The sequence below is a fragment of the Zosterops lateralis genome (assembly GCF_965231275.1).
Source record: "Zosterops lateralis genome assembly, chromosome: 15".
Lineage (NCBI taxonomy): Eukaryota > Metazoa > Chordata > Aves > Passeriformes > Zosteropidae > Zosterops > Zosterops lateralis.
The window spans coordinates 9,082,989-9,331,737 of NC_139775.1; the positions used below are offsets into that span (position 1 = coordinate 9,082,989).

Here is a 248,749-nt window from a genome sequence, read left to right on the forward strand (position 1 = left end):
TAAGTTCCTAGAAGATGGCATTGAACTCGACATCACTGGTTTGATTCAGGAAGAACTCTTTGCTCTGCATTACCCAAGGATTCAGCCTGAGTGATCCTTTTTCCCCCTGCTGGCCATGAAGTCTATGAAACAGAATTTTTCAACTTGAAATCGTTCCATAAAGCTTCCTCCTCATTCTAAATATACAAGAAGTTACAGCAGAGAATGGAGGTGGTGTCTCTCTTCCAGTTGTTCAATATATTACTCCCTTCAGCCTCAAATCTTCTGAACCATTTCCTTCCCAAGAGTATCCCACACAAACTTGACTGAGTGAAGTCCCCATTTCTAACCTTTGTTCTCTAGAAAAGCTGTTTTTATATTTTTCCTACCTGAATTCCCCCATTCCTTCTGCAAATATATTAATTATCTAAAGAAATAATTCTATCAAAAATTTGCATCTTTTTCATAAAAGTCCACTGGCTTTAGCATAAGACTTTGAAGATGGGAGTTTTATTCTGAAATTGTTCAGAAATGGCAGATGACTTAATGTATGTAATTAAACTCTAAAGGGAGTGAATAATCCCTGCTTAGTTTTTACTTTGTTGCTGTGTTAAGGTCTGTGACATCAAATTGAGTTTTTGCTGCATGGGGTCCATGAAGATCCCGTAAGAACTTTACATATGATCTGGCTTTGTTTATACACACACAAGTTAGAGTCAAAGAACAGCATTTAATGTTTATTAAGCCTTTGCAAAAACATAGACAATTTCAGTCAACTTGAAATTCCTTATTTTAGTAAAATTCAAGTATTTCTTGCACATCTCACTGGATTGGCACTAGCAGTAGAGGCAGCAGCACAAGCAGGAAGCACTGGCACTTACAGCAGAGAATTGGAAGGCTGAAGCTGCATAGATTTCAAAGGTTGTTCTATAAAGAGAACTCAACATATCAGATATGGTAACAGACTAGAGGCAGTTTCACCTTTGCTGCAGCAGGAACTGGTTATTTTATGCTGTGTTACTGGGTGGGTGCTTCTGGTGTGAAAAAGACAGAGGCCTTCTGGGGAATTTTCCAAGAAGGATGTATTTAGTATACTAGTAAGCACAGAAGGTTCATTTACATAAAAGATTTGCAGTAGAAAAATAAATTTGGAAATTCTCATTTTATCAAATTCAGACTCCACATCTCCACAGCCATCCAGAATAACATGGAGCTGGAACTGATATAAATGTCTGCTCATCCCATTTGCTCTTTGAGAGGATCCATGACATAAAAATATCACCTAACTGCAGGCCTAATAGCTGCTGGCAGTGTGTTGCTCCTTCCTGAGCACCTGTGTGATGTATAATTCTGTTCATCCTGCTGGTTGTGGAAATCTCCATGTTCAGTTGGCAGTAAGATCAGTGCAATTCCTGGAAATAGTCACAAAGCCCTTATGGCTGTTTTTGAAAGGGTAGCAGAGAGACATCAGGGTAAATCTTGCCCATCTTTTTCTTATTTCTTTTTTTATTCCCCCAGGAAATTACTGAGTTGCTAGAAGAAGCAAACAAAAGTTTACATATGTGTCAAATAGGGTTGGACTAGATGACCTGGGCTGGACATACAGATGTTTTATCCAATCTCAACCATTCTGTTATTCTGTGAAATTAATCTTCTAAGCCAAAAAAGTATCAAGAAATAATGAAGGCTCTTACAACTAAGGGATTAAGTCCTCAGACTAAACTGTCAGAGGAAGAAAATCTTTAGAAGGTCCATTAATTTATGCATGCTGAGAAACTGTCCCAATGCAGCTTCATTATTTTGCATTATCTGGGTCTGAAATGATTGTCAGACCAATCACTGCTCATAATTAAAACGGAAAAACCACAAAAATTTTGATGTGAAAAGGGATTTGTGTTACTTAGCTGTCAAGTGCCTTAACAAGAGAAACAGAGAAAGTGAAAGGATTATGCAGGATCTAAAGTCTACTGAAATATAAGAGCCACAGGCTTCCATTACAGGAAAGAGCTGTACTTCAAGTAATGAAAGATGGAGAGAAATCCTGAACTCCCCAGCCAGAGAAACTTGAAGACAAAGCCAGGATTTAGCTCAAATTCCCAAGCAAAAAGTTGGCAGCACAAAAGCAAGAGCAATAAAGCACATCTTGTATAAGCTTTTGAGCCATTTAAAATAAAAAATGGATCCTTCATTTATTAGTTAGTCCTGATGAAGAAAGGCAGCAGCATTATGCAGATCATGAGTTATAAATTCTTGATTCATCTGGGGATAAAGTTTTACCAACTATACCCATGAATAAAGATTTTTTGCTCTTGAGTTCCAGTAAAACATCACATACTCCTTACAGCAAACCAATAGCATTTCACTCTCCTTGTAATGACATTATTTTCCAGTTCCCTTCTCCAAGTGAATGCTATTAATCATTAAACATGTAAGGCACAAGCAGAAATAAAAATAAATAGCATCTGTAAAAAAAAGTTAAATACTTAATTAGCACACCTTACCTGAAACTTTTAGCTCTTCCTGAATAGAACAGACTTTACAATAGCAGTCTGATCCCAAAAATATCAATAGAAAGAAAATACTTCTGAAATTGCTTCTTTATCCTGAGGACTTTACACACAAGAACAGTTTAACAACTATAGCTGTCTGAAGCATCTGCTCACTCATTTTTTAAATAGACAGACAAAATGCAGTTAGTTCCTCTGGGCATTTCTATTCCTCCTGGGATATCCAGCATCAGGACTGCTCAATACACACTTTGTGATTCATGCAGCAACATCCAGCAGGGGAATTCAACTCACCAAATATAAGCATCTACAAAGGAACTATTGACACAGCTGCCAGTCATCAGAGCCTCCATGTTACAGATGGAGAGAAATGAGCCCTTACAGTGCACATTTCAACATACAGAGCTTAAATCAATTAGCCAAAGGTGTCAAAAGTCAATTAAAATTAATTCCACCTTGAGGCTGTAGGCAGGTGTGCCCTTCCACATCTGCCTGTGCAGCTGAAGATGGAATTACAGTGACTTGTCCATCCTGAGAGGGAAGGCACCTCCTCCACCTGCCTGCCAGCAGAACAGGCTGTGGGAGCAGCCCCTGCCTTCTCCCCTCCTCCAGTGCTGCAGTACTCTGGCCAAAGCCACATGGGCACTTTGCATCACTCTTGGCCACTGGGTAATGCTAAACAAGTTGATTTTACCTGAAATAGATTGGGCAGTGCTTGCATGATCCCTTTTCCTTTCTCAGCTAAGCAGCACTGGGCTCCTACAGTGACAAATAATTGTTAGCAATATGTTAAGTAGTACAGCTGCTGGCCAAAAGAATGGATATTTATAGCCTAAGCAGGCTTTGGTACACTATTTAGACAAGACTGAGGAATTCAGACAATTCCTTGAAGTTGTTCATCATTGTTGCAACAGAGGAATGAGTCTTCTCTTTAGAATCAGACTCATTAAATCAGATAAATCTTTCAAGCTTACAATTTAGTAACTTCAAGGCATAAAATCCCATTCTAATATAGGAAGGGCTCCTTTACTGGTCTGATTTCCACTTACTGCAATCACAGAAATTTGCACAGTTCCTGTTTTGAGATACATGTGCACATATAAAAAGTACCCGTATCTGGATCTGGTCCTCAAGCTGACAAAGCAAATTCAGAATTAATTTTCACCTTCTCCTAATCTCCTATGTATAATTACTCAGTGTTTTCTATGAATAGGAATGTTTAAAAGCCATTTGAGGAAAAAATGGAAGCTCCTGATATATATACAGCTGGATTCTGCCATTCACATTACCTTCCTTCCCATGATCTTTTTCTTCAAATTTTTAATTCCATCTTCAGCATGATGAATCAGGTGAAAAGAGTAGAGAAGTCAAGACTCCCATGTACCCTTTGGCCCTCGAGGAGCAAAGCAGTGGCTGTACACAGAACAAAAGTTCCCTGCAGGGCTTGGGGGGATTCCACCATGCAAGAGCTGATTTTGACTGACCCCAAGGGCCAGTGGGCAGCTCCCACCCCAAAGGGCTCTGACCAAAGTAATCTTTATTCTCCCAGCTAAGATAAAACAGGTAAAAAATATAGTCCAGGTTTGTATATTCTATGAAATAATTAATTTCCTATATAAATTTTCATGTAGAATAAAAGAAGTTGGCCCCATAAAAAAGTGGGCTCTACAAACACAGCCCTTTTGTTTCTTCTCAATGAAACAGATTCAATGCCACTTTTTAGATATGGAATCCATTAAATTTTGTTCTGCAAAATAATCTTGCATTGATAACAATTGTCAAGTCGACAACTGATGATTTAATGTTCTAGTCTCCTTTTTCTAGCAATTACAAGTGGCTTGAAAATTAAATTACAGTTAATATTTCTCCCCAGTGAGGCAGTCTGACATGATGTGCAAATGCTTACATTGCCCTGTAAGTCAGTTGTTCCCAGATGAGATGGGCTGACAGCATGAAAATAATTAAATGTCAATATACAACTGGCCTCTTTTATGAAAAATAAACAGGCACAAAGACAAACTGTTCCACTGCTTATACTAACCACCAAATGTTGAGATAACTGCTAATTTTAAACACAACAATGAGGCTGCAGTGTGATTTACTGACTTTCACAAATCCAGTTTAGCAATTTAGAATGTGTTCAAAACTAAAGTTCTTATTTGTCTGATGATTCTTCATCTGCATTGACCTTCTCTCCTTGGAGCCACATAAATGCTGACTTTGCTGTGCCATCTCCACTCTGTTGGGAAAAGCAAATGAAGGAAGCCCAGACAAAGCCACAGAGCCCAGTGTAAGCTGTTCGCAGGTGAACTGGGATCAAAATGAAGTTTGACAGCTGTTGTTGGAAGGAGAGAGAGCTCAGTTAGTGCTCCAGGCATTGTTACCCACCCAACAACTCCCCTGCTTCTCCCGGGGTCAGACACAGGGTGGCTGCACAGGACCAGGTTTCACAGCAGGGAGAGGCTCACAGAGCAACCCTGAAAACTCACCTGCACAAAAGGCCAGTACATCAGTCCTGTCTGAAAGGAAAACAAATAATTCGTTATTCTTATGGATCTCAACCATCAAGATTATTTTTTTCCACATTCATTGATAACTGAATCGTATTTGAGTAAAGTTAATAAAAGCAGTTCAATTACAAAAGGAGTTGCTTAACCTAGAGGTTGCCATATGAAACTTCTACTCATACTCATGAGCCTCTATGCTCTGAGTTTGTCAAACACATTATTCTAACCCATTTTAAATACAAAAATACCCTAAGCACAGTTAAGTCTTCACAGACATCTGACACCAGACACAATAAATGCATTTACCAGATGGGTGAACAAATGTTTAAACATGTGAACATTTGTTTCAGCCATTAATGAAAAATTCCACTGAACACTATTTATTTCACACTTGCAATGCGCCTTCTTACTCATACACGTAAGGCGTATTTAGAAAAATCAATGGATAATTTACTCATAGAACATAAGGCTGATAGAAACCTTATGTTTTGGTAGGCTATAGTGGGCACTGCTTTTAGAATCATCTTCCATAGGGATAAAAATAATCCTTTTCCATCCTACCTATATAGTTCTACAATATAAAGAGAAATTCACATTGCAATCACATTTTCTCCTATTACTTTTTTTCCTGTTAATCCATCATTCTTCTTGCATCTGAGAAACCTTTAACATTCTCAGCTTGCTCAGCTCTGAGGTAGCACAGATAATTTTGTCTTGCGTGTGCAGAAATGCAGATCAAAGCCAGCTGTTCATAGCAAAGCCTTCTTAAAACAAGGGGTTTTGTTTCTGAAAGTGAGAAGATTGTCACTGAAAAGTACAGGCTTAAAATGCTCCTCAAAGAAGGTGTCTCTGTAATTAATGATTTTAATATGTGTGCATGTAAGTGTTGTCAATAGTATCACTAATCTAACACTGGTGCGTGGGTAGTTCTTAAGACAAAAAGATTAAAAAACCCCAAATCAGTGTTGTATTGTAGGGTTGTCATTCAAACAGAGCTGGGTGCAAGTCTTATGTATAAAAATGCTGTACATTTCATTTTTTAAATGGCATGATTTCACCCCTCCAGCAGCACTGCCTAACCCAAGCTGCCTTCACTTCACATGACTGCTGGTACTTAAAGCTTCCTACACATAATCAAATAATGGAGAGAGAGAGGGAAAGAGAGAGAGAAAGAAAGATTGATTTCAAAGACTTTATCCTTTTGTTGTTGTTGTTTAGCTGTGAGATAAGCAAATTCCCTGCCTCACCTTATATGTATTCCAAAATTTCTTTTTACAGTCTGAAAAGATGTCCTCTTTCCTCTGAAGGATGCTCATACCTAGTGGTAAAATATTAACAATAATCAGAAAAAAAAAATGCAAAAAATGAAATGTTCACATTTTCCAGTGACATCCCAGACCCTTCTCAAAATACATAATTATACAATTGACAGAAAAGCTGATATTGTTACAAAAATACCATTCTGACTGCCTGAGAGTGCTACATCAAATCTCCTCATCTATTGACTTGACTCCCAGCACTGACACCAAGATCAGCTGGGATTTTCTGGGTGTACAGGTGTTGTAGCATCTGTTTCTCTGCCATCCCACATGCCACTGGTGCAGTGGTGGAGCAGAGAGGATGAAAGCACCTTTTGCACCCATGAGAGAGAGAATAAGGCACTTTGCACATAAACAGAGGCTCCTTAGTCTGACTCGGGGATCTTTCTATCTATTCCCATGCCTTGGGGTTCTCAGTATCTCTCAATGGATACATTCTTTTACTGCTACCCAGTTCAGGGGCTTTTGCTATTCCTTTTCTGGTCCTTGGGCAATTCTCAACTTAAGTGGTGACATAATTAAGACTTTGAGAGGAAGTATCTGGTGTTTGACTTATTTTTTTACTTCATTTCTCTTCAATCACAAATGGAATGATTTCCCTGTAGGAGTGATAGGATGCAGATGTCCCAATCCCAGACAAAGAGAGGACCATCTTACACATAAAGTTTAAGTGAAATGAAACCATTTAATTACACTAGCCTCACCTATTAATTTTCTTATTCCCTCATGTTTATTTATGAAATAGATACTAGACTTCTTTAAAGTATCTTGTTACTTGTTAGCTTTTGAGATTACCAAAAGCAACATGCTTTATTTCTATAGACTCTCACGGCAGAAGCTGGTTCGCTGAACTACAGCATTTCCTGACATTCAGGGCTGTGTTTTGGAAAACGAGACAGCTGACGGTGAGGACTGAGCACGGCGATTCAAACAGCCATGAATGCCATAATCCTTGCACGGTGCTTTGCATTCTTCGCTGCTAATTAAAAGCTACGGGCCCAACCGAGCTCAGGGCAGGCCTCCTTCGGTCCAGCACCTCTCATGGAAAGCTCTGAGGCGGCTCAGCATCCTCAGGGGGAGCTGCTGGAGTCTGCAGAGCCCCCCGGCCGCGGGCCCCGCTCCGAGCGCCCGGGCAGCGGCGTTTTGGGGTGCGGGAGCCGCTGCGGGGGGACGGGGGGTCCCCACCCTCCTAACCCGGCCCCCGTGGGGTGGGCGCCGGTGCCGCTGCCGGTTCCCCCCCGGCCGGGCCGGGCCAGCGCGGGGGGCAATGCGGGGCCGGTTCCCGGTTCCCCCCGGCCGGGCCGGGCCAGCGCGGGGGGCGATGCGGGGCCGGTTCCCGGTTCCCCCGGGCCGGGCCAGCGCGGGGGGCGATGCGGAGCCCCCGGGGCACTCACCCGTGTAGAAGGCGAGCACGGCGACGGGCGCGCCCAGGAGCTGATCGCAGAGCACCTTGCCCAGCACGGCGGGCGGGCGGCGGCCGGGCAGCGCCCGCTCCAGCGCCCGCAGCCACACGTAGCTGAAGTTGCCGTGGAAGGCCAGGGCCACCAGCGCCACTCGCCGCGTCTGCGCCCAGTCGGGCGGCTGTCCCCGCAGCAGCTGCTGCGCCGCGTCCCCCGCCGCGAACAGCCCCCCGTAGAGCAGCACGTTGCAGAGCCAGGGGAAGCGCCGCACGCCGCGCCGCAGCGCCCCGGCCATCGCCCGCCCGCCTGCCCTCCGCCGCTTCCGCCTCTCCTGCCTCTCCTTCTTCCTCCTCCTCCTCCTCCTCCTCCTCCTCCTTCCCACGGGCGGGCTCGCCGCCGCCCCGGCCCTTCCATCCCCCGGCCCCGGAGCGCTCCCTGTGCCGGGCAGGGCCGGCTCCCGCCCCACCCGGGCCCCGGGGGGCGGTGGATGACCCGCGGGTGAGGGCAGGGCAGCCGGGGCTCCAGTGCCTGTGCCTTTACCCTGGAAATGCAGATGACCGTGTGGCCTGGGCTGTGGTCTAAGCGGCACCGTGGGGTCACTGTGCGTTAGTGCCGCGACTATGAGTGACAAATGAAAACCAGCCTGTCCTGGGTTGCAGTGTAGGACGTACACAAAGTATTTATTCTATCACCATCTTCATGAACTGTTGAAACCAAGTGGGCTAATGTTTTCCCAAGCCCCTGCCTCTTCTGCTAATGGCCTTTGGGGTGTCTTCTGTTAATGGCCCATCAATGCCTGGCCCATGACTCACAGGGAACTCCCTCCAGGGGTTATCTCTGTTAATGGGCCATCAAGGACCCACTTCACAACTCCTCATGCTATTGTGAGATGCTCTGCCCAGGGGGAGGAGCCAAGCATTCCCACCTGGATATAATCTGGGATTTGGGACAGTACAAGCAGCCCTTATCCACTGGATTCCCAGAGGAGCAGAGCTACCAGACCTTTCTACAGGATCACTGCTTCAGGAAGAGCCCCTCATCTGGACTGCTTCCACCATCCTGCTCAGGCTGTATTCTGACCCTGTCAGTGATCCTTTGTGTTATTGCATTTATTTTATTTTACTTTTACCTTTCTTCTTATTAAATTATATCTCTGACTTGGAGCCTCTCATTCCTTTTGCTTTCAAACCACAACACAGGCACTGTTTCTTTATTATCTTTTTTAAATTATCTCCTTGTTCTGTGCTTACACGAGTAGGTTATGGCTTTTTCTTCTCCATTTTGCCCTTGTTTTGCAGTCTGAGCAGGGCCAATGCACACCTGTGGGGTTCCTCTGCTTTGCTCTGCTGCTGAGACAGCTTGAGGAGAAAGCCACGAGTGATGTGAGGTTATTGAAGAATACACACAGAACCAGGGCCACAGAGCGGATCTGAAGTCCATGCAGCGAGGTGACACCGAGGGTTGTGGGAATTCTGGAATTGTTTTATAGGTTTTAGCTATGAGTTTAGTTTTAATTGTAACTTTAGTGTAGCTTTTTAGCCTCCTTAGGTAGGCCTCCTGCCCTGGAATGTGTCCTTATCAGAAGCTGACAAGAGTTTCCAAGACAACTCAGGTCTGTGCCCAGAGACTGTCCATTGGTCCCTCCCCGGGATGAATCCCTACCCATCCTTTCCAATGTATCTTCCCCTCCTCTGTCCATCAATTATCTCCAAGGTCCAGGACCTTCAGTGGTTGGTGGATCCCCCAGGGACCCCTCCCCAGTTTATCTCGATTTGTCAGTGTTTAGATAATTCAGTTGGCATTTGTAATTTTGTGGGTTTTTATTAGTTTACAACTTGTATCCACCCCTAGAACTGCCCTGGACAAAAACTCCCTGCAGCCCAGGTTCGGGGTCTCTCTCCTGAGGCACAGGCCTGGGGCCAGGGGCTTCCCCTGTGACCCCCAAATAAAACCTTTGTTCCTCGAGCCTCGAGAGTTTCCCCTCTTTCACACCATGGCTGTGACAGCAAAGGTAAAGGTGCTGCAGAGCCAATGTTGTGGTTTGAAAGCAAAATGAATGAGAGGCTCCAAGTCAGAGATATAATTTAATAAGAAGAAAGGTATAAAGGTAAAAGTAAAATAAAATAAATGCAATAACACAAAGGATCACTGACAGAGTCAGAATACAACCTGAGCAGGGTGGTGGAAGCAGTCCAGGTGAAGTGCTCTTCCTGAAGCAGTGATCCTGTAGAAAGGTCTGGTAGCTCTGGTCCTCTGGGAATCCAGTGGGCAAGTGCTCTTGCTTATACCCAGGTGAGAATGCTTGGCTCCTCCCCCTGGGCAGAGCATCTCACAATAGCATGAGGAGTTGTGAAGTGGGTCCTTGATGGCCCATTAAACAGAGATAACCCCTGGAGGGAGTTCCCTGTGAGTCCTGGGCCAGGCGTTAATGGGCCATTAGCAGAAGACACCCCAAAGGCCATTAGCAGAAGAGGCAGGGGGCTTGGGAAAACACTGCCCCACCTGGTTTCAACAGTTCATGAAGATGTTGATAGAATAAATACTTTGTGTACATCCTACATTACAACCCAGGACAGCCAAGAGCCCACACAACGGTTCTGCTGAGGCGTATCAGAGCTGGCAGGGGGTCCAGCCCAACACCGGGCGGAGCAGAGAAAGATACGCCCCCAACAAAGGGCGGCCATGTCCCCCTGGGCCGTGGAAGGGAAGGAGCTGACTTATTAAAAAACTATGGATATTGATCTAATACCAATATCCAACTATGACGGACAAAGACTCTGTAACAGTTCAAAGTTAGAAAGTGTATGTTTATTACGACGCCGGGCAGCGTGCGGGATCGGTCCCAAAAACACACACGCAGTTTACAGATCATCACAGGGTCTTTTATGTACAGGAGTATTGAATATACAAACTACAAATGCATATTCATAACTCTGGTACCTCCCATTCCCCGCTTCGTATGGTAATTAGCCCCAAAAGCCATCAAGCATGCGTAGTTTGTTCTTTAAAATGGGTCGGTGGTCTTTTTTATAGGGTGGGGTCCCAAAATGATGAAGTAAGATGTGTCTTCTCCCTTTGACTTTTTAACCTTTAGTGTTCATGACAGCTAAATCCTGTTTTCCAGGACTGTTTGATTTATGATTGTATTGTATTCATGGGGTCTATTGATTATTCAGGATGCAAAAGCCTAGTTTGACAGCTTCCATGATTTATCAGTTCCTTCTAAGATTCATCAGCTCCTTCAATCTGGCTTCTGTTAGCAAAAGGAGAGTCCTAGCTACATTATCTCAGCACTATCTATTTTGACTACAGTCTTTAATTCTTCTAAATCAATGCCTCAAAACTATCAGGAATTCTTTCATGAACGACTAAAAATAGGCGTGGATGGCTTGTAGCTTTAAGTAAGTTTTGATAAGAGTGCAGAGCGCGCTGCCCAGCGCTGTGTCAGGGCCTGGGGCCTGTCCCGCTCCTCATCCCAGCACATCCCTGCGCAAAACAGCGCCGGCTGCTAGTAGTGCCATTAAATAACAGCAAGGGCACTAAAAAACAGCAGTAATTGGACGAGGGATATGTACCGAAAAGTAACCCCAGCTTGGAGGAACAGAAATAAAGCTCAGGAAAAGCCCAGGGTTGGGGTCTCGGGTCGGACGGGAGCCCGCAGGCAGGTGCGCGCTGTCCGCCGCGGTTGTGCACCGTGCCGGCGCGCGACCGAACGCGGAGAAGAGGCTTTGGTGCCCCCGCAGGCGACAGCGGGGTGACAACCGAGAGGTTCGCGGAGGCTGGAGCCACGGAGAGCCCTGCCGAGGTCCGGCCTGCCCCGACCCGCCGCGGCGGGGACTCGAACCCGGTACTCTCAGCTCCGATCCAAAACCGGCACCCGTCGCCGCCCGGACCGCGCTCCCTGCGCATGCGCCAGTATCTGTCACTGACCCCCGAGCTCTCTCTGGGACTGTTCCACCAGCCGGCGTTTGGCGGGGGGGGAGCAACTTCAGGCGGCGCGCGGAGCGAAGGACCAATCCGGGCGCCGGCGCGCCGTGCGCAGTGTGTCCGCCGCGCACCCCCCCGTCCGGCGCGGCGCGGTGGTGCGTGCGGCGGGGGGCGGGCCGGTTGCCCAGGTGAGCGCGCGAGCGCGGCCCGCCCCGCGCGGCCCCGTCAGCGCTGCCAGCGTGGAGCGGCCGGGGCGGCACCGCCGGGCCCGCGGCCATGGACGGCTCGCTCGAGAAGGTCTGCGGGAACTCTGCGGGACAGCGCCGCGGGGCCGGGGCCGCGCCGCCGCCAGCAGCGGCCGCGGCGGGTGCGGTGGGGCCGGGGCCGCGGGAGGGGCGCGGGCCGGAGGCGGCCGGGGCTCGCTCGGCGCTGCCCCCGGGGCTGAGGCGGCTCTGCCCGCCGGTGCTGTGGGACAGCACTGTCCCCCCCGTGTGACCGGCATCCGTGTCCCAGATCTGAGACTAGGCGGAATAACTATCGGGAAATGCATCAGAGGCGAGCTTTTTATTTTCTTTAAAGAAAAAAAAAAAAAAGGTGGAGCTTATTTCCTGTGAGCGTTAGCCTTCAGCAGGATAGGACAGGAAATATTACTAAATAAATCATCATTTTACCCATTTTTTTAACTGAGACGGAGGCGTTCTCTGGGCTGTGTTTGCTGTGCTGCCCGGCGCGGGGTGGAAAGCAAATATTGGCTGTGGGGAGCCGTGTCCGCACTGGGGCAGTGCCCGCTCCGCACCTGTGCCGGGCCCGGCTCCTCCCGGCCCTCGGCGGCCCTGGGGACACGGTGCCCCTGCAATAACCAGCGTTTTGTGTGCCTAAAGCTTCCTGCACACGCCCCTCCTTGCGTCATGTACTGTATGCAGCACGCCCCGGTTGGTGTGGTCCTTGGGGTGGTCCAGAGAAAGATGAATGGGATGTGCTCCAGTGGAATGGTTGGGAAGTTTAGGAAGTGTCCTTCTGACGTGGCTAATGGGTTGGTGGGAAAGAAAGTTTGATATGTTACGAGCTTCCTGAAGAATACACTGTTACGGAGTGTTTGTTAGTGTTTAAAAGCGTAGGTTCTTTACTGGTGCTGACAGAAGTGACTCCTGCCTGTTCTGAAGAATTTTAATTATTTCAGTAAAACTTCATTTGAATAGTCTGGAGTATGCTGTCTATGAACTGGACTCAGAGAGAACATTCCTATGATACATGGCTATTTAAAATAGGTGCATTAACAGGGCAGGTGTAGTACTGACTGAGTTCTTTGCTTCACTAGTTCATCATAAGAAGCAATAAACACTCTGTAAGAATGAAATACCTAAAAGAAATCCATGTTTTGTTTGTTCTGGATGTGAGGAATAGTCTATAATAGTCTGCAAAAACTTGCATGTCTGATTTTTCCATACATGCAGATAGACGTGTCAGGAACAATCGTTTGGTTAACTTCCTCTCTTGTTTATCACAGCTTTTTTCCACATGTGTGATAAAAGCTGTAGTCCTCTGGATAATAAAATGCCATAATGGTCTTCTAGATATTTAGCAGTAAGTGCCCTGCTGGAATAATCTTTGGTTAAGATTGTGGTAAATCTGTACAATTTGTAGTTTATCAAGTCTTGAGCATGACACGTCAGAAGTCTTCTCCCCAAATATATTTGAAATTCCTCCAAGCTGGGAGGATTTTTTTTTCTGCAGAGAATGTCTGTCCACTTATCTCATGGACATTATTTAAGTATTATCATGATAGACTTGAGACTGTCTTGTATTTGAACCATGGATTCTCTCCGTGCTGTGTATTGTAGGTTAGCAGAGTGCCAGTGATGTGATAAGTACTTTTTAACTTGTGTTAACATTTGTTGCAGCTCTGAATTTCTTCATATCCATTTTGGTGCCATCACCTGATGAGCTGTAATGCAGTGAGGTTGTGTCACTGCAGTCATTAGGGGTCTAGCAAATGGAAAAAAATATTTTTTTAGCAGATGAGAAACTTGCTGAGAATTGAAAACATTGCACAGTAGAACTGCAATGAAAAGCATTGTAGAATCTGACACACAGATGTGCCAGAATCTCTTGGTTTGATTTTGCAAATTATCTTTGTTTCAGCAGAAATGTTTTTGCAATTTTTTTAACATATTGTGTGTCATAAGAGATAGAATTAAAATTAATTTTATGTGAAATTCAGGTATCTTTTGTTGGGCTGGACTTGTTTAATTCTGGGAGCCTGTGTTAGATTTCAGAAGTTTGCCTTAACAGAACTATTCTAATTTTTTCCCCATTTGGATTTTGATAGAAGTGACCAATCTTATGAAGAAATTTAAATTTCAAGTTAGGTGACTGTCAATGGTAAAATAGTGTAAATTCTTTCTTTGTAGCTTCTTGTTGTCTCTACAGCAGTATTTTCCCTAAACATGAAAACTGTTTTGGTTTCTTGCTCAGCCTGTGGCTCTTTTGTTACTGTGCTATTTACCACAACATCCTGGTAAGTTTACAGAAAACTCACAGCAGCAGAGCTGCATTAAGGTCCTGCTGCGTGTCAGGGGAATAAATAAAGATTAGAAGAGCAAACACCTGTAATCAGAATCCTTGTGATGACACAATGCCATTTTTATTCAAACCAAACCATCATGAAGTGTCTGCCTTTTTTTTTTTTTTTTTTTTTTTTGTTATCTTAAACTTTTCTTACCCCAGACAATAAAAACAATATTCTTTTGGCTGAACAATATTGATATTGTTTGGGATTAATTTACTGTTGAGAACAGGGTTTGGTTTTTTATGGTAAAACTTCACGGAAAAACTTTTAAGGTGTTATAATAATGAAGATGAGCTCCCATGAAACAGAGAATAGCTACACCTGTGAGTTGCTTTGCACAACATTAGTTTATGTAAACAGTTTAAAATTCACCCCATTATTTCATTAGGAGTACAGCTTACAGAAATGCAAAATCAAGGTTGTAAAACATTGGTATAGAAGCAGCATTCTCCCTTTTGAATTTGCACTTAATTTTCAGTCTTATCAGAGTTGGAGAATGGCCCCTTATCCTCTCCCCAGTTGCCAAGTGATTCCAAGGTGTGACATCTTGCCTATAAAATCATAAACAGTTCAAAGTACTTAATAGAATAGTAACAGATTAGTTACAGAATAGGGAAGTGACTGAAAATCAAAGCTGTTGCAGGATAACCTCAGGGAGTCGGATTAACACATTTGAAGGCAATGAATGATAAAAGTCGAAGCAGGCTCAGTGAGGTATGTCAGGGGCTGTGAGGGGCTGAAGGGGGCAGGAGGTGTTGGGATGCTGAACCTGGAAGGAAGAAGACATGGCTGGTGCCTCCTTAGAGCTTGGAAGGGTTTCCATGTCTTGTAACTCCCCTGGTCAAAGGCTGCCTGTGATCCAGGGGAAGGACTGAGTGCAGAAACTTCCTGCAGCTGCTTTAACCCCCTGAGCACCTGTGCTGCCCTGTGCTTCAGAGGAGAGTGCTCAAGAACTCCTCCCACGGTTGTTTTCAAAACCAGTTCAAGACCATGAAAAAAATACTCCGTTTATTGCTGCTCTTGTTATTAAAGTGTGTTCAGAAACCTTTCCTAACTAAATGGTTTGTTGCTGCAACTTTTCCACACCTATTTTTCTTGCTGCTTAAAATAAGCAGAAATTTTCTTGCTTCTCACCTCCATGCCCTTAGTAATGTGTGCAGAGGAGGAGCATATAAAAAGTTCAGCATGCAGCGAGTAAAGGTGGGCTTTTTCTCCTTCCAGAATTCAGAGGAGGAAATAAGCTGCTGCATGTCCACTTAGCAATTGGAAAAAATCAGAAGGGATTAATTTTCCAATTCAGCACATATCAGAATTGTGGATTCAAAGACTGTGGATTTCATAGCATTTTTTTGGAGCTTAGTATGACTTAGGAGTTTTAAAGCTGTATTTTATGTAGTGATTCTGGCATCTTAGTGGCAGAAGGTTTTGTGTGTGTAATTATTAGTGATTGAGACAGGATGAGTCACAAGTTAAGGATGTGCAGTTTTTAACATCTGATGTCATTTCAGCAGGTGAGTTTTATGTTAGTAGCAAACAAAAGCAGCTCAGAGCCCTTTTTGTAATGTTTTGTAATCTCTAGTCCTCATTGACAACAGATCTGTTTGAATATTGCATGTGATGCTAAGGAAGGTTCAAACAAGTAGCTGCCTTCCAGCCACTGATCATGTTTTATGACAGCCCAAATTAAATTATGTGAGATAATCACAATCAGTAGATTAGTCCAGTCATTTTTACTCCCTTAAGGGCCTGCAGGAGCAAAACTGATTTTTTTTTCTGAAGGTCTTTCTAGAGTTTCTTTGACATGGTGCAGCTCTGGAAACCACTCAAAATATATGGACATATTACCAAAGATCAGGTTTATATTTTTTCTTTGTATCTGTTTTCTTCTGAGTATTGAATGTTTGTGGTGTCTGTTGGAGTTTTTTAATCTCTGATGAGGTCTGGAACTTTTTGTATTTGTGCTGCTTTGTCATTTAGTGCTTAATTAGGTTGTGGCCCTCATACCCAGTGGTTGTTGTACAAGTCGATGTAAAAGTGTAAAAACCTATTTATTGCTGAATGCTGGGAGTTCTGATGGTAAAATATTACTCAGGACTTGCTCTGTTCTTTTGTTCTTCCCCCAAACATTTGTCACCCCTTCCAAAGCCACGGAACAGAGAATTGTCAGTCTTGGTCTGATCACTGTGCCCATGCCCAGCTACTGATTCTTTCAGCCACCTACCACTTGCTGTAATGAGAGTTAAATCTCAAAATATTTGGTTAAAAATAGTCTTGGAACATATGGTAACTCTCAACTTAATTTTTTTTTTCTTTTCTTGATCAGTCTTCCGGATGAAAATAGTGTAAAATCCTCATGTAAATCAATCCCACTACCTTCTGTGATTAATTTTGCTTTTGTGTCTGCATCTGCGTGAGTGAATGCATTTGCCTGTGGGATTTTTTTCTTTAAACAACCCCTGTCCCCCCAGCCTTAGCAGCAGCATGCAAGAGTAACCACCAGAGTCTTTGGTTCGTGGGTGGTGGTTTGGTGTTGAGTTTATGGGGGTTATGCAGGGGCAGGGAGAAGGGACTCTGTGATGGGGTCATTGAGTATCTCAGGGGGTTTTGCCATCCAGCGTGGTGGGGCTCAGCAGTGGTGTTGCCTTCTCCCCTCACCCTGGAGTGTATTTATTTTTCAAATACAGGTAAGTCAGGCTCTGCAAGATGACACCTTCCACATTCTCTGGAAGCTTCAAATGGCACCTAATCCTTAAAGGGATAAACACTCCTGTCCAGGTGTCTGGTGTCAGTGTCACAAGCTTCTCTCAGGCCTCTTGGGTTAAAGTTGATGAAAGAGACTTCTCAAACCCACAGCAGTTCTTTGGGAAATACTTTGAGCTTGTCATCAGTTCAGGGCAAATAAGTGCCATGATTTTTAAACTTTTCCATCCTGGCAATATCTGTGGTTACCTGATTTCAGCAGTGAGATCAGGATTTTTGGCCTTTTCTGTGCAGCTGGAGGATAATTGCTGCATATCAGCCTGTCTTAGCTGCCTGCTGCAGATTAGTTTCACTCTTTTGTCTACATAAAGGGAATTTCTCCAATTATTTAAGATTAAAAACTGGTTTAAAGGTACAAAAATTAGGAAAAAATACATTTACAATAGTATTTAGGTTAGGTGTTTTCTCATCTGTTTTGAAAACTACAGTTGTAAAAGTCTGCTGGGGAAATGGCAGGGAATTATGCCATTTTATTTCTTATCTAGAGCAGTCTCAAAGGACACTTTCTTGTCTTTCTAGGTCCAAATGTTGAGTTTTTAACCCCTTCTAGGGTTTATTAGATTGTAGAGACAGTAGTAAGACAAATGGATTGTGATCTTTTCTTGAAAGTTGCTTGTCTTTTTCTTGAAAGATGGTGGACCCTACTCTAGCAGAAATGGGGAAGAATCTGAACGAAGCAATGAAGATGCTGGAAGACAATCAGAGGTGTGTGCAAAGGATAAAAAAAACAATAAAAAACCTACAACTGTTTTTACTAAGGGGAAGATTATTTGTGTCACTGGCATCAAGCAGAAAAACCCTTCATGTTCCTGATAGTTTAAGGTCACATTGTCATTCTTAAGCTTGCACTCATACAAATCATCTTTGTTTCTCAAATGCTGGGATTTTTAAAGTAAATGTATACATATTTATATGTACATATACATGTTCTCTAAGTCTGTTTTTCAAAGTTAGGACTTTTTTATTATTGCAGTGCAAGTAACTTTTGATTCCTGTATATGTGAGATTGTTCTCTAAGCTTTCTGCTAAATAACTGAAAACCCTAACAACTTGTGAATTCTTTAATTCAGTCTGAACTAAACTTTTGTGTTGATCTCATCTGGTTTATTTGTGACCCTGTTGTCAGTGAAACAGATATATGTCAGTATGTATTTCTGCAAGTCAGAGCCAATTACATATTTGATGTTATCAAACACAAACTAAATACAGAGTTTATTCTGTGTCTTTAACTCTAGGAAAGTGGAGGAGGAAAATGAAAAGAAATATGCACGGAAGGATATTCCTGGACCACTCCAAGGCAGGTAGGCAGCAGCAATTTTTAGATAATGCTCTTTTCAAAATCTTAAACTACACATAGCATGTTTGTCCTCCAAGCAACTTGCATTAGTAGAAAAGTTAACATTTTGTAGGCACCATAATAAAAGTTTTCCCATACTCACATAGGGGAAAAAAGTAATGCTATAATAATACCAACTATTTTTATTCTCATGTTAAAAAAGAGAAAAAAATATTAATTGTCCTTGATGACTGAAATTTTGAACTCTTGGAATCTGATGAAATAGTGCATACAGCTGTGATTGAGATTCAAACATAAACTTCTATTGAATTAAAGTACCCAGATTAAAAAAACGTAACTGAGACTGATAAGGTAGAAAACAGTAAGAAAAAATAAAAAACCCCCTCCAAACCCCAGAAACCTCCCACCTTTTCAGCTCAGCTGTCTTTAGAAATTAAACAGAGCTCTTGTGCATAAGGCAGGTAAGACCATTGTAGCTGAAAATGAAGATTTAAATTGGTTATTTTGTGGGAGATGATCTTGCAGGAGCTCAGGCTAGCACTTCAGAAAATATTGCAAAAGCTATTTAATGCTCTGCTGTGCAGAAACTAACCCTGGTTTTGAGTGGAGACACTGACTTATCTTCCCTATGAATAAAAAGCAATTCCAGCTGTCAATGTAAGCTCTAACACTACTGTAAATTTTAGTTGGAGTTATAAAAATTGGGGTGTTGTGGATCTTTTCTGGTTCTACCATGTCATGTCAGAAGTCTGACATAGCTTGTGTCTGCCAGAAACTGAGACTTGTTGGGATTTGTTTAAGAGATGTGCTGAGTTATGAGCTGAAACTGGTTCATGTGGATCCTTAGCTACTCCTTTGGCTGCCTGTGTAGCAATAAGAATTCAATGTTGGCAAGTCAGGCTTTTCAGACCAAATTTTCAGGTATCAATAGATTTGTTTTTCTAAGTCTCCTACTAAGAGCAAGTAGGGTGTTGACTTGATTGAGCATTCTCATCTTTGTGATCAGTTTTTCTGAGACCGAGGAACCATTTCTGTTGCTGTACTCAGCAGTCAGTAAAAGTGGAGTGTCCCAGGTGGCCTCTTTCAGATGCTGGTATTTACCTGCCTGTGTCTCTTTAATGTGGTTTTGTTTCCCCTCCCAGTGGCCAGGACATGGTGAGCATACTGCAGTTAGTTCAGAACCTAATGCATGGAGAGGAGGAAGAGGAGACTTCACAGTCCTACAGGTAAAGCCAATATCAGTTACAGTATGTGGAAGACACCTGATTTTTTTTTTATATTCTGATCACTATAGTACTTATCTACTTAATTTTAAGTTCTATATGTTGCAGTATATATAATTTATATATTTTAATACATATACTTATATACATAAGTATATATATTATGTATTTTAAAGTGTAGAATATTGTGCAACCAGGTAACTTTTTAAAGGCACCTTACATTGTATAGTGAAGCAGTACAATACATAAGGCTTGGCTTTCTTAAAATTACAAAGCTTCCATTACTAATTACTAAATTGAGTTATACAAGGGGATTGCTTCTCATGTGACAGTTCATTTTTTTTTCCACTTTCTGAAAGTTGTTTTAAGCCAGAAAGTCTTAAAGGTTTGAATACTATTAGATTTTTATCATGTATCTCTGTAGATTTTAAAATGAAAGGAAATAACATTTGTTTCCATTTTTCAGTAAAATGGAAATAGTACTAACTGATCTGCAGAGGATTATTGAAAACTAACATTCAAAAAACATGTTCAAGATTAAAAAAAAAAAAAAAAACCAAAAACAAAACCAACAAACCAAAACCATTAAATAAAAAAACAACCAACAAACAAAGAAAAGCTGTGCCCCTAAAAATAGTAATGTAAGTGTCCTGTGTTTTCAGTGCATAGGAGAGAAGGGTATTAATGCACTTTCAAGTCCCAGTGCAGATAAGGTGCTTATATGCAGTTCATGTTGGCTGGTTCAAAAGCAGGAGCTGCCCCTGTGAGCAGCTGGGCCAAGTGAAGTGCTCTGTGTGCACTGGCAGCTCAGTGTGTCATACACAGGGGCACGAGGGTGGCTGTGATATACTGCACTTCTCTCTGCTAAATATTTCAATTGCAAGTCAACCAGTTCTGCCAGTCTACATTAAAAATCCATAAACCCCATCTTACTGTAATGCCCATGACTTGGATTTGATTGGCAGTTCCTCTGTTCTGGCTTGCAGAATTCAGAACCTTGGTGAACAGGGTCACATGGCTCTACTGGGACACAGTCTGGCTGCTTATATATCTGTGCTGGACAGGGAGAGACTGAGGAAACTTACAACAAGGATCCTTTCTGACACTACTCTCTGGCTCTGCAGGCTTTTCAGGTGAGTCCCTGGGAATAACTTGTGTGACAAGGTAGTGATAATGGTTAAAAATTGATGTGACTCAATTGAGGATGTCAGCAAAATAAACCACTGTGCCCTGTGCCACAAACTTAAAAATCCTTGGAAGGTCTGAAACACAACATTAACCTAGCCTAAAAAATACCAGGTTGTATTATCTTTAAAATTAGCAGTCCAGAATTTAAATCTGTGTTAAAAGCAGAATGAAGCCTTTTTGTGTGTTTCCTCCCACACTCTTAGTAAGCACGGTTTTGAACTCTCTAAAGAGAATCTTAAAGGAACCCAGATTTTTTTTTCTTTCTTACTCTGTCTCTGAGTCTAAATGAAAATATATACCAGGCTTCTCTCATTGTTAATTCAGCCAGTGTTGTAAAAGTTTTCTTTTGATCTACTTTAACCTGGGAAAATGGAAGGTTTTTTGTCGTCTCCATCCTGTGGTGAGCTTTTTTGTTGGTTGGTGTTATTTTAGTCCCTAAAATGAGTGTTGGTTTTGTTGCTCATGCAGGTATGAGAATGGATCAGCCTATTATCATGAGGACGATCGTGAAGGTCTCCTGAAAATCTGTCGCCTTGTAATTCACACCCGCTATGAGGATTATACACTGGAGGGGTTTAACGTGCTCTACACTAAGCAGCCTGTCATATACATCAGCTCTGCAGCCAGAACAGGCCTGGGCCAGGCCCTCTGCAATCAGGTAAAGTCAGTCACAGGGGTTTTAGCTGCAATTGGAACCTACCTGGTTTCATATTGCCTGCATAGCTTTGGGGATTTTGACAACTTATTTTTCCTTGTGGCAGAAGTAACAGCAAAGAAAGCAGAGTCCATACTGGGCATAACCTCAGCTGTAGTGGACTATACATTTAAAATAAAACCATTTGTCTGGGAAAAATACTTGGAGGTTTTTTTATAGCCTGTGTTTTGCAGCAGTGATACAGTGGGAGGAAGAGAAATTTTCTGAATATTTCCAGTGAAAGGATCCTGCATGCTAACTTTTTAAAAACTGAGTGATTCTAGGTTGCATTGTGCTTTACAGAAGCTGTTGGTCATGTGAGATAGACCTGAGCCCAAACATACATAATTTGTCCTATGTTTTTTTCTTATTAATTTGATGATAAGTTTTAGCAGAAAACTTACTTTATAATGTAATATTAAGACTTCTATTGTTGCACTGTTTTTCGTGTCACTCTGTATTTGTGACCATGTGAAAAGAAGATTTCTCAGTTGAAATTCCATCATTTTTATTGCAGTTAGGGTTGCCCCTTTCCTGTGTGTGCCGCGTGCCTTGTAACACTATGTTTGGATCTCAGCACCAAATGGTAAGTTTGTCTTCCCTAAGAGCTCCTTCTCTGCTTTGGTTGGTTTTTAAGCCTCATTAAATGAATATTAAGTATGCTGTTAGAAAAAGCTGTTAATACATTTACTTTTTCAACCTCTAAGTCTTCTGTGTTAAAGCTGTGTGAATCATAGATGGAAATTTTCTAAAAGCAGTTCGTATCTTGGTCTTGTCATTTGCAAAATATTTTAATGGCTTTTGAGTAAAGTGCTTTTTAGTGCAAGATTTCTAGAATAGCAGTAGTTGGAGTACTTTCACAAACTATGTGGCGTATTTCTGCTTTATTTTTCACAAATGATTTATTTGGTCTTCAGATTATTTTACCTTTGAGAAGAAGAAAGTGCAAGCCAAAACCAAAGACATTAAGAATGTTTCCTTTCAGAACTTCAGGATGCTGTTCATTTTCAATCTTAATGCATTTTCCCAGTTCAGCAGAAACAATTCAGTGTTTGACAAACACATTGTTTTCTTACTGATACCAGGATGTTGCTTTGTTGGACAGACTGATTAAAGATGATGTTGAGTTTGGAAAACTGCCTTTGTTGCTTGTGGCCAATGCTGGTAAGTGCTGTGGACAAACAATCTTAAAAAACCCCATGCTATTTCATGAATACATATACAATAAAAAAAATACATTTTCCTAAACATCTCAATGATTGCATATCAAGAAGTATTAGGAAGTATCTTAATGAGCACACAATAATTATCTGTCCAAAGAGGATTTTATTTGACTGATTTAAATTTGGATTGTGCTGTTACAGTTCTGCATATGTCAGTTGATGTATTAAGATGACTGTAACTTACTTTAGTTAGTGCAGATCTCTTGTTAAAAATCAGTTTTACATTAACACTTCAGAATTTTTTGATGGCTATGCCATCAACTTTAGCTTGAAAATTTATATTTTTCTTCTAGTTAATTAAACACATATACAAAATTTGCTTTAAGTATGACTGAGGGAGGTGACTATTACTTGCTTGGGTCCTGGAAAGTGATCTGAGATGCAGATCAGTACAAGAGGCTCCTTTGGTAGAGCCTCAGTGCAGCTGATCCTGTTCTGCCTTTTCCCTGCCCGACACAGGGACTCCAGGGGCCGGGCACACGGACAAGCTGGGCCGGCTGAAAGAGCTCTGTGAGCAGTACAAGATGTGGCTCCATGTGGAAGGGTATGGAACTGGAGACTTCTTTCTGTATAGCTGCATTCATTCCAAAGTCTGACTAATAGAGAGCATCTAATTTGACAGCTCACACAGAGCCATGGGGCCAACTTTAGTTTTGTCATAGTAAGCTTTTTATACAGTTGTAATTTTGTTATTGTGAGATAAAAATTGATTTGCATACACAGGAAGAATTAATTGGAGAGGTAATTTCAGCACAGATTAGTGATCACTTCTATTCAGATGGAAATCTTATCTGCCCTTGCTTTGAAGAGCTTGAAATATGAATAAAAAGACCTTGTAGGCCAGGGTGGCCTAAAAAGACCTTCTGAGTCAGGGAGGACATTATAGAGTGGTTATTGAGGTTATTTCATTATATGAAATGGCACTTCAGTGAAGGTTGTCAAGAAGGCTGCAGCAAGAGCAGTGTGCAACAGAACTGGGAGGGGGATTAAACCAAGGGAAAAAGAAATTCCAAGAACTTGGACAATGTCAATGAAGATTCCAGTCTTCTAAGATGATGTTTTTTGAAGCTGAAATAAAGACTATTTCTCTTGGTATTTTGTAGATAGCTGTATTTGCATACTATTTATTTCTGATACTAGATTATGGATACAACCTTGGGTGATGATTTTGCCAAATATTGGACTGAAAATTTTTAGAACTAAGTAGATTTTTACTTTTGAGTTTTCAGTCTCAGAATACCAAGTAGCGACATCTTCTGCATTGTTAATGAAAAATATATGAACAAAAATTACTTCCCTTTACACATCAATATGAAATATTTAAAGTGCAGATTAAAATGCTGTCTCTTAATACATATTTAATATATGCTAAACCCACTTTTTTTTTTTTTTTCCAGCGTGAATCTGGCAACTTTGGCTTTGGGTTATGTCTCTTCTTCTGTACTGGTATGTTTCACTAAATCTAGAAACTTTAAAATGTGCTTATGTAATGTTAATCAAAATATATATGGCTTATGTTGTGCTTATTGTAATCAACTTCAGGCTGCTACGAAATGTGACAGCATGACTCTGACTCTGGGCTCCTGGCTGGGGCTCCCTGCAGTGCCTGCAGTGACACTCTACAGACACGAGGATCCATCCTTGGTATGTTCAGGTTCTCACTCACCATTCTCAACACCCTGGGGTTTTGATTCTGATCCCAGTGTGCTGCCATGTTCTTCATAAGCATCTAAATCAGACTTTCCAAAGCTGACAAAAGTGGCAGCGCTGAAGAGAGGTTAACAGTGGTTTGTTTGTTTCCTGCTCAGTCCTTGGCAGCGGGGCTGACGTCGAGCCAGCCTGTGGAGAAGCTCCGTGCCCTGCCCCTGTGGCTCTCCTTGCAGTACCTGGGCCACGATGGCATTGTGGAGAGGATAAAACATGCCTCACAACTGGTGAGCAACAGCTCAGCTGGGGTTTATGACAGCTCTTGACAGATCTTTCTGGTTATTGTGATGTGTTGTAGGAGAATCCATTAAAATACTGCAGTTGTTGACAGTATAGCATTGGGTCATATTGTTACGCCCACAATGAAAGCACAGGAAAATGTTTGAGGCAGGAATGTGCTTTTACTATTAGATTGTATGTATACTTTTATAAATGAGAAATAAAAGTCTTTATTCTTCTTAGACAGTGACATAGCATAATCATTTCCTTTTTTGTCACTTCTCTTAACTATTTTTCCTTAAAAGCTTTTCAGAGAGACTTTATTTTCCTACTCAAATTGGCATCATATTGATTTAAGTAATAGTAAATTACTTTTAGTAAAAAGGACTTCAAAACATTTCTTGAGGTACAAATGCACTATGTTTGGAGTCCTTACTTTAGTAAAAGTTCAGGTCCAATATAATTTGTTAGTTACAATATGCAGTGCTTATATGCAAAATATTATTTTTTAAAGGTCAGACTTTGTAGTCAGTGTTTTACTAACCCCAGAAAATATTTTTCTATTACATTCCAAATTTACAAATTAAAACTGGATGAGTCTGTTGGAGGGTTTTGCTCAAAAATTGTGACTGTTTAATGTTTTTCAGAATAACTTTCAACTTCTAAAACTGTATTTCTCTCCTCCATTTGTTCTGCTCTGCTCTTCTAGAGTCAAAGGCTGCTGGAAAACTTGAAAAACCTGGATTTCATTAAGACTTCGGTACAGTCTACATTTAATATTTTGGTTGTATATCTTAGTTTCTGCCTGTTAAATGATAAGAATAACTTTGACTAGAGTAAATTATTTACAAATATTATGTAAATCATCGCCATTGTTTTGAAGACACTTGGAATCTTTCTAGTTAAGTTCTGGTGTTCAGTGAAATCTCATGGCTTGGTGGTGTGTGACCTCTGGATCATGTTTGTTCTGTTGCTCTGTACTGGTGCACCCAGGGGAGTGCAGAGGAACATCCAGAAGTTGTGTTCAGAGCTTGATTTAATTCCATTTAGAACATGGGTTTGCTCAATAATACATCTATGAAACCAGTTTCCATAAGTGTCTCTAATATATTGTGGCTGCATCTTACCCTGCTGTTGAGATCATATTGTGAACCCTGTGAAATTGTACACAAAAATTATCCCAGCTGAGGTTTTAACACCAGAAATAAGTTTAGAAATTACAGTTTATGTACTCATTCCAAATTCAGTTTCTGTGAGATTTCCTGTCCAGCAGGGCTTGGTGATTTTACTCTAAGATCCTCACCCCTGAATTTTAATTGGTATTTGATGTATAGAAAATGCAGTCAGCTTACTGAGTAAGCTGTAGAGTATTAATGGCCTTGGGAGTTCAAGTTACTGTATCTCTTACCCTTCTACTTAAACAAATCCTGCATTTTTAGGATTGTGAAATGTAGCCTCAGATTGTCTGCAGAAGTAGCCCAGTCTGTTTCTCCAAACTGATCCAAAGCAGGATCAATTATAATCTTACTTTTCCTCCTGGAACTTCCTCGATGTTTCCCAGTGATTCCAGGGTGATTTCCAAGAGAACTCAAGCTTTGCACAGCAGTGTAAGGAATTGTACACAGTATCAAATCTAAAAAAAATAGGGGATTTTTTTTTTTTTCTTTTGAAGGTTGAAGATGAACTGAGTTCACCTGTGGTGGTTTTCAAGTTTTTCCAGGAATATTCAAACAGAGGTATGTGATTTATTTAAAACCAAGCAACAATCAGAAAAACTGTTTTATACAGTATTTTAAACTACTAATACACCAAATGAATTTGAAAAAAATGTGATGTAGTGCAGTTCTCTCACGTAACATGCTTTTAAAAAGGTTGTGAATGCTGGTCATAATCTGTGACAAATCATACACGTGATAGCTTCTTTTTTTAGATAGACTGCAGTGTTTTAAATTTTCATAACAAGTAATTTTCTGCCTTCTTGAGTGAGAAGATTTGCATATGATTTGGATCTTGGGAGCAGATGATGGCAGTTTCTTACAAGCTGCAGGCTGTTTATGAATGTATTGCTGGGGAGAGATTTTGGTTTATTCAGGTTTTCTGTTCCTTTCAAACATTTCATAGCTCATGGCAAGCACCATGTTGCTGTGGTTTACTGATTACAGTTCCTGTTGCAATAATTTTAAGGGCAGTAGAACACATTGGGAACAGCTCTGGAAATGCTGCCACAGGTATTAAATATTGCAGCCTACTGTGATGGGAATTTGCTTTGTGAAAACACTGGTAGTATTTTCATTGGGGCATTTTAACCTCAAAACTCAGAAGTATTTTACTGGGTTTTTTCATTTGGTTGTTTTTGTTTGTTTGTTTGTTTGTTTTTTTTTTTGTTTGTTTGTTTTTTGTTTTGTTTTGTTTTGTTTTTTTTTGTTTTGTTTTGTTTTTGGTTTGGTTTTGTTTTGTTTTGGTTTTTTGGGTTTTTTTTTTTGTTTGTTTGTTTGTTTTTTTTTTGAAAACTATTACATTCAACTCTGTTTTACTTCTAGTATTTATCGTGTTCAACATATTTTTACAAAACATCCATGTTCATCTGCTCCAGGCCCAGTACATGGTGTAGATGTGTTACATTAGCTTGGAAATGTAATTGTCTTTTATCTAAAGTTTAGGTTGCCTTTTATTTAATCAAGTAAATAAAAATCCACTTCTGTGATTCTTGTGTCTTTGGATTCAGATCAGACCTCACATGCTGCACCAGCCTCAACTATTCAGCACCCCATAATGAGCAATGAAAGGCACATTTATGACACCTTTAACCAGTGGGTAAGAATGGATGCTTTTTTCTTTAGGGAAGGGGAGTGACAGTGGAATGGTTCAGGGGGTCATGAGGAGCTAGAAACCTGAGAGAGTAGTTAGAGTAGTTTGAAAGATATTCTCCATCCAATTTTCTTTGCAAAACTTCTGACTGTTTAAAAGATTCATTTGCTCTGAAGCAAAGTTGCTTTCACATTTCTGATCATTTTACACATAATTTTTCTTTTGGTCTTCTGGGTATATGTGAAAATTAGAATTCTTTTAAATCAGCCAAATGCTCTATTGCCCATATCTGTGTATTCTTGAACAGACAGCTGCCTTTTCCAGCTCGAGTTAATTCTAGAAGCCTTTGCCAGCAGAGCTGAGCATGTGGCTGGTTTGGATCCCTTGTGCAGCAATCATGGCACACCTAATGGCAGTGACAATTTTGCAGAAAATTCTGACTTGTAACACTTGCAGCTTTTCCCAAATTTTCATGATTTTAAGGATATGCCGAACTCAGTCATCTCACCCGCAGGGTGAGGTATTTTGGTGCAAGAACTGATTTTGAGAGAAAACTGCATCTGTGAGCTGAGGCAGGGCCTGCAGGAGCCAAGTTCTGTCCCTAACTGTGCCTTGTCCCTGCAGCTGGGAGAGCAGCTGGCACAGCTGGTTCCTGCCAGTGGAGTCGATGTGGTGGAACTGGAGGATGAGGGCACCTGTGTGCGCTTCAGCCCACTCATGACTTCTGCAGGTAACATTCACTCCAGTCAGCCCCTGGTGATGCTGGGCTTTGCTGGGGAATGGGACAACCATCTCCTGGGGTAAAAGCAGATGTGCTCAAGAAGCTCCTCAGGATATTCTCCTGTAGGGAGGATTTTCTTATAATCAAACCAAAACCACCTCAGCACTGGGTGCATTAGTGGGAGCCCAACTGTTCTGGATTGTGTTGCCTCACTACCTCTGCAGATAAAGACTTCCTGGTTACTTTTTAAGCTCATTAGGAAAAGCAGTGAATTAGGAAAAGCAGTTAAATTCCTTCTCTCAGCTGCTTAACATCAGATGCCTGACCTTTCTACACAGGTGTTTCAACTCTGCAATGGTGCTTGTGTTCAAAATACAGCTACTTAGTTAAAATAATTATTTACTAAGCCTCCAGGGTTTTCTATAATTACTGGTGATGGGGGGGGGAATATATAAAAAAAAAAAATCTGTGTTCTGGAAAGGGTCTTGTACTCTTAGTTTAGGCTCTGCAGAAGCACAGAGCAGTGTGCAGGATTCAGGGGGTGCACAGTGTGTCCGGGGTGAGGGGCTTAGGCTGTAGAACAGCTGACACTCATGAGAGAGGGTCCTGGTGTACACAGAACAGTAGATTTTAGAAGAAAATTACTTGGTGATACTGTGATGTTTTGTTTTAAACCAGCATGGAAGCTAATTCATGACCAGCTGGGCTATGGGAAGAGGATGTTTGTGGGTTTTTTTTTTAATGCTAGCTACTGATGTAATGTAAAAGGGTATTGTAACATATCCTTATTAGTTTGTAACATGAGAAAATCATTTTATTAGGTTTTTATGAAAATCCTTAATTCCTTTCATTTTGATGTATCAGTGCATAGATAACTGAACCAAAAACCTGCTTACATAGACCAAGATATTCAATACTATCTGTAAATTAATTTGTGATTAACTTGCCAAGCAGCTCCTTTACAAATCCTTAATTCAGACATCTGTGTCACCTCCATCACACTGATCACACACTAACACTTCTGCTCTGCAGTTTTAGGAACTGAAATACAAGACATTGATTACTTAGTAGACTGCTTAAAAATGAAGATACCAGTGTTGACAAGCACACTGCAGCTGAGAGAGGAGTTTGAGCAAGAAGTGAGAAGAACAGTTGGCCTGTTGTATATTGAAGATCTTGCCTGGCCAGGGTTAGGTGTTGTGAGGTAAATTTTCTTCATGCTGTATTTGCAAACACTGTGCTTGAGCAGACAGGACCATGTGGCCTCTTCAGTGGTGATTTGGATGTTTTGTTTGCTGATTGTTGTCTGGCTTTGCACCCCATTGAAGCTTTTGAGTGCTTTTTAGGAAATTGCCTTTATAAAATAGTTTTCTTTGCTTATTTCTTAAAGAAAAGCTGAAGAGCTGCTTTGGGCACCAGTTGTAACATTGGAGGCAGTATGTGTGTGTGGGATGTGTAATGAGCAAGTGCATCCCACTGTCTTTAGCCAAGCATAACTTCTATTTTTAGCCATAATGGCACTCACTGATATGCTGAACAGACTTCAAACACCCCTCCAAGTGTCTGTTCTGATCCTTTGCTGCAGCCCTCTGGGAAGGGTTCTGTATAGTCAGAACAGTTCAGGTATAACTATCAATATAGCAACCAGAAATCTATTGTGTTGAGTTTGCAGCAGCAAGCTCAGCCCACCCCTCAATCCCTGATGACAAATGTCAATAAACTTGCTGGTAGGAGCTGTAATGTTCTGAGGCTTTTTGTTTGTAAAATACAGGAATGTGTAGAAATGTGCTAAATGTGTAGCTGCTTCTGTATGTACTGTAAAGTGAAATTACTGTTTCTTGGCTTGGTTTGAAGGTATAACTATCACAGTGATGAGAAGAATGATGACAAACAAGAAAAAGAACTAGAAAAAATCAACACAGAACTTCTGAAAAAGTTAAATGAGCTGGAGTCAGATCTCACCTTTTCTTTGGGTAACTGCACTATTTAAAGAACTTCTGTTCAAGCTAGTAGTCATTCTCCTAGCTGTGCTAGAATGATTTATAGGTCATTATAATGCAGAATGAGCTGCTGCCCGTGTGATTGTTGCAAAAGGAACACCTGTAACCATTCCCACCTCCCCCATGTTTCAGTTCAGGAGTGTTCACCAGGTGAGCTGTCCTCAGAAATCCTTGTGAAAACTGATGTGTGGGCAACTCGACCAAGAAGAGTTTCTTTGGCAGAAAGAATAAAAGCTGCAGCATTCCTGTGTGTGAACTGAGCCTTCTTAAGTAGTGCTGGCTCTAGTGGAAAGCAGATCTCATTCCAAACCACTGGCACTGATGGCTTCACTGCTCTCTGTGGCTCAACTAAAAGCTTTAGATGACTTTTGTGATAATTAGCAACACTTTCACATTTACACTGTGCCACATGATAGCTGGAAGTATTAATTTGCTTGTTCAGAACTCTGATCTTTTTCTAATCAGCTGTCAAAAATTAAGTGCCCTGCGGTTGTGGAACCAAGTAATCTGTAAATGGCAGAAAGTTAAGGAGTTTAAAGCATGTTCAACACTGATAATTATAATACAACTCCTTGCTGTTTAAATTTTCCACTGTTTTTCTTGCTCAGGGCATGTTTCCTGTCTTTGAAAACCCCCAGGGCTGAACTTTCTTGCTCTGCATAGTTTGTACCCACACAGATCCTGCCCTTAGGTACTGGAGGGAGGGTGTGTACTGGGATTTCCAGATTCACTTGCAGGACTGCAGGTTTGTTCAGCACTAAGACCTGACTCTCCCTGTGCCCCCAGGTCCAGAATTTGGAGGGCAGAAGAACTGTGTTTACATTGGCATGGTCACAGAGGATCTGGATGTGTCAGAGTTGGTTGAAACTATTGCAGCAACAGGAAGAGAAATTGAAGAAAATTCAAGAGTATGTATTAATAACTCACAAAGTATTGAAGCACCTTTTTTTCTCCCCTTTCATATTGGCTTCAGGACATGGTTTTGTTCATTGTGAAAGTTGTGTTTGCCCACAAGAGTTTTAATTACTGGAAGGAATAATCTGTGTCTACATACAGAGAATTATGGATTATGATCTTGTGAGAATGTCTGGATTTGTGTTCATAGTCCTGTGTGCAGTAGTTCTAATGAAAACCTTCAGTTTTACTGAAATAGCCTCATTTTATCATTCAGATTTTAAGCTGTCAAAAAACAAAAGTGAAGGTGTAGGTTGGTTGTGAGCTGGTGTTTCTCTTCACTGCTAGATGTGGTGGGATTGAGATTCTTTATATACCAGCTTTAAGATAAAACTATGCTCTAAAATATGTGGAAAAACTTTAAATTGGTGTCTTAAACCCGGAAATTACAAGTTACCTATTGAAGTAATAAAGCTATTGATGCAACTTCTATTTGTCAAAGCATTTACCTGAATGGAGTTCTCCAAGTGTTTTCTAAAATAGAATTCCTAAGTGACCTGCATTACATCTGTCCCTTCATTCTGCTAGTGTTGGGCATTTAATTTTCTCACCTCAAAAATAAATAGAATTTCAGAAATCCTTTGCCTACTTCTGCTTATGGGAATATGTTGATTATGGCAATTTCTAGCAGTGACTCCCTGCCCACTCTTGACTTGTGCTGCTTGGAGGGTGACATGAGGAATGTTTTGTCTGTAGAGCACCTTCAGCTGTGTAACTGTTGTAGTGGAGAGGCTGGAAATTAATGGGCTCCTCAGATCCTGAGGGCTCTGGGGAGGAATAGAGTAGTGGAAGGGTCAGAAGGGTGCAGTCCTTGGGACCAGCTGCACTAAATCTGTGTATCTTCACCATTTGACGCAAAGCTGGGAAGCAGAACCCATTTGTGAATGCCCCTTGCCCCAGTCAGATGAGAATTGGTACAAGAAGGAGTATTTTACAAAAAACCCACATCAGTCCAGCCTGCCCTGAGACGTGCAGTAAAGGCACTGAAGGGCAGGACCAAAGCTGAAGATGACTGGCCAGGAACACAGTGGCTCTTCCTGGTGCTCTGAATTCCACCCCACTGCCCTCCCTCCTGTAGCCAGGGACTGCCAGGGGTCTTGGGCTGGCCTCTCCCTGAGGGAAAAGGAGCAGCTTCCCCTTGTCCTTTCATTAGCTGACAATAACACAAAATATTGGCATTTTGGAGGAGGTGTTAAAGCTACCATTAATATATGGAAATTGGCATTTGTCTTACACAAAGACAGAGCTTCTTGTGTTTGTTCATTCCTTGCCCCTGCAGTTGTCCCAGTAAACTGTCTGCCCTTTGCAGTATAAAGCATTGCTGGTGCTGGCCTGGGCTGCCTCAGGGATCACTGGCAGTTGTTTATGAGAGCAGGAAAACAACGTGAACCTATAGAGTGATACATAACTTGTTACTTTGAGGCTGATTTAAGTCCTGGGTGTTTCTAGGAACAAAATGCACTTTATAAACATAAGCATTCTTCCCAGACATTCATCTGAGGAACATTTATATGCTAAGCAGGTTTTCAAAGAATTTGGGTCACAGGCTCATTTCTAAGTGTAAAAAAAAAAAAGTACCATTCCTGTTTAAAATTACATTATTTCCTCTGGATTTACGTGTTAAAAAATCCTGCAGAGTCAGCATGTACATTCTTTAATTTATAGCCATAATAAAATAGAGATTGTCAGATACTGTCCTTAACTAGAAAAATATCTGACCACCCTGTCTTCATCTTGAAAACCTGAACTAAACAGATAGTTTCAAGTCCAAATAATACATATCCTTATTTCTGGGTTTTATTAGCTGTTGGAAAATATGACTGAAGTTGTTAGAAAAGGGATACAGGAAGCACAACTTCAGCTTCAGAAAGCAAATGAAGAACGACTGCTGGAAGAGGTGAGGCCACAAACTCAGCTCTGTGGTACCTTGAGGTAACTCACCCCCCTGGGGCTCTTCTCACCAGTGTTGGATTGTGCTTTGCAGGGGCTGCTGCGACAGATCCCAGTGGTGGGCTCTGTGCTCAACTGGTTTTCTCCCTTCCAAGCCTCCTCCAAGGGAAGGACGTTCAATTTGACAGCAGGTAGGGCTTGGGGCACCTGCAGCTGTGTCATGCTGGCACTGGGACTGTTCAGTTCTGTACTGAGCCTGCAACACAAGTTCCTGTGCTGGTTTGGTCATGAGTGACGTAATCCACCCCATGGATGTACAGGAACATGCTTTGCACTATTTCTGGAACACCCAGTAAGAATCTTCTACTCTCTCTTGCACAGTTTACATTTTGTTCCTGCATGTCGACTCATGTTTAAAAAAGCCATGATAGACACTGGCACTTTATTAATAGAGGAATCACTCCTGTGACCTCTGGTTGCATATCCTGGAGGAGTTTGTGGGGGTAAATAAGTGAGCTGGGGGTAGCTTGGCCTTAGCACATTGCTCCTCAGGTGAATGCATGTGCATTCTCTCCCATGTTTCTGGGGCACTCATGTTCCAGTGTGCCCCTGACCAGGATGTCTGCCTGGAATCCTGGTTTGGGATGGCACCTGGCTGGTGCCATCCTGGTAAGTGCTGTCCTGTGTGCTGAACTGCATGTCCAGCAAGTGGAGGACAGATTAAAGCCAGCTGGGGCCTGCCATCAACTGGGCTGTGTGGGAAACAGTAGGAAATGGAATGGTGCAATGTGAAAGACTTTATTTTGCTCTCACATTTGTAATTTGTGTCTGGGGATGTAGAAAGAGCTGCCTATAAACCTTTACATCAGGGAGACTGATATACCAACATAATACTTCCTGAAATTATAAATTTTCACTGTAAAAGTACTGTGGCAGTCATAGGAATGAATATTCCTGGGCTCAACAGAGTATCTGTCACACCCAGGACAGTGGCCCACTGTCTGTCTGTACCCTGCAGGGAAAGCTTCCTGCTGTGCTCAGGGCCATTGTGACTCTGGATGCACCAAGTGGCGGGTCCTTAGAGCAGAGAACAGCCCATTCCCCTGGGAGTGCTGATCCTCCGTGGCTGGATACCCCTTCCATGTGCACTGCTGCACAGCCTGCAGCTGGGAACATGTCACATGCCAGGGCAGGAAGGAAATGGGACTAGAGAGTGTAACAGTGTTGTGAAATGAGGGTGAGAGGAACAGGATTCACTTTTGGAGTCTCAGCACTTGTGTCCCTGGGTTCTCAGAAATGCATCACCCCCATGTGACAGTTTGAACTCAAATATTGCTGTTTCAGTTTTAGTCAATTTATGTTTTTTTAACCTGCAGGCTCTCTAGAATCCACAGAATCTATGTATGTATCAAAGGCCCAAGGAACAGGCAGCACTCCACCACCAACTCCCACTTCCAGCCTTGCAAAGCAAAGACTTCCTGGTAAGTTTCTCTGAGTTGAATTTCTAAAACTTCCCTGACTCAGGAAGACCCACCATTTTCCATCTTTTGTAACATCTGGAACTAGAGCTCATCTTCTACCACCTTAAAAACCTTAATGTGCACATGGCACAGAACATTGCCCCAAGCTGTTTTCTCCCCACATATTCTTCCTGTGACTACAGGCAGTTTTCCCATTAACTGACAAGTGCCCATGAAGTCTGGAATCCTCTGTGGAATATTATGAGGTTATTGAGCTTTAAAAATGAACAGGTAAACAAGCCAACAGTTTTATTTAAAATAAAAGCATAATAACATGTAGTCATGTATTTCAGCAGCTGAATTTCTGTTGCTACTAAACATTTTGTGGCCTAAGCCATTCTGAGGTGAAGATCTATTACATCTATGGCACTCTCTGCATAGTTGTATTAGTAATTAATGCGGATTTGCCTGGCAGGAAACCCAGCTTTAACTCACCTTTTGGGCTGGTGGCTTTCCAGCCTGTGACTTTCAGTGCAGTTGTTTAACATGGAATGATTTCAGTTTGTAAGCAGGCAGCTTGGCTTCAGCTCACTGTTGTGTGTCTCTGCATACACCGGGTACAGTAACAGGTGCTGTTGTTTTGCAGACCTGTCTGGGTCTATGTTCAGGGTCCAAAGTAGCAGGCAAACAAAAACTACTTTTCTGCTGTTACAAAATTCCAATACTTCCTTTGGAAACTGAACTTGTGCACATTGCTGTTTGTATTTGCTGCCTTCATGGGCACTGAATGCTTCAAACACTTCACAGGTCAGAAAGCCTTCAAAAGGTCTCTGAGAAGCTCTGATGGGTTCAGTGAGACCAGTTCCATCAGCCACTGCGATGACCTGGACAAGCTGGATCAGAGACCCCCAAATCTCTCCCCTGGCCAAGAGCAAGGACCTTTGGAGATGGAAGGAGCAGAGGAGCAGAAGGAGGTGGTGCAGGCAAAGACAGACACTGAGGACATTCACAGTGAAAAATCACCACCAGACTGCACCAAGGTAGAGGACCAAGGAAGTCAAAGATAAAATCCAGAGTGTGGATTTCAGACTGTGCCGAGGAGGCCCCTGCCCAGGCAGGCAGGGTGGTAATGATGCATTGAAAATGTGAACAGTGCCACACACAGTACAGTAATAACTACTGTAACTTATTAACTGGGATTTTGCACAAATATACATTCCCTCCCCTGGGACAGAGATTTGTCTTATTGTACACTTGTTACAGTTGCTTTAATCATCTCCATGTTGGTGTCACCAAAGCTGTAGTGAAATTTATGAAGTGCTCATGAACGTTTGTAAATACACTTGGCAGTTATCCTTCCTGCAGGAATCCACGCATGACAAGTTGCTAACTCACCACTCAGCCATGCACACGATGAGAAACAGTTGCACCCAATAATTATAAAATTACCTTATGTTACTATACTTTATAAAAAACAACTGCCAGTTGTTCACCTTTTTAATATTTAAAATTCAGTTTAGGCTCTCCTGCAAAACATCTCCTGAAGTCACCCTAGTTCTGTGTTGCTTCTCTCCTGTCACCTTACCCACACCCTGCCCAAGAGCTGTGGGGTGGTGAGCCCTGTGGAGGGACAGGAGCACTGGGCCATCACCCCTTTGTTCCTGCTCTGGTGCCACTTCACCCCCAGCCATGGCCCTGGGTACAGGGGACTGAGTGAGTGAATTTTCAGCCTTCTAGAAAGCAATAGTGCATCTGCATGCCTGGCCAGCTTCCTACTCCTGCCCTGGGAAGGAGCACAAGGCACTGTTACTTTCCTTTGCACGGCATTTACACACCAAATACTGAACATGTTCATGTAGTGTAACTGGAGTTCCTTCTGTTGTGTATTTTTAAAGATAGCTGTAGTAAAGCTTGAAAAACCAATACATTTGTGATGGTTTCAACACTTATTTTTTGAATAACAGTAACTTACCTATGGTAGGAATTGTACAGAGTCAGAAGAAATTATTGAGGTTATTTACATACACCATAACTTCAGAGTGTCTGGGACTACTTAATGCACAAGCAAAGCTTTGAATAAATCAAAATCCAATGTGTAAAAGTATTTTCCCAAAATCACCTTACTCACTTCACTGCAAACTTTCATATCCTCTATTGGAAAAGCCATCTTTGGCAACACTTGCTTTCCCCAAGTAACCTGATGGTGATGCAAACCCTCCCCCTCCCTCTAGAACTGGATACAAGTACTGCAGTTTGCTCCATTTGGGTTTTTTCCTTTACCCCCCACCACAGGTATCCCTCAATGCCATAATGACAGTAGTGGTAGTGGGACTTACTTTGATAATCTGCAAAATTTGAGGGTTTTGAACTGTACTGGCACCTGATTTGACTCTCCGCTTCTGAAGTCTGCAGTGCTGGGATGTCATGAACAAGGTTAATTTTGCTTGGGTAATTTATGTAAATCAGTGCAATTTTTTCTAAAGTGCAAAAGCAATTAAGTTGACTAGTCTTCCTCCTTGGTTTCTTTAGTGCAATGAAGTATGTTAATAACAGTAATTTGTTGGGGATAAAAGTTACCCCCACAAAGATTAATTTTTAATGTTTTTATATTTGGAAATGTTAAATCAGTAGTTTTGTTGGAATGAGCTTCATTCTTTAAATACTTACCTGAATGTTTCAATAAAGATTCTTCAAATTATTCCTCTGGAATTAAGTTACTGTTGAAGGACACTTCCCTACATTGCAGCAAGCTCTTTCTTTCCCTCTGTGTGTGCAAAACCATTTACTGAAGTGCACACCAGTGCACTGACTCACCTGGCCACTCTCCAGCATTGCCACCTCTCTACCTGTGCCCATCAAATTACTGCACTGGAGCAACAGAACCTAAACAAAGCCAAATTCTTACTTCAAAAAAACTCTGATTTCTACATAAGTAATGCAGAAAAAGCAAGTTACTTCTATCAAAATATTTTATTTTGAAAAGCACAGGAACAATGGTATTTGTGACCAGCAATATGTTATTTGCAACAAATTGCTCTTCTTGCAAGATTGTATTTTCCTAAAGCAGGTGGGGGAGTGGGTTCCAGGTTAGATTTTGTCAGAACAAACCTGTTCCCACAACCCTTCTTCATTTTTTTTGTAGATGCGAGGTTTCCTGTCAGGGAACAGGGACCGAGATGGAAATGGATGTTCTTTTAGAAATGTTAATGTAGATCTAATGTGGGAAACAAAGTGGGGGGGCTCAGCCAGGGGCGACGTGGAAAGGTTCTGAAAAAGAAGATGGAAGGGAGAGCTGCTTGACACCCAGGATACAATGTTCTCATTATCCTGCCCTTCTAGATGGTTATTCCCCACCCTCCCAGGGACAGCTGTGCTCTGGCAAAAGTTTCGACAGATTACAACACTGCTCTCTCTACTCAGCTAGAAGGCAAAAAAAACCCCAGAAAAACAAAAACAAAAACAAAAAAAAAAAAAAAAAAAAAAAAAAAAAAAAAAAAAAAAAAAAAAAAACCACCCCACCCAGTTAGTTTCAGGTACCTGTAGAATCTGTGCATCATCTTGTTCCAACCAGAAATCCACATGTGGGAAAGGCCCCCAGAAATAAGGCCCAATCCGGAGCTGTTCTGTCTTTGCATCATAGATGTTGGTGAGCTGTAAGGACACAGGGAGGCTGCAGAGGCAGCCAGGGCTCCCCAGACAAGGAGAGCCCCCCTCGGCCTGGCCTGGCCCAGACACACTGGGCCAGCTCAGCCCTGCTCCCCTCCAACTGCATTGACATCCCCCAGCTGCTCCGACAAACAGCCTGCAATGGTAACAACAAACCCAGAGCCCAAAGACAGAGAGCTACCAAAGAGTATTTCCCTCAAACTTGGGAGGTTTCACTGCCCCTAACTGGTCTCCCATTTTCCCCGTTCCCTTTACTCACTGGTGCTCCTGTTAAAACGTGGGCTGAGCGCAGATCCTCATCCGGCCCTTTTTCTGGGAAGGTTGCAGGGAAAATCTCTGCTGTTTTAACATTCACAGCTGGTAGGAAACAGAGATTATATACAGTAAGAACTGATTGTTTCGAGGCACTTCTTTACAACAACCATGTCCCCAACATGTTGTGTTACAGAACTGCAGAACCCATCACACATCTGTATTTCTCAGACCCCAGGCCTGTAATAGCACATTTCTATTTCATTTCCTTTGGCAGCATTTCAGTATTCCAGACCTGAGCGAACTAAATAGAAAAAATACTGAGTAACCAAAGAGAAGAAGATTAAGCATAAATTTAATGCAGTACCTTGATGTTGATAAACTCTTAAGTGCAGTTAAAGGAAAAAAATCTGTTTGCATTTGTACACGGCCTCTTCCATGTGTGCACCTCCCCAGCTGTGGCACCACAAGAAAAGCACTTCTACCTATGCCCCTGACAGCAGTGTGCAACTTTTAGGGTGGGCTTCCCTCAGTCATTAAAAGCAGCTCATTTACTACTGGAATCTGAAATGCAATCCACCAAAAGAAAATTCAATTCTAATTTAATGAACTCACCTATTCCATAAATGATTGGAAAGTGAATATCCTGTTCTTCTCTGTCATTTAGTTCTGTAACAAAGAAAAATAATACAAACTTGTAGGGCTTTGGATTTTAGTCTGAGCAGCATTTATTTAATTGTATGTTATTGGAGATCAAGAGATCTGATGTGGAATAAGACAGAAAAAAAAAAAAAAAAAAGAAGCTTGAAAGAAATATGGGAAAGAAGGCAGAGGCCAGTAACAACATATGTGAGACTTGGAGCCGTCTCCTAACAGAACAGCCAGCTCCAGCCAACTGCCCCTGCTTCTGCCTGGACAATTCACAGGAAAAAACCACAGTGCAGAACCACCATGAGGCCAAGGTTCAAAGATGTGAGTTACCAACACCTCTGACATGGAAAGAGGATGGAAATGTGACCTCAACAGGATACAAAGAAAAGGAAATAACTTCTCCACGTGATGTCACACACTATGAACTAACTGAACTTTATGAATTAATCAGCAGCCCAGCAGAACAAAGGTCTGTGAGTGCCCTTCTCAGCTCTAAGATATCCACAGGTACAGAGCCTGTTCCTTGGGATAAATGTGCCAAAATGAGCTGGCCATGGCTACGAGCTGGTTGCAGTGCAGCAGCACTTGGTAAGGAGTGAATCCCCCCAGCATTGGCTCTCTGACATCACCACACACAAACCAGTAGTGAAACTGAAAATTACACATCATATGGAGGACTTGTGCTGTTCCTTCCTACAGGACAGAGAAAAAGCCATGTCTGAGAAGCCCCCTGCCCTTTTATTTCAGGAAAGGTACTTCCAAACCCAAGGGAACATTTTCTTACCTGTTACACAGAAAGTCACTAAATGAACATCCTCTGGCTGGAGGTCAAATGCTCCTGTGATGACAAGGACAGCAAAAATGTCAGTGAGGGGTGGCAGGGCACTGCTGTCTGGGGGTGAGGGGCACACCCCCAAACCCCTGCCCCAGCCAGGGCAGCACTGCAAACTGCCTTCTGTGCATTTGCTTCAAACTAACAGGGATTTACAGAGAGGGGCCATTTGTAACAGCAAAACTCTGCTAAGAAAGTCCTCTGCCACTTACTCCTACTGACACTGGTTTAGCTCTGGCATCACATCAGCTCTCCTCCAGTCTGCTATACATTTAGCAGCTTATATTTAAATGTCTTTTCCTAAAATGTTACATATAGTGAACAAACCCAGTCTTTCATTAACTGCAAATTAGTTCTGCCTTTCACCATCCCAAACACCAGAAAAAAACCCTTTTTGTTTAAAGTTCTGATAGCAATACAGCACTACTGATTCAAGTTGTACCTTGATGCATGAAAATCAGAAGGTTAAAGTAAGTAATCCAAAATACTTTGTTCTGCACAGAACTCTCAGATGACACATAACACACACCAGGTGTCACAGACACAAGGCTGCAGCCCAGGGCCTCTGGTTTCCCTTTTTTGTTTACCCCCTTAAACACCTCCCTCCAATCCAGAGAGCTGCCCCATCCCTGCCTCCTCCCCATTCCCGTGGGGCAGAGGCCTCTCCAGGAGTGAGAAAGTGCTCAGCACAAGGCAGAGCACCCCCAGGTAAGCAGGTACTTTACATTTCCAATGGTAAGTAAAGCACTGCCATCACTCCTCTGGACTATGCATTTAATAAACACACCTGGCACTTTTCACAAGACAATTCCAAACAATAATTAAATTTTACCTCATCTCATTAAGGTATGAACTGAATGGTAACTAATGAATTATCACGTGTACAGATTTAGAGAGTGACAACACTTGCCCAAGACCCCACAGAAGATGAGCAGGAATCAAGACAGGAATCAGAGCCCAGCTGAACTGCACCCAACTCTCCCCAGCCAAGTATGAGCCAGGGAGAAGAGGCAGGATCAGACCCAGTGGCCCAGGCACTGCCCATGGGCAAACCCCAGCAGTCCAGCCCCTCTCCACACCAAGTTCTCAGGCAGAGAAAAAAAAACCTTCAAAGTGAATCCATTTCTTTCCAGTAAATGACTGGAGACTCAAACTACAAACAAATTCTACCCAAATCCAGCCAGAACTATATTTTTTTTTCTTTTTTTGGACATGAGAGTGGAAAAAACGTGAACTTACTAAGAAGCTGATTAGTAAGTTTTTGTGATAACTGCCTATCATCATTGAAACCTCCAACTAGGTGCACTTCCAGCCTAACAGAGATGGAATAACAGGAAACAGCAATTAAAAAGACATCTCAAAATGAATAGCTTTACAAAATAATCCCCAGCCCAAATTGCAAAGCAATCATTAGAGAAGCCTCACTTATTACAATCACATGCACCAAGCTGGTTTGCATTATACAGCAAGTTATGATAATTCCATTCTGAAAATTTCAGGGATCACCCAGGAAATGGCACAGGAACAAGCTTGAAGAGGCATCAAATACATGCAGTTCTATCCCAGGGGTATCTCTGGCACCTCTGGTTTGGACTGAGCTTTGTAATCATCTTTCAGTTAATTAAACTTGAAGATTTTTGTTCCCATGACCTCCTCACAGCTATTCTGGACCATGCAGCAAGGTTCTTCTCTAAGCAGTGTCTATGTAAAGTCCTCACAATCACAAATCTAAGTTCATGAGTTAGCTTTTGTTCTTAACAAACTACAGGGGCAAAAACCTCCACATCCAGAAAGAAGCTTTTCTGCTAAATTCTGTTTCAGAGCTTTTTACCCACTGTCCTGTCCTCCACATGATTTTTTTTTTTTTAAGGTGGACTTACAAAATTCCCTGATGGACTGTCATATGCTGAAAAGAATTTAAAAACACTCCGAAGGGGGAAAAATATAATATAAACCAAAAACCAGTTATATGAAAAATTTTGGAAAATCTCAAACAAAAGTTAAATGGGAAACAAAGTCTCCAAATGTCATGGTGGCATTTTACAGAGACACTCTTCAGAACAGAACCGTGCTTTAGACTGATAAAATACCCCCAAAATCATCATCAAGGAGGTGATTTTCGCTTTGCATGCTGATCAAGAGGATTTCCTGCACAACTCCCTTGTGTGGAGCCCACAGATCACCTCACACACCCCTGCCCTGCGAGCTGCAGCAGCCTTGGGGAGAAGCAGAGCACGAGAAGGGAGCAGAGCTGACCTGCCACAGCCCGTGGAGCTGGAGAAGGACTTCACCGAGCTCATGATGAGCGACACCTCAGCCTCGGTGTCGGAGCCGTCGCAGTGTGTCAGGCACGTGGCCCCGCTGCCTGGGGAGGCACAACAGGCATTCAGGGACAGGGGCAGCACCAGAGCAGCCCCCAGAGCTCCAGGGGACCAGGCACTCAGGGACAGGGGCAGCACCAGTTTAGTCCCCAGAGCTGCAAAGGACCAGGCACTCAGGGACAGGGGCAGCACCAGTTTGGTCCCCAGAGCTGCAGGGGACCAGGCACTCAGGGACAGGGGCAGCACCAGTGCAGCCCCCAGAGCTCCAGGGGACAGCTGCCCACCTCTGCAGTCCTGCCCCTCAGCACAGCAACCTCCAGCAGGGCCCTGACTTGACCAAGGCAACACCCTCTGCACGGGCCATTATGGAACCAGCACAGCTCCCAGGAGAGGCACCAGGGCCCTCTGAACAGTGTCCCTGATGTCACAAATCCAGGCACACAGTGAGAATCTTCCCACAAATTCTACCTCTGCAATGTCCAAACCTTGCCAGAGTGCTGGACACAGCCCAAGGCTGCAATGCCACTGGACACAGGTGCAGAGTAAGTTAAAATCTGCTCAGGGAGCAAGGAGAGCACTGAACATCTCATATTAAACACACCAAATCTCTGAGAGAGTCTTTAGTTAATGGGACTTCTGGGGATTCAGGTTTGTACTAATGTAACTGTGATTTATTTCATTAATGCCACATAAACCAGCACTAATTGCTTATTTCAGGGGTACAGGCTTTGCTCTGAACATCCTCTGGAGATACCTGTGTGTCGGAGCACAACTATGTGGCAGGTAGTGGCATCATCTGATCCAAGAATGGAAACAGAACCTATTTTAAAGGAGGAAAACACTGTAAGAACTCAGCTCTCACAATCACTGCTTCAGTACAAGAAGAAATGTTTATGTTCCTACACACCATCTTTAGGGGTGGTCACTGCAAACTCTCTCTGCTGGACATAGAGAAGGCCTTTGGGTTCCACAATCTGAGCAGGCTGACTTCTCAGAAGTTTTGCCTTTTCCTAAAGATAAATGATAACAGATACTACAGTGGATGAATTCTCAGGTGTATCCATTACTTCACAGAAACATCACCTCTGAAAAGCAAAGGGACTCAGGTCAGAGAGAAACACGTGTGCTTTGTATTACAGAGTATTCTAAGTTTTGAAAGTTTTTTTGCTTTCCTGACACTGACCACGTTAATAGTTAAATCCCATCACCCCAGAGAGACACAAAACACCTTTCCCTGTTAAATGGACCATAAAATGGAGGCACAATAAAAAGCATTTGGACCGGGCAAGGATTATGTTAGATAACACCAGAACTGATCTAGGAAGTTTAATCAGAACAGGAAACTTGAAATATAGAAGGTCAGTCTTCTAGTGCCATAATCCAGAATATTTATTTTGCACTTATCAAAATACCGTTGTTCATCAGCTTGACTGGTGTGTGGCAAACCCGGATTCCTGGGCTGTGACTACTGCAGAGCTTCATCACAGACCTGCTGGGGACCAAGCGAATTTCCTTTCTGGGCTCAAAAAACACTTCACAGCTTTATCAAATTTGCCCTGGTTTTCTGCATAACCTCAGGGTCTGTAAAGAAGCACCTTCTGACGGGAAAAACAGCTCCCCAAGCAGCTCTGCTCGCACTCGGCCGTTAAATTATGACAATTATACCCTGGAAGCAAGATCAGCACCTTCCTCAGAGCGCCCACCTTGACTTTTTATCGCCAGTTTTTATCATTTCACGCAGAAAGGGCCCGCCCGGCCCCGGCCGCACGGTCACCGCTGAGCCCCTCGGCCGACACCCATTTATTGATTTCCCATCCCCCGCGGTTCTCCGTTACCAGAGCGCGGGGAACGCTCGGGGCCGGGCCGGGCCGGGGCCGGGTTTGGGCCGGGGGAAGCCGCCCCTGCCCCGGGCCCGCCCCGCTCCACCGCCCGCCCCGCCCGGCCCCGGCAGGGCCCCCTCACCTCGAGGTGCGGGTGGGCGCGGATCATGTCCCCCGTGGGCCGGGCCAGGTCCACCCGGGCCCCGTTAACCAGCAGCGGCATCTCGGCGAGCGCCGGGCCCGAGCCCGGAGGCGGCTCCGCGCTCCCTCCCCAGGCCGGGCCGGGCCGCGCGGGGCGCTGGGAAAGCGCGGCCACCGGGGGCCCCGCCCGCCGCTGAGGGCGGGAATGGGACCGGGGAAGCCCGGGGATGGGGATGGGCATGAGGGGAACACGGCCCGGGGATGGGGATGGGACCGGGGGGAACACGCCCCGGAGCCGGCAATGGGACCGGGACCGGGCATGGGGAAACACGGCCCGGGGCTGAGGCTGGGAATGGGACCGGGGCCAGGGAACACGGCCTGGGGCTGGGGCCGGGGCCAGGGCCAGGGCCAGGCATGGGGAGAACACGGCCCGGGGATGAGGCTAGGGTTAAAATCCCCAGCCGGGGCCGAGTATGGGGGGAACATGCCCTGGGGCTGGGACCAGGAGAACACGGCCCGGGGCTGGGGCTGGGACCTGGAACACGGCCCGGGGCTGGGGATGGGACCTGGAACACGGCCCGGGGCTGACGGAAACACGCCCGACATCGGCGGCCCCGCCTGGGGATTTTAACACGGTGACCTTGCAGAGGCTCCCCCGCCTCCCGCCACTGCGGGGCATCCTTAAGTTGTGGTAAGAAATAATAACACCCGTAAAGCCACAAATTTGCAAGTCACAGAATTATTAAGGTCGGAAAACGCCTCTGAGATCATCGAATCCAACCTCTATCCGAACACCGCTGTGTCAGCCCTACCACAGCACCGAGTACCGTGTCCAGAATTTCATTAAACGCCTCCAGGGACAGTGACTCCACCATACACCTGGACAGCCATTCCACTGTCTAATTACCCTCTCTGTGAAGAAATTATTCCTAATGCCCAACATAAACCTCCCCTGGCAGTTTAAGGTTGTGTCCCCTTGACCTGTCACAGGTGCCTGGGAGAAGGGGCCGGTCCCCACACCACCATCCTCTGCCCCAGCAACCACAAGTGGATTTTCAGACAATTGCAGACAACTGTTTTTCCTTGAAGACCAAGTTTTTTTCCTCCAGTTGTCTGTAGAAGACACTACGAGAAACAACCATGGTAGCAGCAGAGTTAATTCACCCTGTAGGGAAGGTGGACAGCCAGGTATCCAGACTGCCCACAACCCAGAGACAGTAAATGCCCAGGACCTCAGCCGGCCCTTTCCATCCATCTCCACATTCGTGAACTGTCCCTGGAAGTGTCCCAGGCCAGGCTGGATTGGGCTCTGAGCAAACTGCTCTGGGGGAAGATGACCCTGCCAGTGACAGGGTGGTTGGAACCAGGTCATCTTTAAGGTCCCTTCCCCTACCCAGGCCATTCTATGACTTTATGACTCCATAGCAGAATAAATGCTTTCTTCAAAAGATACATTGCATTTCCCATGAGACAAAATTGCACCTGGGGATGAGCATTCCTCTCACAGCTGTTGGTATTTACAATGTCACTTTAACAAAACACCAGCACCTGCCAACACCTGCTACTGAGCAAACCAGAGCTGTCAGAGCAAAAGTTCCAGAAACACTTAAACAAAACTGTTTAACTTCAGGACAGACAGTTCAATGTCTGCACATTACACTTATGAGGCTATTTTTTTTTTTTTTGCTTTTCATGACACATGGAAGATCCTGAATCACATACCTGGTATTACAACTGGGAAAGTTTTACACATCCTCATTTTGGAAGTAGTGTCTAAAAGGCATCTTTCAAAGGATGTTTTCCTTGCTGTTGATCTGAGGGTTCCTTCCATGCCAGGAGAAAATCCAATTATTTCAGATGAAAATCTATTGTTTATTACTCACGACTGACAATGAAGAGGACAATTAAAACAAAAACCTCTCAGTTTATACAATGAAGAACAGATCCACTTAGGCATTTCACAGTGTCATCCCTAAAACTCATTTCTGCAGCCTGTCAGAATGAACATCCCAACTCTGAGAAGTCAGGCTACACAGAGGGCACATCAGTTACATACAGAGATGTGGTTTTCTCAAGGATGTTAACAACTGCACAGTTTGCATCAAACTTTATTGGCTCCAAATAAAAATGTTGTCTTGAAAGCCTCCAAATTCAGATTCTAAAGAAGGGCAATTGGAGTTTAGTCTCAAATGCATAAAATTTTCAACTAAATGTTACACGAGTAAATTTCTTTTTTCCTCCATCGTTTATATTCTTACCCAAATCTAAAAACCAGCAACCATGAAAAGAAGACAAGAAACCTCTGTAGAGAAACTCTACACTGACTGACAGACACATTGACAACACAAGGACACCACTGACACCATCAGTTCCTTTCCACAAGGGAAGGTATTTTTTTTTCTATTTTCAGCATTCACATATAAACTTCAAATATGGCAAATAAATACCTGTCTCAGAGCGCTTCACAAGCACCCCAAAGAAAACTATCTACAAAAAATACATTCAGCTACTCCCTCATTTTCAACACTTCCAACAACCATCACTTTTACATGTCTGAACTTTCCTAGCTGGGAAAGGCGTGTGTCAGCTACAGATTTAAGGAGGGATAATGCTTTCTTGTCTGATTACACTTCCCACTAGCAAGTGGCTTCACCAAGTACAGTTCTACAGACAGGAAAAGCTGAAGAGATGTGTGTGGAAGAACCACTGCCAGACTGGATTCATGCCCTGCCCATTGAGAGATGTCCTTGTTTGGGGCAAATTTGGGAGGAAACTTCCAAAGAAGTCCCTGTAGAAAGCAGATTCAAGCAACATGGCTACTGACTGCTTTATCCCAATACAGAGTAGGTGAAATGCAATCAGAGCAGGTTTTTTTGCACTTTCTCGAGCCCCACATTGGGTACCAAAAAATGGCACCCAATAGGACAAGAGATTACACCATTACTTTGAAACCAGCTCAAGAAGAGTCATCAGAGTCGTAACACTGGCAGTGGAATTCTGGCCCCCACACAAATCTGCAGGACCCCTGATATATAAAATCTTGTAGAGAAACATTAGTAAATAAACTTTTGAAAAGTCGGAAAAAACTATTAAAAAAAATTCCTTCAAAGTCATAAAAACCATTTCAATGTGAAATTTGTAAAATATCACCCTATTTATTCTCTCAGCTTTTCTAGCAACATATGACTTTCCTATAACAAATCTGTAGAAATCTGATGACTAAGAAACACTAATTTTTCTTAAATGTAGTTACTTAAACATTTGCCAGTTTGGAAAGTTGAGCTCAAGTCTCTTTCCAGAGCAAAACATTGCACACAATTTTCAACCTTTTCCCTTCTGGTTGTCCCTGTCACAGTGGGTAGGGCACGTAACAGTCTGCAGGGGAGCCAATGCTGCTCACAGGGCTCCGTGTGTTGGACTCATAAGAATTTGGTGCAATTCCAACCACACCATCATTTTGAGGAGTTTCTCCTTTCAAAAAGTCATCGTCTTCGTCTTCAGAAGAACCCTGCAAAAATTTAAAAGGATCAGTGGGAGGAAGAAGATACTGTCAAATCTTAATGGAGACCTTGATTTACACTGTGACTGTCATAACCAGTTGGAATGGCAAGAGAATTAGAAGTACTCTGGTTATGAAATATGGGAACTAAGTAACATCTACAGGGTGGATTTCCCAGTGACATCATGATGTTCATTTTCTGAGCACATCCATAAAGCTTTCACATGGCTCTTGTGCTGCCGAAGAGGGAAAAGTGCTCTCAAGGCAAGAATGGATCAATTCCTAAAGCTTCCAAATTTCAGCCAGTTTCCCCTAAAAGTATAGTGTGCTCTATCTACTTAAAAAAATATTCTGCAATAAAAGCAGCTGATAGCTTAACTGTGTTTGGATCACGGAAGAAGATTACCTTTTTAATGGGTTTCTTCAGATCCTCAAGATCTTCAGCACTCAGTTCTTCCCAGAACTGATACATAGGATCAATGGTCTTCTTTGATCTGAGAGAGGAAACAAGCACAGAATGAGTTATTGTACTCACAGCAGGGGTATATTTTAATTTAAACCTTTGAAAGTCAGGTTAAAGTGTGGAATATGAAAGGTATAAAGGATCAGGGAGGAAAGTGAACGGCAGAAACACTGACAGTTTCCTACAGGTTGTATCATTATTTCTAGAAGGCACAGAGGAGTTGTTCCCTTTCCAATTTTACCTTTTGAGTATATAGGGGTCAAAGGGGAAGAAGCTGTCAAGGGGGTTGGTGCAGGTCTGCACAAGGTCCCCCCCAGTCCCACTCCGCACAACGGGGATGAACTGCCTGTTGTTCCTCTCAATAATTGTGTAGCAGAACACCAACTGGTATTTCCTTTAAAAAGAGGAATAAAGAAAAGATAAGCACTTCTAGCACACCCAAAGCAAGATTACCAGATGGATGGTATGAAAACACAAAGTTATTTTTTAACCAATATCACTTCTATCTTCCATTTTCCAACTGATATTAGGAGTTTGCAAGATAGTCACAAGGTAAGGAGTCTGTTCTCTTCCTCTAAGCTCCTATAAACTTTATTCTAAGTACAAGCACACTGGCTCCAACACAGAACAATCCATTTCATAGATTGCAGGATTCCATTGAAACTGACCCAGGAAAAACTTATAACACCTGGAATATGGGCAGTGTTATGTCTCAGGTAAGATACAAGTTTCTTCAGCATCCCCAAACTATCTCTCTTAGGTTTTGCCTAACAAAATCCTGTGCTGGTGTTAGATACACAAGTTCTGTACCAAGCTAAAACTGAAGTAAATGAGCAAGTACCTGGTAATGGCAGCAAACAAGTTGACAACAGAAGGGATACAAATCTTCAGGGGGTTTAGCTGACACATGACGATGCGCTCAAAATTCAAACTCTGCAGATATGACAGACCTTCAAAATAAGAACAGTTGACGAATATAAGTTAGGTATCACATAAAATGAACTTAGTTTCTAATAATTTCCAGTGTGACATGCCTGCACTCTGCACACTACCATCCTGGGGCACTCTCACAGTGGAGATCTGGCCCCAACACGTGTACAAGCCACCTCATTTTATTTAGAGCACAACAACATAAACTTGCCATCAGATACTTCACTGAATTGATAAAACATAGCAACAGTAAAACTTGTAATGAATCCTTTCAAACCTAATCCACTCACCTTTCCTTAAATTTCCATCCAGAAGTTGTTTATGGCGGAAGATAAGTGTATAGAACACTGCCTGACATGTAGAATAGAATGGCCCATGGAGAGCTACATCACAGTAGGCATTAGCTCCTGTATCCTGATTATCAATGTATTTATGCAACCAGTTCACCAGAAGATCCAGACATGCTTTTACTGTACTGTAGTGCAGGGAGAAAAAAGAAGAAGTGTAAAAATAACACCTGAAATAGTGTAGAAAAGATGTTAAATAAATATTCAAGAATCTCAGTGGTTATAAAAACCATCAGTAAGAAAATCGCTTTGTAAAAAAATGATTGTTACGAGCTTTCTCCTTTATCTCAGCATAAAATGAATCAATCAGCATTGAAAACCCCAATTAGTGAAAGGACAGGATGCCAGAAGAGATGAATCCATGAACACACAGTAAACAATCAGAATCCTTGGCTACAGGTAGTACAGAGCAATGCCTCCCATATCCACCAGGGAATTCCAATAGCCAACTAACTCCAGTGTTAAAGTCACCACACCCACCCTGAACAGCACAAAAATATAGAATGCATACACAAAAAGGAAGACATTTTAACTCTTCTCTATCAAAATGCTAATGATCTCCCTGTTCCTGCATAAAGTACCTAACACTGGGTAATAAAACATCAGATAGACACACTGGGAATCCATGACTTCCTAAAATCAGCACAACCTACCCATGCTCAGCTCAGTCTTGTTAAGTGAAGCCCTAAACAGCAAGTCATGAACCTCAGCAATCATCAGTCTGCATCCTGTATGTGCAAAACTTTCCTGGAAACTTCAAGACAATACTGAACCAGTATTGTTGAAAGGACAAACAAGACTCTTGATTCAGGCTTACTGACAAAGCAGTTGCAATAGAAGACCAATTTTCTACTTAAGCTCCACAATAGCATGAATGTTTGGTTCTGCTCATGTATGGAAACAACTTACATAATGGGGATAAATTTAGCTCTTGCCAAGAAACTGCCAATATAGCTCCCAGCAGTCTGCCTGATTACTGAAGGATTGTTTGGATCCTGCAGTTTCTTCCAAAGATGGTCCAAAAATGCTTCAGCCAACCCCTGGAAAAAAAAAGATACATACAAATTGTGAGATGACCCTGTTCAAGTAATAGATTCCTAATACTGAACTCCCATAACCAAACCACTACAAAATTCTACCTCTAACTGCAGTAAGTAACCACTCCTACATACAACAGAAGAGTACTCATTTCTGTGTCTTTTTCTATACTCAGTTGTAAAAGAAAGAACAACAGTCTCTTGAGAGAGATGGGAAAATGGAGGAGTGGGGGAAAAACAAACAGCAGACATGATTTTCAAATCAAAGAGCTAACAGACAGTGTTTTTGCAATAGTTTTGGGATGCTGAAGTAACCTGTATCCCATGTCTTGGGTGTAAGAGTCCAACTGATTCTTGTCAAAGAGATCAGTTTTAACCAAATTTGTTCCTTCACACTTGCTAAGATTCCACCTGTAAGTGGTTTATGAACAACATGGGAAAAGCAACCATAAAGAAAAAGAAAGGAGTAACAGAAAAGGAAAAGAAAGCCAAGACATTAATGAATCCTGATGTACTTGCTATCTTCAGAGTAGAATTACAGCAGAGAAAACTGTTTTGTAAAAAAAAACTAAAACAAGGATGCAGAAATGACAGAGGATACTGCATTTTAAAACCAGCTTTTACTCACCAATTTAAAGCTACAGATGTAAAACATGAAATACTGTACATGACATGAAGCATGGGTTGGTAAAATGAGCTTGTCAAAAACAGAAACCAGATCCCGATACAAATCCTTCGTGTTGCTGATGTCGAGCTTGCCTACGCAACAAAGAAACAGAACAAAATCAGCCATTTCAGGGGTTTTTCCCGCCCTCATGCTGCAGAAGTGATATTTATATCTTTCTACACCAGGGAGAAATATGTAAAGAAAAACTGTCAACCTGACTTCTCTGTTAATGTGACATCTAAAAATCCAGGTGTTCAATTCTGCTGCTTTTTAAGGTGGTGTAAATGAAGAATCTCTGTGTGAGTGTGCACATATATAAAGCTGCTAGACATGCAAACTTTGCAATAATGTGTTAGCTCAGAAGAGCAAGAAAAAAAACACTAAGAAATAAATCACCTGACTTATGTAGAGAAGATATAGCATAATGGTTTCTAAATACTGTTTTAAATATATAAAGATAAGTAATTCAAACTTTTAATACATGACAGTGAAAGATATTTCTTTCTTCTTTTTTCCCCTGTAACAAAGCCAAATGATTGATGTGTCTGGTTGTTTTGATCTACTTCCAGTCCTTGTGATGTTGAAAGGATACATAATTTTAACACTCAAGTAGAGCGAATGATAAAACACTTATACCCTACAACAGTTTGGATACAGTATCATATTAAATGGCATCAGAATGTCTCCAAGTGAAGACTAAATCTCCTAAGTCCTAAATGTACCTCTCCCAGTCCCTGGGCAGAGGCAGGAATGTGGACTACAGCCAGAGTTCTACTCTATCTTCTAGTGCAGAAAGCAAGAACTCTTCTTATGCCTTTCTTACTTGTTAGCAAAACAACCAATGTGGTTATAGAGCAAGTGTTCTCACCATCCACATGGCAAACATCCTTAATGTAGGAAAACAGGATGGTCATCAGGATGTCCAGGCGCTCTGCAAGCGGATGGGCCATTCTCTCAATGCTGGCAGAAACAACTTTGTCTCCTTTTCTGTCTTCATCTTCCTCCTGGTAGATAAAAATGGCACATGCAGCTGTTAAATACACAAATCACAGAGACAGCAATTATAGAAAAAATGAAACTAAATTTATCTTTCAGCAATATGCTAAAGTTTCATCTTTTTTTTTAGCACAGCAGTATCTCATTATACAGTATAAGCAAATTTTTGCACACTAAGCCAAGTATCATGAATTTTTTAACTAGCTTTATTGCACAGCTGCTTGTGTTTTGACATAATGAAATTGATTTGCTGGATGTAACATTAGGTGTTTACATTATGAAAGCCAATACCTGAGAACACATTAATCATTTGTCAGCTGCTCAGGTTTCAAGAGCAGTGTGCAGTGCAGTAACAACAAAGTAATAATGAATTTCTACACTTAGTTCATAGCCACCTCAGAAGTGATGATTTTACTAAAACAATGTAATAGAACAAGATAACCAACCATGTCAAAAAGTCCTTCCTCTGTAGATTTTTCCTCATTAGCACAGTTATTGGCAGTTTCTTCAGCATCTTCAATATCTTGCTGTGGAGTGCTAACCTACAGTTCCAAACAAGAAATTAATTTCTATAAAACCATGACAATAAAATGAAATTGGATTCTTTATTATTTATATAAAAGACAAGACAACATGAGTAAGCTCTTGACTAGGTTTTGTCCTGGACTAAATAAACATTTTAAAAAGGAATGATGTGCCATACAGGAATGTACACTCCAAACTTGCTGAAACTTTTCCTCCCCAGCAGAAGCTCTCCCCAGATTGTTACACAGTGAGGCAAAAAGCCAGGATCATTTACAGTGCTACCCCCTCCTGCCTTTTTTTTAGGCCTGTAATCCTTTCACTTCAAAGCAGTGACATAACCAATCATTCACACAAAGGGAAGCACATTCTCTGCACATTAGGGCCGACCACCACAAGACAGTTATTTGGATTCTGGCAGAGATTCCAGGCAGGGCATAACAGTACACACTATACAGTTGCCCTCAGGTGTGGGAACATCTTTATCCTGGGAATAAAGCGTAAATTTGGCTGGGTTTATACTCATGATCACAAGTGCATTTTTTGTAGAGTCTAAAACTGAAGCATATTTCGTTCCCTACTTTGTGTATTTTAATGCCAACCTTCCATAAAAGATAACACAGAATAAACTTACATCCAACTTCAGCAGCTTTTCAATAATAAGTTCCAGAATCTGAAGCCTCAGAGTTGGAAGATACACAGTAACTCGCAGCAGGTTATGGACATAACATTCCTATAATGCAAAATTAATTGGTATCAGTAAACAGAAAGTCAAATTTCTGCAAAGGACTTCTAGAAAACAAGTTTCTTTATTTGTTACTTAAGACCCAGAAAGAGGTTTAAACAGACTATCAAGAGTAAGTTAATGTATAAACTAAACATTAATTTTCAGTAGTTAAGCTGTGTCACCATTAATTACTTAATCTGACATTTCCATGCAATTTTTCCCCATTACTTCCAGACAGAGTAAAGATTCTGTAAGAAAAGTTATTCATTTTCATAGGAGGTCATGTCTAAACCTTCTTTAGGAAAAATGAAGCATATGCTTTGCTGTATCTAGAACCAGCTATATATGCTTGAAATGACCTAATGCACCTTTATTTCAGATTATTATAATTTACCAGCAGCAATTCTAAACTGCACAGCTATGCCTCTTCAGTCATTCTGATTATAAATCAAGCAGCTTGACAGACAAGTTTTGTGAGCAAGCATGGGCTCACCCATGTGTACACAAATATGTACAAAAGACAACGCTGCAACTTTCATAAAGCAAAACTGTCAAGTCACCGCATAAAATCAGGTAAAGTGCCACGTTTAAGTACACCACAGTCTATTTGTGAATAAGCATTATAACACAACCTTTAATTACATGAGCACATATGAGTTTTCCACAGGCCATCTTGCTCATTTTTTCACAGACTTGGTCAGTACATAAAATGGATAGAGAAAGTTTAATGAGAAGGTAAAAATTGTAAATATTTAGCAACAATGCATGGACCATATTTTATTACACTTCATTTGAGCTTTGCCCTGAAAACAGCTATGCATTTCTTCAAATCTTGTTCCTTGCCAAGCTGCTAAGTAAATAAATCTCCTAACATCATGTAAGAGCTATTATCCCTCCATTTTACAGATGGGGAGCTGGTGCTTAAAGTTATTTTGATTAAGACAACAATGACAAAAACATAAATTAAAAAAATTGCAAGATATATAAAGAACTTTAGGGATTTTCCAGCATTCAATGAGTTTGAAACACAGACTCAACTGAACTCAGCTGGAGGAGCAGGGCTTTGCCTATCTGAAACATGAAGTGCCAACATATCGAGTTGGAACAAGTAAATAGAAAGATCAAACAAGAGCCATAACCTGTCAAAAGTTTCCGGCTTGTTTTTCAGCACACACGCACTGTGCCAAAGCTGTAATAAAACAACTTAGGGCTTTACTTACTGGCAATTTGGATTTCACCCATAAATAATGTCCATTGTCTCTTGTTTGCTCATCAAATCTCCTGTTCCTCTGACAAAGACTTTCCAGGTTTGATAACAAGTGAGACTTATTTGAGACTCCTCATAAAGGAGGTCCATGAGTGCATTGATTAAGAAAGCAATCCAGTGGAAAAAATATGTGCTGATGTCACTAAAGATGAGCACAATACTTGTGCACAAAGAACTCAGAATGCTTGGACAGCCTTACACTAAACTGACACAACCCTATATATGGTTATTATCTATCTAATTATTATATACATAATACTATTCTTCAAAAATCTGCATTGACTGCCATCAAATCAGTTGTAATACCATAAAGAACATTTATACATTTAGAATCACAGGTAAAAAATCAACAAAAATAGTCACAGCTCTTACCAGAGTTCTTTCTGATTTATTAATGAAAGGAAAGAATTCCACAAGTATCGGCATGAGAAACTGGGGGGTCCTATAATTAATTAAAAACCAAAAAATCAGACCTAAATGTTACAGGTTAGCAAATATTGAACTCCAGCACTCTAAAGATGTACTGGAATAAGCTTATTACACAGGAACTTTATTTTAAGGTAAGCAATTGTATAAAATGTGGTTTGGCAATGATCAGTGGACAGATAATAAGTAGCAAACTTTCACAGTGCACTTGTTAGAAGCCATTTCAAATATCACAAGAGAATATAGAATACAAAAGCCTCTAGCAACAGCACTTTTCCTACTCCCCATTCCTGTTAACAGGATTTTCAGCTGCTGATGTCTGACAGAAACTTCATGTTTGTAGAAAGCATTCTACCAGTTAGTTATTACTAGGGAAAATTATGCAATGAAATTAAGTATTCCAATTAAAAGAGGATAAAACCCATCAGTTCACAAGCTTTAAATCTGCAAGGAAAAGGCACACAAACCCAAGGGATTCTATACTTACGAAGGAACATATCTTGCAACAGTTTGCAATGCTCTGTGGCATGTATTGAAGTTTTCAGAAATGTCTAGAGAAAGAAAAAAAAATCTTATGCACTTGGTTACAGAAAACTACATCAGCAACCAGTAAAAACAGTTCATATCAACTATACAATGGAAAGATTCCCAAGGAAACTGCATTTGACAAAATGTTTTTTTGGGGGAAGGGTCTACATTGAGGTAAATAAAATAGAAACCAAAAAACTCCTAATTTTTCTTTGGCTTTGAAACAATCTAGGACTATGAATGTGTAGATACTGCACCAACAGGAATAGTTTGAAAGTCATAAGGAGTGGGTCAGCACACCATTGATTTGAGTACAAGAAAGTCTTTGACTTGGGAATTTAAGGAATGTTTCTTGACGCTATACTTGAACTCAGCCCAATTCATTTAATAAAAAAGGAGCAACATGCACTGGATACTTTTTTAGTAAAGGCACTACAGCAACATATATATATATATATATATCTCCTTTATACTCACTTTCATCATCATCATCAGAATCTGAAATATCCACATCATCTTCTCTGACGGTTATTCGAGCTAGCAAAAGAAGAGATTATTATATCAAAATTGTATAAACCTTATAGGTAATAAATTCAATAGCAAACACACTGGATAACAGCCTCCATAAGGACTAAAGCATCAAAATTAGCCACAAGACTTTCTTAAAGACTGTTTTACTTAGAGAACCAGGAGGTTCTTGAGAACATCTGACATGATCCTCACTTCAGCCTTTGGTTTTTTAGTAGTAAAAATACTATACAGTTCATTCATTTCCAAGACATCTTCAGAAGAGAATCTCTATTAACAACCAGAATATATCTTCTAAAATCTAAGGACAGAAAACTATCTGTATCACAATCAACATGGAAAAAAAATCAATAACCCAATAATTAATTGTGTCATGGACTGTATTTACACAGAATTTTTCCATCTAGGGATTGTGATGAGCAAACAAAGATCAAGAGAGAAGTAACTTACGGGGGACAAACTGTGACACGATCATCCGGAGGCATGGCCTGAGATGGACAGTTTGTGCTGACACGAGATTGCCAAGAAAGCCCAGATATTCCTCCACTACCTCTCGGCTCCTTCTCAACCATGGCAGCTTCTAAAAGTCAGCAAAGATCAAGATGTCAAAGAAGGATGCTTTGAGTACTAAACCCTTAATCTTCCCATGTAGCAAACAGATATTTACCAGCAAAATATTAACCAGTTGTTCAAGCTCTTTGGTCAAATATGTAACAGAAGCTCGAAATTCATGCAGCCAATTAAGGAGCTGGGCATCCTTAAAAGAAACAGAAAAAATAGGTAACTATTTTCATAAACACTACTACTTAATAGCAGAAAATAACAAAATCTTTAGAAGTCAAAGATTAAGAATGTACATAGAAATTGTTTTCACACTAACATGAAAGGAATTTCTTTCAGTTTTTGTCCTCACCAATGAAAGTTCTTGAATACAGAATCCATTCATGCCAACTCCTAAACCAACAGCCTGCTATGAAGGTTTCAGTCAGACTGAACAAGGCATGAAACCTCTCTCATACAGAACATAAAAGAACTTAAAAGAAATGGTATTCCATCCTAATTTTCTTTTCTCTTTTGCTCTTGATTAAGTAGAAGGGATATTCAAGTCTTGAAGCAGCAAACGTGGTGGGTACTTGTAGCTATACAGAAGAGCTGTGAAACAATATTTCTGGGTATAACTACTAAATGCATATGTAGGTTACTGCCTAATGAAACCAGATTTAGTGAGAACAGAAGGAAGAACTCGATGTAACTTAAAGGCTACGAAAGTCAGAAATCACAGTCTGATCTACAGAAGTGTCTCTACAATCAAGCAGCAGTGACCTAAAAAGATGGTATCTGGAACAGACTCAAAGGGTAGTGCAGAGTCAGTAAGCATAAGACACCATTTATGAAGATCCTGCATATATGTATGTGTATAAATAGACCTTTTTTTTTCCATTTAGAGTTTTAATTCTGATGGTTTACACAAGGAGAAAAGCTGCTAAATACAATTTAAATGCTGAAAGCAAAGTATTTGTGTAAGCACCAGAATGACTTGTCTGATGATTACACTCAGACAGGTGAACCTTCAATCATCAGACCCTGGACTATCAAAGTCTTACCTTTATGTCTGGATCTGACAGCTGATGTTTTAACAACTCAAAATCTGTGGTGTCACCCTAGCAGGGGAAACAAAAATAAATAAATTACTTGCTTTTTTTTTTAATTGCCTTCAGTAAAAACTACCAATTTCATCAATGTATGAGAACAACCAACTACTGCTGAACAGGTACATCAAGAGCACAGGAGAGGCGGCTCAGGAAAGCTGAAGCAGCAGTATCAGGGAGCTGTCTCAGAAGACAAGCAAGGCTGCTGGCTCATTTCCAGCTGCTCTCCCTGCAGACACAGCTGGATCCCTGTGCACACTTCAGCATAAGCCAGGCTTTACATCCACCCGGCCACTCGGGTTGACTCACGGGGAAAAACCTTTCCACTTGCACAGCAATACCGCCTGGCACAAGCTACAACGCTCAGCCGCCTTCTATTTTTTTTTTTTTTTCCCCTAAGCCTTCAGGCAGAGTCTTGCGTAAGGCGAAGCGAATCTCCTCACGGCATGACCCCAGAACAGCAGCGCGGCCGAGGAGGGCAGGCCCCGGGGAGCCGCAGTCAGTCACCTTTTCGTACTTGAGCAGGATCTCGGACAGGGTCCCCCCGAAGCGCACGGTCTTCCTGGGCGGGGAGCTGATGAACTCGTCCGCTCCCAGCATGGCCACGGCGCCTGCGGGGAGGAGAACCCGCGTGAGCACCGCTCGAGGCCCGGGGCACCTCTCGGGCCCCTCCTCAGCGGGGAGAGCCCCCGCTCCCCGCCCGAGGGTCCCCCCGCTGCCCGCCCTTGCCTGGCTGTGGCGGCGGCTCCCCCGCTAGCGGGGCCCGCGGCGCCTCGCCCCGCGCCCGGCGCGTCCCGCCTGCCCGCACCGCCACATGTCGCTGCGCCGGAAACTGCGCGGGCGGCCGGAAACCGCGCCGGGGGGACCGCCCCTCGTACGGACCGCCCCTCGTACGGACCGCCCCCCGTACGGACCGCCCCTCGTACGGACCGCCCCTCGTACTGCCTGCCCGCCCCTCGTACCGCCCCTCGGGCAGACCGCCCCTCCTACTGCCCGCCCCTCACACCGCCCGCCCCTCGCACCAGAGCGCTCCGCGCCGCCAGGCGGCTCCACTGAGCGGGCACGGAGCGCCCGGAGGGAGCAGCAGCGGTGCTGCCCCAGCCCGCCGCGGTGCGGACGGACAGGGAGAGCCGGGCAGGGGCACGGAGAGGGTGTTTTCCGCCCCGTACGCGGGGATGAAGCCGGGCTAGAGGAGCGGGAAGCTCTAGTCCCGTCACTGGTGCGGTTTTAACACTGAGTCCCGGTAGCGCTGCCAGGTCCCGGGGAGCGTGAAGAGAAATGCAGGTTTATCCCCAGCGCCATGGCCTTGGCAGCTCCCCTGAACGCTGGGAGCCGCGGGCAGCCCTTCACAGCACAGGTGACACCAAGGGCACGGCCAGCCTGGGCTATCAAATAAAAACTGCAATCCGAAGGGATAAATTAAATGGTCTGAACAAATTAATTGAGATTAAAGAGCGCCAAGAATCTGCTTTAAATAAAGTGGAGTTTGAGCTTGGGAAGTAATAATGGATTTGCTAGAACAGAGGCACAGGAAATCCAAGTGAGATTTCTGGATGTTTTCATCCTCCCTTGTGTAGGCTGGGTCTATATTGAAGCACCAGTTATCAAACAAAATGTGTCTCAGACTTTTCTGTCTCGGAGCTAGTAACTGGTTTTGCTCCCGACAGATTGTATACACACACCAATTCTACTGCTAGGGCAACTGGGTAAGTGTGAACAGAGACTCGCATTTCCTGTGCAGCTCTCCAGTAATGTCCAATCCACTCAAAACTTACTTTGGCTGAGTATGTAACATTTACTTCACCCATTCACACAAACTAGCTACAGCAACATGTGCCATTATTTGACCTTAGCCCCCTCAACTTCTGATACACTTATGCCTTTCTACATAAACGACTACAGTAATAATTATGTCACTCACAGCAACTCTTACAAGTCACATCAAACAGATTTTTGCAGGCTTTACTAATAATTTAATCTCTTTCCTGATGAAGATGTTCCCATTTAAGTAGACACTACATACTGCATGAAAATTTCCATTAGATGCCATCTATGTTTAAAATCTAACAAGCGTTTAATCCATCTACATAGAAGGTAGAGGGTTGGCATTTTTTCCTTTAGTGGAAGGTAGGATGACATTTTGAGCTAGTTTTAAGGCTTAACTTGATGCAAAAGGCTCCTGTGGCCACACTTCTGGAACTAGTTTGGTTCTTTGTGATTTCGGCTGAGATTCTAAACAGCATGCATGGGTCTTCCCTCAATGGCAAGAGGAAATCTACTTTTGGCTGTACAGGTCTGTTCACAACAGCAAGCAGTCCTAAACATGTCCAAGAACTTCCTTCCAGTCAACAATGTAAAAGTTCTTTGAATGGACTTTGTGCTGCATTGAGCAGAGCTGATAAGGATATCATGAAACTAAATAGTGTTAAATATTTGTTAATGTGTAACTGCAGATGATTCCCAGTTTCTGTTTAGTATTAGCCTTCCTGATTTAGAAGGCAAATTGATTGCATGAAACAATGACTGGATACATTTTCAAAATGAAAATAGTTACAATACTTACAACAGGTATCACTGCTCCACAGCGAGTACTGTCTCTCCCATTGTTTGGACTCATCATCTCAGTAACCTTCTCATGCCTTAGTGCTTCTTTGTGGTTAACATCCTCCTTAACGATGGACCAGCTCCTATATTTCATTTTTAAAACATAAACTATTCATACTAGTAAACTAGATGGAATTCCACATAACTTTTGAGTGAAGTTGCGCTCTAGCTAGCATCTTATGCAACAATCATCAAGTACTGATATTAGATTTAAGATTAATTACTTTGTAATATACAAGGAATGCAAAGGCCTGCTCAATTTACTCTAGTAATTATTATTGCAACACTTGAATAAAAAATTTTGGTTTTCGCAGACGAAGTAAGTGAATTACATATACAAGTTTTGGCTTAATTTATAGCTGTTACTAATCATTCCACTTATTAAACACCATATTTCATCATTCACTTTATAAGCAAAACTATGTGGAATCAGAAAAGGCATCTCTCTCTGTTCAGAACCACTAAATAAAAAAAAAAAAAATCTTGCAAATGAAAACTGATCTACAGGTTTTAAGGAAGGAGCTTGTTCAGTTTGTTTGTTTTTTTTAATCAGACCATTGTAACACCACAGTGGTGTCACATTGCAGTTCCATTAAAAGGAGGAAACAAATTGCATGCTACTCCTAAAAACTGCAGATAGTAAAGGAGAAATCACATTGCAGACCTTCAAGTTTAGTGTTCTTCTGAATTTGTTAAAAGATAGATCATTTGGAAAACATTTAAAAATGAAAACATTCATAGAAAATAAATTAGTCCAGTAATTTTACAAGAAAGCACTGAAAGATGTTTCAAGAGTTCACAAGGAAGTACAGCCACAGTGTTCTTAGCAAATATTTTCCTTAATTCCATCTCTAGTATTCAATGAGGTGTGGCATAGAACAATTGTGCATTGAAATTTTAAGACCTACCAGTATTTGCTAATGGTGGCATCAAACTCTTAGTGTTAGTTCAAAAACAGAAGAACTCACGAGGAACTTCTCCACACAATTTTATCATTAGCACAATTTTAGGTATCACTAGCATTAATATAAATCTTTTTCCACACATTGTTAAAAGTTCTATAAAGCCTTGGATTACTTGTTAATCAACAGGGTTTCTTTTGGTCATGTCCCCTCCCTCAAATGCTTCAGCATTAGGAAAATGATTTCCAACCTCACTGGACTAAAAATGCCTCTTGCAAGAGTCATCATATTACATCATTTGTAATACAAAGAATGTATTTGTATGCCAACATCGCTGGTGTTGTCTACTTATAAACCCTCAGATTCCGGGTTATTTCAAAATAACAATACAACTTTACAAGAAACACTGTAAATTGTGTATTTACACTATAAACAACTTCTACTACATTTGCAGCTTTGCGTCAACAGTTTAATATAGACATTTTAAAAGCACCCTTACAAACAAAAGTATTGCACTGGCATTATAAAAATTCACAGTAAAGTTAACTTCCAAACCTTGGTAAAAAACAGTGCAAGAGCTTTTCATTGTGCAAGAGCTTTTTATCCCAACCTTCCAGGTTATTAAAAATAATAATAATTAAAACAAAACAAACTTAACTATATGACAAGCTGCAGTGATTTTTTGATGAATCAGGTTCAATTCTTTTTTAGCTCTCACTCCTTGAAGAGGTTTTGTGGGATCTTTTTTCACCATTTCAAAGCATATCCAGTCCAACACTGAAATAGGTGCATTTGGCAGAGATATGGCTCCACGTGTCCATTTTATGGTGAGTCCACAATGCTTGCAGAGATCATTCCATAATGAGAGAATCCTATTGTTTTGGGTAGGGAATCTCTTTCCATAATTTGCAGCATTTCCCCCACTTTTTGGGGCAGTAATGTCAAAAGTCGTGTCTTCAACAGATCCTGAAAATAACACATGAAGAAAAGGTTACTGCAAAATAGTCTTAGAACAAATACCCATAGAACTCTAAACTGTTCCTTAAGGTCAGTCTTAAAAGTATTTTTCCTCATGTTTAACAGCCAGTTGGGAAAGATCCATCAAGTCACCAGCCCATCTCCAATAGTGGCCAAGTGTGATGTCCCAATAAAGGCATAAGAATATGGCACACAAGTAATATCTCTTCAGGATATCATCTCACCTGCCACTGACTGCCCCAGGTCCTCCTGACACAAACATATTGGCTTTACATCTCTTCTGCTTTGTCCTTTGGATTTTTCAATCAGTGAATTTTTATCTGTCCCATGTCAAGTAATCCCACACTTCACTTCCATAGCACGTGACAGTGTGTTTGTTCCTGCTTTGCCTTGGGAGCCATGCACTTCATACCTTTCCATAGTGACTCTAGAGACTTCTAGAACACTTTATACTCTGCATCTCTTCTCAGGCTTGAGGAGATGCTAATCTACTTGCTATTCCTTTAATAGAAGCATTCCACATCACGAGAATTTGTACCTTTCTCTACTATATAATTTTTAAGATGGGAAATCAGAACAACATGTAGTGTTCCTTTCATAACTTCAAAAATTATTGCTCAAGAAGGTTTCCAAATGGCCAACAAAGTGAGGGTGGGTTGTGGGTTTTTTGTTTGTTTTGTGGTTGTTTTTGTTCAGTGGGTTGGATTTTTTTGGTTTGTTGAGGGAGAGAGTTTTTTGTATGTGGTGTTTTTGGTTTTTGTTTCTGAATGAGTATGCATGTGGTGGTGTTTTTTTCCCCTCCTTGTCCAGACAATATCTGCCCAAACACGTTTAACCCGTTTGGTTAAGTTCATAAATATCTCCTGATGGGGAGAGGATTTGGTCTATCAGCAGGGAATGATCTGATTCAGACAGTTGTTTACGAGAAGTTCTAAGGTACTTTAGATGAACTTACTTCAAAAGGGAACTGTAAATTATCCTTCAAGGTGAAACCATTTGTTATCCTTTGCTTCACCTTGCAAGTAAAATCAGAGAGTTTATGTTCCAATATGTAACATAACTGCTGTACACCCCCTGCTTTGGTTCCTTCTGAATTAACATTACCGAAGTTTGTTTACTGTAGCAACAGAAGCTGCCATTTACTTGAGATCTCTTGTAATAAATCACTCTCCATATATTCATATCTCTATAGGACCTATCTATCCAATTACAATCAGGAATAAGACCTGAAATATTTCAAAATAATGGATAACTTTCACTATTAGGAGTTCATTACAACAGAATATATATCCATGTACATATATTGCATCTACAGAGATACCAGAATATCTGCTGAGCTCAGTACCTGCAACTGCCATGATATTTAGATAGAATGGTTCTGCACAGTCATTTATAAATGCAAAACTTTCCCTGCAAATATGGACCTGCCAATTTTAGACCCCTTTCAGAAAAAAAAAAGAGGTCTGAAAATAGAATGACTCATTTTCAACAGCCTGTTTTCTAATTGCAGGTGTAGTTAATAATAAACTAAAGAGCAGTAACAATCTGAAAGTTGTATTGCTCCTGTTCTTTCCTACCTCCTACAAGGTTTTTATTAAGCAACAATTATCTATACTCAATCTCCCTCTTATTAAAACTTCCTCTCAAGAAAAGTTTCACTGCTTTCGTGAAAGAAGACGATTTCCACGTGAACTTTTCTGTGAATCAACAGTGTCTTCAGAATTTAGTTTCAAGGAGAAGCAGGAAAAGCTGATGGTGTACATAGTGAATCAGAACAATGAGATCTTTAGAATCCTTGAACAGTTCAAACAATACAAAACTGTGTTTACAGTCCCTTCGACAGAGGATTTTACATAATGAAGTGAAGGTTTGACTTTTCCCCACATATATTTTCAAGGCATTAGCATGTTTTCTTCCTAAATGAACACGCCATATAAATGAACACACTACGGATATTTTGAAAAGCTTAATGTTCTTCAACCATGCTTCGAAACTGGACCTAGACACTTCCTCTACACATCGGATATTGTCGTATCTTTTCTAGATTACTGAGGTTCAAGACAAGCAATTAAACTCATTATTGCATTTATGAGTTTCAACCTCTTACCTACAGCTCTGCCCGCAAGTTAAATTCAAATCAGCATTTCACCTTTCTTGTTCTCTCATGAAGCAATATTTCATGGGGCTAATGAGGGGCTTCCCCTCCCAAGGGCTCATGTGGGGTTAATGGCCATTTCTGGCAGCGTTTGGTCGCTGTGAGGACCAGCTCAGAACACCACGGCTCGTGTGCTTCTCTCTGGCAGCAGCTCCGCATGTCAGCTCCACCACACTCCCCTGGCCTCACTCCTGCTCGCCTTTTCCATTCTTAGACGGCTACAGGAAGTGTCTTCCCTGCCTAATTCCATTTGTGCAACCTTTCCCACCTTTTTTTTTTTTTTTTTTTTTAACCACTTGAGCTGAGAAAGACACCCCACTACTTTAATTTTGAGAAGCGTCAGCTGCAAGCAGGTGGTTTAACGCGGCAAGCGTTACACCGAACCTCGGGCAAGAGAGCTGTCCCAGGCTCTAGCCCAAGGCCAGGCTCACAGCCGCGCTCCCCCGCCGGGCTCTGTCTCACCTGCCGGGCTCGGCGTGGCGGCCGCGGCGTTCCCCGGCGCGCTGCAGCTCCATGTCTGCGGGGCGGGCGGGGGCCAGCGCGGCGCCCAGGCGGAGGCTGAAGCCGTGCACCAGCCGCCGCAGCAGCGTGTCCCCGCGGCCCTTGGGCGCCGACAGCCCCACGTCGTCCCGCAGCTCCTCGGGCGGCACCTCCAGGTTGCCCGCGTACCAGAAGACCCACCAGACGAGGCTGAGGAAGATGCCGATGCCGCCCGCGTAGATGAGCAGGTCGGAGAAGAACACGTCGGCGAAGACGCCGGCCAGCAGCACCGCCAGCCCCAGCGCGTCGAAGGCCAGCGCCAGCCAGAAGGCGGCCACGCAGCGGCCCAGCCCGCCCGGGGCCGCCATCGGGAGCGGCGCCACCGCCGCCTCGGGCCGCGCGCACCTGACGGGAGGCGGCGGCGGGGCCCCCTGAGGGTGGGGCCCCCTGAGGGCGTGGCCCTCCAGCCGCGGGCAGGTGCGGGACACGCCCCCCGCACACCTGAGGGCCCGCCCAGGCCCGTCCCACACACACTTTAGGGCACGTCCGAGCCCGCCCCTCACACAGACCTGAGGGCTCGCCCAGGGCCGCCCCCCGCTCACACCTGAGGGCACGTCCGGGCCCGTCCCACACACACCTGAGGGCTCGCCCCCCGCACACACCTGAGGGCACGTCCGGGCCGCGCCTTTGACCTCAGAGCAGGGAAGGCGGGCACAGGCCGCCCCCACCGGCCCCGCCGAGCCCCCAGAGCCGCGGCGGGGCTCCGAGGCTGATCTGAGCCACCCACGGCACCCGGGAGCCGAGGCCTCTCCGGAGCAGTGTCTCGGGTTTAATCCGCTCTTTCTCACCCGAGATTCCAAGGCTGGTGGTTCGTGTGGGCTCCGAGGGAGTGATTTTCCCTCTTGACCTCTGAAGAATTTAGGGTCTGCTCTCTGACTCTGTCTCTGTGTTCTGTGCTGAGCTCGGTGCGAGAATGAAGGGAGTCTCAAGGTCTTGGTTTTCTTGGTTTCTCCCGTTGTTTATTAGTTCTTATCTTACAATTCTCAGTGTCCAGCCAAGATGTTCACAGCAGCCTGGACACGAGGTGACTCCCCCTGTGATGGGAGGTCGCTACCTCTTATACAGATAACTACATGCCCATTGTTTACAATTCTGTGCCAATGTCTATCACCTGCACTAACAGGGTCATTTCTACTTCGACCCAATCCACTGAAACTACCTTGTGCCCATGTCACTGCAGAAGATGGATGCCAAAGGAGAAGAAGAACCCAGGGCACCGCCCTAAAATCACCATCTTGTCCCTTTGCATCTACATTCTAAAAATCCAAAACTACAAAATCTTCTACACAGCAATAACTACACTACTATCTGTCACACATTGGTGGCTTGCAATTCTTCTCTCTGTTGGATGTTTTTCACATGGACCAAAATCAAAGACTGTGTCTTCCTGGGCTCTGTGCCAGGCAAACCCCCCTGCACAGACCCCAGACCCTCTTTTTCGGGTCCCAGGCCTCTCTACCGAGGTCTATGACCTTCCAGGGCGCTCAGAGGGATGTCCTGGACTCCAACACAGTGCTTGCTCCCATTCCCGTGCCCAGGGGAGCCCTGTTCCATCTGAGGTACTGCCACCTCAGGCACCCTAGAAAGTGCCTTTTTAACTCACAAATACCCTAGCTACAAACAGCTAAAAATTACAATCAGGCTGCTAATTCAATATCAACCTGTCTTAATCATCTTTTTTAAAACTGTAGCAGTTTTTCCACCTTTAAAAGCACATGTAGATTGCTGCTCTTAACATGCACGCTTCTTGCTTCAGAAAGACAGCGTTTATTTAAATATGTCTAAGCTTTTTTTTCCCCTGGGATAGACTCCTCTCTGCCCTTTGACACTTGAAAAATTCGAGTGTTTTTGGTTTGGGCCAGGAAAAGATAAAAGATGATGGAGTCATTAAGACAATGGATTTATTTGTACCAGCTTGTAAATTAGAAGGAAACCAATGAATGATTACAGGTCTTGGTGAAAAAAAGCTCTTGCGATCAGATTTCCTAAGAAGGTATTTTACTTCATCAATAAATGTTTACTGAAAATAGACTACAGAAGGGTGATACAAAATGTATAAAAGTGTTAAAACAGTAAATGTTCACTCTGACTGCAGCACGTGCCCCTTTTTGGGCGCCCGCTTCAGTGGCTTTGAAGACCTCTTGGCTGACTGCAGTGACTTGCCAGCATTCACTGTTGCAAAAGACTTTGCTTCAGGTTTTTTTGGAGTCTTTTTAATGTCTTTTGTTGCTTCCTTTGGCTTGCTGACCTGCTTGGCTTTTTTCTCTTTTGATGGTGTCTGCAAGTTTGCAGACTCTTCTGTAACCTCAGGTTTTGATTTTGGAGTATCCACCACTAGAGAGGGTTTCTTTCTCTTTCTTTGGGGTGGTTTGGTTTTCTTGCCCAAATTGTCACCTTTTTCTGGACTTTGTCCCATTTTCTGTATTAACACAAACAAAAAAAAATTACCATTCCACCCAAGAAACATATTTCCTATGTTTTTCAGGAAGAAGGATCAGTGAAAATCATTACAAATGTCAAATACTTTAAATTGATCTGTGCCCTTTTAGTGTGATAACACATACTGCTCCCTAAGGAGCAATGAACAATTTAAACAAACAGGTCAAAAACTTAAGTTTTAACTGAAATGAAAGTTTCTCAATATTATTCAACAATTACCTTCTGGTCAGCTGAGCCTGTTGTTTGTATAGGCACCAGTTGTGGAATTTCTTCATCATCACAATCACCTGGTTCTTGGACACCTTCCACTTTTTCTTTTATCACAGGCTCCTGGGTACCAGCAGCAGCTTTACTTTCTGCTGTCACAGTGGCTTGACTTGACTTCTGTTTTTTAGCTGTCTTCTTCATTGACTTCTGTTTTTTAGCTGTCTTCTTCACTTTCTTGGGTTTTGCCTTCTAGAATGAATCAGAAGTGTATCACAGATAAATTCCCACTCCATTTCTTAATGTATAATAATTGTTTTAATGTGGTTAAAAATTAGATGGTGTAGCAAGATTAGAGACTCTTATTCAATAGACCGGGACTATTCAACCATATGTAAAATATGAAAAAATGCATTACATGCAGGAGTTTATAATAAATAGCTCACAATTACAGTAATGTCAGTATTACAATCTCTAAGTTGAATATCCACAGTCCAAAATAATTTCAGACAAATGAATATCAGCAGGACTCAGTACAAAGGAATAGCCAATTACTATTTTTTAACAAGTTTGACCTCCCCCTATATACACACGAATATATGAGCTTAAGAATTATTCAGATGCCACTATTAACCAACAAAAAACAGATGCATAATCTGAATCCACATATATGTTAATAAGTGTACTTTCAGAAGGCAAATATGGATAAACAATACAAGCAAAGCTCTAAGAATGAATCTCAGGTACCCTGAGTTTAGGTCTAGAAACACCTTATTTATTTCCAGTTTGCTTTAAAACCTGTAAGGGAGTTTCCTGAACTTCATGATTATTACTGAGGATTTGAAGCACTGAGGCAGGAGGGTCTGACCAGTTTTAGCCATAAAAGCCTGGGATCAGTTGCCAATGCATTTAAACCCAACATGACAATGCATAGAAGGAAGACAAAGAGCTAGAACTAAATGTACCAATTTAATTTATGCAAAGTTTGAAGAAATTTTTGGTTACCTTTACTTCATTTTTCTTGAGAGATGGCTCTTTGTCAAGCTCATCCAGGTTGGAGATATTTGCAGTAAATATTGGAAGTGCAACCGATTTAAGCGTTTTGAGGTGAAGAATTTTTACATTTTTCCATTTCTGCAAAGACAAAACCAGTCTATGATGTAAAAATAATGCTGAAGTATGAACCTATTTGTCTGTAATGCAGTCAATCAACAGTACCTTTGGCAGCTTCTCACCAATCACTTTTGCTGCTGCAATGATATTCTCAAGTATCTCATCCACTTTCATCCCAGTGTGACCTATGTGTGTTGTACTGAAAGAAGAACCAAATAATAATTATATATGGCCAAATAAACTGATTTCAAGTTACTTATTTAGTTTAGGCATATCCAGAAATGTAAAAAACCCACTTATCTGCAATTATCATAAAGGAGGGATGGCTACTGCAGAAATCTTTTGTGATAACAGATAAAAGGGATTCACCTGTATTCATCTTTCCATATTTGGATATGCAACCTCTGCCTTAAATTAAAAAGCATTACTACCAATTCAGATCCCTTCAGATACACAATATATGAAAAAAATTATTAGAATATTTTGGAAATAAAAAATATCATTAAATTAGATTAAACCTAAGATTGTACATGCATCTTTGACAGTGACAGGTGCCTAGAAATTCCTTAGGTAAAAGGAAAAAGAGACAAACCCCCTCAACTTCACAGTAAAACTTAAGTAGAACTACTGATTTAACTATACAGGTAAAGGCTCAAAATGCCCCCCATTTGGAATGGTGACCCTTAACATCTTTTATTCATATATTAAAGGAATACAAATAATTCACTTAGAATTCCTACAGTTCAGATAGAACCATCCTTCAAGTGATGTATTAATCTATTTGTACTTACTAACAGCACCCTTTGTTGTTAACTGGGAGTACAGTCCCTTGGATATGTTTTTCTAGTTCCTTGGCAAGATCTTTGGCTTTCAGGTTTACAGATAAAGGTGCCCTAAAACAGAAAGGGAGAAGGGTAAAATAAAAAAGGAAATAATTAGAAAACCCAAAAGAAAACCAATTCCTCCATTACTAAGAAGACTTTGATCTTAAGAAAAGATAGCGCAAGAATGGATTTCCAAAGTTTAAAGACCTACTTTTTCTTTTCATAGAAGTGTTTTCCTAGATGTGAGGGCAAAAGCCTTCTAATCCGGTCATCAGAGAGAAAGAGATCAAAGCTGTTCAGGAGGCGCCGCTTTGCTTCAAACATTTTATACTCCTTTTTGAGGGTTTTGTAAGAGATGACCTGCAACATAAGCACCAGTTTAGTCCCTGCTGCTGAAAATGCAACCTGAAATGCTTCTCAGAACTGTCCATCACAGTGCATTCTTTTAAAATGCTGAAGATAATCAAAAAGTATCCATTTCCTACTGTTTTAAAGAATCAAACAATAAGGATCTCTTGCATAGTTACTGCACATCACCAAACAGAACTTGAGTACATGAATAACATCTAAATCAAGGTTAAATGTAACAAGTTGTTTTATAGTTCTATTGCTGGTGGCATAAACAATCCAATCCAGCTGCAAAGGGCTCAAGTATTCAAAGGCTGTGAGTTTTCCCAGCTTGGTTACTCAAACTAGATATCGAACATTTATCTAGAAATTGTATCTGATTACTAAAAATCCTGTTTCAAACTGAAGAAATTATTCTGAGTAAACTTTGCATTTTAGAAACACCACAGTTCAAAAAAATCAGAAAAATCTTACTAGAGAATGTGAATGAGAATTAGAATACTAAACAGCAGAAAAGAACAACTACTTGTATTCTTTTTTGGTGGTATAAAAGGAAAGAAAGTACTGTATTGTATTACAGCATCAAGGACCTCCCTTACCCGGCTAATAGTTCTGACCCCACTCCGGAGTAGAAGTTTCTTGTACAGATTTTCAGTCTGCTCTGCTGATAAATTTGGTTCATCCTTTGTGAACAGGCAAACCTCAGCAGTTTCTGGTCGAGGGCCGTGGGGCAGTGGTCTACAATGAGAATATGAGATGCATAAAGAATGGCTAATAAAAGAAAGAAGTTTTCCTCAAAACTAGGGCTACACTGAGAGATCAGTACCCTTTAGCAACAGAGAGAAGTGCCTGTATTTACACTCTAAATGTTAACTACTAAATATTCCCAGTGGAACCTGCACTTGGTGAGCAAACAGGACTGTAAAAGTGAAGCCATGGAACACCATGGCTGCAGGCAGATACAAGGGGGAATCCTCTATGCTGCCAGCAGCCTTTACCACTGTGTCCCGGGAGGAGGACCCTCCATGCTCCTCCCTTCAGCCCACGGCTGCATCCAGCCATTAGACAAAACTTTATAACACTGCGACCCTGATACATGGATGTAAACTCTGTCTATATAGAGCAGCTACAGTTTAAAAGGAGACTTCGAATTCATATTCAGCTTTGGTTATCAAAAGAAAGAAGTCTTACTAATGATTTGGTGGTGATGGGTCAAGACAGGGAAGGTGATCTATTTTCTCAAGCTGAAGGACTGAAAGGCACATACCCTGTAACTGACAACCGACAGAATCAGTATGCTCCGTGCAAAGGGCTGGCACAGCCCAGCTTCGAGCTGTACCCAAAGGAGGGTAAAGCTGCCTTCTGGCCCGGCACGGACGCTCCCAGGACAAGGCCGCAGCAGCCAAACCCCTTAAGCTCAGAATGGGCCAAGTGCTCTTTTCCAAGCCCAAGGACACGAGCAACCCCAGTAACCACGCGGCCGCATATCGGTGTCTTACATTCTGATGACTTTTGCCTCCTGCGGGACCTTCCACACCGTCACCAGGAGATGGACGCTCTCGCCCTCGTTGAGGAGCAGCGCGTCTCCCTTGTTTTTCTTTCTGGTAAAAGCCACGAGAGCCTCCACCGCCTTCTTCACCTGCAACGGCACCACAGCGGCAGAGCCGCAGGTCAAACCCGGCCTGGCCGCGTTCCAGGAGTGCCTGGTTGAGTCCCCGCAGCCCCCGGCAGCGCTCCGGTTGTTCCCGGCCGGCTCCCCGCGATACCTGTGCACGGTCCAGGCGCTCCTTCCCGCTCGCCATGGTCCCGCCGGCGCCACGTGCGCGCTGCGCCTGCGTGAGCGCCGCCTTCCGGGGCACGGCGGGGCACGTCCGGGGCGGGGCGGGCCGGGGGCGGGGCAGGCAGGGGCAGGGGCGGGGCAGACCGTAATGGGGGCGGGCCGGGCCCGCGGTGCGGTCGGTGCCGGTCGCTCCTGTTCTCTCCCGCTCTAGGCTGAGGTTCCGAGCCCGGGGCAGGTGCTCCATTGTGCGGGAGGGACAGCACAGGGCCCGTCCTGGGCTTGCCGGCAGATCCGCCCCAGCAGAGTCACGAGCTGATGGGAGCAGAGTGCCGGAGGCCTCAGTCCATCCCGCTTCGGCCCCGGAGGGCAGGCCGGGTTGCTCAGGGGTGCACCCGCCGTGTCCTCACGGTGAAAAAGGTTTTGCTCGTGTTTAGCGTTCTGTGCCCCGGTGCTTTCCCGCAGAGCTGTTCTCCGGCCGGTCATTTCCCAGCCTGCGTTGCCTCAAGGGGCTGCTCCTTCCCAAATGCAGGTTTGCATTTGCGTTTTTTGAGTATTGGTGGGTTCGTGTTGCCGAGTCCTCCCAGCCTGTCCAGGGCCCTCTGTCCGTGAGGATAATGACTATCCCAGGTTTGATGTCCCCTGCAGACCTGGCTTCGGGTCACGGTTAGAGATGTGACTAGAACATCTCCCGGGGTAAATGGCAGCAGTGCTCCGTGTGTTACTGGCCTTCAGGTGGAGAACAAGCCGCTCTCTGCCCTCCAGGCCCTGCTGTGTGAGCAGTGGTCACCCATCTGCTGGGCCATTAGCTCACTGTCGTGTTTAGGGAGAATTGAACGTGTTCTTCAGATTCCTTCTTTGTAGTCTCTCCCTGATTTTACTTCCTGTATTTTTGTCCTTTTGCACTGGAGTGCTGTCCTGAGTTCCCTGTTCAGCCAGGCCAGTCTCCTGATAGATCGACTTGTTTTGCTGAGCATCAGGAGGAGCTGTTTGTACGATTGGAGGAGGTTGTCTTTAAAGACCTGCTGCCAGATTTCCTGAGCTCCTTTGCCCTGCAGAGCTGCCTCCCATGGGGTCCTGCCCGCTGGTTCTCTGAATAAACCAGGGTCTGTCTCCTGGAGTCAAGGGATGGAACCCTGCTGCTCATTTTCCCCATACACTGTGTCCTGAACGTGGCTGTTTCCAGGTCACGACCATTGTGGCAACCACTGATTATTACACATCAAACCATTTCTCCTCATGTGTGACTAATAAAGGCAGAACTGCTGCATCTCCTGTTCTGTTTAGAAATGCATTGACTGACTACATGGAAATGGCTTAATTGCAGAATGCTTATTCCATTGAGTTCCATGCTGGATAAATACATTGTTCTGAGATAAAATCTAGCCCGGAATTATTTTGGTCTCATTCTCACAGTGCTGTGTGTGCCCTGGCAGCTTTGGGTTGTCTGCATTCATCACACATGTAAGCTGCTCTCTGGATAACACAGCTATGCATAACCAGGACTTAAATATGCATGAAATTAGGAGTCTTAGTCATTCACTCTTCTCTAGATTTTTTCCCCTGCTCTTTACCTTTCTATTATGGTTTTATTCCTTCTCATCAGATATCTTCCAACAAAATTGGTTGCTCCATCAGTGTGGCCAATGCAGAGAAACTAAAATACCCCAGTTTCTTGGCAAGCTGCTTTATGCAGTGGTTTATATTTTCTTTCTGCTGTTAGTGTTCTTGGAGCAATAGCAGAATAGTTGATGGCATCAAGACTTATCCAGACTTAGGAAAGAACTATACAGACATACACTGATTTTAAAGAGTGAAAAAAAAATCCCGGAAAATGAATATTTTCCTTTCCTATTGTGTTATTTGAACAAAACCAAATTAAAACAAAAAAGAAACTGGCTAAGAAAAAGAAATTATGTCCTTTGCTTTCTTGTTGTATGAAGTACTGATTAGAAAAATTACTGAAGGTGAGGAAACGTGCAGAGTAGCCAAGGAGGGTAGACTCATTAAAACCTTTTCAGTACTGCTGGAATTTCTGTATGTGATACTAGCTGTGGTTCTGCATATTCTGATCATTGTATCAGCCTTGCTTCTATCTTTGTACATTTTAAGGCAGCCTTATTTTCATAAAACATCAACATATTAATGTGACATGTTAAAACAAAGTAGAAAAAAAGTCAGATGACTGGAACATCTCTCTGAAAATGAGCCAGGCTAGTCTTGTAAGATATGATTGAACAGAGTGTTTGAAGACTGACTTTACTGGGTCAGTATAGAATTAATAGGATAAAACTGAAGGGACTATTATTAGTGACTCAAATTGGAATTTTTCACATATCACTCTCATCCAAGTACATTCTTCTGAACAATTTTTGGTCTTACATGACTAAATTTTACCAGATGTGGTTTAACTGACTTAGTCTAATCATTTTCTCTTGAAAGGCACTTGGCATAGCTAACAGAGCTGCCATGGAAAAATTAAGTTAATCTGTGAATAAGAAGTATTTCAGCTTAATACAGAATGCAATGAATATAAACTATAAAAGAGTGCACTTTTAATTTAGTAATGTCATAAATTCACAGTTACTCCTACCAGGAAATCAGGTTTTTTACATTTATTGGTGTTATTGGTGTACACTGTCCTGCTGTAGCTCTCAATTTAACTTTCTGGGTCATAAAAGTATGTATTTTTCTTTAAGTCAGTTGTGTTGCTTATTTAAATGCTAAGGTTGAAAATAATTGTGAGACATTCTACTTCATTACTTAAGATGTTTCTTTATATGTCTAATTTTATACTTTCACGCAGCAAAAGGGTTGTACAAGATGCAATTGTTTCTGCTGTAAAAAGATCCTTGATGTTTAAGGTTATTCAAGTTTCACCTTTTTGTCACCCAACAGTTAATCTGTCATGCCTCTTATTACTCTTGTTGAGAGGTAGGTGGACTTTTTTATGGAACTGACAGGAGATGTAGGAAAATTTACGTTGGAAGGAAAAGCTAGTGAAAGGATATGGATTATAAAAGTCATATATATATACACAGACAACAGATTTTGGGTTTGTTAGCATAAATTTCTATTTTATAGTAAGACTAGAATCTTTTCTAGTATTTCTTCAGAGGAAAAGTAGTATCTTGTCAGGTTTATAGTGCGATAAAATAAACACAAGGAAAGAAACAGGTTCACAATATAAAGTCTTCAGTAGTAACTCCAGTTTTGTTGGTATATTTTTCTGTACCAAATCCTCTATAGGGTATACAAAAACAGCAGAATAAGTAAGAGCCTTTAATACCAGTTCAGGAAGAAAACAGTCTTGTCTGGAGTACACATCATCTGCTTTAACAGCATCAATTCAGTAGTCTGTGGTATGAACTGAAAAGCCAGAGTGATACAGATCCAATACCTGGGACATTGAAACAATCTTTTCTTCTTAGGTAATATTCAGTAATAAACACTTATAAAAACACATTTTTCATCATTAACATAATTTTTAATATATAGACTGGTGCCATAAGTAGTCTAAAATAGAGGTTCTTCATTGAGCAATTTTCACTGGGCTTTTTATGCCAATGAAAAAATCTGTAGAGGGGCATAAAAATTGCAACCAGCAAATATCCCTGTGGGTAAACCTCCTTAAAAACATGTATTTTTCTTACAACACTATTACACCATCAATAGCTTGCTGTTCAGGAATACAATTTACTACCAGAGTAAGTGTTTCAGGAACTGGTGTCATCATGTTTGTGGATCAGTTCCTGATTGTCTGCTACGATGACCAAGGTAGCTGGAATGGTTTCACGTGGACAGTTGATGGCAATGTTACTCAACTGATCACTGCACCCATTCCTCCAGCTACTGTGCTTTACTTCTTGGAGCTCGCAGAAACAAGGAATTATTTTCCTGCTGCAAAATGATTAGTACTGCTACACATCCAGATTTTTTTTTTTTTTTTTTTTTTTTTTTTTTTTTTTTTTTTTTTTTTTTTTTTTTTTTTTTCATTTAGTATTTGTTATATATACCAAGGTTTTCAGTTCAAGGATATACAAGGTATTAATTTATAGAATAATAACTTATGCTTTTATAAGCTCCATCATGACTAAGCACTTAAGCCATATCTACACTACAAACTTTGGCCAACAATCAGAGAGAAATGTATGATCCTCATAGTACCACAGTGCAAATGCCATTATACTGAGGAACAAAACCCAACCCCATCTCTCCTTTCTGCAGAAACACACAAGAGTTTTGCGCTATGAGTTAAAGCTATGCCATGGGAATATCCTGCCAGTGTCCCACACAAACACAGTTACCCTGGCAGTGCTCCTAGGGGTGCTGTATCTTCAATCCGACTTTTATTTCCTTGGGGTTTTTTTTCCCTTTCCTTTCAACTGTTGTGGTTGCGCAGCTCCTTTATTTTTGTTTCATCTTCAAAGCAGCATATCACATTTTCACAAAAGGAAGTATTCAAAATGGTCATTAAAAAAAGTTTATTACATCAGTGAATCAGCAAATAGTATTTATTTCCAACAAAGCCACATTATCTTTTTATCTTCTTTCATCTAGATTTAGCTGTATTTAATAGTAGCAAAAATGGGACTATAAAATGTAGAATGGAGATGAAATAGTTGATGATGTAATCTGAGGACTATTCAAATACAATGTACTTCCAGCTCTTCTACCCAAAATGCAGCCAATTCATGTACATTTATGCCTTACATTTTCATATATTTGCTATAGAATGCAAATATTTTATACCCAAATAAAAACCTCCTACAGGATAGGAATATCTTTAATTGCATAATGTAGATTCTGTTAATGAATTTGTAATAACACAGCCTCTCCCTTTACAGACAAGGTGACATTAACTGGCATGATGGAAATGGTAATCAAATGCACTAGATGGGATGAATAATGGAAATACTCAGACTTTCTGTCTACTGATACTTCAACCCATCAGGTGATTATTCAGTTTAATATTAAATACTCAGTCCAGCCTCAAAATAATGAAGTTTTAAAATCCCACGTTAAGTTTGCTTAACAGTGGAAAACTGATGCTGGAGCATCATGTAGTCTTCAGATACACTTCAATGCCTTTAAAAATGTTTTAAAGGACCTAACAATTTAGGAATCTAACTAAGTATTTTCCAGTAATGGTCTTTGCAAATTTCAAAGCCATGAGCTTACTCCAATAAAGCAGGCAGATATCTGGAAATCTTGTCAGTCCAGAATATGAACAAGACAGCAAGTTTCCTTGGCTTTTAATTTCTTCATTAGTTTAAGATCCAAGGAACTGTGGGTTTTGTTCACTTGGCAGAAAAAAAGAAGTTACTTTTTAAACCCTGATTTACCAAAAAAATAAAAGCCCAGAGATTTGCAGACATAATAAAATTTATTTAAATTCCATGCATTACGGTAGCTACAAGTGTAGTCATATGAAACTGAAGGACAATAACTTCTTCTGTCCATACAATGTAGCTGTAAGTGAAATGAATGGGAGTTCCACAGTTACAAAGAAACAAACAAAACAAACAAACAAAAAAAAAATCCCAAAAAAGGTAAATCTGTTTCAGTTTTTGAGTTTCAATTCAGATACAGTCACTAGACCGTAAACTTTTGGGGGAGAAGATGGGCTCACCAATTTTACAGCTGAGAATGTTTAGTTTAAGATATTCTGAAGAAGCTCAGAAGATACCTTTCAATAATTACTACTAATACTCTGGAAAAAATGAAAATAATCCCTTAGCCTTCATCCTAATTGTTAGAATCAGGACAGCAATTGAGACAGTCCATTTTCAAAGTGCAGCTAAATCGGGTTTTATTATGCAGCTCCTTCAAGTTGTACTGAGTAAGCTTTACTTTGAACCAGTTTTGCTTTAATTTCTCAAGAAAAACTTCACTGGTCCTCATAAGCTTACATTGCTTTTTGATATGCAAAAATTTACAGACTGTGCTTGATTCTGACCCTCCCATATTTCAGTATGTGCAAACTCTTAGGGATTTAAATAGTCTTTCTCCCTCTCAGTTCAGACTGATCTTTAAAACAGCAAGGATTATCCGGCCCTCTAAATTAAAGACAGGGTGAACTGAGTAATTTATGTAACTGGCACTTTTTAATTGGCCCAGTTCTCCCACAAAATGTAGTTCTTATAAATACTAATAGGCACTATTGCCACAGATTTTCTTATTTTTGCAAGTTTCACTGATTTACGGGTTGTTAGCATTTTCTGCAGTTAAGAATTTAATAATGCTGAATTTTTATAAAGACACAATATGTAGTTCTAGCCTTCAAAATTTACTTACTGTGTCTAGTAATGATGTTAAGTCAACCTAAATTTGCTGAAGGTATTAACAAATGTAAAGCTAATGAAGGTGCCACATTTGCATGAATGTTTTTTAGTTTTCAGAATGCATTCAAGAAAGGGAAGGGGCAAACCTAATTATTTTAATACAAACTTGGTTGAGTACCCAATTGCCTCATTTAAAACTGTGTGTGTGGGGAGGCTGAGGAGTTTAGAAAAGTCCAAGTAACCAAATATCTGGGTTACTGGGAAGTTAAAAAGCTAATGCAACTGTGTTACATCCGGATAAAAAACATTATTCAAAAGCAATTCCAATACAGAAAAAGATTTCAAATTGAATAGTTTATTAACATGGTAGTCATCTTTGTAACATGTGCACACACACTCGCACACTCTGAATGATCTGCCTGGAAAAAAGAGGTCTTAATATAGATGCTGGGGGAAATTAAACATTAAAAATCCTTTAGATTTTCATAATTATAGGCAATTATGTCCACATCACTTACAAAGCTATTGCCGAATCTTTCCAAGGAAGCAGAATTTGGGAGAAAAAAAAAATTCTTTTTGGGAAAATTCAACAGTGGCATAGCAGAGCTCTCAATATGAGAAAGCTGACATAATGTGGACCTTTGCTGTGAAATTTGTCTTTGCAAAATATGGGGAGAAGTTTATCAATGGGCAGAAAATAAGACGGCGGTGTGAAGTAGGCTTTTGCTGAGTCGATTTTCCTCACAGTATTGTGCGGGGTCATTGAGAAAAATGCTTAGTCCTTCTCTGGAACCAGTTTCAGAACTTTTCCAATTGCAATGGTCTTACCTAAACCAAGGAGACAAACAGGAGAATTATATTTACTGTGAAAGTAATGTAGATGTCTCAAAGAACACGAAAACTTGCCCCAAAATACCGGCTCTCAAGTATTAGAAATCACACTGGATAAATTATTATGTTGTAACATCAGTGTATTTTAAAAGCAGCATAAAATTTTCCAAGTAGTAAGCCTGCCATTCTGACAGCAAAGAACACAATGTGGGTTGTGGAAAGCCTGCTTCTACACTCATCTAAGGAGAAGACAAGGCAAAATCACTACCAGATCTGTTTACTGCTTTTCAAATAATTTATTTTAAACACATCCCACAAATCTATGAGTTTTACCAGGGTGTGCATGTTAAAGTTCAACATACAAACCCCTGATATTTTTCAACTTTCAAAAGTGAGACTATGGTATTCACATTGTAGGTGGACTTTCCAGGACACATTAAAAAAAGCACTGCTGGTTATTTTTCAAATCCAGTCTCTTGTTTCACAACACACATTTCTGTACATTACTGGAATAAAACTGTCTCTCTGTTTCTAGCAAGGACTCTGCACAATGACAACAATTTGCTTAGATTTACATTTTCATTGTTACCCAGAGAGTGATTTCCCCTAGATAACAGCATTTTAATACCTCACTGCCATGCAGCTCCAAGTTTTTGCAGCAGTCAGTACCTGCTGCTGAAGCAGCCTTACCCTCATCCCTTAAGGTGAAGCGACCCATCTGAGGGAAATCTTTGAATGTCTCAAGGCAGATCGTCCCTGCTGTCCTTAAACGGGCAATGCAGACTTGATCTTGTTTCACAAAACGGGGCCGTGTCTTACTTTTTTCTCCTGTTTTTTTGTCTACCAAGCAGATTAAGGCCTGTGTAAGAAAAAAAAAAAAAAAATAAGTGTGAGTGCTAAAATAAGGGTTCTTTTTCTTTACAAACAAACAGAATTGGTCTAACAAAGAATATACTTACAAATACATGAGTAAGTTTGCATGATTTATTCAGTCATGATGTACACTTTTCCAAAGGCTTATGCTAACAGTTACAGCCGTTTTTGTTTGTTTGCCCATTTTTGGGCACAACCAACAATTTCATTCAAGGCTGGAGCTTTGTTGCTCTACAGAGGTATGACATGACAGAACTCTTCATCCTAACAACTAGATTGTTTAGATTCACATCACAACTTAAAATGACACTTACTGTTATCTCAACTTCTTCAATACAGGTGTGGATGTGCAGCACTGCATTATAACCTGGGCAGATAATGGATTTGTGCTCAATTATCACTATCTGTAAGACAATTCAAAATAAGTGCATTTTTCCTAATTTCAATTATAAACAATGGAGAATAATCAATGCAGAACTACATTAAAAAATCTATTGAACAATATACACACAATTTTTTATCAAAGAGCCAGAACTTCTAAGTCACTAGTTTATTTTGAAAGTAAAACACTGAAGAACTAGCCTGATGAGGTCTTGCTTTCACCATTATAAGTATCTAAAATTTGATTGAGAAGTTACATTCAAAACAACTTACATTTTAAAAACTCGAATTAATGATGTCAGTGTTAAGTATATATGTTATTGCCCTTTTAGAGATATGGCAGTGAATAAGAAATCTGAAGTGAAATTTTAAACTACTGAAGTTTTAGATTTGGCAAAACATAAAACATTTCCATGGTTTCTACCCCTCTATACAGCAATTGAATGTTATTTTACCTGGGCATCAAATGTGCGTCCAGAATGACAAAGGTTGTTGAGATCACAGAGAATAAATCCTGGAAGGATCTCTTCCTCTTCAATTCCCTTCAGTCTGATCTTTAGATTTTCACCTGGGGCTACTGAGTCAGTTTCTACATCATCAGAAAGGATTCCAAGAACTTCCACATTGTGCTTAAAGAAAACAAAAACACAGTTTTGCATTGTGCATATTTTAGCCTGGTACAAAGTAATTGTAATATAACAGTATTTCAATAAATAATTCCATTACGGTTTAAGTTCATTACATTTGGTTCTGTCAAGCTTCAGAACATTTAAAATATTTGACTGATGAATTACTAATACTTGAATATTTTAAAAGAAGAGTTTTCAAGTTTTTTTCCCTTTGGGGGAAAGAAAAAAAATGTAAAGGGAGAAAGAAAGAAACTGTTGAGCAATATTAACCCACAACAGGTAAAAAGCTTAGTGGGCCATGTACAAACATGAAATAAAACCCAGTTGATGTGTGATGATTTTTAGTCCAGCAACTGAGTTTACTGAGGCAGGAGAACCCAAGGTCTGAGTGCCAAGGAGCTACACACACACCCTGCTCCCAGAAACATCACCCATGTAAAATGTGAGAGCTTAGTTGTGTTCAACAGAGCAACAGAACATTTTCTGATCTGAAGTAATCCTTAAGAACCAAGCTCTTTTTTTATGGTAGTAAATGTTTTAAATATCTAAACCTTGCCATACCTTGTTTGGCATCATCACAAGCTGTTGTCCTTTGCAAATAGAGCCTGACTCCAGCTTCCCGAGGACCACAGTGCCCATGTCCTTCACAAAAAGAAATCATTACATAGCAACTGAACACACTTTCCTGAAGAGTCCACTCTATTTATGATTTACCTTTAAGTTTGATTACTTAACTCTATGAATATCTAGCACTGCTAGACTTTATATTGGAAATTGTTCTCATGAAAGATTACAGATTTTAGGAGTTTCATATAATGTCAAATTATTTACTTCCCCTTCCCTCTTCTATTCTACATGGAAATGTAACATCAGCAAACAAAAAAGATACCCTCTAAAAGTACAATAAATAGTCCATTTACTGCTTTCTGAAAACAGCCTCTTTATACTTTCTATGTTATTATTTTAATCTGTACCTTGTATTTATCCACAATTGGCAGCCTGATTGGTCCATCAACTGAACGGTTGAAGTTTGGCAAATTATCCAGGTATGGAATAAATGGTAACCCACTAAAAGAGCAGAAGGCATTTGTTTCAATTTCATGAGCACCCTTCCATTTAAGAAAATTACTCAGAATGGATAAATGCAGTCCAACAAAAGGAATCATTTTCATCTTGGCATCATTTAGAACAACGACCTCCAAGACAGCTAAATCTATTATAACATCCCATCACTAGTGTCCACTTTACCCCAACCAACATATAAATACCCAGGAAATGTCTGTTTTTAAGTTACATTACAGGCATATTTTACACTAATTATTCCTTTGAGACACACAACAGATGTGTAATATATTTTGGAAATACAAGATCATAAGCTAGGTCCGAGTGTGATTTCCATTAATTCTTTTTAAAGTACACTGTACAATATTGAAAAATGTGACATCCACTGAGACATGGCTTGTCCCTATTTATAATACTGCTTCAAACAAACTCTTCACATCAAACAATTACTCATTCTGGCAACATCAGCTGCAGCATCACTGGCAAATTCAAGTGCTTGTAAGGCACTGAACTCACACAGCCAAAGAACTGCTAATATTTTACTAATAATCTTCTGCAGTTTGCAAATGCTTTTCATTGGCACGTTGCATGACTGTGTTCTTGTTGCTCTGGCTGTATTTCCTCAAGCACTTTGGCACACAACTGCAACATAGCACACTGGGCTACCTCCCAGCTTCACTGAAGCATTTACTTCTATTGAAATATAGCAAATATTCAAGTTGCTCAATTTAAGATACATACATATACCAAGGACAGAATTCTGACTGTTCTTTAAGGTTTGCTCCAGTCAGTCCTGAGCAGGGCATGAAATGAATGTCCTTTTTGGGATTGAAGCCAACTTTCTTCAAAAATGGCACCAGTTTCTCTTTACATTCCTCATATCTATTAAAATGACAAGCAGATCAAGGTAAATTCCACTTATTCCAGCATAACATAATCTCATGCTTTAAAAAACAAGCAGACATTTCAGTTCCCTCAGTTAAGTTACTGTGTGAGCAGCAAGCAAGCCTAATGAAAGCCTGGAGGCCTATTTGCATCTTCTCCCCAACCTTCCAGCACAGCTTGGTGTTGTCTATTCCCCTATTCCCCCTCATTCCTCTGCTCCATAAAGCATCATCAGTGCTCTCCATACACTTCAATGACAGGGCTGGGGGAGCAGCAGCACAAGCTGGAACTGCTTAAAGCAAGAGATCCAGGCCAGCACAGCAGGACAGACCACACAGACACCTCCTGAGGTCAGGCTCCAGGCCGGCACTTCAGTGCTGGCTCGCTCTCCTCCAATCTCCTACACACTTTCTGGAAGTTTCATGCTATTTCTGTCTGTCACACTGCCTCCTCTCAGTTTGGGGTGAATTCAGTAATGTCAGAAGGTTGGGGCAGGACCAAGACAGAATTGGGTGTGCCTGAGTCTCTTAGTGAAGCTGGCTGACATTCCAAGGTTGCCCAGGCCCTCGTGGCTTCCCACTAAAACTTCCACAGTTCTGGGCAGAATACACAGCAGGTTCTCTGACAACTCTGGCAAACTCAACTACTGAAAACACAATCACTTCCTTTTTTAGACTCAATATAAAGTTTCCAAGTCAACAATTAAACTATGCTAGAATGCATGGGTTTGTTAGATATGTCTGCATGGATCCAAGCAGTGAATGCTGGAGTGTAGAACTCCCAGCTTTATTAAGAGGCCCTGCCCTAGGCACCAAGCTTCTGGTTTTCCTGCCAGTTTTATAACTTGTCCTTAGTCTACCAGTCAACCATTCATTCATCAATAATGGGATACAAAAATTACTTAACCAAGAATTATTTTATTGCAGTATCTGTCAATGAAGATTAGTTTTTTTAATATTAAACTCACCTTTCATTACTCCAGTTTACAGTTGGATCATCCATTTTATTAATAAGAACTATTAAATGCTTTACACCTGCTGTTTTTGCTAACATGGCATGTTCTCTTGTTTGTCCACCTTTCTCAAATCCAGTTTCAAACTCTCCTTTTCTTGCAGAAATAACCTAATTAAAGATACATATTTTAATAAAAGTTCTACAATTCTCTCAACAGAACAACCAACAATACTGCCTAATTAAAAAACTTTGGGTAGTCAGACCTAGTAAAAGCTTCCAAAATGCACTGGTATATCCTCAGTATTATCCCCTAGTTTCTGCACTGACATGTAAAAAAAAAAAAATCACATCACACGTGTGGACAGCTTTAAGCTGTCAAATTGCTCCAAAATTCACTCATCTCAGTAAATGTAGCATTTGAAAATTCTGCCTGCTATAAGTAACCAAAAGAATGAAGAAGCAAACGAAAAAAATAAAAATTAGAAGCTTAATTCCACAGCATATGCAAAAGAAAAGTATCTGATTTGTCCTTACCAGCACAGCAAGATCAGCTTGAGAAGCCCCACCAATCATATTTGGAACAAAGCTCTTGTGTCCAGGAGCATCTAAAATAGTGAAGTGTTTCTTCTCCGTTTCAAAATAGGCACGACCCACTTCTACTGTTTTACCTTTGTCTCTTTCTTCTTGGTTTGTGTCTAAGGCCCACGAAAGGTACCTAAAAAAATCCCAACCCAAATACTCTGTTGTTGTAATCATTTTTATTAAATTTATATATAATTTGTTAGTCATAAGAGACTGTTTTCTTTGCTTAATTATTTTAACTACCTCAGCATTGCTAAACTTAAGTATTTCCAAGACCAGCAGTGACTTTACCTGACTAATTTGTGTGTACAGTGAGCTGCAGAGCCCATTGCCAGCTCTCCTTCACACACCTATAAGGATTCAATTCTAAAAATTCTAATAAACAATTTTCATTTTCAAAGTTCTGCAGCTATGATCTAACCTCAAATAATTTAAGTTTTGCCTCAGTCTCAGAAACACCTCAGGATCAAACACAAAACAATTCTTCCTTCTTAGCATAGTTAACTAAAACATTAGTTCTGATTTGCATGGATCATTACTGAGAATTATAATTATTAGTTCTCATTTATTTGCACATATTAAGCAGAAGTTAGCTATGAAATAGACACCATCTTTATTCACACTATCTTTGATATTTTCATTATATCGATTCTTGTCCCCTCCTAGTAATTTTTCCCCATGGCCACCAACAAGTTAGCTTTCAGTTAGATAAACTGAAATTTCAAAAAGAAAAAGTTACTTAGCTCCTTCGGGTTTTGTGAAAACTGGTGAATATAAAGAAAAGAAAATACTCTTATTAAGGATAAAAATTGAACTGGATGAACATAGCAATATTTTTTGCCATTAACAGCAGCTTGCTGACATCCTTAGTTTTGTTTTGTAGTGACTGAGAGGTGTGTGAAGAGATACTGCTTGAAGCTTGGTGAAAAGAGCTGTGTCACCCTTTCTATTCCCCTCTCTCACACGGATTCAGTGAGTTCAGGTCAATGCCCATCCCCTGAGGGCTCCAGCATGGCTCCACCCCTAAGGAAGTCTTTGGCTGCTGCTTTTCCAGAGCCCTTTGAACCCTTATTATCCCCCAGCCAAAAAGAAAAAGCTTTCAAAAATGAAATCAATTTTGCAGGAGTTGTTTGGAGCAGAAATCAGGCTGCTACATGTGCTATATATAAACACTGCCCCTTACAACCCAATCAACCAAAAAACAACAGCAAAACCAAAACCAAACAAGAGGTCTGCAAAAAATCCATCCAGGACAAGAGCTCCATCTTGCCTGGAGGAATCCAGGGCTACTGGGAAAAAAAACAGTTTCATGGCAGTAAAGGGCAGTGTGCTACTATCTTCACAAAATTCATACCATGTTTCTCTGTTTTTTTCTTTAGCTTCTCTTTCATATTTTTCAAGTGTTCTTTTGTCAACCATTCCTGTCAAATACCTAAGAAGAGGGAAAATAAAAGTGCAGTTTTACACAAAGCAGAAAGGTATTTCCAAATAGTTAAATACTTATAAAATCCCTACAGATTATTATGATTGGGGAAAAAAGATACTTAATTTTTTTTAATATCTTTACAGAAAGGACTAAGTTTAACCAATGGTATGAAGCAGTTTCAAATTGCATTTTTAAAATACAAAGAAAAACAGCCACGTTCTAAGAAAGTGATTAATTTTTAAAATTTGAAATTTGCTTTTGCATAGTTGCTTCTACTAAGTGAAAATCCTACAGCAATAACATTAATGTGCTGGAATTAAGAAATTGCAAAGACAATAAGTACCTCAATTGACAGATATAGAAACATTCTGTTATAAAAGTATTAACATATGCTGATTAAAGCCACAAGAAAATATTACTAATTTTAATTGATGTTTTTTTAATTCCCAAGAACAGGAAATCTAAAATTTAAGAGTTTCCTTACATTATTTGTCCTCCAATAGTTGACTTGCCAGCATCTAAAAAAAAAAAATAATTCAAATCATCAACAATGTACAATTCTAAAAACAGCAGACCAACTCAGTCATCTAGTTTATTTCCAAAGGATTTATCTTTTGAACCATAATCTAAGTTTTTGGAAGCACTGTGCACCTTCCCTTGTTTCCATTATAGTTTGTTGTCAAATAAATTACACAAAATTTTGAACATGCTGTTTTTATATATATAAATTCAGAATTATCTGTAACAAAAACCCCTCACCAAGCAGTGATCCAACTAAAGCCAGGGTCAAGAGTGTGGGAAGCTCTTGCAAAATCCCCTTCCCTGCTTCCTTTATCCCTTGTCCCTAACTTGTGTGGGCTGTTCTTCAATATTGGGATTTACCTCTGTCCACAGCCCTTTCACTTTGTGTGACTCCATTCTGAATTTACCCAAGGACTAAATTACAGTACTTTTAAGGTGATAAGTAACTACAGAAATGAAAAGACAGAATTTACTGGATAACTTGTGATCCTATAATTCTTCTCTATTTCTGACACCACCTAAGTTTTTATGAAGCTTGTTGAAACTATTAAATGATGACATTTTACTATAAATGCTTCTTTTAACCATAAACTATGTTAATCTATTGTTGTAACCCTACAAATTTTTAGTATTTAGAATAAGAATTTTTGAATCTAATAGAAAGAACCTTTTTATTTAAAATAAGCAGAAATGAAGCACCATTTTCTGATTATAAACATTTTAGATAATAAACACAGATGTGTCACTTCAGCACTCAACAGGAGCAGGTACTTGAGAAATTATGAACACAGGCACTGTGTAGAGAACACACTCTACCCCTGAAAGACCTTTAAATTTTTCATTTTCCAGAGCAGCTTCCTTAGAATAAATGCTCCTGTGAGCCTCAAGACGTGGTGAATACAAAGAACAGCATTAATGTCTAATCCTCTGACTTCTCGATAACACACAACAGACAGATCCAACTGCTTCACCTTCACTTGTAACTTACCTACGTGTCCAATGAATACTACATTTACGTGCTCTTTTTTAGGAGCACCTGGAGGTGCTACAACAGATTTGGGTTTTGGTATTTCCTCCTCCTCTTCCATCATTTCCTGAGCGCTCTCTTCGGAAGGGCCCGCATCCCCCGCAGGACCACCTCCTAGCTCTGCTTCACTGGGTTCCTCTTTGTGGTCCCATGACTCTTCTGGGGACATTTCTGTCTCTCCATTTTCCACTAAAAATGAACCAATTTGATATATTCAAATAGATAAAGAAATTAAAAAGAATTACCCTGGGGAAAAGCCCCTGCCCCAAAGGTGAAACCACAAGGCTTTTAACTACCACGTCTGTTAACATTTTCCTACAGAAAAAGGGACAACTGCTGCTTGTTTCTGAAATTATTAATACCAGGAGCTTTCAAGCTACCTTATGTGCTGACATAAAAAATCTAGGATACAGAAATTTCTGTTTTAACGAGGCCACAATTTTACAAAGGAAAAGCAAATCCGAAGATCCACTCAGACCAGCATGGGAGTGTGAATCCACAGACACACACTACCATATGTTTCGAAAGCAAAGGAGAGGGATTATAGTTTAAGTTCACTCATAAGCCATATAAAAACAATGAGAAAAACACAGTTTCCATGTTCTGATTGTTCACATTGCTGACCACTTTAAAGTTTTTTGCTAATCACCATTCCACATATGTTAATGGGGATATTTTATAATATGAACTTATTTTTTAATAAAGTACTGATCATTTTACAATGTCCAAGTAATCCAGTTGCAGTTCCCAATGCATACTAGTGTTCAATTACCTCTTTTCTCATCCAAGTATGAAGATACAACAAAAAACACTAAGGGCTATTGGTAAGTGTAAAGGCTCTATTTTGTTTGCAGTGATTCAGCAAAAGCACTGCAGTAGCACATTACAGTACTATCATAGTGAAAAGGAACAATTCTCATCTTACCAACAGATTCTGAAATTTCCATGTTAACAGCAGCATTTGAAGCTAGGAGAAAAAGAGGGGAAAAAATGAATCATTGAAGACACACATTTACCGTGACAGTAATCAAGAACAAAGAAAAATGAGTGACTAAATTAATAAAGGGATAGTTCAGATGTTTTGGCACTTGCCAAAGCTTTTCAATATACAGGTTCATTCCGAAAATTCTGCTTCACCCTAGTTTTATGATCTTCCATAAGCCACTTTATGAGCCTTTCTCAAAATTGTCTATAAAACTGTAAATAACTACAGATAATCACATTGCCTTACAATTGTAGTATGACGTTAATGAAGATTGGAAAATGTTCATAGAGATTTAAAAGAGATTATTTGCAATATTTTTTTAAAAAATCATGTAATGAAGATCACAAAAACAATTACCTTCACAAGAGGCTGTCTGCTCCTCTGGAGAAGGCTCTACAGGTGCACCTGCAGAGAAGAAAAAGTTTATCATTTAAAGTACAATGATGTGACCAATTTCCAAACTTTGCCACAAAAGACCATCTCCCAACTTGCAAGAAGTGTATGGAAAGAATAACCACCTCCCTCCCCGCCAAGTGGTACTAAACACAGCCTCTAAGCACAAATACTGCTAAAGAACATCACCTAAACTTGGAGAAAATAATATACCACTTCTAAAAACAACTCATTTTTTCCCCCTGCACGGAAAGATACACTTAAAGCAAGCAATTTTTCTATACATAGTATTTTACCTGCCTATCCTTTTTGTGTGCACTGGCTATTGGCAAGTGTTAGTGTCTAACTGGTGTTTAAAAACATCAAAGCAGTTTCATTGTATCCAAAGACACAACGTGATGTCAACAACCACAGGGAAAAGGTCTGCCAGCTGCTGCTTACAGCCAGCCATGTCTACACTGCTCTTGTGCCTCACTTCCACTAAGTGTTGAGTAGAAAATAGAAACAAGCCATTAAAAACAAATTCTTAACATCATCTGTAATTATTAGGGTCAAGAGATGATAAACTCATTCATATGTGTGTAAGTTTGCCAGTTCTCTTCAACACCACAGCACGGTCCCATTATGTGGAGGGCAATGTCACTGGTCATGTGCATCTATCAAAGCCACAAGTATGTTTTTATGGATAAATTACTCAACCCTCTCATGCACTAAACCATGCCACCACATTTCATGCTGAGGTGCAACTAATTATTAACCCTACTAGGAGTGATACATTCCAAGTAACACACCACTCAATGTTTTGGGATGCCATTTCACATGATCAAGGGGCCTTCTATAACTATCCCTAAAACCTTAACCTATTTAGTTTTCTCTTGTTGTAGGTTCAACTTCAAAATGCTTTGAAAGAAATTATCTTTTTTCTCCAACCACATACAAAATTCATAGCCTCTTTAGCTGTATTCCAGCTCTCCTTCAACTGAATTCTAACCACAGATCTTAGAGCATCACTTGCTTTTACGCATGATGGGACCTAAAGATGAAACAAATCCCCTCAAAAGAACAAAACCACACAGAGAAGGACCTGACTCTAAGCCTCTTTGCTTTCGCACTGTTTGCGTATTTGCTGCAGACTCCTCTAAAGTGGAGCAGCGCCGGGAGAGCTGGCAGGGGGCCAGAGGACAGGGCTTTGCAGGCAGGGTGAATGTGGGTCACAGCACAACAGCCAGTGGCCAGCAGCAAACCGGGGACGGGGCACAGCAATGCCCGACTGGAACCATTCCCTGCGCTCCTGGGCTGGATCGGACGTGAGCTACGCTCCCCAAAACAAACCAGCCACACTTCAGGAGAATGATTTAATATAGTCAGTAAAAGCATTACAACAGAATACCCTAAGATCCTTTTAAAGAAATGATCTATCACTCCCATTTGGCAGCTGGAAAAGACTCAAATCAGCCCATTTTTGAGTGTGGTTGCACAAAATCTAGGTATGAACCTAAAGCCTCCATTTTGTAGCACATCAGAAGACTGTTGGCTATTTCACACATACTGTGGTTGGGATGCATAAATATTTTAATTACAAGATCATTTCAACAAGCTTTTGATTTCACTCCAGAAGTTTGTCTATAATAAAAAATGTATCAAATGGCAGTATTAATGCACTTGCCTTGAAACAGAAGTTATGCAAGTGGTTGGAGAGCTGGTTAATTTCTTAGAAATATATTGTCAATCAACAGCATTCATATAAACTCAGTTTTTACTTTCTGGTCTGCAATACAGCAGGTATGCAGACAGGAAAAAAGTTTCTTCACAACTAACAGACCGGAAGAAGAAAAAAGGTCCCTCTGTAAATTTTGTACAGGTCCAACACATAAGAGTCAGTAAGTTTGTGCAGGGATGCTAAAGAGTACTGCCACACAACCAGGGGGGCAACGTATATTCAGCTATAACCACAGCCATTGATTAAAGTCTGGTCACTTTGGTACACAAGTGGCAGACATGCTTTGGAAGAGGACACTGAATTATTTCAAACATATACTGTTTCTTCAAAGCAGAAAGAAACAAACCACTCACTAAAAAAAAAAATATTGTTAAGAAACCAAACAAATAAACAAAGAACCTTAATTTCAAAATAAACGTGCTTTAAGTGACAAAAATAAACACTCCCTGCAGTAATTGTTTACTTCTGATAAACAATTACAGGTTATGTTGGGTTATTTCAGACATTGATACCTTTCAGACAAAGGCTCAGATTTACCATTTACTCTGTGTGGAAGTCAACAGATTGCTTGAAATGTGCTTTAAGACCATCACCTGAAAAGAAGGATGCAATCCTACTGCTTCCTTAGACCACAGGGCTGGTGCATTTTGGTCTGTCACCTCATTTGTGAAGATCATTCAGACAGGAATCTTTTATAAGAGGGATTCAAAACGTACTTTGTAGGAAATCTGGTTTTAAAATCAGGACATGCCTTAAGTGATGCCAATTTTTTAATGCCTCGAGTTATTGGATTTACACATGATAAGCAATTGTTGGGTTTTACACCTACCCATACTCCATCTCTCCTTAGTCAAGAACTTGCAGCCTTATCCTCAGTATTACATGGAGTGAGTGGTTTATCTTTAGTCCTGCTCAACATCAGAGCCTTAGGACATTTTCTGGAATATCTTTGTTTTCAATGCCAAAGGCAAAAATGGATATAGATGCTTCATTTATCTACTGGTGCCATCAGACAATGACATCATGTAATTCAGAGTCTTGTCTGGAAAAGGTAATTGTGGAGATTTTTAAAATGTGAAATTCACTGAAGAGTATGCACACTACCAATCCAGAGTCCAAAACTGCACAACTTGTAAAATATGGTGACTGGTATTTTTAAAATACATCTCATGTCCTAAGGAATCCACTCGGCCTAGTTCATTCACACAGCATTCTACTACAGCTGATGAGTTTGTTGCAAATCACACCAAGTTCTGTACTTGTTTGCATTTTTGTTGTGCAATAACCAAAGCTGCACAGGTACAACATATTTGAAGTTATCATCTAACCTCTGAAAATGTTGCTTTAAAAGACTATGAGCCAGCAGTAACATATTAGAATGTTTGTAGATAAACAATAGAATATTGCTTTTTAATTAAATTTATATTAGAATGTAGCAAGTTTTTCATATATAGAACAGGTACAGCTGGCAAAGTAGGAATCAATATTAAAACAGTGGTTAAAACACAGTATTGAAGTCAAACTCAACTGCTAAGCCGTAGTGACAACCTCCATCTTTACACAAACCTTAGTGTTCACCAGATGACCAGAAAAAGTTGATAAATGCCTCCACAGAAGCAAGAACTGCCCAGAGGTTAACTGGTAATTCCTCAGCGGCAGTCACCTAAACCACAATGCAAATGCCTTCAAAGAATTGATGAGAGGCATAAATTTGGTGCAATACACAGCAGCACTCACAGCTCTCAGCCTGCCCTGCTGCTGGAGTGATAAGAACCCAGACAGGACTGGAACCTGACAGCTGGGGTGGACTACAGAGTTAATGAAACTCTGCACCACACAGCAGAGAGATTAAAAAAAAAGAAGTTAAAAAAAAAAAAGAAAAAAAAGAAAAAAAGAAAAAAAGAAAAAAAGAAAAAAAAAAAAAAAAAAAAAGGCAAATTCAGCCTGAAATAAACATCTGATCTACAAAACTTAGATGCCTGTATAATGAATTAATGTTATCACTTCTCTAATACAGACATCAAGTTCCTTCACAGGAATTCCTGAAGGGTGAAGAAACACCTGACACCCACCTTAGGATTCCCATCACCTTTTTGTATGTGTAATTCCACTATCTGAGTTCAGCACATATTTACACAGTAGTCATACAATCTCAACAGTTTTCATGCACTACAAAACAGATATTTGCCCCCTCTTCTTAAAAAATGAAAGCAAAAAGGGAATTACAGCAGAGTAAAAAAATAAAAGTCTGCATCAAACACACACAGCGTGACAAGCAGAATAAAAAAACCCCAAGAGATTCTTAGATAACAAAAACACACAAAAATTACGTCACATACAAATTAAGTGCTGCAGCTAAACAAAGTGCTTTATATTCAATACTTAAAAATGCACAGAAAGAAAATGTTTTCAGGAGTTCACTGTAAGGCAGTTGTTTTTAAAGTGAGACACAAAATTATGTTCTTCTCCTCTCTGCCCTGCATTACAGCCTATGCCCCAGCTTCACCAGTGGACAAACCAGTTTCTAAAATGCATCAGTGCAAGAACAGCTTTAGTAGTATAACATGACTCTGTAAAATTAACCAAAAAAAAAATTAGCACTTGTTTCATATTCATAGGATTTTTTTACATGTTAGCTTAGTGAAAGACCCACCTTTTTCCTTCCCCAGTGAGGACACACCTTAAGTTTATCTTATCTAAACTTGACATGCTTCTTAACAACTAAGTTTAAGAAAGCTTATAGGGATTTTCAGGGAATATACTGAAGCCCTCTTTTGCTTAAGGCCAAGTATTTGTGCTCACTTGATAACTTGATTTTCAAGACAGATAATCAAGAGACAGTATTTCAAGAGTTCAAGATTCCACTCTAAGATCTCTCACAACCCAGGTATCTTTAGTATAACCCATATTTTTAGTATTGCATCACCTATCCTAAACTAACTTTTGTACTGAAATACAATCACTGTCATTTTCCCATAGATATCTTCAAAACACAGTCATTAATTTAATGGATTAAATTATGACTGCTCTATTCCTTCATAATAAAAACCACAAAACAAAAGCATCTTTCTATCTTAGCTTCATACAATCAGCTGTTTCTTTTGCTTGCCTATCTCTAATCACAAAACAGGAGAAAAATGCCAAAATTCCTTAAGTGGAACTGTAAAACCAGATTATAAATAGAATCCAAGAATTATCCCAATTTATTTTTGCGTTTATTTTGATAGAGCAATCAAGTTTTAAGATAACATCATGCTTTCAAACACATTCAAGCAGCAGCCCAAAGCAGAGTGCCAAACACACGGTCAGGAGGCTGCCTGGAGCCCCCAGGACAGTTCATGCAGTGCACAGCCAACCCCCAGGGGTTTGTGTGTCTTTTACTGGAGTCAGGCAAGGCCACAAGGGTGCTGAATTATTCTAACAGGAGCAACACAATCCCGGCCACCTTCCTGGGGACACTTTAGAGGTAGACAAAGGACATCTGTGTAACACCTTGGCACCCTGAGTGCATCACACAGGTATTTTGTATCTGATCACCTGTCAGTGCCAAGACATCCAGCCTTTCTCTGCACTGACTCTTTCAGAAGTGGTTGTGCAGCTCATCTGTCTAGAGAAGCTGATATAGAAGACTGCTCTAGATAGCCAAGTGCCAACTCAAATCAAGATTTTCAGATAAGATGAATTTATCCCATATACTGGCACTGACAATACAACCCTGATTTGCTGCCATGTGAGCAGTTCAAGTTTGCAGTTCTGAAGGATTTACAGTAGCACTACCAACACTTGCAAGGAATTCATCAGCACATGGCTGTTCCAAGGCTGACATGAACAACCATGTAACCCTTTAACACAACAGGGCTACTAGTCTTACACAAGCCTTTCTCAGCAAGTTTATTTGCAAAGTGAAGCCTCTTGAGGACTGAGATGTTGAAGAGTCTCGCAGTGTAAAATGAGATAACAGGCTTTGAGGAGCCCAGTGGTACAGATAACTCATCATCCTGCTCGGGAAACTACAGGTTTCAGAACTGAAGTAGAAGATACTGAAACTCCACCTCTTGTGTCTTGACTGACATACGGATGGCCCAGCTGCTATAAGGTCAGGAAAAAAAAAAAGAGGGCAAGGAAAAGCAGGAAGAAAAATGCTATATCTATTTATGTACAGCACTTGAAGGCTGAGGATGTCCAGCTGCTTGAATGCAACTTTTTCAGAAGTGACTACTGCAGGCAAGTGAAAGAGGGAGTGAAGCAAACAGCGGCACTGAATCTTAAGCCAGATGTTTGCTTGGCTCAGGACTGTAGGCGCAAGTTGTTTAAACTGTAGTCATTAACAAAGACGTTTAGAAATTCACTTGAAGTGGTCAAGAGAACTACCAAATGAAACAGCAGCCCCAGTATCACCAAAAGGAAAAATGCTCTTTCCTTACACCAGCTGCTGTGTGTCACACTTTTTATTCTTATTACTTTCATACTAATGACACTTCTCTTGCTACTACCACTACATACTTCAAATCAGTGAACAATTCAGGTTGGAAGGGATCCCAAGAGTTAGCTGGTTTAGTCTCCTGCTCCAAGCAGAGCAAACAGTGAATACTTAAAAATTATTTCTGAAAAGAAAAACTAACACAAAATATAGTAAAGACCATACAAGGAAGCTGTGATAAATTTTACCATGAATCCTGTGCATAGTCAAGAACTATGACAAAAACTGAACCACAAAAATGCAGATTGGTGCAATTTGATGCTGCGTTTTTAGGAATGTTTTGATTCTCTCATACCCAATTAAAAAAAAAAGGAATCTTATTAATCAGGGGTTGGTGTTAACTACTTCCTCTGAACAATGCCTTGATACAGAAACAAAGAAAAAGCCACCCAAATGTAATTATCTCCTACACACACCCACAAAATTAATAAAACATAATTCAAAAAGAAGTCAAAGAAGCTAAAGAATGGAGTTGCAAGGCACAGTTGTAACTATGAATATTTAGAGGCCCCAACACAACCAATGTAATTTCATTAAGTATCACACCTGGCCTTAATTTACTTGAGTTTGCCAGTCCAGCAACGGCCAGAGAGTGTCCCCAGAAGTACAAAATGTCTGTGACACCCTCCCAGTTCACCTGTCACATAACTGTGCTGCAGCCATGGCTATCATAGACAGAAAACCAAAAAGTCTTAATTTCACATTTCCAATAGAATCCAGCAAAGAGAGATTTTACACAAATGTGTTTGACTTGGACACAATTTGATAAAAGCAAGTCCTCATAGCTACAACATTTAGAACATACTGGTTTTAGTATATTCCTCAGGTTCAAAAATGTAAATAATGTGCCTTTTTCCCTTATACTCAAATGATAGTTTCAGAATTATTTTGGAATTAAATTATCTCTGAGCAGAAGTTATATTGGTGTTAAGCTTCATTCACTTTTCTTCCTAATATATACTTTCCAATCAAAAGAAAGCATGTGTAAACCAGTGTTAAAGTAAGCCATTAGGAATGCAGGTCTCAGGAGTTTCCCAGTTTTAGAAAGTTAACATCTTCCATAAATGGCTTCTGAGAGTGCTCCTTCTGTGCTCTAAACATAAATGACAGGAATTTTATTCAAATTGCTAGAAACATTAAGTTAGTGTGCATGAAAGGAAACACTATTACACAGTGCAGCCACACAATGGAATCAGTCCTGTGGAATTTTTTATATGCCTTGCTGCTACTACACACTTACCCTGATCTATAATGACCTTTGAATTACTACGGAATTACTAAGAAAAACCTCACCAGGAGAAAGAAGAAATACATTACTAGAACTTAACTTTAGGCCACTGAAATTCCTGAAGTGACTCCCAACTTTTTAGATTTCTTAAGGTTTAGATTAATCAAAGCTAATTTAGGTTCTTCCCATGACAAACCATGTAATGAAGGAGTAGTGTCACAGAGCACCTAATTCCCTATGGGAACAAAAGCAAACCGGGTTGCTGAAAAGTAACCTATTCAGCACCATTGTCTAATCACATGTTGTCCTGATTTATTTCCAGAGCAAGCTCCACCTAGTTCTTCCAGCCAGGAAAGCTGGCTGTCACCTTATACAAACATCTGCCAGGAGAAGACTGACAATTACTTTCTGTAACCAAGCACACCAGACCTGCAGGAGTACCTAACAAATATATATTCCAGTTAGGAAAGAAACTGTTTTTACCTGCAGGTTTTTGTCTGCCTAATCTTAGGGATATTAAAGCTACTTAGAGAAACTCAAAATCCTAAACCTTAAAGAAGATATAGCAATCAAGGTGAATTCAAACCAGGTAGATGATAGCACTATGTAAGAAATGTACTCAGCAAGACACAAAGCAAAGCTGTCCTGATCACTCCAGATGATCAGACAGCTTTCAAGTCATCCCTAATTTCTGGAAAGAAAAAGCATCACAGGCTGCAGAAGTGGCAAAAGAGTGGAGAAAAGGAGAGTGAAAAACTAATGAGTAGGTGAGGAGATGTAGTTTAAATTCCTACAAAAAAAAATTAACTGTAAAAAGCCTTAAATGAAACCTTACAAAAACAGGCAGGAGATTAAAAAAAAAATCTAAATTATTCTAATAATATTCAAAACACTAAGAAAGCTTTCAGTCATAGTACTGATTACATAGTTAGAAAACCCAAACCTTTGATTCAGATTGCAATATCTGAAAAATATAGGAATGGATTTTGAAGATCAGTCAAAGGTGCATCACATGCTCATCATAGCCCCAAGCTACCCAGGCTACCTCTGTGAACTTTAACATATACATTTATTCTAAATGGAATTCAAGAGTCTGCCCATGGCTTCTCTGGAGTTTATTTTAATGTACTTAGACACTGCTTGGCTGCACAGTACCTGAGCTACAACTTCTGCTAAAAATCAGGAGTGCTGAACAGCTGTAGGGAACATATAATCTAATGTAGGAACAGGTGATATATAATATGTTACAAAAATATTATAGTGTCATATATAAAAGTTACAGATTTTAGTTGCTAAGAACTATTAACTTTAGACAGATCAAGACCAATTAATATATTAAGGCAAAACACAATAAATAGTAAGCCACAACTAACAGGAAAACATGTCAAACATAATGTAACAAGTAATGCCTTTGGTGAAATTAAATTACTGGTTAATATCTGAAACACTCACTTGTTTCATAATATACCAATAGGGATACAGAAAATTATAGGAAAAGTTAGGAAGATCTCAAACTCCTTAGTTGCAGGAGTGACATTAAAACACTACCACAAAGTTAAGCAGCATATCTGATGTTTGGAAGAACCTTCAGTTTGGAGCTGGAAATGAAAAAATAGCTCTCCTTTAATTTCCCATATGCAAAGTAAATCTAGTATAAACACTGATTGCACACACAAAGATCCTTTGAAATTAAAAGCAGGGTAAATTTCAGGTTATTCCATTAGGTGAGGCCAGCTGGACCAAACTCCCTTCCTTACTAATCCTTTATCGGCATTATGTTAGGGGAAAAAAAATACTTGATATAATCTTCAAAAAGACATTTAAGATACATCTGAGCCACCGGTGGCTGAAGCAGCGCTTTTCTCCCCAGCAACACTAAATTTATTACCTCCAAAACCTTCGACAACTCCTAGAGTATTATATGCTATATATTATATATATTACATATATTTATTTTACATATTATAGGAAGAGCAGAGCTCTGTGGTTTTCCTCATCACGGGCGATCCTTTGGGAGCAAAGGTCCAGGCGAACAGGGGATCCAGAGGGAGCCGGGGCACCCCGGTTGCTGCCGCTCCCCGGGCAGGGCCCCCGCTCCCGGCGCGGCCTCACCCGCCGGGCCCCGCCATCCCGGGGCTGCCTCGGGCGTCGGCAGCGGCTCCGGTGCGGAGCTCCGCGGCCCCGCCGCCCCTTCCCCAGCCCCTCTCCGCGCGGGGCCCCCCCGGCCGTGCCCCTCCCGCCGGGCAGACCCTCCCTCGGCCGGACCCAGCTCCCGCCCCGGGCCGTGCCCCCCCGAGCCCCGGGCCGCCCCCCAGCCCGGCCCGGCTCCTCGCCCGCCCCGCGGGGCCCTTTCCCGGCCGCCGCGGGCCCGGCACCCCGGCCCCGCTCCCTTCCCAACATGGCCCCCATCCCTCCCTGCCTCCCTCGCCCTCCGCGGCGGCGGCCCCGCGGTTACCGAGCGGCGGCGGCGGCGGGAGGCCGGGCGGGGGCGAGGGCGGCGGCAGGCCGGGCGCCGGGCCGCCCCGCAGGAAGGACGGCACGAACTCGGCGGCGTGGACGTTGGGCACGAAGGGCTTGGCGTTGACGTTCAGCTGCCGGCTGAAGGCCGCCCCGAGCAGCTCCTGCTGCGCCTCGGCCTCCGCGGCCGGCGGGGCGCAGCCCGGGCCGGCGCCGCTGCCCGGCTCGATGTCCGCCTGGTCCCAGCAGTCGGGAGCCGAGTCGCTACTGCTCCCGCTGCCGCTCCCGTTCGCCTCCATTTTGTCGCGGCCCCACAAGGCTCCGCGGCCCCGAAGCGTCTCCCGGGTGAGGGGGGAGCCGGCGGCGGCACCGACTCAGCACTCGCTCCGCCGATTCCGCGTGTGCTCCGCCGCCCCGACGCGAGCGCAGTGTGGCCTCTCAAGCCGCCGTACCCTCTCCCGGCAGCCTCTCCTACCGCCATCGTAGTAGTTTTTATCTCCCCCGGCCCTCCTCCTGCTGCACGTCCGAGGCGCGGCGGGAGAACTACAACACCCGTCATACCTCGCGCGCGCACCCGCGGCCCTCCTCCTGAGGACAGACGGGAAATGGAGTTGCCTGCGTTCCTTGCCCGCTCAGGAACTGCAACTCCCGGCGGCCCCCGCGCGTGCCGTGCGTTCCTGCCGGTCCCGCCCCGTGCTCCGGGGGGATGCGGGACACGGAGTTGGCGCGAACGCCTCAGGCGGGACAGGAACCGCCGGGGTCAGCTCCAGCCGTGAGCAGAGGTGTGCACAGAGACAGGCCGGGAACCGCCCGGGTCAGCTCCAGCCGTGAGCAGAGCTGTGCACAGAGACAGGCCGGGAACCGCCCGGGTCAGCTCCAGCCGTGAGCAGAGCTGTGCACAGAGACAGGACGGGAACTGCCGGGGTCAGCTCCCGGCCATGACAAGAGGTGTGCACAGAGACAGGACAGAGACAGGCCGGGAACCGCCCGGGTCAGCTCCAGCCGTGCAAAATCTCACCGAACCCGTCCTGGAGAGGTGCAGAGGGACAGGGCAGTGATGGCAGCAGCCCCCGGGGAAACTCTGGGAGCACACGCCCTCCCACGGGATGCAAGAGGGAACGCTGCCCTACCTGTCCGGCCAAAAGGGGACAGGAGGCATGGAAAGTTCCAATTTTGGTAATTCTACACTTTGACTTGGTTGTTACCGTGTAAAAAACCCCATCCAGTTAAACCAGAGTCAGTAGGACTTTCCAAGTACTGAGGCTCTCCCTCCACTGGTATGACTTTTAGAAGTTTTCAAAACAAAACCTCAACAAACAAACAAACAAAATATCTCTTGAAGTTAAGCATATTTGGAGGAAACAGCACAGAACAGAGGGGAAACAAGTAGGTTCTGGTTATAGGGCTGCATGAAGCTGTGGCAGCATTTTGTCTCATAAGGTACAGTCTGTTTATAACTACACAAAGCAAATGATGGGGAGTTTCTTGGAGTGCTGACATGCAAGGACCAAGTCACTGCAGCATTATTCATATGAGAGCACTGTAGGACAGATTACAGAGTTGTTTTGAAAGCAGGTGGTCTTGGGACTAGAAATGAAAGATCTCAATTTGGTACAGAATCCAGGGCAGTTTTGGTTGGAAAACAGAAGCCCTCCTGAAGGGGCATTTGTGTAACGTAATCCTGACATGGGAACCAGAGGGTTTCTGGCTGCACGCCAGCACCAACATGTGGGCCATGGACAAACAAAAACTTCTACACGTGTTAGTGGAAATATGGGCTTCCAACTGATCATATCCAGGGAAAACATTAGTGTGCAGGGTAGCTTTGTAAAAGAAAGAAAGAAAAAGAACAAAAATCCCACAAGCAAACAAACAAACAAGTCCCTACTAACAGCATAGAAAGTTCATTTTGGAAGAAAAGGTTTTACTTATAACGAGAATAAAAACATCTGCTAAGTGGAAGTCTTTCCTTCAAGCACCACCAAGAGCTTACCTTCACCAGAACCTAAAGAATGAGTTTTAAAGACCTTGTGAAAACCACTCTGGTTATTCTCTGGCACATAGTAACTTTGCAGTTTTCAGACATTGTCAGTCTCTCTTTTTCAAATCGAGTATAACTAAGGAAAAGTCTCACCTGTGCTTCTGTTGTAATATTTGGAATTTTGTCAAACTAAAAGTAAGTCCCAGCTGTGCATGGCATGTTTTTGTTTAACAAAAAGAAAAGTAGTATGCATTGTTTGGGTTTGTTTTCTTTTAGTTCTAACCTTTGCTTGTTAGGTGACATTTATTAACCAGGACGTGTCTGATACATTTCATATGGTATGGAAACAAGGTAGCACCATTTCAGCACTCAGGGGTTACTAGTGATGAATAATAGATAAAACTCCAGAGGAAAGCAAACTGCATGCGTTCTGCTGACGGAGTGACTTGTTACTGAACACTTTTTACTGTCACTATGAGCATTTAACAGCTCAGGTTTATAATGAGGGCAACGCTGTACTGCAAGGTTGTGTTTTGTTTGAGCCCTGACACAGCCTATAGGTCAGGAAAGCCTTGACTGGAGGCAGGTGCTGCCTTTTCAGAGCAATTAAGATGGGCAGCACACAGAACACAGAGACAGCAATTCTTGTACACATTTTGGCATTTTTCTAGAAGGTTTTTGAAATGGAGCTTCTTTCTGATGGTTCCTGAAGCACTGAGTTGTGAGAATTTTGTGTGAGTGTGTGTGTGTGGAGTAGGGCCAAACATGCATTTGATCAGAGAGTGCATATTACCACTGATTTCAGGGGAAAAGAATTAGTTGTGTTTCACAACTTTTCTTCCTTCCTTGATGGGCACTTATTCCCTAGGTACTTGCTGGGATATATACAATTAGTCCACAGAATTTCCGAGGATGCCAGATGTCCTTCAGAGTGTACAAACCTGTTTTGCAGGCTGTCACACATAGGAATTGTGTAAACTCAAACACTACATTTTTAACAGGGCTAGTAGTTTGTTTTTCCACTTTGGAACAGCTGGTACTCAAAACAAAAGTGGAATTATGATAATTTTACTGGCAAAATATCTACTGGAGTGTAAATGGACCTGTTTGCTTCAGGTTTTAAACCATTATAAAAGCTTTTCTTGTTTAAATCTCTTCTGCATCAAAATGTTTAGAATAAATATACCAGATTTTCATTTAATAAACAGTAAAATGCTTTTCTTATTGAAAACCACCCACATAAATCCATCCTCACATCATGACTGACTTAAGTGATCAAGACTCTCTAGAAAAGAAAAGTCTGGCCCAGCTTAGGGTAACACATGAGGACTGAGGTGCAGAGAAATTGTCCCCCCCACAACTGCAGTTCTACTGTCCTTGTGCTGCCTCTGATCTGTTAAACCCTGTGCCGAATCTGTCTAGCTCATTAAATTTAGTGACAGAACAAGCCACTTTCTATTTCCTCCTGGGTTACTCAGATGAATCAAATAAGAGGCATTTGACAAATGCCAGGGCTGGTGTAAAGTAAGAATGGGGAACAGGACTAATTTTTTTGGTGAGAGCAAGTTGTTAATACAATAACTCATCCCAAGGCAGCTTCACCACTAATTTGCTGCCTGTGGTGAGTCAGTCCTCACCTGAGTGGCAGTGAAATGGAGGGCTCTGTTCATATGATATCAGGAACAATGGTCTGTACTTTGGTAATAACTTCCACCCAAGCTCCCATAAGCACCTTGCAGCCTGGCAGGGACATCTATGAAATACCAGTGCTTCAGGCACGTGAACTGAAGCAGAAGAGAGGGATGTATTTCAGTAGAAGGCTCCAAACAGGTTAACAGCTTCAAGAAGTTACTTGCTCACCACCAACAGGCAAGTTTTTAAAATTTCATAAACTACCAACAGTAGTTTATGAAATGGAAAGAGAGTTGCTTTAGGGTGCTGAGCTACCATTTAATTGACTCAGCTTACCTTGACATCAAGCAACTTCCTGAGCTACTGCAACATGGGAAAGAAACATTTTGGCTGAGACTGGGAGGAGCAGGAAAGGAATACAACTTCCATTTCTGGTGTGGCAGCAAGCTGGGATTCCAGTGACGCACTGTGAGCCATGCCCTGAAATTTAAAGGTATTCAAATATGTACAGTAGTTACGCACCTAAATGAGTAGCCTGATATTTAGAATTGCTTTGAAGTCAGAAAGAGCCTTTAAAAGCAAAGCCAAAGGAACGAGTTATTTACTTAGGAGAAAGAAAAGACAGGAGGTTAGAGGTAAATTATTAGAAGTTAGACTAGGTGCCAAGAATTTATAAATTAATATTCTTAAAGCCTGGCAAATTCTCTTTCTAGGTAGTCTGTGGAGATGTAGCTGAAACTAGAGAATAGAAAACACAACTATGTTTCAGCATGATGGCTGAATCATAAGAACATTAAGAACCAAGTCTCTCCTAAGCTTTACTGGTGCTCCTGGAAGTGTAAGTGAATAAAGAGGCTTCTATATTTACACAAGACCATGTCTAATCCAACTTTCTTGCCCTGGAAACATCTTTTTACTGATTTGTTGTTCCAACACTGCTACTTAACAAATGCTCTTTCTGGCCTGTTCCTCTCCCTGTGCTGGACATTGGCAGAACTGCAGTCCATGAATTCCCTCATAGAAATGTATTTGAAGCTATTTCATTGGAAGAATTTCAAATAAAAGTATTTGGTTTTCCAAATGTAGCACCAGAGCATAAGCTCTGTTTCACAGTCCAATCATGGAATTACTCCATGTCTGCAAAGGAATTTAGAACTTGTCTCACATTTCATTGTGGGTTGGCAGAGGACTTTGGAGCTGGATTCTTCTTCTTGAGGGCTCCAATCTAAATTTAAAGCCCTTTTTAATAGCTCTTTTTGGAGCAATTAAACACATACTGCAGGCTTCAAAAAGGGCATAAAATTAATTGGTTTTGCTTTAGATAGCAAAAGAAATACATGGATTGCTATGCTAAAATGCCAGTTTATAATTCTCTATGTCCATCTTCTCAGCTCTCAAATACCTCACATACTCAGCTCATTATTTTTTAAAATACTTGTGTCTGTCTCGTACTTGTGTATACACAACCTTTATTCCCCTTGATTGTGTATCAAAATAAAGACTGAAAGGTCTGTTTTGCAAGTGCCATCTCTTTTTTCAAGTGACTCTAATTGGAGGCTCAGAGTTCTCAGCTGTGTACTCTATTGCTTAGTTACCCTGTATTGTTTAGATCTCAGAGATCTGTAAGGTGGATTCTCCTTGGATCTTTGTTCACGATTCCTCTCTTTGAATGCACAGGCAGAGCAGCTCCTTCTTAGACAGAATTTCTTCTGTGGTTTTGATACCATGAGACTCCAGACTGAAAAATAAGAGAGGGAAAGGAGTTTAGGTAAGTAGTTTTTCTGTCAAAACTGTTATGTGTGTGGGTTTCTTGCTATCAAAGCTCAAAAGAAACAAAGATGGGGATTTAGGTGTGCAGATTGTGAAGAACCTGTGCATGGTTTATAAACCTTATGACAGTTAAAATGTTGTAAATAGCAGAGGGATTGCTTAATGTGGAAGGAATGTGCTGAGCAAAGAACGCACATCCAAGGAAGGGAAGAATGAGATCACTTAAATGATGTAAACAGTGACTGGGTTAGGAGGAGGAAGGTTAGAGTCAGGAGGGAATCTATTTTGAAGAAAGGCAGGGACTGTGTGGTTTGAGAGATCTGAAAGCCAGGTGTAGGATTGGTGGGAGGAGGCCTCCTGTCAATCAAAATACTTAAGCAGCTGAAGAGAAATATTGTGAAGTACCATCCAGACTTCTGTTTATCTGTTCTTATGCTTTCTTTTAGATCAGCAACACTTTGATTAGAAAATGAACCTTTTGCTTCCTTAGAAGCAGCATGGCCAGCAAGACCAGCACAGTGTCTGCCACTGCTGAGGCCACACCTCAAGTGCAGTGTCCAGTTCTGGGCCCCTCATGACAAGAAGGACATTGAGGGGCTGGATCATGTCCAGAGGAAGGAACAGAGCTGGGGAAGGGGCTGGAGCACAAGTGTGATGAGGAGTGGCTGAGTATTGACACACTGTTTATTCACACCCTTTCTGATTGCAGGGACTCCCTGACATGGAGAGGCTCCAAGCTTCCATGTTAACTTCCATGTCCACTGCTGGATACCATAATAACTCTAGGCCAGATCTCCTAAATATTGTTTATAAATATGGTAAGAGTTTTAAATAAATATGGTTTTTAAAATATGGTAAGAATTTTATAGCACTTAAATTTTATATGGAAAGTTTTACATGCTGTCCCTCTCAAGGGAGGGGAGACTAGAAAACTGATTCCATGTGGGATTTTCATGTACTTTCTTTTCACCTTCTTAATTCTCTGGAATTCCAGTTGAGGGAGCATGTTGTCCATTAGAGATCCCTTAAGATTTTAGTTTCAGTAATGACTAAAGCAGAATGGCATTATTGTTATGAAAGAGGAATAACAGTGTCATGGGATTTTTAAAGCTGTTCTTCTATGGCTAGTTAACATGTTAACATTGTTGCAGAAAATAATTACTTCATTATGGAATTGTGAGAATGAAATATTGAGCTTGTTTCTAATTAGGCTTAATTACTCTAGAAGTGTTCTGTGCCAGTATTCTTATTCCAGAGACAGCAATTTGCATGGGGAATTATTCTGGAGTAATGGTGGCTAAATCAATTACAATTTCCCTCCTGTCTTGAGAGAGAGCACACATTGACACTGTGATGCTGTACATGAGAATTTGAAAAAAGTGAATGTGTGTTACTCAACCTCTAGAACAGCTAGAGAATTTGACTAAAATTACCAGAAAAAAAAATCTTCTTAGACTCTAGTGTATGCCAAACACTTCACATAATTCATAATTATTCCTGCACATTTATTTTTCTCGCAATTCCATTAGTCCTGTTGGCATTATACCACTGATGATTTCTTAGTCTATTTTGTCCACCTGCAAAGTCACTAAAATAGTAGCATGTGGGAGATTATTTTTATAAATTATGTTTACATTCTGTAAAAATACTGTACCAACATAAACATGTCACTGGCATTCTAACAAGCATCAGCTTAATCCAAACTTGCTTGCACAATTCCTGTTTTATGCATTGTCCTTAGGAGTTACATAACTATTCTGGCACATGTGAAATGTCAGAAAAATGAAAAGGTATCTTCTTTCCCCCAAGGGTTTGCAGTCTATTAGCACTGCTTTCCTGGGCTGTGCACTTCCTCTGTTCCATGAGCTGGTTCCTAGCTAAGTCAGCTTTGAACACAGTGGGGGATATAGAAGCTGTCTGTGATTTAATTGACTGTGTTTATACTATTGTTATTTTAATCACTATTTTAAAGGAATATTTTTCTCTTCTGTTGTTTTGCTCTTTAATCCATTTTGGAAACACTCGATGTAGCACCAGAGACATCACTCTTTTCAAAGCTGTGGTCTAATTAAAATCTGCTGAACCAAACAGGCAAAATCCACATTGTTCTTGTTTTTGCTCTGTGTGCAAATGACATTAAACAATATTTTGTCTAAGAGCAGCATTGTTCCATGAAGCTTGTAAAAGTTAATGAACACGATGAACCCTTTAGTAGCTCAATTCTTTACTACCAGTCTGTACCCCATTCCTAGAACAGCTTATCTTCTCCCAGCCATACAGTCAAAGCATGCACTTCACAAAACATGGATGCATGAGAACAACTGTTTCAGAAAATTTTAACACTGTTTTAGGAGATGAGTGTCTGTAAGACTGCTGTTCCTTGAAGTGCAATAATATTTGAAAAGAAAAAGTGGTGGTTTTTGGTATGTACATTGGTCTTGATTTTTAGGATTATCGAGGTGAGGTGATTTGTAAGAGACTTTTTTTGGGGGGGGATTTATTCTGTAAATAGCTTTAGAGAATTGGAGAGGATCAGAGCAAGCCTGTACTATAAGATTTGACAGTGTAGGTCAGTTGCCTTAGTGAGTGGGAAAAAAAGAGCTGTGCCAGCACAAAACCATCAATGTAGAAACAACTATACAACCAGAAGAATTCCTTTGTCAGCCTAGCTAATGTTGTTTGTGAAGGGAATGTTATAGTCCTAGCAGAAAACCCTCTTTCTCTTGGTAAGTGCTGTGCAATTATGCCAGCAGAATTTCTGAAGTACAGTCAGGCAAAAAAGCTGGTATGAACTTGAACAGAGAAACCCTGAAGCAGTGCCAGAAAAAAACTTTGTTGTTTAAGTTATGTGTGGTAAATAGACCTCAAGTTATTGTTCTGTGACAGATGAATTTCAATCTTCAATCACTGACATGATAATATTACTTTGATTTCCATCCAGAGTTTTCATTTTATTATTTTGGCTCAGACACTCACAACAGCTTTTTTGAATAGTGAAAGATAAAATTTCTCTTACCATTTCCAGGTGACTGATTTCTGTCACACAATATCAATTTAACATGTTACAAATAAGAACTGACAAGGATTTCTGGAAGTCTTTGGTTTCTCCAGATGTTTAATGAAACCAACAGTCAAATTTGGGTTCATGGCAGGAAATGCCCTGGCTGGATGTTCAATGCTTGGTATGCACAGGTTCTGCCAGAGCAACATGGAACTGGAGGTGTTCTGCTCCCATGGGGGAAGGCTGTAAGTCTAAAACATTTCTGTATTGTTTGTGCACAACTCCAGAGCACCAGCTCCTGCTCTGTGCTGGGCTGTGCTCCCTTCACCTGAACTCTCTTCACCTGTAAAAATGATTTGATTTCTTGAAATCTTGTTCAACTATTTGATACCCAAGTAGAACTATCAGTGCTAAAACCATTCTTCTAAACAACAAACAAAAAAATATAGTTCATACTGGTCTTTGTAAATTGTCCCCAGGTGTCACTCCTGAGTCAGACAAAAACATTTTAGAAACAAATCTGAGAATTGGTTTTCCTTTTCTTTTTTTCTTCCTATTGTTTCTGCAGTTGAAACTTCTCTTCTTGCATTTTTCCCCATTGTTCTCTGTAAGGATGCCAGCTCCAGCAGGCCAACTTATCTTGTCTGAATTACTCTTAAGAGAGTTTTTGAATTTCAGTTACAGTAATGTAACTGCAGAAATACTTCTCTGGCAATACTTTGTGATTTATGGTTAAATGATTATTGTAGATCATAAATCCTTTCCTATTTTGTTCAACTCTGCTAATTTCTGCCATCCTTTTGAAGCAAAATCAAATTACAAGAGAGCATTTATTAGCATCAACATGTAATTATTTGAAAAGCCAATGCAAGCTCTGTAAATCCCATAACTGAACAAGAGCTGAAATGTAACTTTACTGGTAAATAGGGCATATATTTATTATTCCCTAAAGGTAAATATCACTGTAGGAGAACCATCATTCCAGTCATCTCATTTTTCTTGTATGTTTGCACAGTCTACATATAAACAAAACAGTGTTCTGCTTAGAGGATTTAATGTGTATTATACAAGGCAATGGATCACTTATTAAAATAACATAACTACATAACTACAGATTCTAAGTAACAATATCCTTTTCTTAATGTCACTTAACGAATTTATTCTTAATGTTTTTTGTTTCATCTGTTGGCTGAATCCAATATTTTACTTTATAACCAGCTCCTCAATTCAGGCATAAAACATCTCCTATTAAAGCCAGTTGATATAGTACACTTCTCCCAAAAAAGTGCTTAAGGGGTTGTTTGGGTTTTTTTTAAAATATTAACTTCCTTCTATCAAAATTACTCAAAAATGAAGGTTGCACAAGAACCTTGTTAAGCTAGAAAATGTCTTCCTTACTCCTGGACATAGATTTTGAAATAACATGTGCTTTAGATGTGTAGCCAGATCTGTCAGTGGGAACCACTGCTTATCAAGATGTATTGATTACATGCTTGCTTTCACTCCCTTGAGGAGAGGAACTTTTGAATGCTAGCATGTGCAGAAGGCAAAGGCAACAGGCCATGCCAACTGTAATTCCTATTTTTTTTTTTTTGAACTATTTGTTGCCTGTGTTTTGCCATTACATACATCACTGGCACTGTGTACAGCTAAGGGGGAAAGGCTGGGACTTGGATGGTGGCTGCTAAAAGGAATGACACATTGGAGACCTTTTACTGTCATTGCTCCCCAGTTTCCCATGTGTGAAAAAATGTGTTAATTATCAAGGATATGTGGTTTGAGGCACATCTGTCAAAAAAATTAGTTTATCCTTAAAGGCTGTAACTTTGGGAAATAGTAGTCCAACTGTAGAAGGAGAATTATTGCTGTAAGAGACACGTCATTCTCCAAAGCTCTGATGAAATGAGCTGTATTGTGCCTTTTACTTGGGGGGAGGTTTCGTAGAGTTTGACTGAAAATATGAGACTACTTTGTATTTACTTCGTGTCTTATGAGAAATATGTTTGAACTCTAATCAGCCATATAGGAAAAATTTCTGGCCAACTGAGAGAGAAAGCGTTTCTGCCACAATATCTTATTATCCTATATATATAATCTCAAAATAATTAGGCATAAATTGATTTCTACTGTACTTAGAGTTTGACAGGATTTTTCAAATTAAGACATTGGTGCATTAGTTCACCAAATGTGGATTTCTGTGGTAGACTGAGTTGCACATCCCCAGCAGGTGATCAGATATATATATATACACACACACACACATAATTTTTTTCTGTTTTGTTTCTGGCTTTTTTTTTTTTTTCCAGGCAATAAGATGTAAAACTCCATGAACTGACTGGATTAATGAACTAAAGCTGCTTGCCATGTGGTCAGGTAAACCCTCCAGCCCTTCCTCATGCTTCAGCATACAGAGAGTGAAGAGCAGGACTATCCCTTTCACTAACACCAAGACATTTAATCAGCTTATCTGTATATAATCTAACCACATCTTTGGTGACCTTCAGATGTCATATTTTGTTATTTCTTTCCTTGCTTTTAGATCAGTATTTTATAAAGTCCCTTTGCAGTTTTTATGAATATTACCAATATCATATTGAGTAGATATCAGTTGTAGGATACATCACAGCAACATGTAGACCAGGAGTGCATAACAAAGTCCAACAAAGACAATTGTAAGGTGTTGCACCCCTGAAAAAGTAAACCAGGAGTGCAGTAAAGGCTGAGATCTTTCACTGAAGTCAGTGGATAAAAGCTTAAAGAACTGGATCTTGTCTATCCTGAAATTTACTTACTATACCTGTGGATACTTTCATGAAGATACTTTCACGAGTATCTGCTTTCTTGAGATCACTGTTGAGAATGTGATTGTCCTCTCCATGACTGAAAAGCCTAAACAGCATCTTAAAAGCAAAACCTGAAATTACTCTGTGTGTAAAGTACCAAATGGTGCTTCATCAGAAACATGGAGGATATTGCAGCCACTGAGGTCTCTCCCCCCACAGTGTGGTTGTTTGGAGCAAGGCAGAACCAATTTTATGACTTCAGCACTAGCACTGACTTCTTAGTGAAAGTTTTGGCATAACCCACAATCTCTACCCTTATTTTCTTCTGTCACACCTAAATCAGATTTCATCAATTCCTATTTATCTACTAATCTTGAAGAGGGAGAAAAGGCTGTGAAAGAAAGCCTTGAGTTGTGCACCTGGCCCATAGAAACAAGTGCAGAAGCCACAATAAGCATTTCCATCTGCTAGAGACTAGAACACAGATCTGTTAGACTGCTCTACTAAAAACAGAGATGTGTATTCCCACATGGTGCATGTTGTGGGAAAATAATAATAGTAATGTGGTATAAAATCACAACTCCTTATACAATGGTTTTTTTTATATGTCTGTAGTCAAAAAGGCAATCAACATAAATGTGATAAAGAGAGAGAACCTGTAATTGTGATCTGTCTGTGGCAGTGATACTGGATAGAGGCAGTTACTGCTACTGGCTATAAATTACTGGTTAACTCTGTATTTAAAATAAATTCCATTAGAATAAAACATCAAGATACAAGTTAGCTGTGAAAACTATTTTCATTGTGGCAGTCTGTAGTCAAAACTTTTATTTTTCCTATGAGGAGACAAAATACATTTTCAGAAATGTTACATTTGCTGTATATACATCTACCTGGCTGAGAAGAAGATGTCCTGTAAATTTATTTTTCCATGCTGAGTACTGCAGCTTTAGCCCAATGACAGTCCTGTACTATGGAAAAATAAGTGGAAAATGCAGATAATGTTTTGAATCAAAATTGTAAAATATAGCACTTTCTTCATGATTAGAATGCAATCTTATTAAATTTCTCATAGAAATATGATTATAAGAAGAAGAAGAAAGAAAAAAAAAAAGCTAAAACCCCCCAAATGAGCTAAGCAAAAATGCCAACCAAGCCCTAATAGATGATAAATGCGGCTAATTCTGAAGCAATCACCATGAAATAAAATCCCTAAGTTTTAGAGATGCGTAATTATTATGAACTCCTGTTTGGAGATCATTCTTCTCTACAGTCTGTAGCATTTAGCACCTGCTCCAGAAACGTCTTCTACAAATAACCATTTTCTGTTTCAGATAAAATTTACATTGAAAACTATCTTGGTGCAGCTGCTCAGTTTTTCTACAATTGTGAATTGCCAAAAAAGGAACAGTAATTCCTTGGGGACCTCTGAGTTAAATCCTTTTTCTGTAACATGATCCCATGTCGCGAAGCTGCGATGGAAGTCCATTATTACTGCTGGCTGTTCTTCTGCTCAAACTGAGAACTGAGAAGCCTTTTGTAGATGATCCTTGCTCCTTTACAATTTCTGTGGCTTTGTAGTTCCATAATTACTGCCTCTGATGGCACAGTGCCCCAAAAATGAATACTTTGATAATTTGCTGCTCTCTTGTACTCCTTGTCACCTCCGGTGTTCCAGTGCACCACCGCCCTCCTGTGAAAACTACTGTGAGAAGAGTAAGTAGATTTCTGCAATACTCTGTGGCTCTGCTGGGCATCTCCATGTTGTATTTTCCATTCAAGTTTGATGTGTTGGACATGTTTACTGTACATTAGTTATTGTTTCTGATTAATGCAATGCATTTCTTTTATTTCATAAGGTACTGATTCAAGTGGAATTCTTTGGATTTGTTTGGGCACAGGGTTGGTTTTAATACTCACTCTGTTCACCTTAATGGTCTTGTTTAAATGGAAGCACCTAAAGCAACTAAAAGAAAAACTGGAAAACACAGGTGAATAAATAAGATTCTTCATCAAATAATTTTAGATTGTTGTACATTTTAGCTGATCTTACCATGTAAAAACATTGTGTATAGTCCAGATTCTGAAGACTGTCTTTGTTGGATTGTTTGGTATTCCTCAAATAGTCTCCATGAAGTTCTCACAGTTATTAGGGGATAAATATCCAGATGCTGACTCGCAAAAGCAGCAATTTCTCTTTGTTGGTTCTGGATCCTGTCAGGATTGTGTTGTATATTCATACTTGGCTTACTTGCTGCTGTTTGAGAAATCATTTATGAACACTCAAAAGCAAAAAACTTTGTAAGGGTTTAACCCTCATTGAATGCAAAAGGAATTCTTCCCAGGCAGAGGATACACATTCAATAAATATTAGCTTTTCTTTCATTTTACGAGACTTTAAATAATTTTATTTAATATTGTAGTCTGTAAGAAGCATATGTGGTATATTTTGTGAGAGTGAAAAAAGGTTTTTTTCCATTTTACAAATACTATATTTTTGAGTTCTCAGATAATAAATAATAACTGACTAGAAAATGTGTTGGATTACTTCAATGCTTATTCTGAAGTAGAGGGTTGTGTTGTCATAGAACAAAAGATTATCATATGTAGCTACATCTTAAAACTTTCACTGTATCTTAAAATTTTCACTGAGATTAGAACACAGTTGGACCATCATGAAATCTGGCTCTTTAATAGCTTTGTTTAATATAGCATGATGTATGTACTAAATTAACCTCTGTATATTTACAGACTGCTCTGTGGAGCCGAGTCATGTTCTCAAGGCTAATACTGAAGGCAGTGTGAATACAGAAGAAATTAGACACACACTTCCAAGTGAAACATTAATGTATTCAGTGGAAGAATGCACTTGCAGTGACTGTGGCTTGGTAAAACCTCAGACTGGCTGTGAAACTTCATTTCCATTACCAGCTACTGAAGAACGAGCTACTGTTCTAGTTACCACCAAGTCTTTTGATTATTACAACTACGTTCTGGGTGTTGGATGATTGGGAGAGAAGTGTATTGGTACCGAGTAATAATAAATTAGTTATTCCAGTATAGCTGTTAACCTTAATACTTGCAGTCAGTGGAGAAGGTAGTACATCATCCTTAGAGATCTCCCATTGTGCTTGCATTAATATTGTTATATTATTTCTAATTCTGGTATTTCATTAGCCAAGTATTTCTACATTATTCTCAGGTACTCATCTAGATATTGGAATTTTTAATTTCAGAAAGTCCTTACATAGGACAGCTTTTTCTGCCTTTAGAGACTGTACCTACTTACAGCAGATACGTACAAAATAAACAAGTTTGCAAATATATGTTTATGTTAGACTCAGATCTTGTGCCAAAAATTACTTGATGGTACACAAGGACTGTTCCAAGAGGCAGAAATGAAGACCTACAGTACATCCCCCGTCTTGGAAAGAGTAATTTCAACACTTGAAATCAGAGTGTTCTAAAGATGGATTGTAGAGTCTGGAGGCCCCTGGGTTCAGAAGGTATCCCTGGGTCACCCTAAGGGAGGTTGTGGTTCTGGGGAGCACAGATCATACAATCACACAATGTCCTCAGCCAGAAGGAGCCCACAAGGTCCACCGGAGTCCAGCTCCTGGTCTTCACTGCAATCCCTGCAATTCCATGTATTTTCTGGTGGTACAGGCTTTCATTTCAGTGCCAAGTGTTTTCACACTGAGATTTATTTCTCTTTTACTATTTTTTTTTTACTTACCCTTGTTTTATTTACAAGGATAGGTGTTTAGTCATGCTAGACTACTCTGTGGCCTAAAATTAGGAATATATTTCTGTCACCTCGCATTCTGAGCAATAATGTTACTTTCCTAATATTAGGCCACAATTTTATTCCTGGAAAACTGCAACAACAGAAGCAACAACCACACAAGCAACCACAACAACAATCGACTTTATTCGTAGCTAACATCCTACTTCAGGTTCCTGCATGAATGACAGAACTGAAGTATTTCATCGCAGGAAATCTACGAATGGTCAGTGCAGCATCTTTGGGAGGCCCACACAAAGTTGGGAGTTCGGGGCTCTGTGTGGTTTCGGCCACACAGGGCCAACACCTCTTAAACAGGCCTAGAGACTTATTAATTTGTTATTATCATCAGTTTGTTTTTTGTTGTTATTTAACGACCCTTTCCCGAGCTTTCACCCAGCACAGCACAGGCGGCAGCAGAGGAGGACAGTTTATCTGCACGTTTCTCACCCTTCCTCTCCCGGTGTGGCGTTCCGGCCCCGCGGGCCGGCTCAGCCCCAGCCTCAGCCCCAGCCCCAGCCCCAGCCTCAGCCCCAGCCCCAGCCCCAGCCCCAGCCCCAGCCTCAGCCCCAGCCTCAGCCCCAGCCCCAGCCTCAGCCCCAGCCCCAGCCCCAGCCCCAGCCCCAGCCCCAGCCTCAGCCTCAGCCTCAGCCCCAGCCCCAGCCCCAGCCCCAGCCTCAGCCCCAGCCCCAGCCTCAGCTCCGGGCCCGGGCCGCGCGGGGAGCCCCGGGCCGGGAAACGCTCCGCGGCGCTCCCGGGGCCGCGTTTACCTTCCGGGGCGCCGGGCGGGTTCCGGGGCGGGCGGTGGCTGCCGGCCCGGCCGCGGCTGTGCGGGAGAGCGGCGGCTCCGGCGGACGGGGCCCCGCGGGCACCATGAGCGGTGAGTGCGGCCCGGCCCCTCCGCCCCGGGCCCGCCGGGCGCTGCGGGGGCTGGAGCGGGCAGAGCCTGCCGGGGGGCCCGGGCGGGACTGGCACTGCCTGCCCTCCTTCCCCCTCGCTGCTCCCTGGTGGGACACTTGGGTCTCTCAGCACCACACCCCGTTCCTCGTTCCGGCTCCCCGAGTCCCCCGGAGCGGTGTTTTACCCCGTTTTAGACCCTAATTCCTGCCCTTGAGCGTGACACTGGCTCACAGCACAGGTGATGCTGGGCTCGGGCATCTGTGCTGCCTGAGCTGTGCGAAATCATAGGAAATACTCCCGAGGAAATAGATGAGCAAGAGAAAATAGGAGTTAAAAAAATTAAAAATATGAACTCAGGGAGGGTACAGTCGGTGGGAGAGGTGAGAAGCACAGAAAAAGGGTCCCTGTTGTTGTGTGTCCCTGAGTGAGGGCTGTGTCTGTTTGCATGTGGTGATTCCTGTGGCAGAGGGAAGTGGTGCGGGGGGTGTGCTAAATCTTGAGGGTAAATGTGTGCTAAATCTTGAGCTTTTTGAGGTATTTCACAAGGAAATGCTTGAAGCTTTGCATGAGAATTGTGACCCATAAATTGCAGGAAGCAGATCCACTTGAATGGGCCAGCATGGAGAGTTATTTGTTAGGATGGAGGTGAAAATTCTAATAGGCTTTTATTGTAGATGTAAAGTATAAGCGGTATTTCTTTTTAATATGTATTAAAACATATTGGCAAGGTTTTGTTTGGGGGTTTTTGAGAAGGGAGGTGCTTTAGTTAAAGATTTGATGGGTCTCTGTGTACATCTTCAGCAATGGAAGTTGCAGACAACACTCTGCACCTGAGAACTGGATCATGTATTATTCTCCCACCCTGATCTAATACATGGTGATCTTTGTTGCAAAGGCAGCAAGAAAAAAAAAAACCTGAGGAGTTAACTGGAGTAACCAAATGCTACATCTTTTATGGGGAGCAGCAATTTCTGAAAGAGAAGTAAAAAATAAAACTGCTTCACTTGTATTTTTCTTCGTTTTGTTCTCACCTTTACGATAGGAAGAAAATAGAAGATTTTTGTGGAAGAGATGAGGCAAAATAAAGATTATTGTAGGGAAACCTGTTGTGAAAAATTCAAGTAACAGTGAAGTCTTTCAAAGCATGGGAAAAGAAAGTTTCTTGAGTGTTTCAGATCTTGACACAGCATAGACTAAATCCTAAATACAAAAATACAAAATACAAATCATTTTCATATGGGAAACCTCAGCCTGCCAATGATGAATTCAAGCTGGGAATACCCTTGTGCAAATTCATGCAAATTAGAGCCTTAATCTTTCTAGGAGACTAATCTTTGAGAGCTCTGCTTGGATGCTGTGACTCAAAAGGCAAGGTAACACCTCATGTGGCGTAAAGCTTCATCGTGTAGGTATTATTATTACCTTTAATCTTCTTTTTTTAAAGACAATGAAGAGATATATGTTTATGAGAAAAGAAACATTTAATTACTTGAAACAGAGTAATGCCTAGGGTGACATTAACAGTAGTGGTTCAGTTGCATGGTAACCACCCATTTATAGCCACTGCCAAGAATTATAGGGGTTTTCCAACAATTTCAGTTAGACAGCAAGGTAACCAAAAACCCCCTAATGTTGAACTTTGACAAACATTACTGTTATACAATGCTGTACAGTATTTTTCTAGAATAATATAAGTCAAACTGATCAGAACAGGGAAATGTCTATCATTATCATGCTTGTTTCAGATCAAGGAGATGGCTCATGTTAACATCTCATCAATTTTAACCATATACTTCTATTACCTGTAATAGCACCGTCTGTGCTTACTTCTGTGTCCAGTTTTAGCCCCTTTAACTAACAGAGCTGTTCCTAAAATAAAGATGCAAGAACTTCTTTTCTTAATAGCTATAATTATGTTTAATGTTTATTTTCTTTAGCTACACTGTATTTCTAGTGGATGTGAAGGTAACTTCCTGTTGATGTAAGCATCACCTTAATATTACTAATGCTGCTTACTAATTGCATACTCATATTTTATTGTACAGTGCTGAGTAGGCTAAAGTTTAAAGGCAAATAATACAAGGATACAAGATTTATCTGCTTGTCAAGAATTGGGGCTGTTTTCATTTGTTTAATGACAGCTTCAAAAATCTTAAAAAGCAACTCATGGTGGGGGGGATGAGGCAGTAGAATCATAATGATGTAGTATAAAGTAGCATTTAAATTAGGTCTGTGTTTGTTTTATCTTAAACTTGTGCCATCAGAACCTGTATCAGAGCAAGCAAAAGAGGATTGCGGTCTGAAATTTTGCATTCAGGACATAAATGCAAGTTATGTAAGAGCGATAGGAGGTTTATTTATTTTACTTATGTGGTGCCTGTGGTGCTGAAGAGGGCTTTACCTAGGAGGAACTGGATGAAAGTCCTGCTTTCCTTGTACACCAGTTTGCTGCTGCTGTAGGTGTGGATGTTTGTGTCAGAGTATGGAGAGAAATTTTTTTTAAAAATAGGAAAGCATGACCTTGAACAACAGAAAATGAGGAGGGTCACAGAGGCAGGTGCAGTACCTGAGCCTATTTTAAACCCTTTTTGACTGAGTAGATATTGGTGGGAGGAGTCTATTTAAGTTTCTTAGTTTTTGCAACTTTATAATTATGTTTTCACAATTATTTTTAGAGTCACGTATGAAGTTCCTTTTTTTTGCAATAGTCTAAATACAGCCTTTTTCTGGGTAATGCTGTTTTCTGCATTCTATGTTTTGTATTTGTATGTGTGTGGCTGCAGTTTTTATTGCTATTCTGAATCAGGAGAAGGGTATTTTAGTCAGTTGGTAATACACTGTTAGTCTTTAAATCAGCTGGAGTTGATCACACTTAATTGGTGCTCTTGTCTGAAAATATGTTTTTTTTCTAAGGACTTAGTTTAGAAAATGAAAATGTGGAAGAATTAAATCTTCAATAGAGTCACTAGAGATTTATTTTTACCTTCCACCTACTTGAAACAAAACTATCATAAAATAGTACCATATTTTCTAGGCTTGTTACAGAGAAAAACATACCCTCAGCATGAAAAGAGACACAGTTTAATCCTTCAGTTTTTAAAGAAATTTTGGACTTTGTGAATATTCTTCTTCTTCTACCTGTAGAATTTCTGTTAAGCAACAGCAGTAGAAGAATTTAAGATGTGAATTGAAGAGAAATCTCAGCTAAGCCCTCAGCAGGCACTTTATGTGGCCTCATAGCCCTATTAATTTTGAGGGGGATCTGAACTGCTTCAGGAATTATTTGTTGTAATATCCTGCAGTCACATTGTTAGTAGTGCAAATTTACAAGTAAAATGAAGAGGGAATACACATTGCTCTCAGTCTGTGTAAAGTCAAAGTTGTTTGGTATCATAGGCTTTAGTGGTTTAGAACATTAATTAGTATAGTGAATATCAGTAGGTGTTCTGTATTCATACATTTTTTTTTTTAATATTGATTATGGTTTGAAATCTAGTTGCAAACCATTTCTGTTACTGAATAGATACAAAGAGTCCAAAGAGATGTGAATTAAAAAACTAGCATGTGTTGCATTTGGATGCCAAACTTGGTCCATCTACTAATAGTTTCATTTGATAGATATTTTTCTGGTCATTAAATTACTAATTGCATGCATTTGTTCTGATGTTGTCTCAAGCTATTAATATAAAGAAAAATATTGTGTTATGCCTCTTCTTGCAGGTATGTGGGTAGTGCAAGACTAAGAGTAATGAGTTTTGAGACAACAGAGAAAATCTGCAGAGTTGTGTATATTCACTGTTACTGAACACTAGGGGTTGCTCTAAAAGTCGGGATTGTTTTCCTTATTTTATGGTGATTTGATTTATTATAAAACAAATGGACACATAGGCATGTAAACATCTCCATTTTGGCAAAGTATGAGCGGTAAGAACATTGATTATTGTTTAATAAATTGCAAGATCTGAAGGACCATAGTGTGGAATGGCGGGGATTATATGAATTTAGCCTTATCTTGACACTGGCATAACTGGCATAGTTGTTAGGAAGTTAAAACCCATTTGGTGTGGGGTTTGTTTCTGAAGTCCTGGACTGGCACTGAACATTGTTTGTGTGCACTGGAGTGCTTGACTAACAGCCCCAGACCTCACACATCACATGTCTGCACACTTTGAGTCAGAGTTCAAAATGGGAAGCACAGCGTCTTGAAAATGTGCTGTAATCAGCAAAACCAGCATTGTGAAGCTTAGTTAGCAGCTATGTTTGCACGTTTTTCCTGTTGTTTTCATTATTCTGGCATACTTATTCTGTATACTTACATGTTAGATGACTCTCTCTCTCTCTCTCTCTCTCTCTCTCTCTCTCTCTCTCTCTCTCTCTCTATATATATATATATATATATATATATATATACACACAAAGGCAGAATCAATTCATCTGGACAAATTCTGTCCTGTCCTGCTGGTTTCAAAGCAAAATGTTTTGAATGAGATTATGAAGATAGGAAATTCTGGTATTTGGACCTCACAGTGTCAGGTAGCAAGAGGAAGCACATATCTTTGATGTCATCTCTCTTTACTAGAGGGCTTAGTGTGTGGTGTTTGATTTTCAGTGTTGGGAGGAATTTGCTCATGCAGAGTTTGGATAATTGGCTTTCAGTCCATATGTACATTGGTTGTGTGTTCTTTGAGAGAGAAAGGAGAATAGAATGACTTTAACTCCAGAGATGTCACAGAGGTTTCTGATGGACGTTGTGAACTTAAGCTCAGAATAAAGAAATTATAGGGGAAATTTAGGTTATCTAAATAGTAAATTTTACAATATTCATGGGAGTTTATAAAGGATATTCCAAAAAGCAAAGTATTATGCTATTGTTGAAACAGCTTGAGAGGTTAAAGGTTGTCTTGCATAGTTCCTTATACAGTAACAAAATAGATTTTATAGGTGTTAATCATAAGAGCTACGCTGGTAGTTAAATTTTAAGGAATTTATTCTAACAGTTACTGTCTGTTCACCTGACTTAAAACCCTTTCTGCAATAAAGTTTGACAGTAAGAAGATACTCTTGGTGTTTCATTCTTGTTTTCCACTCTCTTTTCTAGTGCTGTAATGCTGTACTACACTGGTAGTTGTGCTAAGAAGCTCAGGGCAAGGTGTGCATCAGCTTGAATAATAATTCTGTATTTGGTACTGGTGAAATATATCTTCAAAGTATTACTAAAATAAGAATCTAGATTATATTTAAAAGTACTGCTGCCTGTTAGGGAAAGGCTACTTGATACCTCAAAGCAGTTTATACTGCATCATTTTACTTAGAGAAAATACATTAGTTAATTTAGTGGAATAGTTGGCATGGGAAGAAGGTTTTCAGGGCCCAAAAGAAAGAGGCTTGTGTTGGCCCAAATGTATTTAAAAAACAATTTATTTTAAAATGATATGATTTTGTTGGATTTCAGGTTCACAGACCAACGACACTAAAAGACAATTTCTTCTAGAACGGCTACTGGATGCAGTTAAACAGGTGAGAAATCCAACACACATTTCTGCAGAGCTTACTCAGAGTTGTCACTACTAGCAGGGACTGTCATTGCTTTCTCTTTAACAAAGCGTCTTGGGTTCAAACCAAGACACAAAGAGAAGGAAAAAGAAGGAAACAGAGGAAATTGTGGCTTTTACGTGGTACAACTGAGTTTTTATCTGCTAGCAAACAACTACTGTGCAGTATTTATTTAAAATTCTTGTTCTGGGCAGGTTATATTTGTAATAGATCTATTTTGAATATACTATAGAATATATATTAGGAATATATGTTCTTGTAATCCTGATATGACTGAACTAAATTGGAGTGTACTACAAAGTCTAACTTAGTTAACATTTTACAGTAGCAGCTTCTTTTCTTTGTACTAGATTTTTAGTGAATGGTTAAAATACATGTAAAGATGTGATTTATGTATGTATGTCTGTATTTGTGTCAATGTGAAGTTCAGCAAGTAGAATTTCATAGACTGGAGTCAATTTGGGAGAGCTTGGGCGGAATATGATGCCTCAGAAGTAAGCCAATAAAATGTTTTATAAAGAGTGGTTCTGTAATTGTAGCACTGAGCTGGGTAGGAGCCATGTTTGGTTTTGTGGGTGCACATTTAAAACTCAAAAGTAGTAATTTCCACTCAGTTTTCAATTTATTGAAGGATCTGCAGGTGTGTTGCTCTGGCTAGCAAGGGTATATTTGAACTGCAAGAGCAACCCATTAGTGTAACATGATGCTCTAGAGCACTTTTTGGATTCGGGCTGTATTTTGCAATGTTCTGTTTTGTGCTGCTTCCTTTTTTGATATGTTTTTGTTTCATATGTAGAAGTAGTCCAGAAAATTTATTTAGTGTAACAAAAATTCTTAAAATTTCTTAAAATCTGTTTATTGCAGTGTCAAATACGATTTGGAGGAAGAAAAGAAATTGCTTCAGATTCTGATAGCAGGTAAAATAGTCGAAGATTAACATGCTTAGATTTTGCATTATAATGACATAAAACATACAGCACAAAATATTTGACATCCTCAAAAATTACATTGTATGAAAGGTAGGTGATCTGGAGCTGAAATAACATGATTAACTGCCCCTCTAGCACGTGAGGGTGATTTCTCAAATTGATTGCCAATTCTTCTGTGCTTCAGTTTTCAATCATTATGATGAGACTGTAGGTATAAGTAGATTATACTGCTTGCAAATAATGAGATTACTGCATAGAAGGGGTCTTTCACTGCTTACAAGCTAATGGTTCACCTTACATTTCCTATTCAGAGATCTAGAATAAAGTTGCTGTATAGAAACATAGTTGATTTTCACTATGATTTTTTTCATAGTTCCTTTTACATGAATTCATTAAAAATTGTGTTGCAGAGTGACCTGTTTGTGTGCTCAGTTTGAAGCTGTGTTCCAGCATGGCCTGAGGAGGAGCCGGGGATTAGCACTGACAGCAGCAGCCATCAAACAGGCAGCAGGTTTCTCCAGCAAAACTGAAACAGGTAGGTTGCTAATTGTAACTGTCCTGTTTTAATTGGTTCATGTGTTCAGTCAAGTGATATAATTTCTAATAGAAGTTATAAGCGTTGCACCAAACTGCAGATTGTTTGTAGGATACCTTACACTTGGTGTGTTGTAGAAGTAGCAGTGAAATGTTGGTCTAGTTTAACTTGCATTCCAAGTTGCTCTAGAAATGTTGCCGTTAGGAAATCAGCATTTCCTACTGTTGCATCATGTATAGTGGCAAATTTTATTTTGAATTCTGGCAAGGATCAAGGTTGTGTAATTGTGCTGTCAAGTTTTTAAAACAACGTTTTCATTCTTGACCTTGTCTTTCTCAGTTCTTTAAATGCCATGTTCTGTATAGGTCAGTTATGTTTAACTTCTGATTATTGATGTTATTTTAGAAAGAAAAATTATATTGCTTGTATTGGTTGGGTTGGTTTTTATTGCTTTCTCCACATTCAAAGAAAACATTCCTTTATTTTTCTCTTCACCGTGATGTTTCTATTTTTTTTTAATCAGAATTATATGAAGATACTGATCAATATTTGGGAAAAGCACGCAAAAGTGTTTTAGTGGAAAGAGATACTGTTTTCTAAAGTAACATGAATTTGTTACTTGCATGTCAGCAAATTCTGGAGCCATCTGTTCCTTTGACCTGCCTTCCAATATTTTACATCAGCAGAAACATAAAGTTTTAAAGAAATCTTTTCCTTTCCATAATATGTTTCCAGTTGAACATTTGAACCTCTGGATAAAATATGAGCTCAAATGTGCTTTTAGATGTGAATTCTATGTAAAACTATGAGATTGAATCCTTTAATTTGTGTGGCTTTTTCAATGAAGTGAAAAGTCCTAAGTGCTTAAATAGCCCGAGTTCTGTAAGAATAAATAACCTATTTAACTGGTGGGTTGCACGAAGAGGGTAAATGATTCACTTTTGTTCAAAGTTATATTGTTACCTGTTCCTTTAATAAATTTACATGTAAATGTATTCAGGTATGAGCTTAGTGGTATTTTTGGTGGGGTGCTTGTCATTATTATTATTATTATATTCATTAACTTGCAGAGCCAGTGTTCTGGTATTATGTGAAGGAAGTGCTGAACAGACACGAGCTGCAGCGCTTCTACTCTCTGAAGGCCATCAGCACTGACATCGGCAGGGGCCGCGCTTGGCTGCGCTGTGCTTTGAACGAGCATTCCCTGGAAAGATATGTTCATATGCTGCTTGCAGATAAGAATCGCCTCAGGTACTGTGTCTGAGACCTTTGGAATGGAGGAAGTGTACTGACAAATGGAGCACTGGCTGAAACCCCAGGCAACCAACCAAAAGCCACAGCTGTAGTAGTACCCTCTATTAATTGCTATGCCTATCAAGTCACTTAACAGAATTTTAAAATTTTTTTTTTTAGTCGTTAAGATAGTGGCTTGTGCCTGTATCAACATGTGAACTCTTCCCTAAATCCCTTCCCTGTTCTTTCAACAGTTTTCACTGCAGCCTGGACACCATGCTTTAAGGTGCCTCTCTCATTCCACTAAAATAGTACACAATTGCAGCTGTGTCTGATCAATTCATCAGTGGTAATTGCCTGTTGCCTTTTGGAGATCCCATAATTGCAAAGCTCCAGCAGTGCAGCAGTGGGGAGCTGCAGCTGCAAATTACTGGGAAGTGGTTTGGTAGCAGTTTGTGAACCTTTTGTTTCAGTTACTGAGAATAACTTACTACACATCCTGAAATCTTAAGGTGCTTTGGAAGTGCAAAATGCACTTAAGTTTGTAAACTGAGTCTTGCCTTTTTCTCATATGTCTTCAGCTCCTTTTCTTTATGAAAATTTGAGGTATTTTCCTTTTTTATCAGTAACTGTTGAGCTTCCCCAAACCACTTGATCAAGTCCAGTGGATTCAACAGAAAGGCATTTAATTCATTTGCATTGATTAATGCATCTAGTGGGTAAGATTATTGCCCAAACTGAGTTCATTAGTACCTCTTTTTCATTTCTAGTTTGTTCCAGTCATCTGTAGCTTTCTTGCAAAACAGATTTTGAAGAAATCAAATAAAGGCAAATGAAATAAAGAAAAAGATCTGAAAACCATTAGGCAATTAGTGACTTGGATTGCTATGTCACTAATTACTCTCATGCTTGTAGCAATACTTGCACAGTATCAGGATTAACAGCAGACTGCATTTTAATGCTATTTCTAAAAATGTTTATTCCAGAATTTTTAAGACATAAATGTTACCCAAATTCCAATGGGATTTACAGAATCAGTTTACTTCCCCAATTATATGTATTGGAAACTTTTAAGTGAGTCTGTCAGAGTTGTTTACTATATAGATTGAGGGTTTTCTTGCTATCTGTTTTGTTGTTTAATTTTTGTGTGCTGATAGTAAAAATACAGCATTCTGCTACTAGAAAGAACCAGGCTTAGAACAGCTAAATTTATGTGTTCACATTGAAATAATGTGTGTTTTTTTACATCCAAATTCATAGTTTACCCGAACTATATAGGGTAATTGGTGTGGGTTTGGATGTTGAAACAGGTCATGGAATCAGAGAATATTATGATTGGAGTTAGAAAGGGCCCTTAAAGGTTGTGTAGTCCAACCCTCCTGCCATGGGCAGGGACCCCTTCCACCAGAGCAGGTTGCTCAAGGTAAAAGGAACCTTTTTGTTTGTCTTCACATGTTTTAAGCTTATACAAAACATGTATAGCATTAGGTATAGAGAGATGCTGTGACTGCTAATGCAGTGTGAGTGGCTTTTTTTTCTGCTAAATAACTGCAGAACTAAAACTAAAGAAAAAAATACTCTTTAGCATGTCGTTTTAGAACCATCTGAACAGTTACCAATTTCAGAACTGCAGGGAGTTTGTGTGACATAAAATTTTATCCTTTGGGGTGCTCCTACTTATTGTTCAGAGTTTTCTTGTCTTTCAGAAGTAAAGTATGTGTTACTATAGGACTGCATGTCTTTTTTTTTTTCCCTTTAAATTACAGTGTCTTCTATGAAGACTGGTCTTTTATGATGGATGAAGAACGTTCCAGTATGATCCCTACGATGGCAGCTGGTAAGACTTTCTCTTCAGTATTACTGTTCTTGGAAAACTGCTGCATTTTAGGATGTTACGTCTGTTTCTGGTTGTAAGGAGTTTCTCTAATACTCTCTATTTATGTGGAGAATGTGTGTCAGAGGCACAGCCAGGGTGAACAGTCAAGGTATTATCCAGTTTATTCTATGAGTTGATGGATTGGTAAAATCCTGGATGTGGCCTTCCTACAATTCAAAAATCTTCCACATGAATTTTTTGACTCTTCAGCAGTCAAGGCTAACTTAGACCCAGTGCAACCAGAGAGCAAAGTGGGTTATTCCTGACTAGAAAACGGCAATGATGGACTTCTATAATAAGATCCAAATTACATGTAAATACAGGCAAGGAGAGTAAGAGTAAGGAATGATAACAAATAATTTACTTTTCAAGAGTTCAGCCACAGAAGTGATGTGTTATTACCTTTTATACCCCTTTTCTCAGATACATGGTCACATGCTTCATTCTGCAAGACAAGGATCATGGGTGTTTTTGCTAATAGAATGTAGGAACCAACAAATACCAAAGTTGCAGTGAAATGGGTTTAAATAAAAGCTTATAAATAAATGACTTCACAGTACTTTTTGATTATTTAATGTGCAGCTGAACAGCCATCAAGAAGAATTCAGAACTGATTGCATCAGCTTGAATATAATCTAGAAAGGAGTGAATGGTACATGAAAGAATAAGAATTCATGCATTGGGAACTGTGGGAAATTTTTGGGAAAAATGTTTTCCATGTCGTAGTTTTGTTAATCCTTAGCTTTTATCTTCATAACTTCCATGTGAAGTATCTGGTGCATTTCTGGTCTCTTTTTCCCCTTTCTTTTATCTGAAGGTCTGAACTCCATTCTTTTTGCTATCAACATTGACAATAAGGATTTAAATGGGCAGAGCAAATGCACACCCACTGTGTCAGATTTGTTAAAGGAATCCACACAAAATGTAACTTCCTTACTGAAGGAGTCCACGCAGGGTGTCAGCAGCCTCCTGCGGGAGATCACGGCCTCGTCTGCGGTCTCGATCCTCATCAAACCTGACCAGGACTCTGACCCACTGCCTGTTCTCTCCAGGAATGTAAATGCTGGTAAGCTTTTATGAATGTTAGTGCTGTTTAGAAACTTAGAAAATATTCAAGTGTGTTTAAATAACTTTTTAATTTACTTTTAATGCACTGCTGTACAGCAGAAGTCTTAAAAATAAGTGTACTGTGCATATAAACCAGTTGAATGCATAATTAAAAGCATGAAATTGGAAATATTGGGTGTGAATGCTGCATGGTAACTGTATTTCAGCATTCTTATATCACTGTGAGAGGGAGGCTAAACTGTTTTATAGGTAGTGCTTTGCTTATGACCTGAATTTCAATTTCATGTTCATAAAATTATGCTTTGAAGCTTGTGATGTAATGATTTTTCATTTTTAATATTGTCTTTTGGCACCTTGCCAGTCAGACATACAGTGACATATATCTTTGTTATATATCAGATACAAATCTTAGCTTGTATTCTGCTTCAGGTAGTGACTGTGTTTACAGTCTGAATTCCTATGCAAAGCAGATAATTGCCAAAATGAAAATTTACTCATACACTCTTTACCTTTAGAGTTCTTAGTGTTATAACCAGCTTGTATGATGTTAGTGACTAACAAAGACCCAAAGTCTTAATGTCCTATACTTTGAAATCAGTCAAAATGTGATTTTAATTGTATATTTTTTGGTCCAGAATTAACTAAGTAATATTTTATTATCTTTGTTTCTGGAAGTTAAGCTAAAAGTTTGTTTTGCTTTGTAAAAGTACAAAACTGCAGGAAGATTTATGTGCTTTTCAATTAAGAAACAAGGTTTGAGTTTAGGCAATAAATTGTTTTGGCTATGAGAAAAAAAACATAAACCCCACATGAGAATCTGATAGGAATAGAAGCTGAGATAAAATCTGTTTTTTATTGGCATTGAAAATAGACTTTGTTCTAAGAACTGTGTTTTAAGACAAACTTGTGGGAAAGCTTTTGTTGTATAGCACTTAAATGAGATTAAAGCCGTAGATGATACTTGACTTGGGATAACTTTGTTAGTATAGAATAGCCTTGCAAGATGAAGCAAGACAATGTAATTGATCAGATGGTGCATATAACTCCACAGCATGATGTACCTGATGTATACAGCACATGTGTACACAGAACATGAAAGATACAGCCTCCAATGAAATGTCACTTTAAAAAAATTGAGTTTGTTCAAACGCAATTATATGTGGAACGTTAGAGCAAGTCAGATGTTTCCATTAAAGTCTGTGTTCTTTGTTGGAATTCTATTTGCAACCAGAATGGGTTTTAACATCCTTTCAAAGGTATGATAGTGTGTTTGATGGATATAGAACAGCTGGACTTGAATTAAACAAAGCAATTTGGTCCCAGTGTGAGGTGTTTTGGTGGGTAAATTTCTGATATTTCTTGGAGTGCTTCAGCTTTGCATTTAGCTTCACATGCACATCAGATACAGAGGGAATAGGTAATAGTGTAAAAATAAGTGCTGTCACTGAATACATCTGGTGTAACCAGAGAGAATTTCAGTGTATTTCTAGACCAAGAGCTAATTAGCTGAAAACTGTCTGTTCAATTTTTAGAGTATAGGCAAAATTATTTGATTGCAGGTTGTGGATTTTCTTTCTATTGTGAGTTTGTTCTTTTCAGTTTTTCTTCTGAAAGTGCTTCATGTTTTCTCTGGTGTGCAGACCTCTCTGCATTATACACTAAGTGTAGTCCATGGGAGAAAGTGACAGGAAGGCTAACTTCTTATTTTAAACTTAATTTCATGGGTTTGTAGAACTTTTTTTTCCAGTTTCAATTGAATCATGTTATGAATGCATCTCCAAAATGTCTTCTAAAATCTGAATTATGTAAGGCCTGTAAAATAAAGCTGGTAATTAGAGATTTAAAACTCATGTATATGGAAAGATAACGAATGTCATGTAGATCTAAGTGTTTTTTTTTCTTGACTAGAGTAATTTAGTATATGAATTATTTTAAGAAAAAACAGGTTTCATGTATTATTTCTCTTTTCTGAACTGTGTAAAACTTTGTATTGCTGCTAGATTTGAAATACAAAAAAGATCGAAAAAAGAAGAAGAGAGTGACTAATATTATCTCATTTGATGAAGAGGAAGATGAGCAAAACTTGGGGGATGGCACAAAGACTCTGATTACAGGAGAGAGTTCAGAAGAGAGTGTAGACAGATCTTCAGTTCTTGCATTGTCCTCATCTGAAAGCACTCTCGGAAAAAATCTGAATGGGAGTGAAAGTAACCATTCGTGGAAGAACAATTCAGTGTTCATGAATGGAGAATATGAATACCAGAAACTGGATGTGAAGAGCATTGATGATGAAGATGCAGATGAAGATGAGCTGTATGGTAAATCATTAGGAAATAAAAGCACAGAAGGTGGAACTGAAGCTTCTGAAAAGTAAGTATTGGTGCAGAAGATAGTGGTAAACTTTCCATGCTTCCCCTCCACCCCTCCCTTTCTTTTATGGGTACTGCCAAATTGATGTGTTAAAGTGAACTACAGATTTTTTTTTTTTTTTTTTTTTTTTTCCCTCTCCCTATTCCTCCTCCCCCACCTTTTTTTTTTCCTTTCTTTTTCTTTCTTTTTCTTTTTTTCCTTTTTACTGTTTAAACAGTAAGGGCCACTGCAGTGATGATATTTTGCTTCTAAGTTTCACCAAAATCCCAAATTTTGAGATTTCAGATTTCTTCTTCTCCTTGAAATTCTCAGTTGTTAAACTGTGGCATGATAAGCCAGGCTGTAATTCTGGCCTACTTGATATTTCCTTATTCTTAGTATGATAACGATTCTATTTTGGTATAAAATAGAATATATAAATATAAATATATAAATATAAAAATGTGTCTTTTAAAGAGAATAAGCTTGTTACATCAGGGTGCAGATGGTTCAGCAAAACTGAGAGAGAAAGAATAATTTTACATACTAATATGCTTTCTTTATTTCTGGCAGAAATTCATTTAGAGAAAAAGGCAAGCCCTGCATGTCTCATCTGCTTTGGAATGTCATGTCCTTAATGAATTAATGTATGGCTGACCAAGAAATTGGCAGGCAGATTGAAATAAAGATTTTTCTTGCAGTGGTATCTCTGAAAGAAATATAAGCATTGTGAACAGTAATACTGGCTGTATAAATAGATTGGTTGGTTTGTTTGTTTGTTTTAAATAGGCCTCATGAAATAGTCACATGCAATTCTCAGATATGCAGTTGGAGTCCTCTGCAGGTCCTGAATGATGACTCAGATGTTCTATTTCCTGTCAGTGCTGTTGGCTCTTACTCCCAAACAGGTGGGCATTTGAATTCACAGAATTCCAGCAACCTTTATTCTAACACAGGACAATGGTAAGAAATAATGGGATTGTACACGCACAGGAGATACTGCCCAACTGGGATAAAAAGTTCAATTCAAATTTATTCTAGCTCTGAATCACAGTTTTCCACTTGAGTAGTTACTTAGTTAAGGGAGGGTTATCAATGTCAAAATAAACCAGTTTTATTGGTTTTAAGCTGTGGTTTTGTATTTTATTGAAGTTTAGGGTAGTTGTATAAAAAGTGTCCATATTTGTTTTCTAGATACCACTAAGCTGCAAGAAGCTCCAAGTGTGTTTGAGAAGTCGAATTCAAATTAATCTTGACAGATTGGGTAGCAGCTGGAAGCAGTTCAATAGAAGCTATTAACTGTTGAAATACAAGATAAGGAATGATTGACTAGGAAATACTTGGTCAGAAAAGGATATGGGAATTTTAGAATGGTTTGGGTTGGAAGGGATCTTCAGAGATCATTTAGACTGGCTTTCTGAGCTTTGAGCACCACTTGCCAGTTCACATCTAATTTTTCATGTGCCAGTATCTTCCAATTGTTTTCTGCAGGTTACAAGCTGATAGTGAATTAACAGAGCTGTGCATAAATGAGAGTGTCATTTATAAATGTAAGCTCCATTGGTCTGCTGTATTGTATGCAGTGAGGGGCACTTTAAAAATTATGTGGACCATTTGAAGCAGGCAATAAAAATGGTCAAAGGAATGGAAAAGAAGACCTGGTACTTTTACAGTATCTGTATTAGTACCAAAACCAAAAACAATTCCACCAGCCCTCCCCTTCACCCTGTTGATATTTTTCTAGCTGTTCATAAAATACTGAACTTTGGGTATGCTCATTTCAGTGACCATTTTAAAAACTTCTCAGTGGTATTCAAATAATGTTTTAATTGTAGAATATTTCATATTTTTTGCATACACATACACATTATATGAGTTTAAATGGATTGTTGATCGAATGCCTGTTAAAAAGTGTAACTCAGTTGTGTAAGTTCAGTGACAAAAATGTGAATCATAAAATAATGCTGCACTGCCCTCTGCTGTATTTTAAAATATGTACCTCATAAGAAATGCCAGTGCTTCAAAAAAAAAAAAAAAAAAAGAAAGAAAAAAAAGGACATTTAAATTTTTTTCTTGTGCTGCCATATTTTTCAATTTACAAAGGAATGGATTTAAAAAACATTGACAGACCCCGCTGTTCTGCTCTCCTGGTCTCACCTCTCTGAACAGGAGGAGCTGATGGGGTGTGCAGGGAGGGCTGCACTAAGTGCCCATTGCCCAGCCCAAGTGCCAGCCAGTCAGGGACAGGCATACACACGGATCCAGGCACTCTCTCCTCAGCCACACTGACAGTTTGCTGAGATTGAAAGCTGCCTTAGGCACTTGTTTGCTTGACTTTGGGAGTTGCACTTGTACTGGATGAATGATGTCAGAAGGAACATGCATTAGCTTATTTTGAGGGCAGTCCAGCCCACTAACTGGCAAGCCCATCATTACCCCAATATTTTTGTTAAAACATGCTTAATGAGCTCTTGTAAAATACATAGTTTAACGCAATATTTTGATGTATAGGTCTTAATACAAATAAATAACACACACATATATATATTTGAAATAACATAATCTATGGTGTTGTATGTTAATTGTGTTTTCAGTATTAATCTGTTGCAGTGCTCCAGGGATGTGTCAGGGCATATCATATCTCCATGTAACTAGAAATGAGAAAGCCTCCGTCAAAATGCAGTTGCTTGGAACTAAAATGGAGTATGTATTTTAGGAACTGAGCTTCAGTAAACTCTACAGCTTCAAAAATAAATTTTCTCCTTTACAGAATTTCTGACATAACTCTATTTCCCATTAACTTTTTTTCTAGAATTTCTGCTTTTTAAATCTGTTCTATTTAGGATTGTCTTATATCATCAATAACACATCAATAAAATATGATTTTTGTTTATTTCCACCTGAGCTTCCTTAATGACAGGCTCAGTGATGTGGATGTTTTGCTGCCGACAGTTGTGGATCTGTGGACAGATGCGCATTATTCATGCTTTTTAAACAGTATCTCATCTGTCTGATTCATGATGGTTGGAACAGAGGTACTTACAGGTACCTGAGGAGCCAGAGAAAAGCCATGGTGCTCTGTTGGGAATACAGAAAGCACTGGTGTCTTTGCAGGGTTTCATGTGCTGGGGACTAACCACAAATTCTTCTCCTGCAAGTCACAACCAGACTTGCAGTGAGTATGAAGTGTCACGAGGTGCTTCAACTCTGAGGGCTTGCACAAGTAACTTCAGGAAGGAGTCTCCTCATAGCTTTGCAACTCTGTACATATCAAATATGCTTTAGGAATTGTGCAATGCTAATTTATGATGACTGTGTTCTAAGAGACTTGCAATCCTGCTGGCATTCAGGGTCAATTCGCAGAAGCCAACTTTGGAGACAGAATTAAAAGTGTTTAAAAGCTTTAGCAAGTTGAGTGTTTCTGTTTAAAAATGTAACTACCTAACTTCTGGATTTATGTTTTTCTTTTATTTTTTGAGTAGTGTAACCCAAGGGAAGCTAATGCTTGTGCATTCTACTTTAGATAACTTGGAGAATGGAGAGGGGCATGAACATGCTGTTCATCCGGTAGAACTGGTTCCAAGGAGATCTGATCTTCCTTACAGGTATGTGCCAAATATGTTTGTCCTAAAAGAAAAAACCTTCACCCTGTAGCTGCCAACTTATTGTTACCTAATGCACTTAGTACTGGAAAACCAACTTCTCATCAGGGTACTTCTGCATATGTGTGGAAAGACAAATGCAAAAAACCTACAATTGCCTTTTCGCATAGTTTCATACACTGAACTTTTCCTAATTATCTTGAAGAAGTCACTTAGTCATGTCAAATAACAGACTTGGCCTCCTGACTTTCAAAATAGGTTTTATGTTGGTTTTTATGTTATTTTTTTACTATATTCTTCATGACCTTTTAATTTGGAATTATTATGTGTCTGCTTAAGTCAGACTCTCAGGAGAGATACATTAAAGGATTGTTCAACCTATTTGTTGAAATATGGGCAAATAGCATAACAATTCTAGTTTCTTGAATGCTATTTTTAAAGTTTTGAATTCAGGATTTTGTTTTCATATATTGATTATACTGTGTTTTTATGACTAGAGTGGAAGTCAGTCCTCCAACTCAAGTGAATGCCTTGAGCAGTATGTTGCCTTCAGCCACTGTGCCAGAATCCATGACAATTAGTAAGTACTTCCTTAATGTATCTAGATTGATGGGAATAACTTTGAAAGTCCTGTAGCTCTTTCTATTTTTGTTTCAATAAAATCTGCTTAGAGAATCATAGAACACTTCATTTCTGATGTGCTGGTCATGTTAGTAATAACTGCTCTAAAAAGATGTTTGTATTGGCAGGTTAATGCTTCATTGCAGCTGATACATTAAATGCAGCTTCAGTAGTTAAATGAAAAATAATGGTTTGATTAACATCTTTAAATTTTTATGTGTTCTGAAAACACTGAGGGTTGGTTCCGATGTAGTCTTGCTTATTTTGCCTGTTTTCATTAATGTATGGTCAGGAACAATCACACAAACCCCACTCTTTCTATGGTTTTGATATGAAAATCTGCTCCAAATGTAAATATGGGCTTTCATATACAAAAACTAGTGTTAAGATTAAGGAGGAGGACAGTCATGGTTCAGTGGTGTTAAGAGCAGAGCTATTCAGGATAAAATAGTCTTTGCTGCAGAGATAGCACAGTCAGTTTGTTTATCACATATTTGATCTTTTTTCTTTGCATACACTTGCAGAACAAAGACTTAGTTTTTAAACTGGGTGTCTAAGCTTGTAAGCCAGTGTGTGTTTATGTTCCTCAGTGTTACAGAATGTTCTGTAACTGAACTGGCTTTGTTCCTGAAGCTCTTGGGTGTATGTTTGTTTCTTCTTCTAAATTTCAATATGTACAAGTTTTAAATTATGACATTTGGGAAGTCAGAAGTGATGCAGCCAAAATTCTTTTCTGCAGTTGATTCATGCAATCATCAAAATGAATGAAATTTTAAGATATTCTAATCTCATTTTCTAAAGTTATATTCAAATGCTGTATCAACCTGTGTTAAAGGAGATAAAACAAGCATTTTCACTGGGCAGTGTTTCAGGCTCTGGCACTGGTCTGCTGACTAAAAAGAGACGAAAAATTCTTTCTTGCAAAGTACATAATGAAGTGACAAACTAGTTTGAGACTTCTAGGAGCCATAATTTAAGTGTAGAATGGGCTTACTGTTATTAGCTACAGTGACCCTTTGGTCACTAAATATTCTCTGCTAATGTTATTCCTACAACATTCTTTAGTTCTTATTTATTTCTCAGAGAATTGCACAGGGCAGTTTCCTGGTGCTCCTGCACATTATTGATTCTGCTGTTTGTAGGGGAGTCAGGTACCAGCAGGGGCCGCAGTTGGTCTCCTTCAGTTGCTCAGTCATTTCCCAGTGTAGGTAAAACAGCTATAAAATAGAAAGAAAATCTGGAGATTTTCAATTCTCAATACTTAGCAATTCATAAATCAAATGAAAACACAGGATCAACAGAAGCATGCACACTATCATTAGTTTCCCAGTTCAGAGAAGGCTTTGGTGAAAGGAAGAGTGGGAAGCATGTCAAACCCATCTATAAAGCCAGGAGAACACCTAGTAAATAATCATAATTATAATTAAAATTCAGCTGACTATACATTTATAGAATCAGTAAATACCTTTATAATAGATGATCCTGGGTGTGTTGAATAAAAATGCTTTTTTCAAGTTTGTTGTTATTGGTCGTACATTTTCTACAGGAGGAATTCAGTGCTGTGACAAAGTCAGACGCTGAGGCTCTTTCTATTGCAATTAGCAGAAGAATTATTAAATGCTGAGGCTTATAGCTTGGTTGCATAGCAACTGATTCTAACACATCAGGCAAGAAAAATGGAATGCAGTAGTGCAGTGAGAAAAGCTGTGAGGTCTCCAGTGACTGGATTTTTGTGTTTCTTACTTCTGAAGACAAAGCCTGAAATTAAATGGATTTTTTAAAGATGATATTCTGTTCCTGCTTTTGTTCCAACCTATTAGTATAGTAGTAAACTTTCCTTACTTGTCTTGATATGCAGGCTAGAAAGCTTTGTTATAAGAAGCTATAATTGAAAATTTCTGCCATTTAAAATTATTTTCCTGTATTATGTCCCATGCATTTGTAAGGTATAGGTTAAATTAGCAGCAGATACATCTCAAAAAATACTAATATCACTCAAGAGAAATCCACAGAGCTTTGTGGTTATGTCAGGCATAATTTGAAAACTGGCCCTGCTTTGCAGATTATTTTGTCATAACCAAGTTTATAAAGAGTTAAGCTGGTCAGAAATTTTCTATTTATGCATCTACTCTACTATGTAAGTTTCAGTTTAAAAAAAAGTTGTCTTTACCTTATTATACTTGAATCACAAACAACACCGTTTCAAGAGTTGCTATTGGAAGATTGTATTTTCATCATTGTTTTTCACCAGAACAATCTGTCTTAACAGCATGAGTATCCCCATTTTATTTTTGTAGTAGAAAAAAAGTAAGTTCCAAAACTTTAATTTTAGAAGCATGCTACTTGTGTTGTTTCTTACAAGGTTCTTTTATTATAGTACTATTTTTAGGAAATAATTGGTAATTTAGTTTTTTCACTATCATTTTCTTCAGTTTTTAAAATTGAGCTTAACCACAAAGGTTAGGAAAGGTTGTAACATTGTACATAATTCTGTATTTTTTTATATGTTCTTAAGAAATCCCTGAGCTTTTCGTGATCACCGAGATCTTCACTGAGTAATCAAACCTCCATGTTATATTTTTATCCTAGTTGTGTAAGTGAATAAGGTGTATGTTTTTGTAATTTCTGTGTCCTCTAAATAGCTGCTGACCTGTTCTGTTACCCAATTGCCACAGGTCACTGGTAGGTACTAAATTCTTGTCTTTGAAAGCACAGCTGTAGAGGGAGAGTGTTTGTATTTCATCAGGGAGAGGAAAGCTGCAGTTCACTTTACAGACTTAGTTTTCACCAGGACTCTTCTACACAGAAGAAGGCCAACACAATTTGTTTCCTACTAAAATTTGTCCTGTGAATAGTGACATGACAGGATAATGTTTACAAGATTTTTGAGCCCTAAATTAAGCCTTAAAAGGCAGTGTTCATGTAGGCAGCTTAGGGAGCATCAAGCTCTTTATGTCTTTAAAGGTCAGACTTCTGATTTAAGATGTAACTAGTCTGCTGGAAGTCTTATTTGTCTCTGAAAATATCTGTGTAAATTTTCACTCATGCAAATAAAAAAATATAGAGATTCCTGTAAACTGCTCCCAACCCACCCTGATAGTCTATCTGCAGGATTGCAGAGGAGGCTGCATGACCTTGTGTACTCTGAGGGATGATTTCACTTACAGCTCATTCTTCACAACAGGTGATTGCAAATCATACTTCTCCAATCTTTGGCTAAATAGCAGAAGAGTTGTGAAACTTGTGACTTTTCTGGAGGTTGCTGGAAACTGGCAGGTGTTTCTCAAAGCATTATATATTTAATGCTCTGTGACCTTATGAAAGCTTTCTAGAAGCTGGATTTTGCATGGAAGTATGGAATGGAATTAAAAAATGTTTTAGAGCAAATATTCACTTCATGAGTAATTAGACACCACAGATTAATTTCAGCAATTAAAGAATATTGCTAGTGTTCAAAAAAGTGAGGTTTAATATGAAGAATTTAATTAGCACCTGACTTGATTTTTATATTATCTTTCTTTTGCTGATACAGAATGGTTTGGAATTACTGATTTGTACAAGGGAATTCTTTTTTAAAGAAGTTGCTGCAAAACTGTCTCTTAAGAAAAACTTCACTAGTTATCATCTTATCTGTTTTTATGGAACTCAAGTTATCAATTCACTTCTAGATATGTTGGTGTTGAATGCTGATCCTTAATAACCGTAGTGTATTGCCATTCATTAATATTACTTTACAGAACATAAATGTCATCAAGCACAAACCAGCTCAGCAGTAGGACATAAAGTCTTAACATCATTTTTCTGAAGTAGGAATACTTGGCCATCATCCACTGTTTTATTAAAAAAAGAAAAGAAAAAAAAAAATAGGAGGGAGAAAGATTGAAGTTGCACAGTCCAGAAGTCAGAGAATGCCAAATTTATGGTTGCTGCTACAACCCTGATTTTTTTTTTTTTTTTTTTTTTTTAATTTATTCCCTTTTCTAACCCACACAATGTATGAGACATAAGTCTGCTGGCAAAATTAGGTTATGATCATACACTCATCTTGGAGGCAAGTGTAACAGACAGACAAAAGCTCATGAACTGGGGATATTCTGGCAGGTTTGAAGTGAACCTGCTGTAGTATATGATACTGGATTTCCTTTGCATTCAGCTGACTCCTCTGATATGCTGATGAAATTTTTCAGGAAGCGTAAGTGAAAGTAAGAAATTACAATTTTGGAAGTTTTAAATATACCTGAATTAAATAGGATGGTTTCTTTTTAGTTCTACTCAGTTCCTTGCTTCAAAAGATCACGAATTTAAGGTTTCTGATTTTGTTCTTGGTAAATATTTACTCATTTAATTACACTAATAATGCTTTACTCTTTTGTATTTACTATGGATAGAGAGGTTAAAGAAGTGTTGATGATAAACTGTATAGTTCTTGTGGTTTTTTTGAGTAATTTATAGAAAATATGACTTCTTAATAATATCACTTCAAGAAGAAACAGCAGAGCTATAGCTGTGGAGCAATCTTGCTGCTCAGGTAGGCATGGGCTGGACCAGCCTTCTTGGAATTCTGGTCTCTTAGCCCAGACTGGTGGTTTGTGTTGGTGCTTTAATCTACACCTCCACTGGTACCTGTAATTGAGCTAAATTAGCAAGAAATACTGAGTATGAAATGTGTTTGCATTTGTGGTCCTAAATTAAGCATTGATTTTTGCCCTGTATGTGATAATGAAATTTGGAGTTTCTGCTTTGTTGTGTCTCTATAGTATTGTCAATTCCATGATTCTCAGAAAAATGAGGCAAATGGAAATAAATAAGCAATTTAAAGTCTTCTATTTCAAGAGGCTTTTTTTCTTCCTCTTTTGTGCAAACCGTGGTCTTCAGCAGAATCTTGCTTTTGTGCTCTGCTTGTGTGTGTGGTGGGGAGAGGGGAGTGAGAAAATATGGGATTTCAGGTCTCAACTGATGCAGAAGGTTCTGGATGGAATAAGGAAAAGAAGATTAAATTATTATGCAAGTTAAGGTTACAATTTGAATAGGCTGGTAAAATTGAAATAATGAAGGCAATTTATAATAGCTTAGCTGTATAAATGTTAATAAATCAGTACACATTAAAACACTGAGTACACACACAGGCAGTTGCTGCAGAGTGAGCACCCTGTGCAAGTGCAGAGCCGTGTCTGAGCAGCAACAGCTTTAATTTATTCAGAGTTAGAGACATAACAGCAGCAACTTGTTGATCGTGCACTATCATATTTTAATGGCCCACTTAAAATATTTAAAATGCCATTGCCTTGATGTGTCCTTGAGGATTCTGAATTCAGCATTATAGTTCAGGATCTTTATTTGGTTATGGAGTGCTACTGTACAGAAAGCTTACTGTGGGTCCTTTTGCTTGTGTTTTTGTATGATGCTCTAACACTTCCTGGATGATTCCATTTTCTTCATCCCTAGAGCAATTGTATATTTCACAGATAGGCTGATGGATTGTGGTCCCTTGTGCTAGTATTTAATACCTAGAAATTTCATTATTTCACTTCCAGTTTTTTTACACGATTTTGATTTTTTTTAAGGTTGCATAAGATATGCTAAGTTACTCTAGAAAACTAATTGTTCTTTCTGTGCTGAATTAATGAAGTGCAAACTCCCTCTGATGACCTACTGAAATGTTTCTTGCTAATGAAATTTAGCTCTCAACGTTTAATATGGGTATTATGAAATGGGCAGAAAAATGATCATCTACTTTTTTCCTGGACAAAGACACAGGACTGTCTTGGAAAAAATCTTGCATGAAGAAATTTGAGTTGGCTGATTTCAAATGATACGAGAACTCTGCTGAACCCTGCAGTCCTGCAAGGGTGGGGTTTATCTGCAGATTACCAAAGCCAGACTAGAATCCTGATGTCTGCAGCATTGACTGGTACATTTGGTTGACATAATCAAATCTTTTATGTTTTATCCACTGCTAGAATTTGTCAGACTCCATCTGGCCCTTAGGACAATGTTAAGTTTTTTGTTAAATGGGCAAAAACTTCCGTAACTACAGAAAATATTAAGAAGGATATAGGTAATTCTGTGAATTAAATGTAAAGGGGAAAGAAGTTGTCCAATGGCTTCGCTTTCTTGAAGAATTCAAGTAATACCAGTTCCATTAGTATGTTTTCAGTAAAAGCACACAAAATTTACTGGCCTCTGCATTAAATACTTGCAGAACAGAGTTTGCTGATTTATTATATATGCATATTTCACTTAAATGTTGGGAGGGATCGTTTAATATAATTGTATCCTTGTAGGACTCAAAAGATTATTGATTAATAATATGTGAAATATGTGAAATTGTTAATGAAATTGTTTGAGCTGACACTTCTCTGTATGGTATTTGGCTGTTCTGGTATCATGTTAAACCTAACCCAAAGGACATCTTTAAAAATTCTAAAACTCTTGTAGGTTTTTTTTTTGTTTGTTAGTTAGTTAGTTTGTTTGTTTTTTGTTTGTTTTGTTTTGTTTCTTGATTTAATGGCAGAAAATATTTTTAAGGTATTTGTAAAAAATGGAAAGGATTTTATAGGAAATGACAAGGTTCAGAAATCTCACCATCTTTAGGGCCGAACTTGTGAAGCAAAGCCACAAGGAAACAATGACATTATCTCTACTCCCATCTCCCTGTAGCAGTTATTTCCTATGTCAGGATTTACAGCCAGGAGAAGCAGCAATTTGGAGAAGTTGAGCAAGGAACAGTGTATCTCATTAATAGGCATGTGGTGGAGAGGTGCATTCTGCCCTACATCTGTGGTGAAAACAAAACAGCTGCAACCACAGGCACACTTGTAAACATTTGTATTAAAGCCAGATGCAGGCTAATTTGATTTGATCAATACTTCTGATGCGGTGTTAAATAACAACGTGTTTGAAAGATTGCTCGAATTAGTGATGAGATTAAGAGCATTTTTATGTGCTTTGCTGCATAGCTAATGGTGTTGACATAATCTTAAGTGTGCTGCCTGTGTACATGACTTCTGGATCTGAAATGATCAAAAATGTCCACAGACATTAATATTTTTTTGTTCCTTCTTCTTAGATGAACTTCGTCAAGCTATCGTGGCCATGATGAATAGAAAGGATGAACTGGAAGAGCAGAATAGGTAGTTTACATTTTTTAGTCAAAAGGGACTGTAATTAAAAAAAAGTCTTTTCTCTAATAGAAGCTGTCCTTTCTGTAAAGCTCTACATAATATTTATGTAATCTTTTTGATGTATATATTATTTTTTTCTGTGAAAGGTTAACTTGATAGTTCACTATTTAAATGTCGATACTGAAGAATAGTGTTTTGAGGGCAACTTTTTGCTTTTAGTTTGAATCAGGTAACTCTTTGTACCTGGGAGCTTTGCAGTTGTAATTTTTTTTAAAACCAAACCTTATAGCCAGAAGATTCTGAAGCTCTCTTAAGATAGCTTTCTGAATGAGCAAAAGTTTCTCCTAATGCAAATATTCAGACAATTTCTGGTTTTTCTCTTCTGGTGAAGGAGTGATGTAGGATGGCTGACAATGTAATGCAGAAAGTGACTTTCATTTCTGACTGTCTTTATGTTCACTTGGGGCAAAATGATGATGTAAACGTAGAAACGATCAGTTACTTATATAAAATTTCATCAAACATACTTTGTATTTATTTAGTTTATTGGAACACATAGTTAGATGAATGAAAATACAAATGTATTTAATGCTTTAGTACTGCTATTTTGGTCATTCATGTTTTCCTATAGGTATTTTGTTTTTTTTTTTTTTAGTGCTGAGCCTACCAACAGATCCTATTTCCCTGTCTCCTATTCTTCCCACTCCCATAATTGCAAGTTATTGCCTCATTCAGCTTTGTGGGCTTTTTTTGGCAGAAGGACCAGGATGCTTTGGGTTTTACCATTATGCATCATGCTGACCTTTGCTATCTCATCAAGGGTTTTTCACAGAGGTCTGTGGCAGTGCACTTGGCAGAGGCAAGAGCCCTGCCTGTCCTGCTATAAATATATTGCTTATATATTATTCCCAGGATGTATGGACTTGCACTGAAGTACTGAAAACAGCTTAGAAGCTTTCTTAAAAAAGAAATTCTTTAACAAATTCTTTCTGCATGCTGGTACAGTAGATCCCATAATAGGTTGTCCTTTGGGTTTGTTGACAAGATAGTAATACAAATCAATAGTAAGCATTTGCAACTGCTTTTTCATATCTTTGTATAATCAAATTGGGTGAATTCATTAAATTGAATAATGAAGTTTTTGGGATGACATCAGTGGTATCATTCAAGCAACCTCCTCTGTGGTTCTTAGAGTATATTCAAATTACCAGGTAGTGTGTGCAGTGTTCTAAAGAGAGGCTGTTGCCTTCTTGCAGATCCCTGCGGAACCTGCTTGATGCAGAGATGGAACATTCTGCAGCACTGAGGCAGGAGGTGGAGAACTGCAGAAGAAAGGTGGCAGAACAGGAAGAGCGCCATGCTGCAAAAGTCCAAGCCTTGGCACGGTAAGAAGTGCTGAAAATGTCTCAAAAAGTGACTGCAGCGGAACAAGGGAATAAGTGTGTATAGAAGGGAAATAAATTTCAAGTAGCTGAGTTTGTAGAAGAACAGAAGTGGTTTGGGACTATCTGTTGTAAGCAATAGCTGTTGCTAAACATTGTCGACAAGTGAGTACCAAGTTCTGAAGCAGTACAGCTGTTTTTCCCATGTCTCTAGGAAGGTTAGCTGGAACCTTCTCAGGACCCTTTCCAGTCACGTTTTGAATATCTGCACAGATGGAGACTCCCCAGCCCCTTTGGGCAGCACTGTTGGCAGTGACTTGTTGGCAGTGCTGTTCCTAGTGGGGTACAGGCTGCTCTTGGCTTACTTTGCCATGGAGGGGTTTTTGAAGGCTCGTGCTCAGCTGCCTGTCCACCAGGGCTCCCAGATCCTCCTCCACAGAGCTGTTTGCCAGCCCTCCAGCATTGTCTGGGTGTTCTGAGCTATTTCTCCCCAAATGCAGGACTCTGCAGTTACTCTTGCTGAACTTCACAGATATTTCTGAGTCCAGTTCTCCAGCCTGTCCCTGTCCCCCTGGATGGCAGCACAGCCACGCAGTGTCACTGCTCCTCAGTTCTGTGTTTGTGACCTTGCTGCGGGTGTGCTCTGGCCCAGCATCCAGGTGATGTTAAGGTGTTAAACAGCATTGGCCTCAGCATTGAGTTGCCCTCAGCTCGACTTCCTTACAGTGAAATTGAAAGAATTTTAACCTTCTTGTCACAGTGGGATTCACTTTAAGGAACTTTTGAAGGTAAATGCTGCTGTCATAGTGTGATTTGCTTCTTACAATTCAGAATAAGCTCTAGAGTAACCATGATGTGTAAGATCTTGAGGGTGATTCATGTATATAGTAAACAACAAACAATCCAAGAGTTAAATAATCTGCCTTACCCAGAGAGAGGTGTTTGTTTTCTGCATGCACAGGCAGAGTGTGTTTAGTGTCAATCACAAAGTACCACAGCTGAGATTCCTTTAAGCTTTTTATTGCCTATTTGAAAATGATAAAGGTACTGCTTTCTTAAAAATAAAGGTATTTAGGACACTACTAATTCTGCTTTTGATGGCACATCAAACCAAACTACTTGCTTTGAGGGAGGGAGAGATAGGAATAAGCGGGTTTGACATTCATGTGCTGTAAGGCAATAGAGACAATGCAAATACTTCATCATTTAATATTCATGTTTCAGGTTATAGGAGTTGTATATTCATATTTCTTTGACTCACTTCCCCCACAGTTTTAGAATTTGCAGTGACATATGGGTGAATCAGATATTTGTCATGCACATACCTCTTTAAAGAATAGATAAGGAGCTTTTATAACCAGACCTGAAAAGATGCTCACTTAGACTAATGAAGTATTTTTAAATAAGTCTGTGTAATTCCTCTTATTGCTATATGGGTGTGTTGTGTTGATTGCTCTTCTGAAAGTCAGTTTGCCTTGTCATGTGATAAAAACAGTGTTGGGAGCTGCTGAGGCATGAGAAATTCATGTGTCACAAATTATTTTGGACTTGGGAGGCCTTTCTTTAATGATTAATTGCAGCTCATTTTCTAACATCCAAACATAAGATACTTTGTGAGTAGTTTCTTTGGAATAAAGGCTTTTTTTCTAAATTTTTTGTTGGTTCACTTTGTATGCTGTAGATGCTGCTACTGCAATAAGAGTAGTATTTTTTAAAAATAAATAATGTTTTAAACCAAGAAGTTGAGCAAGCTGAGTAATCTAAAAAATTTGAAGTAACAAAAAGTTTGGAATTGCTCTGTGAGTGCATAATACACTAGGTGAGTAAGAGGAAAGTTCCAGGTATTTTGAAGTAGTGAAATCTCTTTCCCTTGAAAACAATTGAACACATGACCAGAGTAGAAATTTTTCCTCAGTTGTAATGTTCTGAATATTTTAAGGCAAGGGAAATCATTCGGTAACAATCTGACTGTTGTGATTTGATGAATGAATATTTTTCAGATTATGAGAGCTGATATTTATGTGTGTCCCCAAAGCTCTTTTGAAGAATTTGACATAAATAGCTTCCTGAAGGCTTTGAGAACACAAATTCCAGTGACACATCAGTCAGTGCTGAAATGATGGCTTCTGGGAATCTGCAATTATTCAGCTGTTCTCCTGGACTCTCCCAAGAGTCTCTGGCCTCCTAGACAAAATGTTAGTTTACTGAGAGACATTTCCCCAAGTTTCCCAGTTTCTCTTTGAAAAATGGATGAAGTCTTAGGTCAGCTTAGTTTCAAATAGTGGTAGTCTCATTGTTCCATGTGAAATACTTGAATAGCTCTTTCATAACAGTTGCTATATTGTTCCAAAAGGAGCAGACTCAGTTTGCTAGTCTTCTGATAGAATACATTCAGTAGTTCCTCTAGTATAATGTTGTTTCGGGGTTTTTTTGTTGTGTATTTTTTTTGTTGTTGTTGTTCTTGTCAATGAACCTTTCTCAAATTGCATGGACATATTGTGCCAGTGGCTTCTTGGCAATACTAAAGTTTTTTAATTGAGATTCTTCTTTTCTGTGTGGAATACTATTACATCCCTTTGCAAGGCAAAGGAATTTATTGAAGTTGACTGTGAAATTGGATAATCTCAGATTGCATATTCTTAGACTATATTCAGTGATGTTGGAGGAAAGCATATTACAAAGGACAGGCTTTGTAGCAAGAAAAGTAGATAGAGAAGATGAAAATGCACTGTGTGGGGAAATGGGGGATGAGAACTTGGCTCTACTTTATCTTACATTTCTTCATACCTCCTGTTTACTCTAGATTCTGTAACCTAATATGCCTCCTCTATCTACTGTCTGTATTACTTAAACCACAGTGCTTTTGGATTTGGCATTTCTGTTATTCTGTTTTACAACACTTCTTTCACAGCCATAGCCCTTCAGTGATGGGTGAAATGATGTGTGGTACATCTTGAAATGATTCCATCACTTCCCTTAAGCAGCTTCTTAGAGAGACAAGAAAATATCTCTTGTTCCTGCTTGTGAAAACTAATTTGAATATTCCTGTATTAAATGACTTTTTCTTCCTGCTTAGTTAGTTGGTGACATGTCACAAGTCATCAGTAGCTCCTATACATGAGAAAAAATACTGGAAGTGGAAATCAGACCATTTAGGGATAAGGAGCTTCCTAGAGGGAGCAAGAAGAAGTGGATGAGGAAGAATATTTGGCAGCAGGTCATCAGTGAGGGCAGGAGGAGAAGAAGCAGCTACAGCCTGAGGAGGAAGCGGAAAGGGAAGAACGAAACAAGGTGAAAACCACCCAGCCTCCATCTCTGAGTGAGCCCCCAGCCAGGACAAGGTTTCAGTGGTGGCTTTGCTTCAGGTGCAGCCCCAGCCCATGACAAGTTCAGTTTAGCACATTATTCCTCAATACAGTTTCTTCTGGAGATTGGTTTTATTATGTAATCCCATTATATTGTATGCAGTTCAACTTCCACTTCTATGAGTAACAATTTGAATTTTCCTTATTTAATTGTATTTGATGACAATTAACTGTGATCTTGCATCTCCTAATAGTAGAATCGTTCAGGTTAGAAGGGATCTCTGAAGTCCCATAGCTCAGCCCCTGCTTTAGAGTCTACATATTGTAGCAGGACATTGTTTATTTCAATTAATTCTTAATTCCTGCAGGTTCTTTTATTGCTTGGATATTTCATACGTTTAAAGTATTTCCTAAAAATGTTAACTTTTTTATCAAAACATAGACATCTCTTGGATTCTTGTAGTTTGTTTGTTTTGTTTTATTTTTGTTTTTTTAAATTTTCAACAATGCTGAATTTAGGAATAAGACACTTTTCTGGAGTAAGCTTCATAGAAAGCACTTGCTAGAATCTGATATTTGTGCCAGAAGCTTAATTACATTTAGGCCACTATGCTTGAGATACATGAGAAATTACTCTTTTGCAAATTCTTTTCTTACCGTGCTCATTTCACAGAAGCCCTAGAGAATTTTTATATAATTTTCAAGAAGCAGATGTGTGGTGGAGTTTTGTTTGGGTTTGTTTCTTTATTTTTTTCTATTAAGATCTAAGCAAATACAGTCCTATAAGGCCTGTTTATGATATATGTTCTCTGGATACAAAACAGGCAAGTACATGTTTCCTAAACACAAACTTGTTTTATGCTGCTGAAAAAATTACCTGATTATTCTGACAGAAGTTTTGATTTTCTTTCAGACAGGGTTTCCTTAAATGCTAATTCTTAAGTAATAAAATAGAGAGGAAGTTTCATTATTTTTGATTGAAAATTAGGCAGGGAATTGAAGGTCTTTGACAACTTACATTTAGTATATAATTGATCATTCCTATATATATATATATATATGCTATAAAGCTTAATCAATTACAGTCACTAGACCTGTGCTATTTGAGCAAAAAGACTAATTTGTAGGAATACTACATTGTCATCCTCTCTCATTGTCATTTTCTCCTATATTAGCTCATTTTACTGTCTGTCTTTCAGCTTATTAAATGGAAGAAGTAATCAGGCGGGGAAATTTGTTATAATGTTGCAGCAGTTCTGCCTTTGTTTTCCTGGCAATTTCAGCCTGATTATTTTTTTCTTTTTCTTTTTTTTTTTTCTTCCTCTCTACCCTTCAACTTGTACTTACAATCTTGTTGTTTATTCTTCAGCACAAGGTGAGGAACTCTTTGGAGCACTTTAAAGATGCTGAAAACATTGTGTTGATCTCTGGTCTCATAACAGGTGAACAGTTGTGCTTAGGTTAGGTGTTGTAGTTTGGATACACTGCAGGAGTACAGCAGGGCCTGCATACAGGAGCATTTAACATCCTTCAGTCTGCAGATCTGACCCTTAATTCCTGGACAGGAATTTCTCCTCCTGTGGAATACTTGTTAGGAATATATCTGATAAAATGCCTCTTGAACTCATTAAAGACTTTTTAATGAGTGCTTACTAATTGTTTTTTAAATATGCTCTGATTAAAAGAACTATATAAATTCATATACATCAGGATGGGCCCTCTTTGAAATCCAGCTAAATAGTACTAATGAGAAAGAGATGTCGAAGAATGAGAAGAATAACCTGAAAAAATAGCATATTAGAAAATTGTGACTGGACCATAGTATCCCTCTTTGAATTTCAGTCTTGTATCAAAAACCTGAAGTGAATTAAAGTCTTTCTCAACTTCATCTGTATTGTATCAATTTCAAGTCAATTTTAAGGCACAGTAGTAAAAAATGGATTTTTTTAAAATGCTGTCACAGTACTGACAGAAGGTACTGAATCTATTCTCATACACAGAAATGAGGTGATACATGGTTATTTCATTAGAATCCTTAATACTCAGTAAATTGTAACTGTATTCAGTTGTTTTCATGCAGACATTCTTACAATTCTGGCGAGAAACCTTTTTGTTTAGCTGTCATAGAATTTTTTTCATTAATTATTTAATTTTGTTTTAATAGAGTATATAGGATTAAACTGTGTTTTTAATGTTTTCTTTTTCCTTAACCTGAATGTCAGCATCTCTCTCTGGTGGAAAAACTGATTTGTTCTGTGTAGTCTCAGGAATGAAAAATATCATCAAATGCATAAAATCATCAAGGACTCTTAAAATTCGATTGTTGAGCAATCAATAGCCTTTCAATTATTTAGCAACCTCCTACTAAAATGCTGAATAAAGTTGAGGTAACAAAGTTCAGCAAGTGAATTGAAATCCATAGGAATGGGAATATTGTGCCAGTCAAGGCTCCTTATAGGAGCAGTGTAGCATTGCTCACAGCAGCAGTTTGTGTGTGTATATATATATATGTGTGTATTTTATGTGTGTGTGTATCTAGTATGATAAGGACCATCAAACATAGTTACGTGTTTTTTTTAATATTTCTAATTCTTAAATAAATTCCAATTAATAAAATTACTTTTTTTTTTTTTTTGATGTATCATCTATTTACAGCTTTCTGTGCTGTGTTCCAGGTTCCATCATGCCTGGAGCATGGCCTTGGCTGGGCCAAATTTCCTCATCTCTCTAAAGGCTTGTGGGTTTCTCTGTGTGTTGTGCTGCATTTGTGGCGCCTACATACTTCTACCTCCATATTTGCTTAAATGAGAATAAAAGTTGTTTGAATTCACAGTCTGGAAACACATTTTTGTTACATTTCTTCAGTATAACTTTTCTGTCATGCTTGCTTAACTGAATGGGCTTAGACAGATAATTGAATTTTCTGATACGTAATTTGTCAGCTTTGTTTAAAATCAATCAGTTGGAGCCCTTTTTATTTCTGCCCAAATATAAGCTAAGGTGCTTAATGTTGTTAAGTGGAGCCGTGGTAGTACCTGGTTTGAATTCTTGTACACTCCAAAGTGAAGTGAGTCAGGCACAGACACTGAAATATGACAGCTGAAGGGATTACCTAAATTTCTTGTCTTATGGTTTTAATTTAGGAATGGTTTGTTGAAACTTTTGCCTTGAATATTGTTGCTGAAGTGCTCCCATTTTCTTAAAATGATAGAGCCTGTTTCTAAAGCTGAATTTTTATTTGCTTGCAATTAGATGCAAACTAGTAAAATAATGATCTCATTTTACATTGGCCATTCTGAATTTCCTTGTGTAGTATCCTGTCCTTATGTTTTAGTTGATTGTTGATTTAGATAGACTGTGTAGTTTGTTTGCCATCAGTATACCATAGTATAGAAAATCTAAGCTAAACAACGATTGGAAAGTGTTTGATAATGAGATAATCTGTTTCACTGATGTGTTTATGTGGTCCTGGAAAACTAATTTTCCTGCTACTCTACTACTGCTGTATTATTTAGTGTGTACGTTTTCTTTTTTTTCCCTTGCATCATGGTGACACAACTTAGGTAAAGCTCATTATGACAGAGAGTCTATTTATTTCCATTGAAAACGACTTTTCTTCTATTTTGAGAGAACAATAATATTTATTTTTTTTTTTAATCTATAGAGAAAATGAGGTGCTAAAAGTGCAGCTTAAGAAGTATGTTGGAGCTGTCCAGATGCTCAGAAGAGAAGGTCAAACAGTGGAAGGTAAGGATAAAATGAAGGGAGGAAAAGAACCCATGCACAGGGTTTGTTTTTCTGTATGCTCCATTGAGGGAGTAATATCTCCCAAAAGTGAAAATAATATATTTGATATATTTTCCTTTTTAGAAAAATACTGATGTAGATTTTTATACTTATTTTTACAGATCATTTTCTGATAGTTTAGGTGGTCTTACTTTTTTCAATAAGAAATTTTCCAGAAAAAGCTGTCAGATGAAAATTTAACTTAAATAAAAATCTGTGAATTAATGTGATATTGGAATATAAAAATAAATGTAGTATCTCTAGATTATACTGTTGTTTTGGAGATCAGTTTTTGCAGACTGTTTGAAATGGACTCTGTACTGAGTAGTAATGAGCAGATTTTATATCTGAAAGAAAATGAGTGAAGTTACCAGCAGTTTTACCTGTTTGTATTCTGTGGTCTGTGATAGAAGCATCCACGAGGGGCTGAATTGATGTCTTGATTCTAAATCCTCTCCTGGTGGGACCTGGATTTCCACTCATTACAAAAGGTGTTCAGAGAGCTGAGGGGGATTTTCGGAAATTGGCAATCTGGCTAATTTTTAAAATTGTGACTATTTTGGTCATATAAGTGGCTGTATGAATGAATACTACTGTTCTTAAGGGTTAGCCACTGTACTTCTCTGGAGTTTCAAAGCTTCATTCATCCCTAAAAGGATATTTGTTAGTGAGAACACATGTTTTTACTTCCGACTTTGCTGGAGTGTAGTGATTCATATTAAGAATTATTCACCAAAAGCATGGCTTAGCCTTCCTATAATAGCAGAAATTATCCTTCATTAGGTAGTGACAGTTTCCATGAAGAGTGTAATTATAGGAAAAGAAAAAAAATATTCCTAGGCTAGCTATATTCCACTGTGTTAAAATTATGCAGATTAGTGAGTGATAAGAATAGAAACTGAGTAGGATGGTCAGATTTTATAGATGAAAAAGTGGGATGGAACAGTACCAACATTTCTAAAAATGAACACACATATGCTTTATGCTGGAAAGATATTTAATTGATCCACAGTAATTTTCTATAATATTTATCACTAGTGAGCAGAATAAATTTCAGCTACATGCAATATTTATAATAATTCTTTCTTACATTCTAACTTCACATGTTGAATTTCTATAAAAAGAATTTTTTTCCTTAGCTGCCATTGAAAATTTAGGTGAAATTTTAGTAGCACTGTGGTCTCTGACTCAAAGTACATAAGCATGTAAATAATCCCTGAGAACTAGCTGCAAAAAAGGAGTGAAACAAAGGGAATTTTTTCTTTTTACCAGATTTATAGAAACTATTGCACCTATACAAACTATTATGTTTGTATACGTAATGAGTAATTTTAATTATAATTAATCTTCTGAATGGTATGAAAACAAAAGTCTTAAATGCATTGTAGATTTTAGAATACAGATTTTCTCTGACTCTGTTTTGAAAGAGTCAGAATAAATTGGGCTTCTGCTGTTATTTTTATCACTATAAATAATGAAGACTCTACATGTTTGCTACAATAATCAGATCAAATGCTATTGAGTATGGTTTTAAATAGTTTCCTAAAATAATAAATGAAACTCAGCTTGATACTTTGCCTTGTGGAGACTTAAAAAGGCCAAAAAACCCCACTCAGCAAATATCATTATAAATAAATTACCCAAAAGTCAGAACTATCAGCTTTCAAAATGAGTGATCACTGCTGTAGCCTGAGTTGTTGGATATTGGTATTTAAATATTTAATAAATGAGCATCTTGATTTCTCAGCCATCAGCAGGAGTTGGCTCTGTACCATTTTTTTAAACCTGCTTAGATAGAATATTTATATAAAAATGCTGATCTCAGAAGTCTGGCTGAAGAACTTGAAGCAACATTTATAAGAGAAAGATCTTAAAATAGCTTTCAAATTCACTTAAATAATAATAAACTTCTAAATTCTTCCCCAAAGCAAAAATCAGTTCCCAGGCTCAAGAATATTTATTCAGATAAATCATGGTCTCTCCTATCTACCTTATAGTGATTGTATATACAGTTCAGATTTTGAAGAATTGTGAAAGCATTTGTTGAACTTCTATTAGGGCTTTACTTTTATGTGTTAACTTGTTTTCTTAGAAGTTCATGAGCTATGAGGAAAAGTTGGATTGAATTTTGTGTAACTTGGAGGAGATTTACTTAAGAATAGACCTTAAAGTGATCTTCAAATACATAAATGATAGCTGGGAACATTTATAGAATAATCTGTATTTTTCATTCACTACAGATAAAAGAAGTAATGGGCTGACATGGCAAGTGAAGGAAGTTTGATTTACTATCAAGAAAACTTTTGTGAGAGGAATACTTAAATTTAAATAGGTTGTGCAGGGAAGCATGATATGTCCCTTCTTGGAAGTTTTTAGGAAGAAATTAGACAATTAACTGTCAGGAATGGAATAGCTCTAGCTGATTCTGCTTGATGCAAAATCATGAAATACTGGATGAAGTATGAAATGTTCCTTCTCAGCCCTATTTTCTGTAATTTCTATGATATGTAAGCAGTCTGTGCAAGTAATATGAAATGATATTTTGGAAGCCTGGTAAAAAAAAGGCTTAAAACAGAAGTGTAAACTTAGTTTTAGAAGACTTTGGGCAGGAATTGCAGGTACTACATGTATTAGACAACATATGTAGTCACAGAACAACCAAGTGCTTTTGGTTGACATTTTTTACTGTTAAGATTCCAGTCTAAATATTTCTTACAAAAAAAAGATCCCTGCAGTATCTGTATTTTGGTACTTGTAATAGTGTTTAAGATTATGGTCTGTTCTGATGTTTTTAATAACTGTTTCTTATAAAGCTGTTATTTCTAAACAAGTTGTCTTGGATGTTTATGGAATTTAACTTTTTAATTTGATGTGTCTCTTTGTTATAGTTCTGCCAAACATTTGGAACACTGATGGTGAATTTACAATTCCAGAACAAAAGCAAGTAGAAAACAATGAGGAACTGGCCAGCTCTTATGAAAGGAAATTGATTGAGGTAAAAATTCTACTGCACAGATTTTATGGAATCATAATTGTAAAACAAAATTTGAAGCTTAAATAGTTTCTTTGCTTAGTTGTTAGTTTTTTCCCTCAGGAATGTAAAAGATAAATCTGATTTTTTTCTTCAAAAATAAAAAGCCTCAGATAATTAAAAGTACTTTTCCTGACAGGATTACACTTTTGTATGCTGATATTTAAATGACGGTTTAAATAAATAAGCATATTCCTTCAGGTTTTAACTGCTGGTAGTGAAGTTGAAACCATCACAGACAATAGATTTGAGGTTTTGTGTAAGTTACAGTGCATAATTACAGGCATGGCTGTGTTGGAAGTGGAGCTTTATTTAAGATCAGGACATAGTGAAATCTGTAGCTTTTTCTGTGCTTTCGTGCTGGTTTCTGATTGGAAAGCATGTTTCATTTTCGTATTGCTTATTGAATAGTGCAGTAAGGAAATGGCTGATAGAAACTACTACTTCTGTTGATATGACCATGTCAGAAAAAGTTCCTAAGGCAAGATTTGCTTTTAAGATTAATGTAAAATCCATTAAAGAAAAAAAGTAGATAGATTAGGGTTTCATCCTAAATTTGAATACAAATTATTTTTAAGACAAAAGTAATGAAATATAGTATCTAATTGTAATGAAATATAAGTATCTAATACCCATATCTGCTATTAAATATTAAAAGAAGATTTTTATATAAAGTAAAACAATTCTCTGTATCTTTCTCTTGCCCAAAATACCCTGAAATTGGATACCCACATTAACTGCTTAACATGAAGATGACTGAAAATGCAGGTCATGGATCAAAGAGCATTCATACAGTTCTTCTAAAACATTCATACTTGGTTATCCTTTTCTCATAGGACCATGTGAAACTGATTCTCTCCCTAATGTTGCCGTTAGTTGGGTTCTTCTGACTCCTTTCCTCTGTTCTGTACAGTTTGTTCTGTCTGCTCAGGAGTTTGTGGCAATGTCGGTGATGACAAGCTCTGGATGTAACCACAGGAAAAGCTTTCTTGCCAGTGATATTGGGAAGAGGAGAACTACATCTTGTTGCATTTATTAGTCTCCAACAGTATCTTCACACACTCCAAACGGGATGTAATCCCTGTGGCAACTCTTTTTTAAGGCTCTGGCATGGCAGACAGTGTCAGTCTCAGTAAACACTGGTAGGACTGGACATAACTGACAAAAATTTCTATGAATTCTTAGTTGAAAACAGTATTAAAAAATTTTGGGTTCCACTAAAACACTCTGTAAGAAAATTACAGATATTTTATTGTAGTAAGTTTTTATTTATTTTTATTGTTGCATTGCTAAATGTCCTCTATCCAGAAGTGTGTTCTTCCAAGATAGATTTTACTATTAGATGCTTAGTGAAACACTCCTAGCCTGTTGTAAGTTAACTGCTTGGTCCTTTGCTGTGAAACATGAAGTGATCTTTTCTTTGCCCTTTCTCTGGAGACTGCTCTCAAGTGTGGTCATGCTGGGCAGTGTAACTGCAGTACTCTCAGGCACTTAGGTTTTCTTTTGACAACTCCAAAGAGTTCTCTTACTGTGGAGCCTCAAGTGTTTATTTTAGCCTCACTTCACCTTCATGAGAAGGGTTTGGGTTCTTTAAACTGTTTTCTCATATAGGAAAGAGCAAATTTAAATTATCCTCTCTCCAAGGGAAACTTAGCTTATTTATACTTTATTTTTTTGCTTCAAGCATATTGTTATGAAGGAAAACAGCTGTGAAGATGATTGAAGTCCCAGCAGGGAAATTTATTGCCTGAGCTTCATTGTGGTCTGAGTAAAAGAAGATCTGATTCTATGAAAATGTAACTGAAAGGATATAGTTATAAGGAGACATCTTTATTGTTTTAGTGGATTTTGATGCAGGAAAAATTAAAGGAATTTAAATTAATATTGTTATTCATTGCTGCTTTTGATTTGCTGTGATGGTAATGCATTTTTCTTTGACAAGGAAAAGTATTGAAGTAAGTTAATTGCTAATAAGTGATACCTGCCAGTTGTCCTTTTGATAATACAGAACAAGAGATTTGGTGTTTTATTTGCTGTTAAATTTCCTTTTTATTGTTTAACTTTTCTAGGGATACTTCTAAATTTTTGCATTACTTGTAGTGTTTTGAGAGAGTTGTTGAATTTACATATTAATTGAGTCTGTACGTAGAAAGTTATTTCAAGGGCATCCAAATCAGAAAGAGACAAAATAGTCACATATCAGTCTGGATTTTGTTCTTCTGATAGGCCCTGAAAAATCAAACATGTTTTCAAATATGCAAACTACCAAGATTTGTACCCACTTGTTAATTTTGATACTGCTTTTGATAACCAGCAGTATTGCAGCTTTTCTCTGTGAATTTGCAACTAGTGTGCTGTATCTCTGTATCTGAAATACAAGGAAGTTTTCTGCCTTCCAGCCCAGGCTATGTGGAATTACCAATGACCTGTTAATATTAACCTGGTATTTTAAATGTTACACCACCCACTTTAAATTGGAATTAGTAGCTAAGCTAGTATGGAAAGTGATTTATCTAGAGTTAATAGTATTGTATTATTGTTTTCTCTAATATATTGTTGGTGTAGTTTAGCTCTCTTTTACATTTGTGTTACAGTCAGGAATTACTGGGTTTGAAGGACTCCCTCTAATATAAAAAGAAATTGGAAAATAATGCTTGAAGTTCACTGCAAGGAAATTATTTTTTTTATTTATATCCAATGATGTCAGATCCTGGCTTGTCAAAATGAAGCTGGTTTTTTTTCTGTTTGCTTTGATTCTGTGAAGGATGCAGGTTTGTGTGGAACAAAGCACAAAATCAAAAGCAGGCACTAAATTAAACTGAATTCAGCTGTTTTGTTTTGGGGAACTTCCCTGGGGAAGAGGGAGAAGACAGGGTAATTCAAGAAAAGGAAATAGTGAAATTCGCAGATAGTAATGAACTGCTTCCAGAAGGGAAACTATGAACTCTTAAGAGATTTGGCAGTAGTTCAAGTCCCTGTGCTATTGTTGAGGTGCCTGGATTGAAATTCGTGTTGTTCAGCTGTGCTTTCATGCTGTTCCCCTGCTGCCTCTCCTGTTCTCCAGCTCTGGATGGGAGTATGAGGAGGAGGAGGAGGAGGCATTCCAAGAGTTGCTGTGCTGCTGGGGCAGTCCACTGGGAGGGGCCCAGCAGTGCCCCCTGGGTCCATCTGACTGCTGGAACTTTCCATCCTCACTCCCCAACCCCTGGCACTCTCAGAGCATCCTGCATCACTTGCTGCTCTCTTGATTTAAAATGCAGAGCACAGCCACAGCCACACTGGGTGTCCAAAGAGGTCACTCTGTTTACCTGTGAGAGCAACCTGTGCCACAGCCTAACTCTGGTATTTAGACTCCTCTGACCTCTCACAGATTTGCCTGGAGCAATTGACTTCTACATCCAATCCTATTAAAACTCCCAACTAAGAGTGAAGAACACATCACTTATGAATTATTGACAAAGTTTAATGCAGTTTGTGCATTTTGCAGTACTCCCAGTTCAAAATATTGTGATTAGTTTGTACCTGTTGAGTGCAGCGTTCATCAAAGAATTAAACTGAGAACAGAAGTCAATGAGTGTTTTATTAGAATCAGTTATCATGTGATTTTGAGTGATAGGAATAAAATTTGATGTGAAGTTGTATTTTTTCCTATTCAATTCAATATCAAAACTACATTTCAAGGCATGAGTCAAAATTATAGCAATATCTGTTCATAATGATCTGTTCAGACTAATACATTAGCAGTACTTGGAGAGTATGGTAAAAAGAAATTGATATAGGTGTAAGAAATTACATAGTGGGATTGTTTATTTTTTCCCCGATTCAGAACACAATTATCCCTTACCTTTGCTTTGCAGGTGGCTGAAATGCATGGGGAGCTGATTGAATTCAATGAGAGGCTGCACCGTGCTCTGATGGCCAAGGAAGCTCTGGTGTTCCAGATGAGACAAGAACTAATTGATCTGAGAGGGCCAGTGAGTGTTTGATTATTGCTCTGTAGAATATCCCTCTGGAATGGGCTCAAACATGTTCCTCATGATGAAATATCTATTAGCTTGTAAGAAATAACAGATCTGTGAAGGATTGGCTTTGAACAATACCTTTCCTCTTAACTATTCTAGATTATACTTTACATGTTAGATTTTCCTTTCAAAGGAAAGAAGATACCCTTGTATATTTATTCTAGCTATAAAGTAAGATAAAAAGCTATTTCCGTTTCAGTTCTAAACGCTCTTGCAGTCTGGTTTTCTAACAACTGCTACTTCCTTTGATTCTGCAGGTATTAGTCCATCATTACATCATTATGAACTTTTGTACTTATGTTTTGTAAGAGCACAGCTGAAATAAAATGCTCACATGTCCTTTCCCTAATGGAATATTGGTTGTAAAAAAAGTGATCAATAGGTTTTATGTGCTTTGTATTTTCCCATAAATTGCTTAAACACACAAAGTACTTTGTTTTAGCATCCTTTGCTCATAAAGCCCTAATAATGATACTCTTTCCTGAGTTTTCTACATCTTCCAAAATTACATGCTTTGACAAACCCCACATTGTTTCTTTCAAAACTGTAGCAAACTCTAACATAAAGGACTCACAAGGGTGATATGTTCACAATCCTCTTGCAGGATTTTTTTTTTAATTGCTTATCAATAATAGTTTTTATTGGCATTTATAAAATTGAATGTTGAATTGTAATTTCCTTATAATAATATGCTTTCTTAATTGAAAACATAATAGCCACTTTGTGGAAATTATTTCTGTTTTGTAAATATAGGTCCCTGGAGATTTGAGTCAAACATCTGAGGATCAGAGTTTGTCAGATTTTGAAATGTAAGTTTCATAATTCACAAACTCTTCATACTATCTCTGGGAAAGGAGAATAAGGAAACAGATTCAATAATTTGCTTTTCTTATATTATTTCCAATAACTGCATAGCTGTGGTGTTCCATTATTAAAAAGTATGGAGAGCTGCACAGTCCATGTCCCAGTGTAGTTAATAATGCTGAACTCAAGGAGTTTAGATTTAGGAAGATTTCCTAGGAGTGCTTTTCAAGTGCCCTAGGTCTTGGTGTTCTGCCAAAGCACCAAGAAGTTACTGGTTTTAGTGCTGTGGGTTTGATGGGTGCTGGTTGCTATTCATCATGTGATGGAGTTCCTCATTTTAAAATAGCTCCTAATCAATGCTTACAAAAAAACCCCCAACCCCCACAAACAACCCACCCCAGATCATTCTGGAGTGTTGTGATTTGGAATTTTGCCTTTAGTAATCAATGAATCTTGCTTTTGTGGAAAAGGGGTTGAAAATGTAGCTGATGTGTTTGAATCATAGAAATTTGGAGATGGATGACAAAGAGTGGATGGAAATGGCTTCTGCATAATTATGCACTACTCTTCTGTAATTTAATGAACTTTACCTGAGGCTTGTGGCTGAAAATGTTGGATTTGTTGAAGTGAATAATTTTTGCTTCATGTGTATAATCAAATGTTGTCAAATGCATGCTGTGAAAAAAAAAAAAACCAAACCCCAGAAAACCTGCAGAAGGAATTGTTTCAGTTGGGTTAATTTTAGGGAACATTTTTAGATTCAGAACATATAAAAAGTTCAGGCAGAACTCAAATTTTTCTGTTACTTCATTTGAAATTTAAAGTTCCTTTGTTGATCACTTTGATCATTATCTAAATCACTGCATGCAGTTGCTTTGCAGTTCTTCTACATAAATATGATTCCCTAATTTTAAGGTTTTTTTTTCTCCTCTGTAGATCAAATCGTGCTCTTATTAATGTTTGGATTCCCTCAGTCTTTCTGCGTGGAAAAGCTGCCAATGCCTTCCATGTTTATCAGGTGAGTGAGCCAGCTTAACAGGGATTTTGTCTTTAAGTTTCTGACTGAAATAGCACATTTTAATAATTTAAAGCCCTCCGTATAATTTCATTAGAGATCAGCTAATGAGCAGCAGCGGTAGCTTCATATATATTCATCCACAGGATTGTGTTTATTATTCAAACAGCATATTTTGAGGGTTGTCTTTTAGTAGTTTAATACTTTAAAGGCATGCTAATAAGATGACTCCATCGGTCAGGAAATGTAACAATTCAATATTAATAAGTAACACCTTCTTCAGTGTGCAGGTACATGTTTTACTTAAGTTTTGGGGATAACAATGACCAGAAACGTTGCTTGACAGACAGACAGATGTGGTTTATTGTAGTAGCTCACTTGAAAACATCTTGAATAATGAAACAATTCTTCACTGTGTGTTATTGAATGTGCTCACATTGTGTTCTGCCTCAGGCAGGTCTGAATTTAGGGGTTTGTTCTCCAGCCTGACTTGTAGTTGAAGCATTGAAATTTTTTACTGTTCCTTGATTCCTGGATTCTTGGTTTCAGAGCAGTGACATCCTCCGTGGATAGAATGGCAGGGTGAACTTCAAACACTCTCTAATGTGCTGTCCCAGGCTGTTTGTATTTCTTTGTTTGTGGATTGTTAGCAGCTGCAAAATTTCTCCACTTTTTTTTCAGCCACATGTACTTAGTTCTGAACCAGATTGCTGAAGATGTTAACATTCCTCTCACTCTGAATGATGTTTGTTTGAAGAATTTTGAATCATTTATGAAGTGTTGGCAGGTAGTTGAAAAATACAGGAAAATACCCACCTTTCGGCCAGTAAAAGACAATGAAAAATAAGATTTGAGGAAATGGAAAGAAAAGCCACCAGGATGGGAACAGTTAGTAATTTGTTCAAAAGCACTGAATAATCAATCAAATTGAGATGCACAGGTGTGTGAAAACCTTACTTGTTGACAAGTGTAATTATTTTTGTTTTTCTGGCTTTCACATATTTCTCCACTCTGCTGTTAGTGGCTACACATTCTCAAACCCAGACATAAGTCTGCCAACACAGAAATTCTTAAAAGCATCAATATCTCACCCCACCTGCTACTCTGATGATGTTGCAGTTCCATGTCTAAACCACCACAGTCTTTTAATAATTAAGAGAAAAAACACGCAAGAATTACCTGTAGAAGTGACCTAAAACTTCTGTAATTCTTGTTAAACTTTGGTCATGGCACCCGTTGAACTCTTTCCTTATGGAAGAATACATGAATATCATTCCTGCCAGTTTTTGGTCTCAGTAACAGGAGTGTCACTGCCCCTGTGCATGTGAAAAAGTATTTTCCCAAATAGACTTACAACTGTGATGAAACATTTGAAGTGAGTGCCACCTCTCTGATCAATTATACAGTTGTGTGCTTGCTGAATATATATTTTACATTTTATAGTGGCCAGGAAAGCATTAATTTAGAAAACTTCAGAATAGCTTCAATAACAGCACTGTAGATTTATCTTATTAAATCTCTGCCAAAACATGTGCTCCTGATTACAGAGAATTTGATTCAGTATTGAAACTGTGGAAGAGGATATTTACCAGGCTACCAGTATGTCCTAAACAGATCCAGACTGGGAGTCCAATTAAAATAAATGATTGAGCCCATTTCTGAGAGTCCTTTTATTCATGGTAAACTTTATTTTTACTACCTTATAATTTATCTCTCCAGTGGCAGAAAATGAAAATGCATCTATAACTCTTTGTATCAGCTACATGAGAAAGGACTTGTGGTACATTAATATAAAGGAAAGTAGCAATATTGCAGAATGTTGATGTGTGTGAGATTATTACCAATACCTTTTGGAGTTCACATTTCTCTGGGAGAACTTGAGTGAACAGATGTAAAAACTGACTCTTGGTTGTGCTGGTTAATGCTGAGAAAAAGACATCAAATGAACTTTGGAGAAAGCTAAAGTGTGCCAGCTTGAACAGGCAAAGTTTAAAATTTCAGTTTGGTTAAGCCTGACTTTTTAGATATGCTAAATACTTATGACTGTACTTAAAGGTAATTAGAAATTAGCCCTCAATGCTTAACCCAACTGAAAATCAGATCATACATGTGATACTATCAAGGTAAGGTGTTGCTACTAAATGAGGGTGCTACAAAAGGGCAGGAGCCTTGGCCCTTGCTTTTCCAAAGGCAGTTCATTTGAGTGTATTACTGAGATGGCTTGATCCCTTCTGCATTTTCTATTATTAGCTAAAGAGATTGTCCTTCTCTCCCCTCCTCTGATGAGCCACCTTGTTAACCTTTGCTGATTTGAGATTGTGTGTCTCTGGAGCACTTCACTTGATGGAGAGGGTAGGACTGTGCCAGGGGGGAGTTGCTATGTCACACTTACTGCTGATGCACTTTAGAATTGTTGTGCCTCTTCTGTCCCTTTTTGCTTATAAATAAGTATTTTGTAGCAGAAAATAAACTACTGTGTACATATCACTTGCCTTGGAAATGGCCAGAAGAGGGTGGAAACAATTGCAGAGCATCTCAAGTAGTTTGGAAAATTATGAACCCATCATTTCCACAGGGCCTGTTATCAATTTTCATGGACTTAAAAAAGCTTTTGAAGAATATAAGAATTAGGAGAAATAAATTTGGGTTGCTCTGCCTCTTCGAAATCAATGTCAATTTTGCACTTGTGCTTCTTAAACCAGGAAAAGAAATTAATGACATGTTAATTTGCATATCAGGAGGGCCTGACCTGGACAGGATAAGAATAGACTCCTGCAGGAGTTTTCTCATTATGCTTGCTTTTTAAAATTTAATTTTATGTTTTTATATTTAGTGTAGATTTGTAATGCTGTTTTGAAGGGCATTTCAAAGCATTTCTTTTTGTGTCATGTTAACATCTGTTTCTGATGTTCAAAATCAGTGCATTTTTCATCCTTAAAAAAACCCAGATGTTGCTCCTCAGTAAATATAGCAGGAAAAGTTTCCAGCACCAGCAGACTTGTCATATAGTTTCAACCATCAAATAGTTTCTTTAATTTCTCTTATGGATTAAGGATTCTGGACAAGCTCAGAAATAAGACTGTGGACTCTGAAAGCAAGCAGCATTTTTTAATGAATCCTATTAGATGTGGAAATTTCAATCAGACCTCTGTATTTGTAGAGTTACACTGCACTCTTGCAGTAATGTTTAACTGGCAGAATTAACTGGTTATGAATCTTAAGGATTTCAAAACAAGCTCTGGAAATGTAGCCAAATTTTATGCTCAATTTGAATGGCTGAGTTCAAGGGGACAGTTGTGAGTAGCAGATAATTCAGTGCCCCAGTTTAGCACTATCTGTTACTGTCTTAAAAATTAACAGAGCTGTGGATCCATATCATTCAACTCTGGATGTTACAACAATTAGAGGGTGTATAAATTTTAGGGGAAAAGCTATGTAGAACTGGATGTGCACTTTAGTGCAGTTATTGAGTTCAATTAAAAATATTTTTTCACTTGTCGTCCCAGAATATAAACTAGTAACAGAAAAATGCATATTTTATAATCTCTGTTCACCATGGAGTTGTTATGGGTTATTCTCATTCTGGATTATTCCTTGTGGAGAATAGCAGACTGTCTGTTTTAAATAAAATGCCAGTCACAGATCTTATAAAGATAAAATAAAGCATAAATCTCTACATGCAATGCACCAGGAATTCAAAGGTGAAATAGCTGAAAAGTGGCTGATAAATAGCTTGTGGCTTGCATACCATGGATTTTGAAGTAGCTAATCTGACATAATTTTTAGAAGGATTTAAAGACGTCTAAAAACCAAGTTGTTACAAATTATTAGGAAAGGGATAGACAAATAGAAAACGCTATTATGCTGTATATAATCTCTGGTTTATCTGTGTGCAGTTCTACTCCTCTTCAAAGAAATACATCAACTGTATATAATATGGGTAAAAAAAAGATTTTTCACTGGAGGACCATATTAGAAATTCTCAGCCTGTATGAAAGGCAGCTGAGAGGGGAATACAATAGCAATCTTTCAAATCATGAAGGAAATGGAGACATTTTTAACTGTTTCAAAATGCAAATTGGAGCATCCGTTTAAACTATTGCCTTGCAATTTCAAAACAAGTGCATGACAGTGGTTTTTTCCACAATGTATAATTGGGGGTGATACTGAAATTTTTTGTGGGTCTGGAAAATAATTGAGCTAATTAAATGGAAGAAAAATCAATCCAGACACAAAGATGTGACTTCTTTCCAAGGGAATCCCTGGATAGTGATATTTTGCAATAATAAATACCGCTATACCTTGTCTTCATATTTAAGTTTCTCGATAAAATACATTTCATAATTCTCCAAATAATTTTCTGAACTGCTAAGATCAGTGCTAAGAGCAGGGTGCATGAAACTTGGAGGTCATTTTAACTAAACATGAGTTGCCTTTGTAATGTTATGCTAATAATGACTAATTTAGTCCAAAAATGGAAATATTAAATATGATGATGAAATATCTTTCCTTCCAACTGATGCTTATCTTCTGTGCATGGCAAGCTCATTTTAAATGTTTTCAGAGCACATCCTCTCTCTTTGTACTTGTTCAAGTTGTTTTGCTTCAGGTTTACGGCTTGACTCCTGTCTTGCCATTCATTAGCACTGACAGATTACTAGTACAATTAATTTTGCACCTGAGTAGAAAAATTAATTAGATGACCAATTGATGTCTTTATTACCAATCAACAAATCATAAGGATTGTTTGGACTTCACTGGATGAAATTATCCAGGCTGTGACAGGAGCTCAGACTAGACACTCATAACCATGTCTTCCAGCAAGAACATTAGGCAGTTATCCAAAAGAAGGTTCAGAGATTTATTCTCTTACAAAGTTTTTAATGGCTATTATTGAGTGGGAGACTGATTAGTTATAAACATTACAGGACAGCCATATATGGAGAAATTAGGTTAATTTGTTCAAAGTTGCACTTAAGGAAGCCTAGTCTGTCAGAAAATTTAAACATTAGGTGACTTTTTAAAGCCAGGGTCATAGTGGCAAAAGTCTTTTCTTCCAAACAACCTGTTTTCTCTAGTTAGAGAGAAACAACCTGGTTTGTCTAGATTGCTTTCTGATGACTGCTGTTTGTGATCTCTGCAGTTTGATGCCCATCTTTTTTGTGTAGCAGACATTGCTCAATCAGCCTACCATTAGAAAATAATTTCTTGTCTAATATATTCATGGGCATGTAGACAGAATCCAGATCAGAATAAAAAAAAAAAAAGCATTTTCATTTTACCTCTAGATGGTGATAGATGCAGTCTCTTAGCGTGTGAAGCAAGTTGATTATTATAGTAATATTATTTTGTCATATTTCTCAACTGTAGAGTATCTTCTTTTCTGTATACATATGGATTCCACTTCCCTGTGAAGTGTACAGCAAATGCCATTAGTCATGCCTTTTGTTGCTATAATTACCAATGCCTGACACTTAAGATAATGAAACTGAGATTTTATGATTCCTAAAGTGATATCAATATTTAAATGGCTTCTTGCAAATCCGCCTAGTTTGCAGAGCAGTGAACACTTCACATTATAAACCAAATAAGTTTAAAGATTAATATGCTAATCAGCCAAGACTGTTATTATTTGCATATGAATAGGACACCCTAAGACTATAATCAATAAACATTTCTTACAGTTTCTTTATTCCTTTGACTATCTTCAGTCTTGCTGTTTAGTATTGACTGACATATTTGCTTGTAATATTTCTTTATATATTACTTTAAATGATATTTTAAAACCTGATGCTTTCCTCTGCACTTCTTCTGTGAAGGAAGATAATACACTTTCCTATGAAAGGGCCTTTATCGCAGGATTATTTAGGTTGGAAGACACCTCTAAGATGAGTCCAACTGTTCCCCAGGTGGTGCCAAGGCCACCACTGACCCCTGTCCCCAGAAGCCACATCCTCATGGCTTTTCAATTCTTCCAGGTGTAGTGACTCCACTCCTGGTGTGGGCAGCTTGTCCTGGCCAGCCCTTTCCATGAGGATGTTTTTCCTGACATTCAGTGTAAACCTCCCGTGGCACAGCCCGAGGCTGTTTCCCCTTGTCCTGTCCCTGTTCCTTGGAGGCAGAGCCTGACCCCCACTGTTGGGAAAGATGGGACAGGAAGGGCTTGTGGATATGATTGCCTGGTAAGAAATACTGGAGATGTAAAACCTGTGAGGGAAATAGAAATGAAGGGCAGCTTTGAGATGTGATCATGGCAGGCAGGAAGATGGTGATTAGCTGGAGATGGGTTGAAGGTCAGAAAACAAAAGGGGCCAAGAATGTACCCCCTCTCCACCCTGCCAAGGCATCGGGAAAAAGTAGATAAGAAAAGTAAGTAGTCTTTAGAGTTTAGAATGTAGGATGATATGGTAATATAATAGTTCTCATAGGCTGCATGCAACGTTTGTAGGTTTTGTATCTTGCGACGGTTGGTCACTGTAATTAGAATATTCAACACAAAAGGAGATATAATGTATTGTAACAAGCTTCTCGCTCTCTCTTACCTCTCTTACCACTCTGACACCTGCCCTAGCTCTCTTAGCTCCCTTACCCCCTTACCCCTGCCATCTCCCTTACTTCATACTCTCTCCCTTTCTCTTTGGGGCATTCCTTCAGCTGAGCCTGGTGGCTGAAGGCAAAGCCCTTTTTACCCACAACTCTTGCAATAAAACCACATGTGTCTAGAATATCTCAGGTCTGCAGAGTTCCTTCTCCCTTCCACCCACAGATGCCCCTACACCCTACCTGGCACCAGGCTCCTGTCAGGGAGTTGAGGAGAGTGAGGAGTGAGCAGGTTCTCCCTGAGCCTCCTTTCCTCCAGCTGAGCCCCCCCAGCTCTCTCAGCTGCTCCCCACAGGACTTGTGCTCCAGCCCCTTCCCCAGCTCCCTTCCCTTCTCTGGACACGCTCCAGCCCCTCAATGTCCTTGCAGTGGACAGGGAAGAATTTTCATAGAAACAACATAAAAGAAATGGAGGAGGAGTGTATCTGATACCCAAAAATGTTTAAGGAGGACAGTACCCAGAAAATACTTTGAGTGAGAGATGAAACAGGGAAGGCACAGTCCAGGATCTGCCAGCTGAGCCTGTTGACCTTGAATTTAATCACAAGCCAGCATGACCTTGATATTCCTTGAAGATTGAAATTGGAAGGCAGTGGACTGGCAATTAAGAGTTGAAAGGTAAGCGACAAACTAAACCCAAAAAATTAAACCCTAAGTTGCATTTTATTTTCCTGATACATGATGAATTGGATGACTTCAGCAGCTGCAGCACTAAGCAGGCAAAAAGGAGAAATAAATAGTCCTCTAATCATATTCCATTTCAGTGCAGCTCAGGGCAAGTAGAGAAGAAAATGAACTGGAATGATTGGGAGAATTTGAAAGAAAGATGTAGTTCATGGCATTCTCAGTGATTTGAGAGTGTATGAACCAAAAAGGTGGAATATCCCAGTTTTTCTGCAGTGGGACCCAAGGATGTATTAAAGAAGCATAAGAGGAAGCATAAAGCAGACTGATTTTTAAATAACTGAGGTATGGAGGAAGTATACAAAGATGAGCTTAGTCCTTAAAGACTTTTGTAACTATTTATTTTTCTAAAGGAAACAGAATTACCCTTTACTACATTGATTTGTTTATTGAAGTGCTGGATGTAAAAAAACTTAGGAAAGTAAAGTAGAATTTCTATTTTCAGATTATTTTATTACTACTACTGCAGAAAGCATCAAATAATTTATATTTGATAAATATCTAAAATAAATACTAGTTATGTTACGTATTTTAGAAACTGATTGATGAGATAGTCTCTTTTCCCTTGCCTGAGCACCCACAATATTCTATTTGGAGAAAAAGACAGCACTATTGTCATTTTACCTATTTTCTCTTCTGCAGAAACTTCTTTTCCTGCAGTGGTTGTCATGCATTGCAATGACTATGTGGTTCAAAGTGCATGTTTGTGAAATGACATTAATTATCTTGGGTTATTATAAGTCATATTTCACTGTCAAAAGGAGCATATTATGCTATTGAGTGATTTTTTTCTTTTGCTGCTGATTTGATTTGTATATAAAAAGACAAAAAATATTGATTCCGTGCAGCAAAAGTGGAGGCAGTGCTGCTTTTAATCTCTAGTGGCCAGTCACTTTATTGCTGTCTTGGTGAATAGAAGCAGAACTGTGACTGCAGAAGCACAGTAATCATTACTCTGCATGTCTGTAATTGAGTGGATAAGCCTAAAATGTGTGACATTTTTCTCTTTAGTGGAACAATATTGGCTGTTTTTAAGGTTCATGCTTTGATATGTGTTGTGTCATATATTTGACATTGTATTGTTCAGTTTTATGAACTAAGTAACAGAATCTTGAAGATTTACCATAAATTATATTCAAGTATTTGTAGTCTTTGTGCAAGTGGATAAAATGGTCATATTGAAATAAAAGCTTATTCACTCTAATTCCTGTTATGTCTCTATGACACACAAAAAGCTGCTCCTATCACAGCTGAAAAGTTTCATTGTTCCATTTGTTTTTCATTATGCAGAAAATTCTTAAATTGGATCATTTTCAAAGGGGAAACTTAGCCATAAATGCAGGCCTGCAGCTGTCTCAAAATATAACTTACATTTGTATTCACTTCTCACACTTCAGAGGTAACTTTGGAGAATTGAGCTTGAATTTATATTCTTAACAGAATCCCACTGTCCTGAAGTGAAATTAAACTGATTCTTATTTTTTTTTCATGAATACTTCTTACTTCTATATGTTTTGAGTGCAGAAATACATAATTTTGATAAAACCCAAGTAGTTTGAAATACTCCCGTTTCATAGTGTGCTTTTCTAACAGGAAAGAAGATATTTCCAATCCCCTGAAAACAATTATTAATTAAATGGTAAACTTTGATCAAAATCTCTTTAACTTCATGTTCCTGAATAATTGAGATGTACATTGAAGTTGACCCGGAGTTTTAAGAATTAAAAAAACTATTATCCACAGTCTAAAACTATGGACCAATGGTACTTCAAGGTTTGTAGTGTTATTTAAAAGCAAATGTAAGGGAAATATTCACCAGTCAAGCTTAGCTGAGTTAGCATAAAAAAATAACGGTGCCAATTAACATGTTCTGGTTTTGTGTTCATGCTGATCAGGTTGTCCCTACCAAACCAGTTGCTAATAATTTTCCTTTTTTGTTGTCACATGCTTGGGCATTGATTTGAAATTATGTTACAAGCAAGAGACTCTCCAGAAAATCCTTTTTTATTAGCGTAGGGAAAAGAAGTTAGAAATAAAGTAATACAGTGAAATTACAGTAATACAGAAGTAATAATTTTTCTCTCACCCTTTTTTTATCCTCTTGAAATGCTTACTTAGCTGGTAAATGTCACAGGAGCTTCCTTAGGGCAGATCAGTCTCTTTTGCATTCCTTATGCTCTCTATCATTTTTTTTTCCATGCTCAAAACTATGACCTTGTCCATCCTAGGACTGATTCTTTACAGTATTCTCAGTATTCTCTTTGTTCTTTGAAGTGTTCTGTTGCTGAAATGTCCTGAGTTCTCTTGTATCTTGTGCCATTTTTATATGTGGTTTAGTAGAGTTTTCACTGTTCACCTTCCCTTAACATTATTCCATTTCCTCTGGAATGGGCTGTGGACTCACAAGGACTTTGACTTCAGCACTTTTGTATTTGTGGAGCTCCCATCAATAGAGTTCTGTCTTAGCATTCATTTTCCATCATATATTCAGTCCATCCTTCCAGGAAATGTGAGCCACATTTGCAGGCAAGATTCAGGAGTAACTTTGTTTATAGAATATCCTTCCTGATGCCTTATCTGGAATTCTACAGCCATGGGTGTCATTGCAACAGGAGAAGGTTCTGTAATATCTCAGTCAGTATCTCTTGCTGCCAGCTGTACTGGAGAGAGACACAAAAGTGAACCGTCAATATACTAATCTTTATATCAAAAAAGAGATGCACCCACATGGGACTTCTGCAGATCAGAAGGATAAGTGTTGATTACAGGCATTCAGTCTGGGTACACTGGAGCTGGAGCAAGTTGGAATTTTGGCATTTGTCCCTTATTTTCCTCAGGCTTTTCTGTGTAAGATGATGAGCTGTGTCAGTTGGTACCAGTCTGTTACCAGGACTTGCTAACAGCATTTTTGACTCAGAACTGCTCAAAGATTCTTAACCTATTAAGAAACTTTTGGCTCAAACCCAGTACCATGGGAGCAGAATTTCTCATTTCAGTATGTAATCATTAAACTCGTGATTTCACATTGATTCTCAGAAGATTGTCAGTGTTTTGGTAATACTAAGTTAGTAGGTAGTAGACTGATAAACACTATTAAATTACTACTGTTATTGCTATTGCTCTCCAAATCTCTGACTTTAGACATGTTTGTGATGAGAAAATAACAGACTAATTCATTAAACATACTTATTAACTGAAGTTTTTCTTAGTGCTGCTGTACCTCAGAGCTACAAAAAGGTTACTAATCAATTTTTACACAGGAGACCCAAGGGGTAAGTGCTCCTAAATTACAAACAGAAACTCCTTAATTAATTTTTTTTTACATTCAAGACAATATTAAAGTGAAATCTTTTGTCTACAAGTAAATATTCTAGTGGTGATTTTGGTTTAGTCTGTATATTTTAATTACCCTGAAGATTATTTAAGTAGGTTAGGAATTGGATGATATCAGGAAAACAGGGGCGTCAAAAAGGAAATGAAATTATTTAGAATTAATCTTCTAAATTGATCTGAGAACAAGCCTGAGAGTAGTCATTTCAACTTTCTTTAACATGGCCCTAAGATAACTACATGCCTTCAGTGACTAGACTAGGATAAGTTTATCCAAATAATTTTATATTTAGTATTTACTTAGTTTGATTTCCCAACTGGATTTGCATTAAATGTGTAGCAATCCCTTGGCTTGGGAATAGTATTCCCCTCTGAGATAGTAAAAATTTAAATGTGTGTTGCATCATGAGCTTTAATATACCTTTCATAGTCTATTAGTTGATTGTCAGTAAATTCAGTATGGCACAGGGCTCCCAGTGTTGCGTTTTCATTTCTTGCTGGCTAAATGAAATCAATATCTACGTACATAGAAGAACAGTAAGAAATTTTCCAATAGTTTTATCAGAAATCAATCTATGTTTTTGCAGTCCTGAAATATTTTGATTACAGTGTACAGGATTCCTTAGTTAGTTAACTGTGGGTTACAGCTTAACAGGTAATGTTGAACTGCATGATTCACCATATCACATGTGCAAAGATAAGTACTTAGTTAAATTAGGATTTCCATATTAAATAACCTAGTTAAAAATAATTTGAACTTTTTTGTCATCCTTGCTCCCACAGGGAAGTTGAAGCATGAATCTTGGGAATGTATACAGAATTCCAAACAAGACGCTGGTTGAAGTGAGAATAGACAGGGAGAGGGCTTAGAGCTGGGTGAATAAAGATTTTAATATAATTTTTACTCCATTAAATAAATTTGATTAGAATTATGCAAAATAGTTGCATTTCATATATTCCTCCATTTGCCTTCAAAGATGTACTCAATTGTTAAAACAGATGGTCCTGTAGGTGTTTAATTATCCTGGCTTTGTTTTCGAAGTGAAAAAGAAATCTGAATACTTCTTGCAGACTTACTACTGTGGTTCTATCATTACAGTATCTGAATTCTTGTTACCAAAACTAGTTGAATTTTTGTTTACATATGCATTTGTAATTCACAATGCTCTGAATATTTTAAATTTAGATGTGCTAATTTTGGAATTATAGTATTCCTTTTTTGGAATTATAGTCTTCCTGTAGAAAATGAATTAATGTTTTCTAAAATGAAATATTGTAATTTGAGAAAATTTGCATGATATCTGAATATATATTGTCTTTTGTTGCAAAGAAACCTCCTATAAATTTGATAAACTAGATGCTGAAAGAGAACTTCACAAAGACCAAAGCATGGGCAGCTTTTGTGAGAGAAGACATACACTTCATCTCTGAAATACCACCAGTTCTTAGAAAAATTGAATTTTTTTCTCCTAAGGACTTGCAGTATTTCAGGGAGACAAACCATGCCTCAGTCACCAGGAAAAGCTGCAATTCAGTGTTGAAACTGGCCACATCAAAATCCAAATTTTATTTTTATCTTATTTCCACAAAAAATCCAGTTGTTACTTTTTACTCTTTGTGTGACGGTGGCTGTTGTTGATTTTTTACATTATTTCTCCTGATATTTGCCTTACAGTTTACTACTAAATTACTGAGGCGTTTGGAGCTGCAAGGCAAGGCAGTGTCATCAGTACTGTTCCAGCTTAATTCCTGATGTAAAATATTGAGGTTATTAACACACACACACACACATACACGAATTAATAAACTACAGGTTCCATTGAAGGAGCAAAGGGAAAGGTCACTTTGGATCTTAAGTTCTAATGCTTGGTTATAGTTTCTGACTTGTGCTGTTTCAGCATTCTTTTCAACCTTGTCATATCCTAGTAAAGAGTGAAATCTCAGTTTTCTGTAAGTATATTTCACTTCTGCATGACATTTTCCTAGAGAAAGCGAATATTTAGCATGTAATTGGTAATAGGCTCATGAAATAATGAGCAGCAAACAAAAACAGAATCACAAAAACTACAGCTGTGTTAAATTATACTTAATGTCCTATACAAGCAGAAAGAATGAACTGTGTTTATTTTCCAAACAATAAAATTTCTAGTTTAGTTTTCAATGTAATTTTGTTAGGAAGTAAATTAAGTTTCATACTTCGGATAAAATTAGGTTTTGCAGTTGTGATGCCACAAAGCTAATTTACAAAGTTGAAAAACTGTGTTGAGGACATAGAAATCAATTTCATAGTGGTATTAAATTATTTTTTCCTTTGGTCACTGGGTTGCAGAATATGCTGGAAACCATGGTAACCAGAAGTGCTGCCATGATTGCCCCAGAGTCATGTTAAAATGAGCAAGCTGTGTTTGTCTTGATTAAAATAAGAGAGAGAGAAAGAGGAGGAGAAGGGAGAAGGGAGAGGATGAGGTTAATGACCTGTACAACAGCAAATGCAGCCAGACATGGGTCAGTGGCTGTTGAATCCTGGTGCTTGTGGTGCCTCACTTGAAGGTGCTGAGCCAGGAGGCTTTAAGGAGTGAAGGACACACATCAGCCCTGTTTGTCTTGACATTATTCCTTTCCCTGTCTGTGTTTTGCAGGTTTATATAAGGATAAAGGATGATGAGTGGAATGTCTATCGAAGGTACGCCGAGTTCAGAAGCCTGCACCATAAATTACAGAATAAGTACCAGCAAGTGAGGACTTTTAACTTCCCACCAAAAAAGGCCATTGGAAACAAGGTATTTGAAAGAACTCACTGTATTGGTAAAAGTTGGGGGGAAAACCTCTCTTATCCATACACAAAAAATGAGGTGACTTACAAATATTTTCACACCTGCTAGTACCTGCTATTTTTATAGACTTTCCCCCTACCAGCTGGAGATTCACTGGTGTAGGTAATGCATTGGTTTTTCCACTTATGAGAAGTTTTATTGAATGAAATATTGATGATGTACACAAATGCACAAACCCTCAAAAACTGTACTGGACAGCCCTATATGTAGAATGAAGTCTCTTCTCCGTTTCTTTCCAAAAAAATGTCAGCAATTAACACTGGTGAGTAGTTAATTGAATATTTCTGTAAATTTCAAGAAGTATCAATCTAAATTCCTTAAATTTCTTGCACTCTTCCCAATACTTTAAAGTTCTTTAAACCAGCTTTTTAAAGACATTTAGGTACTTAATTCCTATAATCTGTGTCTTTGTGTCTTAGCCCTGCCATTTTAAAATGGGAATTTGTGTTTTCCTATTAACAGTGATTTTGAAATGAAACGATAAATATTGTAGTACATATGTAGTAAATATGTAGTACCATGTAATAAAAGTCTTAGTCATCAAAGCTTTAAACTAGTCAAGAGTGTAAATACAGATTACAATGTACCCCACAAGTCCAGTAAGAATTGAGAAGTAATTGAAGTAATTTTCCTTTGCAGCTTAGGAATTATCTGTAAATTTTATTTAGCTATCACAAGTAAAATCTCCAATACAAATACACATGAAATTTATCAATAAAATCCATAGGTCTGTTTGCTTGGCATAAGGTCCAGTTAATGAAGTTCATTGCCTGCTGAGTGAGGAAATGCAAGTACTTACAAGAGCTTTTCTGCTATTTTTTTTCATCTATTAGAAGATCATGCATTTTTCATTTAATTTTTAGTGGACGGTTTTGTAATGGAAACCAGGCATTTTCCTCTTTGTTACATAACTAATTCTCCTTTTTTGAAGTGATGGAGCATCAGCTACTTCAGTAAATTACAAAAGACGCCTTTTAAGCTTTTTTTGATACTCTTTCATCCTTAATTACTTTAAATACTAATTGAGTTACAACTTCAGTTGCACAATTGATGCATAAAAAATTATCAGTGGAGCAACTCATTAAAAAATTTGCATTGCTTATTCTTTCGGTGCTTTCGCTTTGAGCCAAAATTCTACCTTAATCTTGCATAAACCCACAACCACTTATCAGATCTCAGAAAAAGGTTTTTTCTTTACAATAAGAAGTGGGTGCCATCACTTGCACTCCTGAAAAATTCCTGTGATGAGACATGAGGCAGTGGTGTGGTTGTGGCCTGGCAAGTCACAGAGTGACACTTTCACCTCAGCTGTGCAAAGCTCAGTTTGTCACACAGGGGTTTATTTGCACAGCACATTGTGCAGGCAGATTTTTGCCCTTTTAGTGGGGCTGTTCTCTGTGTGTGTATTGCCCTTTGGAATTTGTACCATTTTGTGCAGTAATCCTTGGAAAATGATTGCGCTGTGTGACTGACTGAGATGGGTTAATGACCCTGAGATGGCCCTGCTTTCCATGGCCAGTTGAAGGCTTAGAAGGAAGGTTTAAAAATTTAGTAGAAAATTAATTAATTAATTCATGTGGGGATGTCTATCTTGGAATTCTGCAGAACTTTCAGTTTAGGATGAGGATTTGTGCAGGGTGTTACACATGGAAGTGTTTGGTAATAAACATTAGAAAAGATAGTGCTAATACTACTTTTTTCAATATTGCTTTTTAAATTTAGTGGCTACCAAAGCACATTGACCTTTAAATATGCAGTTAGATTTCAACAGATAATTTTTCTCTCTGATATTATTTTTGCTGGTTTTGATAGAATTGGAGCTGTCTCCTCACTTCTAGATTAATCAATACAATCTTAAATCAGTGGCTAAAGAAAACCGTTTCAGTAGCTGAACTCTGCTAACAAAAGTATCTCTTATATTAATCTATGGTTTTCATATCCTTTGCAACTCCTCAGTGCTATTAGATGCCCAAATAACATACTGGTAGAAACTCATCCTCCATGTGTAACTGGCTAAAAATTATTTTTCAGCTTTTGGGAAATGGCACTGATGCTTTTATATCCTTTGGGTCAGTACCTGGATGAGTTTATTCACTGTGTCCCTTCAGTGCACTCTGTACTGTGGGGCTAATGAAGGTGATGTGCTCATTGTAAATGTCAGAGGCATCTAGAGGTCTTGGTGTAATTGAAACCAGCACTGAATTTCGTGTTCAGTTACGTGTCCCAGATTTAGGGAACCTCCAGACCACAAGAGGACACCATATTCTGCAGAATGACCTGCAATCACTCCTGCACACTGACAGAATACTGGCCAGTGCTTTGCTGTGCAAAATACTAGAGCTCAGAGGAAGGAACTTAACTAGAAGAGAGTAATGTAGAATAAAATACAGAGAAATATTAATTTTCATGCATGTTTTTCCTCTTTACTGCAGTAGAAGTCAGGGAGGTCAGGTTCAAATGCAAAGTTGCAGAGTTTGACATTGAGAAAATGCAAAAAGAAAGCAGAATTTCAGCCGAATGAGGATTTTAAAAAGTGGGAAAATCAAATATTATTTAATATATATTCATCAAGTAGCAGTGGTATTTGAAAATATTTAACAATTATGACCCATTATTATTAATAATAATAAAAATGTTGATCATTATGTTTGTAATGTATTTTTTCCTTTCATTTGCTTGCCTTCAGTTGGGACAATTTATCTTAAAAGTTCATGTTCATGGTATTTCAACAAATTGTGTATGTAAGATTAAAAACTAGCTTTAATGCTTGAGGAAGCCTACATTTAATATACAGAAAACCAATTAGTTGAAAAATAACTGAAAAGAGGAAAGAATACTGCTTTGGACAAGTAACCTTTTTACAATTACAAAGAAGAGTGTGTATTTGCCTTTGAGCTTGGTAACCTCATTTTCAACTTATTAGTTTAACATTTGAATTTAGTAAGTTAGAACTAAAATAAAGCATGGAAGAGAATAATTTGTTTTATAAATGTTGCTTTGAATCAAGTTAGATATTTACTGAAGGAAAATAATAATGCTTGCAAGAGTCCATGTATTAATTTTCATATATACTACTCCCCGTGCTGTGTATCTTCTACTAAAGATCTTACAGTGCTGGTAGCAAATAATTGTCAAAATCTTTATGAGTAATTCTGTCAAGAATAAGAGTACTTCCTTCAATTCATCGATGCTTTGTTTGAGTGAAAAAAGAAATAATATTGGTTCCTTTGTGTTGTGGGTATAAGAGAAATATATGCTCAACATATATTTTAATTCTTTTTTAACCTGCAGATCAGTTTCTTTAAAACTTAAAAATTTCAATTGTATTGTTAACATTTCAGCTGTTTGGGGTTTGTAATTTTAGAAAATGTTCCTCATGTATCAGCCAGGTCTGTGATTTGCTCAGTATTTTCTATGTAGCTGTGTATACCAAATTTGTAATTTTAAAGTGATTTTTCTTGCGTGAAATAGATTTTTTTCCTTTTAGCAAGCCTTCAGGTACTTTGGATCTTTAGAACTCATCTGCCCATTCTCAGTGTTTGTCTTTGTGGCTGCTGCCTTCCTGTCAGGAATGCCCAGGACAGGCTGGGTTCCATGGGGCAGCACTCCAGGTCTGCAGGGTGCCCACTTACGGGAAGCTCATGAGGATCACCTTTATACAATCACAACCCTGGACTAGAAAGGGTTCTCTGTATATCTTTATACACATAAAATTTAACTTTTTTCATTTAGCTTACATTTGGCTTCTGAACCTTTGCTGGTGTTGTGTTGGTGTCTCTCAAAATAATGATTAAATATTAATATGTGAATATTTACTGGACTGACTACTCTAATTTTTAAAATATTGCAGCATCCTTAAAATCCCAGTTGCTGCTTCTACATTGGGCAGGTTATAGTAATTGAGAAAAGATCTAATTAAAAATCCTCTTGCAAGAGTGTTGTCCCAATAGAGGGCATATCAAAATAGAAATGGTTCTTTAGTTCCACTGAAGACCTGAATTCAGTGATTGTCTAAGTGAGGAGAAATTGAATCAGGTAGCTTTGCACTGAGTGCTGACTTGACTGCATGATGTCCTCTGCTTTCCTTTAAAACACTGGATACCCCATATGGAAAGAATACACAGCACTTTGCTGAGATCAGATGAGTGACTTTGGTGTGACTTCTCAGTTGCATTGGGGGAACAATACAGAACTCTAAAATAAGTTTCTGTCTCAGAGAAAATGCTGAGAGCAATGTAATTCATCATTTTTAGCCCATGCAACTGAAGCCTGTGAGCTGTATGTCCAGCCATAGCTTGTTTCATGCTCAAATATTAGTTCAATAAAATGAATATGTACTTTTCACCTGTCAGTGGCTGACATAAATAGTAGATTAATTTATATATGTCCCTATTTTTAAAATTTCAAATATATTATGTGAATGTGTTTAAAAAGATTCTATTTGTATATACATAAGCATGCATATGACAACACCAGACAACATTTGGGATATATATGAAGTTAACTTCTGCAATGTGTCTTGTGATTCTGCAAGTTCTGCTCCCCAGGAGCTCTGGCTTTCTCCCATTGATGTCAGTGGAAATCCTGCCTTTGCTCACAGAGTGCAGATGGATTCCTTTTCTTTTGTTCCCAACAGCAAAGCTGCCTTTTATCAGTGTCTGGCCTGTTTGCCTGTTGCTGAAGATAGTGAAGAGTTTATAGGCTGCAGTATAACTGTTTTAGTATTAAAAAGCAGAGAAGATAGAGATTTTATTGCAAGTAAAAGAAAACAATAGAGCTTGCTCTTGTGATTATAATGTTTATTGGTTTTTAGAGAAGTTTGTCAGGTAGAGAGTTGCCTGGCTCCGTGTGTGTGTATATATATACATATATATGAAGGAATTTAAAGCCATTCAAATTAGAGTTTGATTGTTTATATTTTTGCTGTTAAGGGTTTCACATGGTGTTATTGCTGTGTAACCCTGTCATGCATTTCCCTCCTGTAAAAGTTGATTGCCATTTTTGGCAAGCAGGACCTGGCTATTTACAGACAGTACCCCCTTAAAAGCTGCTTTTAGACCAGATGATGGAGGAGCTGAAGTCCCTTTGGAAAGGGATGATAGGAACAAGGTTTTTTAAGGAACACACACACTCCTCCCACGTAAAGTGTGCATTTGAAAATAGGAAATATAACAATTCCTGTTTAACTAGTACATAGACAATAACAGAACACATGAAATGTTTGAAAGAGGATGATGCAGGAAGAGTCTTAGGGGAGGAAGTAATTTAATTTTAGATTTGGGTGTTTTTCTGTCCAAATTCAGCAAAGAAATTCAAGACGTATCCTAAAATTTAAGTATATGTCTGGCTTGCATTGGAATCAGAAGTACAGATTTATGTGCTTTTGTCCTCTAGGAGATTTAGTAGCTCATAGAAACTACCTTTCATCAGATTAGTTTGTCAAAGTCAGACTGTCAGGGGGAGCTGAGATGAAAGCAAAACTTGTGGCTAATGCTCTTGGGACAGGGAGCTAAATAATGTTTCTTGGTCCTAAGCTTTGATATCCAATGTCTTCAAGTAGAATTGGTAGAAAATTATGACTCTGTTTTGGAATTGGGATAAATTTATTAAAGCAGAAAAACTTTAAAAATATAAATTCTTAGGTTATATATTAAAAATTTGATGTTAAAGATTGCTTTGATTAATGCTACTTAGGTATGATGTACTATAGAAGCTTAAATTCTGTATTATTCTTGATTTTCAAAGTAAGTAGATTTTAATTTTCAACCCTCTTAGTGGACTTAACTACTGTACTGAGTTATTTTCATGCAGTCATTTGCCTTGTGGGTTAAAGGAAAAAGTGTAGCTAATATAAATTTGACAGATATGCTTGTTCTATAGTGTGGGTAAAATGAAAAGAAATGGACCCATTTGTATTGTGTTCAAACCAAGAAATGATCTCAAATTAATCTCATGTATAGCTGTATGTGATAATTCTATAATATAACACAGTTTTTGTGCCATTTTAAAGCCACAAAAGAAACTTTGTCTTGTAAGTTCACTGCGTTACTTTGTAGTTGAAAAGTTCAATTCTCAAAGAAGCTTTAAAATAGCAATTGGGACTAAATGAATACAATCTGGTTTTCAAATATGTAACTCAATTGTAGTACCATACAAATAGAAATAAAAATAATGCAACTCCTGTCCTAGTCATTAAGATTTCTAGTCACAGCACATCTGTTTCCTGGAACTGTCACCTGCACATTAAGGGGGAATACAGAGTATTTCAGATTTTGAATCCAGATCCTCTCAGTTTTCTACTGCATAAGACTGCAGTTGATATTTTATGTATACAGTACTTAGAAAAGAGCATTCAGTTCTTCTTCATTTCCATTTTTTTGTCATATCAGTATCCAAGAGAAGAGAAATAAGTCAGCAGGAAATGGTTGGCTTTTATATGACAAATACTTTATAGTAAATGCTTCCCATTGTGTGGTGTGAAATGTCTGGGTTACCTGAAACTCGGCATGAAGGTTAAATGGAGCAGAGTGCAGAGCAGCATATTTCATTTTCAGGGGTTTAATTTAAAAGGTAAACAGTTCTCCAGCTTGTGCTTCTCTACCTCCATCAGAATGTCTCACTGAATTAGTCTGTTCATTTGGTGCTCAAGGGCACTATTTCAATGAAATAGTGAATTGAGTAATTTTCTTTTCAAGTTACAAAAATTTCCTGCTAATTGCTGTTGAAGTTTAGGAAGAAGGAATACAGACTATTTAGGGTCTACAAAACAAAACTTTGCCTGTCAAGAGATGTTTTTATTCTTGCTGTCTTGTAATGGTATAATCAAGAGAAGCAATTTATTCTAACAAATTATTGAATATAGAGCCCATAGAAACAGTTCAGATGGTGTTGCTTTGCATCATGACATTATGGGGAAAAAAAGGAAAGTAATTTACATGCTGCTTGGACAACTGCTAGATAAAAATATGGCAGTTTTATAACAACTCATGCGTCATTTAGATATTCTAGTAGCCTCCTGGTATAAAATGAAAATATAAGTTTTCTATATTTGTTTCTTATTGTGATGGTGATGCTAAATTACCAAGTTACTTGGATTAATAAACTTCCTTTCAGAGAAATCTTAACAGGGACACCTAATTACAAAAATAAAAGTAAACCATTCTTTTTTTGACTTTAAAATTATACCCACATTTTTCCCTTTCCTTACATATCAATGTGCTGGATTTCACCTCTGTTCTCCTTTCCAATATGTATTGTTTTGTAAATATTGGCAAATTTTAATCTTACTTGCTCTACAGCTTTTTGGGCAATTGCTAGTACTAAAGATATTCAGTGCTAATTTTTTTAAAAGAAAACTAAATATTGAATACTTCAGATCATGTGAAATGCTGAAGGCACTTCCTGCCTGAAAAATCTGGTTTTCTTCATTGTATAATGTAAAATATCTTTGCAGGAAGGCACTTAATATCAATATTCATCATTAATTCAATTAGAATTTTAGAAAACAGAATCATCCCATCAGAACATATCTGAATAAAATTTTTGTTAAAGAAGAATCTAGACTTTTACATGAGAGTAAAATTTTTATTTCATTATTGTTTTTTTTAAGGGAAAGCATCACTGTAAGCTTACTGTATAAATAAGCTTGTACACTGTAAGCACAGTATGCACCAAGTTTTTAAAGGGTTTTGAGGGTTTTTTTGTTGTTATTTTAAATTTAGAGTCTGTATTGGTCTTCAGGGCATTTTCAACCAGATTAAAGAGTGAAATTAAGAAAGAAAACTGCAGTGTTGGAGAGAAGCACTGAACTGAGACACATTTTAACTAATATTGTTGATAGTTATTACTGTAATATAGGCTAGTGAAAAAATGGATCTCAATTTCATAAACTATTGTGTTGTAGTTTGCAGAATCTCCTGAATAAAATTATAGGGTAGACTGCTAATACTTTATCTGAGGAGAAAACAGACATAGTGTTTCCCTATTCAATAGCTGAGCAAGAGATAAGCCCTAGGGGTCTTACTGCAGTTTTTTATTGATGCTTTTTAATTAACAGTTGACTCCTGACCAGTTGATAAATTAACACATGGTTGGCATATGTCTATAAATAACAAAATATTTAGATGACACTGGATTTTATTAGCATAACATTACCAAGTTTTGTTTCTAACAGTGGCATTAAGCACAACACTAAAAAGAGATCAGTTTTAGATTTATTCTCCAGCTTTCTTTTTCCTGCTGGCATATTTACTGATTAAAATGTTGCTTTGATTAAACTGGTGCTTGACTGAGGGCATTGCAGGACTGTAGCTCACCCTCAGCATGTCTGCTACTGGATGGCTTTGCAGCAATGCCTTTTTCAAACTACTTTATCTAAAAGCACTTTCCTGGTACCATTGAAATGAACCCAGAGCTGGAGATGGAAATGCATTGGCTATTTTAGTAGAGAAACACAGAGTAATAATTACAATTATGTAGTAAATCTCTATTTAAAGGAAAATAGATTTCTTTTCAAAACTGACAGTTCCTTGATTTCTTCTTTGTATCTCATTCTCTTAAATTCCTGTTTGTTGCACTGAACAGTAAATGTACAAAAAAGTCTCATGCTGGGCTGGGGAAAATGGCAATTTCATGTATTGTATACCCTTGTTATGTTGTATAACGCTGGCCTGGTTCTGCTATACAGAAACTGGCAATACAAGTAAGATGGAAATTTTAAGCTTATATAGTTTCAATAATTTTGTGATTACTTTTTATGTAATATGGTGGCATCTGGTATATTTAGGATTGGAAACTGTACCTTCCTAAAAGTTTTATGCTGCAGTAGTTACTGAAGGACAGATGTACTGAAGTTATATTTTACTGTGACCTGTGCAAAGGCGTCAGCCCGTCAAGTGAATATTTGCTATATAACTTTTAATTACAAACTAGTGAGAGTGACTCAGCAGTTGAATATTTAATTAGCTCCCATCTCAGCTTCTGATTTCCAGCTTCATTTTGAGGTTAGCATTTGGTGCCTCATAAATAAATAAAAACTGATATGATAATTTTGCTAAGACTGGTTGGCCAAGATGGTGGAAAACACTAGGCTACATTAGAATAACCTGAGCTTATTTCTGCATTTGCAGGTTCAACTTTTAATAGCACTCTTGTCAGCTTAATTTAGGATGGGGTGCATTGAGTGGTATCAGAGGCTGATTAAAGTCCTAGAGCCGTATTTCCTTTTATTTCATATTTCCTTTTATCTTAATAGCGTTGGATTGAGCCCTCAGCTGTTTCGTTGTTTGGTCTTGTTTGGGTTATTTTTTTCCCTGGTGCTGCCAGCAGGAGGTTGGTTAAATGCTAAGTAATGGTTAGAACCTCAGGAGCAGTGGGCTTGATGTTGATTGCAACAGCACCAAGCCCAGAATCTGGAAGTGTTTTATCTGTCCTTCAATCATGGCAGGTAACCATGGCAATCATAGCATTTCCAAAAGCTCCTGGAAAATATTTGAAACATCTTAAGTGAGCTGTCCCATTAATAATGAAGAATATTAATGTTTCACCATCTGTTCCATACTAACAGTGTGTATAAAAGACCAGCAGTTGTGTGAAACAATTTAAACTGCAAGTGGGAATGAACTTTGATTGTAATGAAGAACTGCAGAACAGCATGATATAAAATATGGTACATCAAGACTCTGCTTCTTAGTTTTACACCTTAACATCTTCTAATATATGTTGAGAGTCTATAACTTTTCCATTATCTGTTACAATTTTTAGAGATTTGTAATTTGTTACTAACATTTTGCTAAGGGGAGAAGAAATGTGGCAAATTATCAGTCCAAAAGAATCTCATGCAACATTTTGAGAGTCATGAATTTCAGATTAAAAATATTTTCTCATGTGTGTTTTCATGTTTCTATAATCTAAAGGTGCTATGCTTGTTAACTGAAATTTTGTGGTTTCTTAATCAAAACCACGTGCTCTTGAACTGTGGGCTAGTAAATTACTTTCACTGTTGGTGCAGAAACAATAGCAGATTTACTTTTAAGAAAATATGCCTAAAAAAACTTCAGTGAAATCTCAAGAGTGGGTCTTTATTTAAGTACTATTACTTTATCTTTCTGTGTATTTGTTTCCCTAAAAATGAAACTATGAAATCTAACCTTTAATCATGTGAAAATGCAAAGGTTTTTTTTGCAAAGTGTATATATTTGTTATTTTAACAAAATTACTTTGTCCTCAAATTACATACACATCAAATGTGCATAAATGTGTATATTGAACCTTAGGGGAAGATCTTTGCTGTTTTCTGTGTGAAACATATGCAAATTTAGGCTTGTATCAACTCATACAATCACCAAAGACGTACTAAAAGTAGGGGGTGGGTGTCACTGACATAAACACAAATCAAAAAGTTTCCCTTTATTTTTTGCTTGTAAATAAAAGTAGGTGTTTGTTTACGAGTTGGAATGTGAATTACTACCGAGATTTCTGCTGTGGATAATTGAGCCCAATGAAAAGAGAAGGTTACAGGTACCTTTTTATAATTTAAGACTGAAAAAATTGGCCAGGCTTTGAGCCAGTTGTGTTTTTCTGTTACCAATTGTTCTGTTTACTATATTGTGACAAAAACTCTTTATTACTGCAACAGCTTGGCAGTAACAGCTCTGTGCTAAAATCATTGCTCTGAGTAGCCGACCTGCTGTTGCAAAACGCACGTTTAATGATAAAGTGCAGACCTGGAGCTGAATCATTTTGACCTTCGTTTACATTGCTTCTGGTGAGGACAACAAGCCTTAGTACATGGCACAGAATTTCATGGTAGATTGCTTGCTGTTTGTTTTACAGATCAAATTCATGTCAGAGTGAAAGAACATTTTTTAAACTGTTTTCAGGGTGGGTTTCAGGAAAAAATAGTAACATGGATTTCATAGTAACATAGATGTCAGTTGTTTAATGAGCATTGAAAAGCACATTTATTTATTATTATAATTCCATTTTTTGGTAGTATTATATGTCAAATTAAAATTTAAAAATTAAAATGTTTGCTTTAATGTCCCAACAGCTTGTAGAGGTTTCAGTTGCACACCTTGGTCCTCCTGCAGCAGGGCAGGGAGCAGGCTCTGCTCTACTCTGTCCCAGCAGCAGCTGCTCTCAGCTGTGGGAACAGGGCAGGTCACCCTGCAGAGGGGTTTGGAGGGAATTCCGACACCACAGCTTTGTTGGTTTAATAAAGGATGAGTTTCAAATCACTTGCAACACAACTGGTGTGTGGAGTGTGTGTATGTTGCTGAAAAAATATGTGACTGATAAAAATGAAATAGCAAAGTAGATAATATGTAGGGGGTTTAAAAATTTCTCTTCGATCTTGATTAAATTAATTCATTTGATTAATGAATACATTAATTAATTTTGCATTACATTACTACATTGAATGCAGTGTATTAATGTAGAACTGGAATTGTTGAAACAAGACTGACATCTGTGCAAATTCCTACATAGAAAACAAAAATAAAATGAATCTGTATATATTTTGGAATTTCATTAATATAATTAAGCAACGTAAGCACTGCTTAAGTTTTTGAAATCTGTGGGTATGGAAGTCTTCAGCAATTTCTCACATCTTACTCTATTATGTCCCTACAATTATGTCTGATTTGTTATTCCTAAAAATATTCCTGTTCCTGGTAACTTCTAATGAGAGGGAAGAACAGAACAAAATGTCAGTGAGGTTCTAGGAATGCTACAGCAAATTCCTCCTGAACTTGAAGGAGCATCCCTGCTTTGATGGTGTTATTCTGTTCTATCTAGGGAAGCAATAACCTTCAGATTTGCATCCCATGCATGGCAGCATGGGCTGAACCTTTTCCATACAATGAATTTATTCAGTGTTGTCAAATGTATTTATGGTGTTTTGTTGGCGGGTTGCGTTTTTTTTTTTTTCCCCTCAAGAAACAAGCATTAATTTCAATGCCTTTTCTTACAGACATAAATAATACAGGTTGGATAGACACATCTTTTAGATAATGGTTGTTTTTGAGAGCTGTAATTGTCTAATAATAGGTTTGGCTTTGTGCCTAAAGAACATACTGTGACATTTAAACCAGGTGAGCAGAGCCAGTGCTCCTGAGACAGAGCACTTTGGCTGGAGCATAAAGCATCCAGCACCTGATGTCACTGTAAACCTGTTAGAGCTCCCTGTTCCTGGGAAATATGTCACCTTTAGATTATAGTCCACTGTAATTGTCATCACTCACAGGGGAAAGCTTTGAAATACATGGAAGTTATGGGATGCATGGCATCTTGCTGGTTGTGATAAACTTTTAAGTCCATCAGCAGAATGCAGAGTTTATAGAACTATTCTATTTATTTGAGCCGACATAGTATAAAATCCTGGATTTAAAATGCTGCAGAAAGTTCAGTAAAACATTTCAATGAGAGTTGTGATATAATATTTTTAAAATCTACTGTATGAAGACATCATCACAAAATAATTTAATAACATAAGAATGCTGGAGAAATACTTACCCATTCTGGAATTTGTATACCCAACATCTGAAAAGTCTGTACTGGGGGGACATTGTGGGAGTAAGTCAGCATTTATTTCTCCCTGCAAAGACTGGTAATTCTGGATCTCAAAAAAAATGACATAAATTGTTATGCCACAGCCTGTGTGCTGCTGTTCTGCTCTGCCTCTCTAAGATTGCAGTGGTTTATGGTCGAGAGAAGACAGATTCTGGCAGGGAGAGGATCTGACATCCTGTCAGTGGATGTTTTTATGAAACAGGTTTTATGAGGATTCATGATTTTCCTTTATCTCTAAGGACAGAGTCAAGAGGTTTTTGCATATTGCCAACATATTTATATAGCCATAATAACAGAGATTATCAAAAGATCGATTTTTATGCATACTAGGACTGTTTGGTTACATTATGAAGTTGAGAAACATGTTCTTTGTGCCATTTATTTTTTTCCTCACTATTTTTAGGATGCAAAGTTTGTAGAAGAGCGACGCAAGCAGCTACAAAATTACCTAAGGAATGTAATGAACAAAATTATTCAAACGGTGCCAGAATTCACAGCCAATCCCAAAAAAGAGACACTTATTCAGCTGATGCCCTTTTTTCTGTAAGTATCTGTCAAGTACTCAAGAAAATATTAAGTTTTTTTCATCATAGATTAATTTAAAATAAAATGCCAGCATCTCCAAAATCTTTAAGACAGTGCTTTTTCTTAAATGGAAGGCTCCCATTTAGATTGCAGGTGCTTTTGTTATATTTAAAGGAATATATGACATATGGAATATTTTTTTATTTAAATTGTGATTTTGAATGAAAATCACAGTGTAAAGCTATCAGAAATACCTGAGTGACTTTTAAATATGTATCCATACATGCTCTTCAAACATTAGGTATTTTCAATTTCTTCTATTTGGCCTTCTTTAGTTTTATTTTGGTTTTGCATGTGTGGGGTTTGTATTATTTTTTAATCTTGAGGATGAAGGTAGAACACTATTAGGTCCTTACTAACCAAATAAAAAAGTGAAGCTGTTGAACTCTTTTTAGCTGAATTTTGCAGTCTGCTGATGCATGTTTTGATTTCACTAATATTGAAGTTGAATATGTCCAGAAATAACAGTTGTCTGTTAAGCATCTCAATACCTCTGATATACCATCACACGAGGGGTATAATCTGGTAAAACTGTCCCTTTTCTCTTCTAACTTATTTCTTTATGTACTTGTAAATGATATTTAAAACTATTTAGGAAATAATATTAATGAAAATTTGTTTTTGAAAGTAGTGTTCTTTCACTAGTAATTTTTCAGTGTAATGGTTTTTCAGTACTACACCTGTACTTAGGTAAATTATGTATAGACTGAACACTCATTTACACTAAGCCCACATGTGAAATTTGCTGTCCATGAGCCTCTGCACAGGGATTGTGCATCCATACCTGTGAATCCATGGGTGGATTCATTTGCAGCTTCAAGACCAATTTCAAATGAGTATGTTTCATCACAGCACACATATTTAGTTGTATTATTGCATGGTCTTTTGCAGAGTGTGTCAGATTTTCAAGTTGAAATTGCATTTCAAGAAAGCTCTATTTATTAGAAAATGTAATATATGAGTGGAAGAATGCCAAGATGCATTTCATGGCATTCATGAGTTTCCAGTTTTTCTGTGGATTTGAAATCAGTTTGATGAGCCATCTTGCTGATGGTGGTATAAATGGTGAAGTGGTGTTTGTGAGGAAAACTTAAGAGACTTGCCTTTTGCTCCCTAAGAATTTATTGTCTAGAGTTTGACTAAGGGCTGTAAAGATGGAAATGGTTCAAATTTCCAGTTGAGGAGCCCAGGTGTGGCTTTTTGTTGAGGGATTTTAAAGAAGTTATTCTTTATGTTATCCTTAGTTTTGAGTTTTGAAGTGGAGAGGGGAAAATACAAAATACATTTGCAGTTGTAAAATATAATTGTAAATGCAATTATACTCCTTTTCCTGTGTTTTTTTTTTTTTTTTTTAAATACACTATTATTACAGAAGTAATTTATTACACTATTTTTTGGTTCTGAGAAACAACATTTCAGGAACAGTATATCTGTAATCTCCTGGCCACTTGTGTCTAAAACAGGAAGGGAGAAAAATGTCCTCTTACTCCTCAGCCCTAAACAATTGCTTTCTGATACTTAGTCTTATCCCTTTTCTAAGTGTGTAAGTAGAATTTAGATCTTATGTTTCTGTTTATTAAAAGAAGTGCCAGGTATAGGAACCTGCAGAAGACAAGATTAAAATCACAATCCGTGTAGTGGCTTCTACCGCTGCTGCACAAATCTGAGTGAACACCATTTCGCTTTTACAAAACCCTCCAGCTCTATTTCTTCTAATAAATGTAATGTAGGGAGTGATTCAATTAATTTCACAGAAAGAGCAAAGTTTTATTGAGAAGGCAGCACGTTTAAATTCCAATATTCTAAGGGTACAATTTAGTTAGTGGAGCATTGTGATACAAAATAATGCAGTTATCTCTAAGGAGAGAGATTTGCTGAAGGAAATTGGCCAACACCATTTATCACCCATTCCTAAACACCTGTGATGCACTGCACTGGTGCTAACCCTGGTGTGGGTGTGCCACAGGTGGCAAAAATCCTGTTTAATTTTAGAGGTTTTCTTTTTTTTACATTTGGCAATTTCATAATTCTTAACACATTGCATGAGACAATGGACTGGAATGTTCTGTGATATCTGGACATTATGGCAGAGATTCTATTCCTTCATGTATCTGCGAATTATTTCTTGAGAACTTTTTGTTATATAACAAATGTATCAGCATTCTCTTTTGGCTAGAGTAGATAGTTCTCTCTGGGAATACTAGTGGGATTCTGGAAAAATTCAGCTGTTGAGCAAAACAACTATATTCCTCACCTACAGCAGCAGCCAAAATAGCTTTTTAATGCATTTTACTACTGAGATATCAGACTCTTCTGCAGCTACAGCAGCAGCATTAAATTAATAAAAAGAACTTTTCTAGAATGTGCTCCTTCTATCAGTGTCTGAAAGTGCCATCGTTTCTGGGCTATCATTTGAACTCTCTATGGCCGTTATTATATGAGAGTCATGACCTGGCACTGCTGGGGATTTAAAAAGCATCTGAAAGAAAATGCATTTCAGTTCCACTTCAGATTGCCAACTTCTCCAGTATTATCCTTCTGTAATGGATTTTGAGCCTCATCAAGGGGAGACCTTAAGTATCTTGGAATCTGTGAATTGTTTATTACATTAATCAGTTGTAACCCTTGTACTGTACCTGCAATTCTTCTTTTCTGTTAGGTTTAGTAATATTTTACTATAAAACACTTAAAAATACATACAAAAATTCTGCTATATTTAATTTTTCCTCTGTAGTACAGTTAGTTGCATCTTTATCAATGAAGCAGTAATTACAAAACATTGATGTGTTAGTCCTAGGGCTGTGCTGTAGACAATAGTGACACCTCAGCCTGGGGAAAAAATTACAGTCTTGATATGCATTAACAATCTCCAGAGCATTAGATATGTCTGTTAAGGAGCAATGAAATACAAAAAGGAAAAAAAAATTATCTGGTCTTAAAGACTTCCTTCTCACTGCAAAGTTACATGGGCAGGCTTCAGTGCACAAATGAAAAATCCCATAATGTCTGATTAGGCATCCTATAGATAGAAATTACAGGGTCAGTTTTAATTAGCCACTTTTAAGACATGATTGTGGACCTATAATATGAGTATGATGAACAAAACATAGGATTAATATCTCTAAGACTGGATCCACTGTTAATTTAATGCCAGAATGAATATTGTCTAAAATTTCTATTGTGAATTTGTTCCTTTGGAATTCCTCCCTTTCACGTGCAGTGGTTCCATACAATCAGGCACAGATCTGTCAGGGAAAAACATTTACATTGATCTGTATGGAATAGCCTGGCACTCTTACTGAGGAAGGAATTGCTTTTATTTTGAAACTCAGCTAGAGTTCACAGTACAATAATGTGAATGAGTTTGCTACATTTCTTCCCATTATGGTATCAAATGTTTGTGGTGACTGGTAGAAGTGCCTGTTGTTCTGAATCCTCATGCCATGAACTGTCATTGATGTATTTTTTCTTTTGTTAGTCTCTATCACTTGTAATCTCAGTTTGTATCTTTTTCAGTTTCGATACTGCATTAGCACAGCCACAGGATTGGTCAAAGAGTTTCCTTTATAGTCCACTTTCATGTCTTAATGTAAAAAATAGATTCTGGCTCAGCTAATTTATCTGTTTGCATGCTGAATAAAAAATTCTTTGCAGTAATAAAATTGACATCACAAGATAAATTTTCCAGTCCATGTGGAGCAGAACCTAAATCAAGAATAGGCACTGCTGAATTAGATTGCTACATCTGCTAGCTGGTGAAAGTCTTTCTGCTAATACTTATTAAAATGAATATTTTTTTGCACTTACAATTTGTTCATTAAGGATAAACAAAGCTGATTATAACAAGCACAGTTTTGTTTTAATCACGTTTTTATCAATATGAAAAATTGTCACACACATTTAGCTCTTCTTAAATATATATAAAACTACAAGGAATCTTTGGCAACAAAAATCACAATTCTTTGGACCATATAATTGAGTCTTTCAATATAAATTAACATATAGATTGTATGATTTCAAGGATGTAAGAAGCTAAAAGCTGTAAAAAGTTGGGAAAAGGAATTCTAAAATACTGTGATGGTCCAATTTTCTATCTCTGTAGTTTCTGTATCAATTGTCCTCATTTTTAAAAATAGGTTTTCTTTCCATTATTCCCATAATGGACACAAAGTGAAACGCAGGAAAAAATAAGAAACCTTCCCTTTTTTTCCACTGTGAGGGAGATGGAAGCCTCTAGCAGTTTGCCCAGAGGTCGCTGATATTCCATGTTTGGATTGGACAGGACAGAGCCCTGGGCAGCCTTTGGGATTGGCTCAGTGACCTCCATGGGTGCCTTCCACCCTCAAATGGTCTGTAAATCTGGAATATAATCTTAACTCCAGTTGTGTTTGACACCCACCCTGCACAAAGAAGTGTTGGCTAAATTACAGCTGCTCACACAATGTTTGTTACCTGTGAGCAAAACAAAGTCTGAACATGGGAAGTTCCTACAGCACAAACTCCACTTGGTAGCTCTGCAAAGCCATTCAGTAGGAATAGTGCCACTTTGCTGGTTCTTCTGCAGTGGCAGTGCAAATGCTTGGATAAAAATACATGCAAGAATGGCATAAACATAATTTGGTGAATGTTTTCACAGATTGCTGTGCTAAGTACTTTTTTATGTCATATTGTAGGCTACAGGTACATGCTACACTGGTTTCTAAATAACAATTTTATGTTCTGCTGAGCCACAAAGCTGGACATTAATTCCCTTGTGGGAGCTGCTCAAATAAATGCTTTACCAAAAGCAGGGAATCTGCTCAGTAAATCATCAGCAGGTTCTGTTGTCTGCAGGAGGTGTTTGAACACCAAAGGAGGCATCAGTTCTTTGTGATGATTAGAGGATTGTAATTTTCAAAAAATATGTTGTCTCCATTTCCCCTGGGTGACATTACTGGCAGCATATTTGATAGCAGAAGTTGTGTTCTTAGGTGTTTTGTGTCAGTTATCTTTGAGTCACCAAGTTAAATTGTAGCAAAAAAAAAATCACTATTTCTATCTGTTTCTCATTTTGTAAAATGCTTCCACCCTCTTAGAAGGTAAAGTTATGAGAAATGTGATAGAGAGAGACTGATAGGCAAATTTCAGTGCCAACCAACCAGCAACTCAAAAAAGAATGTCATCCTGGGAATATTCCTCTCACATTTATTTAGCACAAAGCAGTGTTTAAAGCCAACTTTCTGCTTTTGGTCTTGCAGACAACAAAGTTAAAATATTGTGAAAGAATAGATGTTTGTTCTGAAAGAATTGAAGGATTTTGGTTTGGTTTGGATTTGGCAGTTTTCTCATCTCTATTTCAGTTGCACCTGTCAGTGTGCCATTGAGAACATTGTGTATATTAGAGGTATGAGAGGTAAAAAGAACATTAACTTCTCTACAATACCATTGCAAGTATTAAAATGTTGCTGCCGAGTAGAAATGAAATAAATCTTTTAGGAAAGTTACTGTGAGGCACCTGTGAAGGTTGTATTTCTGGGTTCATTTTAAAGAAGTTGGCAACTGAATCTTTCAAAGTTAGTTTTGAGATACTTTACAGGGATAAAAACATTTGCTCAGACTCAAAGTTAACTACAGATGAGTGCAACAATTATATTTCGTTCAATAGCTTAATCCCCATATGGGCTAGGTCATGTACATCAGATGTGGCACAGTTTTAGTGTAAAGAATGAACCTAAACCTTCTCACAGAAACATAAATAATTTTTAAAATAAGGTTTTTGAATACACAGACATGAATATATTTGCATATGAGGATAGGGGTGTGACTGTTCTGCTGTTATTGCATCTTCAGATAAACAATAAGATGAAAAGTAAACAAGCAATCCCTGAAATGTTGTAAAACAATAATTGAAGCAAATAAGGAAGTGTTAAATACAGTTTCGAATCAATTGATTTCTCAAAAACTGAGTTGGGTACATATCTACTAGAATGAATGGCAGCACTCAGGTAAAGCATCCTGCAGTGCTGTGGCCAGGTTGGTGCTGGGTTGCGCCCCAGAGGGGGCAGCCTGTGTCACCAGCTGTCACTGCATGGCTTCTGTGCCTCCTCAGCACATCCCAGGTAGGTTGTGTAACAGGAATAAGCTCTCTGATAGAACATAGTAAGCACTCTGGAATAAAATTTACATGAACAAACTGGAAATAGCATTTGCTTAAATATGGGACTTATAATTAGTAAAGCACCTTCTAATGCCTGAAACATGCTAATGAAACTAATTTATTGCTGTGTTAATTGATTGATCTAATGTAGAGACATTACACAATATTTATCTTTCAGTTGAACTGTGTTGCCAAGCACTGATGATTGTTGAAGTAAAAATATCTTAGATATCTAAAGTTTGATTATCACGTTCAGATAATGCAGGAAGTTTCAGTGCAAAAATGTGATATTCTTTTGTGGAGTTTTTGTTGATGGTAGAATTAAAATACTTGAATTTGAGTGGATTGTTTTTAACAAACATAGAGTTGTCTCACTGTTATTCTTGGGTTCTGCATTCCTCACTTTGTAACTGACAGTTTTGGTTTTAGTCTTTCATAACCTATGATGCTTGACATCAGACTTAAAAAAAGCATCATGCTTGTTTTGATCTAACTGAAATGTGAAGAAGTAGGGCAAAAATTGTTTGGCCAAAGTATATGAAAATTCAAACTTTCATCTGTTTCCCTTCTACCAGAATTGCCTGTTACATTGTGTTTTCTGATTTTGCACATATTGACATTGAAGATGTGTATTACATGGCATTCTTCAAATTTCTTAAATTTTTCCTTTCCCTGCTCTGGGTGATTGAGAGGGTTTATGAATGTTACAGGAGAAAGAGGAAAGAAAAAAAACACATCAGCAGGAATAAAAGCAGTGATAAAGTGAGCAAGAAAGTGCAGGAAGAAAGAGATATGAGATGCTTGATGTTAAAAGCCAGAGGGGTTGAATATAGCAAGGACCTGTGGATAAACACTGGTACTTGAGGCTTACTGGAAGCATTTGGCTTTATGCAGCTGGGTTTATCCAAACATATGAAGATCATCTGATTGTAGATTTTCATTTTACCATAGATCTATCTGGGCTTTGACAGGCAATTTGTGAAATAATTAAAGCTTTGTATAGGACATGAAAAACTGACACACATTGCCAATAATTATTCAAGTCTATCAGGGAGCATTTATTGCAAATCTGCTTCTCCTTTGCACAGGGTAAAAAGCTGTCCTGCATCCTCTGATTTGTTCAGACCAAAGGTTTGCAAAATTATTTCTTATCAATGGTTTGTCTTTTTAAATGGTTGGAATAGATTCTAAAATCTCTGACCTGAGCTAGGCAAGGGTGCTTATCATGGCAATATCATTAATAGCAGTCACAGTCTTCAGACAGTTGCTGTAGATGGAAATATATTCCAAATACCTATCAGCACTTAAAATATTTGCTGACTGAAACTTGGTTCTGCTGTTAGTAGTTTTACAGAAGGAAGCAGTCAAATAACTGCTCACTGGAGTTTAAATGACATTTTTGGATTAGGAAGAATATTCTGCATAGACCCAAATGATTTACATGAGGCATGTAAAACCAACAAGATATGCCTTTTGTATAAAAACATTGTAATCCTTTATATGTCAGATAAAAATTAAAGTCAAAATTTGCAGTCAGAATATATGTTTTGATGTATTTAAAACTATTTTTGTAGTTGCTGATTTTCTTCTCAATTGTTAAAGTAAAAAGGACTAGAAAATCTGTTAGGTTTTTTTAGTTCTTTATTTTTCTCAGCTGCATTTCTATAGGTTGTTTCTTTTCCAGAAGTTGGTCTTATTAAATTTGGCAGCAGTGCCCAATGCAAAAAAGTTTAATTCAGGTGAAAAGAATCTGTTTATGTCTCTTGAGTACAGTTTTATTTCCTTTTTTCTCCCAATTTCTTGCTCTCACTTGCATTTTCTCAGTCTTGCAGTTTTAAGGCACTGAGTCAGAAGCGTTTGAGTATTCAGAAATACAATTGGAAGGACTTTGTCCTGCAGGGATGGGTAATAGTGTAAGTATTACAGAAACACATCCCTCTAAGCTCACCCTAATGAAACACCTCAGTGTTGCAGTGTTGCCGGGCTGAGACACCTCAAAGAAAAGGTGTTTGTCGTTTTTGTCTTGGTGTGATGCTCAGTAAAGCGGGGGTGCCATTCAGCAACTCCATAATGCTGAAGAGGTTTATGTATTGTATTTATTGCCCCACTATTGAGCCTTACCATTAAAAAAAAAAAAGAATCAACTTCACTTTGAAGTAGTGTGACTTACACCAATTACCATCTCAGTAAAGACAGTGAGACTTGCTTTGCTAAGTTAATTGCTATGAATTGTTCAACAGGCCTCACAAATAGGTGTTTATGAGCATATTTCCATCAATTAGATTTTTATCATGCTTTTTTATATTCAGAGTGACCTTTACAATGCTTATGAGAAGAATAATTTAGTGCATAGTGTACAAGGATTGAATACTCTCCAGTCACCATTGGAAACATTTGAGGGCTTGTGATCTTTACAGTCACCTTGGAATAAACTCTTGTTTAATGCTGCCTGAGGAAATAAGAATTATGTTTAAAATTATTGAAACAAATGACAGAGAGGCTATGCTGTGATATTTCTTTTGCATGTGTAGAAATGTACTGGAAATACTTTCCATTGCATTGGTTGAAAAAATGGGGCAAAACCAGAAAGCAAATAGATTGATAGCAACAGTTATAAAGTACTTTGTGTGTTGCTAACTACTGTATATTGGTTTCCTTTATAATCACACAATTTATCAAGCTCTGGAACAAATAAAGATTATGTTGAAAACAGCCGTGGTCAATGTAAGAGCAAATTTCAGTGCTGTACAAAAGGAGCTTTTCACTGTGCTGTGCATTTTGTGATATTCAGTTCCTGTCTGTCTTTTGCAAGGAACTGGCTGGATCAGGATGTTTTTAATGTGTTTTTTTTGTGGTGTTTTGGGGGGTTTTTTTTGGCCCCATGAATTCTATCATCACTTTCTATCCTTTTTTTCTCCAAGTTAACAACAGGCTTTGTAATGAAAGATCATTCCGAGGGGTGAGTTGTGATTCTCAGCAGCACATCCCTCTTCCTTGCTCCTTTGCTGCTTGTCAACAAACTCAGCAAGTCCTTAGCAAAAGACAGGGTTTCTAAACTCTGGGGTTTGTGTCTCTAACACACTGAACTTGTAGCAGTGCAAGAAGAGGTTAAGATTTTTCGGATGAAAGAATACAGAGCCAGTTAAAGTTTTGTGTCATTACAGCAGTGATCCTGTTTCCTTGGTTACAAGTCACATGCATTCCCTTGTTAAAAAGTGGATTCTTTATAATTCAGGCATTTCTGTACTTGAGCAGGTGTTTCTGAAATTGGGAGCAAATAATGGGCTCTAGAGCCAGGAAAGAAAGTTTCAATTTGGATGTTGGGCACACCATTCCTGTCAGCATATTTATTGCACATTCATGTCTGGCAGGGAATTGCCAAGGTGGATTTGGTTAGCTAAATCAGAAACTGTTTCTAATTTTAAGCACGCAGGAAAATCCTGCTTCTATTTTGTCCATACCTAACTCATAAACAATGGATCCAATATTTTTTAAAGCTCCTTATGCCATTTTTGGATCTGGAACAAATTTTTGCATCCAGGCTATGAAAAGTGGAATGCTAGAAATGCTAATATAGTTAAGTGTGCAGGACTTCAAAGTCCTGTCCTCATTCTTGATAGCATGAAAGCACTTTATGTGGAATAAGGTATGGAACAATCAGTTTACTTTTTTTTTATTTTTTTTTTTCTCTCAGTTATGTTGACACTCATCTTGAGACCTTTTCTTTGTAGTGTGGTGAGGTTGTCCCAAGTGAATAAAAGAATAAAGATGTTCTTGTCAGATGAGCCATATGACAGCCGAACCTGATATTCAAATATAGAATTGCTGCACCTTTCTTGTAAGCAGTGTGGTTTCTACCAACATTCTCACTTTATTCCCTTCTGATTATTAGCACTGCTTAATATATTGAATTAATGACATACAGGAATAGAATTTAACCCAAGAAGATATCATTATCATAACATGTTAAAGTGCACAGCACAGTGTCAAGGTGTTAGTTTAAATTAATTTAACAGCAGTGCATAAAATCGGGAAAGTCCAGATTGCAACAGTCTGCAGTTGTTCACCAAAGTCATTCTTTTAACTGAAGTGACTTGTTCAGTAAGAACTTTCAAATGAGGTTTTCAGCCTGGAGGAGTGTACTGAAAATACTGGATTTTTTCCCAAATATATTTGGGAAGGTAGAACAATACAGTAAGGATTTGTCAAATACTCAGTAGGATTTGCTCACTGAGCTTGGGCAGTCCAGTGTCACACTGGGATTGAGGTCTGGGTGGCTGAAAACCAGAGTGAGTCAACAGGGACTTGAGTCCCTATATTGTAATAAATGTGAAATGAGGGCAAACTGAAACATGAACAGGTGAATTGATTTCAAAGAAATAACTTGGTGTTGTTAATGCAGGAGGGAATTGGTTTACATGGGGAGCTGTGGGAATGATGATTTCTGGACAATAGACCAGTGTAGAATCAACTTAGAACAGGAGTTCGTTGAGAGAAGAATGGACATGAACAGGAGCAAACAATAGCTGGGTTTTAGTGGGTAACAGTGTTGTGGCTGTCACTGTGAATTATTATAGAAAGAAAACTGGAGAAGGTAGGGAATACAAGAATAAATGAGTAGAATAAGAGTAGAGGAGTGCTGTAAAATGTAATAGGAGCAAGGGACTGAATGAGACAGTTTGGATTGATTGAAGAGAAGATATGTTAAAATGAGGTGAAAAAGGGAAAATGATGGAAAAGAGTGGTAAAAAAGAGAGCACTTACACAAGATTTATTTTCCTTTACTGCATTTTATGCACACCTAGAAGAAGCCATTTCATTAGAAGGGTATTGGGATTTTCTTTCATTTTTTGAAATGGCAATGGTAGCTGCAGTAGCAACCAAAAGTGTTCACCGTAGGCACAGAATTGTTATTTAAACACATGTGGAAGGTATTTTGTCTTCTGAAAACAAGCCTTGGAAAAAAGTATACATGGGTGAATCTGGAATTGTAGAATATCATTCTTACTGTGTATAAAGATTCAGCTCCCTGTAGGATCTTGGGGTGAGAAGGTCTGGTGCAATGAGCATTCTGCATTCTGTGTCACTCCATGTACAGAGCAATGTAAATGCCTCACAAGAGGAGATCCCTCTGCTTTGGTTGCCTGACCAGATAGGTGGGCATTCAGTGGACCCGTTCTCTGTGTGCTGGGGCAAAACTGCCTCTTATTCTTTAATCCTCAGCTCTGTAAGCTTCCATTCTCTCCATTTCATACCCTGAATATATTTTTGTGAAGTGCTTTCAGCATAATTCAGGATAGGTTTTTTTTTTTTTTAAGTACTGGAAACTTGGGAAATGCACAAGCAAACATCTTCTATGTTCTACTTCGTTGTCTGCATACTTTAAAATCAATTTTTGCTCATGTAAACATTTAGTAAATTCTAATTTATATGTTGATCCTCTCCATTCAGCAGTATATGTACTGTACTCATCCTGAAACTCTAGGATCTGGATTTCCTCAGTAGGAAACTATTTCTTTGTGCAGTTCTAAAACTCTGCTGTCATTGTTCATTGGTATCAGGATACTGCTGGCAGATATATGAAATTATGTGCATTTGTGGGGCATATGCAAATATTCACAAAATTAAATCTAGGTGACAATTTTAATAATATTTAAAATGCAGATAGTTATGGTATCATCTGTGTCAGTTTGCTGTGCTCATTCTCCAGGCCTAAGGTATGAACTGTATGGAAGGAGATCCATGTTCCTTGGAGAGCCAGCCCTGAGGGGACAGGGGACACTCCTGGGCAGGGCTGTGGTTGGCTCAGAGCATGTTGGCACCTTGGGCTCATTGTGGTTTTGCCTTTTAGCTGTGGCTGGGCCAGAGCAGCTCAGCCAGGCCTGCCCAGGGCCTCTGTCTGTGTGAGATTCAGTCTCCCTGGGGGCTGGGATGGGTGCTCTGTTCTGCAGCTCTGTGCTGGGTTAAGGGCTCTTTGTGCTGTGTTTGTCTCCAGAAACAATGCCACAGTGTTGTACCTAAAGCCTGGATTAAAAAAATGCATATTTTAGTTCTCATGCAAAATAGTGAATCAAGAGTTGCAAAGCATAACCCTGAAAACAGTCAAATACAAGCCAGTGTCTGTAAACCTGCTCTCCGTTACCCTCCTGGTCTGCACCTGGTTACTGACAACTGTAAAATATTGACATTGAAATTTTCATGTTTGGAAGAGTTTGACATCTCTACAAGACTGATAAAAACTTTCCTAGTAAGGATGTAGAGCATGTTTCTACTTGAATAGCTAAGAAATTTAACAGGGCATTTTGTTTCTTCTTCCCTGCAAATAATAGTAAGTATCAAAGGTTTAGATTCTTTTTTGTGCATTAACAAGTATACATAATTTGTAAAGGAAGCTACATCTAGTTATTTCTTTCTACTATCTTTGCAATTGTCCAATTATTTCTTTTTACTATGTAAACCAGTTTTTGGCATGATTGTCTGAGTAGAATTATTTTTCAAAATTTGGTTCAGTGATACACCTAATTTAATGAAAAGAGAGTTTTATTTTCTATGCATTATCCTACTTTTTCTAGTAAATGAGATTAGACATGTCTGGACAGTTTATTTCCTAGTTACCCTCTCTGTCTGTAACAATTTGCTCCATTATTCTGCTGGAATTGACTTTTTCAGAGGAGAAGAGCACAGAGGAGTTTGCAACTCAGTCAATCAATAGCTGAGAATGTGCTAAAATGCAGGGAGTGTAAGGAAGTGCAGATGCCTCCGTGTTCTTGCTGTCCTTGCTGTATGACAATGTCTACCTACCAGCACGTGGGAGCTCTCATACTTTGAACTACCAAAGCTATGTCTTTTTGTCCCTTTTCAATCAAAGCCCCCCAAATTAATACAACATTCTAAAATGGGCACAGAATTTTCAATATTAAAACTCACAAACATATAGAATAATATTGCATCCTAGTGCATATTTCTGTGTAGGATCCACATCATCAAAGAGCACCAGACTGGCCAAAAAAAAAATTATCAAAATGATTGTTTTAATTTGGTGTGAAGATAATTTTCTTCTCAGTATAATTTTTCATGCTGCTGAGCAGGTGAGAGTACATTTAATTGCCTCTGTAGTTACTGCATAATGAGACATGAGGATGGTAGGAGCCATTTACTGCATGGTTGTTCAGGACTGGCTCAGGTGCCTCACTGTGCCATGTGCACACCCCACAGACACCTCTGATGGAGCTGGATAATGTTCATTTCACAAAATTTTCCCTTCTTGAGCCAATTTCCTGGCCTGACTCAAATCTACGTGAGTTCCCTGTAATGAATTTGTAATTTTTAAAGCTAACTTTTTGGCCTACTAAATCCTGCAAAACAGTTTGTAATATTTATTCTACAGCTGCACTTAAACTAGCTGATCTAAAATTGCTCGTTAAGTTTCTCTTTCTGGAGCTTATTTTAAGAAAATTGCCAGCTTTAGATATTCACAGTCAAATCTCAGCATATGAAGATTGCATAACAGCCAGTTCAGGAGATGTATTTTGGAGAACTTACAGGTAGGGAAAGGGAACCATCTGCAGGTCCCTGACAGAAAACAAGTCTCCAGCAGAAAGTGTTTTGAACACTGTTGATGTGAACATGTTGTTTTGTAAGAAGCCATCTGGTCAGTCAGAGCAATCTGTGTGCAAGTGCAGATGGATCCAGGAGCTGGGGGATCCAGAACCCCGAGTTCCCTCTCCTGCTCCTGGGGACAAGGCCCTGGGGACTCCCCTGTGAGGATGTGCTGACCCAGCGAGCCTGGATCCCACAGCTGAGCTCTTTGTGGGAATGGCACAATGCTGGAAGGAGGAGGAATTCCTCAAGTTCCATTCTCCATCCAGCTATAAGCAGGGTGCAGGTAAGTGGGATGGCTTGGAGCAGATGGGATGAGCTGCCCTTATTGATAAGTTCTCATAGCCCACAACTCTTCTAGTGAGGTTTCTTGAAATTAGAATTTGAAATATACAGCTAAAGAGGGAATTATTTTTTTAAATATATGTTCACAGAATGAATAGAATCTGATTAATGGAACTGAAAAAAACCAAACAAAATAATACCATATTTATCATATACCTTCTATTTATAATATACTTAGAAGTTGCATAGCATGCAACTGTGGCACTTAAAGATGTTTTTGAAGCCATACTGTTCTCACAAAGAGTGAGGTTATTTCTACCTGATTTTCTCTGATGTGTTGAAAGGAACTTAGGGGCTTCTTACTCACTTTAACCAGTCTGCATGGCAAAATATATTACTTAAACCACACTAAACTAGTGTGGCCTGGGGGATGTGACCTCCACAAAACCGTCTGGAGATTTGTGAGTTTAATTCTCTACCTAGGAAAATCTTACATAGAGTCATAAAACTGATAGACACAGTTTATAACAGATGACTCCTGATACAAATCAGCTACTGAAATTCAATGTATGTTCAAGAGAAAGACTTTAATTTGACATTTTCAGCTTGAATTCTATTAACAGAGGAAGCTTGATAGAGATACTTGCCAACAACACAGACCATTGAAAAATCACTTTTCTTCTTTGAGTTTCTAAAATGTGGGAGAATACAACTCCCAGACCAACATGTGTGCATTAGATGTACAAAGGCAGCACCTCCAGTGAGAACAGGATTGAGGGATTTGTTCCTTGGGAATCAGGGACTGAGTTCCATGACCCACCAGGCTGGCTCTGTCACCTCCTGGTCAGGGCATGGAGCCCTGTTCTCTCTTCACTTCCCAAACACGCGTTGTTGTGTCACCAAACTGCCTTTCTGATGCTCCATGAAATGAAAGAGGGCATTTCCAAGGTATCTGGTGCAGAAAAGCAATGGATGGCTCCTGTAAGGCCCTGCCTGCTTTCATTCCTGCCTGGTGGCCATCCCAGTGGGCCCTGCTGGTGATTGCACCTGCACATCAGGCCTTGGTGCACAAGGAGCTGCTCTACATCCAGCCAAGGGCCTTTTCCATATTGGGTGGTTCTCTGTGACAGCTGCAAATGCTTTTGGCACAGGATGGCATTTGCAAACAGTTTTGGTGAGGTGGATTTCTGTAATATATTGTAAGAGATATTGCCAGCTGAGCTCTCAGATGTAAGTTTATGATGTTTGCTACAGATCCCCTGAAATGTCAATATCTCAGAGCAATTGCCCTCGAGAAATCTGTTATGCAGGGGAAAAAAGGGGAATAATTATTGAAAATGCACTGTTCTTTAAATCAGAATGAGTGTGTGCAAATGTATTCCCATATGTAAATTTTACATAATTGCTTGAATGGCAGAATTAGTAGAATGATTTTTTTAAAAAATAATTTGTTAATGAAACAACATGACTATTTTTCCTCTTCATGTAACCGTTGTATTTGGAGTACTGCAAGAAAACCTATTCTGTAATGCTTATTTCATTGGGAATAAAACCAAAGATTAAGTTTAAATACTTTTCCACAGTGGAAGAAATTTTGAGGAATGAATGAGGGATGCTGAGGATGGAAAATAAACTTTATTCCTTTCTCTTAGCATATGAAACAATAAGGAATAGTCATGAAACTGTGGTTTAGAACAATCTGTTTATACATCTTATATTGCAGACTTCCAGTGCTTATTCATACTCCTTTCTGTGCAGCACTGACAGTAATGGATAAATGGATGCATCCATTCAAATACATAAAGCAAATAATCTTTGTAAGGGAGGTATCTTTGTACTAGTGCATGTACTTGGCTTTAATCCAGCCCATAACAAGCTTGTTTATGCCCAACTGCACTGTTTTTCAAAAGGAGGTGGGTTATTTCTTTTCCTCATTTGAACTTGTATTGAAAAATATTGCAGCAGCCATCAGTTTTTCCTGTGAAAACAGCAGGAATTAGCTACAGGCCATCACTGAAATTCAAAACATCCTACAGAAGCTTTGTTCCTTGGTTTTGCTTATCTGCCAGCTGTAAACATAATCCATTCAATTCTGTTGTATTATGGATCCTATTTTTGTGGTGTATTTTTAATATGTTTGGTACTTGTGTGGTGGTAGCAGAATCCATGAACAGTTAGCTGAAGTATCCTAGAATAACTTGCTGTAATTATAGGTACTTGTCTATTAATAACAAAAAATTCATAGTTCGCAGGCTTTATTCCCTGCCACAGCCCATCACATCATTCACCAATGAGTAAAGAAAATGATTTTGGCTGGGTGGATTTTTTTTTTCTTTAGTTTAGACTGCTTCAGAGGTCTCCAAATACATCCTCTGGAGATACAAATGAGGCCAAGTGTCAGTTCAGAAATGCCAAGTGACCTGAACTCTTGAGGTCTGTGCAGAAATAACAGTGGCAGCTTCCCCAGCCAGTGCTGGTCTGTGTGCAGGAGTAGGGATGGCACAGAGATCCATCCTCTCCATTCTTCCACTCCCTGGTCCTGCATGGCCCAGGGACAACACCCAGCAAGAACTTTGTGTATTTACAGCATCAATCTGACATCAGACTGCTGCTCTGTGAGGATGGAGCCAGAACAGCTGCACATTTCCTAATGCAGATCTGCTTTACAGCTAAACAGGCTTCATCAGTTTACTCTTGCTCAAATAACCCGAATTTAAACAGAAATTCCAGGAGGGATTTGTACTGGCATGGCTGGGGTCACCATCTCCAAGAGCAGATCAAAAGTCTTTTTTCTTCCAATTTTCACATATTAATTCCACAGTGCTCCACAGTTTGATTATACCAACAGCAGTATGAAGGTTTGTTTTTAGATTAAGATTTAGAAGTGTAAAACAATTACACTTACGAGTTTAGTAAAACTCACGATATGTGGTAAAAAGACACCTGCTAATCTTTGGGTCTGAAAGATAGAAATGTGGGCCTTGCAAACAGCAGAGTCAGTTTCTAACTATTCCATGTTTATCTGACTTCTGAAATCTTGTTTCTCAAATTTTATTGTTATCTTTAAGAACTCATAAATTAATTCTTTATAAGATATTTAATTTATTAGTTTTAATACAGTAAATCTGGTAAAACACATATATACACTGAACAGCTCTAAATGTCTGGCTCTGTTAGAAATCTTTCAGTAGAAGTCTCCTCCATAATAAAAGAGATAAAGCCTAGAGCATCAGCTATTGAGAATAGCCAGGTATGACCAAAGGGAAAGAAAATGGTGTTAGTTTGCATTGTCAGGCAGACTGAATATTTTATCATATTTTTACTGTTAGGGCCACAGCTGAGTCAAAATGCATCTAAATCCTGAAGGCTCCAAGAAAATCCAGTGCCCAGCATTGCAGAGCACAGGACAGGGATAAGATGAGGAGGTTTCCTGCCTGTGGAGCTGTCACTGGTGTCAGGTTCCACCTGGGCAGGGCACAAACAGCCTCTCCTCGCTGCTGTTGAGGCCAGCACAGCACCGCTGCTGGGGGAACTGTGGGCAACATTTCCCCTCCTGTCTGCTGGGGCTGTTCTGCTGGCAAAGCACAGCCACCCCAACAAAGATAAATTCTGCATGATCTCAGCCTGTACTGTGCCTGTGCACGTGTAGTACTGTCCACTGACACAGGTGCTTTACTGAGCTTCTAAACCAGGGAAAGGGAGTTACTGTTTAGTTCAGAATTTACTTGGAGCCATAAAATGCCCTGTATCAAAGCTGACTATTCTTCCTAACAGCAAAATCTTCATGTGGCCAAAAGCCACAAAACTCAAAGAAACAAGAAGGACAATTCATAGGTAAATGAGGAAAGTGCCTGTCTTGTGATCCTGTGATCCTGTGCTAGCTTCCTTCTGGGGCAAAACTCAGCTGGCCTCCAGAAGCAGATCCTTTGGGCAGCAGCAGCCATTTCCAGGATTCTCCAGGAGCTGGAACTGAGAAGGTTCAGCAGCTCTCTGCTACCAGGAATGTCACTCCAGCCCTGCAGCTACAGTGCAGTGGCTGCCAGCAGTGGGACAGTCACAGCTGCTCACAGGTGTCCTAAATTGATTCTTCTCTAATACTCTGGCAAAGGAGCAAGATTATTGCAAATCTGATTTATTTTTATTTTGAACTCATTGGCAAAGTTCTGAGTTATAGAGGGACCAAGATGACAGACTTTTTAAAGGCTCTGAATCTGATGATACCTGGAGAGCTGACCCCAAATTTCAGGAGCTCCTGGCCAGCAATGTATTGCACATTGAACTCCCACTGGAGTCAGGAGCAAATTTTGCTGCCTGTTAACCTAATTTGGAGTCATAATGAAAATAAAGGGATGAACTGCATTTATCACATTTTCATTTTACAGAGAAAATAATTAAAATATGATTAAACAGAAAAGGTGATTTTGGTTGCTGGTTACTGTGGTTGTGTTTTTGCTGGCCAGCCTGATGCTCGTTCAGTTTCTTTCTGATCCATCAAGATTGATGCATCCCAAGCTGGCTCCCATTGTCCTTTTCTAGGCAGTGTTGTTCTTCCATGAGCTCCCTTTTCCATCTTGGATTAAATGTAAACGTCAATCCCTGTCTTCATTACCAAGAACAAAGTCAGCATTTCCCTTGTTATTCTGTTGATGGCACTCGTTTATTTACATATTTCCCTATCTTGATTACTTTTGTTTATTTAGAGAGTACAAATTTAATTCCACTATGCCAAGTATCAACCCTCTCCCTGTGATTATGTTGCCAGGTGCAGAGGTACTATTTTCTACAGGCTTATCCAACTCAGTGGGAATTTCTTTTTTATCTTAGGAAAACTAAATAATGGGCTAGAATGAAGAATAATTTAAAAGCTCCCAGGGGTTGAGATTATGGCCTATATTTTTGAGGTTTTTAGGTCATGGATCACTATTAGTATCAAGTTTATAGCTGGAATGTAATAACATGCCCTTAGTATTTTAAAAATAAAACCCGGAAAGAGTGATTGCTGTAAAACACTGTTCCTCCTGTTAATATAGCCACCATATTTTCCAGAAAAATTATGATTTCTGGAGCAGTTTTTAAGCTTGTTCATTTTTTTATATTCATAGCTGTTATTTTTAATGTGATATTGATTCAAATCTGGATCTGTCCCTGAGAATGGTCACATCAGCTCTCTCCTGCCTTTTGCACATGTTAATATCATGTGTAATCTTCATGAGAAATGAAGATACTTCAGAGAAGCAGCTGATACCTCTTAACTTGATGGAGCAATTGAAACTGAAGCACTTCCTTGGAAGATCAAAACAACATGTTTTGATCACAACTTTTCTCTATCATTCCATTTGCTTTTGTGGTAATTTTAAAAGAAGGGGCTTGTCCTTAAGAATAAAACAATTATGGCAATTGTTTGTGCAGGGTTTTATGATGGGCCAAACCCAAAGTAAAGAGCTGCAACTTGCATTATTCCCTTGGAGACTCTTCAAACTCGCTGAAAGCTGCACCTGCCAGTGCTTTGGGGCAGATATTCCTGCCTGGCTGAATACAAATCAAGAGTCAGGGAGCCTGGAGGGGACAGAGCCCCTCAGCAGGGACACAGCAGCCACCTCGTTCCACCAGGGCCATTGCCCAGCTCAGAGCTGAAAAACCAGGATCTGTTTGCTCCTGAGCCCATGGAAAAACAGGAGACTGGTAACTGCTGCTCTTCCCAGGTGCTGAAATGAAGGTGGTGTTGAAGGCTGAAGGTCTGACATGGTAAGATAAAGCAGGAATATGCACTGAGTCTTTTACTGCCATTAGTCTCAGTACATTAGTGAGCTCAGGATCAGGTCAATGGGTAGGGATGATCAGACAGGAAGAAACATTTTAAGCTTTCAGATTTTTCCTCTCTGTGATAGTGGCAAAATTAAGCAAATTGGAGGAGATGGTAGATCTTCCTCTTTTTTTCTTTTATTTTTTTTTCTTTTTCCCAGTGCTTGGCATGGAACATGATTAATTATTTGCATTTTGTGTTCTGTGTAAATTAGAGGTGGAGGGTTTAGGGGGGTTAGTACTTAACTCCTTTTACTGGCTTCATGTGTCCTGGTGTCTGAGAAGGCATTTGCTGTAGACTTTGTTGTTATGGCCAATGCCAATTGTATTAATTATGTGCTGTTTAAAAGCTAATTTGGTAATTAAAATTGTCTGCCTTCCATGTCAAAATTGTGTGCAAACAGTTTGTGAATATGGAGGAGGAAGTGTCTGGCTGGTCACTGTAATGCACTGCTGCCTCAGCACGTGGAAATTGCTACTTGCCAAACAAAAGTTTTAGTTTATTTTCATGTATATGATGCATTGTGAATCCTAATGCACATCTTCTGTCTTCAGTTACCTCAGTATTTTCAATAAAAATGTATTCTAGCTGTCTGTGCTTTCCTTAAAGATAATTACTTACTAGCAGGAAAACCCAAATTCACTGAACACTGTGCTTCTGCAAGCAAATCCTTTTGTTATTACACAAACAGCCTTGGATCATGTTCTGCTTCTGAGCCACTTGTTCAAGAAATCCCCTCTCACAGTGTGGTGGATGGTGCTGCTCACACAGTCACCCCTGACAGGAGGGGAATGAGTAGAGCTGAATGTTGGTGATTTCCAGGTGGAAATGGATGGAACAGCCAAACTTCCTGCCTTTCAACTGAGCACAGAAATAAAAACCCCAAATATATGTTATAAATAAATGTAAATCTGTGTGTAGAGGTTTCTGCCTTCCTAGTTAGCAGAGCAGGGGTTGTTTGCCAGAGCACACTGTTCATGCATTTTGTTATTCTGTCACACAACATGGAGAGTAACCATGCCCAAATGCACAAGTCATTGGGCAATAGAAAGCCAAGGAAGGAGAGTATTAAGTAGAATTGCTTAGATGGAAACTGATGAAAGGTCACCTTTGCAGGGTTCTGAGCATTTCTGGAGTAAAAGAGTGTATATTACAGATGTTATTCAGTTATAGATCTTTTAGATACAGTAGCCATCTTGTTATTCCAACTTCAAAATGAAGTTAGTGGGAAAAAAATGTGTTATCAGAGTTATGTACAGTGTCACGGTTTACAGAAAAATTCAAATAACAATGCAGGTGTTGCTGAAGAAAGTCTTCATGCTTTTATGGAAACTGAATTGTAGCATGTGAATGTTCAAGTCAGGGTAATTTGAATTGTAACGAATGGAAACACAATTATGTGTCACTGTTTCGCTGCAAGAAGACATCAAATACGTCATGAGTGTAGAATTTTGTATGTAGAAGTAGAAGGAGATGTACATTATCCAAATGGTTGGACAGAGTATTACAATTAATGCTTTTCATTTCTTGAAATTTCATTTCAGATCTAATCTTGATGGGAAATGATTATTCAGTTTGTAAGCTGACAACTTTGCTCTAATAGTGTCTTCAGGATTTTCAGTGTCCAAGTGTACTATATAGAGATTCTCTTCATATCTCTTCTGTTAATAACTGACTCTTTAAACATCCAAATCAGACATTTGTATTAATAAATGGAGATCACAGTTTCTCATTAATAATTATATTTAATTTCTACAAAATTGGGAGCAGTGGCAGGAAATGTGTCTCCAATTATTTTTATACTTCACCAGCTGGAAACAAGGATTTCACTCAGTTGACTGCAAAGCAGGAGTTAACAGAGTATGTGAAATGACTTGGTGAATGCAGAATCTTAGATAATAATGCCACCAAACCGGTGTCTGCCCTGATTTTAATTGGCAGAAGGTGCTGAGATACGTTGCATTGTCAAGTCAGAGTTAGTTCTCAGTTTGTAATAAGGATCTCCTGATATGGTCTGGGCATTGCTTAACAGGAGCTTTTTGAGGAGCTGCCTGCCTGAGCACCACATTGAGTGTTGAGGTTATAACAAGTACTAGATTATTATAATGACTAACAAAGAATTAATAACACAAGAAGCTGGCAAAAGTTACCAAATTTATCTGGCAGTGAATGTCTTTTTTCATGGGGTGTGTTTAATGTAACTCAAGTAAAACTAGAATTATGAATGTCTCCAGAGAGGCAGTTACATGTGAGATAGATCTATAGATAGATACATGAAACCCTGATCCTGAGCTTTGCTACACTCCCAAGATGTGCTTATTACTTCTGTTCTCTGATCTCTGGCTGATACAAAAGTATTTCCAATTGCAGATATGTAACACTATTTTTATCAGAAACTTCTCTCTCTAATTTTATCCTGAAGAATAGGTAATGAGATGGGAAATAAATTTCTTCATGTAAATGCTCACATCAGCCAAGAGAATACTGCAGTTCCATATACTGAGTATGTAAAGAAAACCCTACAAAATACAGTTTACATTTGGATACAGGGAGAGCAATAAATCAAAGGTATGAATAAACCAGCAGCTGATGAAAAGGACCGGTTATTTTAAGCTATTTTCTGTAGATGCACCTCAGGCAGAACTTGACACCAAGACAAAATCAATGAAACTGAATCGTTTGCCAAACAAATGCTGGGCAGATCAATCAGGAATGCTTAAAAGCTAAACAATGACCCGGTGGGAAGGAGGAATTGATTGCCTCAGCAGTTCGCTTTTTTCTTCAGAAAGGGCCAAGGTGAGAATGTAGAAAAGAACTTGAGCCTTTAATAGGCGGACATTCCACTACTGAACAGGGCAGTGCCTGGCAAGCCGCTCTGCCTGCAAGGCTCGGCCTGGGAAATCGGACCGTGCTAAGGCTTCTGTGGCCCAGAAGGAAGAGAATGAAAAGCAGAATGTTTTATTAAAGCCAAACAGGTGTAGCTGGGACAGGTGCAGGCTTAGACGAATTGCAGACTTACCTCAGGGTCTTGGGGGAGCTGGGCTGGGAGAGTTACTGCAGCACAGCTACTCCCTGCTTTAGATTTAGGTATTTGAAATTCGTATTTTAATCTGAGTAAAACAATCAACTAGAGGTGGACCCTAACCCAGCCCCCCCAAACTAACCTAGGGACTATTTTTACTGAGTGTGACAAATGAGAGGATTTGCAAACCTTGTAGGTAATGGCTGATTCTTCCTTCTCTGTCCCAAACACGGGTGACAAAAAGATTTGTCTCAGTTCTATCTTCATGTGCATTTGCCAGAAATAGACAGAATAATTTCAAGGTCTTCATGCCTCTGCCCAAGAGTTCATGGAATATTTGACAAGTTGAACCGTCAGTACCTTTAGACAGTGTCTTGTTTAGTGCCAGAGACTGTATAGGTATCATTTGACCTTTAGGCCAGAACTGAATTACTAAATCTAATAACAGGAGACAGGAGAGAGGGGAGATGAATCTTTTCCTCCTATTTGATTACCATGTGTTTTGGGGGTTTGGTCATTTTGGTAAAAAAGCCAGTGCTGAAGCAGGTGAGGAAGATGGGTGGCTCTCCCATCAGGTCTGGCAAAAGAGAGGATGAAAAGGGGGCTGGAAGACTCTTAAATTTATGACTCTTTTTTAATGCTTGGAACTTTTTCCCCCATGGAACATGTGTTTCCTTAGAAGTTGATCAATTCAATTTCAGCTCCAGTTTTCTTTTCATGCTGGATGCATGAAGATGTAATTCCTCAGATATACATTGATTTCTGTAAACCTACATTAGATAATGATGTGTCTTAGATTGTCATTAGAAAAATTAGCTAAGACATTTAGAATAATTAATCTCTAATTTAGTTATTAGATATATCATGTTGTGGAGTAGCATCATTTAAATTAGCAGAATTACTTGCAATTTCTGTCCTTTGCTCACAGACATTGGTGTTCATGTAATTACCCTAAATGACCTGATTACCTCAGCCCTGCCTGAGAGGGCAGACTGATACTAATTCATCTCCCTTCATTTTAGGGGAATTCCTTCTGACCCTTTTGCCCTTTTCCCTCTGAATAGCTTTGCTCCATTGGGCTGGCACTGATGTCGTTTTGCCAGCAGGAGGAGCTTGTGCATTAAAATGTGCTTTCCATAAAGCAATCACCAAATTACAGTAATTGCACTCCACTGGTGCTGCAAGGTAAAGCACCTTGTACCTGCCAAGGATTCCCGTGTGCCTCAGACAGCCAAAGCTCTGTCAGCACTGGCCATTGCACTGGTGAATTAACCCAGTTCAGATTGAGCAGAGCCCAATGAGGTGAACATTTAATTTTATTCCATTGTATATTTGATATTTAGATTATTTTATGTTTACATGTTCTGAAAAATATGTATCTTAAAACAAAATCACAACCCTCTGAAGCCAATGTCACATGCTGTCTTCTACAAGCATTACAGTATCAACACTGCATTGCTCAATTTTATAAATAGTATAAAAATTATGAGTAATAATATTCATGTTACTAAAAGAAATCCATGGTAATGAGCACAGCTGAAATTGGATTCACATGATCAGAATTCTCTACAGCAACTTAGATAGCATTGCTGAGCAGAATAAGAAATCATAGGGCCACAGTTGGAAGTCAAATATATATTCAAATTATCCTTGGCCACCAAGAATTGATAACATAGGCTAAATTAGTTTTTAGGCCTTTTGTTTTAGTGACAAGGAAAATAAGGAATTAAAGATCTAACTTAGCAATCTGGTTATTGAAGAAGAGGAGAATGTTTGCCACAGGTATTTTATGCATTTTTTCACACAAAGGAATTCTTAGTTACCTTGGAAGACTAAATATTATAAGAGGAATATGGTGAATCTTGACTTAAGGAAATCCTTTATTTTAACTAAAGCTATTTCAGAGTTTTCTGCTTAGAAATTTAGACCAGTTAAATACTCTGCCATTTAAAAAACCCCACAAAACTTTATTTTCTGTTGCTTAGCATCTGAATTGAACATAACTTTTCCACACTGTTTTTTCCCTTCCCTTTGTGGGGGTGGCTGTGTGTGCATTGTAATTCTGAAGCCCTTGGCTGGGCAGGACAGCTGCCCTTTCTTGCAGAAGTTCTCTGCTGCCTGCAAGGGAATTTTCCAGTCAATCCCAAGACTTGTTAAAGGCTTTTGCTTCACTAACATCTCTCCCATGTGGGTGCTCCAAATGCCTCAGTGGGGCCTGAGTGTGCCTGTGGCTCTGGCAGGAGTTACTGACCTGTGTGTGAGGAAGGTCACTCTGGAGGAAAAGAAACTGCATGGAGAACTTTGAGGATTATTTTAAAATATCTCTGTGTTTGTTTAATATGGCCAGAAGTGCAGATGAGCAATTTCTCCTTTATGGACTTAGCCCATTCTGAAGATAGGTATTATAAGGTTGGAGTTTTTCACTTATGAAAACAAGCTTGGCTTTGTATGCTGTGTAATTTTGTTGCTCAGTTGAGTTGCTAAATGCAAAACTTAGTTTTATTTTTTGATCTGTGTGTAAGTAGCTTAATTAAAAACCATGTGGATTCCTGTAAAAGAATGGCAAAAGTACAATGCTATCCCTTTATACTGTAGTTTTCCGAGGAGTCTATAGCCTGAATATCACCTAGGTAAGCTGGAATTTTCTGTTACTGCTTGTTTTGGAACTTAATGTACTTCTTCTCAGGGTCTTTTGCAAAAGGCTCATTCATGTAAGACTGTAGTCTGTTGTGAGTCAGGAGAGACTGAAAAATTCAGGGATGTATTACCAATGTATTTCATCATGTAATGATACATCCATCCATGATTAGAGGATTGTTAATTGAGCATCATCCAAGCTCTTGTCTATTTTGCTTGTACTTTTATCACTTCAAAATGCTTTTCCCACCATTTCTGAACTGCAACTCATAGAGATCCGCTTTTATCCTGTAACTTGCAATCTTCATAAAGTATTGAAAGTTCTACTAGTTCTCATTTCTGAAAGAGCCCATTTTGTAATTCACACTCGAGACACCAGTAGAAGGAATGCAATTCCGTGATGTTGAAGATGTGTGCTGTACTTCGCAGTCATGTGCCAGGCTCTCATAACATCTGCTTTTTTCATGTTGGAAATAACTACACCAATTTACATATAACATAAATGAGCTGTTCTGTGTTTATCTTTTGTCTCTCTAGTGATATCCCACCCTCTGGAGAACCGGTGAGCAAAAGCAGCCGCTCCAAAGTGACCACTCGCTTCCCCAAACTGTCCCGCAGCCACCCACGGGAGCCCCGGAGCCTGGAGCCTCAGAGTGGAGACCTCTGACCCTTCTCCTGAGTTCTCACTATGGGCAGCACGTACTTTAAGTTGTTTTGTGATTCCTTCCTAGCCTATATTTATAATTTAAGCTCCTGAAGTGACTACAGCTGCATCAACTTACATCCTGAAAAGAGACATTCATTACCAAGGGTCATATCCTGATTAACTACTTTGGAAGGCAGTAATCACTTTCTCAAAAGAATACGAGGGCTCTTCACGAGAGCTCAGCAAAGGGATCGGCATTTCCTTTGTTTTATAAAGCTGCACTGCACAAATTCTCCTTTGTTCCTCTGAAGTCCTTCTGTCACAATGAATTCCTTGTCTGTATTATGTTGTCCCTTTTTCCATGTACAGTTTTCTGTTCCAGAGACACATGGGCTTCACGTCAAGACAATTTTTTTTTCCTTAAAAGAACCTTTATGATTATCACTACTTAATATGTCAGAAGGATGTGCTTAAAAGCACCTCACTAATTTATTACCTTTTGTAAATAGAAAGACTGTGTTGTTTTGGGTTTTTTTTTTAATTGTAAACCTCTGACACAAAGGTTTTTTAAAAATTGACAATGTAGATGATGAGAAAAACATTACAGGTGGAAAAATAGCTTTTGTACATTTCTAGTTAGATATTCTCAACAGCATTCATTTGTGGGAAGTAATTCTTTAAAATCATAGAATGTAATAATTTTTTAGCGAAATTTCAGTAAGGCAGGTGCAATATTATTCATTTCTACAAACCACCACAAGGATATACAAATTAGTGTGGTACAAAACAGTGCATTTAAGTCTTGGATTATATTTTGTTATTAATTTGTTGCTTATGTTACAGAACAGTCCATCATTAACAGGGCAGGGTGGAATTCTTAATCTGATTTTGTAAAACCCTTCACATGGTGATACTTAAAAATTGCCTCTAATGAAAGTGCCTGTTACCCATCACCTCTTACTGAAAATTAATTTGTAATGCTACTACTGTAAGAGCAACTAAAAAATTGACAGGAATTGTTACAAGTGATGGAAGTCCTGACATGGATTAACTGGAATCCAGTTCAGTATCCATTAGCTGCACTGCCGTAGGCAGTTAATTATGTTTTTGCTATCTTCTTCTCTTCATTAAGTTTAAGCAGTGTATGTTCAAATTTTCTATCAATTGTGTTCTGGTTTTCCTTTATGTAAGAACATCTTTCCTCTCAGAAGTTTTTTTGGATAACGTTACTTAAATTGATGTATCTTGTCATTTTATTATCCGTTCTTTATATTAAATTTTCACATCCTACATTCTTCTCCAGGAAAAAACAAGCTGATGATGAATAACAGACTTTGTACCTCAGTGCTTTCCTAAAGTTCCATCAAGCTGGAGCTTGTGTTGTGCAGTCCTGTCAGCAGTGAGTGTTGTTCAGGCAGGTCAGTGGTCAGTGATTTTCAGTGTCACCTCTCAGGTGGGAAGGGCTTTGTTACCCACAGGGAGTGGCCTCAGTGGCCTGAGCGTGAGCCCCACGGGCTGGACTCCACCACTGAAATATGGAGCTTTTAGATTGCACTCAACAGCAAAATGGGGCAGAGAGGAGTGAAATTCAATCTCCAGGTCAGAAATTTCAGTAGGTGAAATACCACAAAGTAAAATCATGTCACAGAAATGAAACAATCTCAGTTACCACACAGACCAGGAGAAAAGCCCCAAGGCCAGCCTGGGAGCTTGCTGCTGTGTGTTCATTAACAGATTAATTACTGTTGGTGTTTTGTGTTAGTGACAGTGAGACACTTACTTAAGAAGAAAGGAACGTGAGTAGATTGGCAGTTAAGTAGCTTCTCCAAACTCTTCAGCCTGATGCACTGCTGATGGTTTAATTTGTCTTTGTTGGAATGAAAAGTAGCTATAATGATGGTCCCACTTTGAAGCATTTTTAATTCATTTTTCAGAAAGTGGAGACTTGGTTAGTAGAAATATGGCACATGTACTAACACTGAATTGCGAGTAAATTTGAAAGAAAACACTGTATGGAAACCTTTGTGATGTATCTGTTACATGAAGCTGTATTAATTTTCAAGAAATAATTCACAGATTCAAGTACTTCTTATTCAGCAAGCTGCAAATGGTAAGAAATTTCATTTACTGCAGACTGAATTTCTTTTTAGTTGTTTAAAAGGAATTTTTTGTATCTGCATTTGGCTCTTAAAATTTTTATTTCATTCTTGATTATCTTGCTTCTTGTAATTTTTAAAGTATGTATGTAGATCATATAAAAATACTAAACTTCTTCACCGTGTACAAATTGCTCTTTGTTAACTTTAGCTGAATTGTGTATCAGCTGCTAAGATTACAGTCTGCAAACAATGTTCATTTGGTGATAAAAGATACCGTAATGGGTGCATTATTAATCCATTTAAAAGCTCAGCTGTGGTTTCTCTAAAAACCCAGGAAATAATATGAAAGCCTTTCTTCACAAGGTGGCATTCCCACTTTATAGCCCTGGTTATGGTGAAGACCACAGAGGTAGGAGCGCCAGTATGTCCCTACTGACAGGAATGCCCAAATTTTTACCACCTCAAGACATTCTGAAAGGCCCTGTCTTAGAATCCTGTATATCTGTTACAAATCCCACTTCTGTTCATTCACCAGAACCAGCAGAGCCTCTTGAAGAAGGTTGACCAGTTGGTATAAAGAATCCCAAGTATAATTGGGATTATATCCCAAGTTACATTATTCATCTGAAATACCTGTAAGTGTACCAATGACTCTGCCACTGGAATGATTTTATCTGTTTATCCTGTTCACCCAATTCCATGCAGTTACAATTCTTGTACAGCTCTAAACTTCTTTTGGCTGACTCACAGCTCTTAAACCCTCGTCCGTGCTCAGTGGGCGGCTCACAATGAGCTGCTGGGTTCCTTACTAATGAATTATTAATTAATTCATTACCGACCGTTCCTGCTGGCACCAATGGCCAGTGCTGTAATCCCAGGACAGAGGACTCAGGCCAGACTGGGCCCTGGTAGAGCCAGCCTAGAGCAATTTGTGGTCTTGTTTGCATTTCATTTCTGCTTTGTCTTTAGATCCAGGGCTTCTCCTCTGCATCCTTTAGTGACTGTTCAAAATAAACTGTAAAAAAAGCGGCACAACAACTACAGCAAAGCTTTTGTCCAGTCACCTCCACCATGAACCCTTCCCTGAGAAACACAGAGCAGGCAGAGCTCTTGCAGCTTTTGCAGATGTCTCCATCAGTATTCACAGATCAACTGTGGTTTTTCAAAATCTCATTTATTTAGAGATTCTCTCATTCATTATAGAGAATGCAATGTGTCGACTTGGCTTTTGCAAATTAAATCAAAGTTCTCAATAATAATAACAATAATAAATCTCCAAGGTTTATATGAGGCAGGATATTGACATAGTTATAAAGGCTTAAATTGATATGTCCATTAAGTCACATATTCTTAGGAAGATAATAATTTCAAAGCCAGTCTTTTTAATGGAATATATTGTTGATGTGATAGTTGTAATCAAATTATACTACCTTACAGAATCTACTGCAAGTCATAAACCATCGTGATTGAATTAATACAAGCATTTAGAGAAAGAACAGAATGGTATTAAAGATTACTGGCTCAAAATTGTGACCTATTGCTAAGGTGGGGTGGGTTTGTTTTTTTTTGTAAAAGTCGTGTTTTATTGTACAGAATAATATCTAGATGGTAGCTGTCTAATTAATTAATACAAACCCACTAACAATGGGGTTGACTGACTCAGAGCAGCAAGCTAATAATAAATGAGACTTGGTGAACCCCCAGTGAACTAATGATGCTTCTGCCAAGACATATTAATGTTTAAGAACCTGGTATTTTGTTACTAGAATCAGTAATTGGTGCTTTCTGATATTGATGTCAGTCATTTTCCTTCAAGGAATGCAGGGATCTCAGTTCTGCTGGAAGTTTTGTGACACTTCAAAGGTTCAAACTCTCCACCCCCAAACATTTTTCATCTAATGTCTTGGAATTCTGAGAACAGATAATATATACCTGTGGATAGAAATACAGTTACCTGCTTGAAATTACAATGAGAAACCTGTGGAACAGCTGTTTAAAAGAAAAAAACACCACTTTTTGACCAAATCCTGCTGCTATAAACCCATGCAAATCTTGGAACTAGCCCTGGGCTCTTCCATCTGGAAGTCCAGGATATATGAAAAGAAACCAGTTCACACAAAACCACATTTTTCTTCTCAGAAACAACAGTGATGCTTCTGAATTGGATCTTGAGTCATTTCTGGAAAAGTGATTTAACAATTCAAGAAAGTAAAGGATTTATCTCCTTTACTTTCTATAGGTTAGAGCATTTCAGTCAGCCCTTGCATCACATGGAATATTAACTCAATTATTGTTTGTAAGTTTGGTAGTTTCATAGCATTCTGTACTCAAAGAGACACTTTACTATAGGAAAATATCTATATGAAATACAAAATGTATTTTAAAATATCAGTTAACCTGCTTTGTGTTTCACATATTGAATGGAAGATAAACCACTTGTTCTACAGTGGTGTGACACTGTACATTTGATTTATTTCTCACTCTACACTAACTGTACTTTTATAATCCAGTTATAGAGAACTTCGATTATTTATAAATTCCTTCTACAAAAATAATGAGAACATACTTCTAATCAATATTAATGGCTTAGTTTTTCGTTCATAATGGCATGAATTTATTCTAGACAACAGCACTGAAGTGTTTAGAAAGGAATGACTTTTCCAAATTTAAAAACTGCTGCAAGTAACTGGACTTAAAAAAATACTGTTTTTTATCACATAAAACCAGAATTTATTGCACTTCCCTGTAGGGGAATGAGTTCCTTTAACAAGATTTCAGAAATTATCTCCATGCCATGACAGTAGTTACACTGTGATAAGTGGTTTTTTGAGTATTAATCATTTAAGACACTAAACATTATAAAAATGTAAGTGTGGTTGAAAATCCAGTTCTGAAAGGCTGTGCTTTCCTTTGTAGTTAACACTGAGATGAAGAACTCAGTGTCTTGGATGTGGGACCAAACCTGTTGGCAACTGAAGAAGATGAATTTCCCTTTTGACTTACAGGGGAGGGATTTTTTTTTGTTGTTACTATTAAACTGTAGAAAAGATATTAATTAAGCATATATATGTACAGTATTCACATAAGTGTTAATAAACTGTAATATTATTTTAACTTGCTATGCTAATGTTTACATAATAGAATTTTTAGGCAAATGTATATATATAAAATTTTCTAAATACTTTCTTGGTTGTTTTTTTTTTTTTTAATATCCTGTGGTAATTTTATTGTAATCAGGTTAATATATGCTACTTTCCCAAGAAGAAAATAAAAAATAACATCTTTTCTTTGAAGTAGAATGTTTATACATCCTATTTGTCCTATTTAGCTGTTTTGTAATTGCTTCTTTATGTTCATTTTTTTCAATGTGTTTCTAGAATGATGTATATACATAACAGACTTTGTTAAAATCTTACTTCTTCACATGAGAAGTAGTGTTTATTGAAAGCCATCTTGAACATTTCAGTTTATAATCGTATTAGATAAATCACTCAGACAGGAGGACAAACAGTGCCAGGCAATGCCACTACATTTGTGGGGTTTGGCTTTTCTAGATTCAGAGTCCATATCTGAATGTTTTATTTCCTTTTACTGCAGTATGATACAGTTGGCAATTCATGTTCAATTCATCATTGTGTCATAACTGGCACTTTCATATCCAGTTCATAACTGGATACTTCCATATCATGTGAAAAAGGACATTTTTAAAAGGAAGCATTATATGTATTTAATCAATTTCCACCAGACAAAGCTGTAGTTAAACAAAAATAAAGTGTTGGTAGATTCCTCATACTCACAGAACAACCTGCTGGTTAATTCAATTACAATTCTTTAGCCACTGCCATTATAGAGTGATCTAATTAGCTGGGCAGTTCATGTTTAAAAAGGGCACTTACTGGAAAATTCACAGTGATCTTTATCTCCATCTTTTAAGACCTGTAGCAGGTTAGGTGTCATTACAGGAGATAGAAGACAGAACTTTTAATTAGTCTTGGCAGTCCTTAGGATTTTGTTTTTGCTTTTCATACCTCAGTTACTTAAGATCATAAAGCAAAATTATACTATAAACTTTAAATTAATAGTTTCAGGCAAAGAAGTTTGGTTTTTTGGGGTTGTTTTTTTTTTTTTTTTTTTTTTTTTTTTTTTTCTTTTTTTTTTTTCTTTTTTTTTTTTTTTTTTTTCGTTTTTTTTTTTCTTTTTTTTTTTTTTTTTTTTTTCCCTTTTCTGTCTGCTTGAGGTACCAGAGCACAAATAGCCCCAGGCTGTGGATGGGGACTGTATGAACTGGACATCTCCCTGCACCAGAGGTGGAGTCTCAACCCTGCAGAGCAAGTGTCTGTTCCCAGTGGGTGTTTCTTGGCCACCTGAGCTTTATTTCCTGCCCACCAGCACCTGAGCCTTGGAATTGCATGGGAAGGGTAAACTCTGATCATCAGGGGAAAGACAAGCAGATTCCCAACCCTGGACTGGAGAAGGCTGGAAAGCGCAGGGTTGGTGCTGTAACCCTTTATGTGCTGGATCCCACTGCCTTGTCCAGCTGCTGGGATGCTGCTGCTTAGTTGCAAGAACAAGATCATGTGAAGGGACTATAGATCTTTCTATGCATCCAGGAAAAGCTTCAGGTTGTGTTTGGAAAATTGTAACAGTTTGGCATTTCTACAAGGGCCTACAGAGTTTGGAGTTTCTCTTTTTGGGAAAGGATCTGTGGAGGATTTACTGCTTTTTATTTCACTAGAAATTTTAAGGAAATTAGAAAAAAAGCTTTATACAAATGATCTGTCAGAAGAAAGACCAAAGATATTTTTAAGATAATGCTTACAGTAAGGTTTTTGCTACTGCACTTCAGTCTTTCTGAATGACTTTTAAAGTATTGTGAGTGAACTTACTGTATTCCCAAATTTAAAATAGATAGCTGACATTTTGATATATTGCAAGTCGTGCTTAATTTTGTTCTAGAAAATCATCATGCAGACTCTGTGTGTGTGTGTGTCATGCCTATTTTCTGAATTATTCTTGCCATTTTTTGACCTGCACTGGCACAGCAGGCTTTTATTATGTGAGATTTCTAAGAACCATGGTAGTAACTTCCTTTTTATTTCCAATTCAACAAAATCCATGCCATTTCCAACATTTCCTTATTTCCCAGTATTTTAAAGATGCTCAGCAAGTGCATATACCTTGTCCCATGCAGTGTCATTCCTAATGTCTTTATTTTTAATGTCACCTTCTAGCCTTACTCATATGCAGCTTGTAATTGGTTCAGTCTCATGGCCCCCCTCATTAACAGATGTCCTGCCTTCAGAGCTTTGTGCTGAGCAAACTGTTGGGCTCTGGGTGAGCCTCTGCACTTGCACTTCATTAAAAATACCAAGCCTGTGGCACCTTGGGCTTGGTCTTTCTGTGGGAAGCTCTTTTTATGCTCAGAGATACACTTTTTACACCTGCTTTTGTTGAGTTTGTGTTATTTTTGGGGTCTCTATTGCATCACCAAGATCTGCTCTTCCCCACTTATCTAGAATTCATGTCTGACAAATTCACCCTTGCATAAGGCTTCAGCTCTGATTTTAACTACTCCATTTTCCTATGAAGAATATTTTCATGGTTAATTTTATTCCTGGTGCTGCATGTTGTTCAGAATAAGCTGAGGTACATCAAGGGTTTGTTTTACTCAGTGTGAGTTCTACACCATTGACTTTATGGGCTTGATGCCAGTTTGGGCCATTCACTTAAGATTTGGACTGCATGATCCTTATGGGTTTCTTCCAGCTCAGAACACTCTGTGATTCTGGGGAACTCTGCATGACAAAAGCCTGTTTTTAATAATTCCAGCTAACATCTGCCAGAGCTGTCAAAAACAATGCCTTTCTTTGGGAATTATTGCTACTATGAAATAGATTTCATATTGCTATTACATAGCTTTGATTTGTGAAAAGTATTTACAGGTTAAGTGAATATAGCAAGAAAATATTTAATCAGGTTAATACTAATTTTAAATGCCTAATTTTTGTATGTATTTTGCTTTTTCTTAATTTTATTCCCTATTTTTTCAAGTGCTAATTCATCCATGAAGGAAGATGCTTCAACATGTGCCAATTACACTGACAGTTTCTATATTTCAGTTTCTAGTTGGAAATGAAATGATGTTTATTAACATTCTCAGTTTTCTGTAGAAACATTGAATCAATTAGGTTGGAAAACACCTCCAAGATCATCAAATCCAACTGTCTCCCCAGCACTGCTGAGTCCCTCATTACCCCATGTCCCCTAGTGCCATATGCACACAACTTTTAAATCCCTTTTAAATGCCCCTTCCCTGGGCAGCTGTGCCAGGACTTGACCACCCTTTTGGTGAAGCAATTATTCCTAATATCCAATCTAAATCTTCCTTGGGACAACTTGAGGCCATTTCCCTTCCTTCTGTTACTGGGAGACTGACCCTCACCTGGCTGCACCCTTCTTCCAGGTAGTTGGGGAGAGTGAGAAGGTTCCTCTTGAGCCTCCTTTTCTGCAGGCTGAGCTCCCCCAGCTCCCTCAGCTGCTCCTGGTGCTCCAGCTCCTCCCCAGCTCTGTTCCTTTCTCTGGACTCGATCCAGCACCTCCATGTCCAGTTCTTGTCATGAGGAGCCCAGAACTGGACACAGGACTCAAGGTGTGGCCTCAGCAGTGCCCAGGACAGGGGACAGTCACTGCCCTGGTCCTGCTGGCCATGCTGTTCCTAAGGAAATTTTCAGGTGTCTTCCAAAGAGGGAAGATAGGTTTATAGAGAAGTAGAAAATCAAACATAATTTAATATAGTTAAGTAATATTCTAGCTACAAATCAAAGCAGATAACACCTCAGACATCTGTCATTGGAAATATATCTTGTTTCCACTGATGTACACAAGCAAGTGTATTTCTTAACTGTAAGACAAAATAAAAAAATAATGTCCTTTATATTTGAGCTGCTGAGCAGTTTGAAGGATTTGCTTTTCAGATCTGAGCTTTAGATACACACTAATACTTTATGGCATACAATTTAGCTACTTACTCAGCTTTATCTTGAAGCAGCTCAAATTCTCAGTGGGCTTTTGCCTAATACAGTGATGGAACACATAGTCCTTTGTGCACCCAAAGTGATACGTTTGGCTTCAAGCAGTTAAAAACATGAGAGGCATTTTTGCAGTGGTACTTTAATTTCAAACAATGCATTAGATATAATTGTCATTTTTGGAAACCATCTGGTTGATATTTTTTAAAAGTGAAAAAAACCCTGTGAATTGGCAGATGAGATACATCAGTACCTCTGAGCAGTTGTACTGTATTGGAAAACACAAGGTAATTGGATACTCGAAAAAAGGAAAATAAAAGAAAGCACGTGTTCTGCCCCATCAAGAAGCAACAGAAAAAGTGAGTGAGGAATTCAATGTAGAAATACATTAAAAAAAGGTTTAAAATTGTACTACATCAAGCTGCCACCATATGTTCCATAATGAGATAAAACAAAGTGGGTAATGGATCTGTTACCGAGTCTGTCAAGCCATAGGACCCTTTGGATATGTCAGTAATTAACAAATAACATCTGCTGTCAACTGCTGTACTTAAGCAGCATGGGCAGGGTTCTCCTCCCTGCATGACAGAGGGTACATGATGATAGTCTGCTTTTCCTTAGGGATTGGAAATGTCTTTGACCACACTGCTGTATGCAGAAGTCCTGCTGAGATGTAATTAATGGGAAATCTGGACGTGCAGAAGCAGCAGAACACAGCTAGATTGGCACTATCAGTGTGGACTGAGAGCTTTGACTACCTTTGATAATTTTTCTGTCAGATAATTCCTGACAGCTGTAAATGCCCTACTGTGTTTACAGATTGCACCTTCAGAGTGGCTGAGCAGCCTTTTCAGATATGTAGGGAGACTAATGATAACCCAATACCTCATTTAAAGATGCAGAACAGGTATGTTCTTGTTTTTGCTGATAACGGGGACATGAAGATGTGTTATGGCTTGTTAATTGACTCCTTGGTCACAGAGAAACTGGGAAATGCAATACAACAATGCACCTGGAGAACCACCATCAATATACAGGAAATTAAAAGATCCTGAAGGTCTCAAAAGAAGTGAGTTTCAAAACTTCTCTGAGTTGCAGCAGCAGTGGAAGTCTGCAGGAGTTGATCTATTTATCCTACCTATTTCTGAATCCATCCTGTCCTGAGAATTCCCAAGGTTCCTCCAGACCAGGGGAATACTGGATACACTTAAGCAGCTCTGTGCCCTTTAAGTGCAGCTAGTACAGAGAAATGGGGATTTGCAAAGCAAAGAGCTGACCTTTCATTCATATCCACATGTTCAAGAATGGATTTAAATACAAATCTTAGAAATCTTGTGCCAGAACAACAATTTGAAATAATGAGATTTTCCTTTAATCTTGATCAGGGTTCATTACACAGATAATATATTATTCATTACATAGATAATGAATATCTAATTAGCTAAGATAACACTCAAAACTATCTAATAAAAAGTGCTTAAGTTGATAAATAATTTTTGTAAATTTAAGTAAATTTGTTTAATCACAATTTGCTACTGATGCAGGTATTACTGTGCTGATGTAATGTGAGTTTTAAGCATCCCCTCTGCTCTGATCAGACTGGTCTGGGTTGCACAGAATAAATTTGGTTTTTGTCATGATCCCTTTGCTCTCCCATGAATTGTGATAACAAAGTACCAACTTTAAATAATAACATTTTTAACTAAGACCATGCAGTATCAGGATAATCATGGGGCTGGACAGTGTGCACAGTCCCACTGTGAGGAGCAGTGTTCCTGTTTCCCTGATTGCTCTGCTTTGCCAGCACAGGCAGTCATCTCCCTTCTCTGTCCCATTCAGGTTAGCAAACACGTAGTCAAACACCTCTCTTTTTAACCCACCACTGAGAGTAAGTTAAAGCTGAGACTCCTCACTCCAGTTTGTCTTTGCACAGGGACTGCTCTGCTACCATTTCAAGAACAGAGACCCCTTATGAGCTGCACTTCAGTTGCTCAAAAAGAAGACATCTAAAATACTAAAAAATATTGTTTGACCTGACAATGTAGTTCTATTTAAGAAACAGAAAGTGTGCTGGATAATATATGCAGACACCTCTGTCATGAAACCTCATGGGGTTTCACACCCAATTATCTGTGACCACCTCTGGTTACCATAGCAATTCTCTCTTAATCAGAAATTCACCCTCTGCTCGTGGCCTATCTGTGCTAAAGCATGAAATTCTGTTATACACTTGGGCATTTTTTTTATTTGTTTATACACTGACTGTAATTAACTGTGTCAAATGATGTCTATATCCAGTAGTGTGCTGGATTTTTGAGTCAAACCTTGATTAGAATTGTAATTCTTCAAGTGTCCTTGATCCACTTTCAGTCTGTGTATAAGAGGCAGGCCACAATGAGAGAGGCAGTGATGTTGGAGGTGTTAATACATGAAATAATATGGTCAGTAAGGTGGAAGCAGCTCTCTGACTGCCACTTAAGAGGAAGGACTCTGTGAAACCTTCCACTTGCATTCAGGCTCAAGTTGGTTTTATAATATTTTCAAAAGGGGTCTCTGCCCATATAAAAGTATTTGACAATGTGTGAAGTTGTCTGTAAGATGGACAAAAACCACTACAGGGTGTTTTCATGACAGATGTAAGAGATTTATTCCTTCTCTTAGAAAAATAAGATGAGAGGAATAACTTACATGCACTGTAAGAAGGCAATTCTAAAAGCTGGGCATCATACAAATGCTCAGGGCAAAAGCAAAGGTATGATCCTAAACACTCCTTCCTGTAATCCTGGGGGCAGCAGAGACTCATAATTCTTGGAGTTCAGACCAAAACTGTGGTATCAAAAATCTCTGTGGTTTCTGATGTAAGCACAGAACTTCAAAGTACAAACACCTCTAAGATAAACCAAATCCCCAAACAAAATACTACAGCATGGATCAGTTCTTTCGAGGGAGAATAGAATAGATCATGAGAATAGAACATGATTCAGAAATGTACTCAGATAGTGCATTTATAAGACCAATTTAAGAACTTCCTAACCAGAATAGAAAAGTAAAAGACAAACTAGAACAAACTCATGCATTGCAAGGTCCAGAGAGATTGGTTTTGAATGTTTGATCCACTTGTTGCAACATCCAAGGGCTACAGCCTTTTACTCTTTAACCTGGAGTTCTTGGGCTGCAAGAGGTTTGGGACTGTGATATGAGAGAACTGAGACAAAGAACATGAAACATTCAGATTAAAATAGAAGGTTACCCCATCTGCTATATTTCACAAAGATCTCTACTGCAGGCCCTGACATACAATGAGAGGGGCTTTAGCATTTATGTAAACTCATCAGCCAGGTTGGAGGGCAATGCCACGTGGAGAAATTGTCACTGACTGTGTGCTGTGAAGCTCATATAAATTCTATCTTATTAATATGTAATATGCTGAAGAGCACAAGCAAAAGCAGTCTTACCTTTTGCCATATATTGCACCATGTCTCCAGATTCATGTGTAATACAGTTTTTTGGTTATTGCTCAGAAATGCCACTGTTACTTACGAGCAAGACCAGACAAAAAACAGCAGAAGAAATCCAAACCAATTTCAGCTTTGTGGTCATGATGTGGACAGGACAGGGGGAGACAGGAGATGTCAGGCAGATGACAGCTGAGCTCTGTCAACTTTTGTATTTTTATTTAGTGCTTCTCCCATCTTATTCAAATACTGGATTCAGAACTAAAATGCAGTTGCTATTTTTTCTGAATGTGCCTGGCATAGAAACAAATGGTGTTTTTAATTTAATCTGTCTGAAAACATTATTTAAATGAGTAATAAATAGTTCTTAAGAAGCACAAGTAAATTGGGCAATAGGCCTGTATCTTTAATTACAATTTTAGCCTTAATAATTATTCTTGAGTCAGCTGTACAGCATTATTACCATAAGCAAACCTGCCTATTTTAAAATCTAATGTCACAGTGCAATTGATTAAGGTAAAAAGAGATTATCCAGCAGTAAAAGCTTCAATGACTGCTCAGGGGAGCAATCAGCATGTATACATATACGTTTGCCAACATTCTCAGTATAAACTAAATGACTCGTTATATGGTATCTTTGTTGTGCCTGGATTCTGATTTTCTATGAGTCATCCCTTGATTTACTGAAATAGAATAAGATGAGTAAGAGAGTCAATTTTTAGGGGAAAAAGTCTGCAAGATGCGTAAGGTCCAACACAGTTACAGAGGGATTATTCAACTTCTCTGTGCTCTTTATTGGCTCTGAATTTCATACCAGAACCCTCCTGCCATTGGATGTCTTCTGCAGGGAGGATATCTATAAAAAACCTTATAAGAACCAGGGTCAGTCTTTATTACTGCACAGACCATAACAGTTTGCTTTCTGATTAACATTTTCTATTGAATTTGGATTCAGCTGTAACTGCAAAATTGCATCACATGTAACATTGTAAAGGCACATTGCATGTCTATGTGATGAAGGGGATAAAAGCAGTTTTCTATTACCACCACATTAAGTTGGGATTGGATTTTGCATTATGAGTTATCATCTTATTTTACATATCACTAAACAGAATGTAATGTTCCATTTAGATGTAACTGAGCTGAAATGTGAGGGAATTTTAAGCATTCGTATAAGGACAAGAAGAGGGAACACATCTGACATGTTTAGATTTTTAGGTTGTCTTCAATGTATAGCATACTACTATGATTACCCTACCCATGTTTTTCACTCAGAGAGGTAAAAGATCCTGTGCAGTATATTTGACTATGCCATCAGGTATAGTCTGAAAAATCCTTAATTGCAGCAGTAAGAAAATAAAATAGCAATAGTGTCCCACAGAGAAGTGTCAAACCTGAAAATCCTCTGGCTGTGCAAGGGGCGACCACATACTGATACAGTTCTACAAAGTATAAAGCCATACTGCAAGGACATATTCTTAAGGCTGAAGCTTTTCCTCAGGACTCATTATTTTTAAATTATTTAGAGTAAAAGGATACTAAAGAAGTCATCTATTCAACATCAGAACTAATGGAAAAATGGTAATGCTAAAGCTGTAGATTTATAGTACTTAGTTCAAGAAAAGCAACTGTGAAAAATATTTTTTTTAAACAACAGTTCATAGTTTAGCTTTGCTTTGATTTGTAAAATCTTTGTCTATTTATGTTTCGACTGTTCATTGTTACGTAACTGTTCCCATGGCCCACGGAGATCAGGTTCAGTCTGAGGTTAAATGGTACCTTGTGGAAGCAGGGATGTGACCCAGGATGAAGGACTCGTATGACTCTGTTTGTTTTCCTGCTCTGTAAATCCTCTGCCTCTGCGTACACGGATGCGTAGGAAGAGGAGAGCAGATGTGAGGGAAAGGTCAGGGATGCTGTGAAGTCTGTGAGGCTTTCCTTTTACTTTCTATGAGATCTAAATGACTCCTTTGTGCAGATATATGAAAACAGTTCTCAGTGAACATTAGTGTTGTTTATTTTTAGCAAAGTATAAACCAGGAAGGAAAGGAGAGTACAGACCAGGTAGCATGCACAGACCAAATGCCATCCAAATCCAGTTTTGGCCCACTGTCAGTGTAATATTCAACTAACAAGAAGATTTTCTCAAATATAAACCTATTTTCTATATCCACATCAAAGAACTGAATATCTGAGGCTGCTCAACTGAAACAATTTCTGTGTGTGGGTATGCAGTTTTAGTAAATCCAAATTACAATGTTTCCCAGCACACTGGAGAACAGAGAATTGCTTCTTTGTGGCTGCACATCTTTTGTTAGATTTTAGTGTAGTAAATGGTTCTGAGTTTGACATTATAACAAAGGATAAGCCTATGAAGAGTTCAAGTTATTATGTTCTATTAGCTATAAGCAAGGGATAAACTGTGATAATTTTCCCATTAGAGGTGGGCTAGTTGAGGCTGTAATGGAGTACACATTATTTTAAAATCAATGCCACAACAGATTAACTGTACCTTCTACTAAGAAACATTACAACATTAAGAAGGATTCCCAGTAGTTGGTTTCTCCAGATATGTCACATTCTGATGACAAACACCCCGGAAACTCAATCCATGGGCTGAGCTTACAGCTCCTCCCCACAGGTAAAGGAAACCAGCCAGAGTTGCTTTGTCTAAAGGTGACTCTCTGGCTGCTTGATCTCCCAAGTTCTCTTTGTTTCCTATTTATCTTCCATCTGCCTGTAGATTAGAGCTTTACAGGGACATACAATTAAAGGAAGAAAATAATAATAATAATAAAAGCAGCTGCACAATTGGTTTATTCTGATGTTCAAAATATTTCCCAGAGTCAAAGCTTATTTTTCTATTTCCATGGGTGTTTCTCTATGTCTGGCAAACATAGGTGCCAAGTGATCATTTTGGAACTGGGCATTGTCTAATGCTTTTCTCACTCTGGTGTCAGGTTTGTATGTACTGCACTCCCATTTTCCTCTGTTTCAGCCTGGCATTGCACAGCTTGGAAAGCAATTTGTCTGGGCTGCTGGCTGGCTGAGCAGTGCACACGGTGGGTGCTTGCTGGCTGGCAGCTGGTACCTCAATGATACCTGTTCTGCAAGGAACCAGAGAAGGTTGTTGTTACTGTGTCCTTGGAAAGGAAGGCCGGTAGCAGGCAAATGTTCACATGGTGCTCTCTCTTTGTGGCAGTGCAAGAACCCCAAAATGGGCTTACACCTGTCCAGTGTGTAGGAGAGACATTGCCATGGACCACAGCTGCACACAGGCAGGTGGGCAGATGCTGTTTTGGAACGAGGGAAAGGGATGTTGGGTGGGTAAGGCATGGAAAAGATGACATAGAGCCCAAAGTTTGTAAAATAAGGTAACTCCAACTCCATCCCTTCAAGAGTGTGTTTTTTTATGAACTTACATGCCAATTTTTCTTCTTACTCTCACAGAAACAGCAGGTTTTTATGGATGGTAAGGGGTCTAGTTTTGACCTAATGTATATTCTGAAACACAAGTGAAAGTGAGCTTGAACAAGCCAGGAACATTTAACTGGAAATGGTTAAGTGGGGAAGAGCCACAATTGTTGCTCAGGTGATGCTCCCTTGTTTGCAGATCAGAGGTCTCATTACAGTCAATCAGTAGAAGGATGGAAATGAAAACAAACAACTTTCATTAGTCTTTTTTTGTAACAAAGTTGTGCCTGAGAAAAAAGGCATTGACTTCCACTGGTGAAATTTGTGCAAACATATTTCTCCTTCATTCAGCCACTGGTGTAAAGGAATTCCAAGGTATTCCCAAGGAGTTTTTAAGAATCAGCTCATGCTCTGAGGCCTCACTTTGAGTGGTTACATACACCCTGTGCTGCCTGGCAGCAGACATGAATGGCATGAAAAAAAGAAATTCAGGGAGAAAAGTTGTTTATTCAGCAGTCATACAATTCCAGCATGGAAGCCACTGGCATAAACAAATGAAAGCAATTTATGTATGTACATAAAGAACATAGTGTGAAATTCCCATTTGTAAAGTGGTTTAATGTACTACAGAGGCTTTTTAGTGTGAAAGAAAGACATCAGGAGCAATTCTGAAACATATAAAGCTGACTGATTGTCTATAATGCTCCTCAAAAAGAGCCATGTGAGAAAACAAGGCATCGATAAAGGGTATTGTAAAATATATTAAAGCAGCATACCAACAGAAAACCTGTTGTGTATTTAGTCCAGTATTTACAAAAGGACTTATGCTCCAGAATTACAGTCAAACAGTAAAACTCTGACTTCATCGTTTCCTTATTCTTAAAAAAATAATCTTTCTGATTTAAGACACATTAAACCCTTTAAAAACCCCTCATTCAGGCAGTGAATTCAGATATTATTCAGATAGCGAGTTATACTCGAAAGCATCCGTAAGCAATTGCTCACTGTGGGAAGCAAACAGATTTTCATTCAGCATGAGAAACGGATGCTTTCCCTCAAGAACTACATAAAGATAAAATGAGGAAGTGCCACCTACCTTTCATCTATTTTTTGTATTCCCTAGGTCACCTTATTTACACAAATAACGCAGGACTAGTCCTTGGTGGAGATTTATAAAAGTAAGCCTCATTATTTACTACTTCAGGATTTGGTGAAAAGCACATATAATGTTTCTGTTTGAGATTCTTCCATTTTCATCTTCGTATTAAACAAAATGGCCTGTTTAGAGACAAGTTTTCAGCAAGTAAAATAAATGCATTCAACCATTGTGTAAATTCTGTAACATTCAAACTTCTCACAAAAATAGAAGTCCATGTTGTAAAAATACAAAATAGATATATACTAGAAATAACATGGTTAAAGTGTTTTTAATGTATTGTGAAATACAAATCAGATATACATTGCCCAGTATGTAAGATTTTGTAACTGTATTAGTAACTCTAGCTTCATGCCAATAAAGCCTCCATCTAGAACTCATTTCTAGTAAAGCAATATAATCTATATATTAATATTTTAATATAGTAAATGCTTGGAAAGGCAAAGGAATGAAATTTTGGTAGACAAAGATATGGAGACACTATATTTGCTGGTCAAATCTTAGCTCCCCTTGGGGTTCTGATTTTGTAGCCCATTAAGCACATTCTTGGTTTTTACTTTTCCTAAAGAGCTCGACACATAAACTCAGCCTGAACTTTGAGCTAACACTTGTGTGGTTTGTTCCTCTTGAAAATTGTTGAGTCATTTCAGTATGGGCTTATCTGGCTGGTGAAAGAATGGGTCTGTTTTCAGGCAGGAAGAGAGGAGCTCATGAGTCAAGTTCACCGTGACCCACGATAGTGCAGTGCTGCCCCTCCTTCCCTCACCCCAAACTGATTTCACACTGTGTGGAGGGAAAGCTGGTCACAGCTGAAATGTAACCACCTACCAGACACTAAGCCAAGACAGGATTCCAGATTTGATGGCTTTTGTACTGTCAGAAAAACTCTTGCAAGGGTCTGGAAGTAGCAGGAGTAGCCGAAGTAGAGGAGCTACATCCCTGCCATTTATATTTGAGTTACAACTTGAGTGACAAACCCAGAAAATGCCATGGTTGAGTGACTGAAAAGTGAGCACTAGGAGTGCACAGAACAAGAGGAGCATGCAATAATTATGGTTGGTCTGCATGAAACCTGTAAAAAAACCCCACACTGTAGAATTCAATCAGTCTGTTGTGTAAACCAAAAATTGCCTTGAGCAAAAAAAAAAATGGAGTAACTTCCACATTAGGGAGCTTAAGCTATAATTTAGCAAAGTTAAAATTCATGTAATCCTATCATCCTTTATAAAACACTGGAATTAATATTGTTTGAGAAAATAAAAAGTTAATCAATATCGCACCTACGAAAATTAATACTGTTCACACAAATAAGATCAGCCAAAGGCAGCATGTACATCTTAATCAGGGAACACAAAAGCAAGAGCTCTGGGGGAACCTGGAGTGGTTGTCTAGGAAACAGCAACAAAAACCCCAGTATATGAATTCTGCTGCTAACAAGCAGTCAAGGTTCATGAAGACAGTACAACTTTTCAAGGGGAAAATTCTGAGAATTAGAACATCTTCTGAGAATTCCCAGATAACATAAAGTTTCGGAAGTGCATAATTTAGACAAATAGGTATGATGCAATAGACAAAAAAACCCTGCAGCACTGTAGATAGCCTGAGCCAGTGGGCACACCTTGCACCCAAATTTTGCATTTTTATGAGTGGATGGTTTTCCGGAAACCATCTTCACATCCACATGTAAATAAGCCCTGATAAGAGTCTGACAGTGACATATTTACTGTAGGTGTTAAATCTGTGCATGGCACTTGTAAGAAAATGTTGAGAGCCAGCACAGAGTATTGTACTTTCCCAGTTGTAACAGGCTGGTGGGATGAGGTACTGGCAAAACATTATTAAAATGTATATATTTACTTGTTTTTTTAATTTCATGCACATCTTTGCTTTCTGCAGATCAATCTGGAATGTCAGGCAACTGCAACACATCATATCCTTTCATATCAGATGCCCTTGGGTTTTGTTCCAATCAATTATTGGTTTCACTTGTGAAAAGCAAATTGAGAGTTCATAAACAAAAATTGAATCTTCAAATTATGTTACTATCCTGGATATCTGCAGTGTCCAGGGGTCAGCATTAAAGGATGAACTCTGTGAATTGCCTGATCTAACAATAAAAAAAAGCAAAGTGTCTGGGTTTTCTTTTTTTTTTTTTCTTCCCCTCCAACTTGCAGCAGGGCAGTATTACAGCAAGCTGAGAAATTTAAAGTGTTATTGATTGCAACTTTTTTTTTTTTCTGTCATCTTCTTTGACAGATATTTTGGAGCAAGGATATTGGTACCTGAAAAGAGTCTTTTAACTGTAGTTAAGGAACAGTTACCTGGGTAATACCACAGCCCCTGAGTGGCCTCCTCTCTGAGCAGCAGGTGTGTGTGCGTTATCTCCGTGGCACAGGAGGAAAGGCTGATGCGATAAGGAGCAATCAAAGTTTCCCTGGCACATTTTGTGTCATCCTCCTGAATTTCAACACCTCTTGGATACCTGTCAGTCACCACCTCACGGAGACAGGGCTGAAACCTGAACAGAACAACAGAGGCAGAGATCAATCCTGCGGCCGGGGAGGGCCCACGGGGCGCTCAGAGTCCCCGTCAGCAGGCGCTGGATGGGCCCGGTGGCGCTGGTGGCATTTGGCGGCAGGGAAGGGACAGAAGGCACAGGGGGGTGAGCGCCTTCCAGCGCCGCCCTGCAGGGAGCCCAGCCCTCCCTCAGGGCCTGGAGCAGCCTCCTGTGCCCTTCAGCCCTCCTCTTTGCCAGCTGAAATCTGAGTTTCAGGCTTTGCCACAAGCTCTTCTCCCCGCACAAAGCATCTGCCACATTTCTGGCAGCGGTGGGGTTTTCTCCTCCGAAAGGTCACCCCAGCTCCCAGCAGCCGCTGCCGGCTGCCGATCAGCGCTGCTGCCAGAACTTTTCCCTATTCATCAATCTAAAGTTTTCCCCACACTCTCTTCCCGCGGGGTGCCCTCCTCCAGCAACCTTCTGTAAATGAAAACGGGATGATTTTCCCGTGCTCACCTTGCCGCAGTTAACAGCGAAGGCAGCGCTGCCACTCCCCGCCTCAGCCGCCTCAGGCCGGGCTGGGGGAGCCGGCGGCCTCCGCCGGGGATGGAGCACTGATGGCGTCTGCTGTGCCAGCACCTCCACAAAACACAGTTCAGAGCAGATCCCGAGGCTCCCTCCTCGCAGCGCCTCACAGGCGTCGTGGGAGTGTGCTCGCCTTTCCCTCACAACCGCCTGGGGGCCGTGCCCGGGGTTCTCTCACGAGCGGCCCGGCGCTGTCCCGGGGTGCCCGGGTGTGTCTCACAGGGATCCCGGCCTTGTCCCGGGTGTGTCTCACAGGGGCCCGGCGCTGTCCCGGGGTGCCCGGGTGTGTCTCAGGGAGGTGTTCCCAGCCCCGGTGGCGGCCGGCTGGGTGCGAACCCTCGAGGGGCCTCGGCCAGGCAGTTTCTAGAACCGTCTGAGGGCTCAGCCCTGCCCTGCCCTGAGGCGCCCTGCCCTGTCCTGCCCTGCCCTGTCCTGTCCTGCCCTGTCCTGCCCTGTCCTGTCCTGTCCTGTCCTGTCCTGCCCTGTCCTGCCCTGCCCTGCCCTGTCCTGCCCAGCCCTGCCCTGCCCTGCCCTGCCCTGCCCTGCCCTGCCCTGCCCTGCCCTGTCCTGTCCTGTCCTGCCCTGCCCTGCCCTGCCCTGCCCTGCCCTGCCCTGAGGCGCCCTGCCCTCCTTCTTGACTTCCCCTGGCATGGAGGCCCTTAATCGGAATAACGTTTTAAAACCCAGCTTTTAGGCCTAAGGTGTGTGTGCCCGCGGGTGTCCCCACACGGTTACCGAGCTCTCCGGGGAGGACAGGCCGCTGAGGGAAGCTGTGAGCCGCCTTGTCCCCTGGCCGGGGCGGCTGCCGGCTGAGCAGAAAGGCAGCAGATGTTTAATGTCTGTCTGCGAAATGCGAAATGCCACCAGGCTCTTCACTGCTCAGCCCTTTACGGTATTTCCCTTATGGCTGCCTCGCTTCTTTTGTTCTTCCTTGGCAAGCTAAACGAGGAAGGAACTCGTGAATTAATAGAGGAGGAGGTGTCAAAATTTAAATGATTTTTTTTTTCCTTGCTAGTATTTACTCAGTTTGCAACACTTGTCACTGAGGGAAGTATTATAGTTACTCATAAAAGAGAAATCCGGAGACTCTTAATGTGAGAGTTGGTGAGGCGGGAGGTTCTGGAGGGAACCTGCCTTTTCTCCGTCCTCAGAAAGGTCAATAGTTACCCTGTTACCCTTCTCCCAAGGGCTGTGGGTCCTCTGCTCTCACCATTACTCTCCTTAGCTCATTTGGAAAATGGTGCACTTCTTTATACAAAAATACTTTACCTAACTTCATAGTTGGTTTTTGAAACTTAAAATCATAATTCATTCCTAAACAGGTTATTTGTGCTATAGATGAAAACCCTCAAATAGCCTGGAGACCAGAAACCTTCTGGCTCTTCAAAATTAAGCTTGAAACCTTTGTCCTTTCTCTGTTCAGTCTGTGTTATAGACTCGATGATCTTTTGTCTTTGAGTATATTCGTTTTTCCCTCGGTACTTTACTTCAGCAGCACTCACCAGGCAAATTAATCTAAAATGAAGTTTACAACCATGTATCTGAAGTTTCCAGGCCTCAGAAGGACTTGATTTGTGTAATGGGACAGGATTTAATTCAGTTGTAATTTTTAATACAAGTTTAAGTAGCAGCCCTTCATAATTCTTTAGCCAATTATATCTAACTGCTCACAGATTATGTATTGTATGTGTTTTCAGTCAACTGTATAGAACCCCATCAAACTGGTAAATAGAATTGTCCTCAGCTTTTGATAGACTACAGCAGGAGACACAGATATGAATAACTTTCCTGGAATGACAGATGGGACTGCAGCAAGAATCTGGCCATTATGTTTCAGTTGCACTAATATGTTATGGATCAGCATTACAAAATAAGCCCATTAACACAGTGGAGAAAGAGGAAGTCATTGGCAGAACAAGGAAAAGAATTTATGAATACCATTTCCTAATCCTTCAGTCTAAACACTAAACCCTGTGGTCATTAAGAATTCAAAAATAGAGAATATTATTATTTCTAAACTGTGATCGTGCATTTTTATTCAAGGTTTACCTCACGTATTGTATTATGGAAGATGTTGACAAAGCGGAATTTCTTAAAGGAACAACAATCTGTCATGTAAAGGCTGCTTTATTTGCAGTGTCTGTGACTCAGTGGACTGATGATACTGTCACTTCTTGGAAATCTGAGTGGAAGAGGCTACAAATAAACCAAATCTCCAGCTTAGCAGTCATAGGCAAGGAATGGCTATCTGATAAAGGGAAATGATATAACTAGATAAGTACAGCATTTTTTATGCAGCCCTGGAAGCAGTCCCTGTTGTTCTCCATATGGGGCGAGTGAAATGTGTATCAGATACAGATTAGTGCATGTTTAGTCTATACATAGGAGAAACCTGTCCATCTTTCATCGTGAAAGGTTTTGGACAACTGCATTTGAAAAAAGAATGGGTGTGAAGTGAGTAAAAAATAATGTCTGGACCATGAGGAGTTACTTCATTAGTTCTCAAAACATGGAGCAGAACTCTCCAGCATCTGCAGCAAAGTGGCCTAGAAAGTCTTTCACAGCTTGATCTGTAGCATAATAACTGTGGAGCAAGAAAATCCCATGTGGTTCATGTTCATGGTGTCTGTTATTACTGGTGATTTAAAAAAACCACAAACAAACAAACAAAAAATAATACTTGATTCTTGTGCTAATTAGTGTATGGCATACTGCAAAGCATCAAGACACTATGGCTGATTTAGTTAAGAAAAAATTGTAGTAAACATGTAGGAAAAATTAGATAGAAAAATAATCCTCACAACTCCCCTAAATATTGCATTAAAAAATATAAAGTGAGTGTAGTATTGGTCTCTTCTGCTTTTAGTAGTGGTAGGATAATTCATCCGTTATCATTCAAGGAGCAGAGGTGGTCACAGGCCATGTTTTCTCATTGAGCATTGATGGGCTGTATTTGTACACATTGGTTGGGAGTGTTTTGGATCATTATAGCTGTGCCTCTTGTGAAGTGTAGGTGTTTGCATTCCTGACTCGCACAGAGCTGCGAGGGCTTGGAGAAAACAGTCTCTGAGCTGGTGTTACATGTGCGTGTGTGGGGCTTTCTTTAGCAGAACCAGAAATCTTTGCCAAGTTCTCGGGTAATGAATGAACTTGCTGAAAGCAGAGCATGTAAAGGTTAAATGGAAGAAGAAAGGGAGATCAGGGCATGTTTCTTGAAGGTGAACTATAGGGGAGTTCAGGGATTCAGGAATTAATCATTGGGTTCTGTGCACCTTTATCACAGGCGATTATTGGGTACATCACTGCTGCCTTTGAAGTGCTGTGTCTTCTCTCCTCCTTCGCAATAACCCAGGACTGGATGCCAGTTTTCTTCCTTGTTCTCTTGTGTGAAAAGAAAGTTTGTGCCTTTCCTATGAACATCACGAAAAGGGTAATTTTCCCCTCTGGCTTTCTTTCTGTACCACTAAAGTAGAGACACTGGGATGACTCCTCTAGAAGACACAGCTCCACTTCTTATTTCCATACTTTCTATACATAGCAAATCTACTTTCCTGTTTCTCTGGGAACTTGGGGAGATTTCTTTAGTATTTGAAAATGAAGCATCATTTTCTTTTCCACATGAGAGCACCCAGCCTGATCTTCTGGCTACATTAAGAAAGAAGAAGTGCTATTAAACATTCAGGCATGGCATAATAGCCTCTGATGGATGTTTCCCATGTCAACAACGCTATCTGAGACCATTGCCTGAACCCAAGGTTTGCACGGTTTCCTACTTTGAGTGACTTGTGAGATTAGTTCTAAAGTCACTTAGTAAGAATTTTAAAAAGATAGGGCATGAACAGAAGCAGACCTGCTCTCCTTTATCTTTTAATGTCAGAAAAAACTGTAAGTAGGCCACAGAGAACAGGAATTGTAATGAAATTTGGTGGGTTTTCCAGTTTCTTTAGCTTTTACATTTACTGAGGTGATTCTTATTGAATAAGTCTCTACATTATTATCCTTTTGTAGGGTTTGTCTTCCATGTTTTTTGGAGTCAGTGTGGGTGGTTTTCACAAATATCTCTGGTGTTACCTTTGGACAGACGCCATGTTTCTTACACTTTTCATTCTTGCCATGGTTACTTGGTCACTTTGACCTCCCCCTACACACACTGGCAATATTTCCAAGCAGTTCTGGAATAGCTAATGCTTGTGATTTAAATCTGACACTGTTGGTAATGGAAACTTTAGATATATGATTTAATAATAAAGCTGCAGAACAGAAATATTCACATATGATTTCTTTTAAAAGAACCTCTGGTCTTTGTGGGGGTTTTGCAAAATGTATGTACACACTTTCATATATTAGGTTTCCTAAACTATGGACTGTACAGAGTAGCAGGCTTGCCATTAGCTCTGTTTTCTTGTTTTTCAGCAGTAAATAGCAAACTAACTATTAAACTGGAAATGGCAAACAAAACTGTAAGGGGAGAATATTTGATGCAAACTCTGGCTTTTGGGGAAATAGAGGGAAATAGGGAAAGAAAAGAAAATATCCAGATTTCCCAGATTTTCATTTAATCCTCTTCTTGTCCATCTGAATGTATTACAGAATGTAAATCTGTTACCTCATATTCCTTTGCCTTTCCAGCTGCCTTGCTTTTTATGACACATGCTGGATTCAAATTTAGACTAAGCTTAGTGACTTCTCCAATCTTATATTTCAGATTTGCATTTAAACAGAAAATATACAGCCCCAAAAGCAATGCAAATATTACATCTATGTATAATTAGCATTAAGACATTTAAGAAAAATGGAAAAGGGATTTATGGTTTTGCTATATGAAAAAGCTATTTACCATTATAGATCTTCATTGAAAGTTGTTTTCATCTGAGTGGTGTTTTTGGAGATTGCATACTAGGGATGAAAAGAAATACTCTTCCCTTTTGTCATAAGCTTTCCTTACAACAACAGTGAATTGTCTTGCTCTGTCCTGTAGTCTGCTAAATTATCAAATTGGATTCACTTATTCAGCTGTGTGGCAGTTACACTGTGAAGTGTTTCCATCCATTTCACAGAGCCATTAGTAAGTGTTGATATGTTTAATACTACGATGCAGACTGTATGCCAGTTCCTGTTCTCAGGATGCTGTAGGGTCTGGGAGACTCTTGAAGTGTTCTTAACATTATTTCCATATTCTTTAAATGCTTTGCAGGATTATATAAGACTTACTTGGGTATTACTTTTTTTTCTTTTTTTTTTTTTTTAAAGAATCTTATCCTCAAGAAACTTAATGTTTTCTTACAAATTTATTTTTAGTTGAAGTAATAAAACTTAGGTGTCTCCCTCAAGGAATTTCCTTTCAGTTAAAAAAGAAAAATCTTACAAGAATTGCCTTTTGATAGGCTTTTCCCCTGTGCTTGCTGGCTTACAGAAATCTGAGTAGGTCTGGTTATCCTATGAGGATTGTGTTTCATGTCTTAGACTTTCCGAGCTGTTTACTGCCTGTGATGGACCTTTCAGACTTTGCATCTTGTAACATTTTTTGTGGTGAAAGTGTACTGGGAGAATATTCCTGAAAGATACATTTTAAAAATGCAACTTCAGTGCATGCTCAGTGGTGAGTGTGCTAAATTAATTTGGTTGCTTAGATCCACCACCTGGGGATAATGAAACCCTGCAGTGCAGAAGAGAGGCAATAACACACCACTGTTTGTCACTCCCCTGTCCATTCCTTGGGAGTTCTGGTGTTGATCAGAACACCCATAACAGTAAAAATGGATAGAGAATCTTGTTGGGTCACTGCACTGTAGCATCTCTGGGTTCTTTGTTTTCTGTTTGCCCCATTGAAATCTCTTTTCTCATGGCATCGTGTTGGGTTTTGAATGCAAGACTCTTACGCTGTACTGTCCCTGTGTTTATCTTAAGCATTTGCATGCAGTCCCCCTCTGCTAAGTGAATTCTTATGGGGGAAATAGCTCCATTGTTTATTGAATTCCAACTGTTGAAATTTTCTGGAAAGCATCATTTATATGTAACAGGGTTTGCCTATAGCAGCTACATGAGCTCTGCCTTGGTGCAAGGGTAGGGAGAGAAGCATTCCTTTGGGATCTTTATGTTACCTGCAGGCTTCCTGTTGACCTTTTTCTCCTTTGGGGTGGAAAGGGACCAACTGCATCTGTTATGTTGTGACACATCTTGGCTGCTGCAGATGGGGTGGACAGAATCTGACCTAGGAGAACATGTGTGAAAGGTGGTAGAGTCTTGTGCCCTGTCTTTGTGCAGACTGCTTTGCCATTTGATGAACATCCAGCCAGTCACTCTTGATAAGTATTGCTGTAAGTGACCTAGAATTTGGAGTTTTTTCATTTATTTTCCTTTTATAATCAGGCAGGCAGAAACATTTGCTTTGATCAGTCATCTTTCTATTTTCTTATTCCTTTACCCGCAGGTACCAGCTTTTATCATTTCCCACAGCTCTGTGCATACAAACACTATAAACAAGTAGTAGAGTCTCTGAGTCATCAGATATAGTTCCTCAGGGAGTCTTGCAGAAGAGAAGTAGATCCTGATTTTTGCTGCTGTTGCTGTGCTTATGTTAAGAGTCCCATGACACTGGCCTGGTACTCATTTATAAGGAGAAAAATTCATAACCAGATGAAGAAATCAGGAAAATCAGAATGTTTGTAATCTTCTGGTGGGTCTTATATGCCTGCTAAACAACAGATACATATATAGCAGTAACTCTTTCCCACTGGGTTTTAAAGCAAAAGTGGGAAATAACTGATGTCATTAACAATTACTAAATTTGCATATTTGGTATATTATGCCAATGAAGAGCAGGACTGTGAATAAACTAATGTTATAACTGGCAAGGGATGTTTTTGGCTGGTGCCTTATGTGGAATCTTATTGCTTTGACAATTGCTGATTTGATGCCTTCCCAAATGCCACTTTTTCAAATAGCTTCTTCCAGGGAAGCCTCGTCAAAAAAATCCCTCCAGATTTGATAGCTCCTGCCATAACACAAATTATGTTTTTGCCTCCATTTCTACAGTGTTCATTGTATTTGAGAAAGTATCTGAAGTCATAAATGGATGAAATATGGAAACATTCAATGAAGGTCTATAAAATCCATATAGATCATCCTTCTTCCAATGTACTTCCTCAGATAGCCTTGCAAACTTGTAATGCATGTGTATTCCAGATATTGTTTATTATTTCTATTGTTGAAAGAGAATTATTGAGGAGAGAAAAATAAAGCCAGCATGAACTCAACAGAATCTTAAAAATAGTACTTCTCTCCAGAAAGCATGGAGACAGATAAAGCATGTTGATAAGTACAGTGCAGGTGAAATCAGATTTAACATCATATGTATCATACATCAGTATCATATGGTCATCAGAATCTGATGTACTGTAAATTATTAAAGATAATCTTGTCAGTTGCTCCCTGCAGCTTGTGGTCTTAAGGTGATGAGAGCCTTTGGACAGAAGTCCTTGGCTAGTAATAATTCAGTTATGGTGCTGGATGTGCACTGCCTGTGGCAAGAGCACTGACTTAAAAAGATATCTAGTGAAATCTAGCACAGAGCAATGAGGAAAGAGTAATTAATATATCATAACTGATGTGAGCTGAAATTTACATGAGGCAAATGGAGCAAGAACTGAGATTTGCTACAGATTTCAAGAATTGCCAGTACTGGGAGAGGCTACCAAAGGATATGGTCACGCATTTGCAGTGAACTGATTTTCAAAGGTCAGCACTAATGTGACATCTCCCTGTTGTCAGACTGTTGTGTTGTCCATGTGGTGTGTAAAAACTAAAATTCAGGTTGATGTTAGGGAGTTTTAGTGGTACCCTACATGTGACTTTGTAGATTACATGAATCAAACAAACAAATAAATAAGAAAAAAACCCCTCAGAGCTCTTTAATTTATCTTATTGCACTTATATGTCTTGTTTCTGCAAAATATATTAGAGAAGAAAGCAAGTCAGAGTTTCTTCAGGTTTGCTTAAGATGTACTCTCAGTGGAGTGTGGTTCTAGCTGTAGGAACTTAATAGATATAAATTACTTTTTCCCTCATCTTGACAAGAAGAATTGGCAGACAAATTTTGTGCTTCTACAACGTAAATCTTCAAGAAGATGAAATACAAAAACACACCTCTGTTTTTAATGCATGGATTCATGCGTTCTAAAAGTTTAAAACCATGGTTATTGAAAAGCTGTGATCAGTAGATCAGATTGGCATTCCCTTTGAACAAGTAAGAAGGACAGGTTTTAAAAATAACTTTCTAACAAGTAGATTCTTACAAAATAACCTTGTCCTCATTTGCTACAAAGGACTTCAATCTCTGTTTCAAGTGGAATGGAATTTTTGGAGTAAAATTCCAGGTAGTTGTAGATGTTGGGACATCTGCTGTTTGTGGGACATTATGTTCCAGTTTGGCAGCTTAAAGACCAGCAAGAAAATGTCTGCAAAATAATATGGCTACCCAGAGTGTGAAGCCAGTTCACTGAACTTCTAATATCATTGTATTTTCTTGAATAAAAATGGAACAGTAAGTGGAACTGCGATTAGAGGGTGCCAAATTAAGATTTTTATTTTTCATAAATATTTTATGCTGATTGTCAAGGGAAGAAGAGGTTATGTGTTTATTTCAGCTTAAGTGCATGCTCTGAGCAGGGTCTGGGTAGATGACATCCAGAGGTCCCTTTCAAAATAAAATTTTCTCTGTTTCAATGCCTGATATATTAACAAGAGTGTCTGTATGTATGAAACAAAGTGAAATAATTTTTTTTTTTTTCATCTTTGCAGGCAACAATATGCACAAGTAGGGATATTGCAGGAATGTTTTGTTGGCTGCAGACTACTTCTGCACCTGCACAGCAATGTATGAGAACTCTTCACTGTGGCACAACAGTTCATGGAGGCCCAGAGAGGACACACATAGGCCACTCTTCTTGGTACAGTTCCCAACAATGCTGACTTTCATTCCTTGGTTCATTAGGCTTCTCAGAATATTCCCAGACCATCAGCTGTTTAATAAAACACATTATTGACATTCATCTGCTTTATTACTCCTTGATCATGAAAGACAGTCCTGGGGACTTCTGCTCAACTTGCTGATGGGCTTTGCTAAACCCTTCCCTTGGGAGCTGATGTCCATTACAACCCTTGCTTACAAAAGGACTTGTCACAGAGTAGGTGAGTCTGGAATCAAAGTTTTGGGATCAGTTATCCTGGACTGGATTGTGCATCTTGGAGCCTGAAAGTCTTAGGATTTCTTTTCATTTGTTTCTATTGAAATTCAGTGAAACAAAGTAGCTCTACTTATTTGAGACTTGCATGTATGTGAACATGCTACCCAATATCAATGTGAAGGACAGTATAACCTGCTGCCCTGTGACATACTTCTAGAGGTGGTATATGAATATAAAATTATTTCAGTGATCTAAAGTTTCTTCTTTTTTCCAGCATGTCAAGAAATACAAGTATTACATGTGCTTAGAGCTCTAATGTGATTATGTCTCCACAGGATACCAGGATTTAATGTGTTGGACAGAAACTTTAATATATAGTATTATGCTCTTGCTTACTATATTTGCAATCACTGTTGGGTTGAAAACTTGATCTGACTCTAAAAATGACATATATTTCATTTTTATTTTAAAATGAGAAAAGTGTTCATTGATCATCATGAAAGAGGTATCACAGTCAATGAGGCACATTGTAGAAGCATAATTAGTCAGATGACGATCTGGCATGTGCAGAAAGAATCTAACAAATTTATCAGTGTGTCTGAAGCAAGTTAATTTGGCTGCCTTAATCTATGTTCCATATAATCGTTATGACAAAGAGAGTAACTCAGTTTAATTTCAATGCTCAAAAAGCCAGGAGAAATTGTCATTAATTAAAATTAGGAATAGTTCAAATCAGTGAGATAATATCAAAACAGAGCTCTGAAATATCATTCTAGCCTCATTTTTCCAGAATCTAAAGTAGTAAAAACTCCCAGTAATTCTGTAATTCAGTTATGATCATAAGCACTCTTTAAGTTGGATTAGAAGTGGAGTTTCAGATTAATGTTCCTTATTACACCCCTTAGGCTGTTTCTTTTTTTCAATATTCAGTTCTAATAGCCCTATATGCTGACAGTTCTTGTATATACAAAGGAGAAAGCCATTTGGAGGGCAGTGGTTAGGTTCATCCTAATGGATGGTTGTCAAAATTACTTTTCCCTGAGTTCTTGGCCTGTAATTCTCAGTGAACTCAGTGATACTAGGTCACTCTCATTCAGATGAAAACCCCAGTGTCTAAACATGACCATTTGAAAGCAGAAATGTATAAATATTTTCGAAAAATTTAAGTCTCTAAGCCAGCATTTGCTTTCAGAAGTGTCACCTTTCATACACAGATCTGTTTTCTTCTCTCCTTGCAAAGTGAAAATAACTTAATCTTAAATAACAATCTTAAACAACTGCAAATACTACATTGTAGGACTTAATTGTAATCAGCAGACAAAATAACTTGCAGTTACTACTCACTTTGATTCTGTTCCTTTGCTCCACAGCACAGCACGGTTATTGCAGTTCCTGACCATCTCAAAGACATGATTCCAAGCCTGTGCCGCTCTCCTGCTCCTTTCAGTGGAGCACTGAGGCTGCCAGAGCTTTCCAAGCCTGACTGAGGCTGGCAGCTGTGTCAGGATGTGGAGTTCAGTACCTCGGTCTTCCATGTTCCTTAACATCCTCATTGCTTGCCAGGACTATTCCCTGCTTTGACTGAAGAACTTAAATGGGATGGAATCACAGAGACTAGGAGGGATGGCTGGTGCTTAGTTGACTTTGAAACCCTGGTCTGTTATTGACTGGGGCAGCATGAAGAAAATCAAGCATTTATCACCAAAATTTTTAAAAATCATTGTAAAAATATCTGGCAAAATCTCTTTCTCCCTAAGGCAGGCAACCCTCTTCTGCCACTGGTCATCCCCAAATTGGCTACCAGGTAACTGATGTAGAGGACTGAAAGTGAGGGTAATACAACAACAGGCACAGAGCTTGAAAAAAATTACTGTAAATGTTCTGGACCAGACAAATGGTTCTGCTGTTCTTTCTGAAACCATACACACACACTGTCCTCCAGAGGTGCTGCCCTATTTTCTCTCTTCAGCCCTCAGAGGGATGGAATTTGGGGAGACTGAGAGTACATTTGCTATTGGCACAGAAATAAATGTCAGGTTACAAATTCTTCCATTCTATTTAAGAAAACCTATTTTTCACCACAATGGTGGAAAAGCTTGTGCAATTCCTCTTGTAAGACTGAGATGTACTCTGTAACATAGAAATGTTAATGCTTCCTACTGCTTTTAAAATCTGTGCCTCATTTTGACTGTGGGTTTCTTTTGAACAAATGCTTTTTTTTTTTTTTTCACCTCACTCAATCACCCAGATTTCTTTAGTTGTATTATGCCACCTGGAATGGAAAGAAAAGGAAATGTTGACTGAAAACTGCTGTCTGCTAGAGGTGAATTATCAGATCAACGTTTCTTAAGACAAATGCTGGAAAGAGCTTCACAAAGATTTTTACAATTTGTGGCTCATTGGCAAGTTTCATCAATAATGGTGTGAAGGCTTTCAGCTGGGCCTGTGTGCAAAGATCATATAGCTGAAGGTGTCCCTGGAGTGTGACAGGCTGCATGGCAATGTTGAAGAGGCTGGCTGTGCCTTAAAGCACACTCTGGTATGGTTAAAAAAGTGCATGTGTTGAACATATTCTCTCTCCATGTGCACACATTTCCAAAAGAAATGCTCTGTGCTGCTGACAGTGCCATCAGGAGCACTGATCAGCCTTACAATTACCAGTCCAGCCAGCTGATCAATGTGCTTTATCAACTGCCTGCAGCTCTGGAGCTCTCTTAAGGGCAGGGACTCCTTTGTCTTTCAGGAGTTCAGCCTGTCACCCCAACAGATATCTCTCTGTTTGCAGCAGAAGGCAGTAGGAGATCTACTGTTTTTCTCAATATCTCAAAGCACTATTTTGCTTGCTTTCTCTCAGTTTCCCTTTAAACAGCATCATCCAGCAAAAAGTGGAAAACCTGCTGCTGAGAGTGAGGTTAAAGGCATGTGATGAGTGCAGCAGCAGTTGGAAGCATCCCTCACTGGGAGTTTCTCTTTGTTAACACCCAGTGCAGTTATGTGTAAAGATGAGGGGGAGTTCTAATTATGCATTTTTTGAGCATAACATCTCATAAAATCATTGACAGCTAATCAGAAATTTCCAAACTTGTTCAGCATTCAAAGACACTTTGTAACCAAATGTAAACTTCAAATTAACACTTTTATATCACACCTTATGTAGATTCTGTTTTCAGAGGCCTTTAATAAAAAACATACTGGCACTTCAGAGGATTTAAAATGCTGACTAGTTCCTTCTTGCTCTAATTCCTTTAGAGTAAGCACAAGAGCTTTTAGAGAAGGTTCAACAATTTAACTCACTAATTAGACCTATATACATAAATATGTTCCTAGCATTTGATTTGCCTTAGTACAAAGTAGTAAAGATCTATTTTAGAAGCAGGGTAAGGAAATACAATTACTTCCACATTTTGTTTGGGGCTAAATATTAGGTAATAAATTTCCCAGTACCATTGCTACTTTTACAATGTGCCTGGTGAAATTAAATGTCCAAGAGCAGAGATGATGACAGGCTGACATACCTGAAGATAGTCCTTCCAAATAGTTTGATACCAGGTCAAGTAATGAAATTAGGATATTATTGAGGATTATGAAGATTTTAATTTCCTTCTCTTTTGATGTCACTTAGAAAGGGGCTAACAATTCCAGCACATCAAAATGTTTTTGAATATTATTTCTGAAGGCTTTTAGAGTCTTAATTTGAGTGAAATTTGGTTCTACTTTGCAAAGGCTGTAAGACTATTCAAACACATAAGGCTTTCTTACTAAAAAGCTTTCTTTGCTAAATAGTTATTTTTATCAAGACTTTTAATGCATTAAAATGCATTAGTCACATGTCTTGTTCAGTACTCAACACTGAAATATTACCTGCTCAAGGCTGAGGAGATAAAAAGGTGCAATGCACATATTCAGTAGTACATCAGTTGCTGTCATGGTACCAGTTTTCAGGCAAGAGTTCAGTTAAGGAAAGTTCTGTTAGAGGAAAAAATCTACCTGTCTATCCTTTCTTCTTCTTGCTTCTTTATTAAGCCTCTGAATGTGGAGAGCCAGGTGGACAATTTCCCTGTCTATTTCTGGGCCTAGGTGTTAATTTAAAATAATTGTATTGAATTTAAGTTGTCATAATTACTGTCTGAATTCATGAGAGCCTGCTGGAAACTCAGCTTACCCTGTTCCCTCCGTGATGTTTCAGTGTCTCACCCTGCAAGAAACCCTGTGCACAGCTGGAGGCCATTTCTGCAGTGAAACACTGGACATAATTTAGTTTTCTGGTAGTATTAAAGTAATGAGTCAAAGATGAGCATAAACATTGAAGAAAAGGTACTGTGAGTTCCCCAGCTGAGAAATAAATGGTACTGATGGATGTGCTCTATATTTGCAAGGGTTTTATTGTGTTGAAGAATGTAGTTTCTAAGTTGCTTTTGTTTTAGCTTGGCTCTGCTTGTTAACAGAGATTTTACAATTGAAGCCTTTTTCACCCCTGACCTGGCAAACACTGATGTTTTTAAGAAAATGAGTAGTTATAACTTCTTTAGGGGAACTCTTTCCTATGGCCTTATATGAGGCCACTGCAGTATTTTCCTGCAGGGAAAACAGCTCATGCCTACAGGCCTAAATGGGCAGATGGGTCAGTACAGAATAATAAGTAAAACCCCTCAAGTTTTGCATTTTTTAAAATTACTAACATTTGGAAATATTTTGCTTAAATATTTAGAGTTACTTATACAAATACATTCTTTGTTGCACTAATACAGAAACTTCTTGCAATGGAGTATTTCTAGCACTGATATAAAGAAGAAAAAGAGATAAATATCTGAGAAAAAGCTATAAAACTGTATTAAGACACCCCACAGACAGCTACATAAGATATTATATCCGTATACAACATAAGTATATTGCAGCAGTTCATGTTCTACTTGTTTAATGTATATAAAGAACTTAAAAAGAAAATTGCAAACTTTAAGCAAACTAGGTTCAGAAGGTAAGAAATAAACATTATTAATTAAGTATTATGCTAAGGATTGGTATGTTTAATGACACTTCTAGAACTATCAGGATACAGTCCTAATTATATTCTGTATTTTTCAGGGTAAGAAGTTATTTATTTATCTTAAAATATATTAAATTAAAAATTCATTAAAATTAAAATTTGATCAATTTGCCAAATAATTCCCTTTATGTTTATTGTTTTGTAATAGGCATAATATTCATCAGATAGTCTGTGGTTTGTTGGAGTAATGCTACACTGACAGTGAACTATGAACTGGATCATTTCTAGTATTATGCTGAAAAATTCTGAGTGTTGCCAGCAAGTATCAGTTTGATCTCGGTCTCATTAACAGACCTTACTTAAGATGTCATTCATTCAGAGTTCATGGGAGGAATAATTAAATATCCTTTGTGTAGTGGTAGTTGAGATGGTAAAAGCCACAAGTGAGCTGAGTGGGAAGATCAGTAAGAATTTGCAGTATACCTGGGCTTGCACTGAATGTGTCCTGAAGCTCTGGCTTTGCTCATCTTTCAGACAGAGAGCGACAACAGCCAGAGGAGAATGAGAGGAGTCATCAGCAGTAATGAAATTATTATCTCCCCAGGAGAAAGGGGGAATCTTTCCAGTGTTAATAGACATTTTTACTGCAAAGGAATACTTGGGTTGAACAGTTTCTCATGCTAAAGGACCCAACTAATTCCAATACTGGCTTGAACTTTATTTAAAAATCAAGAGGTCAACTCCTGTGGCCATGATTAAGGGAGATTTGGTTGTAGAGCTGGAGTCTGAGCCTCTGTCAGATCTCTGAGTGTGTCTTAACTATGCTGCCTAGTTTACAGTCAACTACAGTTCTTCTGCTCAGCCTCTGCCAGGCTATGTCCTAATTTCAAAACAATATCTTCACTACATTTCAGTCCCCAAGGGCAGTAGCTACACCAGATTTAATTAAAACTGGGAATGCTAATCAGCAAGTCCTTCTGTAACTGAGAGATTTCTCACTGTCCCAAAGTTAAGTGGCTTTTGCCTCCTACCATTGTGGGAAGCACTGAAACAATGCTCCTGGGTGACAGATCCCAGACTCTGCAGTGCCAACATTCCTTACCTGAAACTGGGCAACAGCACCAGGTTCATTCAGGGATAGTTTGCCTTCAGATACATCAGTGGAGACATCACACAATTCAATTCTGTAACAAATCCCCTTTCTACATTTGCAAATCATAAAACATCATCAAGACTTTTATTAATGAATACGTGTAAGGAAATAAAAAGAACCTTGACTAACTTAATGCCTTTTCCTGCACTGAACTGGATGGCAATTATACACTATTGCAGATTTCTGTTCAAGGCTCAGAGACCTTCAAGGCCAGACTGCCCTAACCAGGGCAGGTACCTCTCTGGCCCCTGTGATCTGTGCAGCTGGATTTTCTCCCCAGGGCGTGCAGTATAGGGGCACAGGCAGAAGTAGAAGCACACTTGGAAGCAGGAAATATCCTGAAGTTCAGCAGTTGCAACTAATCATTGAAGTCAACAAGGTGAATAATTATTTACTTTGCTGCTTTAAGGAAAGAGGGGCAGAGTGAGGAAGGGGGAATCATGTGGAAATAGTAAGCAATAAATGTACATGCTTAAATTTTCACTGCTGTAGTGTTGTGTAAGAGTACAGAAATTTCACGGGTTTTATTTTACTTCCACAGGAAGTTTTCTGTTTGTATTTAATTTCTGGGAACCCAAGGGCAAAGCAAAGCAATTAACATGTTGAAGACTTAAAAATAAACTTCAGAAGCTTCAAGTAAAATACCTTTAGCTGATTAGTGTTACAATGCATCTTTAATGAGAAATAAATGAGGATTGCATTGTTTCTTAGGATAAGGAGAGTTGTTAGATATCTGCATTGATAATAGAGGGCTTAGGAATAATCTGGGAGCTGCTTTTCTAGAAAAAAAGAGGAAACTTCTACATGGCCTAGTGCACAGATAATAAAAACAGTGGAACAAATACATTTGTACAAGTTCTTTCTGTAAAAAGCTTATTGCAAAGTGAATTTTAACACAGTCCTGTTACTCTTTAAATTGTTTAGACTCACCCCTTGATATGTATCCATGTTTCTCTATTTTTGTCCAACTGTTAGTTTTTCTTAAACTTTGATTTTACTACAAACTAATTTATATAAAAAGTGCAGGCTGTAAAATGTAGAATTAATTTTGAGTGACCCACATATAAAATACTACCTCCTCTTGTACCCACAGCAAACAAAATTCTATGGAAAACAAGGCTCAGAAATAAACCTTACAAAATATTTCTTTACAGTTACCCTGTAATGGCTGTGTACCAAATAAAGGGAATATGAAAAGTCCTTTGATTGGGAAGATTGGCAGCATCTAGGTTTTAAAAATCAAATTATTTTGAAATATGCATAGATTTATTCTCTTGGTTAAGTTGCTGCACGGTAAAAAGGAATGCTATTCTCTGAACAATAATTGGTCTGTCTCAGCTCTCAAATTGGGTCACAGTGAACAGACAGAATGCTCTGGTATTTCTCTCTTACTCTATTACCTTGCTTTCTTGGAAAAGTGATTGAAACTGTAATCATTACTGCGTTGAGGCAGTGTACTGATAAAAACCAGTGTTTTTCATGAATGATAGATCCTCTTCTTTTGTCCTGTTTTTGATGGTATTGTATTGTAGAACAGCTTTAAGAACAATGCAGAAATCTGCAGTCTCAACAAAATACGCTGAAATGCACTGAATGAGTATAGCAATCCCAGTTATTGCTGGAGTTTATTTTTGGTAATAAACACTTCACCTTCTGTATGGGGCTGTGCTAAAATGAAATAAATTTCAATTATTAATATTACACCATTTTACAGTAATCATATTCCTAAATATGCCAAATAACATTCTAAATATCCCCAAAATGGACCAAGGGTGGGGTGAAGGTGACAATACTGTTCTACAAAGCTCATGTGCTACATCACTTCTCTCCAGTAATATCTCCATTTGCTCCAACAATTAAATAGGTTGGGAAGAGCTTTTTAGAAGTATGTAGCTGTTACCTTGTGAGCCAGAGCAGGAACGCTGTGAGAACCAGCCAAGCTTTTTTATAGGAATAGGAGCACATTGGAAAAGGTACCCATGGGATCTCTGAAGGATCCTCTGCCTGGTGTGGATACAGTGACCACCACCAGGGCAGCTGGGGAACCTTCCTCTATGGGACACATGAATGTGTAATATTAATATTATACACTGTTGGTATTTATGTTTTGGGTAACAGTGAAAATGTACTGATGTTGAATTTCTGTGAGTATCCAGCACAGGCAGAGGAGCAAACAGTCTGCAGGAGTGTCCTCTAGTCCTCGAGAGTGTCAGGAGAGGATGGTGGCAGCTTCAGCCAAGAAGGGAAGCCAGTAGCTCTTGATGGGTTGTTTCCCACTTGTTTCATTTCTCACCCATGTCTTCATCTTCTGACTGCATGGGGTGACAGCTCAGGCCCTGACCTCTTGCCTTCTGCCCCAAGTTAACTGCTTTAGGAATCCTGGTAAGGGAATCCCATGGATTAGCACAGTAAGGGGCGTCTTCAATCCCTCTGGCTTCTCCATCAGTTGCAGGACAGGATGAATCCCCTGCTGCAGTTACCTGTCTCCAGCTACAGTCTCTGCTTGGCCAGAGGGGAAAAACAGCTTTTATACACCTGAGGCAAAGTAAAGTGGCCCTACATTCTCCTCATTGGCCAAGACAGAGCAAGACTTAGAATTAATAAAAGGGTGAGACTAAGTTCAGCTCAGGCTTTGTAAAAAATTGACAGAAGATATTCATTGTCTTTGTGCTGTGTTCTTTTAGCAGCCTTGGCTTCAGTACTTGCAGGGTACTGCAAAAAAACACATTCTGCTGTGGTAATTTTATCTTTGTCTCTCACATATATCCAAATACAGTCACTAGTCCTACCTGGAGTGCTGGTGACACGATTCAGGAAATCCCTGGACAGGCAGGCTGCCCTGTGTACAGTTGTGGATCTTGGTTTGTCAGAGCAGTATTAGCCACCTTTCTGTATTGGCTGTGTCTTTTTTATATGGAAGAAGGTGAGAAGGATTTGAATACAGATAATGCCATTACCAGTTAATTTAAAAGGCCAAATTGTGGTTTTTAACAATGCTAGACCTTTCTAAGCAATGTTTGAGAAAGATTGGGATATATTTAGAAGATGGATGTTTCAATTTCTGGCTGCCCAAAAGTGACATAACAACATTATAAATTTAAATAGGATGAGGCTTTAATGGGTCTCCTGGAGGAAAAAAAAGAGGTGTTTATTAGTAGAAATGTACTAAACTATCTGCATTTGACAAAGTGCTAGTGGAGAAAATTACTTCTAGAGAAACAAATGAAAATGTCAATTAAAAAAAAGTAATGGTTCTCTGAGTTGTAGATTGTGGTTTTGCTTTTGGAGTTTTTTGGGGTTTTTTTTTTCTTTTCCTGAAGAGAAGTGCTGGATATGTTTTCTGTATTGCTTGAAAAGCTTTTGATTTGTCTGTGTTGCCTTAGTTCTGTGAGTGTTGGGGGTTTTCTGGGGACGCCCCTTCTGTATCTGCTGCTGCACAGTTGTATTTTGTGTAGGCTGGAAGCTAGTTTAATATGCTGGGCTAATGCTTTCTCTCTATTTTATGTTTTGTTTTTGCATCTTATTTAGGGAGCATTTTCCAATGAAATGTCCACAAGCACAGTGTCTGCAGCTTAATCCACTTGGCTTTGCACTTCCCTATGTGCTAGGGATGTGATGTCTCCTACGTCAGCACAGACATTCCTGGAAACTGCAGAATATTAGGGAAGGGGAAATTCCCTCTTTACAATCTTCTGATCTCAACCAGCTTTTCTCCCTGGTGACGGTAATCCTGAGGTGCCAGGTAATGTCAGGGTTTGCTTGGCAAGACACACCGGGAACTGCTGGGTGTGTGAAGGTCGCCCTTGCTCTAAAGGATACTGTTGTGTTCAGCTGGAGTCTGCACAGAAAGGCTCAGGGAGGGCATGAAGAGAAACAGCTTTTTCCCAGCATTAAGCAGTGACACGATGAGTGTGGGCCTGCAGTGACACACACCCTTGTGCCATGACACACAGGGGAGCTGAGCCCTTCTAAGCAATGAAATGTTTAGGTTTTACTGCTACTGTTTGATTTGCTTATGTTAGATGTGTCTTCAGTTATTTGTCTCATAGCAGAATAAAACCAGCTATCTGAGGATAATGTCTGGAAAAACCAGACATTAGGAACCAAGTTGCTGAGCTGAGGTAAGAAAGGAATCATTGAGCAGTGACCATG

The 248,749-nt window shown here is 39.0% G+C and overlaps 9 protein-coding genes and 2 long non-coding RNA genes across 14 annotated transcripts in view; 4 read left to right on the forward strand and 7 right to left on the reverse strand.

The window, feature by feature from the left end:
- LOC310915493 (bMERB domain-containing protein 1) overlaps positions 1-8,007 on the reverse strand; it is a gene marked incomplete at both ends in the record, with an annotated part of 56,111 nt that extends 48,104 nt beyond the window's left edge. Inside the window, 4 exons of one of the 2 annotated variants that reach the window (XM_083872407.1) lie at positions 702-4,821; positions 4,976-5,005; positions 6,241-6,311; positions 7,707-8,007. In XM_083872407.1, the coding sequence (XP_083728533.1) occupies positions 4,642-4,821; positions 4,976-5,005; positions 6,241-6,311; positions 7,707-8,007 (582 nt within the window). Of the gene's footprint in view, positions 1-701; positions 4,822-4,975; positions 5,006-6,240; positions 6,312-7,706 lie in introns of those variants that run through there. The other variant, XM_083872405.1, reaches the window with a different exon arrangement.
- Positions 8,008-11,858: 3,851 nt separating this feature from the next.
- Positions 11,859-37,050, forward strand: PDXDC1 (pyridoxal dependent decarboxylase domain containing 1). 2 transcript variants are annotated; one of them, XM_083872915.1, is made up of 24 exons: positions 11,880-11,936; positions 15,988-16,063; positions 17,600-17,673; positions 18,204-18,269; positions 19,408-19,491; positions 20,475-20,621; positions 21,145-21,334; positions 21,888-21,956; positions 22,456-22,534; positions 23,053-23,137; positions 23,991-24,039; positions 24,136-24,237; positions 24,402-24,527; positions 25,229-25,279; positions 26,192-26,255; positions 27,245-27,333; positions 27,952-28,057; positions 29,081-29,252; positions 29,903-30,021; positions 30,835-30,956; positions 32,807-32,899; positions 32,987-33,083; positions 34,269-34,373; positions 35,160-37,050. In XM_083872915.1, exons 2-24 carry the CDS (start codon positions 16,010-16,012, stop codon positions 35,417-35,419), a joined length of 2,403 nt encoding a protein of 800 aa, XP_083729041.1. In that variant the 5' UTR covers positions 11,880-11,936; positions 15,988-16,009; the 3' UTR covers positions 35,420-37,050. The 2 variants fall into 2 exon arrangements, with proteins under 2 accessions (XP_083729042.1, XP_083729041.1); XM_083872916.1 differs by lacking the exon at positions 15,988-16,063 and having other exon boundaries at positions 11,859-11,936.
- A 257-nt stretch (positions 37,051-37,307) lies between these two features.
- NTAN1 (N-terminal asparagine amidase) lies at positions 37,308-44,159 on the reverse strand. Its single transcript, XM_083872229.1, has 10 exons — positions 44,037-44,159; positions 42,982-43,084; positions 42,829-42,894; positions 42,010-42,118; positions 40,993-41,066; positions 39,706-39,759; positions 38,886-38,939; positions 38,278-38,375; positions 37,890-38,003; positions 37,308-37,619 (listed from the first exon to the last, which is right to left on the reverse strand). The coding sequence occupies exons 1-10, from the start codon at positions 44,115-44,117 to the stop codon at positions 37,440-37,442; spliced, it is 933 nt and encodes a 310-aa protein (XP_083728355.1). The 5' UTR covers positions 44,118-44,159; the 3' UTR covers positions 37,308-37,439.
- A 1,724-nt stretch (positions 44,160-45,883) lies between these two features.
- Positions 45,884-58,366, reverse strand: RRN3 (RRN3 homolog, RNA polymerase I transcription factor). Its single transcript, XM_083872446.1, has 18 exons — positions 58,351-58,366; positions 58,129-58,232; positions 57,577-57,633; positions 56,640-56,729; positions 56,423-56,552; positions 55,922-55,981; positions 55,404-55,467; positions 54,863-54,932; positions 53,131-53,229; positions 52,421-52,516; positions 51,847-51,982; positions 50,940-51,070; positions 50,184-50,314; positions 49,218-49,402; positions 48,839-48,947; positions 48,239-48,391; positions 47,941-48,028; positions 45,884-47,543 (listed from the first exon to the last, which is right to left on the reverse strand). Exons 2-18 carry the CDS (start codon positions 58,219-58,221, stop codon positions 47,385-47,387), a joined length of 1,851 nt encoding a protein of 616 aa, XP_083728572.1. The 5' UTR covers positions 58,222-58,232; positions 58,351-58,366; the 3' UTR covers positions 45,884-47,384.
- A 1,180-nt stretch (positions 58,367-59,546) lies between these two features.
- LOC310915513 (transmembrane protein 238-like) lies at positions 59,547-65,108 on the reverse strand (the record flags this gene model as incomplete). Its single annotated transcript, XM_083872447.1, has 2 exons — positions 59,547-62,093; positions 64,723-65,108. 2 exons carry the CDS (start codon positions 65,106-65,108, stop codon positions 62,084-62,086), a joined length of 396 nt encoding a protein of 131 aa, XP_083728573.1. The 3' UTR covers positions 59,547-62,083.
- Positions 65,109-66,310: 1,202 nt separating this feature from the next.
- RSL1D1 (ribosomal L1 domain containing 1) lies at positions 66,311-71,563 on the reverse strand. 2 transcript variants are annotated; one of them, XM_083872940.1, is made up of 10 exons: positions 71,495-71,563; positions 71,228-71,367; positions 70,328-70,466; positions 69,592-69,740; positions 69,348-69,449; positions 68,662-68,755; positions 68,449-68,577; positions 67,647-67,695; positions 67,459-67,616; positions 66,311-67,219 (listed from the first exon to the last, which is right to left on the reverse strand). In XM_083872940.1, the coding sequence occupies exons 1-10, from the start codon at positions 71,528-71,530 to the stop codon at positions 66,881-66,883; spliced, it is 1,335 nt and encodes a 444-aa protein (XP_083729066.1). In that variant the 5' UTR covers positions 71,531-71,563; the 3' UTR covers positions 66,311-66,880. The 2 variants fall into 2 exon arrangements, with proteins under 2 accessions (XP_083729066.1, XP_083729065.1); XM_083872939.1 differs by having other exon boundaries at positions 67,459-67,695.
- Positions 71,564-71,672: 109 nt separating this feature from the next.
- LOC310915783 lies at positions 71,673-77,075 on the forward strand. The gene is made up of 2 exons (XR_014591218.1): positions 71,673-72,037; positions 76,353-77,075. It is a non-coding gene; the product is annotated as an uncharacterized lncRNA (long non-coding RNA).
- On the reverse strand, positions 76,873-98,624 carry GSPT1 (G1 to S phase transition 1). Its single transcript, XM_083872917.1, has 15 exons — positions 98,223-98,624; positions 88,304-88,351; positions 87,887-87,928; positions 86,923-87,150; positions 85,897-85,930; positions 85,341-85,418; positions 83,939-84,119; positions 83,418-83,572; positions 82,307-82,447; positions 81,478-81,571; positions 81,065-81,145; positions 80,330-80,503; positions 79,808-79,897; positions 79,311-79,479; positions 76,873-78,617 (listed from the first exon to the last, which is right to left on the reverse strand). The coding sequence occupies exons 1-15, from the start codon at positions 98,521-98,523 to the stop codon at positions 78,565-78,567; spliced, it is 1,869 nt and encodes a 622-aa protein (XP_083729043.1). The 5' UTR covers positions 98,524-98,624; the 3' UTR covers positions 76,873-78,564.
- Positions 98,625-110,231: 11,607 nt separating this feature from the next.
- TNFRSF17 (TNF receptor superfamily member 17) lies at positions 110,232-112,431 on the forward strand. The gene is made up of 3 exons (XM_083872859.1): positions 110,232-111,107; positions 111,251-111,382; positions 112,143-112,431. Exons 1-3 carry the CDS (start codon positions 110,993-110,995, stop codon positions 112,397-112,399), a joined length of 504 nt encoding a protein of 167 aa, XP_083728985.1. The 5' UTR covers positions 110,232-110,992; the 3' UTR covers positions 112,400-112,431.
- Positions 111,121-113,661, reverse strand: LOC310915751. The gene is made up of 3 exons (XR_014591213.1): positions 113,626-113,661; positions 111,445-111,605; positions 111,121-111,369 (listed from the first exon to the last, which is right to left on the reverse strand). It is a non-coding gene; the product is annotated as an uncharacterized lncRNA (long non-coding RNA).
- Positions 113,662-113,970: 309 nt separating this feature from the next.
- Positions 113,971-214,438, forward strand: SNX29 (sorting nexin 29). Its single transcript, XM_083872687.1, has 21 exons — positions 113,971-114,055; positions 119,528-119,592; positions 120,493-120,545; positions 120,968-121,092; positions 122,163-122,343; positions 124,092-124,162; positions 125,019-125,267; positions 127,270-127,639; positions 128,408-128,526; positions 131,142-131,223; positions 131,718-131,800; positions 138,911-138,974; positions 140,222-140,350; positions 147,317-147,399; positions 150,327-150,433; positions 154,327-154,443; positions 155,245-155,300; positions 156,232-156,313; positions 169,564-169,704; positions 182,732-182,871; positions 208,933-214,438. The coding sequence occupies exons 1-21, from the start codon at positions 114,049-114,051 to the stop codon at positions 209,060-209,062; spliced, it is 2,454 nt and encodes an 817-aa protein (XP_083728813.1). The 5' UTR covers positions 113,971-114,048; the 3' UTR covers positions 209,063-214,438.
- Positions 214,439-248,749: the final 34,311 nt, after the last annotated feature.

What these genes read in the sequence shown, in the direction of transcription:
- RSL1D1 (XM_083872939.1), bottom strand. Translation starts at nt 71,530, where the DNA reads ATGGCGAGCGGGAAGGAGCGCCTGGACCGTGCACAG. An exon ending in AGCGCCTGGACCGTGCACAG is followed by an intron (nt 71,368 to 71,494) that starts GTATCGCGGGGA and finishes GTGCCGTTGCAG; the next exon opens with GTGAAGAAGGCGGTGGAGGC. An exon ending in AACAACAAAGGGTGCTGTTA is followed by an intron (nt 68,756 to 69,347) that starts GTAAGTACAAAT and finishes TTCTTCTTTCAG; the next exon opens with TACAACACACATAGGTCACA.
- PDXDC1 (XM_083872915.1), top strand. Translation starts at nt 16,010, where the DNA reads ATGGTGCAGCTCTGGAAACCACTCAAAATATATGGACATATTACCAAA. An exon ending in ATGCTGGAAGACAATCAGAG is followed by an intron (nt 17,674 to 18,203) that starts GTGTGTGCAAAG and finishes CTTTAACTCTAG; the next exon opens with GAAAGTGGAGGAGGAAAATG. An exon ending in ATGACACCTTTAACCAGTGG is followed by an intron (nt 27,334 to 27,951) that starts GTAAGAATGGAT and finishes TTGTCCCTGCAG; the next exon opens with CTGGGAGAGCAGCTGGCACA.
- GSPT1 (XM_083872917.1), bottom strand. Translation starts at nt 98,523, where the DNA reads ATGGAGGCGAACGGGAGCGGCAGCGGGAGCAGTAGCGACTCGGCTCCC. An exon ending in GGAAATTTCAGAATCTGTTG is followed by an intron (nt 87,151 to 87,886) that starts GTAAGATGAGAA and finishes GTTCATTTTTAG; the next exon opens with TGGAAAATGGAGAGACAGAA. An exon ending in CAATTGTGGATAAATACAAG is followed by an intron (nt 81,146 to 81,477) that starts GTACAGATTAAA and finishes CTTTTTGTGAAG; the next exon opens with GACATGGGCACTGTGGTCCT.
- RRN3 (XM_083872446.1), bottom strand. Translation starts at nt 58,221, where the DNA reads ATGCTGGGAGCGGACGAGTTCATCAGCTCCCCGCCCAGGAAGACCGTG. An exon ending in CGTGTCACAGTTTGTCCCCC is followed by an intron (nt 55,982 to 56,422) that starts GTAAGTTACTTC and finishes TTCTTTTGCTAG; the next exon opens with CTCGAATAACCGTCAGAGAA. An exon ending in ATAAATCAGAAAGAACTCTG is followed by an intron (nt 53,230 to 54,862) that starts GTAAGAGCTGTG and finishes TTTGCATTATAG; the next exon opens with GAATGTTATGTCCATAACCT.
- NTAN1 (XM_083872229.1), bottom strand. Translation starts at nt 44,117, where the DNA reads ATGCCGCTGCTGGTTAACGGGGCCCGGGTGGACCTGGCCCGGCCCACG. An exon ending in AGTTGTGCTCCGACACACAG is followed by an intron (nt 42,119 to 42,828) that starts GTATCTCCAGAG and finishes GTGCCTCCCCAG; the next exon opens with GCAGCGGGGCCACGTGCCTG. An exon ending in ATGATGCACAGATTCTACAG is followed by an intron (nt 37,620 to 37,889) that starts GTACCTGAAACT and finishes CTTCTTTTTCAG; the next exon opens with AACCTTTCCACGTCGCCCCT.
- SNX29 (XM_083872687.1), top strand. An exon ending in CTCCAGGAATGTAAATGCTG is followed by an intron (nt 125,268 to 127,269) that starts GTAAGCTTTTAT and finishes TATTGCTGCTAG; the next exon opens with ATTTGAAATACAAAAAAGAT. An exon ending in GAACTGGAAGAGCAGAATAG is followed by an intron (nt 138,975 to 140,221) that starts GTAGTTTACATT and finishes GCCTTCTTGCAG; the next exon opens with ATCCCTGCGGAACCTGCTTG.
- TNFRSF17 (XM_083872859.1), top strand. Translation starts at nt 110,993, where the DNA reads ATGGCACAGTGCCCCAAAAATGAATACTTTGATAATTTGCTGCTCTCT. An exon ending in TGAAAACTACTGTGAGAAGA is followed by an intron (nt 111,108 to 111,250) that starts GTAAGTAGATTT and finishes TTATTTCATAAG; the next exon opens with GTACTGATTCAAGTGGAATT. An exon ending in AGAAAAACTGGAAAACACAG is followed by an intron (nt 111,383 to 112,142) that starts GTGAATAAATAA and finishes GTATATTTACAG; the next exon opens with ACTGCTCTGTGGAGCCGAGT.